The sequence below is a fragment of the Scyliorhinus torazame genome, chromosome 19 (genome assembly GCF_047496885.1).
Source record: "Scyliorhinus torazame isolate Kashiwa2021f chromosome 19, sScyTor2.1, whole genome shotgun sequence".
In the NCBI taxonomy this organism is placed as follows: domain Eukaryota; kingdom Metazoa; phylum Chordata; class Chondrichthyes; order Carcharhiniformes; family Scyliorhinidae; genus Scyliorhinus; species Scyliorhinus torazame.
This window is the reverse complement of record NC_092725.1, coordinates 40,941,869-41,230,226: the sequence shown is the minus strand read 5'-3', so window position 1 is coordinate 41,230,226 and position 288,358 is coordinate 40,941,869. Positions and strand designations below refer to the sequence as shown.

Genomic DNA, 288,358 nt, shown 5'->3' with positions numbered 1-288,358 from the left:
AGGTTAAGAGGAGACTTAATAGAGGCATACAAAATGATCAGGGGGTTGGATAGGGTGGACAGTGAGAGCCTTCTCCCGCGGATGGATATGGCTGGCACGAGGGGACATAACTTTAAACTGAGGGGTAATAGATATAGGACAGAGGTCAGAGGTAGGTTCTTAACGCAAAGAGTAGTGAGGCCGTGGAATGCCCTACCTGCTACAGTAGTGAACTCGCCAACATTGAGGGCATTTAAAAGTTTATTAGATAAACATATGGATGATAATGGCATAGTGTAGGTTAGATGGCTTTTGTTTCGGTGCAACATCGTGGGTCGAAGGGCCTGTACTGCGCTGTATTGTTCTATGTTCTATGTTCTACATTAAACTCCATTTGCCACCTCTCAGCCCAGCACTGCAGCTTATCTATATCCCTCTGTAACCTGCTACATCCTTCCACACTATCGACAACACCACCGACTTTAGTATCGTCTGCAAATTTACTCACCCACCCTTCTGCGCCTTCCTCTCGGTCATTGATAAAAATGACAAACAGCAACGGCCCCAGAACAGATCCTTGTGGTACTCCACTTGTGACTGTACTCCATTCTGAACATTTCCCATCAACCACCACCCTCTGTCTTCTTTCAGCTAGCCAATTTCTGATCCACATCTCTAAATTACCCTCAAACCCCAGCCTCCGTATTTTTTGCAATAGCCTACCGTGGGGAACCTTATCAAACGCTTTGCTGAAATCCATATACACCACATCAACTGCTCTACCCTCATCTACCTGTTCAGTCACCTTCTCAAAGAACTCAATAAGGTTTGTGAGGCATGACCTACCCTTCACAAAGCCATGCTGACTATCCCTGATCATATTATTCCTATCTAGATGATTATAAATCTTGTCTCTTATAATCCCCTCCAAGACTTTACCCACTACAGACGTGAGGCTCACCGGTCTATAGTTGCCGGGGTTGTCTCTGCTCCCCTTTCTGAACAAAGGGACCACATTTGCTGTCCTCCAGTCCTCTGGCACTATTCCTGTAGCCAATGATGACATAAAAATAAAAGCCAAAGGTCCAGCAATCTCTTCCCTGGCCTCCCAGAGAATCCTAGGATAAATCCCATCAGGTCCCGGGGACTTATCTATTTTCAGCCTGTCCAGAATTGCCAACACCTCTTCCCTACGTACCTCAATGCCATCTATTCTATTAGCCTGGGGCTCAGCATTCTCCTCCACAACATTATCATTTTCCTGAGTGAATACAGAATACTTTTTCCTGGTGAACTGTTTGGGATCTCACAGAGCTCGGTGTACAGGTACATCCGCGTGGAGAGGAGTCATCAGCCATGACTGCAGAGGTTCATACCTGTCGCCCAGGAATCAACCCACCAGCCGGGGGAATTTTAAAGAGGCTGGGACTCGTCGAGTACACCAGGATGAAGGCGCCGTGCAAACTGCCCGGGTATCAGGCGCAGATGTGCATGATGCGCAGTTGATGGTCACATCTGGCCAGAGAAGATTCATCAGAATGTTGTCTGGGATGGAGCATTTTAGTTATGAAGAAAGGTTGGATAGGCTTTGGTTGTTTTCGCTGGGTGGCGACCTGATTGAGGTATACAAGATTGAGGTGTAAGGACAGGATGGATAGGGAACAGAAGAGTGGGTTACGAGGGGACACAAATTCAAGGTGATGGGTGGGAGGTTCAGGGGGCATTTGAGGAAAAGCATTTTTACCCAGAGGGTGGTGACAGTCTGGAATGCACTGCCTGGGATGGTGGTAGAGGCGGGTGGAAGAGGCGGGTTGCCTGACATCCTTTTAAAAAGTACCTGGATGAGCTCTTGGCACGTCTCAACATTCGAGGCTATGGGCCAAGTGCTGGCAAATGGGATTAGGATTGGAAGATCAGAGGTCTTTAATGCAATCCCCCTGGGATTGGGCCACTTCCTTCTGGGTCTGTGCCACGTCGGCCAGTGCATGGGCAATGCCACAGATGTTCTCAGCCATGGCCCGCTGTGACTGGTCAGTGCTCAGGAGCGCCGCTGCAATGTCCGGTGGCTCTGACACATGGCTGCCTGTGACAGAGCAACCCTGTTAAGGGCCACTGCCAGCATCTGCACAGAATGCCTCGGACATGCTGATCCACAGCCAAAATCCTCGTCCCCAAGGCATCCACCGCGGACACCACCAATGCGGTGTTGTCCTGGGTGCCACGCATGGTCGGCACTACCTCCTGCACATTGTTGGACTCCAATTGCACCTGCAAGTGCTGGTTGCTCACCGCAAACCCCTCAAGTGGTCCCTGGCTCTGTGACTTAATCTCCATTATAGATGGGATTGTCCATTACAGAAGCCTGAAACACATTTGGATGGCAGCTGGACCCTGGGATTGGCCCACCCTCCGACCGTCCATCCCCTCGGGAGTTCATACCTTCAACTGGAGCAGCTGTGTGGTACCCAGGAACCTCTTCACCAAAGTGCCCAACGGAGCTCAGGTTTCTCTGAAATGGTGGAGGGTGTTGGAGACAGCTGTGACAGGAACTCTGTCATCCCCGGACTCGAGCTCTGGGGTGTCTTGGGTCACAGGCATATTATGGCTCCCGTCTGTGTCGGTGTCCTCGTCTCTGCTCGGCACATGGTGAGGCTCAGGTTGTGGCACTGGCTGGGGGCAGGAGACATCAGATGGACCCACTCCATCACCAGCAGATCCTGCAAGACACAAACAAGACGCATGATTAGACCGTGGGCCTGGAAACAGTGGGGGTGATGGGGTTGAGGGTGCTGTGGGGGTGAGGGTGATGTTAAGAGGGGGGTTGACACACGTGTCACGGGGAATCGCAACTCAGCAGCATCTCACTACTTCGCCTGCGGCCGACCTCCACCCTGGCAACTTCCCTTTTGTCTGGCAGGCCATCCAGGGCCCGCTTCTCTGCCAAGGTGAGGGGCCACAAGTCTGGTGGCCCCCCCTTCTGTTTTCTCCTGATCCCTGCAGTTATGGGCGACCTTCTCCTGGGGTGGGGAGGGGGGAACACAAAACGACAATGTTAGACATTCAGCCCAGGGGATGGGTAGCTGGTGGCCTCAGTGGCCAAGGCACCCGCCATGGCAGCCGGTATGGTTGCCAGCATGTGGTGTAAGTTGGGGGTTCAGCCGCCCTCCTGGTAGGATGGGTGTTGGTCCAGGGGCACAGTGTTGCTTACTCACCCTGGCCTCCTGGAGGAGGTTGTGCAGTTTTTCTCCTCCACCAGGCAGTGTTACTAGTGGCGCTCAAGGCCTCGGCCACCTGCACCCAGGCACAGCGACCTGCAGTGGCTGCCAGCCTCCTTGTCGAGCCAGGGTACAAGGTGGCCAGTCTGTTCTCCACTATCTCCAGTGGTGTCTCCAGATTGCCGTCAGTGAAGTGTGGTGCCGCGCATCTTGTTGACATCTTGTTGGCTTGGATGGTATGTGCAGTTTGTATTTGCAGCTGCAGCTTGTCAGCCTCCTGAGTGTCAATCGCGTTTCCAGCGAATCCCGCACCGTTTCTCATTGGAATCAATTGTATTCCACATGGTGCAGGTGCTAGTCCCTTAACAGTCACTGAATCAGTCCAGGTGCAGCTCCAGTTTTGCTGTCGTGGGAGCCCACAAATCCTAATCCCGAGTCAACACATAGTCTCAGGAATGGAGAATCCAGCCGTATGTTCTTCCACCAGAGCTGAATTGCAACTGATTTGCACTCCCCGCCATCATTTTGAACTGAGGGCACGATAGCCAGGTCCTGCGGCTGCCCCCCACCCACAGCACAATTCGGCTCTCCCCTCCCCTCCCCCGGGATTTTCTGTGTCCAATTCCCCCACCCGCAGCGCGGATGTGGAGGGGTTTTCTTATGAAGAGAGATTGAGTAGGTTGGACCTGTACTAATTGGAGAGTCAACCTTATTTGAGACATATAAGATTCTCAGGGGGCTTGACAGCATAGATGCTGAAAGATCGTTTCCACTTGTGGAGTGTCTTGAATCAGGGGGCGTCATCAATGAGTATGGGGTCACCCATTTAAGACGGGGATGAGGAGGAATGTCTTCTCTCAGAAGTTAGTAAATCTGTGAAATTCTTTACCACAGAGAGCTGTAAATGCTGGGTCTCTCAGTATGTTCAAGACTGAGATCGACCGATTTTTGATCAATTCGGCAATCAAGGATTATGGGAATAAGGCAGGAAAGTGTAGTTGAGAATGATCATATCGGATCAGTCATGATCTTATTGAACAGAGGAGCAGAGTTGATGGGCTGAATGGCCTACTTCTGCTCATGTGCCTTCTGATTTGGTAATCATAGCTGACGTTAATCTACATGTATATTGGGTAAACAAAATGAGCAACAGTACTGTGGCGTATGAATTCCTGGAGTGTGTACGAGATGGTTGTTTGGACCAGTATGTCGAGGAAACCAACTTGGAAACATGCTATCCTAAATCTGGTATTATGCAATGAGAATGAATTAACTATGAATCCTGTTGTGTGGGGTCCTTTAGGCAACAGTGACCATAATAAGACTTCTTCATTCGGATGAAAAGTGAAGAAGTCTGATCCGAAACTAGGGTTCTCAATCTCAACAAAGGAAACTAGTAAGGTATGAGGGGCGGTATTCTCCCCCCCCCCCCCACCACGGCGGGTGGAAGAATCGCCGGGTGCTGCACGAGTCACGCCACGCCACCCCGACACCCGGACGCGATTCTCCCACCCCCCCCCCCGAAACCAGCGACGCGAGAATCACGCCGGGCCGCTCGGAGAATCGAAGCAAACGGCGAGCGGAGATTCTCCGGCCCGAATGGGCCGAGCGGCCGGCGAAAAAAATGACAGTCCCGCCGGAGCCAGTCACCCCTGGTCACTGCCGGCGGGAACTCTGCGGGAAGCCTGGGGTGGTGGCCTGTGGGGGGGGGGGGGAGGAGAGGAAAGGGGGGGGAGGAAAGGGTGGCTCCCTCCCTGGGGGGGGGGCCTCCGATGGGGTCTGGCCCACGATCGGGGCCCATCGATCGGCGGGCTGGGCCGGGCTCTCTCTCTTTCTCCCCCCCCCCCCCCCCCCCCCCCCCCCCCGGGGCCTATTTCCTTCCGGGGCCGGCCCCGGTATCCTGGCGCCGTGTTGGTGAGGGGCTGGCGCACGTAAGACGTTCCCCGCACAATGCGCAGGATGACACGGCCCAACTGCACATGCGCAAGAATGAGCTGCCCCAACTGCGCATGCAGGTTGGCGCGGCGCCCATTTGGCGCGGTGCACATTTGGCGCCGTGTAAGGAGGCTGGAGCGGCATGAACCACTCCAGCGCCGTGCTGGGGGGACCAGAATTGGTCGTGCCCGGACCCTGTTCGTGCCGTCGTGAAACACGATGGTGTTCACGACGGCCTGAACACTTGGCCTCAATTTCGGCGAATCTCGCCCGAGGTGTGTTTGTTAAGATAGATTTGGAGCTTCACGAAAAGACATGATAGTGATAGGCAATGGCTTATATTTAAGGAATGGAAGTATACATTACAACAGTTGTACATGCCTTAATAGCTCAAAAACACAAGAAAAGTGGTCCAACCACGGTTTATAAATTAAATTAAGGACTGTATTAGATCCAAAGAGGAATCATATAAAGTTGCTCGAAAAAGTAGCAAGTTTGACGAATGGGGGAAGTTCAGAATTGAGCAAAGGAGGACAAAGAGATTGATTAAGAGGGGAAAATGGAGTATGAGCAAACTTGTAAGTAACATAAAAAGATTAGTGAAGACAAATGTAAGTTCCATACAGTCTGAAATGGGAGAATTTATAATAGAGGACAAGGAAATGGCAGAGCAATTAAATAACTGCATTAGTTCTGTCTTCACAGAGGAAGAGACAAATAACTCCCCAGAAATGCTAAAGAATCAAGGATCGAGTGAGAAGGAGGAATTGAAGGAAACTAGCATTATTAGAAACAGTGATGGGGAAATTACTGGGACGGAAACCTCCAGGGCCTGAATCTACATCCCAGGGTACTAAAATAGGTGGCCATGGAAATAGTGGATGAGTTGGATGTCATCTTCCAAAATTCTGTAGATTCTGGAACAGTCCCAGCAGATTGGGTGTGGCAAATGTAACGCCGTTATTAAAAAAAAGGAGGGTGAGAGAGAACAGGGAATTACAGACTGGTTACTGTTGTAAGGAAAATGTTCGAGTCTGTTACAAAGGATGTGATATCAGGACACTTAGAAATATCAACGGGATTAGACAAAGTTAACATGGATTTATAAAAGGGAAATCATGGACGACATTCTCCGACCCCCCCGCCGGGTCGGAGAATCGCCGGGGGCTGGGCGTGAATCCCGCCCCCGCTGGTTGCCGAAGTCTCCGGCACCGGATATTCGGCGGGGGCGGGAATCGCGCCGCGCCGGTTGGCGGGCCCCCCGCTCGATTCTCCGGCCCGGATGGGCCGAAGTCCCGCCGATAAATTGCCTGTCCCGCCGGTGTAAATTAAACCACCTACCTTACCGGCGGGACAAGGCGACGTGGGCGGGCTCCGGGGTCCTGGGGGGGGCGCGGGGCGATCTGGCCCCGGGGGGTGCCCCCACGGTGGCCTAGCCCGCGATCGGGGCCCACCGATCCGCGGGCGGGCCTGTGCCGTGGGGGCACTCTTTCCCTTCCGCCTCCGCCACGGTCTCCCACCATGGCGGAGGCGGAAGAAGAGACTCCCTCCACTGCGCATGAGTGGGAAACTCAGCCGCCGCTGACGCTCCCACGCATGCGCCGCCCCGAGATGTCATTTCCGCGCCAGCTGGCGGGGCAACAAAGGCCGTTTCTGCCAGCTGGCGGGGCGGAAATTCCTCCGGCGTCGGCCTAGCCCCTCAATGTTGGGGCTCGGCCCCCAAAGATGTGGAGCATTCCGCACCTTTGGGGTGGCGCGATGCCTGTCTGATTGGTGCCGTTTTGGGCGCCAGTCGGCAGAAATCGCGCCGTTTCGGGAGAATTTCACCCCATGTTTGGCAAACCTAATGGAATTTTTTGAGGAAAAAAATGAGTAGAACAGATAAGGATGACTCAGTGGATGTGGTGTATTTGCATTTTCAGAAAGTTTTTGATAAGGTCCCATGTAAGAGGATAGTGCGCAAAAGTGTTATTTTTTAAAATATATTTTATTCCAAACATATTCAAAGGTACAAAAACATAAATAAATCATAAATCAATCTCCACTTTTCACAGTTTGTGCAAGTTTTACCCCTTTTCTACCCCCTCATCCCACGACAAACAATTCCTCAAACATGGTCATAAACAGTCCCCACAGTGTCTCAAAGCTCTCTGCTGAACTCCTCAATTCGAACTTGATCTTTTCCAGCAGGAGAACGTCATATAGGTTCCCCAGCAGGCCGCCGCACCCGGTGGTATTGTCGACCGTCATTCCAGCAGAATCCTTCGCTGGGCAAAAAGAGAGGCGAGGGCCACAATGTCAGCCTTCCTCCCCTTCATCAGCATTTCCGATACCCCAAAAAGCGTCACCATAGGGTTTGGACCCGTCTCTCCCCCCATAAAGTTTGATAGCATCCCAAACACCCCCTCCCAGTATCTCTGCAACTCTAGCAGCCCCAGAACATGTGTGTGATTTGCTGGTCCTCGCCCACGCTTCTCACACTCGTCTGCCATCCCCTGGAAGAACCCACTCATCCTCGCCCAAGTCATATGCACCCTATGCACCACCTTAAACTGAATCAAACTCATCCTCGCACACTAGAAGTTCACCCTGCGCATCACCTCACTCAACACTCCCCATCCTATCTCCACCCCAGCTCCTCATCCCATTTCTCCTTAATCCTCACCACCTGCGCTCCCCCCCCCCCCCCCCCCCCCAACCCCCCCTGCTCCGCTAGCCACCCGAATATATCTTCAATCCTACCCTCCCAATTCCACATCCGGGAGCAGCAGCCACTCCAATGGGGTATACTCCGGCATCAGCTTGAGAAACCCCCTCATTCCTTCCACGCAAAGTCCCTCACTTCCATATACCTCAACCCGCTTCCTTTTGGCAACTCCACTCTCTCCCGTAGCTCTTCCAGACTTGCAAATCTCTCCTCCGGATAGAAATCCCTCATCCTCACCAACCTCAACTCTCTCCACTTTCTATACATGCCATCCATCTCCCTGGCTTAAGCCTATGGTTCTCACACAGTGCTGTTAGTATCAAAATACCCTCCATCCTAAAGGAGTCTCCTCAACGAGTTTCACACCCGAATCGTGGATTGTACCTACTGGCTGACCGTGTACATCCTCAGTGCCAGTGAAAGCGTCGCTGTCACCATGGCCCTCAGGCTGGACCCTCTACAGGACTCCTCCTCAGTTCTTTTTTTTAAATCTTTTTATTGGCATTTTCCATATTCATAAACAATTGTACATGTACATCACATTTTTTCTTAACAGCGTTAATTTACTTTATTGTACAGAAAAGTATATCCTGTCCTTCCTTTAATTAACCCTATGTACATTTCGCCGCCCTCTGGTTCGGCCTAAGGCCCCTTCTATCTCTCCCCATCCCCGCCCCCTTGCGTGCCCCCCGCAGCCTTAGGCTGCGCTTTGCGTTTGTGTTCAGGGAGGGTGGGTTGCCCCCACTCTTCTCCTCCTCCTTTTGTGGCTTTCCCACCCGGGTTGTGCAGTCCTTTGGTTCCTCATCTATCTTGTTTTTTTCCACCTCTGTCTTCCCTCTTTTCCTTGAACAGGTTTTGGAACAGGCCGACAAACTGCCCATATGTATCAAGAAAAGCCTTCCTCCCACCCTCTGATGACAAACATAATCTTCTCTCGGAGAAATTCCGAGAGGTCAGCGAGCCAGTCTGCAGCTTTGGCTGGTGCTGCCAATCACCAGCCGAGCAGGATTCTCCGGCGTGCGATGAGGGAAGCGAAAGCAAGGGCGTTGGCCCCCTTCCTCATTTGTAGCTCCGGCTGCTCCGATACCCCAAAGATTGCTACAGTTGGGCATGGCTTCACCCCCACAACCTTGGACATTGCCTCAGAGAAGGCTGTCCAGAACCCAGCAAGTTTGGGTGTGGTTGGCTGGCCCCTCTGGCACCGTTCACATTTGTCCTCCATCTGCGGGAAGAACCTGCTCATTCTGTTCTGTTCCTCCTCCATCCTAACTCACTCTAAACCCCTCTCTTTCCCACCACCGCCTCTCCTTCTCCGCATTCACCGCCCAGTAGTAGTGCAATAGATTTGGTAATGCTAACCCCCATTTTCTGCCTCTGCCTCTGTTGCAGGGCCCTCTTCACCCTAGGTACCTTCTCCGCCCATATAAACTCCAAAATCGCAGTATCCAGTTTCTAGATAAAGGCCTTCAGGGTGAAGATTTGGAGGTCTGGGATACAAACTTGAATCAATGTTCACTTTTACCACCTGGACCCTCCCCATCAATGTCAGGTGTAAAGTATCCCATCTGCTAAGGTCCTACCTAATCTCCTCCACCAACCTTGTCAGTTCTATTTGTCTTGGGGACCGGAAATGAAATGAAATGAAAATCGCTTATTGTCACAAGTAGGCTTCAAACTAAGTTACTGTGAAAAGCCCAGTCGCCACATTCCGCCCATATCCGACCTGTGGCCAGATTCCACCTCTGGGCCTTTTCCAGCATCCCCTCCGCTACCAGCCCCGCCAGCATCAAAGGACAAAGAACAATACAGCACAGGAACATAGAACATAGAAAAATACAGCACAACAGGCCCTTTGGCCCACAATGTTGTGTCGAGCTTTTGTCCTAGGTTAAGAACAAATTAATCTACACCCCATCATTCTACCGTAATCCATGTACCTATCCAATAGCCATTGAAGGTCCCTAATGTTTCCGACTCAACTACTTCCACAGGCATTGCATTCCATTGCCTCCACTACGCTCTGGGTAAAGAACTTAGCTCTGACATCCCCCCTATATCTTCCACCATTCACCTTAAATTTATGTCCCGTTGTAATGGTTTGTTCCACCCGGGGAAAAAGTCTCTGTCTGTCTGCTCCATCTATTCCCCTGATCATCTAATAAACCTCTATCAAGTCGCCCCTCATCCTTCTCCATTCTAATTAGAAAAGGCCCAGCACCCTCAACTTTTTCTCATAAGACCTACTCTCCATTCCAGGCAACATTCTGGTAAATCTCCTTTGCACCTTTTCCAAAGCTTTCACATCCTTCCGAAAATGATGCGACCAGAACTGTACACAGTACTCCAAATGTGGCCTTACCTAGGTTTTGTACAACTGCATCATCACCTCAAGGCTCTTAAATCAGTCCCTCTGCTAATGAACGCTGGCACACCATAGACCTTCTGCACAGCCACAGCTCTATCCACTTGAGTGGCAACTTTCAAAGATCTACGAACATAGACTACATGATCTCTCTGCTCCGCCACATTGCCAAGAACCCTACCGTTAACCCTGTATTCCGCATTCATATTTGTCCTTCCAAAATGGACAACCACACACTTTTCAGGTTTAAACTCCACCTGCCACTTCTCAGCCCAGCTCTGCATCCTATCTGTGACTCTTTGCAGCCGACAACAGCCCTCCTCACTGTCCACAACTCCACCAATCTTCGTATTGTCTGCAAATTTACTGACCCACCCTTCAACTCCCTCATCCAAGTCATTAATGAAAATCACAAACAGCAGAGGACCCAGAACTGATCCCTGCCATACGACACTGGTAACTGGGTTCCAGGCTGAATATTTGCCATCCACCACCACTCTCTGACTTCTATCGGTTAGCCAGTTTGTTATCCAACTGGCCAGATTTCCCACTATCCCATGCCTCCTTACTTTCTGCATAAGCCTACCATGGGGTACCTTATCAAATGCCTTACTAAAATCCATGTACACTACATCCACTGCTTTATCTTCATCCACGTGCTTGGTCACCTCCTCAAAGAATTCAATGAGACTTGTAAGGCAAGACCTACCCCTCACAAATCCGTGCTGACTATCCCTAATCAAGCAGTGTCTTTCCAGATGCTCAGAAATCCTGGGCGTCATTCTCCGACACCTCAGAGGGTCGGAGAATGGCCGTTGGCCGCCGTGAATCCCGCCCCCGCCGGTTGCCGAAGTCTCCGAAGGGAGAAAAGTCGGCGGGGCGTTAATGTCGCCGCTGCCGTCGGAGAATGTCACGGGTCTGCGCAAGGCAGCCGATTCTCGGCCTGCCGATATTCTCCCTTCCGGATGGGCCGAAGTCCCGTCGACGTGATGACCGGTCACTGGTCGGCGTGTGCTCCAGGTTCACGCCGACCAGCGTGGAGGTGAGTGACGGCCTGGGGGTTGGCTCTGGGCAGGCGATGGCGTGGCCGCAGTCTGAATGCATGAGGAGAGGTGTGTCTCGGGTTGTGTGTGTGTGTGTGTGTGTGCGGCGGGGGGGGGGGGGGGGGTGGTTAGAGTAGGCTGGGCTCCGGGGGAGTGCTGGGAGGGGGTCCGTGCCGGGGAGGGGGTTGGGAGGGGCCGGGCCGAGGAGGGGGATGAGGGGGTCCGTGCCGGGGAGGGGGATGGGAGGGGTCCGTGCCGGGGTGGAGGTTGGGGGGGGAGGGTCCGTGCCGGGGTGGAGGTTGGGGGGGGGGTGGGTCCGTGCCGGGGTGGAGGTTGGGAGGGGGGGGTTCGTGCCGGGGAGGGGGATGGGGGGTCCGTGCCGGGGTGGAGGTTGGGGGGGGGGGTCCGTGCCGGGGTGGAGGTTGGGGGGGGGGTCCGTGCCGGGGAGGGGGATGGGGGGTCCGTGCCGGGGTGGAGGTTGGAGGGGGGGGGGTCCGTGCCGGGGAGGGGGATGGGGGGTCTGTGCCGGGGTGGAGGTTGGGGGGGGTCTGTGCCGGGGAGGGGGATGCGAGGGCAAGTGAGTTGGTCCACCTGGCCAGGTGCCAGCCTCCAACAGTTGGACCCATGCGGTCCATGCCACCTGGCTGGGGGGAGGAGGGGATATGGGCAATGATGACATGTCGTCGTTCCCCTCCCCCCCACCAGGCCGTCATGTTTTCCGATCATCCAGCGATGTTGGCCGCCGTGGCGGCAGCCGCTCATGTCTATGTTGCCCTGGATGAGGAGGAGGAGGAGCGTGCCAGAGAGGCGGCGCAGGCTGCCGCAGAGGGACAGGCGGCAGCCGCCCAGGCAGGAGGGACACCCTGACCGACAGGACGAGGAGGACGTCGCGGCCCCACGGCAACGGAGGCACCCGAGGGCGCCCCGTGTGTACCAGCCACGGCAGTCATACCAGGACCTCACGGACCGGGAATGCAGGAGGAGACTCCGGATGAGGCGGGAAACCGTGGCACACATCTGGCACACCTGTCACCACGTGGCACTGGCGGGGGACACCCTCTCCCCGTGTCCGTCAAGGTTACGGTGGCCCTGAACTTTTATGCAACGGGGTCATTCCAGGCACCGAGTGGGGACCTGTCCGGCATATCGCAGACATCGGTGCATCCAGGCAGTGACAGATGCCCTATATGCCATGGCGCACCGCTACATCCGCTTCCCCGTGGACCGGGCCAGCCAAGTTGCCCGGGCCGTGGGCTTCTCTGCTGTGGCCGGGTTCCCCATGGTCCAGGGCGCGATCGATGGGATGCACGTCGCCGTGCGGCCACCTGCAGATAACAGGGCCGTGTTCACCAATAGGAAGGGGACCTATTCGATGAACATACAGGTGGTCTGCGACCACCGCATGATGATCCTGCACGTCTGCGCCTGTTACCCAGGCAGTGTACACGACTCATACGTGTTGTCGCGGTCATCCATCCCCGGCATGTACAAGGGACGCCATCCCCGGCTGAGGGGCTGGTTGCTGGGCGACAGGGGCTACCCATTGCGATTGTGGCTGATGACGCTTATACGGAGGCCACGCAATGAGGCGGAGAACCGCTACAATGATGCCCATGTAGCGACAAGGGGAGTGATAGAGAGGTGCTTTGGCGTGCTGAAGATGCGTTTCAGGTGCCTGGACCTCTCTGGGGGCACCCTCCAGTATCGGTCAGATAGGGTCGGCCGCATCATTGTGGTGTGCTGCGTAGCCCAGCAGAGGGGCGATGTGCCGCAGGCAGAGGAGGGCGGAGTGGAGGAGCAGCAGGAAGAGGCGCAGTCCTCCCCAGATGAGGGGGATGGGGGTAATGGTCAGGGCAGACTGGGTAGACACAGGCGGGTGGCTGTCCACCGTTACCGGCTGGCCCAGTGGGCACGGGACAGACTGATAGCCGCCCGTTTCACTGACTAGATGGGCGTGGGAATCGGGTAGTATGGCCACAGACCGCACACCATGGCAACAGCCGACCACCCACACCCCCCACCCATCCACCCACCCAGCACTCTCACCCCCCTCCCCAACCCCACCCACCCCACCCCCATGCACACCACCTCCCCCCCCCCCCCCCCCCCCCAATTGCCGATCCACCTGCGGCACAACGGGCTGGGCTCACACAGTTGCGGGTGGACGCGTGTCTATTGCAGGCCATGGAGGATGATGACAACCCGCCCTGCGGTGAGCTCCTGGCTCTACATCGTTGGACTATGTCTGACCCATGGCCACAGTACCACCATCCACCCGGACCATCCCTGCATGCGGCTGTGACACTGCAGCGCACGGTCCCGTCCCCTGCCCGGGGGATGTTGATGGCGGCCCAGGGGGAAGGGAGCAGACTCACCTGGGGCTGAGGTAAGACCACCCCTCACACACACACTTGCGCTCAACGTACATGACACCCCCGCACGCTTTGGACAGACCACAAAGGCAGCTTCTGTAGGTGTAACATTGACTTTAATAACCAAAGGAGTTCATGCACGTGACCTAGCCCCTAAAACTCATCTGTGCCCTGCACCCGTGCCAACTTACTCAGTGTCTAATTGTTTGGCCTTACGGGCCCTTTGACTACGTCTACGTGGTTCCCCAGACGGTACAGCAGAACTGGAGGTGGACTCCTGTGATTCCTGCCCTCTGACACTGGATCCCTTTGGCGGCTGTTTCCTGGGGCGTCCTGGCCTAGATGGGCCAGGCTGCGGCCCAGGCGACTGGGATGGCGAGCTGCCAGCCTGTCCTCCTGAGGACCACACCACCTCCTCCTCCCTCGGGGTGCCCGATGGCCCCCAGGCCTCTACATGGGTGGGGGATGCGAACGGACTGGCCATCCGACGCCCCTCCGACATCTGGCGCTGCCAGTCCTGGAGGCCCGTGCTGGTATCGACAGGGGTCTGCAGATTTGCAGCCATTGAGCCCGGGGGTTGGCAAACCCTGTCTGTGACAGTGCGACGCCGGCTTGCACATGGCCACTGGCGCCGATGCCCTCAGCGATGGCCTGCAGAGACTGGGCCATGGCCTGCTGAGACTGGGCCATGGCCTGCTGAGACTGGGCTATGGCGTTGAGCGCCTCTGCCATCTGGCGCTGGCACTGGCTCATGGCCTCCTGTGAGAGGGCAGCCATTTCCTGGGCCACAGACGCTGCCTGCACGGAAAGCCCCAGGCCTCGCAAACCGTTCCCCATGTCTGACACCGTCGCACCCATTGCCTCCACCGCGGACGCCACCCGTGCGGTGTCAGCTTGGGTGGCACGCATGACCGACACCACTCCCAGCTCCTGGACGCGGGTGGACTCCTCCACCTGCGACTGCAGCCGCCGCAAGCTGCCCGTCACCCTCTTCGCTCGTCTCCGGGTCGGTGGCTGCATCGGATCTATGTGTGGGTGTGGTAACTCCAGGAACCCGGGATCCATCTGGGCGGCAGATGTTCGCTTGGGCTGGGCTGCCCTCCAACCGCCCGGCCATTCTGCTGCTCCTACCTCCACCTGCTGTACCGGGACGGCTATGTTGTGCGCACCAGTGAGTGTACCAGACGCCCCATCACTAAAGTGCCCAACCGAGGTGAGTGTTTCTGCGATGGTGGAGGGTGTTGGTGACAGCAGTGGCGTTGTGTCGTGCTCTTCGTCCCACTCTGAGTCCATGGCACTTTGGGGTGGGGGTTCGTCTCCACCCATCCACTCTGAGTCACTGTCCGGTATTTCGTCTTCCCGGGCAGTGCTGTCCCGGGCAGTGCTGTCCCGGGCAGTGCTGTCCCGGGCAGTGCTGTCCTGGGCAGTGCTGTCCCGGGCAGTGCTGTCCCGGGCAGTGGTGTCCTGACTCGGATGTGACAGGGGCCTGTGGCTGCCCCCCTCGTCGCTGGGTGGTCGCTCCCGCACATGACGGGGGTGTCGTCTCCCTGTTGCTCCAGGTCTCTCCGTCTCCCGTGGTGTGCGAGGGGCATCCTGCGGGCGTCGCATGCTGGAGTGTCCGTGTCTCTCCGTCTCCCGTGGTGTGCGAGGGGCAACCTGCGGGCGTCGCATGCTGGAGGGTGCGGGTCTCTCCGTCTCCCGTGGTGTGCGAGGGGCATCCTGCGGGCGTCGCATGTTGGAGGGTTCGTGTCTCTCCGTCTCCCGTGGCCTCCGAGGGGCATCCTGCGGGCGGTCTGCATCTGCGGGGATGGGTGCCTGGACGTTTGGTCCTGCGATACACAATGAAGCATGCATGGTTAGACATCAGGCAGTGATCAGGTGATATGGGGGAGGGGGATATAGGGGAGGGGGGATATGGGGACGGGCTGTCGGTGGCTCACTTGCTACTACGCCCCCGACCTCTGCATCAGCAACCTCCCGGTCGTCAGGTCCGCCAGCCAGTTCCAGGGCCCTTTCCTCGTGTTCGGTCAGTGGCCTCTCATCAGCGGGGCCTCCTCCAGTCCTCACATGCTCCCTATTGTTGTGTGCGCGCTTATCCTGTGGGGGTGGGGGGTGGCAGGGGTAAAAGGCAACACTGTTAGGCAGGTATATGAATGCACGCCATTGGTTGCGTGTGCATTGCAGAGGTTAAGGTTAGGGCTGGATTCACTTGGGGATATGGGGGAGGGAGGGGGATATGGGGGAGGGGGGGGATATGGGGGAGGGGGGATATGGGGGAGGGGGGGATATGGGGGAGGGGGGGGATATGGGGGAGGGGGGGATATGGGGGAGGGGGGGATATGGGGAGGGGGGATATGGGGGAGGCTCACCCTGCCTGCTCTGACAAGGTCGTTCACCTTCTTGTGGCACTGGGTGCCTGTCCGTGGTGTCAGGGCCGCAGCGGTGACAGCCTCTGCCACTTCCCTCCACAGACGCCGGCTGTGGCGTGGGGCAACTCTGCGGCCGTGCCCGGGATACAGGGCGTCCCTCCTCTGCTCCACTGCGTCCAGGAGCGCCTCCACATCCCGTGACTCGAACCTCGGGGCTGAGCGGCGGCCAGCCATCCAGTCGGGTGTTCCGGTCGGGTGGGGGGGAGCAGCGCGGCCTTATGAGCCGCCACGCCGTGCGGCGCGTATGACGCTGCACGGCGTGAACCACTGCGCAAGCGCGGATCCCGTTACGTCGCTGCTAGCCCATTTCAGGCCGGAGACTTTCGACCCATTTTTCCGACATGACGCAAGTCGGATTTGCGCCGATCGGCGGACTTTCCGCCGATAACGGAGAATTTCGCCCCCTATTCCTCAGTACCCTTTCCATTACTTTGCCTACCACCCAAGTAAGACTAACTGGCCTGTAATTCCCCGGGTTATCCCTATTCCCTTTTTTGAACAGGGGCACGACATTTGCCACTCTCCAATCCCCTGGTACCACCACTGTTGACAGTGAGGCTGAAAAGATCATTGCCAACGGCTCTGCAATTTCATCTCTTGCTTCCCATAGAATCCTTGGATATATCCCGTCAGGCCCAGGGGACTTGTCTATCCTCAAGTTTTTCAAAATGCCCAACACCTCTTCCTTCCTAACAAGTATCTCCTCGAGCTTACCAGTCTGGTAACACACTGTCCTCTCCAACAATATGATCCCTCTCAGGAATTCTCAGGAACAGGCCCTTCGGCCTTCCAAGTCTGTACCGGTCATGATACCAACCTTTGCCAAAACCCTCAGCACTTCCATCTATACCCATCCAATCCATGTGTTTGTCAAGAAGCCTTTTGAATGCCATTAATGTATCTGCTTCCACAACCTCCCCTGGCAACGTGTTCCAGGCACTCACCACCCTCTGCGTAAAAACCTACCTCGCACGTCTCCTCTAAATTGTGCCCCACAGATCTTAAACCTATGCCCTCTGGTGACTGACCCCTCCACCTTGGGAAAGAGTGCCAGCCCATCCACTCTATCCATGTCCCTCATAATCTTGTAGACCTCTATCTGGTAACCCCTCAACCTCTAATGAAAACAGTACGAGTTTATTCAGCCTCTCCACATAGCTAACACCCTCCAGACCAGGCAACATCCTGGTAAACCTCCTCTGCACCCTCTCCAAATCCTTCTCGTAGTGTGGCGACCAGAATTGTGCGCAATATTCCAAGTGCGACCTTACTAAGGTTCTATACAGCTGCAACATGACTTGCCAATTCTTATACTCAATGCCCCGGCCAATGAAGGCAAGCATGCCGTATGCCTTCTTGACTACCTTCTCCACCTGTGTTGCCCCTTTCAATGACCTGTGGACCTGTACTCCTAGATCTCTTTGACTTTCAATACTCTTGAGGGTTCTACCATTCACTGTATATTCCCTACCTGCATTGGCCCTTCCAAAATGCATTACCTCACATTTGTCCGGATTAAACTCCATCTGCCATCTCTCCGCCCAAGTCTCCAGACAATCTAAATCCTGCTGTATCCTCAGACAGTCCTCATCGCTATCTGCAATTCCACCAACCTTTGTGTCATCTGCAAACTTACTAATCAGACCAGTTACATTTTCCTCCAAATCATTTATATATACTACAAAGAGCAAAGGTCCCAGCACTGATCCCTGTGGAACACCACTGGTCACAGCCCTCCAATTAGAAAAGCATCCCTCCATTGCTACCCTCTGCCTTCTATGGCCTAGCCAGTTCTGTATCCACCTTGCCAGTTCACCCCTGATCCCGTGTGACTTCACCTTTTGTACTAGTCTACCATGAGGGACCTTGTCAAAGGCCTTACTGAAGTCCATATAGACAACATCTACTGCCCTACCTGCATCAATCATCTTAGTGACCTCCTCGAAAAACTCTATCAAGTTAGTGAGACACGACCTCCCCTTCACAAAACCGTGCTGCCTCTCACTAATACGTCCATTTGCTTCCAAATGGGAGTAGATCCTGTCTCGAAGAATTCTCTCCAGTAATTTCCCTACCACTGAAGTAAGGCTCACCGGCCTGTAGTTCCCGGGATTATCCTTGCTACCCTTCTTAAACAGAGGAACAACATTGGCTATTCTCCAGTCCTCCGGGACTTCCCCTGAAGACAGCGAGGATCCAAAGATTTCTGTCAAGGCCTCAGCAATTTCCTCTCCAGCCTCCTTCAATATTCTGGGGTAGATCCCATCAGGCCCTGGGGACTTATCTACCTTAATATTTTTTAAGACACCCAACACCTCGTCTTTTTGGATCACAATGTGACCCAGGCTATCTACACCCCCTTCTCCAGACTCAACATCTACCAATTCCTTCTCTTTGGTGAATACTGATGCAAAGTATTCATTTAGTACCTCGCCCATTTCCTCTGGCTCCGCACATAGATTCCCTTGCCTATCCTTCAGTGGGCCAACCCTTTCCCTGGCTACCCTCTTGCTTTTTATGTACGTGTAAAAAGCCTTGGGATTTTCCTTAACCCTATTTGCCAATGACTTTTCATGACCCCTTCTAGCCCTCCTGACTCCTTTCTTAAGTTCCTTCCTACTTTCCTTATATGCCACACAGGCTTCGTCTGTTCCCAGCCTTTTAGCCCTGACAAATGCCTCCTTTTTCTTTTTGACGAGGCCTACAATATCACTCGTCATCCAAGGTTCCCGATGGCAAGAATAAGGGAAGTTAACACGTGGCTGAAAGAGTGGTGTGGGAAAGAGGGGTTCCTTTTCATGGGACACTGGCATCAGTTTTGGGACAGGGGGGACCTATACCGTTGGGATGGCCCACCTGAACCGAGCTGGGACCAGTGTTCTGGCGAAAAGAATAAATAGGGTGGTCAATAGGACTTTAAACTAAAGATTGGGGGGGAAGGGAAAGTCAGGGAACCAAGAGGTGAAGTAATCAGTGGGAAGCGTAGCTGCTTAGGAATACAAAAAAGCACGAAAAGACAAAACTCAGGAGAGGTTACGATAGTCCCCATCCCACAAAATATGACACAGTGTATGGAAAGGCTCAGTAAACCAAGGTCCATCACACTAAGAAAACAAAAAGGGACGGTCAATAGAGAATTAAAGGTGCTATATTTAAATGCACGCAGTATACGGAACAAGGTAGATGAGCTTGTGGCCCAGATTGTGACTGGCAGGTATGATGTGGTAGGTATCACAGAGACATGGTTGCAGGGGGTTCAGGCCTTGCATTTAAACATCCAGGGATTCACAACCTATCGAAAAGACAGGGAGGTGGGCAGAGGGGGCGGGGTTGCCTTGTTAATTAGGAATGAAATTAAATCAATAGCACTAAATGACATAGGGTCAGATGATGTGGAGTCTGTGTGGGTAGAGTTGAGGAACCACAAAGGCAAAAAAACCATAATGGGAGTTATGTACAGGCCTCCTAACAGTGGTCAGGACCGGGGGCACAAAATGCACCACGAAATAGAAAGTGCATGTCAGAAAGGCAAGGTCACAGTGATCATGGGGGACTTCAACATGCAGGTGGACTGGGTAAATAATGCTGCCAGTGGACCCAAGGAAAGGGAATTCATTGAATGTTTACAGGAGGGCTTTTTGGAACAGCTTGTGATGGAGCCCACGAGGGAACAGGCCATTCTGGACTTAGTGTTATGTAATGAGCCAGACTTGATTAAAGATCTTAAAGTAAGGGAGCACTTAGGAGGCAGTGATCATAATATGGTAGAATTCAATCTGCAATTTGAAAGAAAGAAGGTAGAATCAGATGTAAAGGTGTTACAGTTAAATAAAGGTAACTACAGGGGCATGAGGGAGGAACTGACGAAAATCGACTGGGAGCAGAGCCTAGGGGGAAAGACAGTAGAACAGCAATGGCAGGAGTTTCTGGGAGTAATTGAGGACACAGTGCAGAGGTTCATCCCAAAGAAAAGAAAGGTTATCAGAGGGGGGATTAGGCAGCCATGGCTGACAAAGGAAGTTAGGGAATGCATCAAAGCAAAAGAGAAAGCCTATAATGTGGCAAAGAGTAGTGGGAAGTCAGAAGATTGGGAAGGCTACAAAAACAAACAGAGGATAACAAAGAGAGAAATAAGGAAAGAGAGGATCAAATATGAAGGTAGGCTAGCCAGTAACATTAGGAATGATAGTAAAAGTTTCTTTAAATACATTAAAAACAAACGGGAGGCAAAAGCTGACATTGGGCCGCTCCAAAATGACGCTGGTAATTTTGTGATGGGAGACAAGGAAATAGCTGAGGAACTAAATAAGTACTTTGCGTCAGTCTTCACAGTAGAAGACATGAGTAATATCCCAACAATTCCGGAGAGTCAGGGGGCAGAGTTGAATATGGTAGCCATCACAAAGGAGAAAGTGCTAGAGAAACTAAAAGGTCTAAAAATTGATAAATCTCCGGGCCCAGATGGACTACATCCTCAAATTCTAAAGGAGATAGCTGAAGAAATAGTGGAGGCGTTAGTTATGATCTTTCAAAAGTCACTGGAGTCCGGGAAAGTCCCAGAGGATTGGAAAATCGCTGTTGTAACCCCCCTGTTCAAGAAGGGAACAAGGAAAAAGATGGGAAATTATAGGCCAATTAGCCTAACCTCGGTTGTTGGCAAGAGTCTAGAATCCATTGTTAAGGATGAGATTTCTAAATTCTTGGAAGTGCAGGGTCAGATTAGGACAAGTCAGCATGGATTTAGTAAGGGGAGGTCGTGCCTGACAAACCTGTTAGAGTTCTTTGAAGAGATAACAAATAGGTTAGACCAAGGAGAGCCAATGGATGTTATCTATCTTGACTTCCAAAAGGCCTTTGATAAGGTGCCTCACGGGAGACTGCTGAGTAAAATAAGGGCCCATGGTATTCGAGGCAAGGTACTAACATGGATTGACGATTGGCTGTCAGGCAGAAGGCAGAGAGTTGGGATAAAAGGTTCTTTTTCGGAATGGCAACCGGTGACGAGTGGTGTCCCGCAGGGTTCAGTGTTGGGGCTACAGCTGTTCTCTTTATATATTAACGATCTAGATGACGGGACTGGGGGCATTCTGGCTAAGTTTGCCGATGATACAAAGATAGGTGGAGGGGTAGGTAGTATGGAGGAGGTGGGGAGGCTGCAGAAAGATTTAGACAGTTTAGGAGAGTGGTCAAAGAAATGGCTGATGAAATTCAACGTGGGCAAGTGCGAGGTCTTGCACTTTGGAAAAAAGAATAGAGGCATGGACTATTTTCTAAATGGTGACAAAATTCATAATGCTGAAGTGCAAAGGGACTTGGGAGTCCTAGTCCAGGATTCTCTAAAGATAAACTTGCAGGTTGAGTCCGTAATTAAGAAAGCAAATGCAATGTTGTCATTCATCTCAAGAGGCTTGGAATATAAAAGCAGGGATGTACTTCTGAAGCTTTATAAAGCATTAGTTAGGCCCCATTTAGAATACTGTGAGCAATTTTGAGCCCCACACCTCAGGAAGGACATACTGGCACTGGAGCGGGTCCAGCGGAGATTCACACGGATGATCCCAGGAATGGTAGGCCTAACATACGATGAACGTCTGAGGATCCTGGGATTATATTCATTGGAGTTTAGGAGGTTGAGGGGAGATCTAATAGAAACTTACAAGATAATGAATGGCTTAAATAGGGTGGATGTAAGGAAGTTGTTTCCAAGTGTGGCCTAACTAAGGTTCGATACAGCTGCAACCTGACTTGCCAATTCTTATACTCAATGCCCCGGCCAATGAAGGCAATTCTGTTCACCACACTACCAGAAGGATGTGGAGGCTTTAGAGAGGGTGCAGAAGAGATTTACCAGAATGTTGCCTGGTATGGAGGGCATAAGCTATGAGGAGCGATTGAATAAACTCGGTTTGTTCTTACTGGAACGAAGGAGGTTGAGGGGCGACCTGATAGAGGTCTACAAAATTATGAGGGGCATAGACAGAGTGGATAGTCAGAGGCTTTTCCCCAGGGTAGAGGGGTCAATTACTAGGGGGCATAGGTTTAAGGTGAGAGGGGCAAGGTTTAGAGTAGATGTACGAGGCAAGTTTTTTACGCAGAGGGTAGTGGGTGCCTGGAACTCACTACCGGAGGAGGTAGTGGAAGCAGGGACGATAGGGACATTCAAGGGGCATCTTGACAAATATATGAATAGGATGGGAATAGAAGGATACGGACCCAGGAAGTGTAGAAGATTGTAGTTTAGTCGGGCAGCATGGTCGGCACGGGCTTGGAGGGCCGAAGGGCCTGTTCCTGTGCTGTACATTTCTTTGTTCTTTGTTTAACATAAATGAAACATCTAATTGCAATGTCTCTTAACCCATTACTTAACAGTCTCCCCTTCCTTGGAGAAAAAAAATAATTAGGTGAAAACAAAATTTCAAGAAACTCAAACACATACACATGATTTTCCCCCCTTTTTTTTTGTTTGGACGAGAAAGAAAAAAAACAGTCACAGAAACAAGCGCCCTTCATTAACAATATCCAAAAGTTTCTGTGAATTCACCCCTCTTTTCGTAAAACAGTCTGACAGTTGATAGCTCCTCTCGACCCATTTAATTTTTGTTATTTCCCCTCTGTCCAACATCCTGGGTTAACTGACGGACCCAGGAAGTGTAGAAGATTGTAGTTTAGTCGGGCAGTATGGTCGGCACGGGCTTGGAGGGCCGAAGGGCCTGTTCCTGTGCTGTACATTTCTTTGTTCTTTGTTCTTTGTTCTTTGCCTCCCTATGCCAATTTGCACGTGGCTCGGGCAGTAATCCGGAGATTATGACCCTTGAGGACCTGTTTTTTAATTTGAATCCTAGCTCTTTATAATCTCTAAACAGGTCCTCTTTCCTAGACTTGCCTATGTTGTTGGTACCGACATGGACCACAGCAACTGGATCCTCCCCCTCCCTCTCCAGTATCCTTTCAAGCCGGTCAGAGATGTCCCGCACCCTGGTACCGGGCAGGCAACATACCATGCGGGACTCTTTATCCTGCTCACAAAGGATACTATCTATCCCCCTGATAATAGAATCCCCTACAACTACAACTTGCCTATTTACTCCCTCCCCTTGAATGGCCTGCTGAACCCTGGTGCCTTGGTCAGCTGACTCATCCTTCCTGCAGCCCTGTTCACCATCCACACAGGGAGCAAGTGCCTCATACCTGTTGGACAGAGTCAAGGGCTGAGGCTCCTGAGTTCCTGACTGCTGGTTCCCTTTACCTGCCTGACTTGCAGTCACACCCTGCTGTCCCTGGCTATATAGTGTTCAATTCTGGTTGCCACACTACCAGAAGGAGGTGGAGGCTTTAGAGAGGGTGCAGAAGAGATTTACCAGAATGTTGCCTGGTATGGAGGGCATTAGCTATGAGGAGCGGTTGAACCCGGGGAGCAGCCCAGAGCGATTATCGCAAAGCTGCACTTGTTCCAAGATCGGGAGAAAATCCTAAAGTGGGCCCCGCAAACGAGACAGAGCACGTGAGAAGGGAATACCATCAGGGTGTATCAGGACATTGGGGCAGACCTATCCAAAAGAAGGGCACAGTTCAACAGGGCAAAATCAGCACTCCACAAAAGCAAGGTGAAATTTTGGATGTTAGTCCCGGCCAAACTCGAGTAACATTTCAGGGGAAAGATTGTATATTAACACTCCAGCAGGGGTTGATGAGTTTGTCAGAGCGGAAAAACTGGGGAGGAGCAGCCGCAACCGCAATGAGACACTGGGATGGAAAAGAAAGGGAAAACCGGAACAAAGAGCAGAGGACAGACTGCAAACAAGGACAATGGGATCATGAACTGTGCACATGTGTTTTATGTCTTGTGCAGGACTGTGTTGCCTCGTTTCTGGGCTTGTCTCCTCGCTCATTACGATGGGAGGGAATGGCGCGAGGGAAATGAGGGTGAGAAAAACGGACAGGAGGGCAAGACAAAGATCAGTTGGAGGAAGGTTAAACAAGGCCAGAACTGGGCGAATACTGGGAGGAGGGCCACTGTACTAGTGAGGCGGGCCAGCACGGGAGGGTAGGAAGGAAGGAGGGTCACGGCGCACCTCTCAGGGGGGAGAGGGAGCGCCCGGCACAAGGAGGCGGGGGCAGAAGGGGGGGAGAACATGGGGTGGGGACAGAGGGATGGGGGGTAGAGCGGGGAGCGGAGTCAGGGGGGAGAGCACAGAACAAAAGAGAAGCAAAGAGAAGGGTGAGATAGCGAAACAGTAGACACAGGCCTTGGTGGGCATAGAGCAGGGCGAGGAACCAAGATGGCACCGCAAACAGCCACTCGGGAGGTCATCAGGGTGAATGCAGACCCCGGAGGGCAGCGCCGCACCCACATACATAGCCGGGGGCCATATTGGGTGCCCCCTGGAGAAAGGGAAACTTTGAAGCGCTGGGACCCGACCCCATGGTGAGAGCGGCGACCCTGGCCATTTTGGATGGCCCCCGAACAAAGGGAAACCCCGAAGTGCAGGAGCACGTCCACCAGGTAAGTTAGCAAGAGGATGAGGTTTACAGAAGCCAAGACAATTAAGGACCCAGGGGGACGCTATGTCATGGTCAGCGGTGTCCTGGAAGGGGCACCGATCGTCCTGGTAAATGTGTACGCTCCCAACTGGGACGACACAGAATTCATAAAGAAGATCATGGCGGAAATTCCCGACCTTGACACACACTTCTTCCATCGGGCAGGAGATACAGAAGTCTGAGGACACGCACAAACAGACTCAAAAACAGCTTCTTCCCCACTGTCACCAGACTCCTAAACGACCTCTTATGGACTGACCCCATTAATGTATGCTTCATCCGATGCTGGTGCTTGCGTAGTTACATTGTGTACCTTGTGTTGCCCTATTATGTATTTTCTGTTATTTCCTTTTCTTCCCATGTACTTAATGATCTGTTGAGCTGCTCGTAGAAAAATACTTTTCACTGGACGTTGGTACACGTGACAATAATCCAATCCAATCCAACACTGACTGATTATGGGATGCGGCTTTAACTGCGTGCAGGACCCACTGAGCGACCGATCAAAACCCAGTGTTAGACGTTTTAGTTGCTGTGATATGAAGAGTCTAAAGTTCTGTTCCTTTTTCACAAACACACATTTATTTTATTCCAACAGCCTTTGCACAAAACTCTAACTATACATCACCTGCCAGAGGCCACCTGACGTCCCTTTACATATCAGTGTCAATTAATGGATACTTAACATAAATGAGACAACTAATTGCAATGTCTCTTAACCCATTACTTAACACCCAGAACGGCGAAAAAGTCTGCCATGGTTAGGGAGATAGAAGCATTCATGGAACAGATGGGGGCAGTGGGCCCATGGAGGTTCCTGCACCCCGGAGAAAAGGAGTTCTCATTCCTTTTGAGGGGCACAAAGTATACAACCATATTGACTTCTTTGCAGTGGAAAATCAGTGTTTCCAGGGATCACGGGAACAAACTACTCCGCGATCGTTATCTCCGACCACGCTCCACACTATATAGATGTGAAGTTGGAGACCGGCCGGGCCCAGCGCCTCATGTGGAGGCTGGACATGGACCTCCTGGCCGACATGATCTTCTGCCACAAAATATCGTGGGCCATAGGCAACTACATTAGTAACAACCAAAAGAGGGAGGTCTCAACCTCCACGTTTTGGGAGGCACTGAAGGCCATGATTAGAGGAGAGATCATAGCCTACAAGGCAAGCAGAAATAGGGAAGAGAGGGTGGCCAGGTAACAGCTAGTAGACTCCATTCTGGAAGTCGATAGAAAATACTCCGAGGCCCCAACCATAGTCAAATGGACTATAACTTGCTATCCACTAGAAAAGCAGTGTACCTACTCCGCCAGACATGGGGGACCTTCTCCGAACACGGAGACAAGGCTGGCCGCCTATTGGCTCACCAGCTGTGAAAGCAGGCAGCCAAGAGGGAAATAGCCTCGGTAAAGAATAGCTGAGGCAGACTGGTAACAGAGACAAAGGAGGTCAATCGGGCATTTGAGACCTTCTACCGGGGACTGTACACCTCCGAGCCCTCCAACAGGGACGCGCGAATGAAACAGTTCCTAGACAGACTGGAACTACCAGTTGTGGTGGAAGACAGACGGGGGGGGGGGGAGCTGGAAGCACCATTAGATCGAGGAGAAAACATGGAGAGCATCAGCTCCATGCAGGCGGGGAAGGCACTGGGACCCGACGGGTTCCCGGCGGACGTCTACAAATATTTTGCATCAATTCTAGCCCCACTCCTAAGGGACACGGACTCACTGGCAAGGGGCATCCTGCCACTCTCCCCACGCTAGTGCAGGCCACAATCTCACTGAAGCCCAAAAAATATAAAGACCTGACAGAATGTGGATCATATGTGGGGGGCTGTTTAGCACAGGGCTAAATCGCTGGCTTTGAAAGCAGACCAAAGCAAGCCAACAGCACGGTTCAATTCCCGTAACAGCCTCCCCGAACAGGCGCCAAAATGTGGCGACTAGGGGCTTTTCACAGTAACTTCATTTGAAGCCTACTTGTGACAAGCAATTTTCATTTCATACAGACCCATTTTACTGCTGAACGTGGATGCGAAAATACTTGCAAAGGTCCTGGCCAATAGGCTGGAGGGCTGCGTATCAAAAGTGGTCGCAGAGGACCAAACGGGCTTTGTCAAGGGTAGGCAGCTCACAGCGAATATCAGGCGGCTGCTGAATATGATAATGAAGTACTTGCTACTTGTGTGGATGGGAAGCAGGACTGCAGGGTGGATGAGTAAACTGATCATGGCATCATGGTGAAGAACACTGTTCTAGTGGGAGAAGCAGAAAGGAATGTGATAGTGATGTTCTATGTTTTTTTAATGTTCTTTAGACAGATACATGAATGGGCAGGGAGCAGAGGGATACAGATCCTTAGAAAATAGGCGACAGTTTTAGATAGAGGATCTGGATTGGCGCAGGCTTGGAGGGCCGAAGGGCCTGTTCCTGTGCTGTAATTTTTCTATGTTCTATGATAGATTGCAGGAGAGTCAGTGGGATAAATACCAATATCTGCAGCCATGACCAGGAGCTCTGAAGATTGCATGCCCTGCCCAATGCCCGCGTTAAAGACATTTCCTTATGGCTGTATATGAAAGAGGGAGGATCCAGTAGACATAGTCCATGTAGGAACCAATGACAGTGGTTTCATGGGGAGAGTTTGAGGTGCGAGGGTAAATCTTTGGATTGATAACTGAGAAATGTGTTGGGTCAAACAAATTTGAGAATTAAACATGTGACTCAATAAAAGATGTGGGATGAAGGGGTTTCATGGGGCATGTCACAGAATCCCAGAATAATACAGTGCACAAGAGGCTCTTCGGGCTATCAAGTCTGCATGGACACATGAGAAACACCTCACCTGCCGACCTCATCCCATTTGCCACAGCCTTGACTGTTATGATGTGCCAAGTACTCATCCAGGACTTTTTAAAGGATGTGAGGCAACCTGTCTCTATCACTCTCCCAAGCAGTGCATTCCAGACCGTCACCGCCCTCTGGGTAAAAAAGCTTTTCCTCAAATCCTTGAACCTGCTACCACTCACTTTGAACTGGTGCCCCTTGTAACTGATCCTTCAACTAAGGGGAACAACTGCTTCCTATCCACCCTGTCCATGTCCCTCATAATCTTACACCTCGATCAGGTCACCCCTCAGTCTTCTCTGCTCCAGCGAAAACAAGCCGAGCCTATTCAACCTCTCTTTACAACTCAAATGTTCCATCCCAGACAACATCCTGGTGAATCGCCTCTGCATCCCCTCCAGTGCTCTCACATCCTTCCTATAATGTGGTGACCAGGATTGCACACAGTACCCCGGCTGTGGTCTCACCAAAGTTCTATATAACTCCAACGTGACCTCCCTGCTTTTGTAATATATGCCACGATTGATAAAAGCGATTGTCCCATATTCCTTTTTCACCACCCTATTAACCTGCCCTTCTGCCTTCAGAGATCTATGGACAAACACGCCAAGGTCCTTTTGTCCCTCGGAACTTCCCAGTGTCAGGCCATTCATTGAATACATCCTTGTTACATTACTCCTTCCAAAGTGTATCACCTTGCACTTTTCAGGGTTAAATTCCATCTGCCACTTTTCTGCCCATTTGACCATCCCGTCTATATCTTCCTGTAACCCAAGACACTCAACCTCACTGCTAACTACCTGACCAATCTTTGTGTCATCCGCAAACTTACTGATCCTGCCCCCACATAGTCATCCATGTCATTTATATAAATGACAAACAACAGGCGGCACCATTTAGTACCATCAGTGAGGAAGAGAGGGCTGTTCCAGTGGGATGGGCTCCACTTAAAGCTGGCTGTAATCAGTGTCCCAGAAAATTGTATATTAAGGGATTTAAACTGAAGGAAAGGGGAAGGGAGTCAGATAAAGTTATTCTATAATTTAGAGTTTAAAGTTCCTCAGCCACCATGGTAGAATTTGAACTAATGGCTGTGGAACATTTGTTTGAGCGGCTGGTTTATTAGTCCAGGAATATTATCACTACCATCCTCCACAAGTTGAAGTTAATAAGATTTGTTTGCAGTTAAAATTAAAGCGTGTACAAAGAACTAAACACATCTTAAACTGTGTGATTTATGGAACTGTTATTGTTTCATTTATTGCAGGAGGAGTTCGGTCAGTGATCTTCTGGCCGAAGGATCCAGAATGTAGTTTCGAAAATAAGAGGGGTGAAAAAGATTCATATGAAGTGAACCAAATATTCAGAATCAGCAGCACTATAGCAACACCTCATGTGCCTATTATTGATTGTAAGGATGTGGTATCTCAGATCTGCAGACGTACCCGCAGACAGAAGTGTAAAGATTGTCTGAATTCTGATCACATTGACAGCTTGAAAAAGGAACTGTTTTGTTATTGGAAAAAATTTGAAATCAATTATGAAATGGACGACAAGAGTTTGAAATCTATGATCGATACTACACTGCATTCCTATGATTCATTCCTGAACTGTAACCATGGCAGCATCACGAGGAACACAGGCTTCACTTCAGCGCTTGCTGCTCATTCGTTGCAACTGTGCTTCCTACTAGCTGCTCGATCAGGTTTGTTACTGGGTAGTAATCTCAAGAGCTGTTGTTAGTGTCAGTAACAAGCACTATACAGTCATCATAGGAGAGTTACATAGGAAGAGGAATAGCTGTATCGAACAAAGAACAAATAATACAGCACAGGAACAGGCCCTTCGGCCCTCCAAGCCTCTATTGGTCATGATACCAATCATTGCCAAAGCCCTCAGTACTTCCTTGTGCCGTATCCCTCCATACCCATCCGATCCATGTGTTTGTCAAGATGCCTTTTGAACACCGTTAATGTATCTGCTTCCACAACCTCCCCTGGCAACGTGTTCCAGGCACTCACCACCCTCTTCGTAAAAACCCTGCCTCATATATCTCCTCTAAACTTTGCCCCATGGACCTTAAACCTATGACCCCTGGTGACTGACCCTTCCACCCTGGGAATGAGTGCCAGTCAATCCACTCTATCCATGGCCCTCATAACCTTGGACACCTCTATCAGGTCACCCCTCAACCTCCGTCTTTCTAATGAAAACAGTCCGAGTCTATTCAGCCTCTCCACATAGCGAACACTCTCCAGACCAGACAACATCCTAGTAAACCTCCTCTGCACCCTCTTCAAGGTCTCCACATTCTTCTAGTAGTGTGGCGACCAGAATGTTTCGCCATAATCCAAGTGCGGCCTTACTGAGGTTCTACACAACTGTAGCATGACTTGCCAGTTTTTATACTCGATGCCCTGTCCAATGAAAACAAGTGACCCGTACTCTTCTTGACTACCTTGTCCACTCGTGTTGCCACCTTCAAAGAACTGTGGACATGCACGCCCAGATCTCTCTGACTTTCTATATTCCGAAGAGTTTTGTCATTTACGGTATATTTCTCCTCTATGTTAACCTACCAAATGCATTACCTCACATTTGTCCAGATTAAACACCATTTATCATTTCTCTGCCCAAGTCTCCAACTTATCTTTGTCCTGCTGTATCTTCTGACAATCCTCAACACTATCTGCCACACCACCAACCTTAGTGTCATCCGCGAACTTACTAATCAGACTGGCTACATTTTGTGACTGAGTCGGTTCTGTACCCATCTTACCCCTCTGATCCCACGTGACTTCACATTTTGCACCAGTCTGCCAAGAGGCACTTGTCAAAGGCTTTACTGAATCCATGTAAACAATATCCACTGCTCTCCCCTCATCAATCATCTTTGTCACCTCCTCAAAAACTCGATCAAGTTAGTGAGGCACTATAGCCTCACTTAAATAATTTTTATTCAAAAATTTTCACAGATTGTCCCAACAGAAAAATAGACCCCCCCCCCCTTTACACAAACAATAAAACAACAAGAACAAAAGTACATAAATAAACAAATAAACGTTAAACAGTAAACAATAGCGCATCCCCCTACCAGACACAAACTTACCCCCCCCCCGGGGCTGCTGCTGCTGCTGACCATCTCCTAACGCTCTGCCAGGAAGTCTAGGAACGGCTGCCACCGCCTGAAGAATCCTTGCACAGATCTCCTTAAGGCAAATTTCACCTTCTCCAATTTAATAAACCCTGCCATGTCGTTAATCCAGGATTACACGCTTGGGGGCCGCGCATCCTTCTACTGAAGCAGAATCCTTCGCTGGGCTACCAGGGACGCAAAGGCCAGAATACCGGCCTCCTTCGCCTCCTGCACTCCCGGCTCGTCCGACACTCCAAATATTGTGAGTCCCCAGTTAGGCCTAACCCTGGAATTCACTACCCTTGACACCGTCCTCGCTACGCCCCTCCAGAACTCCTCCAACGCTGGACATGCCCAGAACATGTGGGTGTGGTTTTCTGGGCTCCCCGAACACCTCGCACATCTGTCCTGACTCCCAGAAAAACGGCTTAGCCTTGCCCCGGTCATGTATGCCCTGTGCAGCACCTTAAATTGTATCAGGCTGAGCCTCGGGCAAGAGGAGGAAGAGTTTACCCTTCCCAGGGCATCCACACACATACCCTCGTCGATCTCCTCCCCCAGCTCCTCCTCCCACTTACCGTTTAACTCCTCCACCGAGGCCTCCTCCTTCTCCTCCTGCATCACCTGATAAGTTGCCGAGATCCTACCCTCTCCAACCCACCCCCCCGAAAGCACCCTGTCCTGGACCCTGCCCGCCGGCAGCAGCGGAATCTCCACCACCTGTCGCCTAATGAACGCCCTTACCTGCATTTCCAGGGGGGAGCCCGAATTTCTCCTCCAGCTCCCCAAAGCTCGCAAACTTCCCGTCTATGAACAGGTCCCCCATCCTCCTAATACCTGCCCTGTGTCAACTCAAGAACCCCCCCATTCATTTTCCCCGGGCCAAACCGATGGTTCTCCCATATCAGGGACCACACCAAAGCCCCCACCTCCCCACTGTGGCGACTCCATTGCCTCCAGATTTTGAGGGTCGCCGCTACCACCGGGCACGTGGTGCACCTCGTCGGAGGAAGCGGCAGCGGTGCCATCACCATCATCAGCGCCCCCAGGCTCGTGCCCACACAGGACGCCATCTCCAGCCTCTTCCACGCCGCCTCCTCCCCCTCCATTACCCACTTACATATCATCGCCATGTTGGCAGCCCAAAGGTACCCACATAAGTTTGGCAACGCTAGCCCCCCCTGTCCCCGCTCCGCTCCAAGAACACCCTTCTCACTCTCGGGGTCTTCTTCACCCATACGAACCCCATAATGCTCCTGTTAACCCGCTTAAATAAGGCCTTAGGGATCAGGATGGGGAGGCACTGAAACAAAAACAAAAACCTCGGGATCACCGTCATTTTAACCGACTGCACCCTACCCGCCAGGGAGAGCGGCAGCATTTCCCACCTTTTGAACTCTCCACCAGCCTCGTTAAGTTGAGCTTATGCAGGGCCCCCCAGCTCCTAGCCACATGAATCCCCAGGTATGTAAAACTTCTTTCTGCCCTTTTCAGCTCACCAATCCCGCTTTCCTGGTCTCCCGGGTGCACCACGAACAGTCCCGGGTGCACCACGAACAGACGACCTCCCCTTCACACAACCATGCTGTCTATCGCTTATGAGTCCATTTGTTTCAAAATGGATATAAATTCTGTCCCTGAGAATTCTCTCCAATAAGTTACCTCCTACTGACGTGAGGCTCACCGGCCGAAAGTTTCCAGGTTTTCCAGGATTATCCCTGCTACCTTTCTTAAACAGCGGTACCACATTAGCTATTCTCCAGTCCTCTGGGATCTCACCTGTGGTCAATGAGGATACAAAGATGTTAGTCAAGGCCCCAGCAATTTCCTCCCTTACTTCCGCGGCGCTGAAACTGGTTCTTCTACTCACCTAGCTGATGGCTGATCTGGGTTCAACTCTATTTCCCTGCCTTTGTTTAATATTCCTGATATCCTGGCCTAACCAAAATCTATCAATCTCATTCTTCAAACTACCATTGATTTAGACGGGTGGGTAGAAATTCTGCAAATCTTCCCTGGAATATTTTTTTAAATCTCTTCCTCCACTAATATTTTTCAATTCGCACTGTATAAATTGTGGCCTATATTACGATCCCAGACCAGACCCAACAGTGGCTAGGATACTGGACCGAAACCCCAATATTTTAATTCATTTGTAAAACTATGCGGAAAGAATGATTGACTCCAGGGGCGAAATTCTCCCCCAACGGCACGATGTCCGCCGACTGGCGCCAAAAACGGCGCCAATCAGACGGGCATCGCGCCGGCCCAAAGGTGCGGAATGCTCCGCATCTTTGGGAGCCGAGCCCCAACATTGAGGGGCTAGGCCGGCGCCGGAGGGATTTCCGCCCCGCCAGCTGGTGGAAATGGCGTTTGGTGCCCCACCAGCTGGCGCGGAAATGCGGCGCATGCGCGGGAGCGTCAGCGGCCACCAACAGTTTCCCGCGCATGCGCAGTGGGGAGAGTCTCTTCCACCTCCGCCATGGTGGAGGCCGTGGCGGAGGAGGAAGGGAAAGAGTGCCCCCACGGCACAGGCCCGCCCGCAGATCGGTGGGCCCCGATCGCGGGCCAGGCCACCGTGGGGGCACCCCCCGGGGTCAGATCGCCCCGCGACCCCCCCAGGACCCCGGAGCCCACCCACGCCGCCTGGTCCCGCCGGTAAATACCAGCTTTGATTTACGCCGGCGGGACAGGCAATTTCTGGGCGGGACTTCGGCCCATCCGGGCCGGAGAATTGAGCGGGGGGTCCCGCCAACCGGCGCGGCCCGATTCCCGCCCCCGCCCAATCTCCGGTACCGGAGACTTCGGCGGGGGTGGGGGCGGGATTCACGGCGGCCAACGGCCATTCTCCGACCCGGCGGGGGGTCGGAGAATGACGCCCCTGGTCCCTGGCGCTGTGAAGTAACAGTGCTAACCAATGTTAGATACTGCGTGCATGGTGTTGCTTCCTGCAGTGTTCCGACACAGTGTCCAGGCATCACGATCTGATTGGGATGCTCGGTAACCATGTATGCATTGTCCAACATTGGTTGGGGCAGACAGACAGGGACGAGGGTGAATCCCGGAACAAGTGCACATGATTCAGGGGTTGGCATGGCGGATGTCTGGGCGATTAGACTGCCCCCCTCCCGCTCCCCGACCCCCATTCCCCATAGCGGCCCACCCCAACTGAGGCTGGCTCCCTGATGGCTCCTCCACTCCTTTCCGAGCCCCGGGGCAGCAAACCCAGTGCCCCCGGGATGTTTACCTGTGAGGGAAGAGCTTCTCTGCTGGTTTCACATTTTTAAAAGAGTACGAACCGGCACCCACGTGACCACTTACCAGGGAGGCCGTTAGATTACGGGAGGTTATTAGATAAGGGATCACTCCTGTTAATTGTATTGAGATTGGCCTTTTTCTGATGATTATTGGTTCCTCACCGCACTTAGGCGAGATCCGGATTTCACCGAAGGAAACAGTTAGATCACAAACAGATCGGTGCTCGGTGTAGTTCTCATTTTGGTTTCTCCCGCTATTTAATGGTCTCTTCGCACTTTCGCTTAAGTGCAACGTAGCCATTAAATTGCGCCCGATAATCCTCAAATCCACTTTCCCGGCTTATCCCCATAATACTTGAATCCTGACTGATTAAAAATCTGTCTATCTCATCCTTAAACATACTTAAAAACCCAGCCTCTACAGCCCTTTGCGGTATAGAATTCCATAGATTAACACCTTATGAGAGAAGACATCCTCCCCATCTTGTTTTAAATGGACCTTACTCTGAGATTCTGCCCTCTGGTCCTAGACTCTCACAAGGGTAAACAACCTCTCAACATCTACCCATGTCAAGCCCCCTGGGAATCCTATATGTCTCAATAAGGCCACCTCTCATTCTTAACTCCAATGAGGCCAAACCAATTCAATCTCTCCACATAAGAAAATTCCTCCATAGCCAGGGTCAAACGAATGAACCTTCTCTGGACTGTCTCCAAGGCCTGTAGTGATCTGTACATCTGTACATACAGCTGCAAATACACCAGGGACTGCAGCACAGATGTAACAGCCACAGCATCACTAGAGGGAGCATCAGAGACGGGTATAAAGGGTCGAGCCCAAGGCAGGATCCGCCTCTTTGAGAAGCACAGAGCTAGGGAACAGCAGCACACAGGGATAGCTTAGCATAGGCAGTTTACCTTAGTTTCACTGGTGATACCTCTTGACTGTTTTACATCTAGTTGAGCTCTGGAAGCAGAACGAACCCTTTGAATAAAGTGTTTGTGTTAACTGTAAGTGTACAGTCGTTATTCAGAATTAGAGAATAACATATAGTACCAGGAGTGGTTTCAGCAAGCCAGCTAGACACCAGCAAGAGAAGAGAACTTAAAACAGACATTCGACCAAGGCAGGCCTCGCAGCATTCGGACCCTTCAGATACCAATCGGCACGATGGACCCAATCTAACCTCCAATCCTGCTCCAGACCACTGTTAATATGCATTCCAATTGGAAACTTTTTATACAACAGTTCAAAATATATCTAGAAGCTAAGGATCTAACCTCAGCGTCTGATGCCAGGAAGATAGCCTTGCTCTTATCCCTGGCAGGTCCGCAGGCATTAGAAATATATAATTCCTTTACCTACCTGGAAGGGGAGGACAAGGGCAAGCTGGAAATAATCATCAAAAAATTTGAAACCCACTGTCAATCTGAAGTCAATGAGATATTTGAAAGATTCAAGTTCACCAGGCGTTTACAAAACCCGGGAGAATCTTTCAGCAGTTTTGTAACTGATTTAAAATTACCAGCTCAATCCTGCAACTTTGAAAACCTCCGTGACTCCCTCATCAGAGACCAGATAGTCAATGGTATATCTGATGAGGGACTTAGAAAATCCTTATTAAAATGGAAAGACCTAACCCTAGAAACAGCCATGCAAAGATGCTCTACTTATGAAAAAAGAATATGAGGAGTTTACTTACCGGGACCAAGGCCTTCACTACGAGGTCGAGCCCGTCAAAATGGTGGCCCAGGCTTCCAGAAGGCGCTCCTTGAACGGCAATCTCACGCGAACCTGGGTGCAGGCCACACGCATGCGCAGTTCTCCCAAAGATTTGACACGGAAGAAAGGCCTACTGCACGTGCGTGAGCGTGGAGGGACAGCGTCATGATGTGTCCCTGCTGCAGACACGCCCACTTAAAAGGGCAATGTCCAGCTTCTGGAAAACAATGTTTAAAGAGTGGCAAATACAACCACTTTGCCTCACAGTGCAGAGCTGCACTGCAAATGAAAACAAGACAGGAACACATGAACCTCAACGTAAAAAGCATAGACTCAACGGAGCACAAAAAAACAATGATGAGTATGCCTCGGATGAGGACAACCTCGCTTGCGACAATTCGTTTGGCGTGGACACGATCGAGACAATTGAGGAACATGATGCAACAATCGCCACGCCTCACCCGGTCAACAGCATTGATTCCAGCAGTGAGTAGACTGCGACTGTGCAAGTCAATGACTTTCCATTAGTCTTCAAGCTTGACACTGGGGCCTCAGCTAACCTCTGGTTTATAACCTTGTTTATTTATTTATTTACATTTTTTGGGGGGGGGAAATTGAAATTGTTGAAGTTAACCGAAGGTTTAAGACATGGCAGGAGATCTCAGACCCGTGTCATGCTCCTCGTGTGCGATGTGGGAGCTCAGGGACACGTCCACTGTCCCTGGCTCCTTCACGTGCAAGAAGTGTGTCCAGTTGCAGCTCCTGTTAGACCGCTTGACGGCTCTGGAGCTGCGGATGGACTCACTTTGGAGCATCCGCGATGCTGAGGATGTCGTGGATCGCACGTTTAGCGAGTTGGTCACACCGCAGGTGAAAGGTACTGAGGGAGATAGTAAATGGGTGACCAAAAGACAGAGCAAGAGTAGGAAGGCAGTGCAGGTGTCCTCTGCGGTCATCTCCCTGCAAAACAGATATACCGCTTTGGATACTGTTGAGGGAGACGGCTCACCAGGGGAAGGCAGCAGCAGCCAGGTTCATGGCACCGTGGCTGGCTCTGCTGCGCAGCTAGGCAGGAAGACGAATGGCAGGGCTATAGTGATAGGGGACTCAATTGTAAGGGGAATAGACAGGCGGTTCTGCGGACGCAATCGAGACTCCAGGATGGTATGTTGCCTCCCTGGTGCAAGGGTCAAGGATGTCTCGGAGCGGCTGCAGGACATTCTGGGGGGGGGGGGGGTGAACAGCCAGCTGTCGTGGTGCACATAGGCACCAACGATATAGGTTAAAAATGGGACGAGGTCCTACAAGCTGAATTTAGGGAGCTAGGAGTTAAACTAAAAAGTAGGACCTCAAAGGTAGTAATCTCAGGATTGCTACCAGTGCCACGAGCTAGTCAGAGTAGGAATGTCAGGATAGAGAGAATGAATACGTGGCTCGAGAGATGGTGCAAGAGGGAGGGATTCAAATTCCTGGGACATTGGAACCGGTTCTGGGGGAGTTGGGACCAGTACAAACCGGATGGTCTGCACCTGGGCAGGACTGGAACTGATGTCCTGGGGGGGGGGGGGGGGGTTTGCTAGAGCTGTTGGGGAGAGTTTAAACTAATGTGGCAGGGGGATGGGAACCGATGCAGGAAGTTGGAAGGTAGTAAAACAGGGACAGAAATAAAAGGCAGTAAGGGGGAAAGTGCAAGGCAGAGAAGCCAGAGTCAAAAATCAAAAAGGGTGACAGTACAAGGTACAGTGACTGAGGGGAGCTCAGTGAATAGGACCAGGAATACTAAAAGAAATAAAACGGGAAGTGAAAACATTAATGGTAAGCGACGCGGCAGGTTGTTACAGGAAGATATGGGTTCGACGACAAGGAAAATTAGGAGAAAGGTTAAGAGGAAATATAACTTAGGAGAGGTTACTGATCGAGGTGTTAAGATTCAGAACAGAGGTAAAAAAGCCAACATAAGTGTACTTTACCTGAATGCTCGTAGTATTCGGAATAAGGTAAATGAGTTGATGGCGCAAATCATCGTGAATGACTATGATTTAGTGGCCATTGCTGAAACATGGTTAAAGGATGGTCACGACTGTGAGTTAAATATCCGAGGGTATCAAACTTTTCGGAAGGACAGAGTGGATGGTAAAGGAGGTGGGTAGCTCTGTTATTTAAGGATGACATCCGGGCAACAGTAAGGGATGACATCGGTGCTATGGAGGACAAGGTTGAATCCATTTAGGTGGAAATCAGGAATAGTAAGGCGAAAAAGTCACTGATAGGAGTAATCTACAGGCCACCAAATAGTAACATTATTGTGGGGCAGGCAATAAACAAAGAAATAACAGATGCATGTAGAAATGGTACAGCAGTTATCATGGGGGATTTTAATCTACATGTTGATTGGTTTAACCAGGTCGGTCAAGGCAGCCTTGAGGAGGAGTTTATAGAATGTATCCGCGATAGTTTCCTAGAACAGTATGTAATGGAACCTACGAGGGAACAAGCGGTCCTAGATCTGGTCCTGTGTAATGAGACAGTATTGATTCAGGATTTTATAGTTAGGGATCCTCTCAGAAGGAACGATCACAATATGGTGGAATTTAAAATCAAGCACTCGTGTTTTGTGCTTAAACAAAGGAGATTACAATGGGATGAGAGAAGAACTAGCTAAGGTAGACTGGGAGCAAAGACTTTATGGTGGAACAGCTGAGGAACAGTGGAGAACCTGCCAAGCGATTTTTCACAGTGCTCAGCAAAGGTTTATACCAACAAAAAGGAAGGACGGTAAAAAGAGGGAAATCAACCGTGGATATCTAAGGAAATAAGGGAGAGTATCAAATTGAAGGAAAAAACATACAAAGTAGCAAAGATTAGTGGGAGGCTAGAGGACTGGGAAATCTGTAGGGGGCAACAGAAAGCTACTAAAAAAGCTATAAAGAAGGGTAAGATAGATTATGAGAGTAAACTTGCTCAGAATATAAAAACAGATAGTAAAAGTTTCTACAAATACATAAAACAAAAAAGAGTGGCTAAGGTAAATATTGGTCCTTTAGAGGATGAGAAGGGAGATTTAATAATGGGAGATGAGGAAATGGCTGAGGAACTGAACAGGTTTTTTGGGTCGGTCTTCACAGTGGAAGACACAAATAACATGCCAGTGACTGATGGAAATGAGGCTATGACAGGTGAGGACCTTGACAGGATTGTTATCACCAAGGAGGTAGTGATGGGCAAGCTAATGGGGCTAAAGGTAGACAAGTCTCCTGGACCTGATGGAATGCATCCCAGAGTGCTAAAAGAGATGGCTAGGGAAATTGCAAATGCACTAGTGATAATTTACCAAAATTCACTAGACTCTGGGGTGGTCCCGGCGGATTGGAAATTAGCAAACGTGACACCATTGTTTAAAAAAGGAGGTAGGCAGAAAGCAGGTAATTATAGGCCAGTGAGCTTAATTTCGGTAGTAGGGAAGATGCTGGAATCTATCATCAAGGAAGAAATAGCGAGGCATCTGGATGGAAATTGTCCCATTGGGCAGACGCAGCATGGGTTCATAAAGGGCAGGTCGTGCCTAACTAATTTAGTGGAATTTTTTGAGGACATTAACAGTGCGGTAGATAATGGGGAGCCAATGGATGTGGTATATCTGGATTTCCAGAAAGCCTTTGACAAGGTGCCACACAAAAGGTTGTTGCATAGTATAAAGATGCATGGCATAAAGGGGAAAGTAGTAGCATGGATAGAGGATTGGTTAATTAATAGAAAGCAAAGAGTGGGGATTAATGGGTGTTTCTCTGGTTGGCAATCAGTAGCTAGTGGTGTCCCTCAGGGATCAGTGTTGGGCCCACAACTGTTCACAATTTACATAGATGATTTGGAGTTGGGGACCAAGGGCAATGTGTCCAAGTTTGCAGACGACACTAAGATAAGTGGTAAAGCAAAAAGTGCAGAGGATACTGGAAGTCTGCAGAGGGATTTGGATAGGCTAAGTGAATGGGCTAGGGTCTGGCAGATGGAATACAATGTTGACAAATATGAGGTTATCCATTTTGGTAGGAATAACAGCAAAAGGGATTATTATTTAAATGATAAAATATTAAAACATGCTGCTGTGCAGAGAGACCTGGGTGTGCTAGTGCATGAGTCGCAAAAAGTTGGTTTTCAGGTGATTAAGAAGGCAAATGGAATGTTGTCCTTCATTGCTAGAGGGATGGAGTTTAAGACTAGGGCGGTTCTGCTGCAATTGTATAAGGTGTTAGTGAGGCCACACCTGGAGTATTGTGTTCAGTTTTGGTATCCTTACTTGAGAAAGGACGTACTGGCACTGGAGGGTGTGCAGAGGAGATTCACTAGGTTAATCCCAGAGCTGAAGGGGTTGGATTACGAGGAGAGGTTGAGTAGACTGGGACTGTACTCGTTGGAATTTAGAAGGATGAGGGGGGATCTTATAGAAACATACAAGATTATGAAGGGAATAGATAGGATAGATGCGGGCAGGTTGTTTCCACTGGCGGGTGAAAGCAGAACTAGGGGGCATAGCCTCAAAATAAGGGGAAGTAGATTTAGGACTGAGTTTAGGAGGAACTTCTTCACCCAAAGGGTTGTGAATCTATGGAATTCCTTGCCCAGTGAAGCAGTAGAGGCTCCTTCATTAAATGTTTTTAAGATAAAGATAGATAGTTTTTTGAAGAATAAAGGGATTAAGGGTTATGGTGTTCGGGCCGGAAAGTGGAGCTGAGTCCACAAAAGATCAGCCATGATCTCATTGAATGGTGGAGCAGGCTCGAGGGGCCAGATGGCCTACTCCTGCTCCTAGTTCTTATGTTCTTATGTTCCTCACCAATAAGGATCTCCATTCGATTCCAGGAAACCATGAAATAATACCCGCTGCAAGTCGGCTGAAGGACTGCCATGGCAATCAGATCGCCTCAAAGGGATCGTGCCATCTCCGGGTGAACAACAAGACGATAAGCAAGCAGCTACGATTCGAGATTGTAGACGACAATAAATCATCGCTGTTAGGCGCTCAGGCCTGCAAAGACTTGCGACTGGTGCAACGCATTTACATGCACACCCAGGATCCATCAAGCCTGGAAACTAAAATCCACAGCATGCTACAAGAATACCCTGGTGTATTCAAAGGCATGGGCACCCTACTCTGCCAATACAAAATCATGCTGAAGACAGACGCCAAACCCATCATTCAGCCGCCCAGGAGGGTTCCAACTCCACTCCGGGAGAAGTTGAAAGCGGAACTCAACAGATTGGAGTCACAAGGTGTAATATCGCGAGTCAAACAGCCGACTGACTGGGTTAGCTCCATTGTCTGTGTTAAGAAACCTTCTTGAGATCTTCGCATATGCATAGACCCGAAAGACCTGAACCAGAACATTCGCCAGGAACACGACCCCATCCCCAAGCGTGAAGAGATCACATCTGAGATGGCGAATGCTCGTATCTTCACCAAACTCGACACCTCACAGGGATTTTGGCAGATACAGCTCGATGACTCGAGCAGATTACTGTGTACGTTCAACACGCCATTTGGACGTTTCTGCTTCAATTGCATGCCCTTTGGCATTATCTCTGCGTCAGAGATCTTCCACAGGATAATGGAGCAAATGACCGAGGGCATCGAGGGTGTCAGAGTCTATGTGAATGACATCATCATATGGTCCATCACTGAAGAAGAACACCTCTGTCGTCTGAAGAAGGTGTTTCAGAGGATTCATAAATACGGTTTGAAAGTGAACCAGGCAAAATGCATATTTGCGAAGGAGTCTGTAACCTTTTTGGGTGACACCATATCATCTCAGGGTGTCAGCCCTGATGAGGCGAATATCGCTGCAATATGGACCATGAAGATGCCACACGACAAGAAGGCGGTGCTGCGATTTCTGGGCTTCGTCAACTTCCTCGGCAGGTTCTTCCCAAACCTGTCCGCACGGACGGTAGCTTTACGCAATCTCCTACGAAAGACCACTGCGTTTGAGTGGACACAACGTCACCAAAATGAATGGGTGGATCTCAAACAGCAACTAACGAGGGCACCGACCCTTGCTTTCTTTGACGCAACCAGACTCTCCAAAATCTCCACTGACGCCAGCCAGGAATGGGATTGGTGCCGTTTTCCTCCAACAGTCTGACTGGGTCCCAGTGGCATGCGCGTCCAGGGCCATGACCGCAACTGAGTGCAGATATACACAATTCAAAAAAGAATGTCTCGGGCTCCTCACTGGGATTCTGAAGTTCCATGACTATGTGTATGGCCTGCCCACGTTCATAGTGGAAACCGACCACAGACCGTTGGTCCATATCATAGATAAGGATCTAAATGACATGACACCTCGTCTGCAGCACATCATGATGAAGCTGCAAAGGTATGATTTCACTCTGGTATATACTCCGGGAAGAGATCTTGCCATTGCCGACGCACTGTCCCGATCAATTGGCACTGACAACGTACCATCAGCCCCTATCAGAGAAATCGAGGCCCAAACACAGTTATGCATGGAGAATTTGCCTGCTTCAGATGAGAAGCTTTGCCTAATCCGACAGGAGACGCAGAAAGACGCAACCTTACGGAGGGTGCTGCACCTACTCCAGCACGGTTGGACAAGGGGACAATGTCCACAATTTCAGAATGTCAAGTCAGAACTGATTGAAGTTGACGGCCTGCTGCTACGCAATGCGCAGATTGTGATTCCGGCCACGCTCCGCGCCGAGATGCTACGTAAGATTCATGAAGGCCACCTAGGAATTGAGAAATGCAAAAGGCGATCACGACAGGCTGTGTACTGGCCCGGCATGAATCAAGACATAACGGACATGGTCATGACATGTGACACCTGTCAAAGACATCAACCCGCACAGTGTAAAGAGCCACTGCAGCAACACAAACTCACAATGGCGCCGTGGACAAAAGTGGGCATTGACCTATTTCATGCCACAGGACGTGATTACATCTTGATCATGGACTATTACTCAAACTATCCGGAGGTACTGAAACTCCATGATCTCACGTCTTCATCTGTCATCAAGGCGTGCCAGGAGAAATTCGCGCGACATGGAATCCTGCGTGTGGTGATGCCAGATAATGCCAGATAATGGTCCCTGCTTCGCGAGCTGGGAATGGAAAGAGTTCTCAGACCGCTACAGCTTTCGGCATGTAACATCCAGTCCGCGCTACCCACAGTCAAATGGGAAAGTGGAAAAGGGTGTCTACATTGTTAAACAACTTATTAGCAAGGCAACAGATTCATGCTCGGACATCAACCTAGCGCTGTTGTCCTAACGAGCAACCCCATTGAGCTCAGGACTGTCGCCAGCACAGATGCTCTTCGGCAGGGACATCCGGACAACCCTCCCGGCGATTCAATTCCGAGACCCCGATAACGCTCTGGCACTCAACAAAATGCAGGTACTATGGTCCAAACAAAAACAATACTACGTTCAACATGTGATCCCACTCAAGCCACTGAACATGGGCGACATCGTCAGGATCGGGGCCCTGAAGGTGGATGGTCTGAGCCAGCCACGGTGATCAGGCAGGAGGCACCGCGGGTCCTAGATGGTCAAGTCGTCGGCGGGAGTACTCTTTCGCCGTAACCGCTGGGATCTGTTAATGCATCGGCCGACAACGCCGGTGTTTCCCACACTGGACTTGACCAAGTCCATTAGTCCACAGGACATTCCTCGCCTCACAACGCCAGACAGTACTCTTGATGACATCAAACCGTCATCCCCACCACCACCGTTAAGACGCTCCAGCAGAAGCCGCAAGGCACCTGACCGGCTGTATTTGTAACGACATTTCAACACACCCACAAGACAAATATGAACATTTCTCACGATGGACTCATAACACAGTTAATTGTTTCTGTATTACTTTATCATTTTCGCAGTGTGCAGCTTTGCTTATTCTCACCACTTGTTATGTACAGTTTTCTTGAGGCCAGTCTAGAAAACATATCAAGTCAAAAGTGGGGGGACGTAGTGATCTGTACGTACATCTGCACATACACCAGGGACTGCAGCACAGATGTGACAGCCACAGCATCACTAGAGGGAGCATCAGAGACGGGTATAAAGGGTCGAGCCCAAGGCAGAATCCGCCTCTTTGAGAAGCACAGAGCGAGGGAACAGCAGCACACAGGGATAGCTTAGCATAGGCAGTTTACCTTAGTTTCACTGGTGATACCTCTTGACTGTTTTACATCTAGTTGAGCTCTGGAAGCAGAACGAACCCTTTGAATAAAGTGTTAGTGTTAACTGTAATCTACAGTCATTATTCAGAATTAGAGAATACCATAAGGCCAAGGTATAGAACATAGAACGATACAGCGCAGTACAGGCCCTTCGGCCCACGATGTTGCACCGACATGGGAAGTCAAAAAACAAAAGCCATCTAACCTACACTATGCCATTGTCATCCATATGCTTATCCAATACACTTTTAAATGCCCTCAATGTTGGCGAGATCACTACTGTTGCAGGTAGGGCATTCCACGGCCTCACAACTCTTTGCGTAAAGAACCTACCTCTGACCTCTGTCCTATATCTATTACCCTTCAGTTTAAGGCTATGTCCCCTCGTGCTAGCCATTTCCATCCGTGGGAGAAGGCTCTCACTGTCCACCCTATCTAAGCCCCTGATCATTTTGTATGCCTCTATTAAGTCTCCTCTTAACCTTCTTCTCTCTAACGAAAACAACCTCAAGTCCATCAGCCTTTCCTCATAAGATTTTCCTTCCATACCAGGCAACATCCTGGTAAATCTCCTCTGCACCCGTTCCAAAGCTTCCACGTCCTTCCTATAATGAGGTGACCAGAACTGTACGCAATACTCCAAATGCGGCCGTACCAGAGTTTTGTACAGCTGCAACATGACCTCATGACTCCAGAACTCAATCCCTCTACCAATAAAGGCCAACACTCCATAGGCCTTCTTCACAACCCTATCAACCTGGGTGGCAACTTTCAGGGATCTATGTACATGGACACTGAGATCCCTCTGCTCATCCACACTTCCAAGAATTTTACCATTAGCCAAATATTCTGCATTCCTGTTATTCCTTCCAAAGTGAATCACCTCACCCTTCTCTACATTAAACTCCATTTGCCACCTCTCAGCCCAGCTCTGCAGCTTATCTATGTCCCTCTGTAACCTGCAACATCCTTCCGCACTGTCGACAACACCACCGACTTTAGTGTCGTCTGCAAATTTACTCACCCTCCCTTCTGCGCCCTCCTCTAGGTCATTTATAAAAATGACAAACAGCAACGGCCCCAGAACAGATCCTTGTGGTACGCCACTTCTAACTGAACTCCATTCTGAACATTTCCCATCAACCACCACCATCTGTCTTCTTTCAGCTAGCCAATTTCTGATCCACATCTCTAAATCACCCTCAATCCCCAGCCTCCGTATTTTCTGCAATCGCCTACCGTGGGGAACCTTATCAAACGCTTTACTGAAATCCATATACACCACATCAACTGCTCTACCCTCGTTTACCTGTTCAGTCACCTTCTCAAAGAACTCGATAAGGTTTGTGAGGCATGACCTACCCTTCACAAAGCCATGCTGACTATCCCTGATCATATTATTCCTATCTAGATGATTATAAATCTTGTCTCTTATAATCCCCTCCAAGACTTTACCCACAACAGACGTGAGGCTCACCGGTCTATAGTTGCCGGGGTTGTCTCTACTCCCCTTCTTGAACAAAGGAACCACATTTGCTATCCTCCAGTCCTCTGGCACTATTCATGTAGCCAATGATGACATAAAAATCAAAGCCAAAGGCTCAGCAATCTCTTCCCTGGCTTCCCAGAGAATCCTAGGATAAATCCCATCAGGCCCGGGGACTTATCTATTTTCAGCCTGTCCAGAATTGCCAACACCTCTTCCCTACGTACCTCAATGCCATCTATTCTAATAGCCTGGGTCTCAGCATTCTCTTTTTCCTGAGTGAATACTGACGAAAAATATTCATTTAGTATCTCGCCTATCTCTTTAGACTCCACACACAACTTCCCATCCCTGTCCTTGACTGGCCCTACTCTTACCCTAGTCATTCTTTTATTCCTGACATACCTATAGAAAGCTTTTGGGTTTTCCTTGATCCTACCTGCCAAATACTTCTCATGTCCCCTCCTTGCTTCTCTTAGCTCTCTCTTTAGATCCTTCCTCGCTACTTTGTAACTATCAAGCGCCCCAACTGAAACTTCACACCTCATCTTCACATAGGCCTCCTTCTTCCTCTTAACAAGAGATTCCACTTCTTTGGTAAACCACGGTTCCTTCGCTCTAAGCCTTCCTCCCTGCCTGACCGGTACGTACTTATCAAGAACACGCAGTAGCTGTTCCTTGAACAAGCTCCACATATCCAGTGTGCCCAACACTTGCAGCCTACTTCTCCAACCTACCACCCCCCCCCCCCCCAAGTCATGTCTAATGGTATCATAATTGCCCTTCCCCCAGCTATAACTCTTGCCCTGCGGGGTATACTTATCCCTTTCCATCACTAACGTAAACGTCACCGAATTGTGGTCACTGTCCCCAAAGTGCTCACCTACCTCCAAATCTAACACCTGGCCTGGTTCATTACCCAAAACCAAATCCAATGTGGCCTCGCCTCTTGTTGGCCTGTCAACATATTGTGTCAGGAAACCCTCCTGCACACATTGTACAAAAAACGAACCATCTAATGTACTCGAACTATATCTTTTCCAGTCAATATTTGGAAAGTTAAAGTCTCCCATAATAACTACCCTGTTACTTTCGCTCTTATCCAGAATCATCTTCGCCATCCTTTCCTCTACATCCCTAGAACTATTTGGAGGCCTATAGAAAACTCCCAACAGGGTGACCTCTCCTTTCCTGTTTCTAACCTCAGCCCATACTACCTCGGAAGAAGAGTCCCCATCTAGCATCCTCTCCGCCACCGTAATACTGTTCTTGACTAGCAGCGCCACACCTCCCCCTCTTTTGCCTCCTTCTCTGAGCTTACTAAAACACCTAAACCCCAGAACCTGCAACAACCATTCCTGTCCCTGCTCTATCCATGTCTCCGAAATGGCCACAACATCGAAGTACCAGGTACCAACCCATGCTGCCAGTTCCCCAAAATTATTTCGTATACTCCTGGCATTGAAGTAGACACACTTCAAACCACCTACCTGGCCCCCTCCTGCGGAGTCAAATCTGTGCTCCTGACCTCTATACTCTCAATCTCCCGTACCCTAAAACTACAATCCAGGTTCCCATGCCCCTGCTGCATTAGTTTAAACCCCCCCAAAGAGCACTAACAAATCTCCCCCCAGGATATTTGTGCCCCTCAGGTTCAGATGTAGACCATCCTGTCTGTAGAGGTCCCACCTTCCCCAGAAAGAGCCCCAGTTATCCAGAAATCTGAATCCCTCCTGCCTGCACCATCCCTGTAGCCACATGTTTAATTGCTCTCTCTCCCTATTCCTCATCTCACTATCACGTGGCACGGGCAACAACCCAGAGATAACAACTCTGTTTGTTCTCGTTCAGAGCTTCCATCCTAGCTCCCTGAAAGCCTGCCTGACATCCTTGTCCCCTTTCCTACCTCTGTCGTTCGTGCCAATGTGGACCACGACTTGGGGCTGCTCCCCCTCCCCGTTAAGGACCCGGAAAACATGATCCGAGACATCACGTACCCTTGCATCAGGGAGGCAACATACCAAACGTGAGTCTCTCTCGCTCCCACAAAATCTCCTATCTGTGCCCCTGACTATCGAGTCCCCAATTACTAATGCTCTGCTCCCCCCCCCTTCCCTTCTGAGCAACAGGGACTGACTCCCTGCCAGAGGCCCGTACCCCATGGCTTACCCCTGGTAAGTTGTCACCCCCACAAGTATCCAAAGCGGTATACTTGTTACTCAGGGGAACGACCGCAGGGGATCCCTGCACTGACTGCTTCTTCCCAGTCCCTCTTACAGTTACCCATCTATCTCCAATCTTTGGTGTAACTAATTCCCTGACGCTGCTATCTATGACCCCCTCTGCCTCCCGAATGATCCGAAGTTCATCCAACTCCAGCTCCAATTCCCTAACTCGGTCTTGGAGGAGCTGGAGATGGCTGCACACCCTGCAGGTAAAATCAGCAGGGACACTAACGGCATCCCTCACCTCAAACATCCTGCAGGAAGAACATTGCACTCCCTTCCCTGCCATCCCTCTAACTTCCAACCAAGATCTGATTAATAAATACATTTTTAAAATAATAATAATATAATATGGCACTTACCTCACACCAAAGGGTCTTATTATTAGGTTAGAGGAGGAGGGCGGGTGGGAGACACTACACGTGTAGTGTCTCGGGTTTCCTCTCCACTAGAATTTATTGGTTGGGGGGGGGGGGGGGTCCGTGGGTCGAACTTCCGGTTCCCGCCTTATATTTAAAAAAAAATTTAAAACAGAGAAGAAGAACAGAAACGGGACCAGGTAAGTGTTTTTAAATCAAATACTCACCTCCCGACAGGCCCCTGCACTCCGCTCCCGCCGAAATTCTAAGGGCTGCTCCTGCAAGGTAAGTGTTTTTAAAGCTAATACTCACCTCCCGACAGGCCTCTGCACTCCGCTCCCGCCGAAATTATCTTTCCTTAAATAATGGGACCAAAACTGTATTCCAGGTATGGCCTTACTGCTGCCTTGTATAGTTTTCGCAAGACTTCTGTATTTTTATACTCCATTCACATTCCCTGTGGCACCCTTGCTAAATGCATGTCTAATTTCCTGTTTAATGCCATTCTCTACCTTGCAATTACTGTTTGGAGGCCTATAGATAACTCCCACTAATGTTGTCAACCCCTTGTTGCTTCTTAGCTCCACTCAAACTGATGCTACATTTGGATTTTCTGAACCAATACCCTCTCTCACATTTGCACTGATTTCACCCTTAATTAACAACACCACCCCATCCCTTTTCCCTTTTTGTCTGTCCGTCCTAAATATCGACGTTCGGTTCCCAGCCTTCATCACTATGTCTTCCTCTCGTTACGGGGACGAAAACTGTTCACAGTATTCCAGGTGCAGTCTAACGAGACGGGTTGAGACATCGGAACCGCATTTTGAGCAGTCTGATGCACTGCTCAATTACAGCCCGGGTGGCTGCAGAGGCCTCACTGTATCGGGTCCCACCCTACTTCCATCCTGAGTTCTTTCTCCCATTATTCCCGTATTCATCCAGTGGGGATTGTGTCCTTCCTAATCGTCATCTGCACAGGTTCCTCTTCCTGTTCAGATCCATACCGATCTACATCCCCAAGGCCTTTTTCACCACGATAGATAAGCTGATTATGGTATTTGTGTGGGGTAAGAGGCGGGGCGGGGGGGTGGGGCTGGGATATCCCCAAAAAAGTCCAACAAAGAAGAAGAAACCTGGGAAGATTGCCCGCGTCCAGTAGCTCCTCGAGCATTGTGTGTCTCGGGGCCCGTCGGTAATCTGGCGTCTCCTTGCAGAGGAAGTTTGTAACCTGTAGATGTCGGAGTTTGTTTCCATTAGCTGCAGTCTCTCCGTCAATTCTTCTAAAGTCATTAGCCTGCCCTCTTTGTAAAAGTCCCAAACAGTCATTGTTCCCCCATCCTGTCTGTAGCGCACAATGACTTACGAGAGAGACGAATAGAGGTGAAGTCGATGAGGCTTTATTAAGCGTGACTTGTTCCCAGCAGTTCAGCAACAGACTGGAGCTGCGGGGAGAAGCCCAGGTTCTTATACTCCGCCTTCAGGGCGGAGCTAGGGATCAACAGCCAACCAGGACCCGGGATCTGTCAGCCAATAGCATCACGGCTTCACAGTCCCACATGACCCCTAATGCATACTACCACATTCACCCCTTGTTAAAAATGAACCCGGCGGGGTGGTGCTTCGCATGGTGGTAAGGGTTTACAAGGCTGGTCCTGGGAGGAGAAAATTTTTGGCATGTCCTTTCAATGCTCTACACTTTGCCCTACATTGGGCTATGTACAGGTTTGTGAACTATTTACCATATTCGTAAGAGGAAAAGAACATTCTCATTAAAGTCCACAACATTCTTGTGTTACACCGATGCCACGAGTCGAGCGGGCGGTCTGGTCTTCCTTGTCGATCGCCTCAGCCCCGGTGGTGGTGCAGGTGCCTGTTCCCGCGTTGTCGTCTCCGGGAGCTTTTCGGTGTCTGCTTCTGTTTCACTCCTGGTCGGACATGGGAGGAGGACCGATCCTCCCGGGAAGGGGGCGGTCGCGGGGTGCGCCGGTGGCAGGGAGGGGGTGATCGGTGTCGGGGGGGTGTGCGTGTTGCCGGCGGGCGCCAGGTCTCGCAGGGAGACCGTGTCCTGTCGGCCGTCGGGGTACGCCACGTAGGCGTACTGCGGGTTCGCATGGAGGAGATGAACCCTCTCGACCAACGGGTCCGACTTGTGCGCCCGCACATGTTTCCGGAGCAAGATGGGTCCTGGGGCCGCCAGTCAGGTCGGCAGCGACGTTCCGGAGGAGGACCTCCTGGGGAAGACAAGGAGGCGCTCATGGGGCGTTTGGTTAGTGGTGGTACACAGCAGCGACCGGATGGAGTGGAGAGCGTTGGGGAGGACCTCCTGCCACCGTGAAACTGGGAGATCCTTGGACCGTAGGGCCAGTAGGACGGTCTTCCAGACCGTGCCGTTCTCCCTCTCTACTTGCCCGTTCCCCCGGGGGTTGTAGCTGGTCGTCCTGCTCGAGGCTATGCCCTTGCTGAGCAGGAACTGGCGCAGCTCGTCACTCATGAAGGAGGACCCCCTGTCGCTATGGATATATGCGGGGCAACCGAACAGTGTGAATATAGTGCTAAGGGCTTTAATAACTGTGGCCGTTGTCATGTCGGGGCAGGGGATGGCGAAAGGGAAACGGGAGTACTCGTCCACCACGTTCAGGAAGTATGTGTTTCGATCGGTGGAGGGGAGGGGCCCTTTGAAATCCAGACTGAGGCGTTCAAAGGGGCGGGAAGCCTTAATCAGGTGCGCTCTATCTGGCCTGAAAAAGTGCGGTTTGCACTCTGCACAGATGTGGCAGTTCCTGGTGACTGTACGGACCTCCTCTAAAGAGTATGGGAGGTTGCGGGACTTTATAAAATGGTAGAACCAAGTGACCCCCGGGTGGCAGAGGTCCTCGTGGAGGGTTTGGAGACGGTCTATTTGTGCGTTGGCACATGTGCCGCGGGATAGGGCATCGGACGGCTCGTTCAGCTTTCCGGGACGGTACAAGATCTCGTAGTTGAAGGTGGAGAGCTCGATCCTCCACCTTAAGATCTTGTCATTTTTAATTTTGCCCCGCTGTGCATTATCGAACATGAAAGCTACCGACCGTTGGTCAGTGAGGAGAGTGAATCTCCTGCCGGCCAGGTAACGCCTCCAATGTCGCACAGCTTCCACTATGGCTTGGGCTTCCTTTTCCACTGAGGAGTGGCGGATTTCTGAGGCATGGAGGGTTCGGGAGAAAAAGGCCACGGGTCTGCCCGCTTGGTTAAGGGTGGCCGCTAGAGCTACATCGGAGGCGTCGCTCTCAACCTGGAAGGGGAGGGACTCGTCGATGGCGCGCATCGTGGCCTTTGCGATATCCGCTTTGATGCGGCTGAAGGCCTGGCGAGCCTCTGTCGACAGGGGGAAGGTAGTAGTCTGTATTAGTGGGCGGGCCTTGTCTGCATACTGGGGGACCCACTGTGCGTAATATGAAAAAAACCACAGGCAGCGTTTCAGGGCTTTGGAGCAGTGGGGGAGGGGAAATTCCAAAAGGGGGCGCATGCGTTCGGGGTCAGGGCCTATTATCCCATTGCGCACTACGTATCCCAGGATGGCTAGCCGGTTTGTGCTAAACACACACTTGTCCTCGTTGTATGTGAGGTTCAAGGCGTTTGCGGTCTGGAGGAATATTTGGAGGTTGGCGTCGTGGTCCTGCTGATTGTGGCCGCAGATGGTTACGTTGTCGAGATACGGGAACGTGGCCTGTAACCCGTGTTGATCAACCATTCGGCCCATCTCCCGTTGGAAGACCGAGACCCCGTTTGTGACGCCAAATGGGACCCTTAGGAAGTGGTATAGTCGCCCATCTGCCTCGAAGGCTGTGTACTTGCGGTCACTTGGGCGAATGGGGAGCTGGTGATAGGCGGACTTGAGGTCCACGGTGGAGAAGACCTTATATTGGGCAATCCGATTTACCATGTCGGATATGCGGGGAAGAGGGTACGCATCTAGCTGTGTGTACCTGTTGATGGTCTGGCTATAGTCTATGACCATCCTTTGCTTCTCCCCGGTCTTTACTACTACCACCTGAGCTCTCCAGGGACTATTGCTGGCCTGGATTATGCCTTCCTTCAGCAACCGCTGGACTTCGGACCGGATAAATGTCCGGTCCTGGGAGCTATACCGTCTGCGCCTAGTGGTGACGGGTTTGCAATCCGGGGTGAGGTTTGCAAACAAGGATGGCGGTTCAACTTTGAGGGTTGTGAGGCCGCAGATAGTGAGTGGGGGTATTGGGCCGCCGAATTGAAACGTTAGGCTCTGCAGGTTGCACTGGAAATCTAATCCCAGTAATGTGGGCGCGCAGAGTTGGGGAAGGACGTAGAGCCTGTAGTTTTTAAACTCCCTTCCTTGCACCGTTAGGGTCACTATGCAGAATCCTTTGATCTCTACGGAGTGGGATCCTGCAGCTAGGGAAATCTTTTGCGTACTGGGACGGATGGTCAAAAAACAGCGTTTTACCGTGTCGGGGTGGATGAAGCTTTCGGTGCTCCCGGAGTCGATCAGGCATGGTGTCCCGTGTCCGTTGATCAGCACCGTTGTTGTCGTCGTCTGGAGCGTCCGGGGCCGTACTTGATCCAGCGTCACCGAGGCCAGATGTGGTCGTAGTGTCTCAGCGTCTTCTTCGGACCCCGTGGAGCCGTCGATGCTGGGGTCCATTGTTGTCATCCAAGATGGCGGCATCCATGAATCGCACGCGGCCGGGGTGGACAAAATGGCCGCCCCCACGGATCGCACATGGTCGGGGGTGGACAAAATGGCCACCCCCATGCATCGCACATGGCTGGGGTGTCACAAGATGGCGGCGCCCATCCTCCCCTCGTGGTGGCCGGGACCCAAAATGGCGGCGCCCGCGGGTCACACATGGGGCGCTGGACGGGTTGGGGAGCGTTTGGGATGCGCTGGACTCTTTCTTCTCCGGGGACAGCGGCGACCCCCCGGGACCGGCACACAGCCACAAAATGGCCCTTTTTCCCGCAGCTCTTGCAAGTTGCTGCGCGGGCCGGGCAGCGCTGCCGGGGGTGTTTCGCCTGCCCGCAGAAATAGCAGCGGGCCCCCCCGGGATGGTCTGGCGTCTTAACCGCGCAAGCCTGTGAGGGAGGGGGGGAAGGGGGTTTGTCGCGACGGGGGTCCACGGAGCCCAAGGGGCTGCCGCGCGGTCGGGGCCGTAGGCGCGGGCATTTTGCGAGGCCACATCTAGGGAAGCTGCAATGGCCCGTGCCTCTGAGAGTCCTAGCGACTCTTTTTCTAAAAGTCTTTGGCGGATTTGGGGAGAGTTCATACCTGCCACAAACGCATCGCGAATTAACATGTCCGTGTGTTCCGTCGCGTTTACCGGCGGGCAGCCGCAGCCCCGTCCCAAAATTAGCAGCGCGGCGTAGAACTCTTGTAGTGATTCTCCGGGACTTTGCCGTCTCGTTGCGAGTTGGTAGCGTGCGTAGACCTGGTTCACTGGACGAATGTAGACGCTCTTTAGTGCTGCGAGCGCCGTCGAGAAATCCTCTGCGTCTTCTAGGAGAGGGTAAATTTCCGGGCTTACCCTTGAGTGCAGGACCTGTAGTTTCTGGTCTTCTGTGATCCGGCCGGGGGCCGTTCAGAGGTAGCCTTCGAAACAAGTCTGCCAGTGTTTAAAAACTGCTGCCGCGTTCACTGCGTGGGGGCTGATCCGCAGGCATTCCGGGGCGATCCTGAGCTCCATAGTCCTTTAAGCACGCTTAATAAATTGTAGCGCACAATGACTTACGAGAGAGACGAATAGAGGTGAAGTCGATGAGGCTTTATTAAGCGTGACTTGTTCCCAGCAGTTCAGCAACAGACTGGAGCTGCGGGGAGAAGCCCAGGTTCTTATACTCCGCCTTCAGGGCGGAGCTAGGGATCAACAGCCAACCAGGACCCGGGATCTGTCAGCCAATAGCATCACGGCTTCACAGTCCCACATGACCCCTAATGCATACTACCACACTGTCTCCACCTCTTAAAGCTGGCACCGAGCATGGCAGGTGTGAATCTATGGTTGCCGCAGATGGGGGCCATGGTGGACATTTCAGTCAAGCCGAAGTGCTGCCTCATCTGGTTCCAGGTTCTGAGGGTGGCTACCACCACTGGGCTTGTTGAGTGTTTTGTTGGTGGGGATGGGACTGCCACTGTGTCAAGAGCTCAAAGAATCGTCCATGTACTGGAGCTCTCCTCCAACCTCACCCATTCAGTGTCTGGTTCTTTCCCCATGCCCTCATTCTTTCTGCCATGACTGCCCAGTGGTAGTATGTAGGTTTGAGAAGGCCAGGCTCAAGGGATAAAAAGCCCCTCCCACCCAGCCTCAAATTCCCACCTAGCTTCAAATTCCCAGCTCCCAAACTCACTCTTGGATGTGTCTCACTCTCTGGCTCACTGGGAGTGAATTTCATGCAAAATTGCTCTGTGCCTTCCTTATCGTTGTCTCCCTTGCTATCTGCCTAGACTGTTCTTATGGACAAACTTGTGTGCTTCTGCAGGGGCAGTAAAGTAATGATTCTTGCCCTGATATATTACCCAGCTTCCTGAATTTAATTTTGTTTTTGTATAGGGCCGATTATGCCTGATTAAATTCCACCCTGTGCTTTGCCAGGTGCGCCCCAATGTAGACTCTGATTTTATTGTCCCTCCCAGTTGCAAGCCTTCGTCTGTCTGGCCCAGCGAAAGATCCTTTCCCGGTTCTGGTATCTGTGCAGCTTGGCAATGATGGCTGTCGGCTGCTCTCCCACCTTGGGTTTCAGCCAGAGCGAGCTGTGAGCCCTGTCAATCTCCGGTGGCTTGGGGAAGCTGTCTCTCCCCACTAGGTTGCCCAGTATTTGAGCTATGTAGTCAGTTGGATCCCTGCCCTCGGTCCCTCTGGCAGGCCCACTAGTCTGACGTTCTGCCACCTCGACTGATTTTCTTGGTCCTCCACCTTCCCTTTCAGGCTGCCCTGGAGTGCCACCAACCTCCAGCGCAACGATTCGATCACTCTGGCCCATTGATGTTTTTTCCAGCTCCGTTATTGTGCTGTCCTGGGCCTCCAATATCTTTCCCATCCTGTCGAGGGCATGGTGGCAGTGCCTGCCCCACTGCAACCTTGACTGCTGCCGTTACCTCGGCCTGAATATCGTCGCTCATCTCCCTCAGTTCCCCGGTGAAGAACGTCTTCCATCCATCTGGTGGCGGGGGTGCGGCTGGGGTGGTTTGCTTTTCGGGCCGCCGGTCTCCCCCTCTCGGGGGTGGGCGGGTACCCTTCGCCTGGTGGGTCTGCTGACCTGCATTCTCGCCACTCTTGGCCCGTGCCATAGCTCTTGGTGTTCCCTGCGTTCTCTTGAGCTTCAGTTCCTCCACTGGCGCACTGAAAGAATGCCAGCCATTGCACAACTGGAAAATCATAGAATCATAGAATTTACAGTGCAGAAGGAGGCCATTCGGCCCATCGAGTCTGCAGCAGCTCTTTGAAAGAGCACCCTACCCAAGCCCACACCTCCACCCTATCCCCATAACCCAGTAACCCCACCCAACACTAAGGGCAATTTTGGACACTAAGGGCAATTTATCATGGCCAGTCCACCTAACCTGCACATCTTTGGACTGTGGGAGGAAACCGGAGCACCCGGTGGAAACCCACGCACACACGGGGAGAACGTGCAGACTCCGCACAGACAGTGACCCAAGCCGGGAATCGAACCTGGGACCCTGGAGATGTGAAGCAATTGTGCTAACCACTATGCTACAGTGCTGCCAAAAACCCTGGCCTATGTCAGATCTTCAACCTGGACCGAGTTAATGACTGTTAAGGGGCTAACACCGGAGCCACATGGAACACAATCTATTCCAATGAAAAAAAGTGCGGGATTTGCCGGGTCCGTGATTGACATTCGGGAGGCTGACAAGCTGTAGCTGCACATATACACTTCACTCCCCACAAACACCATCCTAGCCAACAAGATGGCACTGGTTTCGCTGGAGTGCATCCATCCCGGTGATGGGTCGGCTGGGGTCAGAGGGCACCTAGGGGGGGTGTCCTGGGGGAGACACCTATATGACCCGTGGCCATAAATTCACAGTGGGCAGTCAGCAGCATGCATAGCTGTATGGCTGCCATGAAGGCTGCAGCAATAGTGTTCCATGCCCATCCACCCCGACCCCACAGCCCACCTCCTGGTCACCTCGCTACTCCCCCCGGCCCTGGCAGAAGCCCCCCCTAGCCAGCGGCACAATATCAGCAAACTATGGCGATGTTGGGCACTTTCCGTACCCCGTCTCTCTCCCTCAGCAGCCAGGGCGCCTGTTTCACAATTTGTAAAAGCACAAGTGAACCTTGCCATCGAGAATTCACCCAAAGGAGGCAAAGAATTGCGGAGGTGCCGGAGAATACCGGGTCAGGCCCGTTAATGATATGCCAAGGGTGTTTACTGTACATGCGTTCTGGAACGCATTGACGCCACTGTCGAATCGCCGAAGAATTGCGATTTGGTGTGAAACTGGCGCCGGCCATGATTTTGGCATCAAAACCGATTCTCCGCCCAATCGCGATTCCAACATCGTCCGATGGAGAATTCCGTCCCAATGCTTTTTTTTTAAATATGTTTTTATTAAGAATTTTTCAAGAATATTTTCCACCTTACAAACAAACCCCCCCCCCCCCCCCCCCCCCCCGTAACAAAGAAAAGAAAGAGAACTCGCGTGGCAAGACATGAACATGGCAAGTCAATAAGATACAGAACTTTGTACATTGGATTCTTCCCGTACATGTCAGTTTCCGGATCATTCATGTGTTTTCTTGCTCAAATGCCCCCCAAAGAAACCCCTCTTTCCCCCCCCTCCCCCCCCTCCCCCCTCCCCATCCCCCACGAACGATGCCCCCCCCCCTCCCCCCCTGGGTTGCTGTTACTGCTGTCCGACCTTCATCTAACGCTCCGCGAGATGGTCTAGGAACGGTTGCCACCGCCTGTAGAACCCCTGCGCAGACCCTCTCAAGGCAAACTTTATCCTTTCCAACGTGATAAACCCAGCCATATCATTTATCCAGGCCTCCACGCTGGGGAGCTTCACCTCTTTCCACATTAACAAGTTCCTTCGCTGGGCTACTAGGGACGCAAAGGCCAGAATGCCGGCCTCTTTCGCCTCCTGCACTCCCGGCTCTTCCACTACTCCAAATAGTGCTAGCCCCCAGCTTGGCTTGACCTGGACTTTCACCACCTTAGATATTGTTCCCGCAACTCCCCTCCAGAACCCCTCCAGTGCCGGGCATGACCAAAACATGGTTCGCCGGACTTCCTGAGCACCTCCCACATCTGTCCTCCACCCCAAAGAACCTACTCAGCCTCGCCCCCATCATATACGCTCTATGAACCACCTTAAATTGTATCAGGCTAAGCCTGGCACACGAGGAAGAGGAATTAACCCTACTTAGGGCATCAGCCCATAGCCCCTCCTCAATCTCCTCCCCCAACTCCTCCCATTTACCCTTCAGCTCCTCTACCAAAGCCTCCCCCTTTTCTTTCACCTCCTGGTATATCGCCGACACCTTGCCCTCTCCAACCCATACGCCCAAAATCACCCTATCTTGAACCCCCCTGTGCCGGGAGTAGCGGAAATTCCCTCACCTGCCGCCTCACAAATGCCTTCACCTGCATGTATCTGAAAGCGTTTCCCGGGGGTAGCCCAAACCTCTCCTCCAGCTCGCAAACGTCCCGTCAATGAACAGGTCCCCCAATCTTCTAATCCCTGCCCGATGCCAGCTCTGAAAGCCCCCATCCATCCTTCCTGGGACAAATTGATGGTTGTCTCTGATCGGGGCCCACACCGAAGCTCCCGTCGCACCCCTGTGCCGTCTCCACTGCCCCCAGATCTTTAGCGTTGCCACCACCACCGGGCTCGTGGTGTACCTCGTCGGCGAGAGCGGCAGCGGTGCCGTCACCAGCGCCCCCAGGCTCGTTCCTTTGCAGGACGCCATCTCCAACCTCTTCCACGCCGCCCCCTCTCCCTCCATCACCCACTTACGGATCATTGCCATGTTGGTTGCCCAATAGTAACCGCCCAAGTTCGGCAACGCCAACCCTCCTTAGAACCCCCTCCTTACCCGTGGGGTCTTGCTCGCCCACACAAATCCCATAATGCTCCTGCTTTCCCTCTTAAAGAAGGCCTTAGTAATCACAATTGGGAGGCATTGGAATACAAAAAGAAGCCTCGGGAGGACCACCATTTTAACCGACTGTACCCTACCCGCCAGCGAGAGTGGCAACATGTCCCACCTTTTAAAATCCTCCTCCATCTGTTCCACCAACCGCGTCAGATTAAGTTTGTGCAGTGCCCCACAGCTCCTAGCTACCTGAATCCCCAAGTATCGAAAGCTCCTTTCCGCCCTCCTCAACGGTAGGTTGTTTATCTCTCTTCCCTGGTCCCCCGGATGGATCACAAAGAGCTCACTCTTTCCCACATTGAGCTTAGAGCTCGAAAAGTCTCCAAACTCCCGTAGGATCTGCATTACCTCAACCATCCCCTCCACTGGATCCGTCACATACAGCAACAGGTCGTCTGCGTACAACGACACTCGATGTTCCTCTCCCCCTCGAACCACCCCCTTCCATTTCCCCGACTCCCTTAACGCCATAGCCAAAGGTACAATTGCTAATGCGAACAGCAGAGGGGACAGGGGGCACCCCTGCCTCATCCCTCGATACAGCCGGAAATACTCCAACCTCCGCCGGTTCGTGACCACACTCGCCACCGGGGCTTTATACAGGAGCTTAACCCATCTAATAAACCCTCCCCCGAACCCAAACCTCCTCAACACTTCCCAGAGATACTCCCACTCTACCCGATCAAAGGCCTTCTCTGCGTCCATGGCTGTCACTATCTCCGCTTCTCCCTCCACCGATGGCATCATTATCACATTTAGGAGCCTTTGCACATTAGTGTTTAACTGCCTACCCTTTACGAATCCCGTCTGGTCCTCGTGAATCACCCCCGGGACACAGTCCTCAATCCTCGTGGCCAACATTTTTGCCAGCAGCTTAGCATCTACATTAAGGAGCGAGATCGATCTATACGACCCACATTGCAGTGGGTCCTTATCCCGTTTCAAGATCAAAGAGATCGTCGCCTCCGACATTGTCGGGGCCCCCTCTCTTGCTTCATTGAAGGTTCTTACCAGCAATGGGGCTAACAGGTCTACATACTTCCTGTAAAACTCCACCAGGAACCCATCCTGCCCCGGGGCCTTCCCTGCCTGCATACTCCCCAGTCCTTTAACCAGCTCCTCCACCCCAATTGGCGCCCCCAAACCAGCCACCTCCTGCTCCTCCACCCTTGGGAACCTCAATTGGTCCAAGAATCGCCGCATCACCTCTTTTCCCCCTGGGGGCTGGGACCTATACAGCTCCTCGTAAAAGACCTTAAAACCCTAATTCACTTTCCCCGCACTCCGCACCGTAGTTCCCCTGCCATCTTTGACTCTGCCGATTACCCTCGCTGCCACCCTCTTACGGAGCTGATGTGCCAGCATCCGACTCGCCTTCTCCCCATATTCATATATCGCCCCCTGTGCCTTCCTCCACTGTGCCTCTGCCTTCCCTGTGGTCAACAGGTCGAACTCTGTCTGGAGACTTCGTCTCTCCCTGAGTAGTCCCTCATCAGGAGCCTCTGCATAGCTCCTGTCCACCCTTAAAATCTCCCCCACTAACCTCTCCCTTTCCCTGCCCTCTCTCTTCACCCTATGAGCCCTGATGGAGATTAGCTCTCCCCTGACCACCGCCTTCAGCGCCTCCCATACTACTCCCACCTGCACCTCCCCATTGTCGTTGGCCTCCGGATACCTTTCAATACACCCCGCACCCTCCCGCACACTTCCTCGTCTGCCAGCAGTCCCCCATCCAACCTCCACAGCGGGCGTTGGTCCCTCTCCTCCCCCAGCTCTAATTCCACCCAATGCGGGGCATGGTCTGAAATGGCTATGGCCGAATACTCCGTTCCCTCCACTTTCGGGATCAATGCCCTGCCCAGAACAAAAAAATCTATCCGGGAGTAGGCCTTATGTACGTGGGAGAAAAAATTAAATTCTCTGGCCAAAGGCCTGGCAAATCTCCACGGATCTACTCCCTCCCCATCTGGTCCATGAACCCCCTAAGCACCTTGGCCGTTGCCGGCCTCTTCCCCGTCCTAGATCTGGAGCGATCTAGTGCTGGGTCCAGCACCGTGCTAAAATCCCCACCCATTATCAAGCTCCCTACCTCCAGGTCTGGAATACGCCCCAACATCCGTTTCATGAATCCAGCATCGTCCCAGTTCGGGGCATATACATTCACCAGTACCACCTCCGTCCCCTGCAACCTACCGCTCACCATTACGTATCAGCCTCCCTTGTCCGCTACTATGTTCTTGGCCTCGAACGACACCCGCTTTCCCACCAGTATTGCCACCACTCTATTCTTTGCATCCAGCCCCGAATGGAACACCTGTCCCACCCATCCCTTCCTTAACCTGACCTGGTCTGCCGCCTTCAGATGTGTCTCCTGAAGCATGACCACGTCTGCCTTCAGTCCCTTTAGGTGCGCGAACACTCGGGCCCTCTTAACCGGCCCATTTAGGCCTCTCACATTCCACGTGATCAGCCGGATTGGGGGGTTACCCACCCCCCACCCCCGCCGACTAGCCATCTCCTATCTTAGGCCAGTCCCGTGCTCGCGCCTCCCGCACCCTCCAGTCCCCCAGGCAGAGAACCCCCGCCCCAACCACCTCTTCCATTTTCAGTTCCCCTTCGGACAGCAGCAACCCTGGAATCCCCCCCTTCCCCTCCCCCCTCCCCCTCCCCGCTAGATCCACATCTAGCTCTTTTGCTCCCCCCATATTACTTCCATGAGTCAGCTGACTTCTGCTGACCCCGGCTTCCCGTTGATCTCCCCCGTGTGGGAGTCTCTCCTCCTCCTTACCTTCCTCCATCACCCCCTCCCTTTTTTCTGGGGAGCGGGAAATAACCTGCGCTCTCCTGAATCAGCTCCGCCCCCTGTGGCGCAGTTCCTGTTGCGGCCTTTATCCCGGTTCCCTCATCCCCGAGTCTCACCTCCCTCCAGCACCGACGCCCACATTCCCCATCATCATCACCATCTCGTCTACAGAAAAGAAAAAAGGGAAATTTTAGGAATTTTAACCAGAACTCTACTCACATTCCCATCCATCATCCCACCCATGAATTATTCTTTGCCCATATTTACAACCCCATATACAACCAACATCTCCCCCCACAACCACATCCCCTCAGTTCGAGTCCAGTTCTTCCGTTTGAATAAAGGTCCAAGCCTCTTCTGGCGTTTCCAAATAATGGTGTCGGTCCTGATAAGTGACCCACAGTCGCGCAGGCTGCAGCATGCCGAACCTGACTCTTTTTTTATGCAGCACCGCCTTGGCCCGGTTGAAGCCAGCTCTCCTCCTTGCCACCTCCGCGCTCCAATCCTGGTAAACTCGGATCACCACGTTCTCCCATCTACTGCTCCGCACCTTCTTGGCCCATCTCAGCACACTTTCTTTGTCCGCGAAGCGATGGAACCTTGCCACTATCGCCCTTGGCGGCTCGTCGGCCTTGGGTCTCCTCGCCAGGACCCGGTGAGCCCCTTCCAGCTCCAGGGGGCTCGGAGAGGCCTCCGCACCCATCAGCGAATGGAGCATCGTACTTACATACACCCCGGCATCAGCTCCCTCCACTCCTTCGGGAAGATCCAGAATCCGGAGGTTCTTCCTCCTCGACCTGTTCTCCAGGACCTCAATTCTCTCGGCCCACCTCCTGTGCACCGCCTCGTGCGCCTCCACTTTTACCGCCAGGCCCAGGATCTCGTCCTCATTGGTATTCACTTTATCATTCACCTCACGAAGCTCCACCGCCTGGGTCTTCTGGGTCTCCTTCAGCCCCTCGATCGCCAACAGCATTGGCGCCAGCACCTCCTTTTTCAGCTCCCCCACACATCGCTTGAGTAACTCCTGCTGGTCTGGCCCCCACGCTGCTTGCTCTCCGCCCTCCGCCATCTTGCTTTTTTCCCCTCGTTTTAGTCTCTGCTCCAGGGCCTCTTTTCTCGTCGTTCCACCGTTGATCTCGGCCATATATCATAAGGGGGGACCTTGCTGCACCTTCCCACACGGGATTAATTCAAAAAAAGCTCCGTTGGGGCTCCTTTGGAGAGCCCGAAAGTCCGTTGTCGCGGGAGCTGCTGAAACGTGCGGTTTAGCTCCGCATCGCCGCAACCAGAAGCAGTCGTCCCAATGCTTTTTGTCTCCCTTCTTCAGATCTACCTCGCCGGATCAACAATACACGTGAAATTAGAAAATGGGACTTTATCAAAAATGGAGATGCCACTGGCCTGTTTCAATGTTTATTACAAAAGCTGAGGATTACAGAACAATGTTTTTGTCAAAAACATTTTTGATTTTAGTTTTCAGCACTTTTTATCCTGAATTTTGATAATTTGTCTAAGTTTTTAACTTTATTTTGTAATTTGGGAATGAAAACACAATAATTTTACTCAGTGACCATCTTCATCACAATTCTGGTTGACGACAGAAACATTGATAAAATGCTGTTATGGTTAGTAAGAAGAAATAACTTAAACTAAACAAGAGTTAAAATATCCAAGAACACATCAATGTTGATGCACGATCAATGACCACTAAAGCGAGGTTGCAGTCCAACTGAAGGCTTTAATAAGCTAGATGTTTCCCCCAGCAGCTCAGGTACAGAAAGAAGGCTGCTGGGGCGGCACGGGCTCTTATATCCCGCCTTGCAGGGTGGAGCTACCATACAGCTTGACCAATAGGAAACATATAATATCTACCAATGGTATTCCAGCATTACCAGGTACCGTAATACCTCTACACAGACTACCACAAATGTGTTTCTAACACTCTCTCATTTCTGATCTAGATGATCCAGATCGTGGAGTTGGTGCAATAATCTACAACAAGAGACACAGCATTGTAAGTGAATTTTAAATTCATTAACGGATTGTGACCATTAATGGTGAGACCAGTCACCATTTGGGAAGTGATCATTGCAGCCCCTTAGCAACATTTAAAGGTTCCAAGGCCTTGAAGCCATCTTTCTCTGCAGGTTTATAGTTTGGAATGCACTTGTCTAGAATTAGGGAACAGCGACCCCGACTACGAGACCAGGCCCAACTCAACCCCAAGAGACCCGCACAGCGACCCGACCCGGAGAGGCCTACCCGACCTACCTGGAGATAGAAGAAAGGAAAATCTACAAGGAGGCCCGACCAGGCCTACTTCAAGACCCGGCCCCAGGAGCACCCAGGGAGTGAACAGACCACAGGACCCAGTCTAACCTTCCTCAGGAAGCCCCTGCCAAGACTCAGGACCCCCAAAATGACGGAGACCCTCATCAACTCGTCCTGGTGTTTGGATGTAGTGACCCTGGTGACCTATTGCGCCCCGGACCTGGAATACCTGACCATGAAGTGCCACCCATACTATCTTCCACGTGAGTTCACTTCAGCCATTATCACAGCGGTCTACACTCCATCCCAGGCAGAAGTGAGGAAGGCGCTGGACGAACTGTACACAGTTATAAGCAACTACGAAACAGAACACCCGGAGGCCTTGTTCATCATGGCCGGGGACTTCAACAAGGCCAACCTCAAGAGTGTACTGCCAAAATTCCACCAGCCCATCTCCTGTCCCACCAGAGGCGACAACACTCTTGACCACTGCTACTCAAAAATCAAGGGTGCCTACCATTCCATTCCCTGACCGCACTTTGGGAAATCAGACCATAAGACGGTGCTCCTTCTCCCGGCATACAAGCAGAAACGTAAGCGAGAGAATCCGGCTAAGAAGGTTGTGCAATGCTGGTCCAAGGAAACAGAAGAGCTCTTACGTGACTGCTTAGAGACAGTGGACAGGCCCATATTTAAGAACTCAGCGGCCAACTTAAATGAGTATGCCACCACCGTCACAGACTTCATCAGCAAATGGGTGGACGACTGGGTGCCAAAGAAAACAGTACGTACGTTCCCCAACTGGAAACCATGGCTCAATCGCGAGATTGACTCTCGACTGAAGGACAGGTCTGAAGCGTTCAAATCAGACGACCCTGACCTATACAAGAAATCCAGGTACGACCTCCGCAAAGCCATCCGAGATGCCAAGAGAGAACATCAAACCAAGCTGGAGTTACAGACAGACTCTCGGCGGTTGTGGCAAGGCCTAAACAACATAACGGGAAACAAAGCGAAGCCGAGCAGTATCTCTTGCAGCAGCGCACCCCTCTCCAATGAACTCAATGCATTCTATGCTCGGTTCAAGCAGGAAACCAACAATCCACTGTCGAGAGCCCCAGCAGCCCATAACTCACCCATAGCCACCATCACAGCTTCCAAAGTCAGATCGGCCTTCCTGAAAGTGAACTCTCGGAAGGTGACGGGCCCGGACGGGATCCCTGGTCGTGCACTCAGAGCCTGCACGGACCAGCTGGCAGATGTGTTCACGGACATCTTTAACCTGTCCCTACTCCACTCCGAGGTCCCCACCTACCTCAAGACCACCATCATACCGGTGCCAAAGAAGAACCAGGCAACGTGCCTCAATGACTACCGTCCGGTGGCCCTGACTTCAGTCAGATTGAAGTGTTTTGAGAGGTTGGTCATGAAACGCATCACCTCCATACTCCCAGAATAATCCACTGCAATTCGCATACTGCCGCAACCGGTCCATAGCAGACGCCATTTCCCTGGCCCTACACTCATCCCTAGAGCATCTCGACAACAAGGACTCCTACATCAAACTCCTATTTATTGACTACAGCTCCGCCTTCAACACCATAATCCCAGCCAAGCTCATATCAAAGCTCCAAAACCTAGGACTTGGCTCCCCACTCTGCAACTGGATCCTCGATTTTCTGACCCACAGACCACAATCAGTAAGAATAAACAACAACACATCCTCCACAATAGCCCTCAATACCAGGGCCCTGTAAGGCTGCGTAACCCCCTACTCTACTCCCTGTACACATCCGACTGCGTGGCAAAATTTGGTTCCAACTCCATCGACAAGTTTGCTGACGATACAACCATAGTGGGCCGGATCTCGAATAACAACGAGTCAGAATACAGGAGGGAGATAGAGAACCTAGTGGAGTGGTGTAGCGACAACAATCTCTCCCTCAATGCCAGCAAAACTAAAGAGCTGGTCATTGACTTCAGGAAGCAAAGTACTGTACACACCCCTGTCAGCATTAACAGGGCCGAGGTGGAGATGGTTAGCAGTTTCAAATTCCTAGGGGTGCAGATCTCCAAAAATCTGTCCTGGTCAACCCACGTCGACGCTACCACCAAGAAAGCACAACAGCGCCTATACTTCCTCAGGAAACTGAGGAAATTCGGCATGTCCACATTAACACTTACCAACTTTTACAGATGCACCATAGAAAGCATCCTATCTGGCTGCATCACAGCCTGGTATGGCAACTGCTCGGCCCAGGACCGCAAGAAATTTCAGAGAGTCATGAACACGGCCCAGTCCATCACGCGAACCTGCCTCCCATCCACTGACTCTATCTACACCTCCCGCTGCCTGGGGAAAGCGGGCAGCATAATCAAAGATCCCTCCCACCCGGCTTACTCACTCTTCCAACTTCTTCCATCGGGCAGGAGATACAGAAGTCTGAGAACAGGCACGAACAGACTCAAAAACAGCTTCTTCCCAGCTGTTACCAGACTCCTAAATAACCCTCTTATGGACTGTCCTCATCTAACACTACACCCCTGTATGCTTCACCCAATGCCGGTGTGTACGCAGTTATATTGTGTAACCTGTGTTGCCCTATTATGTCTTTTCTTTTCTTTCCTTTTCTTTTCATGGACTTAATGTCTGTTGAACTGCTCGCAGAAAAATACTTTTCACTGTACCTCAGTGCACGTGACAATAAACAAATCCAATCCAATCTAATCCCTTGCTGAGGTGGAGAGCTATTGCTTTGGTTCTTTTCCCTGTAAGGGTCTGGTACTGTGTCACCTAGGGCTGAAAATTTGTAAGACAATTTGGATTTCAATCTCGATTGTACAAAGACTCTTGTTGTTGATGAGACAATGCAGTTTGCTCCTCATTGTGGATATTCAGCTGGGAACACTCTGAGGGATGAGGCTGCTCTTCAGGCCCTATTGTACTGACAATTTACACCACTTCCTCACACTCCTTTGCTTCAATAATTAGTTGCCTGTCTGCTCTTACTGTCCAGTTGAATAAAATGTTGAACTGGTGAAATTCTTCAGTATTATGGAAGGAGACCACAGGATGGTGGGAGAGGCTATGAATTTTTTTTATTCATTGGCGTTGCTGGCTGGGCCAGCATCGGTGACCCATCCCTAACTGCCCTTGAACTGAGTGTCTTGCTCGGCCATTTCAGTGGAGGACAGTTAATCATAGAATTTACAGTGCAGAAGGAGGCCATTTTGCCCATCGAGTCTGCACCGGCCCTTAGGAAAGAACACCCCACTTAAGCCCACGCCTCCACACTTTTCCCATCAACCAGCAACCCCACCTAACCTTTTCTGGACACTGAGGGTAATTTATCATGGCCAATCCACCTAACCTGCACATCTTTGGACTGTGGGAGGAAACCGGAGCACCCGGAGGAAACCCACGCACACACGGGGAGAACGTGCAGACTCCGCACAGACAGTGACCCAAGCAGGGAATCGACTCTGGGACCCTGGAGTTGTGAAGCAATTCTGCTAACCACTGTGTTACCGTGCTGCCCAAGTGCAGGACTGAAGTCGCATGTAGGCCAGGCTTGGATCATTGTCTGTGCGGAGTCTGCACGTTCTCCCCGTCTCTGCATGGGATTCCTCCGGGTGCTCTGCTTTCTTCCCACAAGTCCCAAAAGACATGCTCGTTAGGTGAATTGGACATTCTGAATTCTCCCTCTGTGACCCGAACAGGCGCCGGAATGTGGCGACTAGAGGATTTTCACAGTAACTTCATTGCAGTGTTAATGTAAGCCAACTTGTGACACTAGTAAACACTAGGATAAATACGGCAATTTTCGGGAACCTTGGATAACGAGAGATATTGTAGGCCTCGTCAAAAAGAAAAAGGAGGCATTTGTCAGGGCTAAAAGGCTGGGAACAGACGAAGCCTGTGTGGAATATAAGGAAAGTAGGAAGGAACTTAAGCAAGGAGTAAGGAGGACTAGAAGGGGTCACGAAAAGTCATTGGCAAATAGGGTTAAGGAAAATCCCAAGGCTTTTTACACGAACATAAAAAGCAAGAGGGTAGCCAGGGAAAGGGTTGGCCCACTGAAGGATAGGCAAGGGAATCTATGTGTGGAGCCAGAGGAAATGGGCGGGGTACTAAATGAATACTTTGCATCAGTATTCACCAAAGAGAAGAAATTGGTAGATGTTGAGTCTGGAGAAGGGTGTGTAGATAGCCTGGGTCACATTGAGATCCAAAAAGACGAGGTGTTGGGTGTCTTAAAAAATATTAAGGTAGATAAGTCCCCAGGGCCTGATGGGATCTACCCCAGAATACTGAAGGAGGCTGGAGAGGAAATTGCTGAGGCCTTGACAGAAATCTTTGGATCCTCACTGTCTTCAGGTGATGTCCCGGAGGACTGGAGAATAGCCAATGTTGTTCCTCTGCTTAAGAAGGGTAGCAAGGATAATCCAGGGAACTACAGGCCTGTTAGCCTTACTTCAGTGGTAGGGAAATTACTGGAGTGAATTCTTCGGGACAGGATCTACTCCCATTTGGAAGCAAATGGACGTATTCGTGAGAGGCAGCACGGTTTTGTGAAGGGGAAGTCGTGTCTCACTAACTTGATGGAGTTTTTCGAGGAGGTCACTAAGATGATTGATGCAGGTAAGGCAGTGGATGTTGTCTATATGGACTTTAGTAAGGCCTTTGACAAGGTCCCTCATGGTAGACTAGTACAAAAGGTGAAGTCACACGGGATCAGGGGTGAGCTGGCAAGTTGGATACAGAACTTGCTAGGTCATAGAAGGCAGAGAGTAGCAATGGAAGGATGCTTTTCTAATTGGAGGGCTGTGACCAGTGGTGTTCCACAGGGATCAGTGCTGGGACCTTTGCTGTTTGTAGCAAATATAAATGATTTGGAGGAAAATGAAACTGGTCTGATGAGTAAGTTTGCAGACGACACAAAGGCTGGTGGAATTGCGGAGAGCGATGAGGACTGTCAGAGGATACAGCAGGATTTAGATTGTTTGGAGACTTGGGCGGAGAGATGGCAGATGGAGTTTAATCCGGACAAATGTGAGGTAATGCATTTGGAAGGTCTAATGCAGGTAGGTAATATACAGTGAATGGTAGAACCCTCAAGAGTATTGAAAATCAAAGAGATCTAGGAGTACAGGTCCACAGGTCACTGAAAGGGGCAACACAGGTGGAGAAGGTAGTCAAGAAGGCATACGGCATGCTTGCCTTCATTGGCCGGGGCATTGAGTATAAGAATTGGCAAGTCATGTTGCAGCTGTATAGAACCTTAGTTCGGCCACACTTGGAGTATAGTGTTCAATTCTGGTCGCCACACTACCAGAAGGATGTGGAGGCTTTAGAGAGGGTGCAGAAGAGATTTACCAGAATGTTGCCTGGTATGGAGGGCATTATCTATGAGGAGCGGTTGGATAAACTCGGTTTGTTCTCACTGGAACGAAGGAGGTTGAGGGGCGACCTGATAGAGGTCTACAAAATTATGAGGGGCATAGACAGAGTGGATAGTCAGAGGCTTTTCCCCGGGGTAGAGGGGTCAATTACTAGGGGGCATAGGTTTAAGGTGAGAGGGGCAAGGTTTCTAGTCGATGTATGAGGCAAGTGTTTTACGCAGAGGGTAGTGGGTGCCTGGAGCTCGCTACCGGAGGAGGTGGTGGAAGCAGGGACGATAGTGACATTTAAGGGGCATCTTGACAAATACATGAATAGGATGGGAATAGAGGGATACGGACCCAGGAAGTGTAGAAGATTGTAGTTTAGTCGGGCAGCATGGTCAGCACGGGCTTGGAGGGCCGAAGGGCCTATTCCTGAGCTGTACATTTCTTTGTTCTTTGTTCTATAATATGCAGCTACAGCTGGTCAGCCTCCCAGGTGTCAATCACGGACCCGGCGAATCCCTCACCATTTCGCAATGGAATCGATTGTGTTCCACAGTGCTTGCCCCACCACAGTCGCTGAATCGGTCCAGTGCAGCATTAGTTTTGCTGTCGTGGATCCATGAATCCTGTCCCGGCGTCAACACCGAGGTCGTAATCTTCACAAAAGGGAACAAAATTCCTGAGTAAGTGTGTTTATCCCCGTGTCTCCCGGCACTCACAGTGCCGAGAACCACGTGACCAATCAACGCGACTCGCATTGAACAAGGGGCCTGAATGGGGAATGCGCGGCTAAGGCCACACACATCACTTCCTCACACTCCTGTGCTTCAATAATTAGTCATCTGTCTGCTCTTACTGTCCAGTTGATTGAAATGTTGAACTGCTGTCAGACTTCAGTATCAGGGAAGGAGACCACAGGATGGTTATTTACAATGTGGAGCTCCGCTCTCTGGAACTCCCCATTGTAGTGAGAGATCGGGCGTCCCGATCTCTGAGGCCCCCAAAACAATCCCCGCCCAGCCCCCGCACAAACGCAATGTGGGAGGATCCCCGGCCCAGCTCACCCTCGCAACATCCATGCCGGGCAACCTCAGCCCGATCACACATGTGCAAAAATGCGAGCTTCGCATCTTGGCAGTGCCAAACTGGCAACCTGGTGGCACTGCCAAGGTGTCAGGCTGACACCACCAAGTGGCACCAGCAGTAACAGGGCATGCAGCTGGCAGCCTCCAACCCCTTGCAGACCCCCACGAGTGCCGCTCCATCTGATGCCAGTGCGTGGGGACCAGTACAAATGGCACTCGCCCTAGGTCTCTGAGGCGAAAGGGTTGAATCCCAAACCCTCAGGTACCTCAGGAATCTGTACATTAGAGCGAGGGTAGCTGCCTTGCTCTAATATGCAGATTTGCCAAAAAATGATTCCGCCTATTGTGGGCAGGATTCACCTCACAACGTCTCGTGAGATTGCGTTGAATCTCACAAAGTATTGCGAACTGGATAGATCCCGGAAGTGGGGGCTCCCAGTTTTCAACGCTGCACTGGGGAGAGCTATGTTTCCAGCGCAGCATGGCCATAAGATTGGATCAGGAACGGAGAATCCCGCCAACTAATTCTGGTGCCATTTACACATAACCAGGACCTGTTTATGCGCAGGGACGCTCTTACTAGAGATAGCAACAATTGTAGCAACAGAACTGGCTGATAGATACATTCCGGATACATTCATGGAGCAAAGATTGTGGAGAAGAACCACAAGAAGAGGGAATTGAAAAGCTGATGAAGACCATCGACCTGATTTTCCAATCAACCCCTAATCGAAATAGAGCCAGCAGCTTTTGGTAATTTTTATCTCCACAGCACCAAGCATGTGATAAAAGAAGAAACAAACAGATAGAGACTCAAAATCACAACAGTGGGAAGAGGTAGAGAGAGAGAGCAACATGAGGACATCAAAGACAATGAACCTCCTCTGTCAGGGCAATGTATCAGCTGGCAGAGGTGAGTTGTATTCAGCTGCTGTCAACTTTAATTACTATAACTGTTCTTAAATGTGTTATTTCTTGCAGATTGGGGCTGGTTACAATGGCTATATTACGAAAACAACATATGGAAATTTCCCTCGTAATGGACGAAACAGCAATCGCACAGTTGCTAAATTTAGTTCCATGGTTCATGCAGAAGTCAATGCTCTTCTGCTCAGGTAGAGTCTCTGCTCTCTGTCCATTAAATGTACCACCCATGACAGCTATTGATAATGTCATGGGAGTGTCCCTTTCAGAAAGATTTTTGTCTTATCACATGGCTTCAGTGATGTTATTTTGTAGGTGGAGCTGCACTGTGACTGTGAGCTTTTTTTGTTTCACTTTCAGTTTTGACTGCTGTGGACTACAGACAGAGAAAATAAGGCCTGTCTCTCTCTATTTCCATTTTAAAGAGTTGTTCCAGAAAAAAAACATTGATTATAGCTACCTGCTTTGGTCATTTTCTTTCTGGAAGGGCTTAAACCTGTTGGTGAGGTTGGGTCAGAATCTCAGGGAAAGCCAGTCTTATTCAAGTGAGAATGCAGAGCACTGGGCCACGCCCTTGAAAAGGGGGTTTTGGTTTATGGGATTTTGTTTTTGAATTGGAACAGTTAAGGGGGAATTCATTACGTGTTATACATAGATTACTGAGGGGTGACTTTATGTTTGTAATTGATAAAAATTCTTGCATATATATATATATATGTTAACTGCGTTCTTAGAATAAAACTTATTTTGATTAAAGTGTCTAGGAAGACTGTTGAATCACACTTGAAGGGAAGGCTTTTGTGCTCATCCGAGCCAAATTCAACATAAAGGTCAGGTGGATTTCATAATATACTTTGGAGTTTCTAAACCCTGGCCCATAACAATAATAGGCTAATTTGCTGAATAGCCTGTGCACTGTCACGATTTGAGCCGCAGTCAATGAGTTAACTGAGATCAGAGAATGTGACTGAAGAGTTATAAATATTGCGTTCCCTGTCTCTGGCAAGGAAGGAGAAAAAGTAGCTGGACTATATGTACCGAATCTCTGTTCTAATCTCTGTTCTATTCGAAAGATTCGAGGGGAAACATCCTCTCAGCATCTACCCTGTCAAGTCCCCTTCTTATGTTTATATTGAGTTCTTCCACAATCCGCTGTTCAGTCATGGTGATTGCACCGACTGCTGCCAGAATTTACCTCAGTGACATCTCTCTGTGCTGTCATCTGCTGAATGACAAAGAACAATACAGCACAGGAACAGGCCTTTTGGCCCTCCAAGCCTATACCGGTTATGATACCAACCTTGGCCAAACCCTCAGCATTTTCTTGTACCGTATCCCTCTGTGCTCATCCTATCCATGTGTTTGTCAAGATGCCTTCTGAATGCTGATAATGTATCTCCTTCCACAATCATCCCTGGTTACGCGTTCCAGGTACTCACCACCCTCTGCGTAAACCTGCCTCGCACATCTCCTCTAAACTTTGCCCTGCGGACCTTAAACCTATGCCACCTGGTGACTGACCCTCCACCCTGGGAAAGAGTGCCTGCCCATCCCCTTTATCCATGCCCCTCATAATCTTGTAGACCTCTATCAGGTCATCCCTCAATCTCTGTCTTTCAAATGAAAACAGTCCGAGTCTATTCAGCCTCTCCACATAGCTAACTCTCTCCAGACCAGGCAACATCCTGGTATACCTCCTCTGCACCCTCTCCAAAAACGTCCATATCCTTCTGGCAGTGTGGCGACCAGAATTGTGCGCAATATTCCAAGTGCAGCCTTACCAAGGTTCTATACAACCGTAGCATGACTTGCCAGTTTTTATATTTGATGCCCCGTCCAATGAAGGTAAGCATTCCGTATGCTTTCTTGACTACCTTGTCCACTTGGCCACAGACATCCAAAGGTCTGTGGATCTGCACGCCCAGATTTCTCTAACTTTCAATATTCTAAAGAGTTTTGCCATTTACGGTATATTTCCCCTCTATGTTAGACCTACCAAAATGCATTGCCTCACATTTGACGTTGCTCTGCCACTCTCTGTTGGATGCTTTTCCTCCTGTTTGGTTAGAGGAGGAGTGAAAGATGGAAACACCACAGTAATGTAAAGTTTGTGGCTTACCGTTCCTTGACACTGAGTTCTTCCCCGATCCGCTGTTCCGTCATGGTGACTGCCCGACTGGCCCCAGAATGCACCTCTGTGATGTCTCTCTGTCGTTCTCTGCTGGATGCTTTGATGTCTCGCTGCTGCCTTCTGCTGGAAGCTTTTCCTCCTGTTTACCACTGGAGGGTTTGTTGCGCAATCTGCTGTTCAGTCATGGTGACTGGGCCGACTGCTCCCAGTGACGTCTCTCTGCTGGATGAACAAAGAACAAAGAAAGGTACAGCACAGGAACAGACCCTTCGGCCCTCCAAGCCTGCGCCGACCATGCTGCCCGTCTAAACTAAAATCTTCTACACTTCCGCGATCCGTATCTGTCTATTCCCATCCTATTCATGTATTTGTCACGATGTCCCTTAAACGTCACTATCATCCCTGCCTCCACCACCTCCTTCGGCAGCGAGTTCCAGGTACCCACTACGCTCTGTGTAAAACATTTGCCTCGTACATCTCTGAACCTTGCCCTCACACCTTAAACCTATGCCCCCTAGTAATTGACCCCTCCACCCTGGGAAAAAGTTGCTGACTATCCATGGTGCTTTGACGTCTTTCTGCTGCCCTCTGCTGGATGCTTTGACATCTCTGCTGCCCTCTGCTAGACAGCTGCTCCTCTCAGCATCCAGTATTCAACACTTCCTGTGTCAGCTGAAAACCATCCCGCTCTGGTAGGACCCAATTACTGCCTGTAGCCGAGCAGAATATGATCTTTCTGAGCACAGCTCCTTCCTCAGGTGAGTTCCTCCAAGAGGCTGTAGACTTATCGGAGAGAGAGTTAAGCCTGAACCATGGCAGGAGAGTAGAAAATCCTTGAGTAGTGAACGAATGGGGTAGGGGTTTGGAAACAAGGTAGAGTATCCAAAAAGGGGAGAGATGGAATGAGGAATAGTGAGGGGAGAGAGGGCCTAGAAAGGGCTGAGAGAAAAGAAGGAAATAGCAGAAGAAAACTAAAGTAGAAATGGGAGCAATGAACTTGAGGCCATAGTGTGAAAGCAAAAAGACCGTATTCCTTATTATTTTTACTCCTTTCCACCTCTCTGTCTTTGCCTGTCTTGCATGTGTGGGTAGAGGGGAAGTCAGGTTTTAGCTTATTTTTAAGCAGCTTTAATTACTGCATATTTCATCTTTATTCCTATTATAAATAAACAGTAATTGTGTTTCAACTTACAAACCTGGTGACTGTAAATACTGACCAAGCAAGGGCCAAAGTTTTGGGGAATTTTTCTGAGAATTATTGGTTCACTCACTTGTGTTGTGACTCCTGTGGGCCTAGGATTGACCACACTAACATCTTAAAATCTATGCATCGGCAAACAAAGTCAAGTATGCCTTCTTAACCATTTTATCTACCCATCCACTTTAAGGGACCAGTGTACATGCACACCAAGGTCCCCCTGATTCTTGGTTCTTCCCAAGGCTCTGCCGTTTATCATGTATTCCCTTGCCTTGTTCGTCCTACCCAAGTGCATCACCTCACACTTATCCGGAATTAATTCCATTTGTCACTGCTCAGCCCATCTGACCAGCCTGTATCTTCCTGTAATCCCAGGCTATTTTCCTCACTATTTACCAGAGGTGCAATCACTTTCAACACTTTTTTTCAGCTCTGAATACTGGTTGCAGAGTGAGAGGCTTTCAGGGGACACCTGTACTACCTGCCTAGTCCATCTTGACCTGATGTAGCCTTTGACATTTTTGTCCACACCAACTTTCTTGAATGTTTCTCCTCCACTGTTTAGGACTGTACTCATTCAGTTCTATCCCTACTTATCCAGCCATAGCTAGAGGATCTCCTCCAATGGCTTCTCTTCCCTCACAGCTTAACCCTATATAGCATTATCCAAAAAACCCTCAAGTTCCACAGCTACACTGATGGCTCTGATTTGTCACTTTGCCTGCCCAACATCCAGTATTGGAAATTTCTTCTAACTAAATATTGGGAAGACCAACTTGCTCCAGAAATCCCTTGTACTGTCTCCAACTACAGCCTGGTTTTGAGGCCTTGAGCTCAGTTAGGGGAGGCAGTGGCATAGTGGTATTGTCACTGGACTAATAAACTAAAGAGGCAGAATAATGCTCTGGGGGGTCCAGGTTCAAATCCCGCCACTGCAGATAGTGAAATTTGAATTCAACAAAAATCAGGAATTAAAAGTCTAATGGTAGCCATGAAAGTATTTCAGATTGATGTCAAAACCCATCTGGTTCACTAATGTCCTTTAGGGAAGAAAATCTGCTGTCCTTACTTGGTCTGGCCGACATTGATTGATTGATTTACTGTCACATACAAAGAACAAAGAACAAAACAGCACAGGCCCTTCGGCCCTCCAAGCCTGCGCCGATCACGTGTCCTATCTCGACCAACCGCCTTTATCCTTCTATACCCCGTCTGTTCATGTGCCTATCTAGATAAGTCTTAAAGGTCGCTATCGTATCTGCCTCAACCACCTCACTTGGCAGAGCATTCCAGGCCACCCTCTGTGTAAAAAAACGTTCCCTGCACATCTCCACTGAACCTTTCCACCCCTCACCTTGAACTTGTGCCCCTTGTAATTGTCATTTCCGCCCTGGGAAAAATCCTCCAACCGTTCACCCTATCTATACCCCTAATAATTTAATAAACTTCGATCAGGTTGCTCCTCAGCCTCCATTTCTCTAGGGGGAACAATCCCTGTTTATTCAATCTCTCCTCATAGCTAATACCCTCCATACCAGGCAACATCCTGGTAAACCTTTTCTGTACTCTCTCCAAAGCCTCCACGTCCTTCTGGTAGTGCGGTGACCAGAATTGGACACAATATTCCAAATGTGGCCTAACCAACTTTCTATATGATTGTAACATAATTTTTAAGCTTTTAAACTCGATACCCCGTCCTCTGAAGGCAAGCATGCCACATGCTTTCTTTATCACCATTTCCACCTATGCTGCCACTTCTAAGGATCTGTGGACCTGCACACCCAGACCTCTCTGTGTCTCTATGCTCTTGATGGTTCTGCCAATTATTTTATAGCTCCCACCTGAATTGGATCTCTCAAAATGCATCACCTCGCATTTGTCCAGGTTAAATTCCATCTGCCTTTTCTCTGCCCAATTTTGAGGCCTATCTTTATCCTGTTGTATTCTCTGACAATTGTCATCACTTTTGGGCAGCACGGTAGCCTTGTGGATAGCACAATTGCTTCACAGCTCCAGGGTCCCAGGTTCGATTCCGGCTTGGGTCACTGTCTGTGCGGAGTCTGCACATCCTCCCCGTGTGTGCGTGGGTTTCCTCCGGGTGCTCCGGTTTCCTCCCACAGTCCAAAGATGTGCAGGTTAGGTGGATTGGCCATGATAAATTGCCCTTAGTGTCCAGAATTGCCCTTAGTGTTGTGTGGGGTTATGGGAATGGGGTGGCAGTGTTGACCTTGGGTAGGTGCTCAATCTAAGAGCCGGTGCAGACTCGATGGGCCGAATGGCCTCCTTCTGCACTGTAAATTCTATGATAATCTATCCGCAACTCCTGCAACCTTAGTATCATCCGCAAACTTGCTAATCAGATCCACTACGTTTTCTTCTAAGTCATTTATATATATTACAAAGAGAAGAGGTTCCAGCACTGATCCCTGTGGAATACCATTAGTTATAGACCTCCATTCGGAAAAACACCATTCCCCTGTCTTATAAGGCCAAGCCAGTTCTGGACCAATCCAGCTCGTTCACCCCTGACCCCATGTGATCTAATATTTTGCACCAGCCTGCCATGTGGGACCATATGAAATGCTTACTAAAGTCTATGTAGACAACATCCACAGCCCTTCCCTTTTCAATCATTTATGTCACCTCCTCAAAAACGTCAATGAAGCTAGTGAGACCTGCCTCGTACAAAACCATGCTGTCTGCTGCTAATAAGACTATTCACTTCCAAATGTGCATGGATCCCATCTGAGAATCTTTTTCAACAATTTCACCGTCACTGACGTCAAGCCTATAATTACCCAGATTATGCTTGCAACCCTTCTTAAATAACAGTACAACATTGTCTATCCTCCGTGATCTTACCTGTGGCCAATGAGGACACAAATATTTCTGTCAGAGGCCCTGTAATTTCATCTTTTGTCTCCCTCAGTAATCTGGATAGATGCCATCTGGCCCTGGGAATTTGTCTACCTTAATGCTTTTTAACACACCTAACACTTCCTCCCTCGTAGTAACGACCTGTTCTAAAGTGTTTACACATCCCTCTGAGACACCACCAATCGACGTGTCCCTCTCCTTTGTGAATACCGAAGTATTGAAGTACATGAAAAGTATTTTTCTGCAGCCAAGGGAACATACACAGTACGGACATAGTACACAAAAAGAATAATCAACAGACTACATTGACAAATAGTACATCAACAAATAATGATTGGCTACAGTGCAGAACAAGGGCCAAACAAAGCAAATACATGAGCAAGAGCAGCATAGGGCATTGTGAATAGTGTCTTACAAGGAACAGATCAGACCAAGGGAGCGTTGTTGAGGAGTCTAGTAGCTGTGGGGAAGAAGCTGTTTCTATATCTGGATGTGCGGGTCTTCAGACTCTTCTATCATCTGTCTGATGGAAGGGTCCGGAAGAGGGCAAAATCTGGATAGGAGGGGTCTCCAACAATGCTGTCTGCCTTCCAGAGGCAGCGGGAGGTGACTCCAGCCCCAGAGCAACTGCCCCCTCAAGGGCAATTAGGGATGGGCAATAAATGCTGGCACAGCTGCACAGCATGAACAAATAAAGAAAATAGTGGCATTTCTGACAGATATTTTCCATTTTCTGATCAGTACATCACATTCTACAGGATTCACACATCATTATCCTTCCTAGTCCCGGCATTCTTACTAAAAGTGATAGTTATGCTATTGATAAGTTTGAAGATTAAATTCTTACCCATTTAAATTTGAGTTAAACTCTGGATCTCTTTGCTCTTGCTGCTAATTCCCACTCTGGTCAAATTTCCATTTGCTAAGTACTGTTTGCACAGTTTCAACTGCACTCCTTTCCCAATCACTTTGGGGTGTGCCATCTCTCAGGATAGTGTGTTCTCACCATTCCAACTCATACCAAATTAGATTGTAAATCAATTTCTGCCACTCAGCAAAATATATAATTGGTTGACCTCGATATTCTGGTCAACTGCTAATTGATTTGTGTTCTTACAGATCGGACACAGGCATTGATTCCAGTGTGATGTTTTCCTCTAAAAAACCGTGCTCCGAGTGTGAAAAAGTGATCAATGCTTGTGGCATCAAGATTGTGGTTTCAGTCCCGGATCCGAAAGATGCCAAGAAACCAAGAGCCTTGGAATCAGGGGAAACAGCCCAGGAATCAGGAGTAGGAGCTCAGCAATCGGGACAAGGAGCTGAGGAATCAGGAGTAGGAGCTCAGCAATCAGGAGAAGGAGCTCAGGAATCAGGAGTAGGAGCTCAGCAATCGGGAGAAGGAGCTCAGCAATCGGGAGAAGGAGCTCAGGAATCGGGAATGGAAGTCGGGGAATCAGGAGTAGGAGCTCAGCAATCAGGAGAAGGAGCTCAGGAATCAGGAGTAGGAGCTCAGAAATTGGGAGAAGGTGCTCAGGAATCGGGAGAAGGAGCTCAGGAATCGGGAGAAGGAGCTCAAGAATCGGGAATGGAAGTCGGGGAATTGGGAGACGGAGCTCAGGAATCGGGAGAAGGAGCTCAGCAATTGGGAGAAGGAGCTCAGGAATCGGGAGAAGGAGCTCAGCAATCGGGAGAAGGAGCTCAGGAATCGGGAGAAGGAGCTCAGGAATCGGGAGAAAGAGCTCAGGAATCGGGAATGGAAGTCAGGGAATTGGGAGACGGAGCTCAGGAATCGGGAGAAGGAGCTCAGCAATTGGGAGAAGGAGCTCAGGAATCGGGAGAAGGAGCTCAGGAATCGGGAGAAGGAGCTCAGGAATCGGGAGAAAGAGCTCCGGAATCGGGAGAAGGATCCCAGGAATCGGGAGAAGGATCCCAGGAATCGGGAATGGAAGTCGCGGAATTGGGAGACGGAGCTCAGGAAGCAGGGAAAGGTGTGAAAATCATCTTGGTAAGGACAGACACACATTGTCTCTTACTGCTGTTTAGGTGAATAATGTGTAATCCTCCACATTTTATTGTTTTATTGGTGAGAATTTTCAGTGTGTATTTAACTCTGATGAAATTTATTGTTTGAGGGTTAAATCAGTGCTATACAACAGCCACATCAAAGCAGCTTGTATCAAATAAACCACTGACTTTCCTCAGCCATGTGAGTGAGAAGCTGATCTCTGAAACAGATTGTGAAACAGAGGTCGGTGCTCACATACAATATGGACGGCATGATGGCACAGTGGTTAGCAATGCTGCCTCAAAGCGCCAGTGAAACGGATTCGATTCCGGCCTTGAGTAACTGTGTGGAGTTTTCACATTCAGCGTGGGTTTCCTCTGGGTGCTCTGGTTTCCTCTCACAGTCCAAAGATGTGCAGGTCATGTGGATCACAATTGTCCTTAGTGTCTATAGATGTGCAGCTATAATAATGATAATCTTTATTGTCACAAGTAGGCTTACATTAACACTGCAATGAAGTTACTGTGAAAAGCCCCTCGTCGCCACATTCTGGCGCCTGTTCGGGCACACAGAGGGAGAATTCAGAATGTCCAATTCACCTAACAAGCACATCTTTCGGGACTTGTGGGAGGAAACCGGAGCACCCGGAGGAAAACCATACACACACGGGGAGAACGTGCAGACTCCGCACAGACAGTGACCCAAGCTTTGTATTGAACCTGGAACCCTGGAGCTGTGAAACAACAGTGCTAACCATTGTGCTACCGTGCAGTCCATAGGTTAGGTGGGATTATAGCGATAGGGTAAGACCTGGGTAGGGTGCAATTCAGAGGGTCATTGCAGACATGATGAGCCAAGTGGCCTCCTACTGCACTGCAGGAATTCTAAGATAATCAGTGATAAGCAACTGATCAGTACTGTATGTTATTTCTATGTAGCGAGCCCCCACTATGAAATAACTCTCTAAATAACTAATGACTTTAACCGTAATATAAAGCTTGTGTTGAGATTATTCTGTTTAATTCTGTTGAATGAACATTACAACAATTTCTATCTTTTGCTTGCAGTGGGAGTGGCCAAGTGAGTTGAGAGGTAAGGGCACATTTTAAGAGTTAATACTGTTTCACTACTCAGGCAAAAAAAGAGATTCAGCCCTGTGGAGGGAAGTATAAGAGGGGGTCAATTTTGCGAAGAAGAATAAGAAGGACACATAGACTTGGATGATAATAATGTGGTAGACCAGCAAAGGGATCTCGAGATACAGATTTTTTAAAAACGTTTCGATGGGCAGCACGGTGGCACAGCGGTTAGCATTGCTGCTTCACGCGCCGAGGTCCCAGGTTCCATCCCGGCTCTGGGTCACTGTCCGTGTGGAGTTTGCACATTCACCCCGTGTTTGCGTGGGTTTCGCCCCCACAACCCAAAAAAGATGTGCTGGGTAGTTAATTGGCCACGCTAAATTGCCTCTTAATTGTAAAAAAAAAGGAATTGGGTACTGTAAAAAAAATGTTTTAAACCTATTAGGTCCAAGATACTGAGAAAGAGCGGATATTAATAAGGGCCAGATGCCAATAAGGGCAAGTGCCACAGAAGGGGCAACTACAGCATTGGATCTGATAGCTCACTCATCAAGGAAAGGTACTGAGATAGAGTCCCAGAGGTTTATGTCATGAAAACAGTGCCTTCGGCCCAACTTGTCCATATCGCCCAGTTTTACCACTAAGCTAATCCCAATTGCCCGCATTGCCCATATTCTTCTATACCCATTTTCCTCACATAACTGTCTAAATGCTTTTTCAAAGGCATAATTGGACCCGGCTCCTCCTGCCCTTGGCAGCTCATTCCAGACACTCACCACCCTCTGTTTGAAAAAACTGCCCCTCTGGATCCTTTTGTATCTCTCCCCCCTCACCTTAAACCTATGCCCTTGAGTTTACGACTCCTCTATCTACCTTACCTATGTCATTCATTATTATATAGGCCTCTACAAGATCACCCCTAAGCCTCCTACACTCCAGGGAAAAAAAGTCCCAGTCTATCGAGCCTCTCCTTCAAGTCTGGTAGCATCCTCATAAATCTTTTCTGCACTCTTTCTAGTTTAATAATGATGTGGAGATGCTGGCGTTGGACTGGGGTGAGGACAGTAAGATGTTTTACAACACCAGGTTAAAGTCCAACAGGTTTGTTTCAAATCACTAGCTTTCGGAGCACTGCTCCTTCCTCAGGTGAATAAAGAGGTAGGTACCAGAAACATATATTTGGACAAAGTCAACGATGCAAGACGATACTTTGAATGCGAGCTTTTGCAGATAATTAAGTCATTATAGGTCCAGATGGAGCAGGTAAAAGAGGTGTGAATAGTCTCAAGCCAGGACAGTTGGTAGGATTTTGCAAGCCCCGGCCAGATAGTGGGGGCTGAATGTAATGCGACATGAATCCAAGGTCCCAGTTGAGGCAGTACTCGTGTGTGCGGAACTTGGCAATAGGTTTCTGCTTGGCGATTTTGCATTGTCTCGCATCCTGAAGGCCACTTTACAGGACGCTTACTCGAAGATCAGAGGCTGAATGCCCTTGATTGCTGAAGTGTTCCCCAACTAGAAGGGAACATTCCTGCCTGCCGATTGTCACGCGATGTCCGTTCATCAGTTGTCGCAGCGTCTGCATGGTCTTGCCATGTCCCACGCTTTGAGACATCTTTTCCTGCAGCGTAGACAACGTTGGCCGAGTCGCACGAGTATGTACCACATACCTGGTGGGTAGTTTTCTCACGTGTACTGATGGTACCCATGTCGTTGTTGAAGGCTGCGAAAAAGATGTCGTAATTTTTCTCCACTCCGGGGAAGTACTGAATGACGAATGGTGCTCTGTCGGTTGTGTCCCGTGTTTGTCTTCTGAGGAGGTCGGTGCGGTTTTTTTCTTGCGGCGCATTGGAACTGTCAATGAGTCGAGTTTGTACGAGGGCATCTTTCAGTGTCAGTCGATGTCTGCTACGCTCCTCCTTGTCTGAGCAGATCCTGTGTATACGGAGGACTTGTCCATAGGGGATGGCTTCTTTAATGTGTTTAGGCTGGAAGCTGGAGAAGTGGAGCATCGTGAGGTTATCCATGGGCTTGCGGTAAAGCGAAGGTCTGAGGTGACCGCCTCTGATGGAGATGATTGTGTCCAAGAATGCAACCAATTCTGGAGAGTAGTCCATGGTGAGTCTGATGGTGGGATGAAACTTATTGATGTCATTGTGTAGTCGTTTCAGTGATTCTTCGCCATGTAGCCATGTAAAACGGCTGACTCCCGATTAGAATGACCAAACCCCGATTTAAAATGGCGAACGGAAGAGACTGATGGGAAAATCAGCTAACAGGACTCAAACAGACAGCTGCAGGTAAAACAGTGTATTCGCCTCTGGAGAAGTCAGACCAAACCGATACCTGCAGCCATCAACATCACAACACCCCAGCCATCCGCATATTAATCAGCCATCTCCGGGAACAATTGCTACAAATTAGCAACACAAAGCCGACCCAGACCTTTCGGCGCCAGCAGAAGCTGACACAAAGAAAGGTAAACGACCACCCCTCGATCAAGGAATCACTCCAGTATTGGAGAATATCGAACCAAGTGATTGGGACCAAGTCTAATCACTTGGAACCAGGTATAAGGTCTGCCCCGAGAGGCAAGAAGCCCCTGGGGACTATAAGAATAGGGACCAAGTTCAACTCGACCCTTTTTCTCCACTCCGCACCCTTCGAGACCCTTGCTGAAGGAAACCGTAAGTTTTACTCCAACGATCGCTACCAGATAGACACTCCTGACTATCGACCTGTACCAGCTTTTGAATCCCGCAGGCTCAGAACCCATTCGAAAGGCCATTCATTTCCCTGACCTGGTGGGCCATTTCCAAAGTTAAGTATTGGCCTGTTAGTGGTAGGTAGTAGTTTAGAAGTAGAATTATTGTATAAGTATTAATTGCTGTATATAATAAATGAGCGTTGATTTAACTCTTACTAAGCGGTGTGTTGGATTATTAATCATTACTCGGACTTGAACCACGTGGCGGTATCAGAAAGATACCTGGCGACTCAAGAGCAAAGGTGACGGGATTAGAGCAAATAAACTAAGGCTAAAACGAGCAACAACAGCCATGGGTCCAAAGGAAAAATATGTCACCGGTGTGCATAACGTCGGTTGAAGGTCCTGCGCGGTGAGGAGGTCTTGTTCAAACTTATGCATGAAGATGTTGGCATATTGAGGTGCAAATGTGGTCCCCATGGCTGTTCTGTGTGTCTGGATGAAGAACTTGTTGGTGAAGGTGAAGCTGTTATTTTCCAGAATGAAGCGGATGAGTTGCAAAATTGCGCCTGGAGATTGGCAGTTGTTGGTGTTGAGTACTGAGGCTGTTGCAGCAATGCTGTCGTCATGGGTGATGCTGGTGTAGAGTGCCGAGACATCTATTGTGACAAGGAATGTTCCTGGTTCAACGGGTGCTGAGTTTCTGTAAGAAGTCCGTTGTATCAAGCTAGCAAGGAATGAGCTAAAAAAAAGGGCTTAGGAGAGCTAGCAGGGGGCATGAGAAGTCTTTGGCGGGTCGGATCAAGGAAAACCCCAAGGCGTTTTACTCTTATGTGAGAAATAAAAGAATGACCAGGGTGAGGGTAGGGCCGGTCAAGGACAGTAGTGGGAACTTGTACATGGAGTCAGAAGAAATAGGACAGGCGTTGAATGAATACTTTTCTTCAGTGTTCACCAAGGAGAGGGGCCATGTTTTTGAGGATGAGAGTGTGATACAGGTGGGTAGGCTGGAGGAGGTAGATGTTCTGAGGAAGGATGTATTAGCAATTTTGAAAAATCTGAGGGTCGACAAGTCCCCTGGGCCACATTGGATATATCCAAGGATTCTTTGGGAGGCAAGGGATGAGATTGCAGAGCCTTTGGCTTTGAACTTTGGGTCCTCACTGTCCACGGGGATAGTGGCAGAGGACTGGAAAATGGTGAATGTTGTTCCTCTGTTCAAGAAAGAGAATAGGAATGACCCTGGTCATTATAGGCCGGTTAGCTTTACTTCGGTAGTCGGTAAGTTAATGGAAAAATTCCTGAAGAATAGGATTTATGACCATTTGGAAAGATGCAGCTTAATCCGGGATAGTCAACACGGATTCGTGAAGGGTAAGTCTTGCCTCACAAATCTGATTGAATTCTTTGAGGAGGTAACTAAGTGCGCAGATGAAGGTAGAGCAGTTGATGTCATATACATGGATTTTAGTAAGGCATTTGATAAGGTTCCCCATGGTCGGCTTATGAAGAAAGTAAGGAGGTGTGGGATAGAGGGAAATATGGCCAAATGGATAAGTAACTGGCTATCACATAGAAGGCAGAGTGTGGTGGTGGATGGAAAATTTTCAGATTGGAGACCAGGTACCAGCGGTGTACCACAGGGATCAGTCCTCTGCTATTTGTGATTTTTATAAATGACTTGGAGGAGGGGGCTGAAGGGTGGGTCAGTAAATTTGCTGATGACACCAAGATTGGTGGAGTAGTGGACGAGGTGTAGGGCAGTTGTAGGCTGAAAAGATACATTGATTGGATGCAGAGCTGGGCCGAAAAATGGCAGATGGAGTTTAACTCTGATCAGTGTGAGGTGATTCATTTTGGTAGAAAAAATTTGAATGCGGATTACAGGGTCAACGGCAGGGTTCTGAGGAATGTGGAGGAACAGAGAGATGTTGGGGTTCATGTCCACAGATCTCTGAAGGTTGCCACTCAAGTGGATAGAGCCGTGAAGAAGGCTTATAGTGTGTGAGCATTTATTAACAGGGGGGTTGAGTTTAAGAGCCGCGGGGTTATGCTGCAACTGTACATGGCCCTGGTGAGACCACATTTGGAGTATTGTGTGAAGTTCTGGTCACCTCACTATAGGAAGGATGTGGAAGCATTGGAAAGGGTGCAAAGGAGATTTACCAGGATGCTGCCTGGCTTGCAGGATAGGCCTTATGAGGAAAGGTTGAGGGAGCTGGGGCTTTTCTCTTTGGAGCGGAGGAGGATGAGAGGCGACTTAATAGAGGTTTATAAGATGATGAGGGGGATAGATAGAGTGGACGTTCAGAGACTATTTCCTCGGGTGGATGTAGCTGTTACAAGGGGGCATAACTATAAGGTTCAGGGTGGGAGATATCGGAGGGATGTCTGAGGTAGATTCTTCACTCAGGGAGTGGTTAGGGTGTGGAATGGACTGCCTGCTGTGATAGTGGAGATGGTCACTTTAGGAACTTTCAAGCGGTTATTGGATAGGCACATGGAGCACACCAGAATGACAGGGAGTGGGATAGCTTGATCTTGGTTTCGGACAATGCTCGGCACAACATCGAGGGTCGAAGGGCCTGTTCTGTGCTGTACTGTTCTATGTTCTATATATCGCGACAGAAGCTGGGCGTTCCTTGTACGATGGGTGTAAAGATGTCCTCGATGTAGCCAGAGAGATTCTCACACAGGGTCCCATTACTTGATATGATAGGACTTGTGTATTTTCAGGATAGATCTCCAATGCGGGGAGTACGTGGGATGAGAGCACGTCGGGTGCTCTGAAGGTCTGGATCCAAGGTCTTGATCAATCTGTTGTGTTGGCGGGTGTGTTCCTTGGTCGGATCTGCGGGTAACTGTCTCTAGTGTTCCTGGTTGTTGAGTTGTCGGTACACTTCTTTGCAGTAATCCGTTCTGTTCAGTATGGCGGTGGCCCCTCCTTTGTGCATACACACACACACACACACCTACACACACACACATCTACCTTGAGACAAACACCCCCACCCACCTACACACAAACGTACCACACACACACACCGACCCACACCCATACCTCCCTACCCACGCACCAGACGCACACACACAAACCTACCACACACACATGTCTTGTTATGTTCTAGGCGTAGCATAAGCGGCTTCCTTGTGGTGCACTTGACAAAGGAAGGTTCAGACGTGGAGATAACTTCAACACGTTTATTAAACTATTTACACTTCTCCTACTCGGGTTCGCCACTACTGTTAATCCTTCTATAGCTACTCAGACTGACTAACCAGTCTGTTATAATCCACATGGTGGGTGTAATATTGAATCAACCCTGTGTCTCTACTCACTGACTGTCTCCACTGGAAAGAGGCAGATCATGTGTGTGGTGTCCTTTATATATGGGTTGGTGGAATGCCCTCCTGTGGTAGTGTCACCTCCGTGTGTATCGTGAATGCCCATTGGTCGTGTCCTATCTAACTGTTCTATTGGTTGAGGGTCTGTGTGTCACATCTCTGGTGCTCCCTCTAGTGTCTAGCTAGTCTACATGTATTTACATTAACCCCTTGTGTCTTTACAGTGATGCATATCACCACAACACAGCTACCCAATCACACACCTCCCTACCCACACACAAGAGACATCTTGACAAATACGTGAATGGGATGGGAATAGAGGGATACAGAGTTTGGTAATGATGTTGCGGTTGGTCTTGAGAGCGTGGATGGCGTTGCGTTGTGCTTGGGTGACGTTCGGGGCAGAAACTTATATCCAAGTTCTGCACACATGAGTGCGGCCTCAACCGAGACCTTGGATTCATGTCACAGTACATTCACCCCCCACCATCTGGCCTAGGCTTGTGAAATCCTACCAACTGTCCTGGCTTGAGACAATTCACACCTCTTTAACCTGTTATAACCCTCTCCTCAGTGGCTCCGTCTGGACCTGTAGACTTAATTACCTGCAAAGACTCGCATTCAAAGTATCGTCTTGCATCTTTGACTTTGTCTAGAAACATGTTCCTGGAACCTACCTTTTCATTCACCCGAGGAAGGAGCAGTGCTCCGAAAGCTAGTGATTCGAAACAAACTTGTTCGAAACAACCTGGTGTTGTAAGACTTCTTACTGTGCCCATACACACACACACACACACACACACAACTACACACACACACATCTACCTTGAGACAAACACACCCACCCACCTATGCCCACACAAACACACACAAACCTACCACACACACCTACCCAATCACACACCTCCCTACCCATACACAAGAGACATCTTGACAAATACATGAATGGGGTGGGAATAGAGGGATACAGAACCCGGAAGTGCAGAAGGTTTTAGTTTAGAGAGACATCATGGTCAGTGCAGGCTTGGAGAGCTGAGAGGCTTGTTACTGTGCTTTGTACCTACCCATACATACATACACACATTCACACACACACACACACCTACGCACACACTGACACACACATGATGAATGTACACCTTGCAAATGATTAATTCAGAGCTAACCTGCTTTCAACGTGTATCTTTGACCCTCAGGTAACCAGGACAACACGGACTCTACTACCATGACGGTAAGCTGAGCTGCTCGGTGCCATTGGGGAACTTTGGGATTTGTGTGCATTGCTTCTCAATAAATCCAGACACTTGTATCAGGGGCAAATGGTGAAATTGACTCATTGATTCCCTCACATCCATGTGTTTATTCGGATCCTTCCTCTTTCCAACTATCACGTGTGTACGGGGATTCTCAAAACTGTTTTCATATTTAACCATTGGCATATGCAGCCATTCTGACATATTCAGCCATTGACCTCGCCAATAGTTGGCATATAGAGCCTGTGACATATTCAGTCTTTATTTATTTAGCAGTTGGCATATAGAGCCTGTGACATATTCAGTCTTCATCTATCCAGCAGTGGCCCTATAGAATTTACAGTGCCGAAGGAGGTCATTCGGCCCAATGAGTCTGCACTGGGGAAAATCCCTAATCGTCACAGTGCGGCGCCTGTTCGGGTACACCGGGTACACAGAGGGAGATTTCAGAATGTCCAGTTCACCTAAAAAGCATATCTTAAGGGACTTGTAGGAGGAAACCAGAGCACCTGGAGGAAACCCACGCAGACACAGGAAGAACATGCAGACTACCCACAGACAATGACCCAAGCTGGGAATCGAACCTGGGACCCTGGTGCTCTGAAGCAATAGTGCTAACCACTGTGCTGCCCAGTCTTTATCTATACAGCAGTTAACCCTTTGGAGCCTGTTATATATTCAGTCTTTATCGACACAGCAGGTGGCTCTATAGAGCCTGTGATAGAACATAAAACATAGAACATAGAACATTGCAGCGCAGTACAGGCCCTTCGGCCCTCGATGTTGCGCCGACCTGTGAAACCACTCTAAAGCCCATCTACACTATTCCCTTATTGTCCATATGTCTATCCAATGACCATTTGAATGACCTTAGTGTTGGCGAGTCCACTACTGTTGCAGGCAGGGCATTCCATGCCCTTACTACTCTCTGAGTAAAGAACCTGGGCGAAATTCTCCCGAAACGGCGCGATGTCCGCCGACTGGCGCCCAAAACGGCGCAAATCAGACGGGCATTACGCCGCCCCAAAGGTGCGGAATGCTCCACATCTTTGGGGGCCGAGCCCCAACATTGAGGGGCTAGGCCAACGCTGGAGGAATTTCCCCCCCACCAGCTTGCGCGGAAATGACATCTCCGGGCGGCGCATGCGCGGGAGCGTCACCGGCCGCTGACAGCATTCCTGCGCATGCGCAGTGGAGGGAGTCTCTTCCGCCTCCGCCATGGTGGAGACCGTGGGTGGCAGAGGCAGAAGGGAAAGAGTGCCCCCACGGCACAGGCCCACCCGCGGATCGGTGGGCCCCGATCGCGGGCCAGGCCACTGTGGGGGCACCCCCCGGGGCCAGATCCCCAGGACCCCGGAGCCCGCCCGCCGGTAAGGTAGGTGGTTCAATTTACACTGGCGGGACAGGCAATTTATCGGCGGGACTTCGGCCCATCCGGGCCGGAGAATCGAGCGGGGGGCCCGCCAACCAGCGCGGCGCGATTCCCGCCCCCGCCGAATCTCCGGTGCCGGAGACTTCGGCAACCGGCAGGGGCGGGATTCACGCCAGCCACCGGTGATTCTCCGACCCGGCGGGGGGTCGGACAATGTCGCCCCCTACCTCTGACATCTGTCTTATATCTATCTCCCCTCAATTTAAAGGTATGTCCCCTCATGCTAGACATCACCATCCGAGGTAAAAGGCTCTCATTGTCCACCCTATCCAATCCTCTGATCATCTTGTATGCCTCAATTAAGTCACCTCTTAACCTTCTTCTCTCTAACGAAAACAGCCTCAAGTCCCTCAGCCTTTCCTCATAAGATCTTCCCTCCATACCAGGCAACATTCTGGTAAATCTCCTCTGCACCCTTTCCAATGCTTCCACATCCTTCCTGTAATGCGGCGACCAGAATTGCACGCAATACTCCAAATGCGGCCGCACCAGAGTGTTGTATAGCTGCAACATGACCTCATGGCTCCTAAACTCAATCCCTCCACCAATAAAAGCTAACACACCGTACGCCTTCTTAACAACCCTCACAACCTGGGTGGCAACTTTCAGGGATCTATGTACATGGACACCGAGATCTCTCTGCTCATCCACACTGCCAAGAATCTTACCATTAGCCCAGTACTCATCTGCAAATTTACTCACCCATCCTTCTACGCCCTCCTCCAGGTCATTTATAAAAATGACAAACAGCAGTGGGCCCAAAACAGATCCTTGTGGTTCACCACTAGTAACTGGACTCCAGTCTGAACATTTCCCATCAACCACCACCCTTTGTCTTGTTCCAGCCAGCCAATTTCTGATCAAAACTTCTAAATCACCCTGAATCCCATGCTTCCGTATTTTCTGCAGAAGCCTAACAGGGGGAACCTTATCAAACACTTCACTGAAATCCATATACACCACATCAACTGCTTTACCCTCATCCACCTGTTTGGTCACCTTCTCAAAGAAATATATTCAATCTTTATCTGTACAGCAATTGCCTCTATAGAGCTTGTGATATATTCAATCTTTATCGACACAGCAGCTATAGAAACTGTGATATATTCAGTCTTTATCTATAAAGCAGTTGACTCTACAGACCTTGTGATATATTCAGTTTTTATCTAAACAGCAGGTGGCCCTGCAGAGAATGTGATATATTCAGTCCTTATTGTAAGGAACCTCTTTCCAATCCTTGTTTTCCTGTTTTAATTCCTGCTTTTCAAGCTCGCTGAGAATTGCAGACCTTGGGCTGTATTCTCCGCTGGCGGGATGCTCCATTTTTGTCGGCAGCCTGGGGGTTTCCCTACGGCGAGGGGCTGCCCCACAATGGGAAACCCCATTGACCAGCCTGCATAACGGAGCATCCCGCCGGCGGGGTGAGGCAGAAACGTGGCAGGGCGGAGAATCCAGCCCCCTGTTTTTAACACTACAGACATTTGAATCCCCCTCCCCCTCCCCCTCCCCCGCTACATCCTGTATAAAACCGGTGGGCCATGAACTGTGAACTGGCTCCTGTAGTAGAGTAACAGCTCTGTACTCTTGTTCTGTTGAATAGAACCTTTTTGCTTTTGATTCAACCTGTTCAGCTTGGTGTGGACTCCTTTCCGCATCTTATAATACTGGCAACAAGGAGTAAACTCTGGTCTCTGAACATCGCTGCAGCCTTCAGCCTCCGCGGTCTCCAAAGCCCCAAGTTCCAGTTGGATTCTTCTCCACCCAGGGATGGCGTGGTTTGGTTGGTTGGATCCATTTGTTGCGGCTCAGGAGAGTTGGGACCGCTATGCTGAGCACATTCACTTCTTCTTTCAGGCCAATGCCAGTTTGAGAATGAATGGCAAGTTGGATCAACGCCAGGTCCCTGAAACGCGGGACCCCACATCTCGCATGGGGATTGACCTGCCCTCGTTCCGAGTGTTGGATCTCAGTGCCCTACTTGTGGTTGCTCCTGCCGAGGGGGGTCCATCGACAGACCGGGTCAGATTGCCCCCAACGATTAGGTTGTGGCTAGCACTCGCCCAGGGCCAGGGCCCAGGCCTACCGTTTCAAAGACCAGAAGAGGAGTTGTTGTGACAACAGCCTTCTTCCAGCTTGTTCTGTATGTGGGAATTGAAGCTTCTCAAGCAGCCCATGTGAGCGCTTATGGTAGACTAGTACAAAAGGTGAAGTCACACGGGATCAGGGGGGAGCTGGCAAGGTGGATACAGAACTGGCTAGGTCATAGAAGGCAGAGAGTAGCAATGGAAGGATGCTTTTCTAATTGGAGGGCTGTGACCAGTGGTGTTCCACAGGGATCAGTGCTGGGACCTTTGCTCTTTGTACTATATATAAATGATTTGGAGGAAAATGTAACTGGCCTGATTAGTAAGTTTGCAGACGACACAAAGGTTGGTGGAATTGCAGATAGCGATGAGGACTGTCAGAGGATACAGCAGGATTTAGATTGTTTGGAGACTTGGGCGGAGAGATGGCAGATGGAGTTTAATCCGGACAAATGTGAGGTAATGCATTTTGGAAGGTCTGATGCAGGTAGGGAATATACAGTGAATGGTAGAACCCTCAAGAGTATTGAAAGTCAAAGAGATCTAGGAGTACAGGTCCACAGGTCTTTGAAATGGGCAACACAGGTGGAGAAGGTAGTCAAGAAGGCATACGGCATGCTTCCCTTCATTGGCTGGGGCATTGAGTATAAGAATTGGCAAGTCATGTAGCAGCTGTATAGAACCTTAGTTAGGCCACACTTGGAGTATAGTGTTCAATTCTGGTCGCCACACTACCAGAAGGATGTGGAGGCTTTAGAGAGGGTGCAGAAGAGATTTACCAGAATGTTGCCTGGTATGGAGGGCATTAGCTATGAGGAGCGGTTGAATAAACTCAGTTTGTTCTCGCTGGAACGAAGGAGGTTGAGGGGAGACCTGATAGAGGTCTACAAAACTATGAGGGGCATAGACAGAGTGGATAGTCAGAGGCTTTTCCCCAGGGTAGAGGGGTCAATTACTAGGGGGCATAGGTTTAAGGTGAGAGGGGCAAGGTTTAGAGTAGATGTACGAGGCAAGTTTTTTACGCAGAGGGTAGTGGGTGCCTGGAACTCGCTACCGGAGGAGGTGGTGGAAGCAGGGCCGATAGTGACATTTAAGGGGCATCTTGACAAGTACATGAATAGGATGGGAATAGAGGGATACGGACCCAGGAAGTGTAGAAGATTGTAGTTTAGCCGGGGAGCATGGACGGCACGGGCTTGGAGGGCCGAAGGGCCTGTTCCTGTGCTGTACATTTCTTTGTTCTTTGTTCTAGAGGATGATGGTCCAGCTCCAGCTGAAAGGCCTGAGCTCCTCTGGAATGGTGTCCATTTAACACAGACTGACCAGGAGTCTGGAGCATTTAGCCCAGTTGATCCTAGCAGAAGACGCGGCGGAGTACACAGCCTGGCACTCTTGCATCCTCCGCAGGTCACTGGGGTCAGTGAACATGAGCACATCGTCAGCGTAAGCCGAGAGGACCACCTCCATATCCGGCTCGCGCAGGACCAGCCCCGGCAACCTCCTCCGCAGGAGGCGCAGGAAAGGCTCCATGCATAGAGAATAAAGTTGGCCGGACAAGGGGCCCTGACGCACTCCTCTCCCAAAGCGAAGGGGCGCGTCAGAGACCTGTCAATCTTAATCAGACACTCTGAGGTAGCATACAGTAATCGGATCCGAGCGACAAATGTGTTAACCTTCATCAATACCCTTTATACAGTGCTTGGAGGGAGTAGAGGTTCAACGCTCCCTCCACTCCTTCAGGAGTCTCGCAATGAACAGAACAGCTTGGCTCTGCTCCCACTGGTCCTGATCGAATTCCCGCCCCTCTTTGGCATAGACTCGAGGAGCAGCCCCAGATTTCCCCAGCTGTCCAGGGCCAACCACACACAGTCCTGGTGACCGTGATGTGTTTTCAAAAATGCTCCGAGTTCCCCTGAGGAGATGAGGGGAGACTCAGTGCCGGGAGTGAGGGCGCCCTCTGCCTTGCTGCAGAGAGCGTCTAAATCCTCCTCCTCACCCGTCACCAAGCAGCCTTCCTCCTCCGAGCGGTCACCACCCGAGCCGAGTCCCAGCCACATGGAGTTTGGCCGACGACACGGGCACCGGCTAGCCCTAGGCCCGAGTCAATCCCGGATCTTCCTCCGCCTCGGGGCCGTATACTGTGTCACCGTCGCCCCTTGGAGCCCATGTGGTGGTCTCTCCGGGTTCAGGTTGTTGCAGTGCGGCGGTGTCCTGAGACAAGGCTGCGGCCTCTGAGCTTTTATAGACGGGCACGGGGTCAGCGGTTGGAACAGGGCCTGGGTCTTGGAGGGCCCGGTCTAACAGGGGTCGGCTGCTGGGCAGGCGAAGAGGTGGTGGAGGAGAGAGGGGGCAGTGCCAGCCGCGGCCGCCCTGGAGGTGGTGATGACGGCGGCCGTCAGGGTGGGGCAGTTGCGGCGGATATGCCCCAGCCCTCTGCAGGCATGGCACCTCCGCTGATCAGGAAACCTTGTGTTCCTCCCCGTGGTGGGAGACCACAAAACCTCCCTCCGTGACCTCCTCCCGGGCCAGGCGGACAAAAACCTGACGCCGGAAGGAGTATACATGGCAGAGGGAGTGGTCCCTCAGGCCGAGCGTCAGCGGCGCCACCCTGGACCTGACCTCCCCCTGTGGGAGATGGGGGAGGAGGAGCTCTGGGGGAGGTAGGATTCGCTCCATCAGCCTCAAGTCTTCTACCCCTACGGGCAAGCTCACAATCCTCAAATTTTGACACCTCGAGTGGTTCTCCAGGTCCTCCAGCTTGGCTCGAATCCCCTTATTAGCCTCGACCACCCTCTACAGCTCATCCGCCATCGAGGTGAGCTGATCGCTGTGCTGCGACACGGCCTCCTCTGCTCCCTTCATTCTCTCGCTCTGCTCTCTCACCTCGGCCGATGTCTTTGCCACAGCTACTCGACGGTGAACACTCACTCCCCCCCTTATTCACGGCTATTTTTCTTAATCCTTTTGACATCCTTTGCCTTCCTTGTATATTCTTTCAATCAATCATTCGCAAATTGTCCCCAGGACCGGACTTTAAAATTCCTAAAATGCAGTAAGTAGGAGCCACCCAGCATGTGACCTCCCCTCTACATGCTGCCACCGGAAGTTTGTCTATGTATTCACATTGTGTATTTATGTATGTCCTATGTTTTTTGTGTATGGTAAGATCTATCGGGACTGTATGCAGAACAATACTATTCACTGTACCTTGATATACATGACAGTAAATCAAATCCAATTCGGTAGATTTGTCAACTATGATTTCCCATTCATAATCTAGGCTGACTCTGTCCGATCCTGCCACTGTTTTCTAAGTGCTCTGCCATAAAATCTTTGATAATGGATTCTAGAATTTTCCATACTATAAACGTCAGGTTTACTGGTCTATAATTCCCGGTTTTCTCTCTATCTCTCTTTTTAAATAGTGGAGTTACATTAGCCACCCCCCCAATCGACAGGAACTGTTCCGCAGTCTATAGGATCCTAGAAGATGACATCCAATGTATCCATTTCAGAGCCACCTCCTTCAGTATCCTGGAATGTAGATTATCAGGCCCTGGGCAATTATCAGCCTTCAATCTCATCAATTACCCCAACACCATTTCTCTATTGATATTGATCTCTTTCAGTTCCTCCTTCTCACTAAACCCTGCGTTCCCCAACATTTCTGGTATCTGATTTGTGTCCTCATTTCTGAAGACAAATTCAAATTATGGGGGCGATTCTCCAAGCCCCGCGCCGGGACGGAGAATCGCCACAACCCCACCACTCCGCCCCGACGGCGGCGCGTGATTCTCCGAGGTGCGAAGAATTGGCGCCATTTGTGCTGGCCCGTTTGGCGCGGCGCCGGTTGCAGGCCGCTGGAATCGGCGGGGCCACCGATTCTTCGGCCCGGATGGGCCAAGCGGCTGCACGGATACGACAGAGTCCTGCCGGCGCCATTTACCCCTGGTCGCTGCTGGCGGGAACGCTGCGCGAACGGTCGGGGGGCAGCCTGTGGGGGGGGGGGGGGCTCCGTCCCCGGGGGGGGGGGGCCTCCAATGGGGTCTGGCCCACGATCGGGGCCCACCAATCAGTGGGCCAGCATCTCCCCCCCCGGGCCTACATTCTGGCACGGCCAGCCCCTGAACACCGACGCCCTGTTGAGTCGGGGCCGGCGCGCTAAAGAAGTCCCCCGTGCATGCGCAGGTTCACGTGGCGCCCATTTGGCGCAGCAAAAGGAGGCTGGAGCGGCGTGAACCACTCCATCGCCGTGCTGGGCCCCTGTGGGGGACAGAATCGGTCGTACCCCGAACACTTGGTCTCCATTTGGGAGAATCGCACCCTATATGTTTAGATGCTCATCCATTTCTTCGTCCATTATTATACATTCCCCTGTTTGTGAGTGTAAAGGGCCAACATTTGTTTTCACTGGTCTTTTTCTCTTCACACACCTGTAGAAACATTTACAGTCAGTTTTTCTGTTCCCTCTCGTATTCTATTTTTCCCTTCATAATCAATCCCTTGGTCCTTCTTTGCTGAATTCTAAACTGCTCCCAATCCTCAGGCCTTTTGTTTTTCTTGGCCAATGTGAATGCTTCTCCCTTGGATATTATAATAAAAATCCTTATTATCACAAGTAGGCTTACATTAACACTGCAATGAGGTTACTGAACGGGTACACAGAGAGAGAATTCAGAATATCCAATTCACCTAACAGCATGTCTTTCAGGACTTGTGGGAGGAAACCGGAGCACACAGAGGAAACTCACGCAGACACGGGGAGAACGTGCAGACTCCGCACAGACAGTGACCCAAACCAGGAATCGAACCTGTGACCCTGGAGCTGTGAAGCAACAGTGCTAACCACTGTGCTAGCGTGCCACCCCTTACGGTCTCTAATTTCCCTTATAAACCATGGATTGGCCACCTTTGCCGTTTTACTTTTGTGCCAGACAGGAATAAACAATTGTTGCAGTTCCCCTCATGCGCTCCATGAATGTTTGCCATTGCCTATCTACTGTCTTCCCTTTAAGTACTGTTTCCCAATCTATCATAGCCAACCAGTGCCTCATACCATTGTAGTTTCCATTGAATCTGGCCCTTAGTTTCTCTGCCTATCACTTTTCTTATTCCCCTTTCGGTCTTTTGTTTTTGTCCTTGTTTCATAGAACATAGAACATACAGTGCAGAAGGAGGCCATTCGGCCCATCGAGTCTGCACCGACCCACATTAATCCCTCACTTCCACCTTATCCCCGCAACCCAATAACCCCTCTCAACCCTTATGGACACTACGGGTAATTTAGCATGGCCAATCCACCTAACCTGCACGTCTTTGGACTGTGGGAGGAAACCGGAGCACCCGGAGGAAACCCACGCGGACACGGGGAGAACGTGCAAACTCCGCACAGACAGTGACCCAGCGGGGAATCGAACCTGGGACCCTGGCGCTGTGAAGCCACAGTGCTAATCACTTGTGCTACCGTGCTGCCCACTCCTCTAACGTTCCTCCTCCTCTAACTCCTTGCACAGGCTCCCATCCCCCTGCCATTTTAGTTTAAACCCTCCCAAACCACCCAAGCAAATACTGCCCCGAGGACATCAGTCCCAGTCCTGCCCAGGTGTAACTCATCCAGTTTGTACAGGTCCTACCTCCCTCAGAACGGTCTCAATGCCCCATGAATCTGAAACCCTCCCCTCACACCATCTTTTCAGCCACATATTCATCCGATATATCCTGCTATTTCTACTCTGACTAGCATGTGGCACTGGTAGTAATCCTGAGATCACCACCTTTGAGGTGTTACTTCCCAACTTTTCTAACTCCCTACATTCTGCTTTTAGGATCTCATCCCTTTATTTGCCTATGTCGTTGGTACCTGTCATGATATGCAAACATGCAGCTAATGAACACATAGAATATGACACGACCAATGAGCAGTCAGGACACTCAGGGGTGGTATCTCACTATAAAAGGGATGAGGCACTCAGACTCCGCCTCTTTACACAGACCAACATCTACAGAGTGAGACAGGGTGTATCCTCAGCATCACACCCCAGCACGTGGCTTAGAGCAAGGCTGGTTCAGTTAGACTGAGTTACTACATTTAGATTAGCAGAGAGTCAAACTCATTGAGAACTGTGCTAATAGTTCAATAAAACACATTGAACTCACTTCAAAGTCTGGGGCATCTTTTACTCAAAACTGCATCAAGTGGCAGCTTGTGTTATTCCAAATTACATAACACAACAGTACCGATGTGCACCACGACCACTGGCTGTTCACCCTCTCCTTCCAGAATGTCTTGTAACCGCTCCAAGACATCCTTGACCCTAGCACCAGGGAGGGAACATACCATCCTGGAGATTTGTTTACGGCCACAGAAACACTGATCTATTCCTCTTACAATCAAATCATCTATAACTATTGCATTCTCACACTTTTTACTCCTCCCCTCTGCAGCAGAACCAACTGTGGTGCAACAAATTTGACTATTGCTGCTTTACCTGAGGCAGTACATTAGCACAATGGTTAGCACTGTTGCTTCACAGCTCCAGGGTCCCAGATTCGATTCTCGGCTTGGGTCACTGTCTGTGTGGAGTCTGCTGTGGGTACCAATGTGTGCGTGGGTTTCCTCCGGGTGCTCCAGTTTCCTCCCACAGTCCAAAGATGTGCAGGTTAGGTGGATTGGCCATGATAAATTGCCCTTAGTGTCCAAAAAGGTTAGGTGGGGTTACTGGGTTCCAGGAATAGGGAGAAGGTGCGGGCCTAAGTGGGGCGTTCTTTCCAAGGGCCGGTGCAGACCCGATGGGCCTAACAGCCTCCTTCTGCACTGTAAAGTCTATGATTCTATATCATCCCCCCACCCCCAACAGTATTCAAAGCGGCATATCTGTTTTGCAGGGAAATGGCCACAGAAGATTCCTGCACTGCTTGTCTCGCTCTCTTCCTCTGCAGGTGGTGGAATTTGAATTCAATAAAAATCAGGAATTAAAACTCTAATGATGACCATGAAACTATTGCCGATTGTCATAAAAACCTATCTGATTCACTAATGTCCTTTAGGGAAAGAAATCTTCCATCCTTACCTGACTTGGCCTATATGTGACTCCAGACCCACAGCAACGTGGTTGACTCTTAACTGCCCCCCAAGGGCAGTTAGGGATGGGCAATAAATGCTGGCATAGCCTGTGACATCCATGTCCCATGAACGAATAAAGAAAAAGGTCTGAGCCTGCGGAGTGACCACTTCTCTATAAGTGCTGTCCACAACATTCTCCGCCTCACAGATGCTCCAGTTTCCTCAGCCGCCGTTCCAGCTCAGAAGCCTGGGTTTCCAGACACTGTAGTTGGAGATACTTCCTGCACAAGTGCTGGTTCCGGGCACTGGAAATGTCCCCGGCATCCCACATGGAGCAAGAGGAGCAAACCAAGGTTTTGAACTCTCCTGCCATCACTTACCCTTTCATTGGAAGATGCTTGATATTAGATTAAATTCAATTCTCTATGGCCCTTCTTTCCCTGTCCTTGTTACTGCTCATTATAGCCCTTACAGATTATAAACCACAAAAAGTATTTTCAAACTACTACTTATCCTCTACTTACCAGCTGTCTCCATTGTAGCCTCAGGTGTAGCAGGGCAAGACACCGCTCTGATGATTTAAAAGTTACAAAGCAAGGAGAAAAAGCAAAGAGCACCTCTTCCCGCTCTGCACCAAATTCCCACTCTGTTTCAAATGTCCAAGTTTAAAACACACTCTGTACCTCATTCTGGATGTAGCCTCTCCCATTGCTCATGTGCTCACTGTGAGTGCGCTTTGAAGCTCTTTCTTTAAGTAGAGCTGAGGTGACTCAGATGACTCTCACACTGTTAAACTTCAAAGCAAGGAATCAACACTTCTTGACTTCTAATCAGGCTTCAGGTAATGGACAGATAACTGCCCCTCAGCTATTTGGGTGGGGCAGCATTTTATTAACTTTTTAACTGGATTACTAGACACTTAGAAAAATGGAAACAGGAAAAGACTCACCAACTCTATTCCTACTTTGCTTAAAATTCCTAACTTTAAAACTCTGTCTACCTCACTCCAGATGTGGCCTCTTCCTCTGCTCATGCACAAAGCTCACTGTGCATGTCTGGGTGGAGGGTGAGACAATGTTAGGGGAATAATTAGATTAGCAGATCATTATTTCATCTTTGCTATTGCATGTATATAAAGAACAAAGAACAATACAATGCAGGAACAGGCCCTTCGGCCCTCCAAGCCTGCACCGACCATGGTACCTGCCTAAACTAAAACCGTCTGAACTTGTGGAGCCCGTATCCTTCCATTCCCACCCTATTCATACATTTGTCTAGATGTCCCTTAAATGTACCTGTTCCCACCATCTCCCCAGGTAGCGCGTTCCATATATTTACCAACCTCTGTGTAAAAAACTTGCCTTGCACATCTGTTCTAAACTTTTCCCCACGCACTTTAAACCTGTCACGTAGTACTTGACTCTCAGATCCTAGGAAAGAGCATCTGACTATCCACTCTGTCCATGCCACTCATGATCTTGTGGACCTCTATCAGGTTGCCTCTCAACCTCCGCCGTTCCAGTGAGAACAGATCGAGTTTATCTAACCTCTCCTCATAGCTAATGCCCTCCATATCAGGCAACATCCTAGTAAACCGCTTCTGTACCCTCTCCGAATAACTCACATCCTTCTGGTAGTGTGGCGACCAGATTTGTACCCCCTCAACAAGATACACAACAAGCCCAGTGATAGCTGCCACGCTGAGAACGTGGACCCAACTGAGACAACACATCAGGCTAACTAAGATGACCCCCACCTGCAACAATCACAAATTCCCCTCAGCCATGCTAGACACCACCTTCACAGGTGGAGACGTGACGGGGGCACACTGACAGTCAGGGACTTTTACGTAGGGCACAGACTGGCGACACTGGATGAACTGACGAGGAAGTGGAAACTACCAAAAGGACAGGAAATGAGGCAACTTCAAATAAAACACTTCCTACCCAACAGACAGTAGGGGACCGCGGGGCCCCAGAAACCACACTGATAGGCACAAGCTGCAAGGAGGGGGGACTATGTGGGAATATATATGGACAGTTACTGGACAGAGCTTGGACATCACCTTAGTGCGCCTCTTGCAGGTAAATTATGTTAGTTTTTAGACTTCCTAAGTGGGTGAAGACCCTGGATCTTTTGACTGGGCTGTTCAGTCCCCATATGTTCCAGGTAACAATCCTGGTGAGGGGTTTCTGAACGGCGGTCCTGCGGGTCCATACTTGCTTGATGGATGAGCCCCTGCACTCTGGGGTTTCCCTTTGTTAGGGGGCCGTCCAAAATGGCCACGGTCACCATTCTCTGCATCAGGTCGGGCCTCTGCACTCCAGGGTCTCCCTTTGCCCAGCCCAAAGGCGCTCCCAAATGGCTTCTTGCAGCCTGGTTCCACCCTGGTTCCTCGCCCTTCTCCATGCCTGCCGAGGCCTGCGCCTGTTCCGTTTCTCATCCTTAACCTTCCCTTTGCTTCCATTCTGTCCTGCGCTTCCCCACATCCCCTATCCCCCCTTTGGCCCCTATATCTCTGTCCCCCTACCCGTGTTTCCCCCCCCCACTTCTGCCCTGTCCTTGTGCCCCCTTTTTGCCAGGTGCGTCCTCTCCCCTGGTGCGTCCTCTCCCCTTGCTTTCTGCCCTCCCATGGTAGCTCTCCTTGCTAATATGATGGCTTCCCTCCCACTGCTTGTCAGATGTTGACCTGTTTCAACATCCTCCTTCCACCCCTTTACTCACCCCGTTGCCTGCTTTCCTTATCTCACTCCCCTTGCCCTGCTCCCCCTCATCACACTGAGGGAAGAGACGAGCCCCAAAACGAGGCAGCACTGTCCCGCGTAAAAAGCAGAGTTCATGATATTGTTGTCCCTGTTTGTGGTCTGTCATCCGCTCTCTGTTTCTTTCTTTTTTCCGCCCCTGCAACTTTCATCGTTGCCGCGATTGCTTTCCTCCAATTTGTTTGTTTTAACAAACTCATCAGCCTCCTCCGGAGTGTTCTGGCACAGTTCTTATCTTGACTGTCACCCAGAGTCTGGCCGGGAACAGCATCCCAAATTGTACCCCACTTTTATAGAGCACTGATTTTGCTCTATCAAACATTTTTTGCCAGGTCCGCCCCAATGTCCTGGTACACCATTAATCTATGTCCTTCCCACGAGCATGATTTTGTCTGCCGGGCCCACCTTAAGATTTTTCCTCGGTCCTGGAACCGGTGCAGCTTCGCGATAATCACCCTGGGCTGCTCCCCGGTTTTGGGCCTGGGCCGAAGCGACCCGTGTGCCATGTCCATTTCTGGGGGGGTTTGGAAAGTCCTCCCTCTCCACTAGCTTGGCCAGTATTTGGGCGATGTAGCCCGTTGGGTCTCTACCCTCTATCCCCTCTGGCAGATCCACTATTCGGACGTTCTGCCATCTGGACCTGTTTTCCTGGTCCTCCACTTTCCCTTTTAGGCTCCCCTGGGCCGCCACCAAGCTTCTCACTTTGATTTCCAAAGCTACAATCCTGTCGCTCTAGTCCGAAGCAGCTTTCGCCAAATCCAGGATTCTTCTTTCCTGTGCCTCCACCTTCCGTCCCAGATCCTCTATGGTGCGCTGCATGGCATTATGTCGCCTCCGACATCACCTCCTTCATCATCATGTGGAGCTCTTTCCTAGCGTTCAGCGTCTTTTTTAGCACATTTCTCCAGAAACGTCTTCCGTGGAAAGTCAGAGTTGGAAAAAACTCGGTTGATGTTAGAGCAGGAAAGGGAATTTTAACAATGGAGATGGAAATGAAAAGACGAAAGAGTGATTGAGAGAAAAGAAAGAGAAAGACTAAGAGAAGATGAAGGGAGAATGAGAGAGAGGAAAGCGACAGAGAGAGAGAGTTCCAACTTGCAGTACTGGAAAGGAGTGGGAATCTGCAAGAACATAAAGGGAACCTAGAACATAGAACGATACAGCGCAGTACAGGCCCTTCGGCCCACGATGTTGCACCGACATGGGAAGTCAAAAACAAAAGCCATCTAACCTACACTATGCCATTATCATCCATATGCTTATCCAATAAACTTTTAAATGCCCTCAATGTTGGCGAGTTCACTACTGTTGCAGGTAGGGCATTCCACGGCCTCACCACTCTTTGCGTAAAGAACCTACCTCTGACCTCTGTCCTATATCTATTACCCCTCAGTTTAAGGCTATGTCCCCTCGTGCTAGTCATTTCCATCCGTGGGAGAAGGCTCTCACTGTCCACCCTATCTAACCCCCTGATCATTTTGTATGCCTCTATTAAGTCTCCTCTTAACCTTCTTCTCTCTAACGAAAACAACCTCAAGTCCATCAGCCTTTCCTCATAAGATTTTCCCTCCATACCAGGCAACATCCTGGTAAATCTCCTCTGCAACCGCTCCAAAGCTTCCACGTCCTTCCTATAATGAGGTGACCAGAACTGTACACAATACTCCAAATGCGGCCGTACCGGAGTTTTGTACAGCTGCAACATGACCTCATGACTCCGGAACTCAATCCCTCTACCAATAAAGGCCAACACTCCATAGGCCTTCTTCACAACCCTATCAACCTGGGTGGCAACTTTCAGGGATCTATGTACATGGACACCGAGATCCCTCTGCTCATCCACACTTCCAAGAATTTTACCATTAGCCAAATATTCCGCATTCCTGTTATTCCTTCCAAAGTGAATCACCTCACACTTCTCTACATTAAACTCCATTTGCCACCTCTCAGCCCAGCTCTGCACCTTATCTATGTCCCTCTGTAACCTGCAACATCCTTCCGCACTGTCGACAACACCACCGACTTTAGTGTAGTCTGCAAATTTACTCACCCACCCTTCTGCGCCCTCCTCTAGGTCATTTATAAAAATGACAAACAGCAACGGCCCCAGAACAGATCCTTGTGGTACGCCACTTGTAACTGAACTCCATTCTGAACATTTCCCATCAACCACCACCCTCTGTCTTCTTTCAGCTCGCCAATTTCTGATCCACATCTCTAAATCACCCTCAATCCCCAGCCTCCGTATTTTCTGCAATAGCCTACCGAGCAGAACCTTATCAAACGCTTTACTGAAATCCATATACACCACATCAACTGCTCTACCCTCGTCTACCTGTTCAGTCACCTTCTGAAAGAACCCGATAAGGACCTACCCTTCACAAAGCCATGCTGACTATCCCTAATCATATTATTCCTATCTAGATGATTATAAATCTTGTCTCTTATAATTCCCTCCAAGACTTTACCCACAACAGACGTGAGGCTCACCGGTCTATAGTTGCCGGGGTTGTCTCTACTCCCCTTCTTGAACAAAGGAACCACATTTGCTATCCTCCAGTCCTCTGGCACTATTCCTGTAGCTGTATTCCTAGTTCTCCTAGAATGAGATTCTGACTCCACAGTATAAATATTTCCCACTTTCTCTGTTTGTTAGCTTTGACAAAGAGTCATTGGACTCAAAACGTTAGCTCTTTTCTCTCCCTTCAGTTGCTGCCAGACCTGCTGACATTTTCCAGCATTTTCTCTTTCGTACGAGCATTGGGAGTTGAGACTACCTATGACTCTGAGATTCTTAGAGGAGTTTAAGAATTTCTTACCTTTGATAATAATCCAATTTGAAGACCAGAGGATGCAAACCGCAAGGCAAGCAGCAATTATGGCTGACGATGATGATCTGATCCATAACTTTAAACCTTTGTTCCATCACCTCCATAATTCTGAAAAGGATAGAAGGATAGATTTGAGAGGAAGACAGGTAGCCATGGTATGAAATGGATAGCTGGGTAAGTTCCAAAGTCTCCTCCTCAGACCAGAAAGGAAGGCCCTTGTTTTGGAACTGAGACTTGGAACCGAGGTATTACCATTTTAACATGGTGGTACATGTTCATTCAGCATGGTGACAGTTGCAGGGAAAGCCCATGGGACTTGTGGGAGTTTAGTCAGAGGATTCTGAAAATGGAGCGAAAGTGGAGAATGCTACGATGCCGACGGTAAGTTTAACTGGAACAAAGAACAAAGAAAAATTACAGCACAGGCACAGGCCCTTCGGCCCTCCAAGCCTGCGCCGATCCAGATCCTCTATCTAAAACTGTCGCCTATTTTCTAAGGATCTGTATCCCTCTGCTCCCTGCCCATTCATGTATCTGTCGAGATACATCTTAAATGACGCTATCGTGCCCGCCTCTACCACGTCCGCCGGCAATACGTTCCAGGAACCCACCACCCACTGCGTAAAGAACTTTCCACGCATATCTCTCTTAATTTTTCCCCTCTCACCGTGAACTCACGGCCCCTAGTAATTGAGTCCCCCACTCTGGGAAAAAGCTTCTTGCTATCCACCCTGTCTATACCTCTCATAATTTTGTAGACCTCAATGAGGTCCCCCCCTCAACTTCCGTCTTTCTAATGAAAATAATCCTAATCTACTCAACCTCTCTTCATAGCTAGCGCCCTCCATACCAGGCAACTTCCTGATGAACCTCCTCTGCACCTTCTCCAAAGCATCCGCATCCTTTTGGTAATGTGGCGACCAGAACTGTACGCAGCATTCCTAATGTTAGCGAACCAAAATCTTATACAACTGTAACATGACCTGCCAACTCTTGTACTCAATACTCCTTCCGATGAAGGAAAGCATGCCTTCTTGACCACTCTATCGACCTGTGCAGCCACCTTCAGGGTACAATGGACCTGAACACCCAGATCTCTCTGTACATCAATTTTCCCCAGGGCTTTTTCATTTACCGTATAGTTCGGTCTCGAATTGGATCTTCCAAAATGCATCACCTCGCATTTGCCCGGATTGAACTCCATCTGCCATTTCTCCGCCCAACTCTCCAATCTATCTATATTCTGCTGTATTCTCTGACAGTCCCCTTAGGACTTAGGACTACTCCACCAACCTTAGTGTCATCTGCAAACTTGCTAATCAGATCACCTATACCTTCCTCCAGATCATTTATGTATATCACAAACAACAGTGGTCCCAGCACGGATCCCTGTGGAACACCACTGGTCACAGTTCTCCATTTTGAGAAACTCCCTTCCACTACTACTATTTGTCTCTAGTTGCCTAGCCAGTTCTTTATCCATCTAGCTAGTACACCCTGGACCCCATGAGACTTCACTTCCTCCATCAGCCTACCATGGGGAACCTTATCAAATGCCTTACTGAAGTCCATGTTTATGACATCTACAGCCCTTCCCTCATCAATCTCCGTTGTCACTTCCTCAAAGAATTCTATTAAGTTGGTAAGACATGACCTTCCCTGCACAAAACCATGTTGCCTATCACTGATAAGCCCATTTTCTTCCAAATGGGAATAGATTCTATCCCTCAGTATCTTCTCCAGCAGCTTCCCTGATGTCAGGCTCACCGGTCTATAATTACCTGGATTATCCCTGCTACCCTTCTTAAACAAGGGGACAACATTAGCAATTCTCCAGTCCTCCGGTACCTCACCCGTGTTCAAGGATGCTGCAAAGATATCTGTTAAGGCCCCAGCTATTTCCTCTCTCACTTCCCTCAGTAACCTGGGATAGATCCCATCCGGACCTGGGGACTTGTCCACCTTAATGCCTTTTAGAATACCAACACATCCTCCCTCCTTATGCCGACTTGACCGAGAGTAATCAAACATCTATCCCTAACCTCAACATCCGTCATGTCCATCTCCTCGGCGAATACCGATGCAAAGTACTCATTAAGAATCTCACCCATTTTCTCTGACTCCACGCATAACTTTCCTCCTTTGTCCTTGAGTGGGCCAACCCTTTCTCTAGTTACCCTCTTGCTCCTTATATATGAATAAAAAGCTTTGGGATTTTCCTTAACCCTGTTTGCTAAAGACATTTCATGGCCCCTTTTAGCCCTCTTGATTCATCGTTTCAGATTGGTCCTACATTCCTGATATTCTTCCAAAGCTTTGTCTGTCTTCAGTCGCCTAGACCTGATGTATGCTTCCTTTTTCCTCTTAGCTCGTCTCACAATTTCACCTGTCACCCATGGTTCCCTAATCTTGCCATTTCTATCCCTCATTTTCACAGGGGCATGTCTGTCCTGCACTTTAATCAACCTCTCTTTAAAAGCCTCCCACATATCAAATGTGGATTTATCTTCAAACAGCTGCTCCCAATCCACATTCCCCAGCTCCTGCCGAATTTTGGTATAATTGGCCTTCTCCCAATTTAGCACTCTTCCTTTAGTCTTTGTCCATGACTATTCTAAAATTTACGGAATTGTGATCACTATTCCCAAAGTAATCCCCGACTGAAACTTCAACCACCTGGCCGGGCTCATTCCCCAACACCAGGTCCAGTATGGCCCCTTCCCGAGTTGGACTATTTACTTACTGCTCTAGAAAATCCTCCTGGATGCTCCTTACAAATTCTGCTCCATCTAGACCTCTGACACGAAGTGTATCCCAGTCAATGTTGGGAAAATTAAAATCTCCTATCACCACCACCCTGTTGCTCCTACATCTTTCCATAATCTGTTTACATATTTGTACCTCTATCTCACACTCACTGTTGGGAGGTCTGTAGCACAGCCCCAACATTGTTGCCGCACCCTTCATGTTTCTGAGCTCTGCCCATATCGCCTCACTGTTCGAGTCCTCCATAGTGCCCTCCTTCAGCACAGCCGTGAGATCCCCTCTGACCAGTAATGCAACTCCTCCACCCCTTTTACCTCTCTCTGTATCCCGCCTGAAGCATTGGTATCCTGGGATATTTAGTTGCCAATCATGCCTTTCCCTCAACCAAGTCTCAGAAATAGCAATAACATCATACTCCCAGGTACTAATCCAAGCCTTATGTTCATCTGCCTTACCTACTACACTTCTTGCATTAAAACAAATGCACCTCAGACCACCAGTCCCTTTGCGTTCATCATCTGCTCCCTGCCTACTCTTCCCCTTAGTCATGCTGACTTCATGATCTAGTTCCTTACAGGCTTTAGTTACTACCTCCTTACTGTCCACTAACCTCTTCATTTGGTTCAGCGTTAGCAAAAGCACTCCCAAGGACATTGGTTCCAGTCTGGCTCAGGTGTAGACCATCCAATTTGTAGTAGTTCCACCTCCCCCAGAACCGGTCCCAATATCCCAAAAATCTGAACCCCTCTCTCCTGCACCTGCACATCTCTCAAGCCAAGCATTCATCCTGCTTATTCTTTCATTTCTACTCTGACTACCACGTGGCACTGGTAGCAATCCTGAGATTAATACCTCTGAGGTCCGACTTTTTAACTTGGCTCCTACCTCCCTAAATTCTGCTTGTAGGACCTCATCCCGTTTTTACTTATATCATTGGTGTCTATATGCACCATGACAGCTGGCTGTTCACCCTCCCCCTTCAGAATGTTCTGCAGCCGATTTGAGACATCCCTGACCCGTGCACCCGGGAGGCAACATACCATTCGGGAGTCTCATTTTCGACCACAGAACCGCCTATCTACTCCCCTTACATAAGAACATAAACATAAGAACATAAGAACTAGGAGCAGGAGTAGGCCATCTGGCCCCTCGAGCCTGCTCCGCCATTCAATGAGATCATGGCTGATCTTTTGTGGACTCAGCTCCACTTTCCGGCCCGAACACCATAACCCTTAATCCCTTTATTCTTCAAAAAACTATCTATCTTTATCAATTGAGTCCCCTATGACTATAGCCCTTCCACTCTTTTTCCCGCCCTTCTGTGCAGCAGAGCCAGCCACGGTGCCATGAACCTGGCTACTACTACCTTCCCCTGGTGAGCCATCTCCCCCAACAGTATCCAAAACGGTAAACCTGTTTTGGAGGGAGATGACCGCAGGGGACACCTGCACTGCCTTCCTGCTTCTTCTCTGCCTTTTGGTTACCCATTCCCTTTCTCCCTCAGCAATCCTAAACTGTGGTGTGACCAATTCGCTAAACCACTTAGAAGACCCAAGTTGAACACTGCTGTGGGAGCAGGTGTGAGGCATGAGTAGATGAGAGATCTACCAATGTTCTGTCTAAGGGGCAAGTCACCCCATTTTCCTCGACACGTGTATCCAGACCAATAACAAGAGACATAGGGGCCTGCATGGCTGGAATTGACTGCGCACTAGTCCAGAGTCCCACAATATTATCTGTACAGCAGTTAACCCTAAAGAGCCTGAGACATATTCAGTCTTTATCTATTCAGCAGTTGGCATCTAGAGCCTGATTAATATTCAGTCTTTATCTATACAGCAGTTGGCCCTATAGAGTCTATGATCACTAAAATTGATGGTCTATTCATTGTAGCATTGCTGATTGTGGGATCTTGCTGTGAGTAAGATTGCTGCAACATTTCCCTGGATTATCAGTGTGACTACATGACAAAGCTGCATCATTGACAAGAACGTGACTTGGGACATCCTGATATTGCAGAAAGTGCTATGACAATACAAATTCCCTTTCTTACTATGTTCATTGTGCTCTGCCCTATCTGGACCTTTGTGATCTGCTCCATTTCAAACACACTGATCCTTTTTACACCAGCAGGATCATTGAATATTCTTATTCCAGCTGCTGCAGTCTCAGAACATTTATCCTTTCAGAAAATAAATGAATGTACCATTTCATAACCATGATATACAATGTCCTTGTAAAAACAATGAATGTCCCAAACTTTGTCTTTGTTGAATTAATACTTTAATCCTTTTTTTCATTCCAGCATCCAAGTGGCCTTGCAGGTAAGTAGTAATATGAGAGTTTAAGTAAATTATACACACAGCAAATCTCACCAAAATAAAATCATATACATACTTTTATATAAAATGTGGTCAGGGCTAGTGCTGTGCCTTTGGGGTCGATGTTGGGACCACAATATTTCACAATATCCATTAACGATCTGAAAGAAGGAACTGAGGGCACTGTTGATAAGTTTGCAGATAAAAAGATATGCAGAGGGACAGGTAGCATTGAGGAAGGGAGGCGGGGGGACTGCTGCAGAAGGCTTGGACAGGCTAGGAGAGTGGGCAAAGAAGTGGCAGAGGGAATATAATGTGAAAAAGTTGGAGGTTATGCACTTTGGAAGGAGCAATGAAGGCATAGATTACTTCCTAAATAGGGAAATGCTCAGAAAATCAGAAGCACAAATGGACTTGGGAGTCCTTGTTCAAGATTCTCTTAAGGTTAACATCCAGGTTCAGTCGGTAGATAGGAAGGCAAATGCAATGTTAGCATTCATGTCAAGAGGTCTAGAGTACAAGACCTGAGGCTGTAAAAGGCTCTGGTCAGACCCCATTTGGAGTATTGTGAGAGATTTTGGGCCCTGTATCTCAGGAAAGATGTGCTGGAAAGGGTCCAAAGGAGGTTCACAAGAATGATCCCTGGAATGAAGAGCTTGTCGTATAGGAACGGTTGAGGACTCTGGGTCTGTACTCATTGGAGTTTAGAAGGATGAGGGGGGATCTTATTGAAACTTACAGGATACTGCAAGGCCTGGATAAAGTGGGCGTGGAGAGGATGTTTCCACTTGTAGGAAAAACTAGAAGCAGAGGACACAATCTCAGACTAAAGGGACGATCCTTAAAACAGAGATGAGGACGAATTCCTTCAACCAGAGGGTGGTGAATCTGTGGAACTCTTTGCCACAGAACTGAGGTAATTCGGTGCAGAGTGGGAGAAGGTGCTTTTTCACTACTGTTTTGTTCTCTCTCTTCGGGCCTAATTTCGGGAGCCGTTCGGAGGAGGAGGAGCAGTCTCTAAGTATAAAAACCTAACGGTAACTTCCTGTTTTCCAGGTTGTTTTTTTTCAAAAGTGACGTCAGAGGGCGACGCCGGTCACCCTGTTCTTGTGTTAGAACACCAGTGGCACATTCATCAAGAACATTAACGTACAACTGAAAGGGTCTGTCATACATAGGTCGTCCTGGCGCTGGGGCGGTAGCCAGGGCGTTTTTGAGCGTAACAAAAGATTGTTTTGCTGAATCAGGAAGTTCAAACTTAAGAGGAGCATTTTGAGAGGAGTACGGAGTTAAATCTTTAGAATGGACAGTAACATTCGGAATCCATTGTCTGCAAAAGTTCACCAATCCTAAAAAGGCTTGCTCCTGCTTGGGCGATGTAGGAAATGGGGTCTGCAGGATAGGAGTAATGCATTCCTGAGTAAGGGAGTGATCCGCAGCAGAGGGCAGTAGAGCGGAGCTGCTGATTGGCCGTTGCAGGGGAGATTTGCATACGTCCGTGTGCTCACCCTAACTTGGAGGTGGTTTGTGGAGGAGCTCTTGTCAAGTGACACTTAAACCCGAAACACTTCTTCAGTGTTTCCCTCCCTACCCCCTCCTCTAACCAAAAAAAAACAACCGCTGTAAGGATCAAGAGGAAGGCTCGAGGGCAGGTAGAAATGGAAAGTTGAACCGTAAAGTCACAGCCTGCAGGTAAGGGATTGCCTGGTGACTGATAAGTAGTTTTTATTTATTTTCCCTCGGGTGTTATCGTGCGGGGCGCAGAGGTTGCTGCGTGAGTGCTTGCTGAGAAGGGGAGTGAATAACAGGTAAGCTCTTTCTTTCTTTTTTTTTATCCAGAGGGGATGACAGGGAAGGTAGTGCAATATTCCTCCTGCAGAATGTTTGAGGTGAGGGACGCTGTCAGTGTCCCTGCTGATTTCATCTGTGGGAAGTGCACCCATCTCCAGCTCCTCAGAAACCGCGTTAGGGAACTGGAGCTGGAGCTGGATGAACTTCGGATGATTTGGGAGGCAGAGGTGGTCATAGATAGAAGCTTCAGGGATGTAGTTACTCCGAAGAATAAAGATAGATGGGTGACGGTGAGAGGGGCTGGGAGGAAGCAGTCAGTACAGGGATCCCCTGTGGCCGTTCCCCTTAGTAACAAGTATACAGCTTTGGATACTGTTGGGGGGGGGGGACTTACCAGGGTTAAGCCATGGGGTACATGTCTCTGGCACAGAGTCTGTCCCTGTTGCTCAGAAGGGAAGGGGGGAGAGGAGTAGAGCATTAGTCATTGGAGACTCCATAGTTAGGGGGATAGATAGGAGATTCTGTGGGAACGTGAGAGACTCACGGTTGGTGTGTTGCCTCCCAGGTGCCAGGGTGCGTGATGTCTCGGATCGTGTTTTTGGGATCCTTAAGGGGGAGGGGGAGCAGCCCCAAGTCATGGTCCACATAGGTACCAACGACATAGGTAGGAAAAGGGATGGGGATGTAAGGCAGGAATTCAGGGAGCTAGGGTGGAAACTTAGATCTAGGACAAACAGAGTTATTATCTCTGGGTTGTTACCCGTGCCACGTGATAGCGAGACGAGGAATACGGAGAGAGAGGAGTTGAACACGTGGCTACAGGGATGGTGCAGGAGGGAGCGTTTTAGATTTCTGGATAATTGGGGCTCATTCTGGGGTTGGTGAGACCTCTACAAACGGGATGGTCTGCACCTGGACCAGAGGGGACCAGAGGGGTACCAATATTCTGGGATGGAAATTTGCTGATGCTCTTCGGGAGGGTTTAAACTAGTTCAGCAGGGGCTTGGGAACCTGAATTGTAGCTCCAGTATACAGGAGGTTGAGAGTAGTGAGGTCATGAGTAGGGTTTCAAAGTTGCAGGAGTGTACCGGCAGGCAGGAAGGTGGTTTAAACTGTGTCTTCTTCAATGCCAGGAGCATCCAGAATAAGGTGGGTGAACTTGCGGCATGGGTTGGTACCTGGGACTTCGATGTTGTGGCCATTTCGGAGACATGGATAGAGCAGGGACAGGAATGGTTGTTGCAGGTGCCGGGATTTAGATATTTCAGTAAGCTCAGGGAAGGTGGTAAAAGAGGGGGAGGGGTGGCATTGTTAGTCAAGGACAGTATTACGGTGGCAGAAAGGACGTTTGATGAGGACTCGTCTACTGAGGTAGTATGGGCTGAGGTTAGAAACAGGAAAGGAGAGGTCACCCTGTTAGGGGTTTTCTATAGGCCTCCAAAAAGTTCCAGAGATGTAGAGGAGAGGATTGCAAAGATGATTCTGGATAAGAGCGAAAACAACAGGGTAGTTGTTATGGGGGACTTTAACTTTCCAAATATTGACTGGAAACGCTATAGTTCAAGTACATTAGATGGGTCCGTTTTTGTCCAATGTGTGCAGGAGGGTTCCCTGACACAGTATGTAGATAGGCCAACGAGAGGCGAGGCCATATTGGATTTGGTACTGGGTGATGAACCAGGCCAGGTGTTAGATTTGGAGTTAGGTGAGCACTTTGGTGATAGTGACCACAATTCGATTACGTTTACTTTAGCGATGGAAAGGGATAGGTATATACCGCAGGGCAAGAGTTATATCTGGGGAAAAGGCAATTATGATGCGATGAGGCAAGACTTAGGATACATCGGATGGAGAGGAAAACTGCAGGGGATGGGCACAATGGAAATGTGGAGCTTGTTCAAGGAACAGCTACTGCATGTCCTTGATAAGTATGTCAGGCAGGGTGGAAGTGGTCGAGTGAGGGAACCGTGGTTTACTAAAGCAGTCAAAACACTTGTCAAGAGGAAGGAGACTTATGTAAAGATGAGACATGAAGGTTCAGTTAGGGCGCTCGAGAGTTACAAGTTAGCTAGGAAGGACCTAAAGAGAGAGCTAAGAAGAGCCAGGAGGGGACATGTGAAGTCTTTGGCAGGTAGGATCAAGGATAACCCTAAAGCTTTCTATAGATATGTCAGGAATAAAAGAATGACTAGGGTAAGAGTAGGGCCAGTCAAGGACAGTAGTGGGAAGTTGTGCTTGGAGTCCGAGGAGATAGGAGAGGTGCTAAATGAATATTTTCCGTCAGTATTCACACAGGAAAAAGACAATGTTGTCGAGGAGAATACTGAGATTCAGGCTACTAGACTAGAAGGGCTTGAGGTTCATAAGGAGGAGGTGTTAGCAATTCTGGAAAGTGTGAAAATAGATAAGTCACCTGGGCCGGATGGGATTTATCCTAGGATTCTCTGGGAAGCTAGGGAGGAGATTGCTGAGCCTTTGGCCTTGATCTTTAAGTCATCTTTGTCTAAAGACGAGTGCCAGAAGACTGGAGGATAGCAAATGTTGTCCCCTTGTTCAAGTAGGGGAGTAGAGATAACCCCGGTAACTATAGACCAGTGAGCCTTACTTCTGTTGTGGGCAAAATCTTGGAAAGGTTTATAAGAGATAGGATGTATAATCATCTGGAAAGGAATAATTTGATTAGAGATACTCAACACGGTTTTGTGAAGGGTAGGTCGTGCCTCACAAACCTTATTGAGTTCTTTGAGAAGGTGACCAAACAGGTGGATGAGGGTAAAGTAGTTGATGTGGTGGAAATGGATTTCAGTAAAGCGTTTGATAAGGTTCCCCATGGTAGGCTACTGCAGAAAATACGGAGGCATGGGATTCAGGGTTATTTAGCAGTTTGGATCAGAAATTGGCTAGCTGGAAGAAGACAAAGGGTGGTGGTTGATGGGAAATGTTCAGTCTGGAGTCCAGTTACTAGTGGTGTACCACAAGGATCTGTTTTGGGGCCACTGCTGTTTGTCATTTTTCTCAATGACCTGGAGGAGGGCGTAGAAAGATGGGTGAGTAAATTTGCAGATGACACTAAAGTCGGTGGAGTTGTGGACAGTGCGGAAGGATGTTACAAGTTACGGAGGGACATAGATAAGCTGCAGCACTGGGCTGAGAGGTGGCAAATGGAGTTTAATGCAGAAAAGTGTGAGGTGATTCATTTTGGAAGGAATAACAGGAAGACAGAGTACTGGGCTAATGGTAAGATTCTTGGCAGTGTGGATGAGCAGAGAGATCTCGGTGTCCATGTACATAGATCCCTGAAAGTTGCCACCCAGGTTGAGAGGGTTGTTAAGAAGGCGTACGGTGTGTTAGCTTTTATTGGTCGAGGGATTGAGCTTAGGAGCCATGAGGTCATGTTGTAGCTATATAACACTCTGGTGCGGCCGCATTTGGAGTATTGCGTGCAATTCTGGTCGCCGCATTATAGGAAGGATGTGGAAGCATTGGAAAGGGTGCAGAGGAGATTTACCAGAATGTTGCCTGGTATGGAGGGAAGATCTTATGAGGAAAGGCTGAGGGACTTGAGGCTGTTTTCATTAGAGAGAAGAAGGTTAAGAGGTGACTTAATTGAGGCATACAAGATGATTAGAGGATTGGATAGGGTGGACAGTGAGAGCCTTTTTCCTCGGATGGTGATGTCTAGCACGAGGGGACATACCTTTAAATTGAGGGGAGATAGATATAAGACAGATGTCAGAGGTAGGTTCTTTACTCAGAGAGTAGTAACGGCGTGGAATGCCCTGCCTGCAACAGTAGTGGACTCGCCAACACTAAGGACATTCAAATGGTCATTGGATAGACATATGGACAATAAGGGAATAGTGTAGATGGGCTTTAGAGTGGTTTCACAGATCGGCGCAACATCGAGGGCCGAAGGGCCTGTACTGTGCTGTAATGTTCTATGTTCTATTTATTAGGACACCCAAAAATTTGACCTGCCGTCGGCCTTTATGAACTTTAATGGGCGGGATCACATATCCCCAAGAATGGAGACGGATGAGCAGGTAAACGATGTCACGCTGGTTAGCAATGAAGTCAGGGCTGGCAAGGAGTAAGTCATCAACATATTGGATGATGGTGGAGCCACCAGGAGTTGATAATGTCGCTAACTGGGAGTGCAATGCTTGTGAGAAAAGGGTTGGAGAATGAATGATGCCCTGTGGGAGCCTAGTCCAAGTGTATTGGTTGCCCTTAAATGTAAAGGCAACCAAATACTGTGATTCAGGGTCGAGGGGTATCACAAAAAAGGCATGTTGTAAATCAACAAGGGTGAAAACAGTCACTTCCGGTGGGACAGTATGAAAAATGAAATGAAAATCGCTTATTGTCACAAGTAGGCTTCAATGAAGTTACTGTGAAAAGCCCTTAGTCGCCACATTCCGGCACCTGTTTGGGGAGGCTGGTACAGCAATTGAACCGTGCTGCTGGCCTGCCTTGCTCTGCTTTAAAAGCCAGCGATTTAGTCCAGTGTGCTAAACCAGCCCCTTACTAAGGATTTGGGACAATAGGATGTAAGGGTTCCACTATCTGATTAATACGTCGGAGGTCTTGGACCAAACGCCATTTGGATGGTCTTCCTATCTTAGAAACTGGAAGTATCGGGGTGTTACAGGGCGATTGGCATGGTACCACAATTCCCTGTTGAAGGAACAATTGAATCATGACCGAGACTCCTTCTTCAGCCTCGGGGCGCAAAGGGTACTGTGAAATCGAGGGCAAGGACATGTTAGGTTTAACTTTAATAACAACGGGAGGGACATTAGTGAGACCAACCTCGTGTTTGGAGGCCGCCCATAAATCTGCGGGTAGTTCAGAAGTCGTTGATTGGACTGAACGATGGTGGTGTAGTGTGCCAATGAGGACAAATGGGCGTTGAAAATATTCTAAAGTGCCTGCGGGTAAGATTTGACTTCCATTAAAGAAAGGATCAGCTTGTCCTCGCAGTGCAGCTGCCAGAAATCCCAAGAACTTGGCACTGTAGCCTTCGTTCACAGAAAGGGTCACGTGGGGTGACACAAGTCCCGACTGACGCCAGAGGCCATGGGGTAAATTGACAAGAAAGGCAGACCCTTCTTTTCCCTTAGCGAGGCCAACAAAGGAAACGGATTGTAGAGAACCGAGGGTGTCTTGGTAAATGCTCTCTAAATCAGGCGAGCATCCTGTATGATCGTAGCAAAGAGCGACATGTGGATCGGGAATATCTAAGGGAGGTGAAAAGTGTGAGGGATCAAAATCAACCAACCACTATTGTGGAGTAGTGAAAAGGGGAAAATTTTGAAGCTGGGCCTGCGGGATAGCTGATATAGTAATGCCGTTATCAAGGCAAACAATTTCCACCTGCAAGGCACACAGCAAGTCACGTCCGGCCAGGTTGACACCGAGGACACGGGTAACTGTGAAAGGGATGCAACATTCCCGGCCCTCAAATTGAACAGAGAGCGGCTTCGTAAGCGGATAAACAGCACCTTCCCCCATTAAACCAGCAAGTTCCACATGCTTATCAGAAAGGGGAAAGCAATGTTTCTAAATTAATGTCCAGTCTAGCGTTGAATGAGTTGCGCCGGTGTCAATCAGGAAGGGGATAGGCACGCCCTCTATGTAAATCGTAGCGGTGGGCTCGTCAGAGTGGTCTGTTGAGAGGACCAGAAAGTTTGATCGGGCTAGTCAGTAGGGGTTAGAGGTAGTAAAGGGTGTCTGCCGACGGGGTTGAAATCTACCTTGTCGTCGGGGTGCTGGACAATCCCTAGCATAGTGGCCTGTACGTTGACAGTTGAAGCAAGTGACATTATATTTGGCAGGAGGACGACGCGGAGGAGTGCTGTCGAAATCCTCCATGTGTCGAGTGAAGGGGTAAGGAGCCTGTGAGCGGTAACCAAATTCAGGCGGGTCCGTGCAATCTGGGCGATAGTAACGTGAATCTGTCTGAGAGTTCTGACCTTTAGGAGCTCTTCTTTGAGAGGGACGTTGGATGAATTCGGATTTAATTTTGGGCGAAGTGTCTTTGTAACAGGTCTCACGGTTGCGGCCATTGCTCCAATAATAAGACACAGCACGTTTCATTTGAGGTTTAGAATTGTCAGACCAGTCCACGTTATTAGTTTTAATACTGGATGCTACGCGGTCAGGCAAAACCTGCATTAATAGTGCATTAAATGGGGGAGACTGTGTGCCTGCATTGAAAGCAATGTCCCCGGAGTAAATAGTGTACATGCCACAAAGGCGGTCAAAAATTCTGGACCATCTTCCTTAGAAGTGGGGGTACATTCAAGGAGTTTGGCGATGTCAACGGGTTTATGGAGAGCCCGTTTTAGTGCAGGGAACATTCAAGTACGCTGATCGTCCATTTGGTGTGCGGCGCTGAAGGCTGTCCTCGTGTCCCCATGAAGTCCTAATTCATTTTTCCATCTTTCCCCTAATTCTGGGGGAAGCGATGAATAAATCAGAGAATATTGATCACGTGCGGTAGCACCGTACATGGTCGCAGTTCTCCTCAAAAACTCAGTGAACCCCTCTGGGTCCTCTTTGCAGGAGGGACATTGGGCATGATCAAACATAGCTCATGGGGTTTAAAAGCCTGCCACGCCTCAATGAATGGGTCGTCATTATCACCAGCGTGGGGATTAATAACACTCCTAATGGGATAATTTGTGGGGGGAGGTGGTGGCGGAAAAGTTTCCTCCTCCTTAGGTTGGAGTGATAAATCAAGAAAAGCCTGATTAACAGAGGTGAAGGGTTGTTCCATATTAACGGCTTGTGTATGTGACCGAGTGCGTGTTACTACGGGGGATGTGTTAGCAGGAGTTTCATTGGCAGTGGGACCATAAGGGGGAGTCTGGACTTGGGACGGTGGAATTGTAGGATCGGGGTGTGCAGGATGAGGGTGGGGTCCAGGGGTTAAATCCTCCTCCTCTTCCGTATCGCCTGAATAGGGAAACATCGGCATGCCAGAGCAACTGGGAGGATCCTCCTTTTGTTTAATCTGCTTGGCTAGCCCTCTCTGCCTATTGGTTGGAGATTTTTTAAATTTTCTCCCTGTTGTTTATGCTTTCTATCCCAAAGTTCACATTCCAATTTTAAAGTCTCCCAATTCTTTGCTTTACCATCCACACAATCATCAATCCCTTTTCTGCGGGCATTATCTCTCCAACTCATTAATAGTGATTGTTCGTGGCGCTTACTGGACTGCTTTTTCCACTCTGAGATTTAAAACTTCCACTTAAAACCGGCGTTTCTCTGCCAAATGATTTTCTTGTTTCTTCCTGAACTTATCTTGTTTTAATTGCTACGGCCCTGGGTTATGACGAGTTAGTTTTATCAGGAGTTGCCGAGGTCCGGTGTTTTGGAATGGCTCGACCTTCGCTGATCTTTTCAGAATTCAAGTTATGCAGAGGTGGCCTATGGCCATACAGCTCTGAAAATAGTTAGGGCAGCATTCTTTACCTGGGCCTGGGGAGCTGGAATGAGTAGTTTCAGTCTATCTGGTATCGTCTCAAACCTTTTGACCAGTCTTCCCATTGACCAGTTTTCCCATCATGCCATTAATTAATTTGTACCATATCACACCCAGAGGAAACCCACGCAGACACAGGGAGAAAGTGCAAACTCCACACAGACAGTGACCCAAGGCTGGAATTGAACCAGGATTTCTGGCGCTGTGAGGCAGCATTGCTAACCGCTCTGCCACCATGGGAGTAGTTTGTGGAGTATATCGCGATTTAGTCAGCAAGTAGCTGCTGCGAGAGGAAAATTGAATGTGACAAGAAACCATCAATACCTGTACATTAAACAAACAATCAGAGAAATTAAATAGATCTTAGGTGGGAGACATAGGTATTCTCAGTCCAGGAATCACCCTGCTCCAACTGCAAGGACCAGCACCCGCCGAACAGAGCAGCTTGTTCTGCATATGGTAGAAGAGGCAAAAAAATGTGTGAAATGGGTTGCTAAGTGCTGCTGATACAAACACCAGCAGCCCTCCTCTGCCATCAGCAACCCAGGGTAGGAGTGTCAGTCAGGTGAATGAATTGTTCAACCAAAACAGTGAAGCTACAGAGCCTCCAGCAACAACAATCTATTGTGACAGTGTTGACAATGTCACAGGAAAGCGTGAGATCTTCACCACCCTCAGCATAATCAACAGTAACGCCAGACTTAAAGTCAAGATTGACACTGGAACGATGGATAATTTACTATCCAGCCAAAGGTTATGGGAAATAGACCCGTATGCAGAATCAACACCCAGACATACCTCATGGCTTATGGTGCCAGGCAATTCACACTAAGGTATAGCAACACTCCACTGCTCACAGGGAAATTTCAAGTTCCATACAGTTGACCAGAGCATAAAGCCTAGGTCCTTGGGACAGTATTACATTGGGGAACATTCAATTTGGTACCAGGGGCAAGATTCTCCGACCCCCCGCCGGGTCGGAGAATCGCCGGGGGCTGGCGTGAATCCCGGCGGTTGCCGAATTCTCCGGCACCGGAGATGTGGCGGGGGGGGAAATCGCGCCGTGCCAGTTGGCGGGCCCCCCCCCAGCGATTCTCCGGCCCGGATGGGCCGAAGTCCCGCTGCTAGAATGCCTGTCCCGCCGGCATGGATTAAACCACCTCTCTTACCGGCGGGACAAGGCGGGCTCCGGGGTCCTGGGTGTGGTGTTGGGTGCTCTGGTGCACAGATGAGCCAACACAGTTGTATGTGGTACAACTCTATTTTATTATAACTCTTATAATACAGTTCGTTCTGGATACTCTGCACGTGCTGTCTCCCTGAGTGTGTTTGGCAATAGATGTGTCCTGGTTCTCCTCTGCAGCTAATACTGACCACCGGGGGTCGTGTCTGTGCTTTTATATCTTTCTGTCATTGGTTGTGGTGTTGTGTGTTCTGATTTGTCTGTTGGTGTGTCTATCATGATGTGTGTGTTTGAATATCATGACATCCCCCCTTTTTACAAAGATATGTGCCTACGTGGTTATAAATATAATTGTGTCGTGAGTGCATCGAAGAGTGTGTGTGTGTGTTATGTACAGCGTGTGTATATGACGTAACTATTTACATGGGGCGATGTCGGGTGCGTCACACTAACAAGGTTGTACCATAACAAAACTTGGATGCGAGAGAAAAGAAAAAAAACTTGAACATTGGTCTGGTCAGACGATATCTGGAACAATAAACAACAACAGGTTATAATACAGAAGTGTTTGACTTTTTGAACGTATGAACAGCGTTATAAGTCCAGTCTAATGGGTGACCGCCTCAAGAATGGGCTGGTCCTCAAGCCGGTTCAGCTGTGGAGATTTGGGGTCACACTGGTTCACCTTGGACTGTTGGAGGTGATGCTGTTGCCGAAGTCTCTACTTTACCATTTGTTGTACTTCGTGCAGTGCTTGGTTTTTTTCATTCGTGCAAATATAACATTCAACATCTTTGTTAGTGGTGCCTTGGCTGTGGTTTGGTTCTGGTGGCGATGGAAAGGGGCATGATCCGTGGCATCTCCACGAAGTCATCCTTGGGAACCAGTGGAGGATCCGGCGTGTGCGTACGGTTCAGTTGCGAGCGTGGAAGGCGGCGCAAAGCTCGCTGATTGCGCCTACGCACCAATCCATCCGCCCTGCATGCCAGGAACAAGGTGGAGTATTTTTCTTTTTATGTTTGTGGTGGACGGCATCTTGTAGCCGATGGGTCGTTGCCATCGAAGTGGCACCATCACTAATATCATGCAAGGCGATGACTGTGCCAGATGTGGAAGTTGGCCGAGACCGTGTACGCTGGTTCCGGCCACCTGCTGTGCCGGAAGGGCGACTCCGCAGAGAAACGTCAAAGCATGTCGCCTTGGAGAGAGAATTGTTGCTCGCATCAACGTCAGCCGATGGCGCGAATTGGTGTGTCCATCTTGGACCGCCGGTGCTGGTTGCCACTGCCGACCCAGTGGGACTGCCACGCGATCCATTCCCTGTCGCCGTGGCATCCGCCGTCACCCTGAGCGTGCCATCACCGAGGCCGCGACACCGCCCGTCCGGAGCAAGGTCTGGCGTGCGCGAATCAGAGTCGACGCTTGGCTGCTCCCCATCTGGAGTCCGGTCTGCCTTCCGTCGATGCCCCCCGTCCGGAGTCCCAACAGGTTCACTGGAGGCAGCCGAGATTCCCTGAAGCTGCACTTCTGGAGTCGGAACATGCAGGAATGCACCAACCAGTGGAGAGGGTCGAGCCATCGAGGGTGGAAGTGGTGCGCTGCCACCGCAGTCGTCAGTGGTCCCACCGTGATCGTCGAGTGCCTCGGTACGCACTAGGCGAGGTCTGTCACCTTGCACCTTTTGCATGGGAAGTGGGATGCTGTCGTCACTCGTCTCACATCCCGTGGATAGATCCTCATTAGCAGCTTGCTGTTCACTAGGGTTGGGTAAATTGTCAGAGTTTTCATCTGGTGGTGCACACCATGTCGGTGGACTGTCATTGTCTTGCCGTTGTCCTTCATTTGGGCTTTTCTTCTTTGGAATTTTAAATCTTCCCCCAGACATTGCAGAACCTTGTTTATTACCCCCAAATTCTCCCATAGGTATGGTCTCGAATATAGGATCCAATGTTTCTATCGACATTGTACTATTTTCCAAAGAACATTCCGTTTCACTTTTCTTCTCAGGTGCCTCATATGTATCTTTGTCTAATGTACATGCCTTCATGGTCTCTGGGTCTGATTTTGCTGGGACTGGCATGGTCACAGTCTCTCTTTTACTGTTCTCAATTGCCCACATTATACTCCCCATACATAACTGCTTAATCACTGGGGTTAGTGTGGTACAATGGATAATCGGGTCGACCTTATCTGCATCTTCACCATCAGTGGAAAGCACACTTGGTCCACTTGAAACTGCTGTGGGTTTTAAATTCGTTATCTGGCTACTCGATGTCGGTGTCCTCAGGATTCTTGCTCCAATGTTCTGCTCAATAATCAGTGGAGCGTGTATAGGTTCAATGCAATTAATGTTCCCCTCAAGGTTTGAAGAGTCATTACTGACTAACTGCTGGTCTCCGAAGTTGGGATTTTGCGGTGTTGTGTTGAAGGGAGACATTTGTCCCTGCTGTAGATATGATTCAGGTTGTGTTATTTCCATTACCTGAGGATCAATGTCTTGTCCATTTTTTTGATCCGTACTAAAACACTGGCAATTCTCAGTCTGCTCCTTGCAAGTTAAACATTCAATTAATTTCGTTAGCAAATCCTCAGCATCCTTCTGTGGCCGTGCAGCATTATTAATCTCTGTTCGGCTTTAATGATCCTGAAGGTCAGCGCATAAACCTTTTTTCTTCGGGCTTGGACGAGGCGATTCCTTTGGCTTGTCTTCAGTTGGGCTTGAACAGTCTTCAGCGCTGTGCCCTTCATTGTAGCATGAGAGACCGTCATGTTCATGCTGCTGTGTAGTGGAGCATGGTAGGCTGTTATAGCCTTCTTGCTGTTCACGTGAGCATGGCAGATTTGCATCGTCTGCCGCTGGTTGGTCAGGAGAGGTTGCTAGACCCTCATGGTCTTGTTCCTGCAAGGACTGCGCTCTGGAGTCTTGCGTTCCTTCCATCGTGGAGTCCGTCCACGAGCTCGCTGTGGAAGCTTGTGACACTGGAGTCACTTCTGGTTCATGCGAGGACTGCACTCTGGAGTCTTGCATGTCTTCTTTCATAGAGTCGGGAACGTTGAGCGGGACGTGGACCACGCTCTGTGTGGCAGCAGGGCACTCTCCGTGTGCTTGCACCGCTCCCTGTCTGTTAATGTCAGGCTGCAGCATCATCCGGTACTGATAAGTTGGAACGTCATATCTGCTGGATTGAAGATCCTCAAATCCGAAAAATGAATCCGCATCTGCGTCGGATTCAATGTGGGGGCCGCCAATGTGCAACACGAAAGGTTCGTCCGAGTCATAGTCATATAGGACCACGGAGCTATCATTGGGCTCGCGAGGTCCGGAAACACTGTAAAGATCGTCATCGAAGTATTCAAGGTCGGAATCATCGGCTTGTGCGTAGGTAACTGCTTGTCGGAGGGTTCTTCGGAGGTCAAATTCATCTCCTGGGTCAATTTGCGGCACTGTGCTGTCATTCCAGGTGAGGGAAGGTTGTTTTACAGCTTTAACAGATTTTTGTTTTTTTGATTTGGGACGTTTCCCTTTTAAATTGGATTTGGGACATTTCCCTTTTAAATTGGTGCAGTCTGGGGCCTCTGACATCCTGACGCTCGGTATGTAGCACGTAGGAAGCGACTGCGCATGCTCAGATCGCTGTTCCTTTACCGATGGCCGTTTTCTTGACTGCGCATGCGAAGCATCTCGCGCATGCGCAAACGAAACTTCCGGTTCTGCGCACTGCTCGCGCAACTGTGCTAGCGTTATACCTTTAGCAAGATGGCCGCCGACCTCGACCCAGCCTTCTCTCAGGCCCGGGATTTTGGCTTCTGGGAATTCGGGCTCCGGGATCCCAGCCACGAGGTGAGTACTGCAGCTTTTCTTACCTTTATGTGCCGATTGGATTGCGATTTCTTCACAGTACTTGGAGAATTTGTCCATGACTGCCTGGTAATCGTACCTTTGCTGCCTCCTGAAGAACCTGAACCTTCTGAATATTTCTCTTGCCCTTGCACCGGCGATGGTGAGGAGAAATTCAATTTTTTCGCTATCATCCAGGTCTTGGAGTTCAGCTGCCACCAGGAACAATTCGAACATTTGCCGGAATCGCCGCCAGTTTTCGCGGAGATCGCCGTAGCACTGGAGCGCCTGCGGAACCGGGAGCTCGTACATCATGCCTGGGCACTGCTGGTTGTCTGTGTACACTGAGGTATGCCGGCAGGTATCGATCCACTCCTGTACCATGTGGTGTTGGGTGCTCTGGTGCACAGATGAGCCAACACAGTTGTATGTGGTACAACTCTATTTTATTATAACTCTTATAATACAGTTCGTTCTGGATACTCTGCACGTGCTGTCTCCCTGAGTGTGTTTGGCAATAGATGTGTCCTGGTTCTCCTCTGCAGCTAATACTGACCACCGGGGGTCGTGTCTGTGCTTTTATATCTTTCTGTCATTGGTTGTGGTGTTGTGTGTTCTGATTTGTCTGTTGGTGTGTCTATCATGATGTGTGTGTTTGAATATCATGACACTGGGGGGGGCGGGCGCGGGGCGATCTGGCCCCGGGGGGTGCCCCCACGGTGGCCTGGCCCGCGATCGGGGCCCACCGATCCGCGGGCGGGCCTGTGCCGTGGGGGCACTCTTTTCCTTCCGCCTTCGCCACGGTCTCCACCATGGCGGAGCAGGAAGAGACTCCCTCCACTGCGCATGCGTGGGGATGCCGTGAGCGCCCGCTGACGCTCCCGCGCTTGCACCGCCCGGCGATGTCATTTCTGCGCCAGCTGGCAGGGCACCAAAGGCCTTTCCCGCCAGCTGGCGGGGCGGAAATCAGTCCAGCGCGGGCCTAGCCCCTCAAGTCTAGGGCTCAGCCGCTCAAGGGGCGGAGGGTTGTGCACCTTTGGGGCGGCGCGATGCCGTACTGATTCGCGCCGTTTTTGGTGCCGGTCGGCGGACATCGCGCCGATTACGGAGAATTTTGCCCCATATATTCACCTTTTCAACTGTATCATCATTGATGGATGTAGCATTTGATTATGTCACTCGGTGTCATAACTTCTATAGCAGGGTGCAGAATGGTGTCAACAATTCTGGCTACAAAAAAGAAAGATAATCTGGTCAGGATATCTGCTGACATGTGAACAAGGTTCTGCTCAGACCTCAGCACGCAATGAAGACAGCGTAACAGGTGATGACAGACATGCCCACTGCCAAGGCTTTCAGCCATGATGTGGAGATGCCGGCGTTAGACTGGGGTGAGCACAGTAAGAAGTCTTACAACACCAGGTTAAAGTCCAACAGGTTTGTTTCAAACACTAGCTTTCGGAGCACTGCTCCTTCCTCAGGTGAATGCTGAAAGCCTTACAAGACTTTCAGCATTCTCGATGTGAAATGTGGATTCTGGCAGATCCTTGAAATTAACCACATTTATGTCCCTGGTAGGTAGAAATGCCCTATGAAATCTCCAGCAATGCATGGAACAACCTTTTTGCAGGCCAACCTTGTGAGATCATTGTTGATGACATTCTGGTTTGGGGTCGTACTATGCAAGGACATGATACATGTCTCTGTCAGAATCAAGACTATCTATTAAAGTTATACCCTGTGAAATGCATATTCAGGGTCAACCAGGTTCCTTACGTGAGTCATTTACTCACACACGATGGTATAAAGTCTGATCCAGACAAAATGATGTCGATACAACAGATGATCATTCCTGTGAGCAAGCACGCTTTACAATGCTTTCTTGGTGTGACAAATTATCTTTCTAAGTTTATACAGTGTTACAGTGAGATCATTGAACCTCTTCATCAACTTCTCCACCAGATGTCGAATGGTGCTGGCAAGAGTGGTCTTCAACAGACAGTCACAACCCTACGGTGTTGCAATATTTTGACGTTTAGGCACACATATCAGCTGACGTCTCCCAGCATGGACTTGATGCAGTCTGCATCCAGAATGGTGGGCCAATAGCCTTTGCTTCAAGGGCCCTCACTAACACTGAGACTCCCTGTGCACAGATTGAAAAGGAACCTCTTCCTTTAATCTTCACCTGTCAGAAATGTCATGACTTCATATGTGGTCATTCTGTAACTGTTGAAACAGATTAGCAGCCACTCATAATTATCTTTAAAAAGCCTCCACACAATGTCTGGATGGCTGCGACGCATGATGCTAAAGTTGCAACATTATAACCTCAGCATTGTCTACAAACGTGCCAAGGACGGTAGCATAGTGGTAAGCATAATTACTTCACAGCTCCAGGGTCCCAGGTTCGATTCCCGGCTTGGATCACTGTCTGTGCGGAGTCTGCACATTCTCCCTGTGGGTGCGTGGGTTTCCTCTGGGTGCTCCGGTTTCCTCCCACAGTCCAAAGATGAGCAGGTTAGGTGCATTGGCCATGATAAATTGCCCTCAGTGTCCAAAATTGCCCTTAGTGTTGGGTGGGATTACTGGGTTATGGGCATAGGGTGGGGGTGTGGGCTTGGGTAGGGTGCCATAGAACATAGAACATTACAGCGCAGTACAGGCCCTTCGGCCCTCGATATTGCGCCGACCTGTGAAACCACTCTAAAGCCCATCTACACTATCCCCTTATCGTCCATATGTCTATCCAATGGCCATTTGAATGCCCTTAATGTTGGTGAGTCCACTACTGTTGCAGGCAGGGCATTCCATGCCCTTACTACTCTCTGACATCTGTCCTATACCTATCGCCCCTCAATTTAAAGCTATGTCCCCTCGTGCTAGCATCACCATCCGAGGAAAAAGGCTCTCACTGTCCACCCTATCTAATCCTCTGATCCTCTTGTATGCCTCAATTAATTCACCTCTTCACCCTCTCTCTAAGGAAATCAGCCTCAAATCCCTCAGCCTTCCCTCATAAGATCTTCCCTCCATACCAGGCAACATTCTGGTAAATCTCCTCTGCACCCTTTCCAAAGCTTCCACATCCTTCCTATAATGCGGCGACCAGAATTGTACGCAATACTCCAAATGCGGCCGCACCAGAGTTTTGTACAGCTGTAACATGACCTCATGGCTCCGAAACTCAATCCCTCGACCAATAAAAGCTAACACACCGTACGCCTTCTTAACAACCCTCTCCACCTGCGTGGCAACTTTCAGGGATCTATGTACATGGACACCGAGATCTCTCTGTTCATCCACACTACCAAGAATCTTACCATTAGCCCAGTACTCTGTCTTCCTGTTATTCCTTCCAAAATGAATCACCTCATACTTTTCTGCATTAAACTCCATTTGCCACCTCTCAACCCAGCTCTGCAGCTTATCTATGTCCCTCTGTAACTTGTAACATCCTTCCGCACTGTCCATAACTCCACCGACTTTAGTGTCATCTGCAAATCTACTCACTCCTCCTTCTGCGCCCTCCTCCAGGTCATTTATAAAAATGACAAACAGCAGTGGCCCCAAAACAGATCCTTGTGGTACACCACTAGTAAGTGGACTCCAGTCTGAACATTTACCATCAACCACCACCATTTGTCTTCTTCCAGCTAGCCAATTTCTGATCCAAACTGCGAAATCACCTATCTCACTTTTTTGCTTTTAACCTGCATCCGTTTGTATTTCCACCTTTACTCCACACACTTGACCATATCTGAAATTTTACCTCGACTTGAAATCATTTGGCAATCTTGTTCCACTTCAATTTTGTGCAAATATTCATCTAAACTGTCTTTGATTTCTAATCATACTGATCATTTTGGGAAGTAATTAGATGTGATGGTTAAAACTGTTGCATCTTTTATTGTGTTTCTTGACCGGTCTCAGTTGGTCCTGTACGCCTACCGAACAAGAACGATCTGTTAATGTACCTCGCTCTGCAAATGGAAGAATCACCATTGTGTGTGCAACCAAAAGAGAAGGAGAAAATTAAAGTGAGTATTTCATAGGATGGAATTTGTCATGTCAATTACACAATGTGGTGTGACCATCCGAGCTGGTTCACTCTTCCTGTCTATTGATCCGACACAGCAAAGACCAGAATAAAAATATAACTGTCCATTAACAATGGCTAAACATAATGGGCTGGATTCTCCATTTGGGTGACAATGGGCTGGATTTTCCGATTTTGAGCCTATGACCGGAGCATGTATCTAGTCTTGTGACCAAAAAGTTGGGGCTGACCCGCACTGAAGCTCCGCCCGATAGAGGGCGAACAGCCGCGCCACGTAAAGCCCCGGCTTTACCTGCAGATATGGATGGAGAATTGCCGGGTCCGTGGCCACGCATACGCACGGCGGCGACCTGCAGCGATCGTGCCGTACAACATTGGTGCCGGCCGCGCACGGACTCAGCCTGTCAGATAGTGCCCCATTGTAATCCTCCTCGCCACCGCCGGACCACACCCACCAGTCCCCCCGTTCTCCAGCCCCCCCCCCCGCCCCCCTCCCACCCCCCCCAGCCACCGGAACGGCTGCCCCCGACTGGGTCACCGCTGGACACAGTCCGCAGCTACCACACGAGGTCCCCGAAAACTATGAGCGCACGCGCTCCACGCCATTGGGAGCATTGGGGGAGGGCCTCAGGTGATGTCCTGAGGCCGCCCCAATGGCGTGCAGTGTACTCAGCGATTACCTCATTTTTGAGCGGGCGAAGCATCTGAAGCCCCCCCCCGATACTTTGCATAAAAACGGATTCTCCGGCCAATCGCTGAACGCAATTTCAGCATCGACAATCGGAGAATTGAGCCCTGTCTCCCATGGGAGCTAAATTGTATCTGTTTTATGATCATCTTGATGTCGGAAAGCCGTCAAGCGTAAAGTGTTACACGGCATGCATGACGTGCAATACGAGGGATTCCCAGGGGCACACCTTGAGTGGGCGACCCGATAGCAAGGTCCTGAGGCTGGCGACCCCCATCACACTGCAAATTGGTCTCGCCCCCATCACACAGCAGCCCCCTATCCCTCTATTGCTTGGGTGCCTCCCCCACTGCCAGATTGCTTAGGTGCCGCCCCACCCCCAAGTACGTGGGCGACTCGACAACCCCCACCCCCCCGCCCCATGCGCTTTCATTTTACACGCTAATCTTTTATGTGGGACTTCATCAAAACCCTTCTGAAAGTCAAAATATACCACATTCACTGGCTCACCCTCAACAACTCTACTAGTTACATCCTCAAAGAATTTCAGAAGATTTGTTAAGCACGATTTCCCCTTCATAAAGCCATTCTCACTCTGTCTGATCTTGCCACTATTTTCAAAGTGTTCAGCAATAAAGGGTGAAATTCTCCGTTATCGGCGCAAAGTCCGCCGATCGGCGCCAAAAACGGCGCAAATCCGACCTTCATCACGCCGCCCCAAACGTCGCAAAGTCTCCGGTCCGGAATGGGCTAGCAGCGACGTGACGGGATCCGCGCTTGCTCACGTGGTTCACGCCGTGCGGCGTGTATGACGGCTCATAAGGACGCGCTGCTCCCCCCCACCCGACCAGAACACCCGACCGGAACACCCGGCCGGATGGCCGCCCGCCGCTCAGCCCCGAGGTTCCAGTCACGTGATTTGGAGGCGCTCCTGGAAGCAGTGGAGCAGAGGAGGGAGGCCCTGTATCCCAGACACGGCCGCAGAGTTGCCCCATGCCACAGCCGGTGTCTGTGGAGGGAGGTGGCAGAGCCGCTGTGGCCCTGACGCCACGGACAGGCACCCAGTGCCACAAGAAGGTGAACGAATTCGTCAGAGCAGCCAGGGTGAGCCTCCCCCTCCTGCCCGATATCCATATCCCCCTCCCCATATCCCCCCTCCCCCATATCCCCCCTCCCCCATATCCCCCATATCCCCCCTCCCCCATATCCCCCCTCCCCCATATCCCCCATATCCCCCCTCCCCCATATCCCCTCCCCCATATCCCCCCTCCCCCATATCCCCCCTCCCCGATATCCGCCTTCCCCCATTTCCCCAAGTGAATCCAGCCCTAACCTTAACCTCTGCAATACACGCGCAACCGATGGCGTGCATTCATATACCTGTCTAACACTGTTGCCTTTTACCCTTGCCACCCCCCCGTCCCCCCACAGGAGAAACGCGCACACAACACCAGGGAGCATGTGAGGACTGGAGGAGGCCCCGCTGATGAGAGGCCACTGACCGAACACGAGGAAAGGGCCCTGGAACTGGCTGGCGGACCTGAGGACCGGGAGGTTGCTGATGCAGAGGTCGGGGGCGTACTAGCAAGTGAGCCACCGACAGCCCGTCCCCATATCCCCCCTCCCCTATATCCTCCTCCCCCATAGCACCTGATCACTGCCTGCGTGTCTAACCATGCATGCTTCATTGTGTATCGCAGGACCAAACGTCGAGGCACACATCCCCGCAGATGCCGACCGCCCGCATGATGCCCCTCGGAGACCACGGGAGACGGAGAGACCCGGACCCACTGGCATGCGACGCCCGCAGGATGCCCCTCGGAGGCCACGGGAGACGGAGAGACCCAGACCCTCCGGCATGCGACGCCCGCAGGATGCCCCTCGCACACCACGGGAGACGGAGAGACCTGGACCCTCCGGCTTGCGACGCCCGCAGGATGCCCCTCGCAGACCACTGGAGACGGAGAGACCTGGACCCTCTGGCATCCGACGCCCGCAGGATGTCCCTTGGAGACCACGGGAGACGGAGAGACCTGGAGCAACAGGGAGACGACGCCCCCGTCTCGTGCGGGTGCGACGACGCAGGCGTGTGCCACCCAGCGACGAGAGGGGCAGCCACAGGCCCCCGTCACAGCCGAGCCAGGACACCACTCCCCAGGACACCACTACCCAGGACACCACTACCCAGGACACCACTACCCAGGACACCCCTACCCGGGACAGCACTACCCAGGAAACCGAAATACCAGACAGTGACACAGAGTGGATGGGTGGAGACGAACCCCCACCCCAAAGTGCCATGGACTCAGAGTGAGATGAAGAGAACGACACAACGCCACTGCTGTCACCATCACCCTCCACCATCGCAGAAACACTCACCTCGGTTGGGCACTTTAGTGATGAGGCGTCTGGTACACTCACTGGTGCGCACAACACAGCCGTCCCGGTACAGCAGGTGGAGGTAGGAGCAGCAGAGGGGCCGGGCGGTCGGAGGGCAGCCCAGCCCAAGCCAACATCTGCCGCCCAGATGGATCCCGGGTTCCTGGAGTTACCACACCCACCCATAGGTCCGATGCAACCACCGAACCTGAGGCGAGCGAAGAGGGTGACGGGCGGCTTGCGGCGGCTGCAGTTGCAGGTGGAGGAGTCCACCCGCGTCCAGGAGCTGGGAGTGGTGCCGGTCATACGTGCCACCCAGGCCGACACCGCACGGGTGGAATCCGCGGTGGAGGCAATGGGTGCGACGGTGTCAGACATGGGGAGCGGTTTGCGAGGCCTGGGGCTTTCCGTGCAGGCGGCATCTGTGGCCCAGGACATGGCTACCCTCTCACAGGAAGCCATGAGCCAGTGCCAGCGGCAGATGGCAGAGGCGCTCAACGCCATGGCCCAGTCTCAGCAGGCCATGGCCCAGTCTCAACAGTCCATAGCTCAGTCTCTGCAGGCAGGCCATGGCCCAGTCTCTGCAGGCCATGGCCCAGTCTCAGTAGGCTATCGCTGAGGGCATCGGCGCCATTGGCCATGTGCGAGCCGGCGTCGCACAGTCACAGACAGGGTTTGCCAATCCCCTGAGCTCCATGGCTGCAAACCTGCAGACCCCTGTCGATACCAGCACGGGCATCCAGGACTGGCAGCGCCAGATGTCGGGGGGGGCGTCGGATGGCCAGTCCGTTCGCATCCCCCACCCATGTAGAGGCCTGGGGGCCATCGGGCACCCCGAGGGAGGAGGAGGTGCTGTGGTCCGTCCCGGGTCCCCCTGTAGGGGAGGTCCCGGAACACCGCGACACCTCGGACTCCCCCCCTTCCGTCCCATGTGCATCGGGTGGACAACAGGCAGGACAGGCTGGCAGCTCGCCATCCCAGTCGCCCGGGCAGCAGCCTGGCCCATCTAGGCCAGGACACCCCAGGAAACGGCCCGTGTCAGAGGACAGGAATCACAGGAGTCCACCTCCAGTTCTGCTGTACCGTCTGGGGAACCACGTAGACGTAGTCAAAGGGCCCGTAAGGCCAAACAATTAGACACTGAGTAAGTTGGCACGGGTGCAGGGCACAGATGAGTTTTAGGGGCTAGGTCACGTGCATGAACTCCTTTGGTTATTAAAGTCAATGTTACACCTACAGAAGCTGCCTTTGTGCTCTGTCCAAAGCGTGCGGGGGTGTCATGTACGTTGAGCGCAAGTGTGTGTGTGAGGGGTGGTCTTTCCTCAGCCCCAGGTGAGTCTGCCCCCTTCCCCCTGAGCCGCCATCAACATCCCCCCGGGCAGAGGACGGGACCGTGCGCTGCAGTGTCACAGCCGCATGCAGGGATGGTCCGGGTGGATGGTGGTACTGTGGCCATGGGTCAGACATAGTCCAATGATGTGGAGCCAGGAGCTCATCGCAGGGCGGGTTGTCATCATCCTCCATGGCCTGCAATGGACACGCGTCCACCGGCAACTGTGTGAGTCCGGCCGTTGTGCCGCAGGTGGATCGGCAATGGGGGGGTGGTGTGCATGCGGGTGGGGAGGGTGGAGTTGGGGAGGGGGGTGAGGGTGCTGGGTGGGGGGTGTGGGTGGTCAGCTGTTGCCATGGTGTGCGGTCTGCGGCCATACTACCCGATTCCCACGCCCATCTAGTCAGTGAAGCGGGCGACTATCAGCCTGTCCCGTGCCCGCTGGCCCAGCCGGTAACGGTGGACAGCCACCCGCCCGTGTCTAGCCCGTCTGCCCTGACCATTGCCCCCATCCCCCTCATCTTGGGAGGACTGCGCCTCTTCCTGCTGCTCCTCCACTCCACCCTCCTCTGCCTGTGGCACATCGCCCCTCTGCTGGGCTATATTGTGCAGGACGCAGCCCACCACAATGATGCGGCCGACCCTATCTGACCGATACTGGAGGGCGCCCCCAGAGAGGTCCAGGCACCTGAAATGCATCTTCAGCACACCAAAGCACCTCTCTATCACTCCCCTTGTCGCTACATGGGCATCATTGTAGCGGTTCTCCGCCTCATTGAGTGGCCTCCGTATAGACGTCATCAGCCACGATCGCAATGGGTAGCCCCTGTCGCCCAGCAACCAGCCCCTCAGCCGGGGATGGCGTCCCTCGTACATGCTGGGGATGGATGACCGCGACAACACGTATGAGTCGTGTACACTGCCTGGGTAACGGGCACAGACTTGCAGGATCATCATGCGGTGGTCGCAGACCACCTGTACGTTCATCGAATAGGTCCCCTTCCTATTGGTGAACACGGCCCTGTTATCTGCAGGTGGCCGCACGGCGACGTGCATCCCATCGATCGCGCCCTGGACCATGGGGAACCCGGCCACGGCAGAGAAGCCCACGGCCCGGGCATCTTGGCTGGCCCGGTCCACAGGGAAGCGGATGTAGCGGTGCGCCATGGCATATAGGGCATCTGTCACTGCCCGGATGCACCGGTGCACCGATGTCTGCGATATGCCGGACAGGTCCCCACTCGGTGCCTGGAATGACCCCGTTGCATAAAGGTTCAGGGCCACCGTAACCTTGATGGAGACTGGGAGAGGGTGTCCCCCGCCAGTGCCACGCAGTGACAGGTGTGCCAGCAGGTGGCAGATGTGTGCCACGGTTTCCGCCTCACCCGGAGTCTCCTCCTGCATTCCCGGTCCGTGGGGTCCTGGTATGACTGCCGGGGCCGGTACACACGGGGCGCCCTCGGGTTCCTCCGTTGCCATGGGGCCGCGACGTCCTCCTCCCCCTCCTCGTCCTGTCGGTCAGGTGTCCCTCCAGCCTGGGCGGCTGCCGCCTGCCCCTCTGCGGCAGCCTGCGCCGCCTCTCTGGCACGCTCCTCCTCCTCCTCCTCCTCCTCATCCAGGGCAACATAGACATATGAGGCTGCCGCCACGGCGGCCAACATCACAGGATAATCGGAAAACATGACGGCCTGGTGGGGGGGGAACAACGACATGTCATCATTGCCCATACCCCCTCCTCCCCCCAGCCAGGTGGCATGGACCGCATGGGTCAAACTGTGAGGCTGGCACCTGGCCAGGTGGACCAACTCACTTGCCCCCCCCTCCCACGTCCCTCCCCGGCATGGACCCCCCCCCCATCCTCCTCCCTGGCACGGACCCCCCCCCCCCCCATCCTCCTCCCCGGCACGGACCCCCCCCCCATCCTCCTCCCCGGCACGGACCCCCCCATCCTCCTCCCCGGCACAGACCCCCCCCCCATCCTCCTCCCCGGCACGGACCCCCCCCCCCCCATCCTCCTCCCCGGCACGGACCCCCCCATCCTCCTCCCCGGCACGGATTCCCCCCATCCTCCACCCTGGCACGGACCCCCCCATCCCCCCTCCCCGGCACTCATCCTCCCTTCCCCGGCACTCAACCCCCCTCCCGGCACTCCCCCGGAGCCCAGCCCACTCTGACCACACCCCCCCCCCCCGCCCGCCGCACACACACACACAACTCTACACACACCTCTCCCCCACACATACAGACTGCGGCCACGCCATCGCCTCTCCAGCGGCCAAACCCTCAGGCCGTCATCCACCTCCACGCTGGTCAACGTAAACCTTGAGCACAGGTTGACGCCGATTGAAAGGTGGTTTGATTTACGCCGACGTGACCCGTCATCATGTCGACGGGACTTCGGTCATCCGGACGGGAGAATATCGGCAGGCCCAAAATCAATTGCCTTGCGCCCACCCATGCCATTCTCCGAGGTCTGCGGCGCCATTGACGCCCCTCCGACTTTTCTCCCTTCGGAGACTTCGGCGGGCAGCGGGGGCGGAATTCACGGCGGCCAACGGCCATTCTCCGACCCGCTGGGGGATCGGAGAATGACGCCCAAAATCTTTGATAATGAATTCCAGAAGTTTACCTACTACTGATACCAGGCTGACTGATCTATAATTCAATGTTTTCCCTCTACCTCCCTTTTAAAATAGTGGAGTTACATTAGCTACCCTCCAATCTGCAGGAACTGTTTTAGAGTCTATAGGATCCTGCAAAATGACGACCAATGCATCCACTATTTCCACTTACTTAAGTCCTGGAATGTAGATTATCAGGCCCTGGGGATTTATCTGCGTTCAATGCCATCAATTTACCCAACACCATTTCTCACCTAATATTGATCTCCTTTAGTGCCCCCTCTCACTAGATCCTGCGTTCCTCAACATTTCTATTATCTGATTTGTGTCCACATTTATGAGGAAACAAAGTATGTGTTTATTTGCTCATACATTACTTTACCCCCTATTATACATTCCCTTGTTTCTGGCTGTAAGTGATCTACATTTGGCTTTACCAATCTTTTTCTCTTCACGTACCTAGAGAAACGTTTACAATTAGTTTTTATGTCCCCTGCAAACTTACTCTCATACTCTATTTTCCCCTTCTTAATCAATCTTGATCCTTCTTTGCTGAATTCTAGACAGCTCCCAATCCTCAGACCTATTTTGTTTCTTGGTCAATTTGTGTGCTTCTTCCTTGGATCGAATACTATCTCTAATTTCCCTTGTAAACCTTGGATTGACCACCTTTCTCGTTTTACTTTCGTGTTAGACAGGAATAAACAATTGTTGCAGTTTCCCCTTGTGCTCCTTGAATGTTTGCCATTGCCTATCTACTGTCACCCCTTTAATAACATTCCCCAATCATCAAAGCCAACTCATGCCTCATACGATTGTAGTTTTCTTTCTTAGAATTCAGGACCCTCATGTCAGAATCAACCACTTCACTCTCCATCTCGATGAAAAATTCTATATTATGGTCGCCCATCCCCAAGGGGTCTCACACAACTAGATTGTCAATGATTCCATTCTCATTATACAGTACCCAGTCTAGGATGGCCTGTCTCTAGTTGATTCCTCAACGTATTGGTCTAGAAAACATCCCATATACACTCCAGGAATTCCTCCTCTACGGTATTGTGGCTAATTTGATTTGCCCAATCACTATGCAGATTAAAATCACCCATAATTACAGATGTTCCTTTATCGCATGCATCTGTAATGTCCTGTGTAATGCCATTCCCAACATCACCACTGAAGTTTTGGGGTCTATATGCAACACCCACTAATGTTTTTTGTCCCTTGTTTATCAGCTCAACGCATACAGATTCCATATTGTCAGAGCTAATAACCTCCCTCACTGTTGCATTAATTACCTCTTTAACCAGCACTGCCACTCCACCGCTTTTTCCTTTTTGCCAGTCCTTCCTTAATACTGAATATCCCTGGACATTCAGCTCTCATCCTGGTCATCCTGCAGCCATGTCTCTGTAATCCCGATTATATCATAGCCTTTTATGTATATTTGAGCGATTAGTTTATCTGCTTTATTGCAAAAGCGTTAAGCTTGTCTTTTTAACTTTATTTGTCACGCTCCCAATGTTTTTCTGTGGCCCTGTTTGAATCTGGCCCTTGGTTTCTCTGCCTATCACTTTTCTTATTCCCCTTTCTGTATCTTGTTTTTGCCCTTGTTTCCCTGCCATTTTTGTTTAACCCCCTCCCCCCCCCCCCAACCACTCGAGCAAATTCTCCCCCTTAGACAACAGTCACGGACCTGCCCAAGTGTAACCTGTACAGTTTGTACAGGTCCCACCTCCCCCAGAACCGGTCCCAATGCCCCCTTACACCATCTCTTCAGCCATGTATTTATCCGATATACCCTGCTATTTCTACTCTGACTAACACATGGCAGTGGTTGTAATAATGAGATCACTACCTTTGAGGTCCGACTTCTCAACTTTCTTCCTAACTCCCTATATTCACCGGGCAGCACGGTAGCATAGTGGTTAGCCCAATTGCTTCACAGCTCCAGGGTCCCAGGTTCAATTCCTGGCTTGGATCACTGTCTGTGCGGAGTCTGCACGTTCTCCCCGTGTGTGCATGGGTTTCCTGCTGGTGCTCCGGTTTCCTCCCACAGTCCAAAGATGTGCAGGTTAGGTGGATTGGCCACGATAAATTGCCCTTAGTGTCCAAAATTGCCCTTAGTGTTGGATGGGGTTACTGGGTTATGGGGATAGGGTGGAGGTGTAGGGTGCTCTTTCCAAGAGCCGGTGCAGACTCGATGGGCTGAATGGCCTCCTTCTGCACTGTAAATTCTGTAATTCTAAAAATTCTGCTTTTAGGACCTCATCCCTTTTTTTTAACCTATGTCATTGGTACCAATGAGCACCACGACCACTGGCTATTCACCCTCCCTCTCCAGAATGTCCTCCATCCTTGACCCTAGCACCAAGGAGGCAACAGACCATCCTGGAGCCTTGTTTACGGCCACAGAAACGGCAATGTATTCCCCTTACAATTGAATCCCCTATAACTATTGCAATCTCACACTTCTTACTCCTCCCCTCTGCAGCAGAACCAACCGTGGTGCAATGGATTTGGCTGTTGCTGGTTTCCCTTGAGAGGTCATTTCCCTCAATAGGATCCAAAACGATATATCTGTTTTGCAGGGGAATGGCCACAGGAGATTCCTGCACTGCCTGCCTAGCTCTCTTGCTCTGCCTGGTAGTCACCCATTCCCTTCCTGCAGAGTCTGAGCCCACTGTGTGACCACCTCTTGATATGTACTATTCACGTATAAACTGCACAGTGTGAATGCGATACCCAGAAACTGGAGAATGGAATTTCTTGTTGTCTGACTCTTGCCAGCAGATGCCTGGTTCACTGGTCTCTACCCCAATCCACAGAATATTGTGGACAGGCAGCCATTGTATTTATGGCCAAGCTAGGGTGGGGGGTAGCGAAGGGAAAACACATCAATATCTAATAGCAACATGAGTGAGTTCAGTATATGTAAAAACCCGCAAGTAGCCTCTGGGGTGGGAACAATTAACTTCCCCGTGGCCTTTGCCAAATACGAGCTCTCCCGTTAAACATAGAACATAGAACATTACAGCACAGTACAGGCCCTTCGGCCCTCGATGTTGCGCCGACCTGTGAAACCACTCTATAGCCCATCTACACTATTCCCTTATCGCCCATATGTCTATTCAATGACCAATTTGAATGCCCTTAGTGTTGGCGAGTCCACTACTGTTGCAGGCAGGGCATTCCATGCCCTTACTATCTGAGTAAAGAACCTACCTCTGACATCTGTCTTATATCTATCTCCCCTCAATTTAAAGCTATGTCCCCTCATGCTAGACATCACCATCCGAGGAAAAAGGCTCTCACTGTCCACCCTATCCAATCCTCTGATCATCTTGTATGCCTCAATTAAGTCACCTCTTAACCTTCTTCTCTCCAACGAAAACAGCCTCAAGTCCCTCAGCCTTTCCTCATAAGATCTTCCCTCCATACCAGGCAACATTCTGGTAAATCTCCTCTGCACCCTTTCCAATGCTTCCACATCCTTCCTATAATGCGGCGACCAGAATTTCACGCAATACTCCCAATGCGGCCGCACCAGAGTTTTGTACAGCTGCAACATGACCTCATGGCTCTGAAGCTCAATCCAGATAGTCAACACGGTTTTGTGAAGGGTAGGTCGTGCCTCACAAACCTTATTGAGTTCTTTGAGAAGGTGACCAAACAGGTGGATGAGGGTAAAGCAGTTGATGTGGTGTATATGGATTTCAATAAAGCGTTTGATAAGGTTCCCCACGGTAGGCTACTGCAGAAAATACGGAGGCATGGGATTCAGGGTGATTTAGCAGTTTGGATCAGAAATTGGCTAGCTGGAAGAAGACAAAGGGTGGTGGTTGATGGGAAATGTTCAGACTGGAGTCCAGTTATTAGTGGTGTACCACAAGGATCTGTTTTGGGGCCACCGCTGTTTGTCATTTTTGTAAATGACCTGGTGGAGGGCGTAGAAGGATGGGTAAGTTAATTTGCAGATGACACTAAAGTCGGTGAAGTTGTGGACAGTGCGGAAGGATGTTACAAGTTACAGAGGGACATAGATAAGCTGCAGCGCTGGGCTGAGAGGTGGCAAATGGAGTTTAATGCAGAAAAGTGTGAGGTGATTCATTTTGGAAGGAATAACAGGAAGACAGAGTACTGGGCTAATGGTAAGATTCTTGGCAGTGTGGATGAGCAGAGAGATCTCGGTGTCCATGTACATAGATCCCTGAAAGTTGTCACCCAGGATGAGAGGGTTGTTAAGAAGGCGTACGGTGTGTTAGCTTTTATTGGTAGAACAATGTATTGATGTACCATAAATAAACCCAGAAGTTAGGCATTGGCTGCAGAGAGATCCAGTTAGGATGTATTGTGTATTGTATATAACTATCATTGGAAATAGATTAAATTGGCCTGAACTACTCGGTGTTGGACTCCTTCATGACCTTATAAAAGTGTAAAACTGGGAATATGTTTTTGGAGTCAGTTGACCCTCCCAGGGCAGGCGCACTGGAGTTAGATAGAGGACAAATCCCTCTACACTGAATAATCAAACATTCTCACGGCAGGTATAGTATTCTGTTCGATTTAAAGGAAAGTTCCCTCTACGCTGTCCCATAAAACAAAGTACAAAGAAAAGTACAGCATAGGAACAGGCCCTTCGGCCCTCTAAGCCTGCGCTGACCATGCTGTCTGTCTAACCTAAACCTTTTAAACTTCTGGGTCTCGTATCCCTCTATTCCCATCCTATTCATGTATTTGTCAAGACTTAAATGTCACTATCGGACCTGCTTCCACCACCTAATCTGGAAGCCAGTTCCAGGCACCCACTACCCTCTGTGTAAAAAACCTCCCTCTCACATCTCCTCTGAACTTTGCCCTTCACACCGTAAACCTATGTCCCCTAGTAATTGACTCTTCCCCCCTATTATATTACAACTTCTGGTGGTAATGTTATATTGCTTTGTGCAATATATGTTACTCACTTGCCTCTTGCCAGGATGATGTTTAACTCGATGTTGATTAACATTCATAGTCTTCCAATTAGAGCAAATACTTTATTGAGTAACGTTGACAAATTCATTGAGTTCATTCTCTCTCCAATGCTTAAACTAGATGTTACATGAACAAAATTGAATAAGAAATAATTGTGATTAACTACACCGGCACTGAGCTGTCTGTGTCTACCTCTGGTCACCAATCACTGTCCTTACGAAAAGGTGGATCTTGGCTCGAGTTTGTCTTTTATACCCATCTCTAGTGCTGTCCTCTAGTGATTACTTAGCTGTTGTGTCTATACATTAACCCCTTGTGTACAAACAGATATGCAGATCACTACACCCCCTGGGAAAAAGCTTCTGACTCTCCACTCTGTCTATGCCCCTCATAATTTTATAGACTTCTATCAGGTCGCCCCTCAACCTTCGTCGTTCCGTATGCCTTCTTGACTACCTTCTGCACCTGCATTGCCGCTTTCAGTGACCTGTGGACCTGTACGCCCAGATCACTTTGCCTGTCAATACTGTTTAGGGTTCTGCCATTTACTGAATATTTCCCACCTGTATTAGACCTTCCAAAATGCATTACCTCACATTTGTCCTGATTAAACTCCATCTGCCATCTCTCCACCCAAGTCTCCAAACAATCTAAATCCTGCTGTATCCTCTGACAGTCCTCATCGCTATCCGCAATTCCACCAATCTTTGTGTCGTCTGCAAACTTACTAATCAGACCAGTTACATTTTCCTCCAAATCATTTATATTAAAACAGTTCTGGATTAGGTATTGAACAATTATGCAAAATACCCCGGAGCAGTAAAGTGATAAATTGTTTTCTTTATTTCAGTTTGACAAAACCGGGATTACAATCTTTGCTGGCAATGGAACCAATCAGATACTTGTGATAGACTGCTCCAGAAATGGCCTGCATGCTGTACAGCAAGTACTGCTCAGCTTTCCCAAATGTTTACAAGGAAATGTGGTATACTTGTCGAGGTATCCATGTGTCCATTGTGCGAAACTACTCCTTCAAGGTATGTGGGAGCTGCCAGTAGAGAAATGGAGCATTGAGAATTGCCACACTCGGGGTGAATGATGTCAGATCAAGCAACTCACTGAAGAGTTACTTGATTTACTTGAATGTGAAATAATATGGAATCTTTCCATAAAAGGTGCCAACTCAGAATGGGAGAGAGTGATATTTGAACTTATCCAAGAACGCTTTACCTGAACAGTTCCTGCCTTCTCCTGTATCAGTAAACACTGAGGGTCAACTTTAACCCAGATTCAGAGGGTTTCCCATTAAAAAGGAAGAAACACTTCTTTTGTGGTTTTCGTGTATACCGGAAATCTCAAAACGTTTTATCAGCAGTGATGTATTTTTAGAAGGGTAGTCACTGTTGTAGGAAACACATAAACCAAGTGGAGTGGAGGGGGGGAGGGGGGGGGGGGGGGGCGGGCAGGTCCAATAGTTGGGAGCCCAGGAGGGCAAAGGTTTACCGGGGAAGGGTGTAGTCCTCGGGCAAAGGTCCTAATTTGGGGGAAGGCTAATTATAACAATATTAGGCAGCAACTAAAGATCTAGATTGGGGGGATGTTTGATGGTAAATCAACATCTGCCATGTGGGAGGCTTTTGAATGTCAGTTGATAGGATTTCAGGACCATGTTCCTGTAAGGAAGAAGGATAAGTATGGCAAGTTTTGGGAACCTTGGATAATAAAGGATATTGTGAGTCAAGTCCAAAAGAAAAAGGAAGCATTTGTAAGAGCTAGAAGGCTAGGAACAGATAAAGCCTATGAGGAATGTGAGGAAAGTAAGAAGTAAGCAAGGAGTCAGGAGGACTCAAAGGGGTCACGAAAAGTCATTGGCAAACAGGATTAAGGAAAATCCCAAGGTTTTTTATACGTATATAAAGAGCAAGAGAGTAGCCAGGGAAAGGGTTGGGCCCACTCAAGGACAGGGGAGGGAATCTATGCATAGAGCCAGAGGAAATAGGCAAGGTATGAAATGAGTTCGCAGCAGAATTCACCAAAGAGAAGGACTTGGTGGATGATGAATCTGGGGAAGGGTTTGGAGATAGTCTGGGTCACATTGAGATCAAAAAGAAGGAGGAGTTGGGCGTCTCGGAAAACATTAAGATACATAAATTCCCAGGGCCGGATTGGGTCTACCCCAGGATACTGAGGGACTCAAGAGGGGAAATTGTTGAGGCCTTGACAGCAATCTTTGTATCCTCACTGGCTACAGGCGAGGTTCCAGGGGACTGGAGAATAGCTGATGTCGTTCCTTTGTTTAAGAAGGGTAGCAGGGATAATCCAGGAAATTACAGGCTGGTAAGCATTGCGCCAGTGGAAGGGAAATTATTGGAGAGGATTCTTCAAGACAGATTTACTCCCATTTAGAATCAAGCGGGCAGCACGGTAGCACTGTGGTTAGCACAGTTGCTTCACAGTTCCAGGGTCCCAGGTTTGATTCCCATTTTGGGTCACTGTCTGTGTGGAGTCTGCACATTCTCCCATTGTCTGCGTAGTTTCCTCCGGGTGCTCCGGTTTCCTCCCACAGTCCAAAGGTGTTAGGTGGATTGGCCAAGATAAATTGCCCTTAGTGACCAAAAAGGTTAGGTGGGGTTACGGGGATTGGGTGGAGGCATGGGCTTAAGTGGGGTGCTCTTTCCAAGGGCCAGTGCAGAGTTGATGGGCCGAATGGCCTACTTCTGCACTGTAAATTCTATGAAATCTATAAGTGGGCATATTTTCGAGAGCCAGCATGGTTTTGTGAAGGGGTGGTCATGTCTCTCTAACATGAACGTGTTTTTCAAGGAAGTGGCGAAGATCATTGATGAAGGTAGAGCAGTGGATGTTGTCTGCATGGACTTCAGTAAGGTCTTTGACAAGGTCCCTCATGTCAGACTGGTACAGGAGGTGCAGTTACATGGGATCAGACATGAGCTGGCAAGATGGATACAGAACTGGCTTGGTCACAGAAGACAGAGGGTAGCAGTTGAAGGATGATTTCCTGAATGAAGGGCTGTGACTAGTGGTGTTCCACAGGGATCAGCGCTGGGACCTTTGCTTTTTTTTTTTAATTCATTCTTATTGGAAGTGGGAGTCGCTGGTTCGACCAGTATTTATTGCCCATCCCGAGTTGCCCAGAAGGTGGTGGTAAGTTGCCTTCTTGAACCGCTGCAGTCCTTCAGGTGTAGGGTACACCCACTGTGCTGTTAGGGAGGGAGTTCTCAGGTGTTGCCCCAGCGACAGTGAAGGACAGCGATACATTTCCAAGTCAGGGTGATGAGTGACTTGGAGGGGAACTTCCAGGTGATGGGCTTCCCAGGTATCTGCTGCTCTTGTTCTTCTAGGTAATAATGGTTGTGGGTTTGGAAGATGCTGTCTCGGGAACCTTAGTGAGTTACTGCAATGCATCTTGTAGATGATACACATGGCTGCCACTGTTCATCGGTGGTGAAGCGTTTGATTATTTGTAGAAGAGGGAGCAATTAAGCAAACTGCTTTGTTGTTTATGGTGTCGAGCTTCTTGAGTGTTGTTGGAGTTGCACTCATCCAGGCAAGTGAGGAGTGTTCTATTACACTCCTGACTTGTGCCTTTAGATGTTGGACAGGCTTTGGGAGGTCAGGATAATAACCTTTATTAGTGTCACAAGTAGGCTTACATTAACACTGCAATGAAATTACTGTGAAAATTCCCTGGTGAGTTACTTGCCGTAGGATTCCTAGCCTTTGACCTGCCTGGGTGCTTGCAACCTAGTGCCGGAGGAGGTGGCGGAAGCATGTATGAAAGTGACGTTTAAGGGGTGTCTTGATAAATACATGAAAAGGATGGGAAAAGACAGATATGGACCCCGGCAGTGTAGAGGTTTTAGGTTCGATGGGCATCATGGTCGGCGCAGGCTTGGAGGGCAGAAGGGCCTGTTCTTATGCTGTACTTTTCTTTGTTCTTTGTTAGAGCAGGTCTGGACTTGAAGGAATCTCTTGCATATTGTGGTAGTCGGTATTAGGGGTATTACGGTACCCAGGTTGATGCTGTAAGACCATTGGTGTGGGAGATACCTGAGACAGCAAGATCATTGGTGAAGCCTGCCTGCTGGTTCCGCCCAGTAAGGCGGAGTATAAGAGCCAGTGTCTCCCCAGCAGCTGCATTCTGTACCTGCGCTGCTGGGGGAAACATCTAGTCCAATGAAGCCTTCAATTGTCATCCAATCTTGCTTCTGGAGTCATTGATCGAGCATCAATTTATTGGACTAGATTTTAAAGAATGGAGCTCCGAATCAAGCCGGAGTGTCTGCAACTCAGCCCCCACATGACAAACTCAGCGGCAACCTTCAAACACTGGCTGGCGTGCTTCAACGGGTACCTCAGGACGGCCACAACTACACCCACGGAGGACCAGAAGATGCAAGTCCTCCACTCGAGGGTGAACCTGGAGATCTACACCCTCATCGAGGATGCGGACGATTTCGAGGCCGCGATGACCCTGCTGAAAGGATATTTGCCCAGTAAACCAGGTCTACGCCCGACATCTGCTAGCGACAAGGCGACAAATCACCGGGGAATCGCTGGATGAATTCTACTGTGCGCTCCTGGTATTAGGTAGGAACTGTTTCAGCCATCGACCACACAAAACATTTAATCCAGGACGCATTCATTGAAGGTTTGCTATCCTCCCAAATCCGACAGCGGCTGCTAGAGAAAGAGACACTAGGCCTCAAGGAGGCAAGGGCCCTTGTTAGCTCCCTGGTTGTGGCCTCCCGAAACGTCTGCGCGTACGTCCCCGACTGCGCGGCAGCCCCTTGGGCAGCATGGAACCCCCCCTGTGGCTGACCCCAATGCATCCCCCATCCCCCCACAAGCTTGCGCCACACGGCTACCAGGCAACCCTGGGAAGCCCCGCTGTTATTGTTGCGGGCAAGCCAAGCACCCCCGGCAGCGCTGCCCAGCCCTCCACCTGCAAAGGGTGCGGCAAAAAGGGCCATTTCGTGGTGGTATGCCAGGCCCGGGCGGTCGCCGCGGTCTCCGGGGGCGAACCGGGACCACCACCACAACTCTCTCCACCAGCCACGTGTGGCCAGCGAGTGCCGCCATCTTCCTTTTCCCGAGCCATGTGTGGGCCCCGGGCGCCGCCATCTTGTTCCCCAGGGACCACGTGCAACGGATGGGTGCCGCCATCTTGCATACCTCAGCCATGTGCGACCTGTGGGTGCTGCCATCTTGGCTGGAGTCTCAGGACCCCGATTCGGAGGACCACACACTGCCCGAGGAAATTCTCCAACTTTTACCACGACTCGCCTTGGTGACCCTAGATCAGTCTCGGCCCCAAACGCTCTCGTCCGCGACGACGACCATGCTCATCAACGAGCGCAAAACATCCTGCCTGATTCACTCCGGGAGCACAGAGAGCTTCATACACCCCTTCGGGCAGCACGGTAGCATAGTGGATAGCACAATTGCTTCACAGCTCCAGGGTCCCAGGTTCGATTCCGGCTTGGGTCACTGTCTGTGCGGAGTCTGCACGTCCTCCCCGTGTGTGCGTGGGTTTCCTCCGGGTGCTCCGGTTTCCTCCCACAGTCCAAAGATGTGCAGGTTAGGTGGATTGGCCATGATAAATTGCCCTTAATGTCCAAAATTGCCCTTAGTGTTGGGTGGGGTTGCTGGGTTATGGGGATAGGGTGTGGAGTTGTTGACCTTAGGTAGGGTGCTCTTCTCCAAGAGCCGGTGCAGACTCGATGGGCCGAATGGCCTCCTTCAGCACTGTAAATTCTATGAAAACACGGTACGGCGCTGTTCGACATAGAACATAGAACGATACAGCGCAATACAGGCCCTTCGGCCCACGGTGTTGCACCGACATGGGAAGTCAAAAAACAAAAGCCATCTAACCTACACTATGCCATTATCATCCATATGTTTATCCAATAAACTTTTAAATGCCCTCAATGTTGGCGAGTTCACTACTGTTGCAGGTAGGGTATTCCACGGCCTCACTACTCTTTGCGTAAAGAACCTACCTCTGACCTCTGTCCTATATCTATTACCCCTCAGTTTAAGGCTATGTCCCCTCGTGCTAGCAATTTCCATCCGCGGGAGAAGGCTCTCACTGTCCACCCTATCTAACCCCCTGATCATTTTGTATGCCTCTATTAAGTCTCCTCTTAACCTTCTTCTCTCTAACGAAAACAACCTCAAGTCCATCAGCCTTTCCTCGTAAGATTTTCCCTCCATACCAGGCAACATCCTGGTAAATATCCTCTGCACCCGCTCCAAAACCTCCACGTCCTTCCTATAATGCGGTGACCAGAACTGTATGCAATACTCCAAATGCGGCCGTACCAGAGTTTTGTACAGCTGCAACATGACCTCATGACTCCGGAACTCAATCCCTCTACCAATAGTCCACCCAGTTAACCAAAGAATCTCCCTGGCCCCCGGGTCTCACTCTGTAGAAATCAAAGGGTTCTGTGTAGCGAACCTCATGGTCCAGGGAAGGGAATTAAAAATTTTCCGCCTCTCCGTCCTCCCTCACCTCTGCGCTGCCACGCTCCAAAGGTTAAACTTCCCATGCAACCTCCAGAGTTTAACTTTTTAATTTGGCGGGCCTATACCCCCCCTCACTGTCTGCAGCCTCGCAACCCTCAAGGTCGATCCGCCTTCCCTTTTTGCGAACCTCACACCGGATTGCAAACCCGTCGCCACCAGGAGCAGCGCCCAGGACTGGACCTTCATTAGGTCGGAAGTCCAGTGGTTACTGAAGGAAGGTATTATCGAGGCTAGCAACAGTCCCGGGAGAGCTCAAGTAGTGGTTATAAAGACCGGGGAGAAGCATAGAATGGTCATCGATTATAGTCAGACCATCAACAGGTATACGCAGCTCGACGCGTACCCTCTCTCCCGCATATCTGATTTGGTCAATCAGATTGCACAAGACAAGGTCGTTTCCACGGTGCATCTCAAGTCCGCCCTACCACCAGCTCCCCATCCGCCCTAGCGACTGCAAATACACTGCATTCGAAGCAGATGGGCGGCTCTACTTCCTAAGGGTTCCCTTCAGTGTCACAAATGGGGTCTCAGTCTTCCAACGGGAGATGGACTGAATGGTTGACCGGTACGGTTTGCGGGCCACGTTTCCGTACCTAGACAATGTCACCATCTGCGGCCATGATCAGCAGGACCACGATGCCAACCCTGCTAAATTCCTCCGCATCGCTCTCCCTAACCTTACTTATAATAAGGAGAACTGTGTGTTCAGCACGACCCGCTTAGCCATCCTCAGCTATGTGGTCCAGAACGGAGTTCTGGGGCCCGATCCCGAGCTAATGCGCTTCCCCTCCCCCACTGCCCCAAGGCCCTCAAACGCTGCCTGGGGTTCTTTTCGTACTACACCCAGTGGGTCCCAAACTACGCGGACAAGGCCCGCCCACTCATACAGTCCACCCAGTTTCCCCTTTCGGCCGAGGCACAACAGGCCTTCGCCCATATCAGAGCAGACATAGCCAAGGCCGGGATGCACGCAGTAGATGAGACACTGCCCTTCCAAGTAGAAAGCGATGCATCAGACGTCGCCCTTGCCGCCACCCTCAATCAGGCAGGCAAACCCAAGGCATTCTCTTCCCGCACCCTTCATGCCTCAGAAATTCGGCACTCGTCCATCGAAAAAGAGGCCCAAGCCGCACTTCTACCGGCCGGACCGTGCACGACTGGCGAAGGCCTCCCGCCCCTTTGAACGCCTCAGCGTGGATTTCAAAGGGCCCCTCCCCTCCACCGACCGAAACACATATATCCTCAGTGTGGTCGATGAGTACTCCAGGTTCCCCTTCGCCATTCCATGCCCCGATATGACATCTGCCACCGTCATCAAGGCCCTCAACACAATCTTCGCTCTGTTCGATTTCCCCGCCTACATCCACAGCGACAGGGGATCCTCATTCATGAGCGATGAGCTGCGTCAGTTCCTGCTTAGCAGGGGTATCACCTCCAGCAGAACGACCAGCTACAACCCCCGGGGAAACGGGCAGGTAGAGAGGGAGAACGCGACTGTTTGGAGGGCCGTCCAGCTGGCCCTGTGGTCCAGGAACCTCCTAGCCTCTCGCTGGCAGGTCCTTCCTGATGCACTACACTCCATCCGGTCACTACTGTGCACCGCTACGAATAACACACCCCATGAACGTCTCTTTACCTTCCCCAGGAATCCACATCCGGGGTGTCGCTCCCGACTTGGCTCGCAGCTCCAGGACCGGTCCTGCTCCGTAGGCACCTCCGACTCCACAAGGCGGACCTGTTGGTGGATAGGGTACACTTGCTCCATGCCAACCCCCAGTATGCCTATGTGGCATACCCCGACAGCTGCCAAGATACTGTCTCCCTCAGGGACCTAGCACCAGCAGGTTCCACCCATACACACTCCCCGTCCAGGCGCCATCCTTCCCTTCCCCGGCGCTTCCAACATTAACCCCACCAGCCCATCCCTCCTTCCCCTGCCAACGCAAGAGAATTAAGAGGATTTCGGCACGCTTCCGGAGTCATCCAGCATCAGGCCGGCACCGACGTCGCCAGCATCGACATCGCCGCCACCGTTACATCGCTCCCAGCGGAAAGTCAAGGCACCAGACCGGTTGAACCTCTAACTGGCACCGGACTTTCAAAAGGACATTTTTTTTTCTCACTTCTTTTTTAATAAAACGCTGTACATAATTTTCAATACTGTATATAGTTCTAGACCACCCCCGCCGGACTCATTTTTAATAGGGGGTGAATGTGGTGAGCCACAGCTGTACCCAATCTGAGTCTTTGGACAATTGATCGTGCATCAACCACGCAATTGTTCAACAATAAAACTTTAACTAGTCTGAGAATTAGACTTTTTTTAGTGCATTTATTCCAACCGGTCAAGCACCAGAATGAAACATGGCGCCAGTATTGAAGATCTAACAAGAAATTAAGATCCTTTGACGATCCGAACAGCAAAAGATAACCTAAGAAGAAAAAATAAAAAATCTTCTACTAACCTCGTGAACTACTGACGAATTTTGCTCAACGCACAGCTCGACTTCGAAGTCCAGGATGGAAGGTCTGAAGGCACCACACCAGCTTCGAGTCACTGGTAATGTAGGCGAGAATTGGCGCGTTTTCAAACAGCAATGCACACTCTATGTTGCAGTCCTCGGTCTGCAGGCACAGCCTCATGAGAGCCGCATAGCGTTGCTGCTCACTGTAGCAGGCCCACAAGTGAAAGAAATATTTAATACGTTTGTTTTCGATAGTGAAGCGGATAGCAAAAACTTCGATGAAGTTGTAAAGCAATTCAAACAGCATTGCACACAAAAATAATGAGGCATTCAAACGCCACATTTTTCACATACGCACCCAGAAGGCAGGTGAATTGTTTGATAGTTTTTTGACCGATTTGCGATTGAAGGCTCAGTCGTGTACTTTTTCTACCTTGCAAGTGTCGATGATCTGCGATCAAATCGCTTTGGGGATTTGTAATGGCAAGGTACGGGAGAGGCTGTTAAGGGAAAATGACCTTCAGCTCGATGATGATATTAATATTTGCCATGCCAGCGAGCTAGCTGCACAGCAGATTAGCACTCAAAACCTGAAGAATTTTGGCGCAAAGCTCAGAGAGGCAGCCAACGCCATTAGTGTTGTGACCCAGCCGACGGGAAAACATGAACCCAGCAGTGGTGGCCATTTTAAATGAGTAAATGAAACCTCCATTGTATGCAAGCGATGCGGTAACAAACATTTGCAAAGGCAATGTCCAGTATTTGGTACAATCTGTTCCAGATGCAAAGGCAACAATCATTTTGCCAAACATTGTTTTTCTGCTAAAAAATCAGAAATTCTAAGGTCAATCAACGTGATTGATGAAATAAGTCTTGAAGACGCTTTCTTCACAGATAATTTCCAGTGAAGATATGCATTGTAACAGCATGCAAGTTAAACAGGCGCCAAAGTAACTTTGCAGTAACAGCAATGCAGATGTAAGTGTTCAAAGAGATAACTGGATAGTTCCTCTGATGATTAATGGAATGTCAAATGTGACATGGGAGCGAGAGCCAATTTAATCAGTTTATCCAATTTACAAGAAATTATGATTAAGCGACATATTTTAAATGTCACCACACTATTAAAAGATTATAATGGCAAAATAATTAATACACTGGGAGTCTGAACTTGAGGTCCGTGTAAAGAACAAAGTGCACTCAGTAAAGTTCTCAATCGTAGACGCTGAGCATGAATCTTTATTAGGACGGGAAGCATGTGAAACACTCGAGCTCGTGAAAAGAGTCTACATTGCAGACTAAACTGCGCAACAGACATCAATGGATGCAATCCTGAAAGAATTTCCTGTAATTTTTCAAGGATTCGGAGTGTTACCATTCACATATTGCGTACAGTTAACAGACAATGCATGACCAGTCATACATGCACCAAGATGTGTACCAGCTCCACTGAAGGAACGACTTAAGAATGAACTGGAGAGAATGACGATGCATTGAAGAACCAACAGATTAGGTGAACTTCATGGTTTACGTGAAGAAATGTAATAACGACCTACGTATCCGTATGGATCGGAAGGATCTCAATTTAAGCATTAAAAGAGAGCACTATCCTATTCTGAAGAGAGAAGAAATCATGAGCGAAATTCTCCGTTATCGGCGCAAAGTCCGCCGATCGGCGCAAAACACGGCGCAAATCCGACTTGCGTCACGCCGGAAAAATGGGTCGAAAGTCTCCGGCCCGAAATGGGCTAGCAGCGACGTAACGGGATCCGCGCTTGCGCACGTGGTTCACGCCGTGCAGCGTCATACGCGCCGCACGGCGTGACGGCTCATAAGGCCGTGCTGCTCCCCCCCACCCGACTGGAACACCCGACCGGAACACCCGACTGGATGGCTGGCCGCCGCTCAGCCCCGAGGTTCGAGTCACGGGATGTGGAGGCGCTCCTGGACGTAGTGGAGCAGAGGAGGGACGCCCTGTATCCCGGGCACAGCCGCAGAGTTGCCCCACGCCACAGCCGGCGTCTGTGGAGGGAGGTGGCAGAGGCCGTCACCGCTGTGGCCCTGACACCACGGACAGGCACCCAGTGCCACAAGAAGGTGAACGACCTCGTCAGAGCAGGCAGGGTGAGCCTCCCCCATATCCCCCCTCCCCCATATCCCCCCTCCCCATATCCCCCCTCCCCCATATCCCCCCTCCCCCATATCCCCCCTCCCCCATATCCCCCCTCCCCCATATCCCCCCCTCCCCCATATCCTCCCTCCCCCATATCCCCCCTCCCCCATATCCCCCCTCCCCATATCCCCCCTACCCCATATCCCCCCCTCCCCCATATCCCCCCTCCCCCATATCCCCCTCCCCCATATCCCTCCCTCCCCCATATCCCCCCCTCCCCCAAATCCCCCCCTCCCCCATATCTCCGTTCCCCCATATCCCCCCTCCCCCATATCCACCCCTCCCCCATATCCCCCCTCCCCCATATCCCCAAGTGAATCCAGCCCTAACCTTAACCTCTGCAATGCACGCGCAACCGATGGCGTGCATTCATATACCTGCCTAACACTGTTTCCTTTTACCCCTGCCACCTCCCACCCCAACGCCCCCCCCCCCCCCCCCAACAGGAGAAGCGTGCACACAACAATAGGGAGCATGTGAGGACTGGAGGAGGCCCCGCTGATGAGAGGCCACTGACCGAACACGAGGAAAGGGCCCTGGAACTGGCTGGCGGACCTGACGACCGGGAGATTGCTGATGCAGAGGTCGGGGGCGTACTAGCAAGTGAGCCATCGACAGCCCGTCCCCATATCCCCCCTCCCCCATATCACCTGATCACTGCCTGCGTGTCTAACCATGCATGCTTCATTGTGTATCGCAGGAGCAAACGTCCAGGCACCCATCCCTGCAGATGCAGACCGCCCGCAGGATGCACCTCGGAGGCCACAGGAGACAGAGAGACCTGGACCCTCCATCATGCGACGCCCGCAGGATGCCCCTCGGAGGCCACGGGAGACAGAGAGACCCGGACCCTCCAGCATGCGACGCCCGCAGGATGCCCCTCGCACACCACGGGAGACGGAGAGACCTGGAGCAACAGGGAGACGACACCCCCGTCACGTGCGGGAGCGACCACTCAGCGACGAGGGGGGCAGCCACAGGCCCCCGTCACATCCGAGCCAGGACACCACTACCCAGGACACCACTACCCAGGACACCACTACCCAGGACACCACTACCCAGGACACCACTACCCGGGACAGCACTGCCCAGGACACCCCTACCCGGGACAGCACTGCCCAGGACACCCCTACCCGGGACAGCACTACCCAGGAAGACGAAATACCGGACAGTGACTCAGAGTGGATGGGTGGAGACGAACCCCCACCCCAAAGTGCCATGGACTCAGAGTGGGACGAAGAGCACGACACAACGCCACTGCTGTCACCAACACCCTCCACCATCGCAGAAACACTCACCTCGGTTGGGCACTTTAGTGATGAGGCGTCTGGTACACTCACTGGTGCGCACAACACAGCCGTCGCGGTACAGCAGGTGGAGGTAGGAGCAGCAGAGGGGCCGGGCGGTCGGAGGGCAGCCCAGCCCAAGCGAACATCTGCCGCCCAGATGGATCCCGGGTTCCTGGAGTTTCCACACCCACACATAGATCCGATGCAACCACCGACCCGGAGACGAGCGAAGAGGGTGACGGCCGGCTTGCGGCGGCTGCAGTCGCAGGTGGAGGAGTCCACCCGCGTCCAGGAGCTGGAAGTGGTGCCGGTCATGCGTGCCACCCAGGCCGATACCGCACGGGTGGCGTCCGTGGTGGAGGCAATGGGTGTGACGATGTCAGACGTGGGGAACGGTTTGCGAGGCCTGGGGCTTTCCGTGCAGGCGGCGTCTGTGGCCCAGGACACGGCTGCCCTCTCACAGGAGGCCATGAGCCAGTGCCAGCGCCACATGGCAGAGGCGCTCAACACCATAGCCCAGTCTCAGCAGGCCATAGCCCAGTCTCTGCAGGCCATGGCCCAGTCTCTGCAGGCCATGGCCCAGTCTCAGCAGGCCATGGCCCAGTCTCAGCAGGCTATCGCTGACGGCATCTGCGCCAGTGGCCATGTGCGAGCCGGCGTCGCACTGTCACAGACAGGGTTTGCCAACCCCCTGGGCTCCATGGCTGCAAACCTGCAGACCCCTGTCGATACCAGCACGGGCCTCCAGGACTGGCAGCGCCAGATGTCGGGGGGGCGTCGGATGGCCAGTCCGTTCGCATCCCCCACCCATGTAGAGGCCTGGGGGCCATCGGGCACCCCGAGGGAGGAGGAAGTGGTGTGGTCCCCTGTAGGGGAGGTCCCGGAACACCGCGACACCTCGGACTCCCCCCCCTTCCGTCCCAGGTGCATCGGGTGGGCAACGGGCAGGACAGGCTGGCAGCTCGCCATCCCAGTCGCCCGGGCCGCAGCCTGGCCCATCTAGGCCAGGACGCCCCAGGAAACGGCCGCCAAAGGGATCCAGTGTCAGAGGGCAGGAATCACAGGAGTCCACCTCCAGTTCTGCTGTACCGTCTGGGGAACCACGTAGACGTAGTCAAAGGGCCCGTAAGGCCAAACAATTAGACACTGAGTAAGTTGGCACGAGTGCAGGGCACAGATGAGTTTTAGGGGCTAGGGCACGTGCATGAACTCGTTTGGTTATTAAAGTCAATGTTACACCTACAGAAGCTGCCTTTGTGCTCTGTCCAAAGCGTGCGGGGGGTGTCATGTACGTTGAGCGCAAGTGTGTGTGTGAGGGGTTGTCTTACCTCAGCCCCAGGTGAGTCTGCCCCCTTCCCACTGGGCCGCCATCAACATCCCCCCGGGCAGAGGACGGGACCGTGCGCTGCAGTGTCACAGCCGCATGCAGGTATGGTCCGGGTGGATGGTGGTACTGTGGCCATGGGTCAGACATAGTCCAACGATGTGGAGCCAGGAGCTCACCGCAGGGCGGGTTGTCATCATCCTCCATGGCCTGCAATAGACACGCGTCCACCCGCAACTGTGTGAGCCCGGCCCGTTGTGCCGCAGGTGGATCGGCAATGGGGGGGGGGGTGGTGTGCATGCGGGTGGGGTGGGTGGGGTTGGGGAGGGGGGTGAGGGTGCTGGGTGGGGGGTGTGGGTGGTCAGCTGTTGCCATGGTGTGCGGTCTGCGGCCATACTACCCGATTCCCACACCCAACTAGTCAGTGAAGCGGGCGGCTATCAGCCTGTCCCGTGCCCGCTGGCCCAGCCGGTAACGGTGGACAGCCACCCGCCCGTGTCTAGCCCGTCTGCCCTGACCATTGCCCCCATCCCCCTCATCTTGGGAGGATTGCGCCTCTTCCTGCTGCTCCTCCACTCCGCCCTCCTCTGCCTGCGGCACATCGCCCCTCTGCTGGGCTATATTGTGCAGGACGCAGCACACCACAATGATGCGGCCGACCCTATCTGACCGATACAGAGAGGTCCAAGCACCTGAAACGCATCTTCAGCACGCCAAAGCACCTCTCTATCACTCCCCTTGTCGCTACATGGGCATCATTGTAGCGGTTCTCCGCCTCATTGAGTGGCCTCCGTATAGGCGTCATCAGCCACGATCGCAATGGGTAGCCCCTGTCGCCCAGCAACCAGCCCCTCAGCCGGGGATGGCGTCCCTCGTACATGCTGGGGATGGATGACCGCGACAACACGTATGAGTCGTGTACACTGCCTGGGTAACGGGCGCAGACTTGCAGGATCATCATGCGGTGGTCGCAGACCACCTGTACGTTCATCGAATAGGTCCCCTTCCTATTGGTGAACACGGCCCTGTTATCTGCAGGTGGCCGCACGGCGACGTGCATCCCATCAATCGCGCCCTGGACCATGGGGAACCCGGCCACGGCAGAGAAGCCCACGGCCCGGGCATCTTGGCTGGCCCGTCCACAGGGAAGCGGATGTAGCGGTGCGCCATGGCATATAGGGCATCTGTCACTGCCCGGATGCACCGATGCACCGATGTCTGCGATATGCCGGACAGGTCCCCACTCGGTGCCTGGAATGACCCCGTTGCAAAAAGGTTCAGGGCCACCGGGTGTCCCCCGCCAGTGCCACGCGGTGACAGGTGTGCCAGCAGGTGGCAGATGTGTGCCACGGTTTCCCGCCTCATCCGGAGTCTCCTCCTGCATTCCCGGTCCGTGAGGTCCTGGTATGACTGCCGGGGCTGGTACACACGGGGCGCCCTCGGGTGCCTCCGTTGCCGTGGGGCCGCGACGTCCTCCACCCCCTCCTTGTCCTGTCGGTCAGGTGTCCCTCCAGCCTGGGCGGTTGCCGCCTGCCCCTCTGCGGCAGCCTGCGCCGCCTCTCTGGCACGTTCCTCCTCCTCATCCAGGGCAACATGGACATTAGCGGCTGCCGCCACGGCGGCCAACATCGTGGATGATCGGAAAACATGACGGCCTGGTTGGGGGGGGGGAACGACGACATGTCATCATTGCCCATATCCCCTCCTCCACCCAGCCAGGTGGCATGGACCGCATGTGTCCAACTGTTGGAGGCTGGCACCTGGCCAGGTGGACCAACTCACTTGCCCTCGCACCGACCCCCCATGCCCCTCCCCGGCACGGACCCACCCATCTCCCTCCCCGGCACGGACCCCGCATCCCCCTCCCCGGCACGAACCCCAACCTCCTCCCCGGCACGGGACCCCCCCCATCCTCCTCCCCAACACGGACCCCCCATCCCCCTCCCCGGCACGGACCCCTCCATCCCCCTCCCCGGCACAGACCCCCCTTCCCCCTCCCTGGCACGGAGCCCCCATCCCCCTCCCCGGCACGGACCCCAACCTCCTCCCCGGCACGGGCCCCCCCCCCCATCCTCCTCCCCGGCACGGACCCCAACCTCCTCCCCGGCACGGGCCCCCCCCCCATCCTCCTCCCCGGCACGGACCCCAACCTCCTCCCCGGCACGGGCCCCCCCCTATCCTCCTCCCCGGCACGGACCCCAACCTCCTCCCCGGCACGGGCCCCCCCCCCAACCTCCTCCCCGGCACGGACCCCCCCATCCCCCTCCCCGGCACGGACCCCCCATCCCCCTCCCCGGCATGGACCCCCCTCCCGGCACTCCCCCGGAGCCCATTCCATTCTAACCCCCCCCCCCCCCCGCCGCACACACACACACACACAACCCGAGACACACCTCTCCCCACACATTCAGACTGCGGCCACGCCATCGCCTGCCCAGCGGCCAACCCCCCAGGCCGTCACTCACCTCCACGCTGGTCGGCGTGAACCTGGAGCACAGGTTCACGCCGATGAAAAGGAGGTTTGATTTACGTCGACGTGAACGTCATCACGTCGACGGGACTTCGGCCCATCTGGAAGGGAGAATATCGGCAGGCCCAAAATCGGCTGCCTTGCGCAGACCCGCGCCATTCTCCGACGTCAGCGGCGCCATTAACGCCCCGCCGACTTTTCTCCCTTCGGAGTCTTCGGCAACCGGCGGGGGCGGGATTCACGGCGCTGGGGGGTCGGAGAATGATGCCCCATATGTGAGATGCCAGGAGCGAAATGTTTTAGAAATTAGATGTATCACAAGGTTTTTGGCAACTCAAGTTAGATGAGGAGAGCACCTTCAATACACCATTCGGGCAATATTGTTTTCTCAGAATGCCATTTGCTATTATTTCAGCATTTGAAATTTTCCATAGGGCAATGGAACACATTGTAGAATGCATTCCAGGTATCAGTGTATACGTTGATGACATTATTGTATGGAGCTCAACAAGAGAAGAGCATGACGAGAGGCTTGTCAAAGTGCTGAGAAGCATCAAAAAGTATGGATTGAAACTGAATAAAGCCAAATGTTAGTTTGGAGTCGAAAAAAATCATGGGCGGGATTCCCATGATTGAATCCCGCCCCCGCCGTCCTCCTAATTCTACGGCCCCCCAAATATCGGCCCGGCGTGAGTTGCGGCGCCCGCCTCGGAGAATGGTGGGGTCCGGCGCGACTCAATGGGTGCCGGGGCTGCCCGAATTCTCCGGCATGCGATGGGCCGAAGTCCCGCCCGTCTGTTACCAGTCCCGCCGGCGTAAATTAGAGTAGGTCCCTTACCAGCGGGACCTAGCGGCGCGGGCGGGCTCCAGGGTTCTTGGGGGGGCGCGGAAGGATCTGACCCCGGGAGGTGCCCCCACGGTGGCCTGGCCCACGATCGGGGCCCACCGATCCACGCTATCCTTCCGCACCGGAGGCTGTGGTCCACCGCCATTCCCGGTGCGGAGGCGAAGACCTCTGCGCATGCGCGGGGATGACGCCAGCACACGCTGGCGCTTCCGCGCATGCGCCAACTCCCGCCGGCCGGCGGAGGCCCTAAGGCGCCAGTTGGCATGGCGCCAAGCCGCTTTCCCACCGGTCAGCATGGCGCAAACCACTCCGGGGCGGGCCTAGCCCCTGAAGGTGTGGACGATTCCGCAACTTTGGGGCGGTCCGACTGCTTCATGCCGCGCCGTCCCGCCGGGACCCCCCGCCCCGCCGGGTAGGGGTGAATCCCGCCCCACATTCTTAGGAGACAAACATTCTGCTAAATCTGACCAAGAAAAAAATCAAGGTGATTTTTAACATACCACGTCCTAAAGGCAGAAAAGGAGTCCTCAGGATGCTTGGCATGATAAATTTATTCCTAACCTTTCAGTGAAAAGAACGTGTCTGAGAGAATAAATAAAGAAAGACACTGGGTCGTATTCTCCAGGAATCGCCGGGTCGGAGAATCCCCAGGGGGGGCGGCGCGAATCCCGCCCCGCCACCCCGACGTCGGCTGTTGTATTCTGCAGCGCCGGTTTTTGGGTGGGGACGGGGTTCACGCCATGCCGATCGTGGACCGTTGGCAGCGGCCCCCCCCCGCTCCCCCCCCCCCCCCCCCCGGTAATTCTCCCGGCCCTAATGGACCGAGCGGCCGTCCGTTTTTGGCCAGTCCTGCCGGCGTGTGTTACGCATGGTCCCATATGGCGGGACCTGGCAGGTAAGTCGGCTGGGGTGGTCCTTGGAGGGGGGGGGGGATCCGACCCCGGGGGGGGGGGGGTGGGGCACGGTGGCCTGGCCCGCGATCGAGGCCCACCGACCTGCGGGGGAGCCTGTGCCATGGGGACATTCCTTCCTTCCGCGCCGGCCCCTGTAGGGCTCCGCCATGACCGGTGCGGAGAAGAGAACTCCCTGCGCATGCGGCAAAATACGCCGGCCGGTCTTCCCATGCGCGGAACCACGCCGGCGGTTCCGCGCGTGTGCGAGATCACGTCGGCCCTTCGGCGCATGCGTGAACTTGCGCAGTCCCTTCGCAACTGGTTGGAGCGGCCCAACCTCTCTGCCGTCCACCTAGTTCCACACTTTCTCCGGAGTGGTTGGCGCCGGTTCTCCCGCCGGAAGTCCCCAGAGGTGAGAATCCCGCTGACTCTTTTCCAGTGGTTGGACAGACATGAATGGTAAATGTTACAGGAAGCATTGACTACAGCACCTCTGTTAACATTTTTTGATTCTACGAAGAAGGCAAAGATATTGACAGACATGTTGAAAGATGGCTTGGGAGCAGTATTTTAAACAAATATATATTTATTAAAGTTTTTTAACACAATTTTTCTCCCTTACAAACAATAACCCCCCCCCTCGGAACCAAAAAAAAACGAGAAATCGCGCAGAGCAAGATATATACATGACAAAATGATATATTTACACAGCTTTGTACACTGGCCCTCACCCGTACGTGCCAGTTTCCCCAACCCTTCATGTTATCTCTTGCTCATCCACCCTTCTAGGCAGTCCCCCCTTCCCCCCCCCTTTCCCCCCCCCTCCCAGGACGTCCCCTCCCCACACACCCCCCCCCCCCCAAGGTTGCTACTGCTGCTGACCTACCTTCCTCTAACGCTCCGCGAGATAGTCTAGGAACGGTTGCCACCGCCTGTAGAACCCCTGCGCAGACCCTCTCAAGGCGAACTTAATCGTCTCCAACTTTATGAACCCAGCCATGTCATTTATCCAGGCCTCCAGGCTGGGGGGCTTCGCCTCCTTCCACATCAACAAGATCCTTCGCCGGGTTACTAGGGACGCAAAGGCCAGAACCGGCGCCGCAGAATACAACAGCCTCTTTCGCCTCCTGCACTCCCAGTTCGTCCACTACTCCAAATATTGCTAGCCCCCAGCTTGGCTTGACCCGGACTTTCACCACCTGAGATATTGCTCCCGCCACTCCTCTCCAGAACCCCTCCAGTGCCAGGCATGACCAAAACATATGGACATGGTTCGCCGGGCTCCCTGAGCACCTTCCACATCAGTCCTCTACCCCAAAGAACCTACTCAACTTCGCCCCCGTCAAGTGTGCTCTGTGGACCACCTTAAATTGTATCAGGCTGAGCCTGGTACACGAGGAGGAGGAATTAACCCTACCTAGGGCATCAGCCCACAGACCTTCCTCGATCTCCACCCCCAGATCCTCCTCCCATTTACCCTTCAACTCTTCTACCAGCGCTTCCCCCTCTTCTTTCAACTCCTGGTGTATTTCCGACACCGTGCCCTCCCCGACCCATACACCCGAGATCACCCTATCTTGAACTTCTTGTGCCGGGAGCAACGGGAATTCCCTCACCTGTCGCCTCACAAAAGCCCTCAACTGCATATATCTAAAGGCATCCAGTGCCCCCAGACTCGAAAATGTCCCGTCGATGAACAGGTCCCCCATTCTTCCAATCCCCGCCCAATGCCAGCTCTGGAACCCCCCGTCCATCTTCCCCGGGACAAACCGGTGGTTACCCCTGATCGGGGACCATACCGATGCTCCCATTGCACCCCGGTGCCGTCTCCACTGGCCCCAGATCCTTAGCGTTGCCGCCACCACCGGGCTCGTGGTATACTTTGTCGGCGAGAGCGGCAGCGGTGCCGTCACCAAGGCTCGTTCCTTTACAGGACGTCATCTCCATCCTCTTCCATGCTGCCCCCTCTCCCTCCATAACCCACTTGCGGATCATCGCCACATTTGCTGCCCAGTCGTAGCTCCCCAGGTTTGGCAGCGCCAACCCTCCTCGGTCCCTACTGCGATCCAGGAACCCTCTCCTTACTCTCGGGGTCTTATTCGCCCACACAAACCCCATAATACTCCTGCCTACTCTCTTAAAAAAGGCCTTAGTGATCACGATGGGAAGGCACTGAAACACAAACAGAAACCTCGGAAGGACCACCATTTTGACCGACTGCACTCTACCCGCCAGCGAGAGCGGTAACATGTCCCATCTTTTGAAATCCTCCTCCATTTGCTCCACCAACCTCGTCAGATTCAGTTTATGTAGGGTCCCCCAACTCCTGGCTATCTGGATCCCCAGATACCGAAAGCTCCCCTCCGCCCTCCTCAGCGGTAGGTCCCCTATCCCTCTTTCTTGGTCTGTAATACAAAGAGCTCACTCTTCCCTACATTGAGCTTATAGCCCGAAAACTTCCCAAACTCCCTTAGAGTCTGCATGACCTCCACCATCCCCTCCATTGGATCCGCCACGTACAGCAACAGGTCATCCGCATATAGCGACACCCGATGCTCTTCTCCCCCTCGGACCACCCCCCTCCATTTATTAGACTCCCTCAATGATATGGCCAATGGTTTGATCGCCAATGCGAACAACAGGGGGACAGGGGGCACCCCTGCCTCGTCCCTCGGTACAGTCAAAAGTACTCCAACCTCCGCCGGTTCGTCACTACACTCGCCATCGGGGCTCTGTAAAGGAGCTTAACCCAATTGATAAACCCTACCCCGAACCCAAACCTACACAGCACCACCCAGAGGTACTCCCACTCTACTCGGTCAAAGGCCTTCTCCGCGTCCATAGCTGCCACTATCTCCACCTCTCCCTCCTCCGATGGCATCATTATCACGTTTAAGAGCCGCCGCACATTGGTGTTTAGTTGCCTGCCCTTTACAAATCCCGTCTGGTCCTCGTGGATTACCCCCGGGACACAGTCCTCGATCCTCGTGGCCAGCACTTTTGCCAGTAACTTTGCATCCACATTGAGGAGCGAGATCGGCCTGTACGATCCACATTGCAGTGGGTCCTTGTCCCGCTTTAGGAACAAAGAAATTGTCGCTTCCGACGTTGTCGGGAGCAGGGTCCCCTCCTCATTAAAGGTCCTCACCAGTAGCGGGGCCAACAGGTCTGCGTACTTCCTGTAGAACTCCACCGGGAATCCGTCCAGTCCCAGGGCCTTCCCCGCCTGCATGCTCCCCAAACCCTTGCTCAGCTCCTCCAACCCAATTGATGCCCCCAAACCAGCCACCTCTTGCTCCTCCACCCTCGGGAATCTCAGCTGATCTAGGAATCGTCTCATCTCCTCTTCCACCGCTGGGGGCTGGGATCTGTACAGCTCTTCATAAAAGGCCTTGAATACCTCGTTTATTTTCGTCGCACTGCAAACCGTGGCTCCCCTTCCATCTTTGGACTCCCCCTATTTCCCTCGCTGCCATCCTCTTACGGAGCTGGTGTGCCAGCATCCAACTAGCCTTTTCCCCATACTCGTAGGTCACCCCCTGCGCCTTCCTCCACTGTGCCTCCGTCAACAGGTCAAACTCCGTCTGGAGCCGTCGTCTTTCCCCAAGTAATCTTTCCTCCGGGGCCTCTGCGTATCTCCTGTCCACTCTCAAAATCTTCCCCACTAACCTCTCCCTTTCTATACCCTCTGTCTTCTCCCTATGAGCCCTAATGGAAATTAGCTCTCCCCTGATCACCGCCTTCAACGCCTCCCATACCACCCTCACCCGCACCTCCCCGTTGTCGTTGGCCTCCAAGTACCTTTCGATACACCCCCTCACCTTCCCACACACCACCTCGTCCGCCAGCAGTCCCACATCCAGCCGCCACAATGGGCGTTGGTCCCTCTCCTCTCCCAGCTCCAGTTCCACCCAGTGCGGGGCATGGTCCGAAACGGCTATAGCCGAATACTCCGTCCCCTCCACCCTCGGGATGAACGCCCTACCCAGAACAAAGAAATCTATCCGGGAGTAGGCTTTGTGTACATGGGAGAAGAAAGAAAATTCCCTGGCCTGCGGCCTTGCAAACCGCCATGGGTCCACTCCCCCATCTGATCCATAAACCCCTAAGTACCTTGGCCGCTGCCGGCCTCTTTCCAGTCCTTGATTTGGAGCGGTCTAGTGCTGGATCCAACACTGTATTGAAGTCCCCTCCCATTATCAGGCCTCCTATCTCCAGGTCCGGAATGCGCCCCAACATGCGCTTCATGAATCCTGCATCATCCCAGTTCGGGGCGTATATGTTTACCAACACCACCCACGTCCCTTGCAGCCTACCGCTCACCATTACATATCGCCCTCCATTGTCCGCTACAATAGTCTTGGCCTCAAATGACACCCGCTTTCCCACCAATATTGCCACCCCTCTATTCTTCGCGTCCAGTCCCGAGTGGAATACCTGTCCTACCCATCCCTTTCTTAGCCTGACCTGGTCCGCCACCTTCAGATGTGTCTCTTGGAGCATGGCCACGTCCGCCTTCAGTCCCTTTAAGTGCGCGAACACTCGAACCCTCTTCACCGGCCCATTCAGGCCCCTCACATTCCACGGTATCAGCCGGATTGGAGGGGCTCTCACCCCCCCCACTCCCCGCCGACTAGCCATCTCCTTTTCTGGGCCAGTCCCGTGTCCACGCCTCTCTTACTCTCCAGTTCCCCAGAGGGGGGACCCCCGTCCCGACCACCTCTTCTGTGTCCCATTCCCTTTCAGCCAGTGCAGCAGCAACCCTTTTTCTTCCCCCCCTCCCATCCACCCCCGCTCGACCCCTGTCTAGCATTTTTGCTCCCCCCATGTCACTCCCGTAAGTCAGCTGACGCCTGCTGACCCCGGCTTCCCCCGCCGCCCCATTGACCTCCCCACGTGGGAGTCTCCCAATCCATATGCATTCCTTCGTTCCCCTTCCAGCCTTTCTTCCCGCGCTTTCCAAAGCCTGCTCCACCCCCTCTGGCGCAGCTCCTGTCGCGGCCTTGTCTCTCTCCCCCAGCCCATGTAACATTTCCTGCGCGTGATTGACCCCCTATATACAACAACCATCACACATTAAACCCCAAAACATCCCCCCCAACCTCACAAATCCTCAGTTAGAGTCCAACTTTTCGGCTTGTACAAAGGTCCACGCCTCTTCAGTTGTTTCGAAGTAATAGTGTTGGCCCTTGTATGTGACCCACAGTCGCGCTGGCTGCAGCATTCCGAATTTCACTTCTTTCCGGTACAACGCCGCTTTGGCCCGGTTGAAACCTGCTCTCCGCTTTGCAACCTCCGTGCTCCAGTCCGGGTATATTCGGATCTCTGCATTGTCCCACTTGCTGCTCCGCTCCTTCTTGGCCCATCTCAGGACCCACTCTCTGTCCGTGAACCGGTGGAACCTCACCACCATCGCCCTTGGCGGCTCATTTGCCTGGGGCTTCTTCGCCAGCACCCGATGTGCCCCGTCCAACTCCAGCGGCCTCGAAGGGGCCTTCGTGCCCATCATCGCCTCGAGCATCGTGCTCGCGTATGCCCCGGCATCAGCCCCCTCCACTCCCTCAGGGAGACCCAGGATTCGCAGATTCTTTCTCCTCGACCTGTTCTCCAGGTCTTCGAGTCTTCCCGCCCACCTCTTGTGTAGCGCCTCGTTCTGCTCCACTCTCACCGCCAGGCCCACAAGCTCGTCCTCGTTCTGACTGACTCTTTTCTGTACCTCCTGGATCTTAGCTTCGTGGGCCTTCTGGGTGATCCCGAGTCTTTCAGTTGCCGAAAGCATAGGCGTCAACATCTCCTTGCGCATCTCCTCGCGCTGCTCCTCGAAGCAGCGCTTGATGAACTCCTGCAGCTCCCCTTTGTCCCTGGCCGCCGCCATTTTGTTTTCTTTCCCTCGCCTCTCCCGTTGCTCCAGTGCCGCTCCTTTGGCCGTTACACTTCTGGTCTGTTTCATAGACGTTGGAGGGGGACCTCTCTCTTCCCTTCCCCACGGGTTGCGTCAAAAAAAGAAAAGTTCCTTTGGGGCTCCTCTAACGAGCCCGAAAGTCCGTGGTAGTGGGAGCTGCCGAATCGTGCGGCCCCTCGGTTGGGAGCAGTATTATTGCAGCAAGACAATGACGGGAATTGGCTTCCAATTGTCTATGCTTCAAGATCAATGACTGACACAAAGCGGAGATCTGCTCAAATAGAAAAAGAAATCTTGGGCTTAATAAATGGATTAAACAAATCCATTACTATGTGTATGGCTTACTGACATTCTTAGTAGAAACTAACCATAGACCACTTGTAGCGATAGTAAAAAAGAATCTAAATGAGATGTCACCCAGGATACAACGCATGACAATGAAGTTCCAAAGATCTGGGGCTGGATTCTCCGTCCCTCCGCGCCAGATTTCTGGTTCAGCACACCGGGGGGGATTCTCCGTTTCGCCGGCTGGTCAATGGAGTTTCCCATTGTGGGGCAGCCCCATCCCGTCGGGAAACCCCCTGGCTGCCAGCAAAATGGAGTATTCCGGCAGCGGAGAATCCAGCCCATGATTTGAATCTAATCTACACACCAGGTAAACATCTTGTTGTAGCGGATGCATTATCTCGTGCTACGGACATGAAAGAAGGCCTACATTTGGATGAGGACGTACAAGCACAAGTGAAATTTGTGACTGTGGTAGTATCAGGTATTGCAGTACCCGAGAGGCTGTAGACCATTGGGTAAGCCTAGCAGCTTACCATTGGCTGTTTGGTATGTGGCTCCGCCCTGATAGGCGGGGTATAAGAACAGGTGCCATCCCAGCAGCCTCATTCTGTACCAAAGCTGCTGGGGAACAGATCTGGTCTATTAAAGCCTTCAGTTATGATACAACCTTGTCTTCGAGTTTAATTGATCGTGCATCAGTGACGGAATCCCTTCCAGTCTCAAATCAGAAGTCAAAACTAATAAGAGGTGAAACCACTGAAGATGTAATCTTACAGAAGATAATAGCGGGCGGCACGGTAGCACAGTGGTTAGCATTGTTGTTTCACAGTGCCAGGGTCCCAGGTTCGATTCCTGGCTGGGGTCACTGTCTGTGTGGAGTCTGCACGTTCTCCCTGTGTTTGTATGGGTTTCCTCCGGGTGCTCCGGTTTCCTCCCACAAGTCCCGAAAGGTGTGTTCGGTAATTTGGACATTCTGAATTCTCCCTCTGTACCCGAACAGGCGCTGGACTGTGCGCCTAGGGGCTTTCACAGTAACTTTATTGTAGTGTTAATGCCTGCTTGTGACAATAAAGATGATTATTAAAATATCTCACAGAGGGATGGCCGAAAGGAACCTGCTCTAACTACTATAATATCAGAGCAGAGCTAAGTGCAGTTAATGTTTTCTTGCTAAGGTAAAATAGAATAGTAATTCCAAAATCATTACGACCAATGATTCTGAAAAAGATTCGTGAAGGGCACTTAGGCACAGAGAAATGTAAAAGATGAGCCAGGGAGATGATACACTTGAAACCTCCATTATATGCAAGCTTGCGGCAGCAAACATTTGCCACGGCGATTGGGCAGAGAATTGGTTCCGACACCAAAATCGCAGTGGGCACCGATTTGAGACGAAATCACAATTCTCCGCCACCTCGACAGCGGCGTCAATGCGTTCCGGAACGCACGTGCAGTAAGCATGGTTTGCATATCATTAGTGGGCCTGGCCCGGAATTCTCCGGGGCCTCTGCAATTCTCCGCCTCCGATGGGCTGAGTTCCCGACGGTGCGGTTCACTTGTGCTTTTAAAAATCTTGAAAATGGAATTGTGGCTGATGAGAGAGAGATAGGAGATAGGACACAAAGAGGCACGACTGTGGGCTGCAGGGCCGGACACTGGCTGGGCTGGTTGGAGTGAGGGAGTCTTTCCAGGGCTGGGGGGGGAAGGGGAGGTGGTGACGGGGAATGGACCACCATTGCCACGGCCTGAAAGGCAGCCATCTTGCTGCGCATCCCACTGACCACCCACTTCGCCCCCTGGTTCCGCAGAGTGACACCGGTCGTATGGGTGCCCCCACCCATGCAACCCACCCTCCGCCATTACTCCCCCCCCCTCAAGTGGCTGCCACCCGCCGGCATCAGGCGGTCCACTCAGGGCAACCTGAGGAGGTTGTGCAGTTTTTCCGGCACTTCTGGTCAGTCCGGACAGTGCTAGTGTCGCTGACCGCCTCTTTTACCTGCGCCCAGGCATGACGAATAATGGTGGCTGGCAGCCTCCTTCCTGGGCCAGGGTACAGGGTCACCCACCTCTCCTCCACCACATCCAGGGGGGTCTCCAGCTTGCTGCCATCTTGTTGGCTGGGATGGTGTGTGTGGGGAGTGAAGTGTGTAATTGTGGCTGCAGCTTGTCAGCCTCCTGAGTGTCAATGACGAAACTGGCAAATCCAGCACCATTTCTCATTTGAATCCATTATGGACAGCACGGTAGCATTGTGGATAGCACAATTGCTTCACAGCTCCAGGGTCCCAGGTTCGATTCCGGCTTGGGTCACTGTCTGTGCGGAGTCTGCACATCCTCCCTGTGTGTGCGTGGGTTTCCTCCGGGTGCTCCGGTTTCCTCCCACAGTCCAAAGATGTGCAGGTTAGGTGGATTGGCCATGATAAATTTCCCTTAGTGTCCAAAATTGCCCTTAGTGTTGGGTGGGATTACTGGGTTATGGGGATAGGGTGATGGTGTTGACCTTGGGTAGTGTGCTCCTTCCAAGAGCCGGCGCAGACTCGATGGGCCGAATGGCCTCCTTCTGCACTGTAAATGCTATGATAATCTATGTCCCACGTGGCGCCGGTGCTAACCTCTTAACAGTAGCTGAATCGGTCCAGATGCGGCGCCAGTTTTGCTGTCATGGAAATCCACAAATCCTGCGCCAGCGTCAACACTTAGTCTCAGAAATGGAGAATTCCGCCGATGAACTCTCCGGTGTACATCCGAGGACTATTCTCTGCCGGAGACAGAGCTGACACTCGGTTAGAATCCTATGTTGACTTGTATGTTCCCTCACTAAGTACAGATGAGGAGGGACATGTGGTGACGAGAATGTTCTGAGCATGCAAAGTGGCTCTCGTCCTGTGAACTTGGATTTAGGCACGTAAAATGGGCCACTAGAATCGGGAAAAAATACATCCTCATCCTCCTCCGACAACCATCAAGACTAGTCATGCCGTGCAGCAACAGCTCCAAGGAACATTTAAAAAATTGGCAGCAAAAGCCTGGAGAAGTGAACCAAGAATACGGAAAACATGCAGGGTGATGACACCCTGGCCACACCCGACCGAGAGGGACCACCAGGCCCTGCACCAAGCTCCCCCTCCCCGACGAGCGGGTGGCAGGAATTCCTTATGAGGAACTCCATGAACTGAAGGAGGCCATTAAGATTGATATGAGGGTAACAGTCAAGGTGGCGGTGGCTGATCACCATGCTGGCAACCTTGGAAAAGGCAGAGAGGCAGCTTGGAGACTCGGGGACAACCATTCGGGAGCTGGAAATTGCCTCAATGGAGCAAAGCGACTGGATCGCTGCACTGGAAATGGAGGTAGCAACTCAAGGGAAAGATCGGAGATCAGGAGAACCGGTCGTGGCGCCAGAACCTACGCATAGTGGGCCTACCAGATGGAACTGAGGGCAGGAACCCCAGGGAATATGGAGTCCCGATGTAGGGCAACCTGGTGGGTAGACACAGCCTCCCCAAACCGCAAGGAACAGGCAGACAAGATCCTACAACTCGGAGGGACACCCGATCAGGATCTATCAGGACATTGGGGCGGACTTGGCCAAGCGCTGGGCGAAATTCAATAGAGCCAAAGCCATCCTGTAAAAAAACAGGGTGAAATTTGGAATGCTGTACCCAGCCAAACTCTGGGTCACCTTTCAGGGCAGGGAGCATTACTTCACCATGCCTGCGGACTCTGACGATGATGTCCATAAACACGGGCTAGGAAGACAGCAGCAGAGCCAGCGATGAAGCAGACACCCTGGTGGACTAGGACTGTGAAAGGTTATTCGTGCAGGACTGGACCGCTTCAGTTTTAGTGTAAGAGCTAAGGCTTTCTCCTTCTTCCCCTCGGTACAAAGAGTATTTCCCAGGATCAACTTTTTTGTCCTACTCTTCTCCGCTGTTACCAGACTCCTGAATTACCCCCTTTTGGACTGAACTGATCTCTCTACACTTCTTCCCTACTGTTGTTTCACCCGATGTCTATGTATTTATGCATAGTGGATAGCACAATTGCTTCACAGCTCCAGGGTCCCAGGTTCGATTCCGGCTTGGGTCACTCTGTGCGGAGTCTGCACATCCTCCCCGTGTGTGCGTGGGTTTCCTCCGGGTGCTCCGGTTTCCTCCCACAGTCCAAAGATGTGCAGGTTAGGTGGATTGGCCATGCTAAATTGCCCTTAGTGTCCAAAATTTTCCCTTAGTGTTGGGTGGGGTTACTGGGTTATGGGGATAGGGTGGAGGTGTTGAACTTGGGTAGGGTGCTCTTTCCAAGAGCCGGTGCAGACTCGATGGGCCGAATGGCCTCCTTCTGCACTGTAAATTCTATGATCTATGATTTACATTGTGTATTTATCCTATGTTCTATGTTTTTTCATGCATGGAACGATCTGCCTGGACTGTACGTAGAAAAATACTTTTCACTGTAGCTCGGTACACGTGACAATAAATCTAAATCTAAAAATCTAAATATTTATAGTGGGGAAATCGGTCCTCCCAGGGGCAGTAAGAGCAGTATACTCTGCAGTTGTAATCTCCGACCACGCTCCACACTACATGGATGTGACGTTGGAGATGGATAGAGCCCAATGCTCCCCATGGAGGTTGTACACTGCCCTCCTTGCCGATAAGGCCTTTAGCAAAACAATATCACAGGCCATAGACGGGTACATTACCAATAACCCGAATGGGGAAGTCTCGCCCTCCATGTTCTGGGGGTAGGCCTTGAAGGCTGTGATCAGAGGAGAGATTATTGCTGACAAAGCACACAGAGACAGGGAGGAGAGGGTGGCTAGGCAACAACTAGGTACTCCACAGCCCCAACCACAGAGCTACTGACAGAGCGGAGAAAGCTCCAGGTGGTCTTTCACCTCCTCTCCACGAGGAAAGCAGTGCACCAACTCTGCCAGACAAGGGGGTCTTTCTAGGATCACGGGGACAAAGCCAGCAGCCTGTTGTCTCACCAGCTGAGAAAGTAGGCAGCCACAAGAGAAATAGCACAGGTTAGGGATAACAACAGCAAACTGGTAGCCGAACCGGAAAAGGTCAACAAAGCTTTTGAGGCCTTCTATATCCTCCGAGCCCCCGAGGGGGAGTCGAGGGATGAAGCAGTTCCTTGACGGACTGGACATGCCAGTCGTGGGGGAAGATAGTTTCTGATTTTTTTCCTTTCTTAATTGTGGGTGAGATGCTACCAGATTTACGGCCTAATTTCGACTAAAAGTGGTAAGCAGTTGCCGCTGTATAAATAGGAGAGCCACCTGATGTGCATCAGCTCAGCACATCACCATCACCAGAAGTCTTAGAGTTCATTACTAAAGATGACATTGTGGCGTACTTGGAAGTGCATGATAAAATAGGACTGAGTCAGCACAGCTTCATCAAGGGGAGGTCATGTCCGGCAAATCTGTTCGAGTTCTTTGAAGAAATAACAAGGATGTTAGACAAAGGAGAAGCAGTGGACGTGATCTATTTAGATTTCCAGAAGGCCTTTGACAAGGTGCCATATAGGAGGCTGTTAAATATGTTAAGAATCCATGGTGTTAAGGGAAAGATACTGGCATGGATAGAGGATTGCCTGACTGGCAGAAGGCAGAAACTGAGGATAAAGGGGTCTTTTTCAGTTTTGTGAGGGCCACAAAGAATCCAGCATGAGTTGGTAGAGTCAAACAGATAGTAACTTTGTTTACAACAATATGTACACAGTAGCAGTAGTTCACTACTGATACCTTCTCTAGCCCGTACCACACTGGCCAGCTCTATTTATACAGCGGCAACTACTAGTGATTGCCCCCTCCCCCCTCATTGGGGGAGCTCATCGTCCCCAAGAAACATGGGGTAACCAATTGTCCCCAGCCAATAGGATCCCGGCAGGTTATAACATTCAGGATGGCAACTGGGTGACTAGTGGTGTGCCTCAAGTGTCGGTGTTGGGACCACAACTTTGCACAATACACATTAATAATCTGGAAGAATGAACTGAGGGCACTGCTGCTAAGCTTACAGATGATACAAAGATGTACAAAGAGGGACATGCAGTATTGGACGTCATAACTAAGGAAGGATGTGCTGGCCTTGGAAAGGGTCCAGAGGAGGTCCACAAGAGGTCCCTGGAATGAAGAGCTTGTCATATGAGTGGTTGAGGACTCTGGGTCTGTACTTGTTGGAGTTTAGAAGGATGAGAGGGGATCTTATTGAAACTGACAGGATACTGAGAGGTTTAATTAGAGTGAACATGGAGAGAACGTTTCCACTGTTAGGAAAAACTAAAATTCAAGGGCACAGCCTCAGACCGAAGGGATGATCCTTTAAAACAGAGATGAGGAGGAATTTCTTCAGCCAGAGGGTGGTGAATCTGTGGAACTCTTTGCCTCAGAAGGCTATGGAGGCCAAATCACTGAGTGTCTTTAAGACAGAGATAGAGAGGTTCTTGATTAATAAGGGGATCAAGGGTTATGGGAAGAAGGCAGGCGAATGGGGATGAGAAACTTATCAGCCATGATTGAATGGCGGAGCAGACTCGATGGACCGAATGGCCTAATTCTGTTCCTCTGTCTTATGGTCTTAAGAACTGGGTACATTGCTTGGTACTACTGTGAAGTTGTATGTAGATTCTCAGACTAATCCTTGGTTTTTTAAGCCCAGAAGGTGCCCTATACTATGAGAAGGAAAGTGGAGGAGGAGTTGGAGCAGCTGCAAAGGCTTAGAACAAAGTTTTGTTTTTTAAAAAATATATTTTATTCAAGTTTTTTGGCCAAACATAACAATACGTAGTGTTTCTTTTACACAACAATAAAGCTATATAAATAACCGTGGCCAGTTTTAAACAAATAAATAAGTAATATATAAACAAAAACAAAAAACAAAACTAAATGGCAAATGCCTTGTCCAAAATAAATACTCTCCAAAAATACAATCCAACAATCCAATATACAATTACATATACCAAATACCTATACATATACAATAACATCCCTGAGAGTCCGTCCGATTCCTCTCCCCCGCCCTTCCACCCCCCCCCCCCCCCCCTCCCCCCTGGGTTGCTGCTGTTGTCTACTTCTTTTTCATTCCCTCTATCTTTCTGTGAAGTAGTCGACGAACGGTTGCCACCGCCTGGTGAACCCCTGAGCCGAACCCCTTAACACAAACTTAATCCGTTCTAACTTTATAAACCCTGCCATGTCGTTTATCCAGGTGTCCACACCCGGGGGTTTGGCTTCCTTCCACATTAACAATATCCTGCGCCGGACTACAAGGGACGCAAAGGCCAACACGTCAGCCTCTCTCGCCTCCTGCACTCCCGGCTCTTCTGCAACCCCAAATGTAGCCAACCCCCAGCTTGGTTCGACCCGGACCCCCACCACCTTCGAAAGCACCTTTGCCACCCCCACCCAGAACCCCTGTAGTGCCAGGCATGACCAGAACATGTGGGTGTGATTCGCTGGGCCTTTCGAGCATCTCGCACACCTATCCTCTACCCCAAAAAATTTACTAAGCCGTGCTCCAGTCATATGCGCCCTGTGTAGCACCTTAAATTGTATCAGGCTTAGCCTGGCACACGAGGACGATGAGTTTACCCTACGTAGGGTATCAGCCCACAGCCCCTCCTCAATCTCCTCCCCCAGTTCTTCTTCCCATTTCCCTTTCAGCTCATCTACCATGATCTCCCCCTCGTCCCTCATCTCCCTGTATATGTCCGCCACCTTACCGTCCCCCACCCATGTCTCTGAGATCACTCTATCCTGCACTTCCTGCGTCGGGAGCTGCGTGAATTCCCTCACCTGTTGCCTCGCAAAAGCCCTCAATTGCATATACCGGAATGCATTCCCTTGGGGCAACCCATATTTCTCCGTCAGCGCTCCCAGACTCGCAAACGTCCCATCTACAAATAGATCTCTTAGTTGTACTACCCCAGCTCTTTGCCATGCTCCAAATCCCCCATCCATTCTCCCCGGAACGAACCTATGATTGTTTCTTATCGGGGACCGCACCAAAGCTCCCGTCCCTCCCCTATGCCGTCTCCACTGCCCCCGGCTTAGAACAAAGTTCAAAGAACAATCATTGAGCCTATTGGGAAGCTCCAATCCTTCATGTCCTTAAAAATGATGGTACGGTGCATATATGTGGTGACTACAAGCTCACCCTTAACCAAGTTCCAAGTTAGATGCTTATCCATTACCTAGGGTGGAAGATTTGTTTGCAACTCTTGCGGGAAGCAAGATCTTTAAAAACTGGGCATGAGCCAGGCATATCAACAACTCTTGTTAGAGGAAAATTTGAAGAAGTACATGACCATCAACACACATTGAGGTTGTTCAAGTATAATCCTTTGCTTTTTGATGTTTCTTACAATCCGGCGGCCTTTCAAAGGACAACCTGTTGCAAGGCATTCCTCAGATTGCATTCTACTAGGTGTGGTGATATGCCTGTGAATAACATTGCATACACTCAGCTATGCGACCTCCCACCAGCAGGTGGTGCCAGACATCGATCATGTGAATCCGACTATATGCAGTCGATAGTAAGGCATACACAAGGACAGTTGCACATCGGGTAGTCCAAAGCAACCCAGTCTGTATAGCATTTTGTAAGTTATCCTTCCACGTGTCATCTATTAAAACATCATTCCAAGTAAGTCATCAGCAGTTCTGTATGAATCATCGCAAAGACAAGACAACAGAACACACACAACATGGTACCAGGGGTGTTGAACATTTAAGGCAACAGCAGAAAAGACAAAGGTAAACCGGCTGAAGAACAAAACAGAAAAAAGAAGATTCTTCAACCGAACTGGTAAACTACGGCCTGTGGCAATTTAACGCAATAAAAGACGGTGAAGCTCGAGTTGGAGAGTTTGAAGGCACCCCTACAACTTCAAGTATTGGGTAACATAGACAAAAACTGGCATGTTTTCAAATAGCAGGCACAGCTGCTCATGGTGGCAGGTCCACAAGCTATCGAAATCTACATCATATTTGTGTTTGATAGCAAAGATGAAAGCAAGAGATATGATCAAGCGATAAGGTTCTTTGATCAGCATTGCTCGCCCAAAAGAATGAGACAATTGAAAGATATAATTTTTGTACGTGTACCCAGAAACCTGGCAAATCTTTTGACAGTTTTGTCACTGACTTGAGGCTGAAGGGCCAGTCCTGCAATTGCAGTAATCTGAAATCTTCAACGATCCGCGACCAAATAGTATTTGGCATATCAAATGTCAAGCTCCCTGAGAGATGGCTGCGGTAAGAAGATTTGATATGGGATAAAGCAATAAAGATCTGTCATGTGAGTGAGTTGGCTGCACAGCAAATCAGTACACTCAGCTCGAAACATTTTGGCGCCAACATGGAGGAAGACATCAGCACTGTGGCGCAGTTCAATAAGAAGTGTGGTCTCAGTGCGGGTGGCCATTTTAAGAGGACGACAGGAGCTGCCACCTTGTGCCAGAAATGTGGCAACCGACATGGCTCATGGCAATGTCCAGAATGTGGAAAAGTATGCTCCAGATGCGGCCGATTGAATCATTTCACGAAACAATGTTTTTTGTGTTCTTCAATGGACAAAATTAGAGCAGTTAATGCAATGGAGGAGATGCCTCTAGAACAGCAGTTCTTTATTGATCGAATTTCAGAAAACGGCCACAGTGGTCCAACCAAAACAAATGAAGAAATCCTTCTGAATGGTCATGAGCAGCTGTATGGTCCGGACACCAAGTGGCCAGACGGTTACTGCAATTTGCAACGAGATATGCTGTTACACTCACTCAATGAGAAGCAAGTGAAGGTCCAGGTGAAAGACGACAAATCCAATGAGCTGTTGGAAGAGCCAAAGGGAATTCCAGGCTTCCGGTTCATAGTTTTCCAGAAGTATATACTCACTGGCATGATACAGGAGCATGATGAGCCGATATTAAATCATCTACAAGATGTGAACGTTAAATGTTCAGAGTGCACAAAGCCAATGAGCTTCACTCTGGAGTTTAGAACATAGAATAAAGAACATACAGTGCAGAAGGAGGCCATTCGGCCTATCGAGTCTGCGCCGACCCACTTAAGCCCTCACTTTCACCCTATGCCCGTAACTCAATAACCCCTCCTAACCTTTTTGGTCACTAAGGGCAATTTATCATGGCCCATCCACCTAACCTGCACATCTTTGGACTGTGGGAGGAAACCGGAGCACCCGGACGAAACCCACGCACACACGGGGAGGATGTGCAGACTCCGCACAGACAGTGACCCAGCGGGGAATCGAACCGGGGACCCTGGCACTGTGAAGCCACAGTGCTATTCACTTGTGCTACCGTGCTGCCCATTGAATGTTATGACATTTCAAATGTTCATCCTCATTAAAGGTTTCCACCTCTCCTACCCTCCCTGGCAGTGAATTCCAGACTTACACCACCCTCCAGGCGAAGGTCCCCCCCCCACCCCCCCCCACCCCCGCCTCACCCACAAATCCCTTCGAAACCTCCTGCCCCTCAATTACAATTATGCCCCCTCATTATTGGCCCTTCAAGCAAGGGATACAACTGCTTCCTATCCACCCTGCCCATACCCTTCAATTAAATCCCTCTTCAGCCTTCTCTGCTCTAAAAGAAAATACCTGAGCATATCCAGCCTCTCTTCATAGCTCAAATGCTCCATCCCAGGCAACATCCTGGTGAACCTCCTCTGCACTCTTTCTAGTTCAGTCACATCCTTCCTATAGTGAGATAACCAGAATTGCACACAATACTCAAGCTGCAGCCTAACCAAAGTTTAGTGCAGCTTTAACCTAACCTCCCTATCTATGCCATGACTGAAAAAGGCAAGTGTCCCATATCCTTACCTGCCTTATTAACCTGTCCTGCCACCTTCTGTGGACAAGAACCTCAAGATCTCTTTGACCCTGACAGTCCTACTATCCGACCATTCATTGAGTACTCTCTTATCAACAGACAGGGCAGCACGGTAGCATTGTGGATAGCACAATTGCTTCACAGCTCCAGGGTCCCAGGTTCGATTCCGGCTTGGGTCACTGTCTGTGCGGAGTCTGCACATCCTCCCCATGTGTGCGTGGGTTTCCTCCGGGTGCTCCGGTTTCCTCCCACAGTCCAAAGATGTGCGGGTTAGGTGGATTGGTCATGATAAATCGCCCTTAGTGTCCAAAATTGCCCTGAGTGTTGGGTGGGGTTACTGTGTTATGGGGATAGGGTGGAGGTGCTGAACCTGGGTAGAGTGCTCTTTCCAAGAGCCGGTGCAGACTCGATGGGCCGAATGGCCTCCTTCGGCACTGTAAATTCTATGATAATCCTATGATTATCTTGTTATTCCTTCCAAAGTGCATCACTTCACACTTTTCAGGGTTAAATTCCATCTGCCACGGAGCTGCCCATCTGACCAACCTGTCTGCACCTTCCTGCAACCCAAGACCTCCTTCGTCATGTAGCCATCTGAGATGGCCACGTCCCAGTTACAAAATGGACACTTGCAAAGAATGCAGGGAAAATTGGACAATACTGAGAAACAAGCAAGGTCTGTCTGTTGATTAGAACCTTAGCTCTCAGACAGGACAGAAACTACTGAGCCATCTACATACTAATGAGCCATCTCCGGGGACAAAAGGGAAACATTTAGATGCACAATGTGAAGGCAGACACCCCGGCGCCAGAAGAGACTAAAACAAAGCAGACCAACGGTCACCTTGGCACGCCCAGCAATCAGGGAACCACCCCTCTATTGGAGGAAGATCGATACGAATGATTACGAAAGGCCTAATTAATTGAGGCCAAGTTCAAGGCCTGCCCAAAAGCGCGCAAAGCCCTTTTGAGTACATAAGCACTCACCAAAGAGAGAATCTTTCTTCTTTGGCTTTGGCTTTCAGCGAAGAGAGAGACCGGCCTAGCAGCTACACCAGACCAAGTAAGTTCCAAGTCAACACACGCTACGAGATAGACGCTCCTAGTTGCTATTCTGTAAACAGCTCAACCCAGCAGCCTCAGAACCGAGCAACGGTCATTGTTCCTCTGACTGAGTGGGCACCCGAAGCTAAGTATAGGCTTTAGTAATAGTGATAGTTTAGTTTGTAGAGTTTATGCATGAGTAGATTTGACTGTGTGTAAATAAATGAGCATTGCTTTTGAACTTACAAACTGGTGTATCGAGTCTTTGATCAGTATTCGGTTCTGAACCTTGTGGCGGTGTCAAAAGATACCTGGCGACTCTTGAGCAAACGTAATTAAACAGAGCCAAATTAAGAGCAACAGTCTTATTTTAAATTAGCAACAGTCATGATTAACCACCCTGTCAATCTCTTGTGTCATGTGCAAATTTGTTAGCTATGATCTCCCTCTGACAAAGCTATGCGAACGAGGTCTGATCAAACCTTGCCTCGCCAGTGGAGATTCATTTTATCCTTTTACGTTTGAGCCAAGTGAGGATTTTACAAACAAGGTAATTACAAAGACATATCAGCTGGAATCGCGGCCTGACGGATGGGACTTCTAATTTTGTGGCGAACCAGAAATCACGGGATGCCACCGGGTGCAGGGCGACTGGAAGACAGGAAAGAATATCACGGTGAAGACCATTAAAATAAAGCCAAAGCATAACGGGCGGAGCACTCGCAAAACAGTTATGAAAACTGTAGCAAATTACTCATTCTTCAATTTCTTCAGTCTTCCAGAAGCTCTGCAGCATGGAATGAATAAATAAATTTTCGGCAGCATGGTAGCACAGTGGTTAGCACTGTTGCCTCCCAGCACCAGGGTCCCAGGTTCAGTTCTGGCCTTGGGTGACTGTCTGTGTCGAGTTAGCACGTTCTCCCCGTGTCTGTGTGGGTTTCCTCTGGGTGCTCCAGTTTCCTCCCACCGTCCAAAGATGTGCAGGTTAGATAGATTGGCCATGTTAGATTGTCCCCTAGTATCTATCCAGGGATATGCAGGTTTGGTTATGGGGTTGCAGGGGTAGGGAAGGTTGGAAGGGAGAGTGTAAATGGGTAGCTCATTCGAAGAGTCTGCAGATCCGATGGGCCGAATGGCCTCCTTCTGCAGTCAGGATTCAATGATTCTATGAAAGGTTATGCAGCAAGACAAATTGGTCGAATCCTATGCGAATACATAATTCCATGTGCAATGTCATATTATACAGCAGAAGTCTTTGCTGATGATACAGACTCGGAAGATGAGTACATTGATGAATCCTATGAAGACTGTGCAAACGATCAAGTAAGCCAAGATCTGGATGATGAGCCGGAGCTGGATGAATATGAAATGTTAATCAAGCTGTTTCGCGGGAGAGATGGCACACTCAGTGAGGGAGCCTGTGCAGTGCTACATCGGAGGTTTGGCGGGAATGACGAGATGTTCACAAGGGATGCCCATCCTGTGCCGGACCTCGGGCAGTGCGAATACTGTGAGATGGCGCACATAGAAATGGACAGCAAGAGTGCAGCAGCAGACACCTCAAACGAAGCTGATGTAGCTCCGAACCAACTGAAAACATCAAATATCGTACCAATTCTGGAGAAACTAGCTCCAGAAGCTTACGGGGAACAGTCAAAGCCCCATGAAGAAGTTCCGGTAGTGGACTGCCCAAGACATGAGGACTTTCCACCACAGGGGGAGTGCAAACAGCAAATGACAGCATCCGTAAACAGCTCAACAGCAACAGATTATACATACATTATAATCCATGACAGGGATGACCCATCGTCAGTGCCACGACGACAGTTGATACTGAATCGGAATGCAGTTCCACAGCTTCGGATGACAGATACATACTGTCACACGATGCCATGAGTCCCCACCTGGGCTATCTGAAAAAGATGAAGTGTGCATAGCGATACCGAGTTACAAGGAGCCATCACGTGGGACTCCAGCACAAGGTGAAGGTGCAGTGCCCGATGCTGATACTGTTAATTTTACCCTTTTACCAGAATGTGAGGCAAACCAGACACCGGAGGATAATCCATCCCAGATACCAGAGGGTGAGGCTCCGCAGCTGGTCGCTGTAGGTGCTGACTTAATTACTACCGCACAGTCCCTTGGCAGCAGACACGAGACATCTTTACAGACAACCCACAGCACATTGACTCCATGGCACAGGCCAGCAACTGGATGAGGATGGGTGCTACCAGAGTCAAACCAAAGACAAAAAGCACTCAAAAGACATCTTGCAAAAAAGATAAATGGAGTGGTCGCAAAGTGGCACTAAAAACAAAAAAGAGGACGAGAAGGAGAGTGGGTCCCACTAAGGACACCAAGAAAGGAGACATCGACAATCTGACTTACGGGCCGGAGACCACACCACAGAGCAGCAGCAACAGCAGACAGCATCACAAGAGCACACTGCAACGCAGCAGCCAACAGCAATGAGCAAAGAAACGGAAGAAGCTGAAGACACCAGAATGGCCTACAAGAATACCAGGGGCGGGATTCTCCGACCCCCCGCCGGGTCGGAGAATCGCCGGGGGCTGGCGTGAATCCCGCCCCCGCCGATTGCCGAATTCTCCGGCACCGGAGATTCGGCGGGGGCGGGAATCCCCCCCCCCCCCCGCCGATTCTCCAGCCCGGCTGGGCCGAAGCCCCGCTGCTGGAACGCCTGTCCCGCCGCCGTGGATTAAACCACCTCTCTTACCAGCAGGACAAGACGGCGCGGGCGGGCTCCGGGGTCCTGGGGGGGGCGATCTGGCCCCGGGGGGTGCCCCCACGGTGGCCTGGCCCGCGATCGGGGCCCACCAATCCGCGGGCGGGCCTGTGCCGTGGGGGCACTCTTTTCCTTCCGCCTTCCCCACGGTCTCCACCATGGCAGCACGGTAGCACAAGTGGATAGCACTGTGGCTTCACAGCGCCAGGGTCCCAGGTTCAATTCCCCGCTGGGTCACTGTCTGTGCGGAGTCTGCACGTTCTTCCCGTGTCTGCGTGGGTTTCCTCCGGGTGCTCCGGTTTCCTCCCACAGTCCAAAGACGTGCAGGTTAGGTGGATTGGCTGTGCTAAATTGCCCTTAGTGTCCAAAAAGGTTAGGAGGGGTTATTGGGGATAGGGTGAAAGTGAGGGCTTAAGTGGGTCAGTGCAGACTCGATGGGCCGAATGGCCTCCTTCTGCACTGTATGTTCTATGGCGGAGGCGTAAGAGACCCCCTCCACTGCGCATGCGCGGGGATGCCGTGAGCGGCTGCTGACGCTCCCGCGCATGCGCCACCCAGCAATGTCATTTCCGCGCCAGCTGGCGGGGCGGCAATCAGTCCGGCGCGGGCCTAGCCCCTCAAGGTTAGGGCTCGGCGCTCGTGATGGGGAGGATTCCGCACCTTTGGGGTGGCGTGATGCCGGACTGATTGGCACCGTTTTTGGCGCCGCTCGGCGGATATCGCGCCGATTACGGAGAATTTCGCCCCAGGTGTCAAGGCGCCTCATCTAAAAAGGCTGAAACATAAACAAACGGCACAGGAAGGGGGCAATCACAATGTTGGGAGTTTATTACAGACCTCCCCAACTACCAGGGAGAGATAACGGAGCAGATAGGTAGAGAGATTTTGGATAGGTGCAAAAGTAACAGGGTTGTTGTGGTCGGGGATTTTAATTTCCCCTATATTGACTGGGACTCACTTCGTGCTAGGGGTTTGGATGGAGCAGAGTTTGTAACCTGTATTCAGGAAGCCTTCTTGATGCAATATATAGATAGTCCAACTAGGAAAGGGGCAGTACTGGATATGGTATTGGGGAATGAGCCTGGACAGGTGGTTGAGGTTTCAGTAGGGGAACATTTTGGGAGTAGTTTTAGGATTCTGGGATGAGGGTAACTCTCGCGTTAAGGTGCTAAACTGGGGAAAGGCAAATTACAATAACATTAGACAAGAATTGAAGAATTTGGATTGGGTGCGGCTGTTGGATAGTAAATCAACATCGGACATGTGGGAGTCTTTCAAGCGACAGTTGATTAGGATTCAGGAAAGTCACGTTCCTGAGAGAATGAAGGATAAGTATGGGAAGTTTAGGAAACCTTGGATAACGAGGGAAATTGTGAACCTCGTCAAAAAGAAAAAGGAGACTTTTGTATGGTCAAGAAGGGTGGGGACAGTCAAAACCCTCGAGTATAAAGAAAGGAGGAAGCCTGAAGCGGGAAATTAGGAGGGCTATGAGGGGTCGTGAAAAGTCCAGGGCAAGTAGGATTAAGGTGAATCCCAGAGCTTTTTATTCACATGTAAAAAGCAAGGATTGGATCACGTAAGGACAGTGGGGGGGATCTATGTGTTGAGCCAGAGGAACTGGGCGAGGTATTAAATGAATACTTTGCATCAGTGTTCACTGAAGAAAAAGTGTGGGATTCTCTGCTGGCGGGATTATCCATTTTGCCGGCACCCGGGGAGTTCCCGGGGGTTTCCCGATGGCGTGCGGCTGCCCCACAATGGGAAACCCCATTGACCGGCCGGCATCACAGAGAATCCCGCCGGCAGGTCGGGCCAGAAATATGGCGGGGCGGAGAATCCAGCCCAGGGACTTTGTGGAAGATGATTCTTGGATAGGGTGTGTGGACAGTCTGATCATGTTAACATTGAAAAGGAGGCGGTATTGAGTCTTTTAAAAGATATTAAGGTAGATAAGTCTCCTGGGCCAGAATACTGAGGGGAGCAAGAGAGGAAATTGTTGGGGCCTTGACTGACATCTTTGTACCCTCATTGGCTGCAGGTGAGATCCCAGAGGACTGGAGAATAGCTAATGTGGTTCCGCTGTTTAAGAAAGGTAGCAGGGATAATCCTGGAAACTATAGGCCGGTGAGCCTCACGTCGGTAGTAGGTAAATTATTGGAGTGAATTCTCAGGGACAGGATTTATACCCATTTGGAAACAAATGGACTCATTAGTGATAGATAGCATGGTTTTGTGAAAGGGAGGTTGTGCCTCACTAACTTGATCGAGTTTTTTAAGGAGGTGACAAAGATGATTGATGAGGGGAGGGCGGTGGATGTTGTTTACATGGACTTTAGTAAAGCCTTTGACAAGGTGCGTCATGGCAGACTGGTTCAAAAGGTGAAGTCACACAGGATCAGAGGTGAGGTGGTCAGATGGATACAGAACTGGCTCGGTCACAGAAGGCAAAGAGTGTTTTTCTGAATGGAAGGTTGTGGTGTTCCACAGGGATCTGTGCTTGGGCGTTTGGGCATAATGGAAACAATAATGGCGATGAGTCACAATTACTAATTACCATAACACAATAGTGTATTGTGGGCCAGGGTTTAGAAAACTCCAAAGTATATTATAGAGTTCACCTGACCCACGACTTTAAATAGATTTTGGTTATGGGGAGCACAAGGGTCCACTCTCCAGGTGTTATGCAACAGAGACCTTAAGTATTTTCAAAACAAAACAATGTTTATTCTATGAACCCAATTAACATTTTATAAACACACGGTAAACATCTCATCAACTACCACACACGTAACCCCACAGATACAATACTCTATAATACAATACCCTTAATACATTTCCGAGCAACATCCATTAAACCCTTTTTAATTAAGAAAGCAGGTTTAAATTCTCTACAGAAACAGGTATTACTTTGAAATCTTCTGGTGAGCTGAAGACATTGGTTACCTTGTAGAGAGAGAGATCATTACACATCTGCTTGCTTTGAATACAGCTCTCCAACTCTGAAAACAAAACAAAAACAGAGCCACAAAGCAGCTTTTCAGCTCAAAATGACAGACAGCCCAGCTCCACCCACACACTGACATCACTGCAGCTATTTGATAAACACCCATTTCTTATGGGCACATCCACCTGACGCCACCCCCAAAGAAAATAAAGTAAACCATCAACTTTAAGGTGGTTTCAATTTTCACCTTTTCACTTTCCTTTAAGAAATATTGACAGTGGATATACATTTTTTTAACAAAACAAAACACGCAAACATTTTGAAAATCATAGTCCATTTTAGTTCTTCTTCCTCCAACTAGAATCTGTTTCCCTTCATCGCATTCGTGACAAAGTAGTGGCTATCACGTTTTCTCGTCCTCCCACATGTATTATTTTTTAATGAAATGGCTGTAACAATAAACTCCATCGAAACAGTCTGGCATTTGTATTCCTGAATCGCTCCAAAAATGTCAATGGATTATGATGAGTATATATAAATGTGTCAGACGGATTGCTGGTCACATAAATGTGAAAATGTTGCAAAGCCAGCACCAAGCTCAAAGTCTCCTTCGCAATCATTGAATACTTCTGTTGCGTATTTAATTTCTTAGAAAAATAACCAATAGGCCGCTTTAGTCCTTCGCCGTCGTCTTGTAGAAGCACCACACTTACGCCCACATCACTCACATCAACAGCCACTTTGAATGGTTTTGTATAATTTGGGATGGCCAACATAGGAGCAGTGGTTAACACAGCCTTCAGGCAATCAAATGCCTATTGACACTTCGCTGTCCACTGAAATTTTCTACGCTTCTTTAGCAACTCCGTCAGTGGTGCAACCACACTGCTAAAATTTGGCACAAATTTCCGGTAAAATCCGCTCATGCCAAGAAATTGCATTATTTCCCTTTGTGTCGAAGGTATTGGAAACTCACCAGTAACTTTTGTTTTCACATCCCGTGGGACCATTTGACCCTGTCCGATTGTATGGCCAAGGAAAGTGACTTGGGCTTTTCCAAATTCACTTTTGGCTAGGTTTACTACCAAACCCACCTCCTGAAGTCGATTGAATAATTCCATCAGATGCTTCAAATGTTCTTTCCATGTCTGACTGAAAATTACCAGATTGTCGATGTATACCGCACAATTGGGTAATCCTGAAACAACTTTGTTAGTTAACCGTTGAAATGTGGCTGGGGTATTTTTCATGCCAAATGGCATAACTTTGAATTGGTATATACCATCTAGCGTCACAAAAGCTGAAATCTCCTTCACCCTTTCGGATAAAGGTACCTGCCAGTAACCTTTAAGTAAATCCAGTTTGGAAATAAAAACTGATTGTTCCACTTTCTCAATGCAATCCTCCAAGCATGGGATAGGATAAGAGTCCATTGTTGTAACTGCAATAACCTTTCTTTTGTCCACACACAACTGTTGGGTATCGTCTGGTTTAGGTACCATCACTATGGGTGAGCTCCATTGGCTGCAACCCACTTCAATTATGCCATTCTTCAGCATACTCTCAATCTCTCTGTTAACCTGTGCCAATTTTAAAGGATTAAGTCTATATGGATGTTGTTTAATTGGAACCGCATTTCCCACATCTACATCATGTATAGCCATTTTAGTACTTCCCAACTTATCTCCACAAACGTGCCCATGTGATATTTTTTTTAAAAATATTTTTATTCTCCTTTTTCACATTTTCTCCCAAATTTACACCCAACAACAAGAAACAATAATCAGCAACAAATATGTCAATCCCCATAACAATAACAACGATCCCATCCTCCCACCAAACCCCAAACATTAGCCCGCATGTTTACATAAACAAATGACAAAAAGGAATCAGGGATCACCCATAGTCACCCTTAATACACACAGCCCCCCTCACCCCAACCCTCCCACCCATCCCCCCAACTAATGTTCGATGTTATCCAGTTCTTGAAAGTGCATAATGAATAATGCCCATGAATTGTAGAACCCCTCCATCCTGCCCCTCAGTTCAAACTTAGCCTTCTCAAGAGTGAAGAATTCCAACAAGTCCCCCCGCCATACCAGGGCACAGGGTGGAGAGGCTGCTCTCCATCCCAACAGGATCTGCCTTTGGGCGATCAGCTAGGCGAAGGCTACGATATCTGCCTCCGCACCCGTTTCCATCCCTGGCTGGTCCGACACCCCGAATTTGGCCTCCCGGGGACCCGGGTCCAGTTTCACGTGCACCACCTTGGAAATTACCCTAAGAACCTCCTTCCAGTAATCCTCTAGCTTTGGGCAGGACCAAAACATATGAACGTGATTAGCGGAGCACCCCCCCCCCCCGCAACGTTCACACACATCTTCTACTCCTTCAAAGAATCGGCTCATCCTCGCCCTCGTGAGGTGTGCTTTGCATACCACTTTCAGCCCCAACCTCGCCCATAAGGTGGAAGCATTTATTCTCTGGCGCACCTCACACCAGACACCCTCCACCATAATCTCTCCTAACTCTTCCTCCCACTTTGCTTTGATCCCTTCCAGTGGTGCCTTATCCTCTTCCAAAATAGCTCCGTACACCGCTGACACTACCCCCTTCTCCAGTCCCCTTGTCGTCAGCATCTCCACCAGCAATGTGGAGGCCGGTTCCTCCGGGAAGCTCTGTATCTCCTTTCTGGCAAAATCTCGAACCTGCATGTATCTAAACATTTCTCCCTGCTCCAGCCCATACTTTGCTTCCAGCTCCTTCAATCCTGCAAACTGACCCCTAAGAAACAAATTTTTTAGCGTCTTAATCCCCTTCTCTTCTCATTTCCGAAAATTTCCATCCCACCTCCCTGGTTCAAATCTGTGGTTCCCCCGAATCGGCATTTCCCTTGACCCTGCCCCCAACCCGAAGTGTTGGCGAAACTGCCTCCAAATTCTCAATGAAGCTATTATTACCGGTCTCTCTGAGTACTTCTCCAGGGCTATCGGGAGCGGCGCTGTTGCTAGTGCTTTCAGTCCCGACCCCCTGCACAAACTCTCCTCCATTCTGACCCACTGAGAATCAACCTCTCTGACCCAGCTCCGCACCTTCTCCACATTCGCCGGCCAGTAGTAGTACATCAGGTTCGAAAGACCCAAACCCCCTGCCTGCCTTCCCCTCTGTAGCAGCAACTTACTCTCTCTGGCCACCCTCCCTCCCCATATGAACGAGGTAATCCTTCCCTCAATCTCCCTGAAAAAAGCCTTTGGCTCAAAATCGGTAGGCATTGAAAAATAAACAGAAATCGCAGCAACACATTCATTTTAACCGCCTGTACCCGACCCGCCAGGGACAGAGGGAGACCATCCCACCTTGCCAGATCGGCTTTCATTCTCCCCACCAAACTAGTGATGTTGTACCTGCGAAGCCTCCCCCACTCCCGGGCAACCTGCACCCCCAGATACCTAAAGTGAGTCCCTGCCCTACGGTATGGCAGCCCCCCCCCCCCCCCACCCCTGCCCCCACCCCCGGCCGAGACACCACAAAATACTCACTCTTGTCAAGGTTCAGCTTGAGAAAGACCCAAATACTCGCAGTAGCTCCAATATTCCCCCTATTGACACACTCGGTTCCGACACGTATAACAGCAAGTCGTCAGCATATAAGGACACCCTATGCTCTATCCCTCCCCCCCCGCACTATTCCTTTCCATGCTCCCGAACTTCTTAATGCGAAGGCCAACGGCTCAATCGCAAGTGCAAACAGCAGGGGGGACATAGGACATCCCTGCCTCGTCCTACGGTGGAGAGAAAAGTATCTCGAGCTGATGTTGTTTGTGTGGACACTCGCCCTCAGCTCCTTATGCAGTAGCTTTACCCAGTTCACAAATCTTGGTTCAATCCCAAACCGCTCCAGAATTGCCATCAAGTACCCCCATTCTATCTGGTCAAATGCCTTCTCAGCGTCCAATGCCACAACCACCTGTTTCCTTCCCCTCTGCCGGTGCCATAACAACGTTCAATACCATCCTAATGTTCGAAAAAAGCTGCCTCCCTCCCATGAACCCCGTCTGATCCTCACCGATTACCTTCGGGAGGCACTCCTCCAGCCTACCCGCCAATACCTTCGCCAATACTTTTGCGTCCACATTCAGAAGTGATATGGGCCTATACGACCCACACTACGTCGGATCCTTATCTTTTTTTAGCAACAGTGAAATCTATGCCTGCCCCAAGGTTTGTGGCAACACCCCCTTCCCTATCGCCTCTTCAAACATCCCCACCATCAGGGGTGCCAGCTAATCCTTGAATTTTTTATAATATTCCACCGGAAACCCATCCGGCCCTGCCACCTTCCCCGACTGCATCCTCCCAATCGCATCCTTTATCTCCTGCTCCACTATTGCTCCTTCTAATGTAGCCCTGTCCCCCTCCCCTAGCCTCGGGAAATTCCTGCATCTCATGGTTTTCCCCAGGTGACTCTGACCTGTACAACCTCTCATAAAACTCCTCAAACACCTTGTTGATCAGATCCGGGGCCACCACCAACTTCCCTGCCCTATCCCTCACCTGAAGAATTTCCCTCCGGAGCTGACCTGCTAACATACGCCCCTTATCTCCATGTTCATAAACTGCAGCCCTTGCTCGTCTCAGTTGGCGCACCCCCTTCCTGGTAGACAGACGATCGACGCTTGCCTGTAGTTCCTTCCTCCTTTCCAGCTTTGCTGGGTCCCCATCTTCTGCAGAACTCCTGTCTACCTCGAACATCTCATCTATTACCCACTGCCGCTCCAACCTCTCCTTTTTGTCCACCCTGGCCTTAAACTAAATTACCTCACCCCTCACCACCACCTTTAGAGCCTCCCAGACAACTGCCTTCGACACCTCACCTGTACAGTTGAAACCTACATATTCCTTAATTACCTTTTCAATTTTCTCACAGAACACTTGGTTCCCCAAAAGCCCCACATCCAATTTCCACCCCGGCCTCTGCACTACCCCCTTCTCCAGCACTATATCCACCCAATGTGGAGCGTGATCTGACACTGCAATTGCTGAGTGTTCCGACCCCTTAACCCCAGCCAGCAAAGCCTTCCCCACCACAAAGAAGTCGATCCGCGAGTATACCTTATGGACTGCTGTGAAAAACGAGTACTCCCGTTCCCTTGGGTGCAGAAACCTCCAACCCCTCCCATTTCCACCATTAGCCCAGCCAGCGCCTTCGCTCACTGGTCCCTGATGGGACCAGTGAGCGCGGTCGTGATCTGTCCAACCTTGGCTCCTGCACCAAGTTCTAGTCCCCCCCCACAATCAGTTCGTGTGCGTCCAAGTCGGGAATGGCCACAAACACCTTCTTCACGAATCCCACATTGTCCCAATTGGGACGTATACACTTAACAGCCCCACTAATTTTCCCTCCAGTGCCCCTGTCACAATCACATATCTACCCCCCTGATCTGCCACCATCTTCTCCATCTGGAAGCGTACCCTTTTGCTGCCCAGCACCGCTACCCCTCGAGCCCTTCTGTCAAATCCAGGGTGAAACACTTGACTAACCCAGCCCTTTTTAAGTCTCACCTAGTCCTTCACCCTCAAGTGAGTCTCCTGCAGCATTGCCACATCGGCTTTCAAACTTTTAAGATGTGCAAGCACTCTTGACCTCTTGACCGGACCTCCTAGCCCTCTCACGTTCCACGTGACTATCCTAACTGGGGGTCTCTCACCCTCCCCACCCTTCTTATAACCATCATCATACCACCGAGCCCTGCCCCATAAACCTGACCCGCCCCTGTCCATTATTAACATCGAACCCCTTCCCCCCCTCCCAAGAACATTTCCCCTTGAAAAAACATCTCCCAGCATCAATCCCTTCCCCCACTCTCGCTCGCCTCGTAGGCCCATTGAAGCCTGCTATCCAGGCTCCAATGTCCGCAGCCCTCCTCTCACCTCACCTCCGTTCACTAGCCGACTTTAGTTAGCTAGCGCGGGTGACTCCCCCCCACTAAGATATATCGTCCCCTTCCACCCAATCCCAGAGAAAGAAAAAACAAAAACAACAATCCAACCCATACAATTCCCTAAAATAAGATTTAACCGTCGCAACACAGAACGCCAATCAACCCAACCATTAACTTGAAATCTGCAACAATGCAAAGAGAAGTAAATTACAATACACATCAGTAAAAAGAAAGTTGTAGCATTTATACATTTTCCAGCTGCCCAAACACAGTCCACAGTCTCTCTTCCAGCTCCGCTCCTCACGTCTGTCCCAAGCTTTCTGCCCTCACGAACGCCTCAGCTGTCTCCGCTGTCTCAAAATAAAAGTCTTTGGCATTATACGTCACCCTCAGCTTCGCCGGGTACACCATACCAAATCGTACCCCCTTTTTGTACAATGCCGCCTTCACTCGCCCGAACGCTGCTCGTCTTTTTGCCAACTCCACCGTCAAGTCCTGGCAGATCCGACCTGCAGTACCATCCCACTGCGCTTCTGCTTCGCCCAGCTTAATACCTTCTCCTTCATGCAGAACTTATGGAAGCAGATAATTACTGTTCTTGGCGGCTCGTTCACTTTGGGCTTCGGCCTTAATTACTGATGAGCTCGGCCTAGCTCGTACCGGGAGGGGTTCTCACCCTCCCCCATCAGCTCCGCCCACTTCTTAACGAAGTATTCTCTTGGCCTCGGGCCCTCTGTCCCTTCGGGCAAGCCCACAATTCTCAAATTGTCCCGCCTTGAGCGGTTCTCCAAGTCCTCAAGCTTTGCTCGGAGTCCTCTGTTGACCTCCACCACCCTCCGCAGCTCGTCTCCCATCGAGGTCAACTGGTCGCTGTGCTGTGACACGGCCTCCTCCACTTCCTTCATCTTCTCGCCCTGCTCTCTCACCTCGGCCGATGTATTTGCCACAGCCACTCTCACCGGGGCCATTGCCTCCTCTTGCAATTACTTCAATGCGACCGCCGTCTCCTTCCTCAAGGCCTCCATGTGCCTCGCAAATTGTTTTTCCAGTTCCTCCGCCATCACCTCGATCATCTTCTCCACTGTAAGTACTGCTGCCCGACCATGCGGTTCGGCTTCCGCCATCTTGTCAGCACTTTTGCTCGTCCTCTCATTCAGCGGAGAACCCACGTTTCCTCCTTGCTTCGACGCTGCTCTTCGCATCCTTGAGCGTTTTTTTGTTTTTCCTTTCTTTTTTCCCCTTTTCACCCTCCTGTCGTTCATCAATCTGTTTTTTTTTTGAAAAAAAACAATTTGTCTTCCTTCCCACAAAAAAAGGGGGAAAAAAAACTTTCACCAAACTTCTTTAAAACTTCTTTCTCTTCTCTTCTACATTCCCCCAGAGTTCCCCTGGGACCGGACTTCAGCCTTCTTATTTCATCCGAGGTGGGAGCCATCAGATGTGGGACATCCCACTTACATCGTGCCCTGGCCTTGGGCTTGCCGCCTCGGCCTCCTTTTGGCTCCGCCCCCGCTGCTCCGACCTCCATGCGCGCTGGGCCCAACACCTCAGCCCCCGCCGCCCGACACCCACGCGGGGCTCTTCGCCGGTTTTTAAACTGGCCCCGCTAGCTGCCCATGACGGCTCCAAAGGCCGACGATAGTCAGGGCGTGATCGATGAATCGGGGAAATCCACGAAAGCGCCACAAATCGTGGCCACCGGCAGGAGCTCTTCTTGATGCGACTGCCCCGCTCGCATACACCACCGGAAGTTGCTCATGTGATATTAATAACTCTTTCAGGTCAGTTTGTTTTTCCTCTGGAAGGTAACTCAACAATTTATCCCAATTTTTAAGAACATTCTCGTTTTCCAATTTAATTTGAGGAATGTCAAATTCAAAGTCATCTGGATTTGGTTATTCACTTTGAGTCAGAATCATTAAAACCTCCTCCTTTTGCTCTCCTTCCCTTTCAATGTACCTTTGAAGCATACTCACATGACACACTCGGTGAGTTTTCCTTCTATCTGGCATTATTCATAATTCACCTCACCTAATTTCCTTTCAACCTGATAAGGTCCACAAAACCTTGCTTTTAAAGGTTCACCTACCACTGGTAATAATACTAAAACTTTATCTCCACTGGCAAAACTACAAACTTTCGCTTTCTTGTCCACTACCCGTTTCATCACATATTCTGCAACTTTTAAATGTTGTCTAGCCAATTCCCCTGCTCTATTTAATCATTTCCTAAAATTTGACACGTAATCCAATGATGTAAGTTCCGACTGCTCACTCACCAATTTTTAGGATCCATGTTTCTCATCTTGGTGGATGCGCACTCAAAGTGTTGGAGGTCCACATAATGGCGTCCATCACCTCCCGTCCAACCATCGAGCAGTTGCGCACCTCTCTTTCAGCCCACAGCATACCGGAGGCACTCATTATCGTCAATGGGGCCTAATTTACAAGTGAGGAGTTTGCTGCATTCACAAAAGCAAATGGCATTCACTATGTCCGCACCGCTCCTTGTCACCGGCACCAAACGGACAGTGCAGGCGGTGAAGCAGGATTTTTAAAAATTCACAGGTTCGATGGATACCAGGCTGGCACGATTCCTATTCTCGTATCGAACCAGCCTTATGCTGTGACTGAGGAGGCCCCGGCCGAAATGTTGATCTGTCGCAGGCTCCGGACTCAGTTGAGCTTATTGCTCCCGACAATCTGAAAAATCACTTTTGGTGCCAAAGTGTGACGTACACAAGATTTACAAGGGCATTGCCCAACGTGGCATCGTCTTCTTCGACATTTCGACAAAGCAGTCTATGCCAGTGACTTTGACAAAGGTCCTCGCTGGCTCCCGGGGCTTATTGTTCATCAGTCCGGTCCTGTTTCATACTGTGGTTCCTTGGGAGAAGTCCGTCCTGGTCCATCTTCTTGGTTACCTCATGCCACTGAGATGCCTGATGCCTTATTGTCTGATTTCCATATGTTTGCAGAGGCCTCTGAAGTCTCTGACTTGGACGTCTTCATTCTGCCACCTTCAGATGGTTTTCATAGATTATCATAGAATTTACAGTGCAGAAGGAGGCCATTCGGCCCATCGAGTCTGCACCGGCTCTTGGAAAGAGCACCCTACCCAAGGTCAACACGTCCACCCTATCCCCATAACCCAGTAACACCACCCACCACCCAACACCACCCAACACTAAGGGCAATTTTGGACACTATGGGCAATTTATCATGGCCAATCCACCTAACCTGCACATCTTTGGACTGTCGTTCCAATTCCAAGCGTCGTTCCCCTACGAGGTACACGCCAGTCGACCCAGTCCCACTGCCTGGCGGTGAGATGCTGCAGTCAAAGCATCTTAATCCTCCACAGCCAACCTCTGGGGCTCTGCCAGTTTCTTCTGCTCCTTCAGCATCAATAGTATTTTTGACTTTGGCTTCTTCTTCGTCTTCTCCTCATCTTCATCGTCCTCATCGTTCCCCTTGGGGAACGGTGCAGGGCAGAGGGATGCAATAACCTGCATGGGACACATGGAGCGGGGACAATTGTTTTTCCCGTGTGGCTCGAGAAGTATGAGCTCCCCTGCTAACTACAGGGCTGCTAACCATGCTTGTATAAAAATTTGGTCAGTCAGGAGCCGACCGACACAGAAAGAGGACCCAGTGAGTTATAACCGGGCCTCAAGTAATTAGTTGTTCTTACAAATAAACGTCTTCTTTTGTTAACTCGTCAGACCCGCTTCACCGTTATCAAACAAACCTAGACACAGGGCTTTTCTTTATTGAGAGTTAATTGACTTTGTTGAATCTGAAAACTCCACTCCATACGCAGTGTCCAAGCTGTCCCCATCTTATACGATCTTGAGTTGATCAATTATCAAACTAACCAATTTAAAAATGCTAATTAAACCAATAAACAAAATGATAGCTCCGAAGGGGCACTGTAACTGAGGAAAAGAATTAAAGAAACCTTGACCAAATTAAATTATCATGTTGTTTTGTTGGGTTAGGAAAGACTCTAGCCCCAGTGGTGCCCAACAGCTGCGGAAGTGTTCCTTATTTATATGTTCTTAAAGTACCTGGGCAGCACGGTAGCACAAGTGGATAGCACTGTGGCTTCACAGCACCAGGGTCCCAGGTTCGATTCCCCGCTGGGTCACTGTCTGTGCGGAGTCTGTACGTTCTCCCCATGTCTGTGTGGTTTCCTCCGGGTGCTCCATTTTCCTCCCACAGTTCAAAGATGTGCAGGTTTCATAGATTTCATAGAATTTACAGTGCAGAAGGAGGCTATTCGGCCCATCGAGTCTGCACCGGCTCTTGGACAGAGCGCCCTACCCAAGGTTAACACCTCCACCCTATCCCCATAACCCAGTAAACCCCAACCAACACTAAGGGCAATTTTGGACACTAAGGGCAATTTACCATGGCCAATCCACCTAACCTGCACATCTTTGGACTGTGGGAGGAAACCGGAGCACTCGGAGGAAACCCACGCACACACGGGGAGGATGTGCAGACTCCGCACAGAAAGAGACCCAACCCGGAATCGAACCTGGCACCCTGGCGCTGTGAAGCAATTGTGCTATCCACAATGCTACCGTGCTGCCCGGTTAGGTGGATTGGCAATGATAAATTGCCCTTAGTGACCAAAACGGTTAGGAGGGGTTATTGGGTGACAGGGATAGGGTGGAAGTGAGGGCTTAAGTGGGTCGGTGCAGACTCAATGGGCCGAATGGCCTCCTTCTCCACTGTATGTTCTATGGTCTATGTTAAACAATGCGCATCCTAACAATATAATTAACAGACCATTGACAGTTAGCTCAGTTTTATTTGACAATTTTGACATGAATGTCTGGATTCCATTTCCAGAAACCAATCAACTAATTTCCCCATCCCATCCAGTTTAACGTCCTGTTTCCATAACAGTCTCTTGAAATGACACATCAGGAATTACCTGCAGATATTAGATAGTGATTCTGGAGTGGGATATCATTGTGTTACTCACATGCTGTCATCATATGGTGGAGTGATGGTCGGCTGAATCCAACATTTGCATTATGAAAGTTAGAACTTAATTTTAATATTGAGGTGGTTTCTTCCCCAACAGGAGGTGTTCTTCAAATTTATTATTGGCCGAATCTCGAACAAGCTGACAATGCTGAAAATGCTTTTGTTAATCAGTTATTTTGTGGAGCTAAAGTCGGTGCAGAAATGTATATACCAGTACTGGACTTGGATACTTTCCAAGAAAGAATTTTACCGAAAATCGGATTGAAACCTTCAGAAACGAGCAGAAAATGGGAATCAATTTTTGATTCAAAATATCAGGATGCCATTCTGAAAGCTCTGGGTTTGTCATATATAAAAGGGGATTACAAAGAAACCTTCAAAAACAAATTGGAAACTGCTTCTGAGTGCCTCAGCAAAATGCAAATCTCTGAGGGGAACTTTGAAAAAAGATTTGATAGAAACATCGAATGTCAGCCGAATTTGGGAAAAATTAATTCCAATCGGGATGCAGAGACGGAGAAAAGGGATTCACATGCCTTACAACTGTGCTTCCTACTGGCTGCAAGAACAGGTAAGAAAATTAACCCCAGCACGATGCCCATTGGGACCAGTACAGAACGCTGTCCTGGTGGGATCACCTCGCCATGTTGTTACGTAATTCCTTGCTTGCTACAGATGTAATGGCTGACCCCGGTGGGAGAGGTGGGAGAGGGTCTCTTCTCCACCTTATAACCTGGAACATGAGGGGATGAATGGACCAGTGAAGCGGGCGAGGATCTTTGCACATTTGAAGTGTCTAGCCCAGGTGTTTCCCGACAGGAAACCCACTTGCGGGTGAAGGACCAGATGTGGCGTTGCAAAAATTGGGTGGGACAAGTCTTTCACTCAGGCTTTAATGGTAGGGTCAAAGGCAATACTAATCCACAAAAAAGTACTATTTCCCCCCTCGCAGATTATGGATGACCCCAATGCTCGCTATGATATTTTCTGGTTCACTGACGAACACTCCGGTTATGTTATGCCCCCAGTTGGAATGATCTGAGCTTCATAAACTCGCTGGTGAAACAGTTCTCAGTCTGGAAGATTGTAGATAAACCTCCAAAATCAGAGGGCCTGCTCTAACCAAATGGGTACAGTCCCATAGCGAGCGCGTTTAGCCGTATGTTTCCCGGCATTCGCAGCGCCGAGAAACACCCCGCAATGTAACGCCCATCCGGTTACATATGAGGCCTCAGCCGGGAACCCACGCCCGAGTATGCACTCAGCACAATTTACGGCACACAGGAATTATAGAATCATAGAATTTACAGTGCTGAAGGAGGCCATTCGGCCTATCGAGTCTGCACTGACCCTTGGAAGGAGCACCCTACCCAAGCCCACACCTCCACCCTATTCCCACACCTCCACCCTATCCCTGTAACCCCAACTTACCTTTTTTGGACACTAAGGCAATTTAGCATGGCCAATCCACCTAAACTGCACACCTTTGGACTGTGGGAGGAAACCGGAGCACCCAGAGGAAACCCGCGCAGACACGGGGAGAACATGCAGACTCCACACAGATAGTGAGCCAAGCCGGGAATCGAATCCGGAACCCTGGAGCTGTGAAGCAACTGTGCTAACCACTGTGCTACCGTGCCACCCACTCCTCTTTTACAGAACTCCTCAGCGCAGCAAGAGATCAGGAGGCCAATGTTACCCCCGAACCTGTCCCCAAGCCCGAACACACTACAACTCATCCCAGTGCCCCTGCACCAACCCACAGTGCACCCCACCCCAGCCCAATCACCGCCATGCGGAAATGCCAGGTTGACACCTTGGCAGTGCCCTTGCCAGCTGATAGTGCCACCTAGGCAGTGCCAGGCTGGCACCCAGGTGGCACTGCCAGAATGCCTCGCTGGCAGTGCCAGGGTGCCAACCTGCCCAGTGGGCAAGCACCTGGGGGCCTGCAATCCCCTGGGAACCCCCCACGAGTGCAGTTCCTTCTGGCCCCCATTTCTGGAAACGAGCACTGAACGGTGCTCGCCCGAGGTCCCCAAGGCAAAGGGATAGATCCCAATACCTTGGTTACCTCAGGGAACTGCATATTACAGTGAGCTGAGCTCTTGTGCTCTAATATGCAGATTAGCCAAAAGGTGATCTCGCCCACAAAGGGCGGGCTTCACATCGCAACATCTTGCGAGATCGTGTTAGATCTCACGAGGCGTGGAGAGCCTGGTAGATCACGGAAGCTTGGTCTCTCGTCATTTACCAGCAACGTTGCGGCTCACCTTTTCAGGTGCAGCGTGGCCAATAGATTGCGCCTGTAATCTCTTGAACCATCATGCTGGAGCTCTGAAATTGTAGTCACAATTCCTGTTCAATGATTGATATATTTCTGATTTTCAGATAGTCCTGAGCATGGAGTCGGGGCACTGATTTACCAGGATGGTTGCTTTGTAAGTATTGTATTGACATTTATACAGATTCACTTCATTTTGAAGTTGAAACTTTTCCCTACAGACTTTAATTCCACACCACTCGATTGTTGCTAACACATTGCAACAGGTTTGGCTGCACTGATAAAACAATCCTGATCACTCCACAGGTGGGAATAGGCTACAACGGTTTTCCAAGAGGGAATCGCCTTGGACAATATCTTCAGAATTACCCAGAGTCGAAGGAAGACGGTGCTCAGTCACAGAAAAAGGACTCTGGAAGACAGCAACAGAGTACAAGTTGCATCATCTGTGCTGAGGCCAATGCTCTTTACTTCAGGTAAATGGTGGATGAATTTAACAAGAATCCTATGGCTTTCCCCGTACAGAGAGGGACAGCAGAGCGATTTCCAACAACAACTTGTATTTCTCTAGCACCATCTACAACATAAAACATCCCGAGTGCTTCACAGGAATATTGTCAAACAAAATATGACACTGTGCAACATTAGGATAGGTGACTGGATTGGGTTACAAAAAACCTAATTAAAGGGGGAGAAAGTTGGAGAGGTTCAGGAACTGAATTCCAGAGCTAAGGGCCCAGACAGCTGAAAGTACAGACTCCAGTGGTGGGACAAAAGTACTCGGGCCTTTCAAGCAGAATTGTAGGAATGCAGAGTCCTTGGAGAGTTGTAAGGATGCAGAATATTACTGAGATAGGAAGGGATCGAGGCAGAGGGGGATTTGAAAAAAAACTTGAGGTGTTTTGACGCAAAGAGCCAATGTACGTAAATGAGAAAAGGGATAGGAGGTGAACAGCATTCAGAGAAAGAGACCACAGAATTGTGGACCAGCTGAATCTTACAGAGGGTGACAGATGAGAGACCAGGCCGGAGTGCATCGGAATAATTACAGCAATAAAGGCAGGGGAATGGCACAAAGTCATAGAACATAGAAAAATACAGCACAGAACAGGCCCTTCGGCCCACGATGTTGTGCAGAACCTTTGTCCTAGATTAATCATAGAATTTACAGTGCAGAAGGAGGCCATTCGGCTCTGCAATTTCATCTCTTGCTTCCCATAGAATCCTTGGATATATCCCATCAGGCCCGGGGGACTTGGCTATCCTTAAGTTTTTCAAAATGCCCAACATATCTTCCTTCCTAAGAAGTATTTCCTCGAGCTTACTAGTCTGTTTCACACTGTCCTCTCCAACAATATGGCCTCTCTCATTTGTAAATACTGAAGAAAAGTACTCGTTCAAGACCTCTCCTATCTCTTCAGACTCAATACACAATCTCCCGCTACTGCCCTTGATCGGACCTACCCTCGCTCTAGTCATTCTCATATTTCTCACATATGTGTAAAAGGCCTTGGGGTTTCCTTGATCCTACCCACCAAAGATTGTTCATGCTCTCTCTTAGTTCTCCGAATCCCTTTCTTCAGTTCCCTCCTGGCTATCTTGGATCCCTCCAGCGCCCTGTCTGAACCTTGTTTCCTCAGCCTTACATAAGTCTCCTTCTTCCTCTTAACAAGACATTCAACCTCTCTTGTCAACCCTGGTTCCCTCACTCAACCATCTCTTCCCTGCCTGACAGGGACATACATATCAAGGACACGTAGTATCTGTTCCTTGAACAAGTTCCACATTTCACTTGTGTCCTTCCCTGACAGCCTATGGTCCCAACTTATGCACTTCAATTCTTGTCTGACAACATCGTATTTACCCTTCCCCCAATTGTAAACCTTGCCCTGTTGCACGCACCTATTCCTCTCCATTACTAAAGTGAAAGTCACAGAATTGTGGTCACTATCTCCAAAATGCTCCCCCACTAACGAATCTATCACTTGCCCTGGTTCATTACCAAATACAATATGGCCGCCCCTCTGGTCGGACAATCTACGTACTGTGTTAGAAAAGCTTCCTGGACACACTGCACAATCACCCCATCCAAACTATTCGATCTAAAGAGTTTCCACTCAATGTTTGGGAAGTTGAAGTCACCCATGACTACTACCCTGTGACTTCTGCACCTTTCCAAAATCTGTTTCCCAATCTGTTCCTCCACATCTCTGCTACTATTGGGGGGCCTGTAGAAAACTCCCAACAAGGTGACTGCTCCTTTCCTATTTCTGACTTCAACCCATACTACCTCAGTAGGCAGATACTCCTCGAATTGCCTTTCTGCAGCTGTTATACTATCTCTAATCAACAATGCCACCCCCGACTTCCGGGTGCGGCGATGACCAGCTGAGTCGCACGTTTCGGCAGCTCCCTGTGAAACGGACTTTTGGGCTCTTGATAGGAGCCCCAACGGCAATTTTAACGGCTAAAAACACCGTGCGGTAAACCAGGAGGGTGTTCCCCCTGGACACGGATGGAAAAAGGAGAGGAAAGTGGCCGGATTGCAGCGGATCCTTTGGAACAACGGCAAGGAAGGCAAGCAAAAACCAAGATGGCGTCGGAAGGTGGCAGTTTCATATGGGGCCCTGAACAACAAGAGTTCTTGAAATGCTGCGTGGAGGAGATAAAAAAGGAAATGAAGAAAGAGTTGTTGGCCCCGATACTCCAGGCGATCGAAGGGCTAAAGGAGGAACAAAAGACCCAGGAGCAGGAGCTTCGGGTCGTGAAGGCGAAAGCAGCCGAGAATGAGAACGATATACAGGACCTGGTGGTGAAGTCGGAGATACAGGAGGCACACCAGAAACGATGTGTGGAGAGGTTGGAGGCACTGGAAAACAACGCAAGGAGGAACAACCTGAGGATTCTTGGCCTTCCTGAAGGTGTGGAGGGGGCGGACGTCGGGGCATATGTGAGCACGATGCTGCATTCGTTAATGGGAGCGGAGGCCCCGACGGGTCCGTTGGAGGTGGAGGGAGCATACCGAGTGATGGCGCGAGGACCGAGAGCAGGAGAAACTCCCAGAGCCATAGTGGTGAGATTCCTCCATTTTAAGGATAGAGAAATGGTCCTTAGATGGGCGAAGAAAACTCGGTGCAGTAAATGGGAGAACGCGGTGATCCGCGTTTATCAAGACTGGAGTGCGGAGGTGGCGAGAAGGAGGGCGAGCTTTAATCGGGCCAAGGCGGTACTTCACAAAAGGAAGATAAAATTTGGAATGCTGCAACCGGCAAGACTGTGGGTCACATATCAAGGGAGGCACCACTACTTTGAGACGGCGGATGAAGCGTGGACTTTTATTGTAGAAGAAAAACTGGAATGAGTGGATTATGAAAAGGAACGTTTGGACAAAGTGGTGGGGCGAATGGGGGGGGCGAAGAGGGGTCTTATGTTCTAATCCTGCGGTATGGTAACTTTTCTTTCTCCCACAGGAGGTGATGGGGGGAGGTGGGGAGGGAGAGGAGATGGGGCGTTGGCCATGGGAGGCGGGGCCGAGGGAGAGGCGCGGGCTTGGCTCCCGCGCTATGATAATTATGGCGGGAATAGAGAAGCAGGAAGGAGGGGGCGTCGCACGGTGCGAGCCGTGGTCACGGGGGAAGCCGAGGTCAGCCAGAGTTTGCTGACTTCTGGGAGCAACATGGGGGGAGTAATTACGCTAGCGGGGGGTCTAGCGGGGGGGGTGGGAGGGGGGAATTACTGGGTTGCTGCTGCTGGGGAAAGGGGGGAGTGGGTACGGGAGAGGATGGGCGGGGGGGCACCGCCTGGGGGAGATACAGCTGCGTGGGAACTGGGTGAGAAGCTGGAAAAAGATGATGGCTAACCGGCAAGGGGGGGGGGGTGGGAAGCCCCCCAACTCGGCTGATCACGTGGAACGTGAGAGGGCTCAACGGGCCGATAAAGAGGGCACGAGTACTCGCACACCTTAAGAAACTTAAAGCAGATGTGGTTATGTTACAGGAAACGCACCTGAAACTGATAGACCAGGTTAGGCTGCGTAAAGGATGGGTGGGGCAGGTGTTCCATTCGGGGCTGGATGCGAAAAACAGGGGGGTGGCTATATTAGTGGGGAAGCGGGTAATGTTCGAGGCAAAGACTATAGTGGTGGATAACGGGGGCAGATACGTGATGGTGAGTGGCAAATTACAGGGAGAGATGGTGGTTTTGGTAAACGTGTATGCCCCGAACTGGGATGATGCCAACTTTATGAGGCGAATGCTAGGACGCATCCCGGACCTAGAGACGGGAAAGCTGATAATGGGGGGAGACTTTAACACGGTGTTGGAACCAAGGCTGGATAGGTCGAAGTCCAGGACTGGTAGGAGGCCGGCAGCAGCCAAGGTGCTTAAGGATTTTATGGAGCAGATGGGAGGTGTGGACCCGTGGAGATTCAGTAGACCTAGGAGTAAGGAGTTCTCGTTTTTCTCCTATTTCCATAAAGTCTATTCGCGCATAGACTTTTTTGTGTTGGGTAGGGCATTGATCCCGAAGGTGAGGGGAACGGAATATACGGCTATAGCCATTTCGGATCATGCCCCACACTGGGTAGACTTGGAGATAGGGGAGGAAACAGGAGGGCGCCCACCCTGGAGAATGGACATGGGACTAATGGCGGATGAGGGGGTGTGCCTAAGGGTGAGGGGATCTATTGAAAAGTACTTGGAACTCAATGACAATGGGGAGGTTCAGGTGGGAGTGGTCTGGGAGGCGTTGAAGGCGGTGGTTAGGGGGGAGCTGATATCAATAAGGGCACATAAAGGGAAGCAGGAGAGTAAGGAACGGGAGCGGTTGCTGCAAGAACTTTTGAGGGTGGACAGACAATATGCGGAAGCACCGGAGGAGGGACTGTACAGGGAAAGGCAAAGGCTGCATGTGGAATTTGATTTGCTGACTACAGGCACTGCAGAGGCACAATGGAGGAAGGCGCAGGGTGTACAGTATGAATATGGGGAGAAGGCGAGCAGATTGCTGGCACACCAATTGAGGAAAAGGGGAGCAGCGAGGGAAATAGGGGGAGTGAGGGATGAGGAAGGAGAGATGGAGCGGGAGGCGGAGAGAGTGAATGAAGTGTTCAAGACATTTTATAAAAAATTGTATGAAGCTCAACCCCCGGATGGGAGGGAGAGAATGATGGATTTTTTGGATCGGCTGGAAATTCCCAAGGTGGAAGAGCAGGAAAGGGTGGGACTGGGAGCACAGATCACGGTAGAAGAAGTGGTGAAAGGAATTAGGAACATGCAGACGGGAAAGGCCCCGGGACCGGATGGATTCCCAGTTGAATTTTACAGAAAGTATTTGGACTTGCTCGCCCCGGTACTGACGAGGACCTTTAACGAGGCAAAGGAAAGGGGACAACTGCCCCCGACTATGTCTGAAGCAACGATATCGCTTCTCTTAAAGAAGGAAAAGGATCCGCTACAATGCGGGTCCTACAGACCAATTATCCTCCTAAATGTGGATGCCAAGGTCCTGGCCAAGGTAATGGCAATGAGAATAGAGGAATGTGTCCCGGGGGTGGTTCACGAGGACCAAACTGGGTTTGTGAAGGGGAGACAGCTGAACACGAATATACGGAGGCTGTTAGGGGTAATGATGATGGCCCCACCAGAGGGTGAAACGGAGATAGTAGTGGCGATGGATGCCGAGAAAGCATTTGATAGAGTAGAATGGGATTATCTGTGGGAGGTGTTGAGGAGATTTGGTTTTGGAGAGGGGTATGTTAGATGGGTGCAGCTGTTGTATAGGGCCCCAGTGGCGAGTGTGGTCACGAATGGACGGGGATCGGCATATTTTCGGCTCCATAGAGGGACAAGGCAGGGATGTCCTCTGTCCCCATTACTGTTTGCACTGGCGATTGAGCCCCTGGCGATAGCGTTGAGGGGTTCCAAGAGATGGAGGGGAATACTTAGGGGAGGAGAAGAACACCGGGTATCTTTATATGCGGATGATCTGCTACTATATGTGGCGGATCCGGCGGAGGGGATGCCAGAAATAATGCGGATACTTGGGGAGTTTGGGGATTTTTCAGGGTATAAATTGAACATGGGGAAGAGTGAGCTGTTTGTGGTGCATCCAGGGGAGCAGAGTAGAGAAATAGAAGACCTACCGTTGAGGAAGGTAACAAGAGACTTTCGTTACCTGGGGATCCAGATAGCTAAGAATTGGGGCACATTGCACAGGCTAAATTTAACGCGGTTGGTGGAACAGATGGAGGAAGATTTCAAGAGATGGGATATGGTAGCACTGTCAATGGCAGGGAGGGTGCAGGCGGTTAAGATGGTGGTCCTCCCGAGATTCCTCTTTGTGTTTCAGTGCCTCCCGGTGGTGATCACGAAGGCTTTTTTTAAAAGGATAGAAAAGAGCATCATGGGTTTTGTTTGGGCCGGGAAGACTCCGAGAGTGAGGAAGGGATTCTTACAGCGTAGTAGGGATAGGGGGGGGCTGGCATTACCGAGCCTAAGTGAGTATTATTGGGCCGCTAATATTTCAATGGTGAGTAAGTGGATGGGAGAGGAGGAGGGAGCGGCGTGGAAGAGATTAGAGAGGGCGTCCTGTAGGGGGACCAGCCTGCAGGCTATGGTGACAGCCCCATTGCCGTTCTCACCGAGGAACTACACCACGAGCCCGGTGGTGGTAGCTACACTGAAGATTTGGGGACAGTGGAGACGACATAGGGGAAAGACCGGAGCATTGGGGGGGTCCCCGATAAGAAACAACCATAGGTTTGCCCCGGGGGGAATGGATGGGGGATATGGAATGTGGCAAAGAGCAGGAATAACGCAACTGAAAGATCTATTTGTGGACGGGAAGTTCGCAAGTCTGGGAGCGCTGACCGAGAAATATGGGTTGCCCCAAGGGAATGCATTCAGGTACATGCAATTGAGGGCTTTTGCGAGGCAACAGGTGAGGGAATTCCCGCAGCTCCCGACACAAGAGGTGCAGGACAGAGTCATCTCAAAGAAATGGGTGGGGGATGGTAAGGTGTCGGATATATATAGGGAAATGAGGGACGAAGGGGAGACTATGGTGGACGAACTAAAAGGGAAATGGGAAGAAGAGCTAGGGGAGGAGATCGAGGAGGGGCTGTGGGCAGATGCCCTAAACAGGGTAAACTCGTCGTCCTCGTGCGCCAGGCTAAGCCTGATTCATTTTAAACGTATTACACAGGGCACATATGACTGGAACACGGCTCAGTAAATTTTTTGGGGTGGAGGATAGGTGTGCGAGGTGCTCGAGAAGCCCAGCGAATCATACCCATATGTTTTGGTCATGCCCGGCACTACAGGGGTTTTGGGTGGGGGTGACAAAGGCGCTTTCAAAAGTAGTAGGAGTCCGGGTCGAACCAAGCTGGGGGTTGGCTATATTTGGGGTTGCACAAGAGCCGGGAGTGCAGGAGGCGAGAGAGGCCGATGTTTTGGCCTTTGCGTCCCTAGTAGCCCGGCGCAGGATATTGCTAATGTGGAAAGAAGCCAAGCCCCCGGGGGTGGAGACCTGGATAAATGATATGGCGGGGTTCATAAAGCTAGAGCGGATTAAGTTCGTCCTAAGGGGGTCGGCTCAAGGGTTCACCAGGCGGTGGCAACCGTTCGTCGAATATCTTGCGGAAAGATAGATGGGGGAAAAAAGAAGGCAGCAGCAGCAGCCCAGGACTTTGGGGGGGGGGGGGGGGGGGGATGGGGGGGGGTGGGTCGGGGGGGTATAGCCTGTGACAAGGCAGTTGCCAATTAGGGCTAGTTTTCATTTTTGTTATTTAATATTTATTTATTTGTTGTTTTTTGTTTATATAAAAAAAAGGTCATTATTATCTGTATTGTTATAATGTTGTGTAAAGGATGCACAATGTACTGTGTTGGTTGACCAAAAATTTTCAATAAAATATTTATTAAAAAAAAAACAATGCCACCCCCACCTCTTTTACCACCCTCCCTAATCGTATTGAAACATCTATAACCAGGGACCTCCAACAACCATTTCTGCCCCTCTTCTATCCAAGTTTCCGTGATGGCCACCACATCGTAGTCCCACGTACCGATCCATGCCTTAAGTTCACCCACCTTATTCCTGATGCTTCTTGCGTTGAAGTATACACACTTCAACCCATCTCTGTGCCTGCAAATACTCTCCTTTGTCAGTGTTCCCTTCCCCACTGCCTCACTACACGCTTTGGCATCCTGAATATCGACTACCTTAGTTGCTGGACTACAAATCCGGTTCCCATTCCCCTGCCAAATTAGTTTAAACCCTCCCGAAGAGTACTAGAAAACCTCCCTCCCAGGATATTGGTTCCCACCAAACTAGAAATGTTGTACCTGCGGAGCCCCCTCCCCCACTCCCAGGCAACCTGCACCCCTAGGTATCTAAAGTGAGTCCCTGCCCGATGGAATGGCAGAATGGCAGCCCCCCAACCCCTGCCCCCACCCCCGGCCGAGACACCACAAAATACTCACTCTTGTCTCGATTTAGTTTGTACCCCGAGAAAGACCCAAACACCTGAAGCAACTCCAATATTCCCCCTATTGACACACTTGGTTCCGACATGTATAACAGCACGTCATCGGCATATAAGGACACCCTATGCTTTGTGTCCGTCTCCCCCACGCACTATTCCTTTCCATACCCCCAAACTTATTAATGCGATGGCCAACGGTACAATCGCGAGTGCAAACAGCAGGGGGAACATAGGACATCCCTGCCTCGTCCCACTGTGGAGAGAAAAGTATCTCGAGCTGATGTTATTTGTGTGGATACTCGCCCTTGGCTCCTTATATAGTAGCTTTACTCAGTCCACAAATCTTGGTCCAATCCCAAACTGCTCCAGAAATGCCATCAAGTGTCCCCATTCTACCCGGTCAAACGCCTTCTCAGCACCCAATGCCACAACCGCCTGTTTCCTTCCCCTCCGCCGATGCCATAACCACCACATTTGAAAAGAGCTGCCTCCCTCTCACGAACCCCATCTGATCTTCACCTATCACTTTCGGGAGGCACTCCTCCAGCCTACCCGCCAGTACCTTCGCCAATACTTTTGCATCCACGTTTAAAAATGAGATGGGTCTATACGACCCACACTCGGTCGGGTCCTTATCTTTTTTAAGCAACAAGGAAATTGATGCCTGCCCCAAGGTTTGTGGTAACACCCACTTCCCTATCGCCTCTTCAAACATCCCCACCATCCGGCCCTGCCACCTTCCCCGACTGCATCCTCCCAATCGCATCTTTTATCTCCTTCTCCACTATCGCTCCTTCTAATGTAGCCCTGTCCCCCTCCCCTAACCTCGGGTACTCCAACCCATCTAGAAATTCCTGCATCTCCCGGTCTCCTCCAGGTGGCTCTGACCTTGACAACCTCTCATAGAATTCCTCAAAGACCTTGTTAATCAGATCCTGAACCACCACCAACTTCGCTGACCTGTCCCTCACCTGAACAATTTCCCTTACCGCTGCCTCCCTCCGAAGCTGACCTGCTAACATACCTTATTTCCATGCTCGTAAACTGCAGCCCTTGCTCGCCCCAGTTGGTGCCCCGCCTTCCTGGTAGACAGTTGGTCAAAGCTCGCCTGTAGTTCCTTCCCCTTTTCAAACTTTGCTGGGTCCCCATCTTCTGCATAACTCCTATCTATCTCCAACATCTCATCTATTACCCTCTGCCACTCCAACCTCTCCTCTTTGTCCACCCAGGCCTTAAACGAGATCACCTCACCACCGCCTTTAGAGCCTCCCAGACAACTGCCTTCGAACACCTCACCCGTACAGTTGAAACCTACATATTCCTCAATTACCTTTTCAATTTTCTCACAGAACACTTGGTCCCCCAACAGTCCCACATCTAATTTCCACCCCGGCCTCTGCGCTACCCCCTTCTCCAGTACCATATCCACCCAATGCGGAGCATGATCTGATACTGCAATTGCCGAGTATTCCAACCCCTTAACCCCAGCCAGCAAAGCCTTCCCCACCACAAAAAAGTCGGTTTGCGAGTATACCTTATGGACCTTATGAGAAAAACGAGTACTCCCGCTCCCTCGGGTGCAGAAACCTCCAAGGGTCCACCCCTCCCATTTCCACCATTAGCCCCCCCTGATGGGACCAGCGAGCGCAGCCGTGACCTGTCCAATCTTGGCTCCTGCACCAAGTTCCAGTCCCACCCCACTATCAGTTTGTGTGTGTCCAAATCGGGGATGGCCCCAAACATCTTCGCGAATCCCACATCAAAGAACAAAGAAAATTACAGCACAGGAACAGGCCCTTCGGCCCTCCAAGCCTGCGCCGACCCAGATCCTCTATCTAAAACTGTTGCCTATTTTCTAAGGATCTGTATCCCTCTGCTCCCTGCCCATTCATGTATTTGTCTAGATACATCTTAAATGATGCTATCGTGCCCGCCTCTACCACCTCCACCGCAATGCGTTCCAGGCACCCACCACCCTCTGTGTAAAGAACTTTCCACGCATATCTCCCTTAAACTTTTCCCCTCTCACCTTTTCCCCTCTCACATTCTAAATTATGACTGAAAAGCAATTTGAGAGATAGTGAAAGGTATAGTATAACTGTGGGTTTTGCCTTTCTTTCTTACATTTTCATACAGTCAACAGAGTAACTGTAATAATGGTGAAATTGGTGGCACAATGCTGATTCTCTAAAGATAATTAGTCACAGAGCAATCAATTGATGTTAGGGAAATGGCTACATTTACAAAACAATTCAACTCTGTAGCTGATACAACCTTACTATTCTGACTTCACTGGCACCAACCCACAATATACCAATAGCTCAGGAAAAATGTAGATTGAATTGTTGATCTGAATTTTTTGAGGAATGTTACAGAAATTCAGCACAGCCTTAACTCAAGAACTGGATTGTTTCCTCTTATCCCAGAAACAGTCATACAAATTGCGTTGGACATTCTGAATTTACAGTCTATCCAGGGTGCACTGAGGATGAAGTAGAGATTTGTAAAACATTTCTTTAAGCAATCACTGGCTTACAAATTGGTATTTAATTCCCATACTTTGCAAGAATAATAAAATGGGCAATTTTTGCATCAATTCCAGTTTTTAGTTTCTTACATTTATTTTTTTTTAAAAATATTTTATTGAAAATTTTTGGTCAACCAACACAGTACATTGTGCATCCTTTACACAATATTATAACAACACAAATAACAATGACCTATTTTATAAACAGAAAATGAATAAATAATAAATAACAAAAATGAAAACTAACCCTAATTGGCAACTGCCTTATCACAAGTAACACTCTCCAAAAATATAATTTAACAGTCCAATATATAATTATCTGTAGCAACGACCTATACATATTATACAGTATATATTAACAACCCTGAGAGTCCTTCTGGGTCCTCCCCCCCTCCTCGATCTCCTCCCCCAGCTCTTCTTCCCATTTCCCTTTTAGTTCATCTACCATAGTCTCCCCTTCGTCCCTCATTTCCCTATATATATCTGACACCTTACCATCCCCCTCCCATGTCTTTGAGATGACTCTGTCCTGCACCTCTTGTGTCGGGAGCTGCGGGAATTCCCTCACCTGTTGCCTCGCAAAAGCCCTCAGTTGCATATACCTGAATGCATTCCCTTGGGGCAACCCATATTTCTCGGTCAGCGCTCCCAGACTCGCGAACTTCCCATCCACAAACAGATCTTTCAGTTGCGTTATTCCTGCTCTTTGCCACATTCCATATCCCCCATCCATTCCCCCCGTGGCAAACCTATGGTTGTTTCTTATCGGGGACCCCCCCAAGGCTCCAGTCTTTCCCCTATGCCGTCTCCACTGTCCCCAAATCTTCAGTGTAGCCACCACCACCGGGCTTGTGGTGTAGTTCCTCGGAGAGAATGGCAATGGGGCTGTCACCATAGCCTGTAGGCTAGACCCCCTACAGGACGCCCTCTCTAATCTCTTCCACGCTGCTCCCTCCTCCTCTCCCATCCACTTACTCACCATTGAAATATTAGCGGCCCAATAATACTCACTTAGGCTCGGTAGTGCCAGCCCCCCCACTATCCCTGCTACGCTGTAAGAATCCCTTCCTCACTCTCGGGGTCTTCCCGGCCCACACAAAACCCATGATGCTCTTTTCAATCCTTTTTAAAAAAGCCTTCGTGATCACCACCGGGAGGCACTGAAACACAAAGAGGAATCTCGGGAGGACCACCATCTTAACCGCCTGCACCCTCCCTGCCAGTGACAGGGATACCATATCCCATCTCTTGAAATCCTCCTCCATTTGTTCCACCAACCGCGTTAAATTTAACCTATGCAATGTGCCCCAATTCTTGGCTATCTGGATCCCCAGGTAACGAAAGTCCCTTGTTACCTTCCTCAACGGTAGGTCCTCTATTTCTCTACTCTGCTCCCCTGGATGCACCACAAACAACTCACTTTTCCCCATGTTCAATTTATACCCTGAAAAATCCCCAAACTCCCCAAGTATACGCATTATTTCTGGCATTCCCTCCGCCGGGTCTGCCACATATAGTAACAAATCGTCCGCATACAAAGATACCCGGTGTTCTTCTCCTCCTCTAAGTACTCCCCTCCACTTCTTGGAACCCCTCAACGCTATCGCCAGGGGCTCAATCGCCAGTGCAAACAATAATGGGGACAGAGGGCATCCCTGCCTTGTCCCTCTATGGAGCCGAAAATATGCAGATCCCCGTCCATTCGTGACCACGCTCGCCATCGGGGCCCTATACAACAGCTGCACCCATCTAACATACCTCTCTCCAAAACCAAATCTCCTCAACACCTCCCACAAATAATCCCACACCACTCTATCAAATGCTTTCTCGGCATCCATCGCCACTACTATCTCCGTTTCCCCCTCTGGTGGGGGCATCATCATTACCTCTAAGAGCCTCCGTATATTCGTGTTCAGCTGTCTCCCCTTCACAAACCCAGTTTGGTCCTCGTGGACCACCCCCTGGACACATTCCTCTATTCTCATTGCCATTACCTTGGCCAGGATCTTGGCATCTACATTTAGGAGGGAAATAGGTCTATAGGACCCGCATTGTAGCGGGTCCTATTCCTTCTTTAAGAGAAGCGATATCGTTGCTTCAGACATAGTCGGGGGCAGTTGTCCCCTTTCCTTTGCCTCATTAAAGGTCCTCGTCAATACCGGGGCGAGCAAGTCCACATATTTTCTATAGAATTCGACTGGGAATCCATCCGGTCCCGGGGCCTTTCCCGCCTGCATGCTCCTAATTCCTTTCACCACTTCTTCTACCTCGATCTGTGCTCCCAGTCCCACCCTTTCCTGTTCTTCCACCTTGGGAAATTCCAGCCGATCCAAAAAGCCCATCATTCTCTCCCTCCCATCCGGGGGTTGAGCTTCATATAATTTTTTATAAAATGTCTTGAACACTCCATTCACTCTCTCCGCTCCCCGCTCCATCTCTCCTTCCTCATCCCTCACTCCCCCTATTTCCCTCGCTGCTCCCCTTTTCCTCAATTGGTGTGCCAGCAACCTGCTCGCCTTCTCCCCATATTCGTACTGTACACCCTGTGCCTTCCTCCATTGTGCCTCTGCAGTGCCCGTAGTCAGCAAGTCAAATTCTACATGTAGCCTTTGTCTTTCCCTGTCCAGTCCCTCCCCCGGTGCTTCCGCATATTGTCTGTCCACCCTCAAAAGTTCTTGCAGCAACCGCTCCCGTTCCTTACTCTCCTGCTTCCCTTTATGTACCCTTATTGATATCAGCTCCCCTCTAACCACCGCCTTCAGCGCCTCCCAGACCACTCCCACCTGGACCTCCCCATTATCATTGAGTTCCAAGTACTTTTCAATGCACCCCCTCACCCTTAGACACACACCCTCATCTGCCATTAGTCCCATGTCCATTCTCCAGGGTGGGCACCCTCCTGTTTCCTCCCCTATCTCCAAGTCTACCCAGTGTGGAGCGTGATCCGAAATGGCTATAGCCGTATACTCCGTTCCCCTCACCTTCGGGATCAACGCCCTTCCCAGCACAAAAAAGTCTATTCGCGAGTAGACTTTATGGACATAGGAGAAAAACGAGAACTCCTTACTCCTAGGTCTGCTAAATCTCCACGGGTCTACACCTCCCATCTGCTCCACAAAATCTTTAAGTACCTTGGCTGCTGCCGGCCTCCTTCCAGTCCTAGACTTCTACCTATCCAGCCCTGGTTCCAACACCGTATTAAAATCTCCCCACATCAGCTTTCCCATCTCTAGGTCCGGAATGCGTCCTAGCATCCGCCTCATAAAATTGGCATCATCCCAGTTCGGGGCATATACGTTTACCAAAACCACCGTCTCCCCCTGTAGTTTGCCACTCACCATCACGTATCTGCTCCCGTTATCCGCCACTATAGTCTTTGCCTCGAACATTACCCGCTTCCCCACTAATATAGCCAACCCCCTGTTTTTCGCATCTCGCCCCGAATGGAACACTTGCCCCACCCATCCTTTGCGTAGCCTAACCTGGTCTATCAGTTTCAGGTGCGTTTCCTGTAACATAACCACATCTGCCTTAAGTTTCTTAAGGTGTGCGAGTACCCGTGCCCTCTTTATCTCTTTATCGGCCCGTTCAGCCCTCTCACGTTCCACGTGATCAGCCGGGTTGGGGGGCTTCCTAGCACCCCCCCCCTCCCCCCTTGTCGATTAGCCATAACCTTTTTCCAGCTCCTCACCAGGTTTCCACGCAGCTGTATCTCCCCCAGGCGGTGCCCCCCCGCCCATCCCCTCCCATACCAGCTCCCCCCTCTCCCCAGCAGCAGCAACCCAGTAATTCCCCCCTCCCACCACCCCCCCGCTAGACCCCCCGCTAGCATAATTACTCCCCCCATGTTGCTCCCAGAAGTCAGCAAACACTGGCCGACCTCGGCTTCCCCCCGTGACCTCGGCTCGCACCGTGCGACGCCCCCTCCTTCCTGCTTCTCTATTCCCGCCATGATTATCATAGCGCGGGAACCAAGCCCGCGCTTCTCCCTTGGCCCCGCCCCCAATGGCCAACGCCCCATCTCCTCCACCTCCCCTCCTCCCCCCATCACCACCTGTGGAAGAGAGAAAAGTTACCACATCGCAGGATTAGTACATAAAACTCCTCTTTCCCCCCTTTTTAACCCCCCTCTTCGCCCCCCACATTCGCCCCACCACTTTGTTCAAACGTTCTTTTTAATAACCCGCTCATTCCAGTTTTTCTTCCACAATAAAAGTCCACGCTTCATCCGCCGTCTCAAAGTAGTGGTGCCTTCCTCGATATGTGACCCACAGTCTTGCCGGTTGCAGCATTCCAAATGTTATCTTCTTTTTATGAAGCACCGCCTTGGCCCGATTAAAGCTCGCCCTCCTTCTCGCCACCTCCGCACTCCAGTCTTGATAAACGCGGATCACCGCGTTCTCCCATTTACTGCTCCGAGTTTTCTTTGCCCATCTAAGGACCATTTCTTTATCCTTAAAACGGAGGAATCTCACCACTATGGCCCTGGGAATTTCTCCTGCTCTCGGTCCTCGCGCCATCACTCGGTATACTCCCTCCACCTCCAACGGACCCGCCGGGGCCTCCGTTCCCATTAACGAGTGCAGCATCGTGCTCACATATGCCCCGACGTCCGCTCCCTCCGCACCTTCAGGAAGACCAAGAATCCTCAGGTTGTTCCTCCTTGCGTTGTTCTCCAGTGCCTCCAACCTTTCCACACATCGTTTCTGATGTGCCTCATGCATCTCCGTCTTCACCACCAGGCCCTGTATGTCGTCCTCATTCTCGGCAGCCTTTGCCTTCACGACCCGAAGCTCCCGCTCCTGGGTCTTTTGTTCCTCCTTTAGCCCTTCGATCGCCTGTAGTATCGGGGCCAACAGCTCTTTCTTCATTTCCTTTTTGAGCTCTTCCACACAGCATTTCAAGAACTCTTGTTGTTCAGGGCCCCATGTTAAACTGCCACCTTCCGACGTCATCTTGGTTTTTGCTTGCCTTCCTTGCCGCTGTTCTAAAGGATCCACTGCAATCTGGCCACTTTCTCCTCCTTTTTTCATCCGTATCCAGGGGGGATTCCCTTCTGGTTTACCACACAGTGTTTTTAGCCGTCAAAATTGCCGTTGCGGCTCCTATCAAGAGCCCAAAAGTCCGTTTCACCGGGAGCTGCCGAAACGTGCGACTCAGCTGGTCATCGCCGCACCCGGAAGTCTCAGTTTCTTACATTTATAATGATGAGGCTCAGGACCCTCAAGCCTCTGATATATCAACACAGCATGTCATCAGAAATTGGGACCATATACACTTATCAGTGCTATTAACCTCCCCTCCAGCCCCCCTGTCACAATCACATATCTACCTCCCTGATCTGCAACCACATTCTCCATCTGGAAACGTACTCTTTTGCTGACCATTACCGCTACTCCTCGAGCCCTTCCATCAAATCCAGAGTGAAACACCTGACTAACCCAGCCCTCTTTAAGTCTCACCTGGTCCTTCACCCTCAAGTGGGTCTCCTGCAGCATTGTTATATCGGTTTTCAAACTTTTAAGATGCGCAAGCACCCTTGATCTCTTGACCGGACGTCCTAACCCCCTCACGTTTCATGTGACTATCCTAACTAGGGTCTCTTCCCCCCCCCCCCCCGCACCCTTCTTATTCACCATCGTCATACTGCCCCATGAGCCTGACCCGTCCTTTTCCATTTTTTTTTTAATAAACATTTTATTGAGGTATTTTTTTTTGGTATTATAACAACAACACAATAAGCAATGTACATGAAACTATAAACATAGAGCAAAAGCCGTCTCCCTTTCTTACAGGTCCCACCTTTATTAACCCCCTACTCTACGCTAAACTAACCCTCCCCCCCCCCTTTCTGCTGACGATTAATTTTCCGCGTAGAAGTCGATGAACGGTTGCCACCTCCGGGTGAACTCTAACAGTGACCCTCTCAAGGCGAACTTGATTTTCTCCAAACAGAGAAAGCTAGCCATGTCCAATAGCCAGGTCTCCGACTTTGGGGGCTTTGAGTCCCTCCATGCTAATAGTATCCGTCTCCGGGCTACCAGGGAAGCAAAGGCCAGGATGCCTGCCTCTTTCTCCTCCTGGATTCCTGGGTCTTCCAACACCCCGAAAATCGCCACCCCTGAACTCAACGCCGGCCTTGTTTTCAACACCGTGGACGTGACGTCCACAAACCCCTGCCAAAATCCCCTAATCTTCGGACTTGCCCAGAACATGTGGACATAGTTCGCTGGTCCTCCAGCACATTTTGCACACCTGTCTTCCACCCCAAAGAATCTGCTCATACGGGCCACTGTCATGTGAGCCCGGTGAACGACCTTAAATTATATCAGGCTGAGCCTGGCACATGTTGCAGAAGAGTTGAATCTACTCAACGCGTCCGCCCATAGACCATCTTCTATCTCTCCTCCCAGCTTCTCCTCCCACTTGCGCTTCAGCTCCTCGGTCTGCATCTCCTCTGACCCCATAAGTTCCTTGTAAATGTCCGAGACGTTCCCTTCTCCTACCCACCTCTGGAAACCTGTCCTGAATCTCCCTTAGCGGTAGGAGCGGGAAGGTTGACACCTGTTTACGTAGGAAGTCCCGCGCCTGCAGATACCTGAATTTGTTTCCCCTCGCCAACCCAAACTTCTCCTCCAGCGCCCTCATACTCCGGAAAGCTCCCCTCTATGAACATACCCCCATCCTCTCAATCCCTGCTCTCCGCCATATCCGGAATCCCCATCCATACTTCCCGGGGCAAACCGGTGATTATTACAGATTGGGGACCAGACCGATGCTCCCTCTACTCCCATATGTCTCCTCCATTGCCCCCAGACTCTCAGGGCTGCCACCACCATGGGGTTGGGGGAGTACCGAGCCGGCGGGAACGGCAGAGGCGCAGTTACCAATGTCCCCAAACTGGTGCCCTTGCATGAAACCGCCTCCATACGCTCCCATGCCGACCCCTCCCCCACCCACCTCCTGATCATGGCTATATTCGCCACCCGGTAATAGTTACTAAAATTTGGCAGCGCAGCCCGCCCTCTCCCCGACTCTGCTCAAGCATTACCTTCCTTACCCACGGGGTCTTGCCCGCCCAAACAAAGCCAGAGATCACTTTGTTGACCCGTTTAAAAAAGGACCGCGGAATAAAGATGGGGAGACATTGAAACACAAACAGGAATCTCGGGAGGACCGTCATCTTCACCATCTGCACCCTCCCAGCTAATGACAAGGGGAGCGTGTCCCATCTCCGAAAATCATCCTTCCTTTGGTCTACAAGCCAAGCCAGATTTAATTTATGCAGCCAGTCCCATTCCCGTGCCAATTGAATGCCTAGATACCTAAAGTTTCCCCCTACTAATCGAAACGGCAGCTCCCCCAATCGCCTCTCCTGTCCCCTCGCCTGGACTGCAAACATCTCACTTTTCCCCATATTTAGCTTATACCCTGAAAACCGGCCAAATTCCCCTAGAATCCTCATGATTTCTTCCATTCCCTCTCATGGGTCCTATACATACAGAAGCAGGTCATCTGCATAGAGCGAGACTCTGTGCTCCACCCCTCCACCCCCCCCCTCCCCTCCGCCAGACCAGCCCCTTCCAGCCCCTTGAGGCTCTCAGAGCAATTGCCAACGGCTCTATAGCTAGCGTGAATAACAGTGGGGAGAGGGGGCATCCCAGTCTCGTCCCCGGGTGCAGTCTAAAATAGTTCGATGTTGTCCTATTCGTCCGGACACTTGCCACAGAAGCCTGATACAGCAAACTGACCTGGTCAATAAAGCCCTACCCATATCCGAACCGTCCCAGTACCTCCCACAGATAATTCCATTCTACCCAATCAGAAGCCTTTTCTGCATCCATTGCGATCACATTTAACAGCCTTCTTACATTGGCCAGCAACTGCCTACCCTTAACAAACCCTGTCTGGGCCTCCATAATAACGTCCGGAACACAATCCTCAATCCTGGAGGACAAAATTTTGGCCAGCAGTTTGGCATCCACATTCAACAGAGATATCGGCCTGTAGGACCCACACAGCTCCAGGTTCTTGTCCCGCTTCAGAATCAGCGAAATCGTGGCCTGTGACATCGTCGGGGCAGCAACCGTCTTTCCCTTGCCTCATTGAACATCCTCAACAACACCGGCCCCAATATCCCAGAGAACTTTTTATAGAACTCCACTGGGTACCCGTCCGGACCCGGGGCCTTATCCGCCTACATGGCCTTCAGACCTCCACTATCTCTTCCAACCCGATCGGGGCCCCCAGCCCTTCTACCAGCTCCCCATCCACCTTTGGGAAATTCAGCCCCCCCAAGAAGTGGCTCATCCTCTCCGGCCCCGGAGAGGGTTCCGACCGGAACAGCCTGCTGTAGAAATCCCGAAACGCCTTATTCACCCCTGCTGAATCTCCAACCAGGTTCCCATCTCCATCATTTACTTTCCCTATCTCCCTGGCTGCCTCCCTCTTTCTAAGCTACTGTGCAAGCATTCTGCTGGCCTTCTCCCCATGCTCATAAATCGCCCCCTCGCCTTTCTCAGCTCCTCCACAGCCCTTCTTGTGGATAACAAGCCAAACTCCGCCTGTAGCCTCCGACATTCCCTTAAAAGCCCTGCCTCTGGGGTCTCCGCATACCTCCTATTGATCTGTAGTATCTCCTTAACCAGTCGGTCCGTCTCTGCCCTGTCCACCTTCTCCCTCTGGGCCCGTATCGATATCAGCTCCCCTCTAACCTCCGCCTTCAGTGCTTCCCAGACCATCGCTGCTGAAATTTCCCACGATTCATTGACCTGCAGGTAGCTCTGAATACATTTCCTCAGCCGCTCGCACACCCTTTCATCCACCAAAGGTCCCACATCCAACCTCCAGTGCGGGGGCTGGTTACTGTCTTTACTAACCTGTAGGTCAACCCAGTGCGGGGAATGGTCTGAGATTGTTATCGCTGAGTACCACGTGTCCACCACCCCAGCCAGCAAGGCCCTGCTCAAAATGAAGAAATCAATCCGGGAGTACACTTTATGCACGTGTGAGTAGAAGGAGAACTCCTTCACCCTCAGCTGCCCAAATCTCCATGGATCCCTCCCCCCCCATCGGCTCCAGAACCCTCTTAGTTCCTTTGCCATTGCTGGCACCCTGCCCGTTTTCGAGCTTGACTGGTCCAAGCCAGGGTCAATAACTGTGTTGAAGTCCCCTCCCATGACCAACCTGTGTGAGTCCAGGTCCGGTATCTTCCCCAACATCCTCTTTATAAACTCCACATCATCCCAATTTGCCGCATACACATTTACTAATACCACCTGTGCCCTCTCTAGCTTCCCACTGACCAGAATGTACCGACCTCCCACATCCGAGACTATTCTACCCGCCTCAAACACCACCCGCTTATTGATCAGGATCTCGACCCCTCTAGTCTTTGAATCTAGTCCTGAGTGAAAGACCTGACTGACCCAGCCTTTCCTCAATCTAATCTGGTCAGTTACTCTAAGATACGTCTCCTGCAACATTACGTCCGCCTTCAGTCCCCTAAGATGTGCGAAGACACGTGCTCTCTTGATCGGCCCATTTAACCCTCGAACATTCCAGGTGATCAGCCTAGTTGGGGGGCTCATTGCCCCCCCCCCCCCTTCATCGATCAGCCATCCACTTTTTGTGCCCGCCTCCAGCCCATGCTCCGCGCCTCCACCGGCCTGCCCCCAGGCAGCCTCCGCCCCAACCTCCTCTCTGTCCCTTGGCCAAGTCCCTCCCTCATCAGCAGAACATTTCCCCCCCCCTCCCCCCCTCAGTAACAACACTCTGTCAGCCAACCCCTTTGATAAACCAAACATATGCACCCTCCCCCCCCTGCGCTTCCGTGGGCTAGCCCACCCAGCTAGCTTGGTGGCCCCCATCCCTGGCACCGGATAGTCTCCCACCTATTGTTCCCCCCCACCCTAACCCCCACACCCACTCGTACAAACATACTCCAACATCAAACAATCCCCACACAATTGCCCGACAGAAAGACACCAAAATCTAAACAAGCACACCTCCAATCCCAACAGTGCAAATGAAAGCCTTAACTCACTCCGGTCCCAAATCAATACAGAAGGCATTACAAACAGCTTCCACAAAACGAAAAACGAGAAACTTTTTTTAAAGAACAGATAAACTAAAAGAAAAGAAAACATGAACACTGCAGCAAAGTTCCTAAGTTCTCAGTCCACCACCAGTACTTTCCTTTTCACGAAGTCCAGCGTGTCCTCAGGCGACTCGAAATAAAAGTGCTGTTCCTCGTACGTGACCCAGAGGCGGGCCGGATACAACTGTCCGAACTTCACCTTTTTCTTAAAAAGAATCAACCTAATCTGGTTGAAGCCTGCTCTTCTCCTGGCCACCTCCACACTCAGGTCTTTGTCGACCCGCAGGATACTATTGTCCCACTTACAGCTCCGTGTCTGCTTGGCCCACTAGAATGCGCTCTTTTTTCAAATTACCTGTGGAATCTCACCACCATTGCCCTCGGCGGGTCTCCCGTTCGTGGCTTCCTCGCGAGTGCTCTGTGAGCCCTGTCCACCTCCAAGGGTCGGGAGAATGCCCCATCCCCCAGCAGCTTCTCAAACATATCTGCGGTTTATGCCCCAGCGACCGCTCCTTTAGACTCCTCCGAGAGCCCAATGACTCTCAAGTTCTGCCGGCGGGACCTATCCTCTAGGTCCTCCACCTTCTCCAGGAGCTTCTTCTGCTGGTCTCTCCGCATCCCCACCTCCAACTCCACCGCAGTTTGATGTTCCTCCTGCTCAGCCAACGCCTTCTCCACCTTCTGGATCGCCTAATCTTGGGCGTCCAATCTAAGCTCCAGCAGCTCAATCGACTCTTTTATCGGGTCCAAGCAGTCCCGTTTCTGCTCAGCAAAGCCTTCCTGAATAACTTGCATCAGCTGCTCCGTTGACTGCAGGGTCGACAAACCAGAAGTCCGGTCCCTCCGCCATGCTGCAGCTTAAGCCCAAGCCTTCTCTGTCTTTCTGTTTCTGCCTTTAGGAGCACTTCTAGTCCTTCTCTACTTGCACCAATGTGGGAATTCAGTACACAATTGCCTCTGTCTTCAGTTTTACAGTTCAAGTCCGGTAGAAAATCGGGGGGAAAGGTCCAAAAGTCCGACCCGAGCGGGAGCCACCAAATGTGCGACTTACTCCTTCATAGCCGCCGCCAGAATGATTGCCCCTTTCCATTGTTAACATTCCCCCCCTCCCAGAATCCCCCCCTACATTTACTCTCAAAAAAACGTCTCCCAGCATCGATCCCTTACCCTCGTAGGCCCATCGAAACCTGCTAACCAGGCTCCAATGTCCGCAGCCCTCCTCTCACCTCACTTCCGTTCACTAACCGACTTTAGTTAGCTGGTGCTGGTGGCTCCCCCCCACCCCACCCCCGCACCCCCCCCCCCCCCCCCTCCCCAGGTATACCGTCCCCTCCCACCCAGTCCCAGAGGAAAAAAAACAATAATCCGACACATACAATTCACAAAAATAAGATATAACCGTCGCAACACAGTATGCCAATCAACCCAACCAATAACTGGAACTCTGTAACAATCTGAAGTGAAGTAAACTACAATACACGTCAATGAAAAGAAAGTTGTAGCATTTATACATTTTCCAGCTCCCCAATCACAGTCCACAGTCTCTCTTCCAACTCTACTCCTCATGTCTGTCCCAAGCCTTCTGCCTTCACAAACGCCTCAACCGCCTCCACTGTTTAGCAATAAAAATCTTTGGCGTTATACGTCACCCTCAGCTTTGCCGGGTATACCATACCAAATCGTGCCCCAGTGTTGTACAGTGCCGCCTTCACTCGGCCAAACGCCACTCGTCTTTTTGCCAACTCCACTTGTAAATCTGAATTCTTGCACCATTCCACTGCTTGATGATCAGAGGATTGGATAGGGTGGACAGTGAGAGCCTTTTTCCTCGGATGATGATGTCTAGCACGAGGGGACATAGCTTTAAATTTAGGGGAGATAGATATAAGACAGATATCGGAGGTAGATTCTTTACTCAGAGAGTAGTAAGGGCGTAGAATGCCCTGCCTGCAGCAGTAGTGGACTCGCCAACACTAAGGGCATTTTAATAGTCATTGGATAGACATATGGACGATAAGGGAATAGTGTAGATGGGCTTTAGAGTAGTTTCATAGGTCGGCGCAACATCGAGGGCCGAAGGGCCTGTACTGTGCTGTAATGTTCTATGTTCTATTTTCATGCAGTACTTATGGAAGCAGATAATTACTGCTCTTGTCGGTTCATTTACTTTGGGCTTCGGCCTTAATGACCGAAGAGCTCGGTCCAGCTCATACCAGGAGGGGTTCTCACCCTCCCCCATCAACTCTGCCAGCCTCTTAGTGAAGTACTCTGTTGGCCTTGAACCCTCTGTCCCTTCGGGCAAGCCCACAATTCTCAGATTGTGCCACCTCGAGCAGTTCTCCAAGTCCTCAAGCTTTGCTCGGAGTCCGCTGTTGACCTCCACCACCCTCCGCAGCTCGTCCCCCATCGAGGTGAGCTGGTCACTGTGCTGCGACACGGCCTCCTCCACTTCCTTCACCACCTCGCCCTGCTCTCTCACTTCTTCCAATGTCTTTGCCACAGCCTCCTCCACCAATGACTTCAATGCGACAACCATCTCCTTCCACAGCCATCACCTCGGTCATCTTTTCCACCGTAAGCAGTGCGGCCCCACCGTGTGGTCCAGCATCCACCATCTTGTCAGCGCTTTTACTGGTCCTCTCATTGAACGGCGAGCCCACGCTTCCTCCCTTCTTCGCCTCTGCTTCTCACATCCGTTAACAACTTATTATTTTTCTTTCTTTTTGTTTCTTTCTGGAATCTTTTTTTTCCAATTTTTAAAAAAATTCTTCCTCCAAAAAAGAATTTAAAACTTTCTTGAAAAAATGTTTCTCTTTTTTTTCATATTCCACAAAAATTCTACTGGGATAGGACTTCAGGGGCGGGATACTCCGACCCCCCGCCGGGTCAGAGAATCGCCCGGGGCTGGCGTGAATCCCGCCCCCGCCAGCCGCCGAATTCTCCAGCACCGGATATTCGGCGGGGGCGGGAATCGCGCAGCGTCAGTTGGCGGGTCCCCCCCCCGGCGATTTTCCAGCCCGCGAGGGGCCGAAGACCCGCTGCTGGAATGCCAGTCCCCGCGGGGAGAATCAAACCACCTCTCTTACCGGCGGGACGAGGCGGCGCGGGCGGGCTCCGGGGTCCTGGGGGGGGAAGCGGGGCGATCTGGCCCTAAGGGGTGCCCCCACGTGAGGGCACTCTTTTCCCTCCGCCGACGTGTAAGGGACACCCCCCCCCTGCAGCACGCCAACCGCTCCGCTTAGCCCCTAAAGGTGTGGAGAAATCCGCACCTTTGGGGCGACCTGACGCCGGAGTGGTTCCCGGCACTCCATCCCGCCGGGACACCCCGCCCCGCCTGGTAGGGGAGAATCCCGGCCCAGACTTCTTAAAACAAACACATTCTCGGCGGGAGCCACCCGATATGGAACATTTCCACTACATCGCCCTCTGGCTTCGGGCCTACCACCTCGTCCTCAGCTTGGCACCACCCCCGCTGCTCCAAACACCGCGCTCCTCTGGGTCCACGCCTCAGCTCCAGCTGCCCAACACTCGCGCGGAGTTCCTCGCCGGTTCTCAAACCCGCCCGGCTTGATACCCGGGACAGCCCCAAAGGTCAACAACAATCGGGAGGGAGAGCGAGAAATCGGGGAAACCTCCGAAAGCGCCATAGATAGTGGCCACCGGCGGGAGATCCTCTCAATGCGGCTGACCCGCTCGCAAATGCCACCGGAAGTCTCCATAGAACATAGAACGATACAGCGCAGTACAGGCCCTTCGGCCCACGATGTTGCACCGAAACAAAAGCCATCTAACCTACACTATGCCATTATCATCCATATGTTTATCCAATAAACTTTTAAATGCCCTCATTGTTGGCGAGTTCACTACTGTTGCAGGTAGGGCATTCCACGGCCTCACCACTCTTTGCGTAAAGAACCTACCTCTGACCTCTGTCCTATATCTATTACCCCTCAGTTTAAAGCTATGTCCCCTCATGCCAGCCATTTCCATCCGCGGGAGAAGGCTCTCACTGTCCACCCGATCTAACCCCCTGATCATTTTGTATGCCTCTATTAAGTCTCCTCTTAACCTTCTTCTCTCCAACGAAAACAACCTCAAGTCCATCAGCCTTTCCTCATAAGATTTTCCCTCCATACCAGGCAACATCCTGGTAAATCTCCTCTGCACCCGCTCCAAAGCCTCCACGTCCTTCCTATAATGCGGTGACCAGAACTGTACGCAATACTCCAAATGCGGCCGTACCAGAGTTTTGTACAGCTGCAACATGACCTCCTGACTCCGGAACTCAATCCCTCTACCAATAAAGGCCAACACTCCATAGGCCTTCTTCACAACCCTATCAACCTGGGTGGCAACTTTCAGGGATCTATGTACATGGACACCTAGATCCCTCTGCTCATCCACACTTCCAAGAACTTTACCATTAGCCAAATATTCCGCATTCCTGTTATTCCTTCCAAAGTGAATCACCTCACACTTCTCTACATTAAACTCCATTTGCCACATCTCAGCCCAGCTCTGCAGCTTATCTATATCCCTCTGTAACCTGCTACATCCTTCCACACTGTCGACAACACCACCGACTTTAGTATCATCTGCAAATTTACTCACCCACCCTTCTGCGCCCTCCTCTAGGTCATTGATAAAAATGACAAACAGCAACGGCCCCAGAACAGATCCTTGTGGTACGCCACTTGTAACTGAACTCCATTCTGAACATTTCCCATCAACCACCACCCTCTGTCTTTCAGCTAGCCAATTTCTGATCCACATCTCTAAATCTCCCTCAATCCCCAGCCTCCGTATTTTCTGCAATAGCCTACCGTGGGGAACTAGATCATTAATGCACATTACAAACAGCAAGGGACCCAGCACCGATCCCTATACACCACTGGACACAGGCTTCCAGTCAAAAAACAACCTTCAACCATCATCCTCTGCCTCCTGCCACTAAGACAGTTTTGGATCCAATTTGCCTAAATTTCCTGGAACCCATGGACTCATACCTTCTTGATCAGTCTCCCATGCGGGACCTTGTCAAATACCTTACAAACTCGGTTTGTTCTCACGAGAGCGACGGAAGTTGAGGGGCGACCTGAGAGAAATCTACAAAATTATGACAGGCATAGACAGAGTGGACAGTCAGAAGCTTTTTCCCAGGGTAGAGGGGTCAATTACTGAGGGGAATAGGTTTAAGGTGCGAGAGGTAAGGTTTAGAGGAGACGTGCGAGGGAAGGTTTTTTACACAGAGGGTAGTGGGTGCCTGGAACTCCTGCCGGAGGAGGGGGTAAAAGCAGGTACGATAGTGATGATTAAGGGGCGTCTTGACAAAGACAGGAACAGGAGAGGAATAGAGGGATGCGAACCCCGGAAGTGTAAAAGATTTTAGCTTAGACGGGCAGCATGGTCAGCGCAGGCTTCGAGGGCCGAAGGGCCTTGTTATGGGCGAGGCGTTTTCAGAGTCCCAAAATGTATTATGGAGTTCAACCAACATCTCCCTTTAATGGATTTGTTGCTTTTCCTAGCACACGGCTTGTTCCCTAGATGTGGTATTTCAATTATGGACACGTGGGTTTTTAAACACAAAACACTGTTTATTCCATGAACCCAACTTAACATCTTAAATAAACATTGGATCGCTTAACACCCCTTACTTCAAAAATAATTCAGAAAATATTACAACAGTAAATACTTACTTAAAATGTTCCTTCAAACTTCCAAGAGAATTAACACCTTTAAACAGTATCACATCAAGTTTAAGGATATATATATTTTCTGTAGAATGGCAGAGATATATTAGCTTGGGTGACTTCAGCTCCAGCACCTTGCTTTCTTCATGCAGCTCTCTGGAAACCCACAGACACACCCACGCTGCTTTCTCAAACCTGGCTTTCTCCCTTCTAAGCAGATCACAGCAAACCAGAACTTCTCAAGCTGCTATCTCAAACTGGCTTTCTACTTTTAAACTTTATGGATGTTGCTCTCAGTCAGGCACTTTTTAAACTAACTGCAAAACCAAAAGGCAAAACAAAACTGCAAAATGGCTGACCTGAGCTGAGCTCCACCCACTCTATGACATCACTGTTTTCTTAAAGGTACATCGCTGAAACATCCAGTTCTTAAAGGTACTCTCAATGACACCTCCTCCCAAGAAAAAAAAATAAACCATCAATTTCAAGATGGTTTCATTTTTCACTTTTGCACCATCCACTAGGAAATGTACACAGTAAATTTACCTTTTCGTTTTTTTTAAAAAAACAACACATGCAAGCAGGTAAATAATATCGTCCATTTTTCTATGTTCTTCTTCCTCAAACCGAAATCCTTCTCGATTGACAGTCTCTTTGAACAAAGTCTCTGCACGATCCATCCATTCCTCAACTCCTCGTCATTTCTCTTCAGAATCAGATAATTTAGTTCAATCTGACCACGAGTCCCTTGCAATTCTCCAATACAGGAGCATTGGTGCTCACAGCTTTCAGGCTGTTGAAAATGCCTGTTGAAAGTCCGCTGTCCATTGAAATTTTTTTGGTTTCTTTAGCACTTCCATCAGTGGAGTAATCATGCCACAAATCTTTTGCGCAAAGGTCGATCAAATTCATTCATGCTAAGTGATTGCATTATTTCCCTTAGTCTTGAAGGTAACGGAAACTCCGCAAGGAAAGTGATTCGGGCTTCTCCAAATTCACTTTCGGCTAGGTTCATCACCAAGCCCGCCATCTGAAGTCGATCGAAGAACTCCATACGATGGTTTAAATGTTCTTTCCATGTCTGGAAGTTAGAAATAAAAGCAGATTGTCCCACTTTCTCAATGCAATCCTTCAATGGTGGGACAGGATAAGAGTCCGTTCTTGTAACTGCATTCACCTTTCTATAGTCCACACACAACCGTTGTGTTCTGTCTGGTTTAGGTACCATCACTATGGGTGAGCTCCATTGGCTGCAACCCCATTCAATTATGCCATTCTTCAGCATACTCTCAATCTCTCTGTTAACCTATGCCAATTTTAAAGGATTAAGTCGATATGGATGTTGTTTGATAGGAACAGTATTTCCCACATCTACATCATGTATAGCCATTTTAGTACTTCCCAATTTATCTCTACAAACTTGCCCCTGTGATATGAATAACTCTTTCAGGTCAGTTTGTTTTTCCTCTGGAAGGTAACTTAACAATTCATCCCAATTTTTAATAACATCCTCATTTTCCAATTTAATTTGAGGTATGTCAAATTCACAGTCATCTGGATTTAGTTCATCCCTTTGAGTTAGAATCATTAAAACCTCCTTTTTCTCTCCTTCCCGTTCAAAGTACCTTTTAAGCATATTCACATGACACACTCGGTGAGTCTTCCTTCTATCTGGTGTTTTTACCACATAATTCAACTCACTTAATTTCCTTTCAATCTGATATGGTCCACAAAACCTAGCTTTTAAAGGCTCCCCTACCACTGGTAACAACACTAAAACTTTATCCCCACTGGCAAAACTACGAACTTTGGATTTCTTGTCCGCTACCCGTTTCATCACATTTTGTGCAACTTTCAAATGTTGTCTAGCCAATTCACCTGCTCTATTTAATCGTTCCCTAAAATTTGACACGTAATCCAATAGTGTAATTTCCGATTTCTCACCCACCAATTTTTCCTCAATCAATTTAAGTGGTCCTCTTACCTCATGACCAAAAATTAGTTCAAAAGGACTAAATTTGGTAGACTCATTAGGTACATCCCTAATTGCAAACAATATGAATGGAATTCCTTTATCCCAATCCTCAGGATAATCTTGACAATACGCCCTCAACATTGTCTTTAATGCCACCTGATGCCACCTTTCTAACGCTCCCTGCGATTCTGGATGGGACGCAGTTGATTTAAATTGTTTTATTCCTAAACTATCCATAACTTCTTTGAATAACTTTGAAGTAAAATTTTTCCTTGATCCGCTTGAATTTCTGTGGGTAGTCCATATCTAGTAAAAATTTTAAGTAACTCCTCCACAATCCTTTTAGCTGTAATATTACGTACAGGAATGGCCTCTGGAAACCTAGTAGACACATCCATTACAGTCAAAAGATATTGATTCCCACTTTTTGTTTTAGGAAGCGGTCCTACACAATCAATTAGGACCCTTGTAAAAGGTTCCTCAAATGCTGGAATGGGTATTAACGGCCCTGGTTTTATCACTGCTTGAGGTTTCCCTATCACTTGACATGTGTGACATGTTTGACAAAATTTAACTACATCTTTATGTAGTCCAGGCCAATAAAAATGTTTCTGGATTTTAGCTTGAGTTTTCCTTATTCCCAAATGACCTCCCACTGGTACCTCATGTGCAACTCGCAACACCTCCTTTCTATACCCTACCGGCAATACTACTTGATGAACTTCTGCCCACTTTTCATCCGCCTGCATATGTACAGGTCTCCATTTTCTCATCAAGACATCATTTTTACGGTAATACCCGTAACTCTGGTATACTCCCAGATTCCTCTTCCGTATATGCTTTCTGATATACCTGTTTTATTTCTACATCTTTCTGTTGTAACTCCACCAATTTTCCTGAACTAAAAATATCCACCTCATCCTCCACCTGTTCTTGTTCTTTTTCAACCATCTGATCAAAAATCGTTTCTGATACTTGCACTTCAACTTCAACTTCACTCTTTGATTTCTCCTCTTGTCTTAACCTGTGACTTTGCGACCTTGTTACTACACAATCCGGAAAAATCCCAGGATATTCATCCTTCAACACTTCAGTTGACTGATTTTCCAATGGCTTATCAACCACAGTAGGCACCACTCCCACCTGCTATATCATTACCCAAGATAAACTGTATTCCTGGACAAGATTGTTTATCTATTACTCCTACTACCACTTCACCACTCTTCACTGGACTTTCCAACCTTACCTTATATAATGGAACGCTACTCCTCTCACCCTGATATCCACATATCACCACCTTTTCTGGCAACATTCTTCCCAAACTACATAATTCCTCATCTCTTACCATTAAAGATTGACTAGCCCCTGTATCCCCTAAAATTATGACTTCTTTACCTGCCCCTCCTGATACACATGAGTAAAATTTACCCACACAAGTAAATTCTTTGAAGACATCTGGCAACTTCTTAACAATTACCTCTTGAACTGGCTGTACAATCATTTATACTTCCTTCGCTTCCCTTGGGCTTTCCTTTACCACTCTAACAAACCCCACTGTCTTATCCTGTTTTACCACACCAGCCTTCCCAGTGCTTTTCTTCAACCACCAACACTGTGACTTTACATGGCCTAGTTCATTACAGTAAAAACATTTGAAACTTTTCATTTCTTTTCCACCCTCCTGGATTTCTTTTTTAATCTGAGGCACACTCTCTTTATTGTCTCCCATCAGATCACCTTTACCTTTACCACTTGAGTGTTTCTCATGCCACCAGTTTCTATCCCTCACCGGCTGAAACTGATGGCGAAAACTAATCTTTGATTTATGAACTAATTCATAATCATCTGCCATTTCCGCTGCTAATCTCGCAGTTTTAACCCTCTGCTCTTCCACATGAGTTCTCACTACATCAGGAATTGAATTTTTAAACTCCTCCAAAAATATAATTTCTGTGAGAGCTTCATATGTTTAGTCTATTCTCAAAGCCCTTATCCACCTATCAAAATTACTCTGTTTGAGCCTTTCAAACTCCATGTATGTTTGACCAAATTCTTTCCTTAAATTTCTAAACCTTTGTCTGTAAGCTTCAGGCACTAGCTCATATGCACTTAAGATGGATTTCTTCACCTCCTCATACATTCCAGATACCTCCTCTGGTAGTGATGCAAACACTTCACTAGCTCTACCTACCAGCTTTGTTTGAATCAGTATGGCCATCCTGTGGCCATTTCATTTGTTTAGCTACCTTCTCAGATGAAATGAAAAAGGCTTCCACTTCCTTCTCGTCAAACCTTGGCAATGCTTGGGCATATTTAAATAGATTCCCACCAAGCCTTTGACTATGACGCTCTTTCTCACTATTCTCATCACTATGATCCAACTGTACGTTTCCCTTTACGTCTGCCAATTTTAACTGATTGTCATGTTTCATGGCCATTTTTTGAAGTTCAAACTCCCTCTCTTTATCTTTTTCCCTGATCTGTATCTCCCTTTCTTTTTCTTTTTGTTCTGCTAGGGCTAGTCTTTCTTTTCTCCTTTCTTCTCTCTCCTTTTCTTTTTCCTCTCTCTCTTTCTCTTTCTTTTTCCTCTCTCTCTCTCGTATGCCAGCTGCTTTAATTCTTCCTCATGTTCAATTTATTTAATTTGCAACTGAATTTTTGCCATTTCCAATGAGTCAAACTCTATTTCAGACAACTTGAAATGCTTAATTACCTCATTACCATAATTACCTCATCTTTTTGCATTTTGTCAGGTAATGTTAACTGCCATGTTCTTGCTAAATCTAACAGTCTTCTTTTCGTTTCTGTCTGTAAAGTACTACGTGTGACATTCTCCACCCCCAAAAACATCTGAGCCGCTGAAAGAGCCATTGTTCACAACACTATCCCCACTTAAACTAAAATACCACACCGGAAAAGCAACAATCCTTCACTATCTTTAAGTTCACAAAAGCCAATCCAATAGATAGACTTTTATCCCCCTTGAGCCCCCAATTGTTATGAGCGAGGCGTTTTCAGAACCCCAAAATGTATCATGGAGTTCAACCAACCTCTCCCTTTAATGGATTTGTTGCTTTTCCGAGCACACGGCTTGTTCCCTAGGTGTGGTATTTCAATTATGGACACGTGGGTTTTTAAACACAAAACACTGTTTATGTCATGAACTCAACTTAACATCTTAAATAAACATTGGATCTCTTAACACCCCTTACTTCAAAAATAACTCAGAAAATATTGCAACAGTAAATACTTCCTTAAAATGTTCCTTCAAACTTCCAAGAGACTTAACACCTTTAAACAGTATCACATCAGGTTAAAGGATATATATATTTTCTGTAGAATGGCAGAGATATATTAGCTTGGGTGACTTCAGCTCCAGCACCTTGCTTTCTTCCTGCAGCTCTCTGGACACACACAGACACACACAACCTGCTTTCTCAAACCTGGCTTTCTCCCTTCTAAGCAGATCACAGCAAACCAGAACTTCTCAAGCTGCTGTCTCGAACTGGCTTTCTACTTTTAAACTGCTCTCAGCAAAACCAGCCAGGCACTTTTTAAACTAACTGCAAAACCAAAATGCAAAACAAAACTGCAAAATGGCTGACCTGAGCTGAGCTCCACCCACTCTATGACATCACTGTTTTCTTAAAGGTACATTGCTTAAACATCCAGTTCTTAAAGGTACTCTTACATGACAGCCTGTTCCTGTGCTGTCCTTTTCTTTGTTCTTTGTTCTGTTGTAGGGGTGGAAACCTGATTGGAGAGATTTAAACATGGAGTAGAATTTGATGGCAACCTCACAGCAGGGAAAGGGCCAGTATATTAGACAAGCTGTTCAAGTCCATTGACTTCCACAGCACTGGAAAATCCCACCAGGGGGAAGGGGCATAACATTCCATTCTTGCAGTACCTAGAAAGAGAGGCACTGATTGGGGAGTCAACAAATAATTCTGGGGTGGTATTTAATGTGGGTGACTGGTATCTCGCCCTCTGAAGCCCTGCATACATTCAGGCAGGCCTGCTGAATTTGGTAATCCCAAAGATCAAAGTACCTGTGGGGTGGAATTACGCTGCCGAGGAACCAATCACAGAACAGTGACTGTCCATTACTTGGCAGTGACAGATGTGACAGATGTGTCAAAGATATTTCTAATTCTTTTACCAGCTCTCTGAATAAGGGATGTAGAATGGCCATTTATCCCCAAGTTGTACATCTCTGTATCAGTGATTTGGGCTACTTGTGACAGCCCAGCTCCTGTTCACTCCCTTGCTTTCTGTGAATAAACAGACCTGTGAATGAGTGAAGATGACATATTAACCCAGTGGATGTAGTGCAATCAGTAAAGGTGTTTATCATACAGATGCGGCATGTTATGTAAGGACTATGGCAAACGAGTGGGAGGTACAACACAGGGTTAGATACAGAGTAAATCTCCCACTACACTGTCCCCATCAAACACTCCCAGGACAGGGACAGCATGGGGTTAGATACAGAGTAAAGCTCCCTCTACACTGTCCCCATCAAAAATTCCCAGGACAGGTACAGCACGGGGTTAGATACACAGTAAAGCTCCCTCTACACTGTCACCTTCAAACACTCCCAGGACAGGTACAGCACGGGGTTAGATACAGAGTAAAGCTCCCTCTACACTGTCCCCATCAAATACTCCCAGGACAGGTACAGCACGGGTTAGATACAGAGTAAAGCTCCCTCTATACTGTCCCCATCAAACACTCCCAGGACAGGTACAGCACGGGGTTAGATACAGAGTAAAGCTCCCTCTACACTGTCCCCATCAAATACTCCCAGGACAGGTACAGCACGGGGTTAGATACAGAGTAAAGCTCCCTCTACACTGTCCCCATCAAACACTCCCAGGACAGGTACAGCACGGGGTTAGATACAGAGTAAAGCTCCCTCTATACTGTCCCCAGCAAATACTGAGGACAGGTCTGATTCTGTTTGAGATTCTGAACTCAGTGCTGAGGGATTCACATCATATTTTTATTGCCCGAGTAATGTCAATGTGAACTCCATTTCAGATTCCAATCACTCTCCTGTGGTGAACTCACTCTCGTTAAGATTCAACTCAAACCAATGTGAATGTTTTGTTTTAATTTGTGTTTGTTCTGCAGGTCTGAACGCTGTCTGAAGGATGCTGTGCTGTACAGCAGCAGTTACCCTTGTCCCGAGTGCTTGGCTTTAATTAAAGAAACGAAACGCATCACTGACGTCATTTGTGCAGCACCCGAAAATAAAAAAGATTTGAATTATTTCCCAAAGGGCTTGTCCCTCACTGTGGTAAGCAGCAGGAGAATAAAGAACTGTCTTTACTCCAGATCTCTCAATATTTAATGAACAAGATGTTTCCTCAGTGTCGCACTTGTCAGATGGACACAGACCATGACTGATAATAGGGCTCAGCCAGATAGGCCACAAGCTCCAATCTCAATTCCCAGCCCCTGTTCAGTCAGACAATCTGATCTAGTCCAACAGATTCTTCCTTAAAGAACGAAAGGAAAGTTAGACCTCGTGAATAGTGTTCTTACAGGGAACAGTTCAGTCGAGGGAGAGTCGTGGAGGTGTCTAGTAGCTGTGGGGAAGAAGCTGTTCCTATGTCTGGATGTACGATGATGTGTTGGGTAGGCTGGGTCGAGGTAGACTGCACTTGATGCAGTGTAGCGAGAGACAGACCTCCAACACTTGATAAGATGCAACACGATTTTATTTAACATCTAAACTATTATATATGTTCAACTGTGGGTTGACACTGTGCTGACTTGACTGGAGACCTGATACTAGCCTGACCAGACTTACTAGCTACCACATGGTGTTGGCACTGAGCTCTGACTGTCTCAGAGGCTGGGTCCCAAGAGAGCGGGAAAACTGGTGCCCTCTGGCTTTATAGTGGTCGTGTTCTGTCTGGTGATTGGCTGCTCTGTTCTGTGTGCTTACTGGTCATCCTATGTGTCACTCACTGCCTGTCTGCACTCCATAATGTACATGGATGCATATTATGACATCGCCCTCTCTTTTTTAAAAAAATCTTACATTGTTTGTGTTCAGCTAATAAATAGTGAGGTGCATGTGCTTGTGGACGTGTATATGTACATGACTACATACAGAATGTGCTAAAAATGAACTTATATATACAGGAAGGTGTCGCTAGTGCAGATATAGGACAGATGAAATGGCAGAAACGATATTTACAGAGGTCACAAAATGCGGTAATAAAATTGTGCAAATAAAGTTCAGTCTATAAGTTTAGTCTTTGTGGCGGGCGACAAATTCTTCCGCCTGCACTTGGAGAGGCGGGACTGCCACCAATGCGGTGGTCGCAGAAGTTGGCAGGATTGCTGGTGGATCGGTGGCCTCGTGGTAGGGCACGTCCGGAGGAAGCATCGTGGGAGGCGGGACATCACGGTTGGGTGGCGGGCGTGGAACTCTGCGCAGCGCCCGTCTGTTGCATCATAGGAAGGAGCCATCATCCATGTGGATGAGGAACGATCTCGGGGCCACTTGCTTGACCACCACAGCCGTGGCGGACCAGCCGCCGTCAGGCAGCTGCACACAAACACCAGCGCGGGGAGATCCATGGCATGAGCGTCCTATGCTAATTTCTGTTGGGTCCAAGACTGCTGCATCTTTTGTATGACCGTGAGATGGTCAAGGTCGGGAACATGGATGGCTGGAACCGTGGTTCCGCAGAATGCGATTCATAAGCATCTGCGCTGGGGACAACTCAGTGGACAGCGGGGCTGCTCTGTATGCCAGCAGCGCCAGGTTGAAGTCGGAGCCTGAGTCTGCAGCGTTGTATATCTTGACGATATGGACCCCTTTCTCGGCCTTCCCAATTGACTGCGGGTAGTGGGGGCTGGAGGTGACGTGACGAAAGTTGTATAGCCGAGCAAACTCAGATCGCTCCTGGCTATAAAAGCAGGGACTGTTGTCACTCATCACTGTTAGCGGAATCCCATGTCTGGCAAATGTTTCTTTACATGCTTTGATCACCGCCTTTGATGTGAGGTCGGACAGTTTCACCACCTCGGGGTAATTGGAGAATCAGTCGACTGCATGCAGAGTTTCTTTGGGTTGAGCTGGCTGAAATTTTTGACACGTAGGGCAGTTGAGGACCATGTTGGCAACGTCCTGGCCAATGCCCGGCCAGTAGACTGCCTCCCGAGCACTGTGTCGACATTTCTCAACCCCCAGGTGACCCTCATGGAGCTGGCCGAGCACCATAGCTCGCGTGCTCTGCGGAATCACAATTCTATCGTGCTTCATGAGGATGCCGTCCTTGACGTTGTAAAACTGGGGACACTGTCCCTTCTGCCATCCATCCATGAGGTGATCGCCGAAACCTTGTCCGCATCTGGCCGCACGCCTTGCTGCGAGATGTGGTCACCCAGGAATTTGATTTCTGATTGACCGAACGAGCACTTGGCCCTGTTGAGTCGGAGGCTATGCTCGTAGATTCTGTGGAATACCTGCTTGAGGCGATCGATGTGTTCTTGAGGAGTGGTGGACCAGATTATGACATCGTCAACATGCACGCGCACCCCCTCGATACCCTCCATCATCTGTTCCATGATGTGGTGAAATACCTTTGAGGCAGAGATGATGCCAAAAGGCATCCGGTTGTAGCAGTAGCGACCGAACGGGGTTTTGAATGTGCACAGCTTGTGACTGGATACATCCAGCTGTATTTGCCAGAACCCCTTGGAGACTTCCAGCTTCGTAAAGAATTTGGCATGAGCCATCTCACTGGTCAACTCTTCTCGTTTTGGTATCGGGTAATGTTCCCTCATGATGTTGCGGTTTAGATCCTTGGGGTCGATGCAGATTTGAAGCTCCCCTGACGGCTTCTTGATGCAGTCCATGGTCCTGGAGGTACTGTAACTGCTGCTTGAGGCAGTCCTTGATGTGGTGTTGGGTGCTCTGAGGTACAGATGAACCAACACGGTTGTATTTGGTACAACGCTGTTTTATTCCAACTTGCTATTTACAGATTTGTCTTGATACTCTGCACGTGGTGACTCCCTGAGTGTGTTGTTAATCAGGTCCTGTCCTTGCCCTGGTCTCTAGATGGACTGGCCACCAGGTGTCGTGTTCCTTGTCTTATACTGTCTCTGTCCTTGTCTGTGATTGGCTGTCGTGTTATGTGTGCTAATTTGTCTGTTGGTCTGTCTATTATGATGTGTGTGTTTGAATATCATGACATCCCCCCTTTTTTTACAAGATTATGTGCCTACATGGTTATAAATATGAATGTGTCCTGAGTGCAGCTAAAAGTGTGTGCGTGTGATATTTACAAAACAAACAAAGAACAAAGAAATGTACAGCACAGGAACAGGCCCTTCGGCCCTCCAAGCCCGTGCCGACCATGCTGCCCGACTAAACTACAATCTTCTACACTTCCTGAGTCCGTATCCCTCTATTCCCATCCTATTCATGTATTTGTCAAGATGCCCCTTAAATGTCACTATCGTCCCTGCTTCCACCACCTCCTCCGGTAGCGAGTTCCAGGCACCCACTACCCTCTGCGTAAAAAACTTGCCTCGTACATCTACTCTAAACCTTGCCCCTCTCACCTTAAACCTATGCCCCCTAGTAATTGACCCCTCTACCCTGGGGAAAAGCCTCTGGCTATCCACTCTGTCTATGCCCCTCATAAATTTGTAGACCTCCATCAGGTCTCTCCTCAACCTCCTTCGTTCCAGTGAGAGCAAACTGAGTTTATTCAACCGCTCCTCATAGCTAATGCCCTCCATACCAGGCAACATTCTGGTAAATCTCTTCTGCACCCTCTCTAAAGCCTCCACATCCTTCTGGTAGTGAGGTGACCAGAATTGAACACTATACCCCAAGTGTGGCCTAACTAAGATTCTAGACAGCTGCAACATGACTTGCCAATTCTTATACTCAATGCCCCGGCCAATGAAGGCAAGCATGCCGTATGCCTTCTTGACTACCTTCTCCACCTGTGTTGCCCCTTTCAGTGACCTGTGGACATGTACTCCTAGATCTCTTTGACTTTCAATACTCTTGAGGGTTCTACCATTCACTGTATATTCCCTACCTGCATTAGACCTTCCAAAACGCATTACCTCACATTTGTCCGGATTAAACTCCATCTGCCATCTCTCCGCCCAAGTCTCCAAACAATCTAAATCCTGCTGTATCCTCTGAAGTCCTCATCGCTATCCGCAATTCCACCAACCTTTGTGTTGTCTGCAAACTTACTAATCAGGCCAGTTACATTTTCCTCCAAATCATTTATATATACTACAAAGAGCAAAGATCCCAGCACTGATCCCTGTGGAACACCACTGGTCACAGCCCTCCAATTAGAAAAACATCCTTCCATTGCTACTCTCTGCCTTCTATGACCTAGCCAGTTCTGTATCCATCTTGCCAGCTCACCCCTGATCCCGTGTGACTTCACCTTTTGTACTAGTCTACCATGAGGGACCTTGTCAAAGGCCTTACTGAAGTCCATATAGACAACATCCACTGCCCTACCTGCAGCAATCATCTTAGTGACCTCCTCGAAAAACTCTATCAAGTTAGTGAGACACGACCTCCCCTTCACAAAACCGTGCTGCCTCTCACTAATACGTCCATTTGCTTCCAAATGGGAGTAGATCCTGTCTCGAAGAATTCTCTCCAGTAATTTCCCTACCACTGAAGTAAGGCTCACCGGCCTGTAGTTCCCTGGATTATCCTTGCTATCCTTCTTAAACAGAGGAACAACATTGGCTATTCTCCAGTCCTCCGGGACATCCCCTGAAGACAGTGAGGATCCAAAGATTTCTGTCAAGGCCTCAGCAATTTCCTCTCCAGCCTCCTTCAGTATTCTGGGGTAGATCCCATCAGGCCCTGGGGACTTATCTACCTTAATATTTTTTAAGACACCCAACACCTCGTCTTTTTGGATCTCAATATGACCCAGGCTATCTACACACCCTTCTCCAGATTCAACATCTACCAATTTCTTCTCTTTGGTGAATACTGATGCAAAGTATTCATTTAGTACCTCGCCCATTTCCTCTGGCTCCACACATAGATTCCCTTGCCTATCCTTCAGTGGGCCAACACTTTCCCTGGCTACCCTCTTGCTTTTTATGTACGTGTAAAAAGCCTTGGGATTTTCCTTAACCCTATTTGCCAATGACTTTTCGTGACCCCTTCTAGCCCTCCTGACTCCTTGCTTAAGTTCCTTCCTACTTTCCTTATATTCCACGCAGGCTTCGTCTGTTCCCAGCCTTTTAGCCCTGACAAATGCCTCCTTTTTCTTTTTGACGAGGCCTACAATATCTCTCGTTATCCAAGGTTCCCGAAAATTGCCGTATTTATCCTTCTTCCTCACAGGAACATGCCGGTCCTGAATTCCTTTCAACTGCCACTTGAAAGCCTCCCACATGTCAGATGTTGATTTGCCCTCAAACATCCGCCCCCAATCTATGTTCTTCAGTTCCCGCCTAATAATGTTATAATTAGCCTTCTCCCAATTTAGCACATTCATCCTAGGACCACACTTATCCTTGTCCACCAGTACTTTAAAACTTACTGAATTGTGGTCACTGTTACCGAAATGCTCCCCTACTGAAACATCTACCACCTGGCCGGGCTCATTCCCCAACACCAGGTCCAGTACCGCCCCTTCCCGAGTTGGACTGTCTACATATTGTTTTAAGAAGCCCTCCTGGATGCTCCTTACAAACTCCGCCCCGTCTAAGCCCCTGGCACTAAGTGAGTCCCAGTCAATATTGGGGAAGTTGAAGTCTCCCATCACCACAACCCTGTTGTTTTTACTCTTTTCCAAAATCTGTCTACCTATCTGCTCCTCTATCTCCCGCTGGCTGTTGGGAGGCCTGTAGTAAACCCCCAACATTGTGACTGCACCCTTCTTATTCCTGATCTCTACCCATATAGCCTCACTGCCCTCTGAGGTGTCCTCCCGCAGTACAGCTGTGATATTCTCCCGAACCAGTAGCGCAACTCCGCCTCCCCTTTTACATCCCCCTCTATCCCGCCTGAAACATCTAAATCCTGGAACGTTTAGCTGCCAATCCTGCCCTTCCCTCAACCAGGTCTCTGTAATGGCAACAACATCATAGTTCCAAGTACTAATCCAAGCTCTAAGTTCATCTGCCTTACCCGTAATACTTCTTGCATTAAAACATATGCACTTCAGGCCACCAGACCCGCTGTGTTCAGCAACTTCTCCCTGTCTGCTCTGCCTCAGAGCCCCACTGTCCCTATTCCCTAGTTCTCCCTCAATGCTCTCACCTTCTGACCGATTGCTCCCGCGCCCACCCCCCTGCCATACTTGTTTAAACCCTCCCGTGTGACACTAGCAAACCTCGCGGCCAGGATATTTATGCCTCTCCAGTTTAGATGCAACTCGTCCTTCTTATATAGGTCACACCTGCCCCGGAAGAGCTCCCAGTGGTCCAGATAACGGAAACCCTCCCTCCTACACCAGCTGTTTAGCCATGTGTTTAGCTGCTCTATCTTCCTATTTCTAGCCTCACTGGCACGTGGCACAGGGAGTAATCCCGAGATTACAACCCTCGAGGTCCTGTCTTTTAACTTTCTGCCTAGCTCCCTGAACTCCTGCTGCAGGACCTCATGCCCCTTCCTGCCTATGTCGTTAGTACCAATATGTACAACGACCTCTGCCTGTTTGCCCTCCCCCTTCAGGATGCCCTCTACCCGTTCGGAGACATCCTGGACCCTGGCACCAGGGAGGCAACATACCATCCTGGAGTCTCTTTCACGTCCACAGAAGCACCTATCTGTGCCCCTGACTATAGAGTCCTCTATTACTATTACTCTTCTGCGCTTTGACCCTCCCTTCTGAACATCAGAGCCAGCCGTGGTGCCACTGCTCTGGCTGCTGCTGTTTTCCCTGATAGGCTATCCCCCCCCGACAGTATCCAAAGGGGTATACCTGTTCGAGAGGGGGACAACCACAGGGGATTCCTGCACTGACTGCCTGCCCTTTCTGGTGGTCACCCATTTCTCTGCCTGCACCTTGGGTGTGACCACATTTACATAACTGCGATCTATGACGCTTTCCGCCACCTGCATGCTCCTAAGTGCATCCAATTGCTGCTCCAACCGAACCATGCGGTCTGTGAGGAGCTCCAGTTGGGTGCACTTTCTGCAGATCAAGTCATCCAGGACACTGGAAGCCTCCCGGACGTGCCACATCTCACAGTCAGAGCACTGCACCCCTCTAACTGACATTGCATCAATTAATTAAAATTTAAAAAAGTTTTTTAAAAAATTTTTATTTTTTATATATATTTTTTTTATTTCAAAGTTACTGTTAACTATCTGTTTCCTAGCACTAGATTTCAGCATGTACATGTGTCGTAACTATATACATGGGGCGATGTCGGGTGTGTCATGCTAACGAGGTTGTACCATAACAAAACAAGAAAAAAACTTTGAAGTGTGGTCCGGTCAAACGAGATCTGGAATGATAAAACAGTAACATGTTACAATACAATAGTTGCTAAACTTTGACGTGTGAACAGTCTTATAAGTCCAGTCTGGTAGGTGTGCGATGAATTCGGGTTGACCGCCTCAAGGGTGGGTCGAGAACCACCGGCTGAGGTCCGAACCTGGCCACGGGTGGCGATGGAAGGGGCATGGTCTGTGGCAGCTCCACGAAGTCACTATCAGGAACCAGTGGAGGACCCGGCGTCTGTGTACTGTTCCGTTGTGAGCGTGGAAGGAGGCGAAGGGCTCCGATTGCGCCTAAGCACGGATTCATCCGGCATGCGTACTAGGAATGAGCGGGGAGCCACGCGTCGGAGAACTTCGGCAGGTGCTGACCAGCCACCATCTGGTAGATGAATGCGGACTTTGTCTCCAGGGGCCAGGGGGGGAAGATCAGTTGCCCTTGTGTCGTACAAACTCTTCTGGCGATCACGCTGCAGTTGCATCTTATGCAGTACCGTAGCATGGTGCCAGGATGGAAGGCACAGTTGTTCTGAGGGTGCGACCCATCAGCAGCTGTGCTGGCGAGAGACCCGTGGCTAGTGGGGCCGAGCGATAGGCCAGCAGGGCGAGGTGAAAGTCCGATCCGGCAGCAGCAGCCTTGCAGAGGAGCCGCTTGGCAATGTGAACGCCCTTCTCCGCCTTTCCATTTGACTGGGGATGCAGAGGGCTGGACGTCACGTGTGTGAAGCCATATGAGGCGGCAAAGGACGACCATTCATGGCTGGCAAAACAGGGCCCATTGTCCGACATGACAGTCATCGGAATGCCGTGGCGAGCAAAGGTGTCCTTGCAGGCCCTGATGACCGCAGACGACGTCAGATCGTGTAGGCGTATGACTTCTGGGTAATTGGAGAAGTAGTCGATGATGACAACATAGTCCATGCCAAGCGCGTGAAATAGGTCGACACCCACCTTTGCCCAGGGGACGTCACCAGCTCATGGGGCAGAAGCGTCTCAGGAGGTTGTGCTGGCTGAAACCTTTGGCAGGTTGTGCAGTTGAGCACCACGTTGGCAATATCGTCACTGATGCCCGGCCAGTATACCGCCTCTCGGGCCCTCCGTCTGCACTTCTCGAACCCCAAGTGGCCTTCGTGTATTTGATTGAGAACCAGCTGGCGCATACTGTGCGGAATGACGATCCTGTCTAGCTTCAGAAGGATCCCATCAATGGTGGCTAGGTCGTCCCGTACATTATAGAACTGCGGGCACTGCCCTTTGAGCCAACCTTCTGTCATGTGGCGCATCACTCGCTGTAAAAGGGGGTCGGCCGCTGTCTCTCTGCGTATGCGGGCCAGACTGGAGTCGTTAGCCGGCAGATTTGCCGCTGTCAAGGCCACTTGTGCCTCGACTTGACATACGAACCCCTCCGCATCTGGTGGTGTACTCACTGCTCGGGATAGGGCATCCGCCACGATGAAGTCCTTCCCTGGAGTGTAGATCAGTTGAAAATCATACCTCCTGAGTTTAAGTAGGATGCGCTGGAGACGAGGGGTCATGTCGTTCAGGTCCTTGTTTATTATGTTGACCAGGGGGTGGTGGTCAGTTTCAACCGTGAATCGTGGAAGACCATATCCATAATCGTGGAACCTGTCCAAACCAGTTAGCAAGCCCAGGCATTCTTTTTCGATTTGCGCGTAGCGCTGCTCTGTGGGGGTCATAGCCCGTGATGATTAGGCAACTGGGGCCCATGACAACGTGTCATCTCTCTGCAGGAGCACTGCTCCAATGCCGGATTGGCTGGCATCAGTTGAGATTTTGGTGGGACGAGACGTGTCGAAGAACGCCAACACTGGTGCCGTGGCAAGTTTGTGTTTGAGCTTCTCCCATTCCAGCTGGTGTGTATGTTGCCACTGGAAGTCTGTGGATTTTTTTACGAGATAGCGCAGAGCCGTTGTGTGGGAGGCAAGGTTGGGAATGAATTTCCCGAGGAAGTTGACCATGCCCAGGAATCGTAGTACAGCCTTCTTGTCGGCCGGCCGCGGCATGGCTGTGATGGCGCTTACCTTGTCTGCATCCGGACGGACCCCTGACCGGGAGATGTGGTCCCCCAGGAACTTCAATTCGGTCTGGCCAAAAGCACACTTGGCTCGGTTGAGGCGCAGGCCGTTTTCCCGCATGCGGGCAAAAACGCGTTGGAGACGATGTATGTGCTCCTGCGGTGTGGTGGACCAGATGATGAAATCGTCCATATATACGCGCACCCCTTCGATGCCTTCCATCATCTGCTCCATGATTCTGTGGAAGACCTCGGATGCCGAGATGATGCCAAATGGCATCCGGTTATAGCAGAATCTGCCGAAAGGGGTGTTAAAGGTGCATAGCTTTCGGCTGGACGGGTCCAGTTGGATCTGCCAAAATCCTTTAGAAGCATCCAGTTTGGTGAATATCTTGGCTTGGGCCATTTCACTGGTGATTTCCTCCCGTTTAGGTATGGGATAATGTTCCCGCATAATGTTATTATTTAGGTCTTTAGGGTCTATACAGATGCTCATGGCGTGGGCTCCGTGACCCTGGATAGGATCCCTTGGTCCTGGAGATCCTGCAGCTGCAGCTTGAGGCGGTCTTTAAGTGGCGCAGGAACCCTGCGAGGTGCGTGAACGACCGGGATGGCGTCCAGTTTGAGGCGAATTTTGTATGTGTATGGCAGCGTTCCCATGCCTTCAAATGCCTCCTGGTTGTGAGCGAGGAGCAATTGTAGATTTGCGTTGAACTCAGCATCCAGGAAGTCAGATGTGTCGTCTGGAGAGAGAGAGTCAGAATTCGCTGTACAAGGTGGAGAGCCTTACATGCCTGTGCGCCCAGCAAGGAATCCTTCGATGAGCCAACTATTTCAAACGAGAGTGTGGCCGTGTGCGTTTTGTGTGTCACCTGGAGCTGGCAGGATCCCATGGCCGGGATAACGTTCCCGTTGTAGTCAACCATCTTGCACCAGGATGGCTGGATAGGTGGTTTGACCTTCATGGTATGGAATGCTGAATACGCTATGAGGTTGGCGGATGCGCCAATGTCCAGGCGGAAAGTGATCTGCGATCGGTTGACCGTCAGGGTGGCACTCCATTCATCAGCCGGATTAATGGTGTTGACGCGGTTCACATCAATGACCGCAACCCGGAAGGCATCTTGGTCATCTGTGTCATTGGGTTGGATGTCCTGATGTGTGAGCTGGACGGTCCTCACGTGTCTGCGAGGTTGTCGGAGATGTGTATGATCCATCGGTTGAACCGCTCGACAGTAGGCAGCGTAGTGGCCCATCTTGCCACAGCGTAGGCATTGTCGGTTTTTTGCAGGACATTGCCCTTTTAAATGTGCAGCTCCACAGTTGCCGCACGTCATGACGTCATGGCGTTCGTTACGCCACTGCGCATGCGCAGTTCGGTCTTGCATCGGGCGCGCCTGCGCAGTGCGTCCCTCGATGTTGCCGTTGGTTTTGGCGCGCACAAGCGCGGGAGACCTCGAAAAGCGCGCGGAACGGCCGCCCTCGTCCGGGCCGCGGGCCAGGAGGTACTCGATTGCCTGGATGCGTTCAGCCTCGTGGGCGGCCTGGCTTGCCGATTCGATCGCTAGGGACCCCCTCCGTGCCGATTCGGTCACCTGAAATTGGGCAAAGCGGCTGGTCGCATTTTCATGGAGGACACAGGCTTCCACCGCAGATGTTAAGGTCAGGCCTTTAATTTTAAGAAGCTGCTGGCGTAGGCCACTGGAGGCAACGCCAAAAACGATCTGGTCCAGGATCATGGACTCTGAGGTGTTGCCCTAACCGCAGGACTGCGCGAGTATGCGGAGGTGCGTCAGAAAGGGTTGAAAGAGCTCATCCTTACCTTGCAGGCGTTGCTGAAAGATATACCTCTCAAAGCTTTCATTTACCTCAACGTTGAAGTGCTGGTCGAGCTTGAGGAGGACCGTGTCATACTTGGATTGGTTCTCGCCTTCCGCGAACACCAAGGAGTTGTATACATCGATGGCGTGCTGACCTGCGGTAGTGAGGAGCATCGCAATCTTTGTTTCGTCCGAGGCGCGCTGTTTTTCGTTGGCTCGCATGTACAGTTCAAATCGCTGCTTGAAGAGCTTCCAGTTGGTGGTTCCAGGTTCCCAGCGACTTGCAACTGCTGCGGTTTGTTGTTGATGTCCATGGCTCAGGATGGCAGATTTGCCGGCAGGTATCGATCCACTCACTTGGTACCATGTGGTGTTGGGTGCTCTGAGGTACAGATGAACCAACACGGTTGCAATTGGTACAACGCTGTTTTATTCCAACTTGCTATTTACAGATTTGTCTTGATACTCTGCACGTGGTTACTCCCTGTGTGTGTTGTCAATCAGGTCCTGTCCTTGTCCTGGTCTCCAGATCTACTGGCCACCAGGTGTTGTGTTTCCTGTCTTATACTGTCTCTGTCCTTGTCTGTCATTGGCTGTCATGTTATGTGTGCTAATTTGTCTGTTGGTCTGTCTATCATGATGTGTGTGTTTGAATATCATGACACTTGAGGGGTGCCGACACCCGACGTGGTGCGTGGATCACAGGGGTGGAGTTTGGTTTGAGCAGGATTTTGTATCGGTCTGGGAGTGTGCCCATTCCGTCGAACGCGCTGCGGTACTGCGTGATGATGTCATCAATTGCAGCCTGGAAGGTCTCCTCAGGTGAGGCCGTTGACTGTGAGGATGACATGGTGTGGACTCGCTGAACCAGGTTCAGGAGTTTGCAGGCCCGAGCACCAAGCAGGGATGCTCTGTCAGGTCCTACGATTTCAAATCGCAGTGTCGCTTTAAATGACTTGTTGGAAACTCCGAGTTGGCATGAGCCACTGGCAGCTATGGCATTGCCATTGTAGTCAAGGAGCTGGCAGGCCGGTGGTAGAATGATTGGACACGGATGGTGGCGAGATCGGATTTCGAGATGAGGTTCGCCGATGCGCGGTGTCCAGTTTGAATCGGATGTGAGCCTTGTTGACTGTGAGGACAGCACACCACTCGTCGTCGGGATCCACACTGAGGATCGGGAGGTGCGTCGCTGTCTTGGAGAAAGGCAGTGCATGCTTCGTAATGATGCCCACCCGGCATGGAGATTTGAGGCACTCAGCATCAGGATATGTTGGGCCATCGGGGTCGGAGGCAGGCATGGCCTGTTGTATTGAGCAGCCGCTTCTGCGACGTGGCAGGGATCGCTGGATGCTGGGCAGTGGAGCAGATCTGCAAAGGGCTGCGTAGTGGCCAAGCTTGCCACACTGTAGTCACCGTCGTGATTTTGCCGGACGTTGCCGCTTTAAGTGGGCGGAACCACAATTCGGACACGTCATGACGCTGACGTCAGCGCGCTACGTGCGCCATTGCACATGCGCAGTGCGGTGGAATGACGTACGCACCTGCGCATTCTGGTCGTCGGTCTCGCCGTCCCCTCGGTCGTGGCGCGCATGCGCAGGGGCCCGGGAAAAGCGCGCGAAATGGCCACTCTCGTCGATACTTAGGGTTACATTTGTACGATGGCCTGCACCTGTTCCGCCTCGTGGGAGGTTAGCTTTACCGTTTCTGCCGCCCTGATGTGGGAGTACCGATTGTTAGCATGTTCGTGGAGAACGCACGTTTCGATGGCGATGGTGAGGGTGAGCTGCTTGACTTTCAGGAGCTGCTGGCGAAGGGAATCAGAGTGGACCCTGAAAACGATCTGATCCCGGATCATGGAATCAGTGGTCGAGTCATAGTTACATGACTGCGCGAGGATGCGGAGATGGGTCAGGATTGAAAAGGTTCATCCTTACCCTGAAGCCTCTGCTGGAAAACGTACCGTTCAAAGCTCTCATTCACCTCAATGTCACAATGGCTGTCGAACCTCAGCAGCACCATTTAAAATTCCGCCTTGTCTTCGCCTTCAGCGAATGTAAGGGAGTTGTAGATGTGGATGGTGTGGTCCCCGGCTGTGGAGAGAATAGTGCAATCTTCCTGGCGTCCGATGCGGCCTCGAGGTCGGTGGCTTCGGGATAGAGTTGGAACTTTTGTTTGAAGATCCTCCAATTTGCACCGATGTTGCCAGCAAGCGGAGCTGCGGAGGAGGGCGGACGTTTTCCATGTCACCGGATGGCTGTTTGCTGGTCAACGCTGATTCACTCAAGGTAAGTCCGTCAATTTTCAGCATCACCCACTGGTACCATGATGTGTTGGGTAGACTGGGTCAATGTGGACTGCACTTGATGCAGTGCAGCGAGAGACAGACTTCCAACACTTATTAAGATGCAACACGATTTTATTTAACATCTAAACTATTATACATGTTCAACTGTGGGTTGACACTATGCTGACTTGACTGGAGACCTGATACTAGCCTGACCAGACTTAACTAGCTACCACATGGTGTTGGCACTGGCTAGCTCACGAGCTCTGACTGTCTCAGAGAGAGCGGGAAAACTGGTGCCCTCTGGCTTTATAGTGGTCGTGTTCTGTCTGGTGATTGGCTGATCTGTTCTGTGTGCTTACTGGTCATCCTGTGTGTCACTCACTGCCTGTCTGCACTCCATAATGTACATGGATGTATGTTATGACATAGGGGTCTTCAGACTTCTGTGTCTTCTGCCTCATGGAAGAAGGCAAAGCCTGGGTGGGAAGGGTCTGATATGCTGTCGGCCTTCCTGAGGCAGCGGGAGGTGGAGACAGAATCAATGGGAGGATGGCAAGCTTGTGTGATGCGTTGGGCTGAGTTCACCACACTTGCGATCTTGGGCTGAGCAGTTGCCATACCAAGCTGTGATGCAGCCGTATAGGGTGCTGTCTACGGCACATCTGTAGACGTTTGTGAGAGTCGATGCAGACATGCTGCCCACACATTCTCCCCGTATTTGCGTGGGTTTCACCCCCACAACCCAAAGATGTGCAGGGTAGGTGGATTGGCCACGCGCCAAATTGCCCCTTAATTGGAAAAATGAATTGGGTACTCTAAATTTACAAAACAAAAACCTTGCTTTCAGCTCATGGTTTGACTTCAGGCCTTTGCAATCTCAAGAGAACGACACCCGGTGTTGCTGAAGAGAGAGTCAGCCCTCACAATGGCCTGATGGAGATAGTTAGCTGGATCTTTTGGGAGAGAGTTCATTGGAACCCTCCATCCAGGCTGCAGAATCAAAAGTGAAACCAAACTGGAACCTCCTGACTCTGAAACATTCCAGTTGAATCAGACCCAGGAAGGGTGGGCGTGGTGGGGGGGGGGGGGGGTGGGGGGGGGTGGGGGGGGGAGGGGGGGAGAGAGGGGAAGGGTGGACATTGTTGGGGAGGGAGAGGGGGAAGGGTGGACGTGGTTGGGGGGGGATGGGGGGAAGGGTGGACATGGTTGGGGGGAAGGGTGGACGTGCTTGGGGGAGAGGGGGAAGGGTGGACGTGGTTGGGGGGGAGGGGAGGAGAGGGGGAAGGGTGGACGTGTTGGGGGAGGGGGAGAGAGGGGAGAAGGGTGGACGTGGTTGGGGAGGAGAGGGGGAAGGGTGGACGTAGTTGGGGGAGGGGGAGAAGGGTGGACGTGGTTGGGGAGGAGAGGGGGAAGGGTGGACGTAGTTGGGGGAGGGGGAGAAGGGTGGACGTGGTTGAACATTGACCAGGCTGCCTGAGCACCCATTCATCTAAAGGGCCCTGGCTGCCTACCTGCCAAAGTGCCCTCCTAACAATGTCATTGCCTCTCCCTCCCAAACCAACTCCCCCCCACCCCCCCGCCCCCCCCCACCCTCCTTCAAGTTGATGATGTATTCGCAGCAGCCATCAATGTTCGCCGCCGTGGCGGCAGTGGGCAGCCATTCAGATGGCCATCCGTCGGGGCCGAGCAAGGTGGCTCAGGGAGGGTGCTGCAGAGGGAGTGGCAGCGGATGACCCCGTGCCAGCTGCTGCCGCTGCAGGCCATCACGCCCGACAAGTACAAGAGGAGGCGGAGGGTGCGGATCACCTCCACGTCGTCAGCCAGGAAGAGGGCGACGAAACCGATCCTGGGTCACCAGTAGGTGGTCGTGCCAAGGTGGCGGAGGCATCCCATGCGTCACCGTGTGTACAGGGACCGCGTTTCCTTCGAGGACCTAACGGAGGTGACATGCAGGAGGAGACTCCGACTGAGCTGTGAGACGGTCGGTCATATCTGCCACCTGATGGCGCACCTCGAACCACGTGGAACTGGGGGAGGACTTGCCCTCTCATTGAGGGTAAAGGTGACGGTCGCCCTGAATTTCTTCGCGACCGGCTCCTTCCAGTCGCCGAGCGGGGATCTGTGCGGTATCAGTCAGGCCTCAGTGCACCGGTGCATCCGGGCAGTCACCGATGGCCTCTATGAAGTCGCGGCAAGATACATCAATTTCCCGGAGGACCATGCGTACCAGGCTGCCAGGGCATCGCAATTCGCCACAGTGGCCGGCATCCCGATGGTACAGGGCGTCGTGGATGGGTGCACGTCAACCTGCATGCACCAACGCAGGACAGGGACGTCTTCCTCAACAGGAAGGGGACATATTCCATGAACGTCCAGGTGGTGTGCGACCAGGGAATGAGAATAATGCACGTGTGCGCCCAGTACCCGGGAAGCGTGCATGACGCCTTTATAGTGGCACAGTCCTACAACCCGCAATTTTCGAGGGTCACCCACCCCGGATGAGGGGCTGGTTGCTGGGTGACAGGGATTATCTGTTGCGACCGTGGCTGATGACACCCATACGGAGGGCATAGACCAACGCGGAGGGCCGGTACAATGAGGCCCATGCGGCAACCAGGGGTGTAGTGGAGAGGTGCTTCGGCCTCCTGAAAATGAGGTTCCGGTGCCTGGACCGCTCAGGGCGCGCTCTGCAGTACGACCCCGACATAGGAAGGATCGTCATCTCCTGTCGCGTGCTGCACAACATCGCCCAACAGAGGAGCGATGTGATGGAGGAGGAACAATCAGGTGAGGCTGAAGAGGCCAGCGACTCTGAACAGGAGGATGAGGAGGAGGAGGGTGAGGATGGGAGGGCGGCGGGGCACAGACACAATCGGGGCGTGGGACATGGCCGGGAGGCCGCGCGACGCCACCGTTTGGGACAGCGGGCACGCGATGCATTGATAGCTGCACGATTTGCACACTAGGGGGAGGACATCATTGACCGCGTGCACTGGCACCACCCAGCACCCCCCTCACCCATCTCCCGCTCCATAGCACAACCCTACCACACACGGCACCACGCTCAAGCAACACAACACCTGCGGCACCTCGTTACTGTCGGTAGACCTCGACTTCCGTAAGCGGGTATGAACAGTGCCATGTTGGATGATGACAACCCGCTCTGCGATGAGCTGTGAGCTACAGATCGCTACTGAATGTCTGACTCATGGCCATATCTAAACACCCCCCCACCTCGGTGTCCCCCCTATGCGTCACGGACACTCCATCACATGTCCATGTGGGTTAGCGGGCGTCTGAGCACTGAGGACGACGGCGTGTTTGGTGTGGGAAGGGGGTGTTCCTGGCCTCACCCTGCGATGATCGTCGAACACCACCATCACCGTGCACCCTCACGTCCCCCTCTCTTCCCCCCCCCCCCCCCACCCTGCGATGATCGTCGAACACCACCATCACCGTGCACCCTCACGTCCCCCTCTCTTCCCCCCCCCCCCCCCCCCCCCCCCCCCCCCGCCCCAGGCACCGGAAATACGACAGACGCATGAAGGTTTGGTGTAGCAACTTTAATTGTGACATTGAGCGACACGTGCCCTAGCCCCTATAACTAATCCGTGTCCTGCACCCATGCCAGCTTACTACGTGTCTAACTTTTTGGCCCTTCCACTACATCTAGGTGTTTCCCCAGACGGTACATCAGGAGTGGAGGCGGACTGCTGAGAATCCTACCCTTCGACGTGGCTCCCTGTCGGAGCGCGCTTCCTGGGGCAGCCCGGCCTGGATGGGCCAGGCTGCTCGGCGGGTGTGCTGGATGGCGTGCTGCCACCCTCCTCTGCCCGCTGCCCACCAGATGCACCAGGGACAGGACGGGGGGAGTGCGAGTGTTTTGGTCCCACCCTTGCTGTGGTTACCGGGACAGGCTCCGGGACCTCCTCCTCCTTTGGGGAGCCCGGAGGCCCCCGGGCCTCTCTATGGGACAGTGGTGCCTGCGGAGACAAGCGCGTGGCACCACTGACACCTGCCGCTGCCCGTCCTGGAGGCCCGCTGTGGGATCGACCAGGGTCTGAACATTCCCGGCGATGGAGCTGAGGGAGTGCGTCATCCCGTTCAGGGACATCGCTACCTCCCGCTGGGTCTGGGCGACGCCGTCCGTCACATGGACAAGGCCGCCAATGCTCTCAGCAATGGCCTGCTGGGACTGGGCCAGACCCCAGAGCACGGCGGCAATGTCCATGTGGCTCTGGGACATGGCTGCCTGTGAGAGGGCAGCCCTGTCATGGGCCATTGATGACGCGTGCACACTGAGCCCCACGCCCTGAAGAACCTGACCCATGGCCGAAGCCGTTTCCCCCATTGCCTCCATCGTGGGCGCTACCCGTGCGGTGTCGGACTGGGTGGCAGCCATGAGCGGTACCACTCCCTGCTCGTGGACGCGGATGGACTCCTCCAGCTGCGCCTGCAGTTGCCGGAAGACGGCCGTCATCCTGTCGTCTGGTCCCTGGGGTAGCGAATGCATCGGGTCTGTGGGTGGGCCTGGAACGCCCAGGAACCCGGACACTGTCTCTGCAGCAGCTGGTTGCTGGGGCCAGTCTGCCCTCCGACCGCCCAGCCCCTCGGCTGCTCCTACCTCCACCTGCTGTACCGGCTCAGCTGTGTGGTGCACACCAGTCTGTGAACCAGAAGCCTCTCACTGACTTGCCCAACCGAGGTGAGTGTATCTGCGATGGAGGGTGCGGGTGACAGCAGTGCCACGGCCGCTAGGTCCTTGTCTGCCCCCAGCTCTGGTGCCTCCTGTGTGGAACCTTGGGCCGGTGCATTGAGACCACGGCCAATGCCAGGTGCCGTGCCCCTGTGCCTCGAATGGCGCGACGTCCTCTGTGCGTCACTGTCCGGGCTTGCTTCCTCTCCTCGTCCGGCACACTGTCATAAGAGTCATTACTGTCCATCCTGACGTCTCTGTCTGTCCTCTGTGCGTCACACCTCGAAGGCCCGGCCTCAGTGGATGGCCCTCCTGCACGTCATCCTTGCCCTCTGACCTGTGCGTCCCAGCGGCCAGAAGAGGTTGGGGCTGGACGGCGGAAGGGGGAACGGGCTGTTTCACGGCGGTGCTCGTGTGACCCTGGAGAATACAGTAAGGCACATTTCGTTAGACTCACGTGGTTGTATGCGAAGGGGTGGAGGGGGGGTTGTGAGGGTGTGGACTGTGGGGTGGTGCAGTGTCAGGCAGGGGGGTGTGAGGGTGTGGACTGTGGGGCTGGTGCAGTGTCAGGCGGTGGGGTGTGAGGGTGTGGAGTGTGGGGTGGTGCAGTGTCAGGCGGTGGGGTGTGAGGGTGTGGACTGTGGGGCTGGTGCAGTGTCAGGCGGTGGGGTGTGAGGGTGTGTTATGTGGGGCTTGTGCAGTGTCAGGCGGTGAGGTGTGAGGGTGTGGACTGTGGGGTGGTGCAGTGTCAGGCGGTGAGGTGTGAGGGTGTGGACTGTGGGGCTGGTGCAGTGTCAGGCGGTGGGGTGTGAGGGTGTAGACTGTGGGGCTGGTGCAGTGTCAGGCAGTGAGGTGTGAGGGTGTGTTATGTGGGGCTGGTGCAGTGTCAGGCGGTGAGGTGTGAGGGTGTGGACTGTGGGGCTGGTGCAGTGTCAGGCGGTGGGGTATGAGGGTGTGTTATGTGGGGCTGGTGCAGTGTCAGGCGGTGAGGTGTGAGGGTGTGGACTGTGGGGCTGGTGCAGTGTCAGGCAGTGAGGTGTGAGGGTGTGTTATGTGGGGCTGGTGCAGTGTCAGGCGGTGAGGTGTGAGGGTGTGGACTGTGGGGCTGGTGCAGTGTCAGGCGGTGGGGTGTGAGGGTGTGGACTGTGGGGCTGGTGCAGTGTCAGGCGGTGAGGTGTGAGGGTGTGGACTGTGGGGCTGGTGCAGTGTCAGGCGGTGGGGTGTGAGGGTGTGGACTGTAGGGGTGTTGCAGTGTCAGGCGGTGGGGTATGAGGGGGGTGGGGGTACTGATGGGCTGAAGGACTGCATGCATACAGTGGATTCTCACTTGGAGCTTCTCCTCTGACCTGGCACAGTGCTACCTCCCGGCTGGCGGCTCCCCCAGCAAGGTCCAGCGACCTTTGCTCATAGATGGTCAGGGGGTGCAGCTCAGGAGATCTTCCTCCGGTTCTTGAATGCTCCAGGGGGGGGAGGGGGGGGGAGGGGGGGGGATTAGAAGAACCTCAGGGTTAGGTCCCGGACAGTGTGTGTGTGTGTGTGTGTGCGCCGATCTGCACAGGACGCACACATGAACGCAGCGTTATCACAAGGTGGGGACACTACGACCCACGCCATTGCACCTGCTCACTGGGTGGGGTGGGGGGTCACATGTGTCCTGGGTGCAACGTGGGGCCCCAGCCCCGCCCCCCGGCGTTGCCCGGGAGGAGTGCCAGGGTACTTACCCTCGCGAGGTGGTGCAGTTTCTTCCTACACTGGTCTCCCATGCGGGGGATGTGCCCCACAGCGCTGACTGCCACCCCCACCTCTCACCATCCTCGCCTCACGGTGCTGCTTGTCTGCCGGTGTCCACGTCTGGGGAAGAGGATGGCCCTGCGCTCCTCCACTGCCTCCAGGAGTGCCTCCAGCTCGCTGTCCCGGGGAGTGGCGCGACAGGGCTCATCCATGTCGGGCCCCGGTTAGTGTGTGCGCCGATCTGCACACTTCCTTATATGTAGCAAGGCGTCATCGTGGCGTCGCGCAATGACGCCGCCGTTCCTGCGCAACGCCCACCGCGTTTCTCGCGGCGCCGCTGCTGGCTCCTTTTCAGCCTGTGAATTGGTCGCGGCGGGGGCCCGTTCACGCTGTCGTGAAACGCGACACCGTTCACGACAGCGTGGGCACATAGTCCCGCGATTGGAGAATCGCCCCCAAAGTATCCAATTCATTTTTTTCCAATGAAGGGGCAATTTAGCGTGGCCAATCCACCTACCCTGCACATCTTTGGGTTGTGGGGGTTAGACCCAAGCACACACGAGGAGAATGTGTAAACTCCACATGGACAGTGACCCGGGACCGAGATTGAACCCGGGTCCTTGACGCCGCGAGGCAGCAAAGCAAACCACTGCACCACCATGCTGCCCCTCACCTCAATGTTTTCGAATAAATTTATAGTGTATGTTTTCTCTGTTTGATAATATTATGTATTTCTAAATGTTCTGCTTTTACATACTTTCTAATGGACTCTAACGGAGGCCGGTACGTGGCACAGTGGTTAGCATTACTGCCTACGGAGTTCGAATCCTGGCCCTGGGTCGCTGTCTGTGTGGAGTTTGCATATTCTCCTCGTGTCTGCCTGGTTTTCACCCCCACAACCCAAAGATGTGCAGGATAGGTGGATTGGCCACGCTAAATTGCCCCTTAATTGGAAAAAAATGAATTGGGTACTCTGAATTTTTTTTTTTTAATTTAAATAATGGACTCTTAACATTTTCCCAATGACCAATGTCAAGCTAACTGGCTGATATTACCTGATTTTTACCTCCCTCCCATTTTGAACCTCTTTCCTCATTCTAACGGTGTCATTGGTGCCGACATGGACCACAACAACGGAATCCTGCCCCACCCACTGCAAGTCCCTCTCCAGCCCGGAGCAGACATCCTGAACCCTGGCACACAGTCAGCTGGACTCTGGCTCCTTGCTACAGAGAACAGTGTCAATCCCCCTCACGATACTGTCCCCTACTACTAATATACCCCTTTTTCCTCATCTACTTGAATGGCTTCCTGTACCATGGTGCCATGGTTAGTGAGCTCATCTATCCTCAAACCCCCACTCTCATCCAAATAAGCTGAGAGAACTCAAACCAGTTGGACAATTGCAAAGGCTAACACTCCTGCCCTCTGGGTCTGCTTACCTGCCTCAACTGCAGTCACACACTCCTGTCTCTGACCACTTTCCAAACGAGGAGATCCTATCGTACAAGAGTGTGACCGCCTTCTGAAGCATAGTGTCCAGGTAACTCCCTCCCTGATGTGGTGCAGTGTCCACGGCTCAACACCCAGCTCAATGAATCTGAGGTGAAATTCCTCGAGCCACAAACACTTACTGCAGATGTGTTTGTCCTGGATCACAATATTGTCCAGGAGCTCCCACATGCTGCAGCCTTGACACATCACATGTCCTGTCAGCCTTCATGTGTTTGAAATAATTACCTACTATTTATTTATGGTGCATTTTATATATTTTATGAGATAATCACCAGGCTGCGCACTGTCTTAAACCCGAGGGAAAGGGTATAACTGAGCCAATGTGTAAAAGCAGCATTAAAATTGTGGAGAAACACAGAAAACACAGATTCAGCTTCAATCAGCTCTCCGTCTCCCTCATTAATAATTGTCCAGAGTCCCAAAGAAGAATTTCCCTGCATTTAACTGACATTCCCTGAGCCAGGAGCCCAGCCCACACTCTCACCCTTCATGCCCAACACTCACCCTCACCCTGCACTCCCCACCCCCCCACACCCTCACCCCGCACTCCCCACCCCCCATACCCTCACACTGCACTCCCCACCCCTCACACCCTCACCCCGCACTCCCCACCCCCCCATACCCTCACCCCGCACACCCCACACCCCCATACGCTCACCCCATCCACCCCAACCCCCCATACCCTGACCCCGCACTCCCCACCCCCCCCATACCCTCACCCCGCACACCCCACACCCCCCATACCCTCACCCCGCACTCCCCACCCCCCCATACCCTCACCCCGCACACCCCACACCCCCATACCCTCACCCCATCCACACTAACCCCCATACCCTCACCCTGCACTCCCCACCCCCCCATACCCTCACCCCGCACACCCCACACCCCCATACCCTCACCCCGCACTCCCCACCCCCCCATACCCTCACCCCGCACACCCCACACCCCCATACCCTCACCCCATCCACACCAACCCCCCATACCCTCACCCTGCACTCCCCACCCCCCCATACCCTCACCCCGCACACCCCACACCCCCATACCCTCACCCCGCACACCCCACACCCCATACCCTCACCCCATCCACCCCAACCCCCCATACCCTCACCCCCCATACCCTCACCACTCACCCTCACCCCGCACTCCCCACCTCCCCATACCCTCACCCCGCACTCCCCACCCCCTCACCCCGCACTCCCCACCCCCCGTACCCTCACCCCGCACTCCCCAACCCCCCATACCCTCACCACTCACCCTCACCCCGCACTCCCCATCCACCCAAACCCTCACCCCGCACTCCCCACCCCCCATACCCTCAGCACTCACCCTCACCCCACCCTCCCCACCCCCATATCCTCACCCCGCACTCCCCATACCCTCATCACTCACGCTAACCCCTCACTCCTACCCCACACCACCAGTCCTCAGTCTGACCCACATACCTCACTCTTCAATCCCACCCCAAACCCAGATGCCTCACCCCTGCCCCTCACACCACACCCCTCACTCCCACGCCATACACCTCACATTCAACTTCACCACTCAACCCCACCATCACACCTCTGGGAGTGTTTGATAGTGACACAGTATCTAGTCCCGTGTTCAACCTGTCCTGGAGTGTTTGATGGGGACAGTGTAGAGGGAGCCTTACTCTGTATCTAACCCCAGGCTATACCTGTCCTAGGAGTGTTTGATGGGGACAGTGTAGAGGGAGCTTTACTCTGTATCTAACCCCGTGCTGTACCTGTCCTGGGAGTGTTTGATGGGGACAGTGAAGAGGGAGCTTTTCTCTGTATCTAACCCCGTGCTGTACCTGTCCTAGGAGTGTTTGATGGGGACAGTGTAGAGGGAGCTTTACTCTGTATCTAACCCCGTGCTGTACCTGTCCTGGGAGTGTTTGATGGGGACAGTGTAGAGGGAGCTTTACTCTGTATCTAACCCCGTGCTGTACTTGTCCTGGGAGTGTTTGATGGGGACAGTGTAGAGGGAGCTTTACTCTGAAACTAACCCCGTGCTGTACCTGTCCGAGGAGTGTTTGATGGGGACAGTGTAGAGTGAGCTTTACTCTGTATTTAACCCCATGCTGTACCTGTCCTGGGAGTGTTTGATGGGGACAGGGGAGAGGGAGCTTTACTCTGTATCTCACCCCATGCTGTACCTGTCCTGGGAGTGTTTGATGGGGACAATGTAGAGGGAGCTTTACTCTGTATCTAACCCCATGCTGTACCTGTCCTGGGAGTGTTTGATGGGGACAGTGTAGAGGGAGCTTTACTCTGTATCTAACCCCGTGCTGTACCTGTCCTGGGAGTGTTTGATGGGAACAGTGGAGAGGGAGCTTTACTCTGTATCTCACCCCATGCTGTACCTGTCCTGGGAGTGTTTGATGGGGACAGTGGAGAGGGAGCTTTACTCTGTATCTAACCCCATGCTGTACCTGTCCTGGGAGTGTTTGATGGAGACAGGGTAGAGGGAGCATTACTCTGTATCTAACCCCGTGCTGTACCTGGCCTGGGAGTGTTTGATGGAGACAGTGAAGATGGAGCTTTACTCTGTATCTAACTCCGTGCTGTATCTGTCCTGGGAGTGTTTGATGGGGACAGTGTCGAGGGAGCTTTACTCTGTATCTAACCCAGTGCTGTACCTGTCCTGGGAGTGTTTGATGAGGACAGTGTAGAGGGATCTTTACTCTGTAACTAATCCCATGCTGTACCTGTCCTGGGAATGTTTGATGGGGACAGTGTAGAGGGAGCTTTACTCTGTATCTAACCCCATGCTGTACCTGTCCTGGGAGTTTTTGATGGGGACAGTGTCGAGGGAGATTTATTCTGTTTCTAATCTTGTGCTATACCTGTCCTGGGGGTGTTTGATGGGGACAGCGTAGAGGGAAATTTACTCTGTATCTAACCCCAGGCTGTACCTGTCCTAGTTATGTTTGCTGGGGACAGTGTGTGGTAGTCACCACTGATGTATATATTAGGTGCTTTATGGCAAGGCCCTGTACTACAGGTACGGGGGTAGTTGCCTGCCTGCTGGCTCCGCCCAGTAGGCGGAGTATAAATATGTGTGCTCCTCGTACAGCAGCCATTTCGCCAGCTGCTGTAGGAGGCCACACATCTTAGTGTAATAAAGACTCGATTGTATCCAACTCTCGTCTCTGTTCAATTGATCGTGCATCGATTTATTACACTAAAGTTTTCAGAAGATGGACCTCCACATCATGCCGGATCGCCTGCAGCTGGATCCGCAATCAGGCGACTCCAAAAAGGACTTTCAACATTGGCTAGCTTGTTTCGAAGCTTACATCAGGTCTGCACCAGACCCAATCCAGGAAGCTCAGAAGATCCAGATCTTCTACACGCAGCTGAGCTCCAACGTCTTTCCACTTATCCAGGACGTGCCGACCTACGAAGACGCCATGGCGCTACTGAAGGAAAACTTCGCTCAGCGGACTAACACGCTCTACGCCAGACACATCCTCTCCACTCGTAGTCAACTTCCTGGTGAGTCAGTGGAAGTTTTCTGGCGTGCTCTAATTCCTCTAGTCAGAGACTGTGACTGTCAGGCCGTCACGGCCACGGAACACTCGAACTTGCTCATGAGAGACGCTTTTGTTACGGAGATAGGGTCGGATTACATCCGCCAGCGCCTCTTAGAAGGGGTCACGCTCGACCTTGCGACAACCAAAAAGCTAGCGTTCTCGCAGACGGTCGCTTCGCGCAACATCCAGGCCTACACCCCCGACCTCGCGGCCCACCCCTCCTACGCATTGTGGACTCCGCAGACGGCCGCCCCATCGGGGACCCCACTCAGCCAATCCCACACCTGTGCCGCGCGGCAGCCAACCAATCCCGGGGGCCCCAAATGTTACATCTGTGGGCAGCCAAAACACCCCAACAACGCTGCCCGGCCCAGAGTGCCTATTGCAAGGCCTGCGACAAGAAGGGACACTTCGCTGCGATGTGCCAGGCCCACGCAGTCGCCGCTATTGTTCCGACCCCCCCCACGTATGGCCAGTGGGCGCCGCCATCTTCCCCTCCCCAGACCACGTGCGGTCCATGCGCGCCGCCATCTTGTTCGACCCCCACCACGTGCGGCCCTTGGGCGCCGCCTTTTTGTCCTCCTCAGGATCATCAGGTGCTGCCATCTTGTTTCCCCACGACACGTGCGGTCCGTGGGCACCGCCATCATACCGGGACCCATGCCCCCCGGGCACCCCATCGTCTGCCACCATCGACGACCAGCCCCACCCACGCAACCTAGCAACGGCCTCTACCAACGTGAAAATCGATAGGCATGAGATCTCCTACCTGCTGGACTCCGGGAGCACCGAGAGCTTCATCCATCCCGATACGGTAAGGCGCTGCTCCCTCGCGGTACGCCCCGCCAACCAGAGAATCTCCCTGGCCTCCGGGTCCCACTCCATGGCGATCCGGGGGTACTGCATAGCCACTCTCACTGTCCAGGGTGTGGAGTTTACCGGCTTCCACCTCTACGTCCTCCCCAACCTCTGCACTGCCTTACTACTTGGCCTGGACTTGCAGTGCAGCCTCCAGAGCCTCACCCTCAAATTCGGTGGGCCCCTACCACCCCTCACTGTGTGCGCCCTCGCGACCCTAAAGGTCGACCCATCTTCCCTATTTGCAAACTTAACCCCAGATTGCAAACCTGTCGCCACCAGGAGCAGACGGTACAGCGCCCAGGACAGGACCTTCATCAGGTCCGAAGTCCAGCGACTGCTTCGGGAAGGCATCATCGAGGCCAGCAAACCTGGAGAGCCCAAGTGGTAGTGGTGAAAACTGGGGAGAAACACAGAATGGTCATGGACTACAGCCAGACCATCAATCGGTACACGCAGCTCGACGCGTACCCCCTCCCACGCATATCTGATATGGTCAATCAGATTACACAGTACCGGGTCGTCTCAACTGTCGACCTAAAATCCGCCTACCACCAGCTCCCCATCCGTAAGGCGGACCGTCCATACACTGCCTTCGAGGCAGATGGCCGCCTTTACCACTTTCTTAGGGTTCCCTTTGGCGTCATCAACAGGGTCTCAGTTTTCCAACGGGAAATGGACCGAATGGTTGACTGGTACGGGCTGCGGGCCACTTTCCCATACCTAGACAATGTCACCATCTGCGGCCACGATCAGCAGGACCATGACGCCAACCTTGCCAAATGTCTTCACGCCGCCACTCTCCTCAAACCAACTTATAACAAGGAGAAGTGCGTGTCCAGCACAAACCGCTTAGCCATCCTGGGCTATGTGGTCCAGAACGGAGTTCTGGGACCCAATCCTGACTGCATGCGCCCCCTCATGGAACTCCCCATCCCCCACTGCCCCAAGGCCCTCAAACGTTGCCTGGGGTTCTTTTCTTACTACACCCAGTGGGTCCTAAATTATGCGGACATGGCCCGCCCACTGATTCAAACCACTCTTTTTCCCCTAATGGCCAAGGCTCACCAGGCCTTCAACCGTATTAAGGCTGACATCGCCAAGGCCGCGATGAACACACTCGACGAGACGTTACCATTTCAAGTCGCGAGCGACTCATCAGATGTCGCTCTAGCCGCCACCCTCAACCAGGCAGGCATTCTTTTCACAAACTACTTCATACCTCCGAAATTCAGCACTCCTCCATCGAAAAAGAGGCCCAAGCCATCGTTGAAGCTGTGCGGCATTGGAGGTATTACCTGGCCGGCAGGAGATTCACTCTCCTCACTGACCAATGGTCGGTAGCCTTCATGTTTAACAACACACAGCGGGGCAAGATCAACAATGATAAAATCTTGAGGTGGAGGATCGAGCTCTCCACCTACTACGAGATTTTGTATCGCCCCGGTAAGCTCAACGAGCCCCCGATGCCCTATCCCGAGGTACATGTGCCAGCGCACAGGTAGACCGACTCTGGACTCTGCACGACAACCTTTGACACCCGGGAGTCACACGTTTGTACCACTTCACCAAGGCCCGCAATCTGCCCTACTCCGTCGAGGAAGTCAGGGCTATCACCAGAGACTGCCAGGTCTGCACGGAGTGCAAACCGCACTTCTACCAGCCAGACTGTGCGCGCCTGGTGAAGGCCTCCCGTCTCTTTGAACGCCTCAGCGTGGACTTCAAAGGGCCCCTCCCCTCCACTGACTGTAACACGTACTTCCTCAGTGTGGTCGAAGAATATTCCAGATTCCCCTTCGCCATCCCATGCCCCGACAAGACGTCTGCCACCGTCATCAAAGCCCTCAACACCATCTTCGCTCTGTGCAGCTTCCCTGCCTACATCCACAGCGACACGGGATCCTCATTCATGAGCGATGAGCTGCGTCAGTTCCTGCTCAACAACGGAATCGCCTCGAGTAGGACGGCCAGCTATGACCCCCGGGGAAACGGGCAGGTGGAGAGGGAGAATGGGACGGTCTGGAGGGCCGTCCAGCTGGCCCTACGGTCCAGAAATCTCCCGGCCTCCCGCTGGCATGAGGTCCTCCCCGATGCACTTCACTCCATTTGATCGCTCCTATGCACTGTGACTAACGACACCCCCCATGAACGTCTCTTTGCCTTCCCCAGGAAGTCCACCTCCGGGGTGTCGCTCCCGACTTGGCTCGCAGCTCCAGGACCCGTACTCCTCCGTAAGCACGTACGACTCCACAGACGGACCCATTGGTTGAGAGGGTACAGCTACTCCACGCCAACCCACAGTACGCCTACGTAGCGTACCCCGATGGCCGCCAAGATACCGTCTCCCTCAGGGACCTGCCACCAGCTGGTTCCACATACACACACCCCTCCGGCCCGGCGCCCCCCCCCCACCCCCCGGCGCACCCAGCTGCAACCCCCGCCCCAGGACAATCGGTTCTCCCACGCCCAAGCATGAAGAGGATTTCGGCAGGCTCCTGGAGTCACCGAAGACCAGACCGATACCGGAATCGCTGCCATCACTGCGGCGCTCCCAACGGCAGATCAAGGCTCCGGACCGACTAAACCTGTAACTTGATCGGGACGCTTAAAAAAAAAGCATCATCCTTCTGTATAACTCTCCTCCACCCCCGCTGGACTCAATTTTTTTTTTGTACTTTAAAACATCTACTTGTATATAGTTCTCCACCACCCCCGCCGGACTCAATATTAACAGGGGGTGAATGTGGTAGTCACCACTGATGTATATATTAGGAGCTTTGTGGTAAGGCCCTGTACTACAGGTACGGGGGTACTTCCCTGCCTGCTCGCTCCGCTCAATAGGCGGAGTATAAATATGTGTGCTCCTCATACAGCAGCCATTTCACCAGCTGCTGTAGGAGGCCACACATCTTAGTGTAATAAAGCCTCGATTGTATCCAACTCTCGTCTTTGTGTAATTGATCATGCATCACAGTTAAAGGGAGCATTACTCTGTATCTAACCCCGTGCTGTACCTGTCCTGGGAATGTTTGATGGGGACAGTGTAGAGGGAGCTTTACTCTGTATCTAACCCCGTGCTGTACCTGTCCTGTGAGTGTTTGATGGAGACAGTGTAGAGGGAGCTTTACTCTGTATCTAACCCCGTGCTGTACCTGTTCTGAGAGTGTTTGATGGGGACAGTGTAGAGGGAGCTTTACTCTGTATCTAACCCCGTGCTGTACCTGTTCTGGGAGTGTTTGATGGGGACAGTGTAGAGAGAGCTTTACTCTGTATCTAGCCCTGTGCTGTACCTGTCGAGGGAGTGTTTGATGGGGACAGTGTAGAGAGAGCTTTACTCTGTATCTAGCCCTGTGCTGTACCTGTCGAGGGAGTGTTTGATGGAGACAGTGGAGAGGGAACTTTACTCTTTATCTCATGCCGTGCTGTACCTGTCTTGGGAATATTCGATGTGCCCGAAACTGACAATTAAGCCAAACTCCACAGTTTGATGAGTGATTGATGTACCAATATGACAATATTACACATTTAAAGACTTGCTGTTCTGACAATTGACGACGACTTCCAGAGCGTCTATCCTGACAATTCCAGGGGAGCCCTCTAGAGGGAGTACTAAAGCTCCTGTCCTGACAATTCTAATTTGTACCTGCAGAGGGAGCATGGGAGCTCCTCTCTGAAAAGTTTGCAGGAGATTTTGGATAGTTTGAGTTAAAGATGTTTGATGTGTTTCTGTCACTCAGATTCTTCATTAATTGTGACATTATTTATTTGTTCCCTCTTTTCTCCCATTGCAGTGGACACAAGATTTGGGAATCGCGAAAAAGAAATGCAGAAAAATGTAGGCAGCCTGCTATTGGTGAGGGAGTGAGTGATCGTGTGTGTACAAAACTGAGTTAAAGTCAGAACTGGCAACTTCCAGCAACTGTCCTGTGTAGGAGAGTGGGTCAAACAGGATGTTCAAAAGTTTCGAATACAGTTTGGATCCTGGCTAAAGTTTAATTCTCCTGGGGGGGGGGGGGGGTTTGAGGGGGGTTTGAGGGGATGGGGTGGGGGGTGTTTGAGGGGGGGTGGTTGAGGGGGAGTTGAGGGGCGGGGGTTGAGGGCGTGTGGGGGGTGGGGGTTGGGGGGGTTGAGGGGGTTGGGGGGTTTGAGGGGGGGTGGGGGGGATGGTTGAGGGGGGGTTGTTGAGGGGGGGTTGTTGAGGGGGGTGGTTGAGGGGAGGGGGGGTTGTTGAGGGGGGGATTGAGGGGGGGAGGTGGTGGGGTTGAGGGGGAGGTGGTGGGATTGAGGGGGAGATCTTATTGCATGGGGGAGCAGGCTCGAGGGGCCGAGTGGCCTCCTCCTCATTCTAATTCAAATGTTTGTAAATTCGAGAGGCCCACGTGTGCTCTCCCTGTGTGGGGGTTTCTGGGTTACGTACACAGCCGCAAGGCCACAGAGATCGGGGAGGCATCGACTGAAATATTTTACTGCAATAATGAGAATGCAGAACTGGTTTTGTGAATGGACAATGAGATATTTTCCATTTGTCCACCTGCCTAGCATGCCCAGGGAGTTTGAAGCTTTTGCCTGGGGAAATGTGTTGGGAGTTTCTTTGTAAAAGGGAGTCTATTGTTTTGTCCTCATTCTGAAACATTCACCGGTAAATCTATTACCTCCGTCCACCTTACACGGTTGATCAATAAATGTAGAATATGGTACGTCCTCTAACACAAAACAGAAAACAAGAACTGGCCTATACATCACTTCAGCAAGGCTTTAATAAATGGTCACAATCTATCAGCGGATAACCTTAAGGGTGACACAAAATAACCAGTTAACTGAATCCTGGAAACTGGATCTAGTGACCACTAGCTGCCCCTCTCGGTATTCAGTTTGACTGATGGATGCTGATGATAAACGATGTTGTCCAGCATGAGGACTCAATATGATTCCTGCTGCTTCAAGTTCTCTTCCATATAAATATTAGTACAAAATAGGATATTTAGATTCAGTACATTTACGCTCAGGTAAAGGTTATAGTGTTGCAGTTATGGTCTGCCCTAGGTATCATGTTAGACTCAGTGCTTTCTGCTCAGGGAGTTAAGGTAATTATTCTTTAAATATTGATCAATGTCTTAAATGGTACGACTTGTATTCTTTATCAGAAATAAGATTACACATACCTTTCCTGGAACTGTCAATGATGCAATTGAACTACCATCAGATGTGAATTGCATGTTCAATAAACATTTATATAATTTAGAAAATATATAGTCTCATATCGTCGTCTGTGTCCAATCTCGAGAATCCACCGCTGTACACTCTTCAGTGGAGGACGGTAATACTCTCTGGTGACTCTTTTCCTTCAGGAGAGTTAGATCCTACGTCCTATGTTTTTTCATAATCGAAGATAATCAGTTCTTCAGATCCATTTAAGTGGCAGTGAGGTCTCAACATTAATTAAAAGTGATGATCTAGGATTACACCTGACACAGAATAGTCCCAAAAAGGGGCAGGAATATAATCCACATCAGAACTATCACTCATAACAACAAGGATCTGGTTCTGAGATCAGCAAACTCTAAACTTGCCCCTCAGTGTGCAAAGATGTGCAGGTTAAGTGGGGTTCTGGGGATAGGATGGGGGGAGTTGGTCTCGGTAGGATTCTCTTTCAGAGAGTCGGTGCAGACTCAATGGAGCGAATGGCCTCATTCTGCACTGTGGGGATTCTATGAAGTTCTATGCGCAGGATCGGGGGCTGCAGGATGTAGGAGGACAGAGGATCCAGAACCATCTTCTGATGAGAAGACCCAGGAGAATCAGCAGGTTGAAAATGGGACTCCATCGCCAGGACAACCACTCACAATCTGCCTGTCCTCGACAATATCACAAAGATTCACTTTGTGTAAAACACCACCGACCTGCGATTCACTCCCACTGCCGGCAGCAATCACACCCTCACACAAAACCCACCCCACACACCCTCACACACAACCCACCCCACACACCCTCACACACAACCCACCCCACACACCTTCACACACCACCCACCCCACACACCCTCACACACCACCCACCCCCACACCCTCACACACCACCCACCCCACACACCCTCACACACCACCCACCCCACACACCTTCACACACAACCCACCCCACACACCCTCACACAAAACCCACCCCACACACCCTCACACACAACCCACCCCACACACCTTCACACACCACCCACCCCACACACCCTCACACACCACCCACCCCACACACCCTCACACACCACCCACCCCACACACCCTCACACACAACCCACCCACACACCCTCACACACAACCCACCCCACACACCCTCACACACCACCCACCCCACACACCCTCACACACCACCCACCCCACACACCCTCACACAACCCACCGCACACACTCTCACACACAACCCACCCCACACACCCTCACACACCACCCACCCCACACACCCTCACACACAACCCACCCCACACACCCTCACACACAACCCACCGCACACACTCTCACACACAACCCACCCCACACACAACCCACCCCACACACCCTGACACACAACCCACCCCACACCCTCACACACAACCCACCCCACACACCCTCACACACAACCCACCCCACACACCTCACACACAACCCACCCCACACACCCTCACACACCACCCACCCCACACACCCTCACACAACCCACCGCACACACCCTCACACACAACCCACCCCACACACCCTCACACACCACCCACCCCACACACCGTCACACACCACCCACCCCACACACACTCACACACAACTCACCCCACACACACTCACACACAACCCACCCCACACACCCTCACACACAACCCACCCCACACACCCTCACACACAACCCACCCCACACACCCTCACACACAACCCACCCCACACACCCTCACACACAACCCACTCCACACACCCTCACACACAACCCTCACACACAAACCACTCCACACACCCTCACACACCACCCACCCCACACACCCTCACACACAACCCACCCCACACACCCTCACACACAACCCACTCCACACACCCTCACACACAACCCTCACACACAACCCACCCCACACACCCTCACACACCACCCACCCCACACACCCTCACACACAACCCACCCCACACACCCTCACACACCACCCACCCCACTCACCCTCACACACCACCCACCCCACACACCCTCACATACAACCCACCCCACACACCCTCACACACAACCCACCCCACACACCCTCACACACAACCCACCCCACACACCCTCACACAAAACTCACCCCACACACCCTCAGACACAACCCACCCCACACACCCTCACACACAACCCACCCCACATACCCTCACACACAACCCACCCCACACACCCTCACACACAACCCACCCCACACACCCTCACACACCACCCACCCCACACACCCTCACACACCACCCACCCCACACACACTCACACACAACCCACCCCACACACCCTCACACACAACCCACCCCACACACCCTCACACACAACCCACCCCACACACACTCACACACAACCCACCCCACACACCCTCACACATAACCCACCCCACACACCCTCACACACAACCGACCCCACACACACTCACACACAACCCACCCCACACCCTCACACACAACCCACCCCACACACCCTCACACACAACCCACCCCACACACCCTCACACACAACCCACCCCACACACCCTCACACACAACCCACCCCACATACCCCCGCACACAACCCACCCCACACACCCTCACACACAACCGACCCCACACACACTCACACACAACCCACCCCACACACCCTCACACACAACCCACCCCACACACCCTCACACACAACCCACCCCACACACCCTCTTACACAACCCACCCCACACACCCTCACACACAACCCACCCCACACACCCTCACACACAACCCACTCCACACACCCTCACACACAACCCACCCCACACACCCTCACACACAACCCACCCCACACACCCTCACACACAACCCACCCCACACACCCTCACACACAACCCACCCCACACACCCTCACACACAACCCACCCCACACACCCTCTTACACAACCCACCCCACACACCCTCACACACAACCCACTCCACACACCCTCACACACAACCCATCCCACACACCCTCACAAACAACCCACCCCACACACCCTCACACACAACCCACCCCACACACCCTCACACACAACCCACCCCACACACCCTCACACACAACCCACCCTCACACACAACCCACTCCACACACCCTCACACACAACCCACCCCACACACCCTCACACACAACCCACCCCACACAAAGAACAAACAAAGAACAAAGAAATGTACAGCACAGGAACAGGCCCTTCGGCCCTCCAAGCCCGTGCCGACCATACTGCCCGACTAAACTACAATCTTCTACACTTCCTGGGTCCGTATCCTTCTATTCCCATCCTATTCATATATTTGTCAAGATGCCCCTTAAATGTCCCTATCGTCCCTGCCTCCACTACCTCCTCCGGTAGTGAGTTCCAGGCACCCACTACCCTCTGCGTAAAAAACTTGCCTCGTACACAACCGACCCCACACACACTCACACACAACCCACCCCACACACCCTCACACGCAACCCACCCCACACACCCTCACACACAACCCACCCCACACACCCTCTTACACAACCCACCCCACACACCCTCACACACAACCCACTCCACACACCCTCACACACAACCCATCCCACACACCCTCACAAACAACCCACCCCACACACCCTCACACACAACCCACTCCACACACCCTCACACACAACCCACCCCACACACCCTCACACACAACCGACCCCACACACCCTCACACACAACCCACCCCACACACCCTCACACACAACCCACCCCACACACCCTCACACACAACCCACCCCACACACCCTCACACACAACCCACCCCACACACACAACCCACCCCACACACACAACCCACCCCACACATCCTCACACACAACTCACCCTACACATCCTCACACACAACCCACCCCACACACACCCTCCCCCACACCCCCCCCCCCCACACCCCACACCCACACACACTCCACCCCACACACACCCTCCTCGTCACCCCCACACACCCCTCACACACACCCTCCCCGACACCCACCCCCACAAACCACCCCATACACCCTCTCCCCACACACACACACCCTCCTCAACACACACATCTCCCGAACATCCACATCCTTCTGGTAGTGTGGCGACCAGAATTGTACACAATATTCCAAATGAGGCCTAACTAAGGTCCTGTACAGCTGTAACATGACTTGCCAATTTTTATAATCAATGCCCTGACCGATGAAGGCCAGCATGCCGTATGTCTTCTTGACCACCTTATCCACATGCATTGCTACTTTCAGTGATCGGTGGACATGCACACCCAGATCTCTCTGCCTGTCAATACTCACAAGAGTTCTACCATTTATTGTGTAATTCCTGCAATCATTGAACCTCCCAAAGTGCATTACCTCACACTTGTCCGGAGTAAACTCCATTTGCCATTTCTCCGCCCAAGACTCCAACCAGTTTATATCCTGCTATAACCTCTGACAATCCTCTTCACTATCCGCAACTCCACCAATTTTTGTGTCATCTACGAACTTACTGATCAGAGCTAAAGAATTGAAGCTTAAAGTGGGAGCATTTGTGAGAAATCTGCCAGAGTCTTGTGCGGGGATCAGGCCAATAAAAACTGTCAACTTCCAGGATCAGAGCTGTGTTGTTCTCACAGGGAGGTGAAAGCCCCCTCTGGTGGTAGAAAGGCGGAAGTTCACTGATCTGAGCATCCTGTGTACAGCACCATCTGGTAGTCGATGACAAGAACTGCACTGTTCTAAACACCTGGACCTAGCTCCATCTGGTGGCTGGAGAGTAGAATCTCACCGACTTGGAAGTCTTAGGTGAAATGCCATCTGGTGGTCAAAGAATGGAATTGTGCCAACCTGGACCTCTCGAGTAAATCTATTTCCCAGAGCTACAACCACAGCAGTGAAGACTCATCTCAGACTTACCCAATATTTTTTATTGCTCACCAACCCTTACCTTGTGTCTCCCTTGTAGGTATCTGGGTAAAGGGTCAAATTGTGAGTTGGGGCGTGTGTTCTCTGGATTATTTATGTTTTGTAACTTTATGACTAAGTTTGGAATAAAATACATTTTTAAAAATGTTTCAGGAAACGTCATTGGAAAACAGGATTGAGGGAAATCCCAAGGAAATCCACATGTATATAAAGAGCAAGAGGATTGCCAGGGAAAGGGTTGGCTCACTCAAGGACAGAGAATGAATCTATGCACAGAACCTGAGGAAATGGGTGGGGTACTAAATGAGTACTATGCAACAATATTCACCAAAGAGAAGGACTTGGTGGATGATGAGTTTTGGGAAGGTTGAGATCAAAAGGAGGTGTTGGGCATCTTGAAAAACATGAAGGTAGAATCTGATGTGACCTACCCCAGAATACTGAGGGAGGCAAGGGAGGAATTGTTGAGGCCTTTACAGGAATCTTTGCATCCTCACTGACTACAGGTGAGGTCCCAGAGAACTGGAGAATAGCTAATGTGGTACTGCTGTTTAAGAAGGATAGTAAGGATAATCCAGGAAATGACAAGCCATATGTCAGTGGTAGGAAAATTATTGGAGAGGATTCTTTGAGATAGGATTTACTTACATTTGGAAGCAAATGGACGTATTAGCTCGAGGCAGCATGGTTTTATAAAGGGGAGGTCGTGTGACGAAGATGATTGATGAGGGTAGGGAAGTGGGTGTTGTCTACATGGACTTCAGTAAGGCCTTTGACAAGGTCCATCATGGCAGATTGGTACAGAAGGTGAAGTCACACGGGATCAGAGGTGAGCTGAAGAGAAAATGCTGGAAAATCTCAGCAGGTCTGGCAGCATCTGCAGGAAGAGAAAAGAGCTAACGTTTTGAGTCCAGATGACCCTTTGTCAAAGCTAAAAGGCAGAGAAAGTGGAAAATATTTATACTGTGGAGTGAGAATGAAAGATAAGTCATAGCCACAGATACCAAGGAAAAAGACTGCCAATAGCCACAGAAACCAAGAGAAAGAGTGAGAATGGCAGTCCCCAGAGAAAACAAAAGGTGTGATAGGCCAAACAGCAGAGACACTAAGTTAAACTGTGACAGATGTAGATGTGGGGGGAGGGGAAGGTGGTTTAAATCGGCGTTCATCACGATTTTGGTGTCGGAACCTATTCTCTGCCCAATCACGTTTCCCAGCCAACGGAGAATCCCACCCCATACCTATGATCTTATTAAATGGTGGAGCATTTTCAATTGGCCTACTCCCTGTTGCTGATTCATATATTCACTGGTTCACCACCTGTCACAGCCCATTCTGGCAGATAAATTCTTCAGAACATGGGCAGTGTGGTCAGTAGTGTTGCTAATGAGCCACTCTCAGAGTTAGACATTGGGGGGGGGGGATTTTGGAATGGTGACAGGGGCGGAGAATCGAGGGGGGACTCCCAAAATAGCTTTTATACCGGCGGGATTTCCCCATTCGATTGTCTCCACATCCCTCCGTGAGGCAATGGGGTTCGTAGAAACATAGAAAATAGGTGCAGGAGTAGGCCATTTGGTCCTTCGAGTCCGCACCACCATTCAATATGATCATGCAAATTCAATATCCCACTCCCGCTTTCTCCACATATCTCTTAATGCCTTTAGCCGCAAGTGCCACGTGCAGCTCCCTCTTGAATATTTCCAATGAACTGGCCCCCCAGCTTTCTGTGGTAGAGATTTCCACAAGTCCACAACTCTCTGAGAGAAGACGTTCTTCCTCATCTCAGTCCTGAATGGCTTACCCCTGATTCTTAAGCAGTGACCCCTAGTCTGGAAGTCCCCAACATCGGGAACATTCTTCCCCCATCCAGCCTGTCCAGTCCCATCAGGATTTTATATGTTTCTATGAGATCCCCTCTCATTCTTCTAAACTCCGGTGAGTACAAGCCCAGTCGGTCCAGTCTTCCTTCATATGCCAGACCTGCCATTCCGGGAATTAATCTGGTGAACCTTCGGTGGACACCCTCAATAGCAAGAATGTCCCTCCTATTGCTGGCCAGGGTTTAGAGAACACCAAAGTATATTGTGGAGTTCACCTGACCCACAACTTTTGATAGATTTTGGTAAAGGGGAGCACAAGGGCCCACTTTACAGGTGTGATGCAACAGTGAGCTATGTTTAAAACAAAACAATATTTATTCTATGAATCCAGTTCACATTTTATAAACACACAGTAAACATTTTATCAAATACCAATCCGGACCACCCCCAGAAGATACAGTACTCTTATAGATAACCCTTCATAACTTTCCAAACAACATCCACAAATTAAACCCTTTTAAAATAAAGACAGCATGTTTACATTCTCTACAGAAACAGGTATTACTTTGAAATCATCAAGTGATCTTTCGATTGCAGAGCGAGATCATAACATCTTCTTGCTGTGAATGCAGCTCTTCACCTCTGAAAACGAAACCAAAAACACACTGCAGCTGCCAGCTCAAAAACAAAAGTGAAAGACGGACATCCCAGCTCCACCCACACACTGACATCACTGCAGCTAATTGATAAACACCCATTTCTTAAAGGTACTGTAGCCACCTGGGTTGGCCACTTCCCAACTTAAAATGGAGATCCACAAAGGCTGCAGGGAAATTCAGCCAACACAGGCAAAAACGAGTAAGTGCAGAAATCCTGTGTATTGGAACTTGCAAAAACCAGACAGCACTGAAACCAGCAGTCATCTGCATAGTAATGAGCGATTCCCAGGCACAATTGATACACTTCAGGTGAATAAGGCCAAGCCAGACTCCTCGGCGCCAGCACGAGCCAAGACAAAGGAAGGCCAACGGACATTTAGGGACCGCCCAGCGATCAGGGAACAACTCCAGTATTGGAGAAATCGATCCAAGTGATCAGAACGCAGTCCAATCATTTGGAACCAGATACGGGGTCCGTCCCAAAGGGCGGGAAGCCCCTGGGGACTATAAAGTAGAGCCCCCAAGTTCAAATCTGTCTTCTTGGCAGGGTCACTGAACAACGCGAATCAACCCCTGAGAGTGAACTGCCCAGCTGCCGCACCAACCAAGTAAGTCTCCAGTCAACGCTCGCTACAAGATAGACGCTCCTAACTACCAGTCCGTACCAGCTTTTGAATCCTGCAGACTCAGGACCTGAACGAAAGGCCATTTGTTCCCCTGACCTGGTGGGCCAATTCCGAAGCTAAGTATAGGCCTTTTAGTGATAGCAATAGTCTAGAAAGTAGAGTTTATGCATAGTTTGGATGGGGTGGTGTTTGTGCAGTGTGTCCAGGAAGCTTTTCTAACACAGTATGTAGATTGTCCGACCAGAGGAGGGGCAATATCGGATTTAGTACTGGGTAATGAACCAGGGCAAGTGATAGATTTGTTAGTGGGGGAGCATTTTGGAGATAGTGACCACAATTCTGTGACTTTCACTTTAGTAATGGAGAGGGATAGGTACGTGCAACAGGGCAAGGTTTACAATTGGGGGAAGGGTAAATACAATGTTGTCAGACAAGAATTGAAGTGCATAAGTTGGGAACATAGGGAACAAGTGAAATGTGGAACTTGTTCAAGGAACAGGTGCTACGTGTCCTTGATATGTATGTCCCTGTCAGGCAGGGAAGAGATGGTCGAGTGAGGGAACCATGGTTGACAAGAGAGGTTGAATGTCTTGTTAAGAGGAAAAAGGAGACTTATGTAAGGCTGAGGAAACAAGGTTCAGACAGGGTGTTGGAGGGATACAAGATAACCAGGAGGGAACTGAAGAAAGGGATTAGGAGAGCTAAGAGAGGGCATGAACAATCTTTGGTGGGTAGGATCAAGGAAAACCCCAAGGCCTTTTACACATATGTGAGAAATATGAGAATGACTAGAGCGAGGGTAGGTCCGATCAAGGACAGTAGCGGGAGATTGTGTATTGAGTCTGAAGAGATAGGAGAGGTCTTGAACGAGTACTTTTCTTCTGTATTTACAAATGAGAGGGGCGATATTGTTGGAGAGGACAGTGTGAAACAGATTGGTAAGCTCGAGGAAATACTTGTTAGGAAGGAAGATGTGTTGGGCATTTTGAAAAACTTGAGGATAGACAAGTCCCTCGGGCCTGACGGGATATATCCAAGGATTCTATGGGAAGCAAGAGATGAAATTGCAGAGCCGTTGGCAATGACCTTTTCTTCCTCACTGTCAACAGGAGTGGTACCAGGGGATTGGAGAGTGGCGAATGTCGTGCCCCTGTTCAAAAAAGGAACTAGGGATAACCCTGGGAATTACAGGCCAGTTAGTCTTACTTCGGTGGTAGGCAAAGTAATGGAAAGGGTACTGAAGGATAGGATTTCTGAGCATCTGGAAAGACACTGCTTGATTAGGGATAGTCAGCACGGATTTGTGAGGGGTAGGTCTTGCCTTACAAGTCTTATTGAATTCTTTGAGGAGGTGACCAAGCATGTGGATGAAGGTAAAGCAGTGGATGTAGTGTACATGGATTTTAGTAAGGCATTTGATAAGGTTCCCCATGGTAGGCTTATGCAGAAAGTAAGGAGGCATGGGATAGTGGGAAATTTGGCCAGTTGGATAACGAACTGGCTAACCGATAGAAGTCAGAGAGTGGTGGTGGATGGCAAATATTCAGCCTGGATCCCAGTTACCAGTGGCGTACTGCAGGGATCAGTTCTGGGTCCTCTGCTGTTTGTGATTTTCATTAATGACTTGGATGAGGGAGTTGAAGGGTGGGTCAGTAAATTTGCAGACGATACGAAGATTGGTGGAGTTGTGGATAGTGAGGAGGGTTGTTGTCGGCTGCAAAGAGACATAGATAGGATGCAGAGCTGGGCTGAAAAGTGGCAGATGGAGTTTAACCCTGAAAAGTGTGAGGTTGTCCATTTTGGAAGGACAAATATGAATGCGGAATACAGGGTTAACGGTAGAGTTCTTGGCAATGTGGAGGAGCAGAGAGATCTTGGGGTCTATGTTCATACATCTTTGAAAGTTGCCACTCAAGTGGATAGAGCTGTGAAGAAGGCCTATGGTGTGCTCGCGTTCATTAACAGAGGGATTGAATTTAAGAGCCGTGAGGTGATGTTGCAGCTGTACAAAACTTTGGTAAGGCCACATTTGGAGTACTGTGTACAGTTCTGGTCGCCTCATTTTAGGAACGATGTGGAAGCTTTGGAAAAGGTGCAAAGAAGATTTACCAGGATGTTGCCTGGAATGGAGAGTAGGTCTTACGAGGAAAGGTTGAGGGTGCTAGGCCTTTTCTCATTAGAACGGAGAAGGATGAGGGGCGACTTGATAGAGGTTTATAAGATGATCAGGGGAATAGATAGAGTAGACAGTCAGAGACTTTTAACCCGGGTGGAACAAACCATTACAAGGGGACATAAATTTAAGGTGAAAGGTGGAAGATATAGGAGGGATATCAGAGGTAGGTTCTTTACCCAGAGAGTAGTGGGGGCATGGAATGCACTGCCTGTGGAAGTAGTTGAGTCGGAAACATTAGGGACCTTCAAGCAGCTATTGGATAGGTACATGGATTACGGTAAAATGATATAGTGTAGATTTATTTGTTCTTAAGGGCAGCACGGTAGCATTGTGGATAGCACAATTGCTTCACAGCTCCAGGGTCCCAGGTTCGATTCCGGCTTGGGTCACTGTCTGTGCGGAGTCTGCACGTCCTCCCCGTGTCTGCGTGGGTTTCCTCCGGGTGCTCCGGTTTCCTCCCACAGTCCAAAGATGTGCAGGTTAGGTGAATTGGCCAATGATAAATTGCCCTTAATGTCCAAAATTGCCCTTGGTGTTGGGTGGAGGTGTTGAGTTTGGGTAGGGTGCTCTTTCCAGGAGCCGGTGCAGACTCAAAGGGCCGAATGGCCTCCTTCTGCACTGTAAATTCAATGATAATCTATGATTAATCTAGGACAAAGGTTCGGCACAACATCGTGGGCCAAAGGGCCTGTTCTGTGCTGTATTTTCTATGTTCTATGTTCTAAGTAGTGATTTACTGTGTATAATAAATGTGTTTTGATTTGAATCTTACTTATTGGTGTGTTGAGTTATTGATCATTACTTGAACTTGAACCTCGTGGCGGTATCATAAAGATACCTGGCGACTCTCGAGCAAAGGTTAAACAAACAGAGCGAATTACGAATTAAGAGCCAACCAAAAGTTAGCAACAGTACATCCACCTGACACCTCCCCCAAGAGAAAAAAAATAAACCATCAACTTCAAGATGGTTTCATTTTTCACCTTTTCACTTTCCTTTAAGAAATATTGACAGTGAATATACGTTTTTTTTAACAAAACAAACCACGCGATCATTTATAATAACATAGTCCATTTTAGTTCTTCATCCTCCACCGAACCTGCTTCTTTTCATCACATTCGTGACAAAGCATCGGCTATCAATTTTTCTCAAACTGCCACATGTATTATTTTGAAATGAAATGGCTGTAACAATAAACTCCATCAAAACAGTCTGGCATTGTTATTCCGGAATCGTTCCAAAAACATCAATGGATTATGATGAGCATATATAAATGTGTCAGACGGATTGCTGTCACATAAATGTGAAAATGTTGCAAAGCTAGCACCAAGCTCAAAGTCTCCTTCTCAATCGTAGAATACTTCTTCTGGTGCTTATTTAATTTCTTTGAAAAATTACCAATAGGCCGCTCTAGTCCTTCATCATCGTCTTGTAGAAGCACTGCACCTACGCCAACATCAATCGCATCAACAGCCACTTTGAATGGTTTTGTATAATTTGGGATGGCCAACATAGGAGCAGTGGTTAACACAGCCTTCAGGCAATCAAATGCCTATTGACACTCCGCTGTCCACTGAAATTTTCTACACTTCTTTAGCAACTCGGTCAGTGGAGCAACCACACTGCAAACGTTCGACACAAATTTCTGATAAAATCTACTCATGTCAAGAAATCGCATTATTTCCCTTCATGTCGAGAGTATTGAAACTTCCCAATAACTTTCGTTTTCACATCCCCTGGAACCATTCGCCCTATCCGATTGTATGGCCAAGGAAAGTGACTTGGGCTTTTCCAAATTCACTTTTGGCTAGGTTTACAACCAAACCCGCAGAGTGGATAGTCAGAGGCTTTTTCCCAGGGTAGAGGGGTCAATTACTAGGTTTAAGGTGCGAGGGGCAAAGTTTAGAGGAGATGTATGAGGCAAGTTATTTACACAGAGGGTAGTGGGTGCCTGGAACTCACTGCCGGAGGAGGTGGTGGAAGCAGGGACGATAGTGGGGTTTAAGGGGCACCTTGACAAAGACTTGAATAGGAAGGGAATAGAGGGAAACGGACACCGGAAGTGTAGAAGATTGGTCGGCACAGGCTTGGAGGGCCGAAGGGCCTGTTCCTGTGCTGTACTTTTCTTGTTCTTTGTTCTTTATACCTACATGTCCTGTGGCCATTTCATTTGTTTAGCTCTTTCTTTTTGTTCTGCTAGGGCTATTCTTTCTTTGTTTCTTTCTTCTAACTCCTTTTCTTTTTCCCTGATCTGTATCTTCCTTTTTCTCTCTATTTCGTATTCAAACTGCTTTAATTCTTTTTCATGTTCAAGTTGCTTGATTTGTAACTACATTTTTGCCATTTCTAGTGAGTCAGACTGCATCTCAGGCAATTTTAAATGCTCGGTGAGCACCGTATGTACCTTTTCTATTCGTGTGCTGTCAGGTAACACTAACTGCAATGTTTTTGCCAAATCTAAAAACCTTTTTTTAGTCTCTGTTCGTAAGGTACTGCGTGTGACCTTCTCCACCCCCAAAAACCTCCGAGCCTCTGAAAGAGCCATTGTCCACAACACACTCCCTACTTAAACTGGAATACCACAACTGAAAAGCAAACACAAATATGCTCACTTCTCACTGTCTTTAAGTTCACTAAGCCAGCCCAATCACGAAAGATAGACTTTTCTCCCGGATGAGCCCCCAATGTATTACGGGCCAGGGTTCAGAAACCACCAAAGTATATCATAGAGTTCGCCTGACCCACAACTTTGAATAGATTTTGATTATGGGGAGCACAAGGGCCCACTTTCCAGGTGTGATGCAACAGAGAGCTAAAGTATGTTTAAAACAAAACAATATTTATTCTATGAATCCAGTTAACATTTTATAAACACACAGTAAACAGTTTATCAACTACCAATCCGGACCACCCCCAAAAGATACAGTACTCTATAGATAACCCTTGATAACTTTCCAAACAACATCCACAAATTAAACCCTTTTAAATTAAAGACAGCATGTTTACGTTCTCTACAGAAACAGGTATTACTTTGAAATCATCAAGTGATCTTTCGATTGCAGAGCGAGATCATAACATCTTCTTGCTGTGAATGCAGCTCTTCACCTCTGAAAACAATGCCAAAAACACACTGCAGCTGCCAGCTCAAAAACAAAAGTGAAAGACAGACAGCCCAGCTCCACCCACACACCGACAACACTGCAGCTATTTGATAAACACCCATTTCTTAAAGGCACATCCACCTGACATTCCTCAAACTAGGAGACCAAAATAGCACACAATACACAAGGTGTGCCTCACCAAGGCCCTGTATAACTGCGGTAAGGCATCCTTGCTCCTATACACAAATCCTCTCACTATGAAGGCTAGCATGCCATTCGCTTTCCTCACCGCCTGCTGTACCTGCATGCCAACCTTCAGCAACTTTCTACCATGACACCTAGGTCTCAGTGCACTTCCCCTTTTCCTAAACTGCCACCATTCAGATAATAATCTGCCTTCCTGTTTTTGTCAGCAAGGTGGATAACCTCACAGTTACCCACAGTATATTGCATTTTCCCACTCAGACATGCAATGGCAGGAACACAATTTGGATTCATTTACATAAAATTAGCGGGCCTTTCCGCTGGATAATGCCCCCCCATGTACACATCACATCGCCAGGGTTATAGAACGTAGAACAGTACAGCAGAGTACAGGCCCTTCGGCCCACGATTTGTGCCGACCACTTATCCTAATCTAAGATCAACCTAACATACACCCCTTCAAATTACTGCTGTCCATGTGCCTGTCCAAGAGTCACTTAAATGTCCCGAATGACTCTGACTCCACCACCTCCGCTGGTTACTCCACCAACTCTGCTGGCAGTGCATTCCACACACCCACCACTCTGTGTAAAGAACCGACCTCTGACATCGCCCTTATACCTTTCTCCAATCACCTTAAAATTATGTCCCCTCACGACAGCCATTTCCACCCTGGGGAAAAGTCTCTGGCTATCCACTCTATCCATGCCTCTCATCACCTTGTACACCTCTATCAAGTCACCTCTCTTCCTTCTTCGCTCCAGTGAGAAAAGCCCTAGCTCTCTCAACCTTTCTTCATAAGACATGCCCTCCGGTCCAGGCAGCATCGTGGTAAATCTCCTCTGCACCCTCTCCAAAGCATCCACATCCTTCCTATAATGGAGCGACCAGAACTGGACACAATATTCCAAGTGTGGTCTAACCAGGGTTTTATAAAGATGCAGCAAAGCCTCGCGGCTCTTAAACTCAATCCCCCTGTTAATCAAAGCCAACACACCATATGCCTTCTTAACAACCCTATCAACTTTGAGGGATCTATGTCCGTGGACCCCAAGATCCCTCTGTTCCTCCACACTTTCAAGAATTCTGCCTTTAACCCTGTATTCAGCATTCAAATTCGACCTTCCAAAATGAATCATTTCACATTTATCAAGGTTGAAGTCCATCTGCCACTTCTCAGCCCAGCTCTGCATCCTGTCAATGTCCTGTTGTGACCTGCAAAAGCCCTCAACACTATCTACAACTCCCCCAACCTTCCATGTCATCGGCAAACTTATTAACCCACCCTCCCACTTCCTCATCCAAGTCATTTATAAAAACCACAAAAAGCAGAGGTCCCAGAACAGATCCCTGCAGGACACCACTGGTCACCGACCTCCAGGCGGAATACTTTCCATCCACTACCACTCGCTGTCTTCTTTCGGCCAGCCAATTCTGTATCCAGACAGCCAAATTTCCCTGTATTCCATGCCCCCGAACTTTCTGAATGAGCTTACCATGGGGAACCTTATCAAATGCCTTACTGAAATCCATATACACCACATCCACTGCCCGTCCTTCATCAATGTGTCTCATCACACCCTCAAAGAATTCAATGAGGAGTGTGAGGCATGACCTGATACATTTTTTCCAATTGGGAACTGGTGAAGAGAAGCTGCTGGGGGAATGTCTGTGGGGAAAGGCCGGCAGGGTGGCCGACGGACTCCACAAAACTTTTCCTGCCGGAGTTGACATGTTGTCAAAAAAAGAGAAAATTCTGAGTAGTTAATTAACTATTGCAACTAGAGCAGTTAATTAACTACCATAACTAGAGAGTAATTACCATAACTAGAGAGTAATTACCATAACTAGATAGTAATCAAGTCACCTCTCTTCCTTCTTCGCTCCAGTGAGAAAAGCCCGAGCTCCCTCAACCTTTCTTCATAAGACATGCCCTCCAGTCCAGGCAGCATCCTGGGAAATCTCCTCTGCACCCTCTCCAAAGCATCCACATCCTTCTTATGATGAGGCGATTAACTTCTGTAACAAAGGCAAGTGATTGGCTGTCATAACCAGGGAAAGCAATTATTTTTAATATAAATTTGGAGTTCCCAATTGTTTTATTTCCAATTAAGGGGCAATTTAGCGTGGCCAATCCACCTACCCTGCACATTTTTGGGTTGTGGGGATGAAACCCACGCAGACACGGGGAGAATGTACAAACGCGACACGGATAGTGACCCGGATCCGGGATCGAACCCGGGTCCTCAGCGCCGTGAGACAGCAGTGCTAACCACTGCGCCATCCGTGCTGGAAAACAATTATTTACTACAACTAGGACAAGTGCTTTATTACCCTAACTAGAATGGATCTCTCCTGAGGCCTGTAAATTGGAATCAAATTAATAATAATCTTGAAGATCTTCTTCACGGCTTGATGTATCTTCTGTTTAACTCCCCTCAGCTTCTGCCAGGTGGAGCTATCTATTCACAAGGACAGGTCACTGCATTATAAACCCTGCTCGACCTTTGAATGAAGAGTTGAAATCAAAGAGAGCTAGTTCTGATTTCTAGAGGAAATTCCTAGGTTTAGACTTGACTTGTTACAGATACACATTTCAAAAGAAAATGAGGATACCTGTCAGATATTAAAGTGACGTTCCCTTAATCTCGAGTATGTGAGATTCACTCACTTTACAACAGCTCTGACATCAATCTGTTCTGAAGAGAATCTGACAAATCTGTTATGGACGGGGGGGGGTGTAATTTAAAAACGCTGATTTTCCCTCTTGCCGATTGTGCACAAACAGAGAATGTTTTGATTTTGATCGGCCCGTTTCGAAGTAGCAGTGTATTTCCCAAAGCCTCAGTGTTTAATTGGCTCTCCAGCGTGAAGTTGCATCATCCTGACTTTTGCAGGTGGGAGTAGGCAGTGCGACCATTTCCATGCCCGCCGATCACGCACGTCCAACAAGCACGAAGTTCAGATCCAGGAGTCCTGGGAATCTTTGATAACAAACTTCTGGAAATGTCCCGGTTAGAATGGCTACAGAATCGCGGTTGTCTTTATAAGACCATAAGACATAGGAGCAGAATTAGGCCAGTCTGTGATGTTCTTTGCTTTCTGAATTGGGATGACTTTGAAGTGTACTGTCTCAGAAAGAACATCAAGCTAAGTTTTGAACAAAGCTCATTTATTTACACTACAACTAAATAGATTTGACTTGCCAAAGTCAAAATAATGGTCATTAGGAAAAGTAGATCCGAAAATATCTTGATTCCTGGAGGGATTCACCTTGAATCCACATCATATTGAATGAGTCTACGTTTGTGAAGATTGTAGTCATGGGGAAGCAGGCTTTCACAATTCAGACAGGGATGTTTCCCAATCCTGTCAGTGTGAAGTTGATTTTTCGGCAAAGTCCAGTTAATGAAGTAAGAATGTCCGACTTATTCAAAACAGCTTCACCAGCTGACAACCAAATGCCGGGTTTTCATTTGAAACGTTCCTCGCGGTCCCAGTGACATTTCAGTCTAAAACGAGACAGAAATGCGGGATAAACGCAGCAGGTCTGGCAGCATCTGTGGAGAGAGTTAACGTTTCAGGTCTATTTGACCTACAGATTCTTCTGCCCAGCTCATTCTCCTTCCAAACGGAGTTAATTTCAAGAATTTTAGACAATATCGTGGTATCCCGCTGGTTCTGTGTGGGTAGATAACAGAGCTGTTTCGTAACACAATTGGGTTGAGGTTGAGGTATTGAAATGTTGCCAAAAGGAAGTGGTAAGAAGAGATGTGTCGTTACGAGCTGTCATAGCACGATGCTTCCTAAATAAAACCTGAGTATTGTCAGTAGAGTTTGCAGTGTTATCGGGGGAAGGCTAGTTTTAAAACAAGTCTTCCATCTCTGGGGTTTGGATATCGGCTCCATATTTGACTATGGTCCTCGGGATAGTTAATTCCACTTTCAGGGCCTGCCTGATATTTGAGTCTTGTTCCTTTTCTGGGTGTGTTTCCCCTTTTGTTGTTTCAACATGTTGGTCTTTACCTGTCTCATTTAGGGTTTCTTTAGGAAGCCAGTTCCTGAGGTGTTGCCAACGACCTAATCTCGGCCCATTCCCGCGGCCGATCCTGACAACCCCACCTAACCTATGGACACTAAGGGGCAATTTAGCGTGGCCAATCCACCTAACCTGCACATCTTTGGACTGTGAGGGGAAACCGGAGCACCCGGAGAAAACCCACGCAGACAAGGGGAGAACGTGCAGACTCCACACAGTCACCCGAGGCCGGAATTGAACCCGGGTCCCTGGCGCTGTGAGGCAGCAGCGCTAATGTCAGGAATATCTGTATAAATTGTGATAGGGTGACTCCTTGGGAGGATCCTTGCGTTTATAAGTCATTGAGCTATCATAGTCATGATTCTTTCTGTCTTTGAAAATCTCTTCTCCGCAGCTTTAACTGCTGCAGAATACACCAATTGTGACTTTCGCTGAAATTCTAATACAAATTTATGCAGAATTTCTGAGTCTATTTGTTCAACAGCCTTCTGTACATTTCTGTTTAAGTTCTGCAGTGTGACATCGTCATCTGGGGCAAAGATAAATAGACCTTTTGTGGCTCCACCCTGGACGCACAGAGGGGATTGCAAAGTTTGGAGTAAAAGACTTGACAAATTTCAAGTGCCAAAGTGGGCTGTACATTCATAGAACATAGAAGATAGAACGATACAGCGCAGTACAGGCCCTTCGGCCCACGATGTTGCACCGAAACAAAAGCCATCTAACCTACACTATGCCATTATCATCCATATGTTTATCCAATAAACTTTTAAATGCCCTCAATGTTGGCAAGTTCACTACTGTTGCAGGTAGGGCATTCCACGGCCTCACTACTCTTTGCGTAAAGAACCTACCTCTGACCTCTGTCCTATATCTATTATCCCTCAGTTTAAAGCTATGTCCCCTCGTGCCAGCCATTTCCATCCGCGGGAGAAGGCTCTCACTGTCCACCCTATCTAACCCCCTGATCATTTTGTATGCCTCTATTAAGTCTCCTCTTAACCTTCTTCTCTCCAACGAAAACAACCTCAAGTCCATCAGCCTTTCCTCATCAGATTTTCCCTCCATACCAGGCAACATCCTGGTAAATCTCCTCTGCACCCGCTCCAAAGCCTCCACGTCCTTCCTATAATGCGGTGACCAGAACTGTACGCAATACTCCAAATGCGGCCGTACCAGAGTTCTGTACAGCTGCAACATGACCTCCCGACTCCGGAACTCAATCCCTCTACCAATAAAGGCCAACACTCCATAGGCCTTCTTCACAACCCTATCAACCTGGGTGGCAACTTTCAGGGATCTATGTATATGGACACCTAGATCCCTCTGCTCAACCACACTTTCAAGAACTTTACCATAAGCCAAATATTCCGCATTCCTGTTATTCCTTCCAAAGTGAATCACCTCACACTTCTCTACATTAAACTCCATTTGCCACCTCTCAGCCCAGCTCTGCAGCTTATCTATATCCCTCTGTAACCTGCTACATCCTTCCACACTATCGACAACACCACCGACTTTAGTATCATCTGCAAATTTACTCACCCACCCTTCTGCGCCTTCCTCTAGGTCATTGATAAAAATGACAAACAGCAACGGCCCCAGAACAGATCCTTGTGGTACTCCACTTGTGACTGTACTCCATTCTGAACATTTCCCATCAACCACCACCCTCTGTCTTCTTTCAGCTAGCCAATTTCTGATCCACATCTCTAAATCACCCTCAATCCCCAGCCTCCGTATTTTTTGCAATAGCCTACCGTGGGGAACCTTATCAAACGCTTTGCTGAAATCCATATACACCACATCAACTGCTCTACCCTTGTCTACCTGTTCAGTCACCTTCTCAAAGAACTCAATAAGGTTTGTGAGGCATGACCTACCCTTCACAAAGCCATGATGACTATCCCTGATCATATTATTCCTATCTAGATGATTATAAATCTTGTCTCTTATAATCCCCTCCAAGACTTTACCCACTACAGACGTGAGGCTCACCGGTCTATAGTTGCCGGGGTTGTCTCTGCTCCCCTTTTTGAACAAAGGGACCACATTTGCTGTCCTCCAGTCCTCTGGCACTATTCCTGTAGCCAATGATGACATAAAAATCAAAGCCAAAGGTCCAGCAATCTCTTCCCTGGCCTCCCATAGAATCCTAGGATAAATCCCATCAGGTCCCGGGGACTTATCTATTTTCAGCCTGTCCAGAATTGCCAACACCTCTTCCCTACGTACCTCAATGCCATCTATTCTATTAGCCTGGGGCTCAGCATTCTCCTCCACAACATTATCTTTTTCCTGAGTGAATACTGACGAAAAATATTCATTTAGTATCTCGCCTATCTCTTCAGACTCCACACACAATTTCCCATCCCTGTCCTTGACTGGTCCTGCTCTTTCCCTAGTCATTCGCTTCTTCCTGACATACCTATAGAAAGCTTTTGGGTTTTCCTTGATCCTTCCTGCCAAATACTTCTCATGTCCCCTCCTTGCTCGTCTTAGCTCTCTCTTTAGATCCTTCCTCGCTATCTTGTAACTATCCATCGCCCCAACCGAAACTTCACACTTCATCTTCACATAGGCCTCCTTCTTCCTCTTAACAAGAGATTCCACTTCCTTGGTAAACCACGGTTCCCTCGCTCGACGCCTTCCTCCCTGTCTGACCGGTACATACTTATCAAGAATACGCAGTAGCTGATCCTTGAACAAGCCCCACTTATCCAGTGTGCCCAACACTTGCAGCCTACTTCTCCACCTTATCCCCCCCAAGTCACGTCTAATGACATCATAATTGCCCTTCCCCCAGCTATAACTCTTGCCCTGCGGTGTATACTTATCCCTTTCCATCATTAACGTAAACGTCACCGAATTGTGGTCACTGTCCCCAAAGTGCTCTCCTACCTCCAAATCCAACACCTGGCCTGGTTCATTACCCAAAACCAAATCCAACGTGGCCTCGCCTCTTGTTGGCCTGTCAACATATTGTTTCAGGAAACCCTCCTGCACACACTGTACAAAAAACGACCCATCTATTGTACTCAAACTATATCTTTTCCAGTCAATATTTGGAAAGTTAAAGTCTCCCATAATAACTACCCTGTTACTTTCGCTCATATCCAGAATCATCTTCGCCATCCTTTCCTCTACATCCCTAGAACTATTAGGAGGCCTATAAAAAACTCCCAACAGGGTGACCTCTCCTTTCCTGTTTCTAACTTCAGCCCATACTACCTCGGAAGAAGAGTCCCCATCTAGCATCCTCTCCGCCACCATAATACTGCTCTTGACTAGCAGCGCCACACCTCCCCCTCTTTTGCCTCCTTCTCTGAGCTTACTAAAACACCTAAACCCCGGAACCTGCAACATCCATTCCTGTCCCTGCTCTATCCATGTCTCCGAAATGGCCACAACATCGAAGTCCCAGGTACCAACCCATGCTGCCAGTTCCCCTACCTTGTTTCGTATACTCCTGGCATTGAAGTAGACACACTTCAAACCACCTACCTGAACACTGGCCCCCTCCTGCGACGTCAAATCTGTGCTCCTGACCTCTATACTCTCATTCTCCCTTACCCTAAAACTACAATCCAGGTTCCCATGCCCCTGCTGCATTAGTTTAAACCCCCCCAAAGAGCACTAACAAATCTCCCCCCCAGGATATTTGTGCCCCTCAGGTTCAGATGTAGACCATCCTGTCTGTAGAGGTCCCACCTTCCCCAGAAAGAGCCCCAGTTATCCAGAAATCTGAATCCCTCCCGCCTGCACCATCCCTGTAGCCACGTGTTTAATTGCTCTCTCTCCCTATTCTTCATCTCACTATCACGTGGCACGGGCAACAACCCAGAGATAACAACTCTGTTTGTTCTAGTTCTGAGCTTCCATCCTAGCTCCCTGAAAGCCTGCCTGACATCCTTGTCCCCTTTCCTACCTATGTCGTTAGTGCCAATGTGGACCACGACTTGGGGCTGCTCCCCCTCCCCCCTAAGGACCCGGAAAACACGATCCGAGACATCACGTACCCTTGCACCTGGGAGGCAACATACCAAACGTGAGTCTCTCACGCTCCCACAAAATCTCCTATCTGTGCCCCTGACTATAGAGTCCCCAACCACTAATGTTCTGCTCCTCTCCCCCCCTTCCCTTCTGAGCAACAGGGACAGACTCCGTGCCAGAGGCCCGAACCCCATGGCTTACCCCTGGTAAGTCGTCCCCCCCACAAGTATCCAAAGCGGTATACTTGTTTCTCAGGGGAACGACCGCAGGGGATCCCTGCACTGACTGCTTTTTCCCAGTCCCTCTTACAGTTACCCACCTATCTCCAATCTTTGGTGTAACTAATTCCCTGAAGCTGCTATCTATGACCCCTTCTGCCTCCCGAATGATCCGAAGTTCTTCCAACTCCAGCTCCAGTTCCCTAACTCGGTCTTGGAGGAGCTGGAGATGGAAATTCGTGACGGTTTTGTTTACATTTTCTTTATAGCATTGAGCTAATCCTCTACCCTTCCCTGATATTCAGAATAGCAGGAAATCTAACTTTTCCCTAACTAACTGTGTTTTCTTAATGTTAATCAAATAGTCAGCAGACCGGGCATCTGTGCCAACAGGGTCTAAATGTCCCTGCAGGCCATTGTGACATGTAAACATTGGCTACATAAGAGTGAACATCTTAATGTTTTATCAAAGAACAACACAGGCGGAGAAAGGGACAGAACTCTTCTAAATTATTTGCAGCAGTTGTTCCCAGCGATACTGTCAGCCGTCAGGCCGAGTTATTACTATAATCTGCCCGTCACTTTCCTGGTGTAATCAAAATCCATTTCTAAGATCAATACAAGATTTGTATTTCTCTTCAACACTCGATGACAGGACTGTGGAAATGTGGTGTTGGGTTGTATGTGGGACTGTCACTTTATGTAATCTGTATTGTCTCCCTCTCAGCTGTTTAGCTTACATAAAATTGGTTTGCAATGCCGTTTCGACTGGGACATTCTGTCCTAATTCTTTGACAGTGTTAAGGACAAAGAACAAAGACCAATGCAGCACAGACAAATTCAGCCCTCCAAGCTTGTCCAAGTCATGATACCACCCTTGTCCAAAATCCTCAGCACTTCCTTGTGCCGTATCCTTCTATACCCATCCATCCATTCTGGAGGGGGAGGGTGAACAGCCAGCTGTCGTGGTGCATATAGGCACCAACGATATAGGTAAAAAACGGGATGAGGTCCTACAAGCTGAATTTAGGGAGTTAGGAGTTAAACTAAAAAGTAGGACCTCAAAGGTAGTATTCTCAGGATTGCTACCAGTGCCACGTGATAGTCAGAGTAGGAATGACAGGATAGCTAGGATGAATACGTGGCTTGAGAGATGGTGCAAGAGGGAGGGTTTCAAATTCCTGGGACATTGGGACCGGTTCTGGGGGAGGTGGGACCTGTACAAATCGGACGGTCTGCATCTGGGTGGGACCGGAACCAATGTTCTCGGGGGTGTGTTTGCTAGTGCAGTTGGGGAGGGTTTAAACTAATGTGGCAGGGGGATGGGAAACGATGTAGGAAGTCAGTGGGGACGGAAACAAAAGGCAGGAAGGGAGAGTGTGTAAAGCATGACCAGAGAAAGCAGGGCAGAGAGCAAGGAAAGTCTACATTAAACTGCATTTATTTCAATGCAAGAGGTCTGACGGGCAAAGCGGATGAACTCAGGGCATGGATGGGCACATGGGACTGGGATATTATAGCTATGACTGAAACATGGCTAAGGGAGGGGCAGGACTGGCAGCTCAATGTTCCGGGGTACAGATGCTATAGAAAGGATAGAACAGGAGGTAAGAGAGGAGGGGGAGTGGCGTTTTTGATTCGGGAGAACATCACGGCAGTACTTAGAAGGGATATATCCGAGGGTTTGCCCACTGAGTCTATATGGGTGGAACTGAAAAATAAGAAGGGAGAGATCACCTTGATAGGACTGTACTACAGGCCCCCAAATAGTCAGCGGGAAATTGAGGAGCAAATATGTAAGGAGATTACAGATAGCTGCAAGAATAATAGGGTGGTAATAGTAGGGGACTTTAACTTTCCCAACATTGACTGGGACAGCCACAGCATTAGGGGTTTGGATGGAGGGAAATTTGTTGAGTGTATTCAGGAGGAATTTCTCATTCAGTATGTGGATGGACCGACTAGAGAGGGGGCAAAACTTGACCTCGTCTTGGGAAATAAGGAAGGGCAAGTGACAGAAGTGTTAGTGAAGGATCATTTTGGGACAAGTGACCATAACTCCATTAGTTTTAAGATAGCTATGGAGAATGATAGGTCTGGCCCAAGAGTTAAAATTCTAAATTGGGGCAAGGCCAATTTTGATGGTGTCAGACAGGAACTTTCAGAGGTAGATTGGGGGAGACTGTTGGCAGGCAAAGGGACGGCTGGTAAATGGGAGGCTTTTAAAAATGTGTTAACCAGGGTTCAGGGTAAGCACATTCCCTTTAGAGTGAAGGGCAAGGCTGGTAGAAGTAGGGAACCCTGGATGACTCGAGATATTGAGACTCTGGTCAAAAAGAAGAAGGAGGCATATGACGTACATAAACAACTGGGATCAAGTGAATCCCTTGAAGAGTATAGAGATTGTCGAAATAGAGTTAAGAGGGAAATCAGGAGGGCAAAAAGGGGACATGAAATTGCTTTGGCAAATAATGCAAGGGAGAATCCAAAGAGCTTCTACAGATACATAAAGGGAAAAAGAGTAACTAGGGACAGAGTAGGGTCTCTTAAGGATCAACAAGGACATCTCTGTGCAGAGCCACAAGAGTTGGGTGAGATCCTGAATGAATATTCCTCATCGGTATTCACGGTGGAGAAAGGCATGGATGTTAGGAAACTAAGAGAAATAAATAGTGATGTCTTGAGAAGTGTGCATATTACAGAGGAGGAGGTGCTGGAAGTCTTAAAGCGCATCAAGGTAGATAAATCCCCGGGACCTGATGAAATGTATCCCAGGATGTTGAGGGAGGCAAGGGAGGAAATTGCGGGTCCCCAACAGAGATATTTGAATCATCGGCAGCCACAGGTGAGGTGCCTGAAGATTGGAGAGTGGCGAATGTTGTGCCCTTGTTTAAGAAGGACAGCAGGGAAAAGCTTGGGAACTACAGACCGGTGAGCCTAACGTCTGTAGTAGGTAAGTTGCTAGAAGGTATTCTGAGAGACAGGATCTACAAGCATTTAGAGAGGCAAAGACTGATTCGGGGCAGTCAGCATGTCTTTGTGCGTGGAAAATCATGTCTCACAAATTTGATTGAGTTTTTTGAGGGGGTGACCAAGAAGGTAGATGAGGGCAGTGCAGTAGACGTTGTCTACATGGACTTTAGCAAAGCCTTTGACAAGGTACCGCATGGTAGGTTGTTGCAGAAGGTTAAAGCTCACGGGATCCAGGGTGAGGTTGCCAATTGGATTCAAAATTGGCTGGACGACAGAAGACAGAGGGTGGTTGTAGAGGGTTGTTTTTCAAACTGGAGGCCTGTGACCAGTGGTGTGCCTCAGGGATCGGTGCTGGGTCCACTGTTATTTGTGATTTATATTAATGATTTGGATGAGAATTTAGGAGGCATGGTTAGTAAGTTTACAGATGACACCAAGATTGGTGGCACAGTGGATAGTGAAGAAGGTTATCTAGGATTGCAACGGGATCTTGATCAATTAGGCCAGTGGGCCGACGAATGGCAGATGGAGTTTAATTTAGATAAATGTGAGGTGATGCACTTTGGCAGACCGAATCAGGCCAGGACCTACTCAGTTAATGGTATGGCGTTGGGGAGGGTTATAGAACAAAGAGATCTAGGAGTACAGGTTCATAGCTCCTTGAAGGTGGAGTCGCAGGTGGACAGGGTGGTGAAGAAGGCATTCGGCATGCTTGGTTTCATTGGTCAGAACATTGAATACAGGAGTTGGGACGTCTTGTTGAAGTTGTACAAGACATTGGTACGGCCACACTTGGAATACTGTGTGCAGTTCTGGTCACCCTATTATAGAAAAGATATTATTAAACTAGAAAGAGTGCAGAAAAGATTTACTAGGATGTTATCGGGACTTGATGGTTTGAGTTATAAGGAGAGGCTGGATAGACTGGGACTTTTTTCCCTGGAGCGTAGGAGGCTTAGGGGTGATCTTATAGAGGTCTATAAAATAATGAGGGGCATAGATAAGGTAGATAGTCAACATCTTTTCCCAAAGGTAGGGGAGTCTAAAACTAGAGGACATAGGTTTAAGGTGAGAGGGTAGAGATTCAGAAGGGCCCAGAGGGGCAAATTCTTCACTCAGAGGGTAGTGAGTGTCTGGAATGTGCTGCCAGAGGTAGTAGTAGAGGCGGGTACAATTGTGTCTTTTAAAAAGCATTTAGATAGTTACAGACGATACTAAAGTAGGTGGTGTTGTCGACAGTGTGGAAGGATGTAGCAGGTTACAGAGGGATATAGATAAGCTGCAGAGCTGGGCTGAGAGGTGGCAAATGGAGTTTAATGTAGAGAAGTGTGAGGTGATTCACTTTGGAAGGAATAACAGGAATGCGGAATATTTGGCTAATGGTAAAGTTCTTGAAAGTGTGGATGAGCAGAGGGATCTAGGTGTCCATATACATAGATCCCTGAAAGTTGCCACCCAGGTTGATAGGGTTGTGAAGAAGGCCTATGGAGTGTTGGCCTTTATTGGTGGAGGAGTTGAGTTCCGGAGTCAGGAGGTCATGTTGCAGCTGTACAAAACTCTGGTACGGCCGCATTTGGAGTATTGCGTACAGTTCTGGTCACCGCATTATAGGAAGGACGTGGAGACTTTGGAGCGGGTGCAGAGGAGATTTACCAGGATGTTGCCTGGTATGGAGGGAAAATCTTCTGAGGAAAGGCTGATGGACTTGAGGTTGTTTTCGTTGGAGAGAAGAAGGTTAAGAGGAGACTTAATAGAGGCATAGAAAATGATCAGGGGGTTAGATAGGGTGGAGAGTGAGAGCCTTCTCCCGCGGATGGAAATGGCTGGCACGAGGGGACATAGCTTTAAACTGAGGGGTAATAGATATAGGACAGAGGTCAGAGGTAGGTTCTTTACGCAAAGAGTAGTGAGGCCGTGGAATACCCTACCTGCAACAGTAGTGAACTCGCCAACATAGAACATAGAACATAGAACATAGAACAATACAGCGCAGTACAGGCCCTTCGGCCCACGATGTTGCACCGAAACAAAAGCCATCTAACCTACACTATGCCATTATCATCCATATGTTTATCCAATAAACTTTTAAATGCCCTCAATGTTGGCGAGTTCACTACTGTAGCAGGTAGGACATTCCACGGCCTCACTACTCTTTGCGTAAAGAACCTACCTCTGACCTCTGTCCTATATCTATTACCCCTCAGTTTAAAGTTATGTCCCCTCGTGCCAGCCATATCCATCCGCGGGAGAAGGCTCTCACTGTCCACCCTATCCAACCCCCTGATCATTTTGTATGCCTCTATTAAGTCTCCTCTTAACCTTCTTCTCTCCAACGAAAACAACCTCAAGTCCGTCAGCCTTTCCTCATAAGATTTTCCCTCCATACCAGGCAACATCCTGGTAAATCTCCTCTGCACCCGCTCCAAAGCCTCCACGTCCTTCCTATAATGCGGTGACCAGAACTGTACGCAATACTCCAAATGCGGCCGGACCAGAGTTCTGTACAGCTGCAACATGACCTCCCGACTCCGGAACTCAATCCCTCTACCAATAAAGGCCAACACTCCATAGGCCTTCTTCACAACCCTATCAACCTGGGTGGCAACTTTCAGGGATCTATGTACATGGACACCTAGATCCCTCTGCTCAGCCACACTTTCAAGAACTTTACCATTAGCCAAATATTCCGCATTCCTGTTATTCCTTCCAAAGTGAATCACCTCACACTTCTCTACATTAAACTCCATTTGCCACCTCTCAGCCCAGCTCTGCAGCTTATCTATATCCCTCTGTAACCTGCTACATCCTTCCACACTATCGACAACACCACCGACTTTAGTATCATCTGCAAATTTAAAAACATTGAGGGCATTTAAAAGTTTATTGGATAAACATATGGATGATAATGGCATAGTGTAGGTTAGATGGCTTTTGTTTCGGTGCAACTTCGTGGGCCAAAGGGCCTGTACTGCGCTGTATCGTTCTATGTTCTATGGGTAAGATGGGTATAGAGGGTTATGGGCCAAGTGCGGGAAACTGGGACTAGCTTAATGGTAAAAACTGGGCGGCATGGACTGGTTGGGCCGAAGGGCCTGTTTCCATGCTGTAAACTTCTATGATTCTATGATTCTATCCATGCTTTTGTCAAGATGCCTTTTGAACGCCGTTAATGTATCTGTTTACACAACCTCCCCTGGCAACGTGTTCCAGGCATTCACCACCCTCTGCGTAAAAAACCTACCTTGCACATCTCCTCTAAACTTTGCCCCACGGACCTTAAACCTATGCCCCCTGGTGACTGACCCCTCCACCCTGGGAAAGAGTGCCTGCCCATCCACTCTATCCATGCCCCTCATAATCTTGTAGACCTCTATCAGGTCTCCCCTCAACCTCCATCTTTCTAACCTGTACATCTTTGGATTGTGTAAGGAAACTGGAGCACCCGGAGGAAACCACGTAGACACAGGGAGACATTGCAAACTCCACACAGTCACCCGAGGTCGGAGTTAAATCCGTAACCCTGAGGCAGTAGTGCTAACCACTGTGCCACTCTGCTGCCCTATCATTTTATAATTCATGTCCTTAACTTCATGATTTACCATCGGTTTAGTTTGGGGCAAGTCCTTCTAAATTGTGATGTAACTGGACGGTGTGCTCAATATGATCCCATGGTTGCTGGTTATCTTGATGAACATAGAAAATAAGAGCTGGAGTTGGCCATTTGGCCCTTCGAGCCTGCTCTGCTATTCAATATGATCATGGCTGATCCTAAAGCAGTGTTTTTCAAAATGTTTTCCCTCGACCCACTTTTACCAGCGGTCGAACTTTATGGCCCACGCCGGCCAACACTCACAACCCACCATTTACGCTCACCTTTAGTGCGACAGCTGAGTCTGCTTGGTCTTCACAATTTCACTTGCTTTATCGTGCACTGCGCTACGGTTAGGGAGAATATCACAGCTGTACTGCGGGAGGACACCTCAGAGGGCAGTGAGGCTATATGGGTAGAGATCAGGAATAAGAAGGGTGCAGTCACAATGTTGGGGGTATACTACAGGCCTCACAACAGCCAGCGGGAGATAGAGGAGCAGATAGGTAGACAGAATTTGGAAAGGAGTAAAAGCAACAGGGTTGTGGTGATGGGAGACTTTAACTTCCCCAATAGTGACTGGGACTCACTTAGTGCCAGGGGCTTAGACGGGGCGGAGTTTGTAAGGAGCATCCAGGAGGGCTTCTTAAAACAATATGTAGACAGTCCAACTAGGGAAGGGGCGGTACTGGACCTGGTATTGGGGAATGAGCCCGGCCAGGTGGTAGATGTTTCAGTAGGGGAGAATTTCGGTAACAGTGACCACAATTCAGTAAGTTTTAAAGTACTGGTGGACAAGGATAAGAGTGGTCCTAGGGTGAATGTGCTAAATTGGGGGAAGGCTAATTATAACAATATTAGGCGGGAACTGAAGAACATAGATTGGGGGAGGCTGTTTGAGGGTAAATCAACATCTGACATGTGGGAGGCTTTCAAGTGTCAGTTGAAAGGAATTCAGGACCGTCATGTTCCTGTGAGGAAGAAGGATAAATATGGCAAATTCCGGGAATCTTGGATAATGAGAGATATTATCGGCCTCGTCAAAAAGAAAAAGGAGGCATTTGTCAGGGCTAGAAGGCTGGGAACAGACGAAGCCTGTGTGGAATATATGGAAAGTAGGAAGGAACTTAAGCAAGGAGTCAGGAGGGCTAGAAAGGGTCACGAAAAGTCATTGGCAAATAGGGTTAAGGAAAATCCCAAGGCTTTTTACACGTAAATAAAAAGCAAGAGGGTAGCCTGGGAAAGGGTTGGCCTACTGAAGGATAGGCAAGGGAATCTACGTGTGGAGCCAGAGGAAATGGGCGAGGTACTAAATGAATACTTTGCATCAGTATTCACCAAAGAGAAGAAATTGGTAGATGTTGAGTCTGGAGAAGGGTGTATAGATAGCCTGGGTCACATTGAGATCCAAAAAGACGAGGTGTTGGGCGTCTTGAAAAATATTAAGATGGATAAGTCCCCAGGGCCTGAT

The 288,358-nt window shown here is 50.5% G+C and overlaps 2 protein-coding genes across 2 annotated transcripts; both read left to right on the top strand.

The window, feature by feature from the left end:
- Positions 1–23,790: 23,790 nt before the first annotated feature.
- On the top strand, positions 23,791–108,399 carry LOC140396660 (uncharacterized). Its single transcript, XM_072485455.1, has 10 exons — positions 23,791–23,965; positions 28,708–29,145; positions 62,737–62,789; positions 70,501–70,634; positions 70,804–70,945; positions 73,271–73,332; positions 77,769–78,654; positions 79,722–79,746; positions 86,982–87,016; positions 108,282–108,399. Exons 1-10 carry the CDS (start codon positions 23,791–23,793, stop codon positions 108,306–108,308), a joined length of 1,977 nt encoding a protein of 658 aa, XP_072341556.1. The 3' UTR covers positions 108,309–108,399.
- Positions 108,400–126,536: 18,137 nt separating this feature from the next.
- On the top strand, positions 126,537–257,400 carry LOC140395905 (cytidine and dCMP deaminase domain-containing protein 1-like). The gene is made up of 7 exons (XM_072483961.1): positions 126,537–126,638; positions 139,504–139,690; positions 191,495–191,968; positions 193,786–193,835; positions 193,985–194,154; positions 227,591–227,756; positions 257,207–257,400. The coding sequence occupies exons 1-7, from the start codon at positions 126,570–126,572 to the stop codon at positions 257,252–257,254; spliced, it is 1,164 nt and encodes a 387-aa protein (XP_072340062.1). The 5' UTR covers positions 126,537–126,569; the 3' UTR covers positions 257,255–257,400.
- Positions 257,401–288,358: the final 30,958 nt, after the last annotated feature.

What these genes read in the sequence shown, in the direction of transcription:
- LOC140395905 (XM_072483961.1), top strand. Translation starts at nt 126,570, where the DNA reads ATGTACCTCGCTCTGCAAATGGAAGAATCACCATTGTGTGTGCAACCA. An exon ending in AAGAGAAGGAGAAAATTAAA is followed by an intron (nt 126,639 to 139,503) that starts GTGAGTATTTCA and finishes TCTTTATTTCAG; the next exon opens with TTTGACAAAACCGGGATTAC. An exon ending in GCCAATGCTCTTTACTTCAG is followed by an intron (nt 194,155 to 227,590) that starts GTAAATGGTGGA and finishes TTTGTTCTGCAG; the next exon opens with GTCTGAACGCTGTCTGAAGG.
- LOC140396660 (XM_072485455.1), top strand. Translation starts at nt 23,791, where the DNA reads ATGGAAAAGAAAGGGAAAACCGGAACAAAGAGCAGAGGACAGACTGCA. An exon ending in GGAAGGGCTTAAACCTGTTG is followed by an intron (nt 70,946 to 73,270) that starts GTGAGGTTGGGT and finishes CCGCTCTGGTAG; the next exon opens with GACCCAATTACTGCCTGTAG. An exon ending in GAGCACAGCTCCTTCCTCAG is followed by an intron (nt 73,333 to 77,768) that starts GTGAGTTCCTCC and finishes GTGTTCTTACAG; the next exon opens with ATCGGACACAGGCATTGATT.